Source organism: Leucopleurus acutus (assembly GCF_964270905.1).
Source record: "Leucopleurus acutus genome assembly, chromosome: 8".
In the NCBI taxonomy this organism is placed as follows: Eukaryota; Metazoa; Chordata; class Mammalia; order Artiodactyla; family Delphinidae; genus Leucopleurus; species Leucopleurus acutus.
In genome coordinates, this window is record NC_139151.1 from 81,005,739 (window position 1) to 81,294,096 (window position 288,358).

The window sequence follows — 288,358 nt, forward strand, 5'->3', positions numbered from 1 at the left end:
GTTACCATTTTATCTGAGTTAATGATAGCTCCCCCCCCGTTTTTTTTTTTTTTTTTGGTACGCGGGCCTCTCACTCTTGTGGCCTCTCCCGTTGCGGAGCACAGGCTCCGGACGCACAGGCTCAGCGGCCATGGTTCACGGGCCTAACCACTACGCGGCATGTGGGATCTTCCCGGACTGGGGCACGAACCCGTGTCCCCTGCAGGTGGACTCTCAACCACTGCGCCACCAGGGAAGCCCAGCTCTCTCTTTTGAAGAGACAGTGAGTGCTGAACAGCTTGGGCTTTTTAGTGAGGTAGATCTAGGTTTAAATCCCCATTTCACCATTTAATAGTGATTCTACTACAAGTAATTTATTTTAACTCTTCTGATATTTAATTTCCTAGTTTGTAAAATGAGAAATGTAAGTAAAATAATGCATACAAAGTGTTTATATAATACTTGCAATGTAGTAGTTACTCAGTAAATGTTAGCCATTATTATATTAGGTTAAACCACATGAAATTGTCATTTTGTATGACAAATGTTCAAACATTGGCAGCTTTATATGATTTCATATAATTCAATCTAGCATTATAAATTCCAAAAGTACTAAAAGGGAGGAGTAGAAGGTGAAGGCCCAACTGGATCAAAGGCAAGGAACTCTCCAAAAAGCAAGGAGGTGTCCAACAATACCTATAAATGTATAGCATCACCCATAAGCTCAGAAATAGTGTTGACCTACTGTACAGCACAGGGAACTCTGCTCAATATTATGTGGCAGGCTGGATGGGAGGGGAGTCTGGGGGAGAATGGATACATGTATATGTATGGCTGAGTCGCTTTGCTGTGCACCTGAAACTATCACAACGTAGTTACTTGGCTATACTCCAATATAAAATTAAAAGGTTAAAAAAAAGAAATGGTATTGAGTTTTTAGAAGAGGAAATGCCAAACTGCACATTCAAGAATGAACTGGAGAGTTCTTTGACAAAATCTAAATATTGAAGATAGTGGGGGAGTAATTATCCACAGGTATATATTTTTTATTGGATTTTTTTAAAAAGTCTTAATAGGTCAAAATGAATAAAAGGAAAATAGTAAATTCAGGATACTTTCTTCATTGAGTAAATTTTCTATGAATTTGATTCAGGATAAGCAGTTCAGTGACAACAAAGGAAGGAGAGGATTCCTTCTCCCTGTTTATATTCTTTTTCCAAAACTTTTTTCAAAGCTCTCTTGGAATATGTTTCTTTCAAATGTTTAACACCCAGAAGGAAAAGTAGTGAAAGTACTTCTAAATTTTTTATAAATTGTAGACAATACTCATCCTGGCTTTTCACGTGTTTTTAAGCCATTTTAGTGGTCAGATTTTATGGTGGTACTACTGGGAAAATACCAAGGATATCCAGAAAACGGAAGAAATGTGTATTTAAATTGACCTTAATAAGGACCAAGGGTCCCCTAAAACCTTAGAATAGCCCAGAATTCCCATCACCTCTGCCTATGATCCCCAATTCTATTCTTGTCACATTTATGTTCATTCTATCCTTCAAGTAGAAATGCATGTCAATTCACAAAAATGGATGTGTCCTTGAGATTGTTGATTATAATAAAACATTCTGCCAATTGAATGTGTTTTTCTACATTTGTTTCCAAAATATAAGGTTTTCCAAGAACCATACAATGCTAAATACACACACTGTACCAGTCTTACATTCACACAGATAAAGAATAAATATGCATCAGAGATAAAGGAAACTGAAGTATCAATAGAACAACAATAAAGAATTGTCCATGGAATAGGCTCCAGGACTCAGAACTGGTGTTCAAGTATTCATAAATTCATTCATTCCTTTCCTTCTTCATCTAAGGTGTACTGAACTTCTTGTAACTCGGCATTCAATTGTGAACAAAAACATTAAAAAATTGCGCTTTCATAAAGTTTCCTGTCTGGAGGTGGAGTAGGTGACAACACTCAGTTAAATAAATAAGTGCTTCAAACTGGGATCAAGTGTTACGCAGGAAACAAACAATGTGCTACAAAAGAGAACCTTTCTTGTGTGACTGTGAATTCCTTCCCTAAGGCGGTAGCATTTGAGGTGAAAGATGAAGTGTGAAAGACTTAAGTTGGAAAAGTTGAAGAGTGAATGGAGTTTCAGGAAGAAGGGAAAGAATATCCAAAGGCCCTGAGGCTGGAAAGAAAATGGTTTATACTAGAATCTGAAAGGCCAGTGTGGCTGGAACACTGACAATGAAGGGAATAGGGCTCTCAGATGCGGTTGGAGAGGGGAGCAGTGTACAGACCAAGGACCATGAAGGCCATACCAAGGCATTTTATTTATTTATTTTTATTTTATTATTTTTTATTTTTTTCTGATAGGCAAGATGGCTTAAATCAAGAGGTGAAAAAAATCAGATTATTCTTTGAAAACAAAGAGAATCTAGGTCAGAGACCAGTACCATCATTCCTTCAAGAGATGGTGGTGACAAAGAACCCAAAATCTACTGGGGCCAAGGACTCAGAGACAAGATTTTCTTTTCAGTCAGTTCTTTTGTCCCTACAGGTAGGAACACTGTGGAGAGTAGATGGGGAAGAAGGGGGTGCATTTTCCAGCCCCAAGCCTATGGACTGACTTTGCACGGATTTTGACTTCTGCTTACCAAGTTCATTGTACCAATTGAGCATCAAAGTGCCAGAAAAAAATTTTAAGATTTTTTTCTCAGCAAGTCTTAGTGTTTTGTTTTTTAAACATCTTTATTGGAGTATAAGTGCTTTACAATGGTGTGTTAGTTTCTGCTTTATAACAAAGTGAATCAGTTATATATATACATATGTTCCCATATCTCTTCCCTCTTGCGTCTCCCTCCCTCCCACCCTCCCTATCCCACCCCTCTAGGTGGTCACAAACCACCGAGCTGATCTCCCTGTGCTATGCGGCTGCTTCCCACTAGCTATCTATTTTATGTCTGATAGTGTATATATGTCCATGTCACTCTCTGACTTTGTCACAGCTTACTCTTCCCTCTCCCCATATCCTCAAGTCCATTCTCTAGTAGGTCTGTGTCTTTATTCCCGTCTTACCCCTAGGTTCTTCATGACCTTTTTTTTTCCCTTAGATTCCATATGTATGTGTTAGCATACGGTATTTGTTTTTCTCTTTCTGACTTACTTCACTCTGTATGACGGACTCTAGGAAAAGACCTACAATTACATTCTGTGCTTAGTGTTTTTTACAATTCAGAAATCCCCCCCCTACTTCATAAACTCAAATATCAGAATTTAGTATGTGGAGTTGCCTTATGAGAAAAGATGCCTTCTAGATTTTTGTTTGTAGGAACAAAGGACCTGTTCATGTACCTTTGTCCATTAACGTGAAGAAAAATTTAAAAGGCAGGGGAGGGAACAATTGAAAAGACTCAGAGAATCACATATAGAATTTGATGGAAGCAAATATAAACAGTGCTCATATAAACTGGGAATGTTTCAGATAGCTACACTGTATATCTTTCTGAGTCTACATTTTCTCTCCTATCTGATATTTTCTCCATACGTGTTCCATCCTGCTCTGCACACTGGTTTTCTCTGCGTATTCATAGCATCATTGTCCCCATGGCTTCAAATGACTTATGGTTTTGGCTTGCCTGTGAATCTCCTACTCTGACACAGACTTCTCAATCCTTGAGTTCTCTTCCTTCTGAACTCAGCTCTTTCTCTCTTGATTCAAATTATTTTTTAGGCATCTAGATAGGTAACTTCAGTCCGTGGGTGCTTTTCTCTTTGTTCCAATGTCCACCCCAGGAACAATCACACTAGGAGGGTTTAGCAAACATGACTGCGCATATTTGAGTTTCTCATCATGTTGGATCAATTTAAAAGAGAAAACTGAGCCTAGAAGAAACTGAGTTCATATCACAGATTAAAAAGAAAATGATAACAACTACAATGAGTTTAAAAACTCAGAAAAAAATAACTTGAATTTCCACTCTAATCAACAACACCTCTAGAAAGAATATAAAAGGGCAACTCAGGTAAAGATAATGCTTAACAATTTATCTTTAAGCCTCTCCTGATTAAGCAAGACTTTAAGGACTGGGAATCATTGACCTGTTTTTGTGTTATTACATTCCCTAATAACAACCACCGAAGTTACGAAGTGCTATAATATTTAAGGACAGAATGTTACTCTACACACTCAGGATACACATATCATCTGCCCGAAGCTGAGTTTTAAAATTTGGAATGTGGAGAAAACAAGAGCTTTCCTGGTCTGAAACATTTATTCCCCCTGCCGCACCCCCACCCCCCCCCCCCCCCCCGCCCTTAGAGACACCATCACTGGGCTACTCTTGGAAGATGGAGGAGAGAAAATGAGACATCGCTTTCGGTTGAGTAGGAGTCAATAGTGGAGGAAGATGGTTGGGGATGGCTCACAAAGTACACTAATTTTCACATCTCTGGCCTTTCAAGCACAGGATAGATACTCTGGAGCCATCTAGTGGTGTACCATCACTGAACGAAAACACTGAGAAGAGCTGGGTTTAGACTTGAGGAAAAGTCCGTATGCATCTCCAGTGGAATCCATCTCTCGGAACAATCTCACATAGAGGTATCATCATTCCAGGAAGGCAACTTCTGCTGCAGATGTCCTGGTGCTAGGAAGACAGTGGACATCCTCTCATTCTACCTCATTCCCTTTGACTACAGCTTCCTCCAGCACTGTTCCAAGGTGTGCATCATCTAGTAACCTAGATGGGGTGGAATTTATAAACAACAGTTATTTTTAAAAAATGAGTCCATAAAATACAGGACTGCCTCTACCCAGTAGACATTAGAATCTGTCGGTTACTTTATTACTGACTCCTACATAACTCTGCCTATTTTCAAGTAAACACTTTTGGGCTGAGGTTGGGTTGTCAAGGGGCTATTCAATGGCTCTAAGTTGTAAGGATAGTGCTTCATTTTCACTAATATTTTGGGGGCTTGAGGAATAGACGGACTGGAGGCATTTTCCTGTCCCTGAAACTGAAAAACAATCCTCTCTATAAAGATTTGGACTGGATGGGACTGATTTGAAATACTTAGAAGAGGTTTTCCTTAGAAACTGGACTAATAGCTCCTTCCTATTCATTTTACCTCATTTCTTTTGCTTCGCAAACTAAATTAGGCTCTGTGGAAATTGGTCTCAAACTTGAGGATGCATCCGAATCAGTTGAAGACCTATTAAAATGCTGATTTCTAGAATTTCTGTATCAGGTAGGTCTGGGTAGGGTTCAATAATTTGCATTTATAACAAGTTCCCAAGAGATACTGATACTGTTGACTGAGGGACTGCACTTTGTGAACTGCTGATGTGGGGAATCAAGGCACAGAGGTTTTACCCTTTACTGTTTCACTGACTTAAAGACAAGACCCAACCATTCTCTCAGAGCTCCTCAATGTGCAACAGGTTTTTATTGTCAGTAATTCTATTTTTCTTAAAGACCCGATTTCTTAAATGAGATGCTATTACTGAGTCCAAGCTTGTACTACTCACTGCACGACAGGCCAACGAGAGATGAGTTGTTGGGGCAAGGTATAGTGATTTTATTTGGAAAACCAGCAGTCCAAGAAGATGGTAGACTAATGTGCCAAAGAACCATCTTCCCTGAATTAGAATTCAGGTTTCTTTTACACTAAAAGGGGAGGAGATAACGTCCTGGTTCCTGCTAGACTCTGGAGGGGATGTGTTAATCCTTCTTGCAGCCATTCATAGGTGGGACTGGTTAGGATGTTTCCTATGAGCTAAACAAAGGTATTTTAGCTTAAAGTTCATTACCTGGGAGGCAGAGTTCCCAGAGATGGGCTATTATCTATAATTTAAGCTTATGTGTTACATCCCTTTAGTGATTAACTTAGAATATAAAGTTCTTCCCTATTAACAATCCTTCAAAGAATCCCAATATAAAAAGCAGATAAAAATAAAGCTACTCTGATTAAAATGAAGCTTGAGGAACCACAGCCCACGTGTTCTTCCTCACTCTCCACAAACTTCCACAGCAGTTACTGGAACCACTTCGCTGAACCCCTAAGCCACCATAGAGCAGTTTGAAAACCAAAGTTAATAGTATTGACTGCCGTCCCTTTAACTCCCCCTTGAGGGTTACCAGCTACATGGCTCTTAGAAAGTTTTGTTTGTCATCCTCTCTCCCTAGTTGTTCCAACCCAGACTCAAACACTATTTCCTAAAAAAATACCCCTTTTGCACCTCACCACTATTTCCCACTGGGTGGGAGCAAGGGAGAATTGTTAATAGAAGAGTGTGCATTTTTCTTGTAAGGATAACACTCGCTTACAAATTTAGTTTCACAGTACTAGTCCATGAGATATTGGGAATAGTATAAAATATCAATACTTCTTCTGCACAGCTCGGTTCTTTAGCACTTCCAGGAGTAGTGCACCAAGGTCACCATTGCCCTGGATTCTCCCACTGCCACCAGATCACCACCATGCTTCCCAGTAACCCCTTCCACAACTATGAAGCAGATCACTCCAATTGACACATAATATATAACTTATCCTAAACAATTACAAATATTTATTTAGGAACACTTTTAAAATTGTACCTTTTAACTCAAGATTTCTCTCCTTCAACAGCCCAATGTTGGTTTATTAAATAGCAGAGAGAGGAAACAGGTTAAGAATCATAATTGACTTGCAGACATTCTAAGTCTTGCACTTGCAGACGGAAGCTACCTGTGGGAATATGCAACCATGTGAATATTTATCTAAGGTAAATATTTCCTTTTTTTTCTTTCCAAATGAGTTCTTGAATCTAAACCATTACTAAAAAGCAGAAAGGTGGAATGTTTTGTATCTCTGAGTGCTGGAATTGCTTTGGGATATAAATTTAGAATTAATTAATTTCAGGCTATAGAAATTGTATTACTTCCTGTGAGATCGGAACCCAAGATGAAGAGTTCCATGAGGTTACTGTTGGAGATATGACACACTTTGACTACCAAGGGCAAAGAGACCAAACTTCCCCACTGAGAAGTAAGTACCTGTTCACTTACTGGCTTATCATTTTCTTGTTTTCACACACAATTGTGAATTTCATTGAGCATATTTCAGATAGTATTCTTGCTCCAGGAATTTACATTACAGTCCCTATACCTGTTGTCAAGGATCTGTTACTTAATCTGAACTATAGAAAGACCCTAATCTAAAATCATTAATATTCACAATATCCACTCCCTTTGTTGGGGAATCTAAGGCTCTCTTGGAGAGGCCAAAGGCAAAATTAGCTAATGCGTAGTGTAAATCCAGAAATGAAGAATAAGTGGAGTGATCCAGAGGGTAAAAACTAACACTTCTTACAAAAGTGAGTCCTGCAGATGTCACAAAGGATATACACTAGAGAATCTGAATTTCTGTGTGGATTTAAGGGTGAATATAGGGTTAGCAATGGGAGATAAAAGCTAAAAAGTCAAATTCTGAACAAATGCAGGGATGAGGAATTAGAGTAAGAGTAATATGAGTGGTCAAGTTCACATTATACAAAATATAATAATAAATGCTCAGTGACTTTCTTTCATGGGTTTTTGTTGCTAGGCCTTTGTATTAAAGTTCACATATATCATAGCACATATATCATAGCAATTCCCAAATGTTTTGTCCACTCTTTTCTACTCCTTAGATTAGACACACCTCAGGTACCTCAAGAGAGGTCTAACAACAGAAAAAAGTCATCCAGATTAAGTGTCCAAGGGGATAATAATGGAATATAAAAAATTATTCATCTTATTGTTTTCTCCTCCACCTCCTTAGAAGTTGGTGTCAACTAACATATTACCCATGTTGCCTATTTATTTAGTTTCAAATTAGTTCACTCCTTGGATATGGAGCTCACAAAACCTCAGAGCAAACCCTACAAGGAAATTCTTCAAAAGGCATTCATCGGGGGCTTTTTACATAGAGTGCTTAGAGACTCTATCCATGGCAGCATGTGGGAGCTGTGTTGCTAAGAAATGAAGATAAATTGCCCAACTTCATATCACAAGGTGAAAATGGAATCAAAAGCATCTCCCAAGATTCACTGCTTTAGCTCTAGCCACTCTTTCTTTCTTATAATCAGGACCCACCGTATATGTTACTTTCTCTGTATTTGCTACTTTTATACTTGGGGAACGAAAAAAAAAAGGTACTTCTGCCCCGGAAGCAGCTGCTCGATTTTCTATGAAAAAAAATTAAAGTATTTTATAATACACTGAGGAAATTTGGATAGTGGTCCAAATAAATTCTCCAAACTGACAGACCTCTGATTTTTCAAGGGTTGTTACAAAGACTATGCCCTTAAGCCAAACAAGCATTATCTTTGGGGAGATTTTATTTGTGTGATCAATTCATATCTGGACAGGTCTTCTGCTGGTTGGCATAGCAACTAACTGAAGTTCATTGAACTTTTAGATGTGTTTGCTAACAGTCTAAAGCTGATTTCCACCCATAGGGACTAGGAAAGGCTTTCTTTGTTAAACCTCTCCACTTGCATTCAAAAATACATCATTTTCCTCAAGCCTACAAACACACACGTTTGCGATTTGGAAAGTAATATTAGGAAAATTGCATCTATCATATAATATCAAAATAATTTTTCTCTATTTCCTGAAAGAAAGGCTAGAGTTTAAGTTAAACATGACCCTATTTTATCTTCATTTCTACATCTTTCCATGTTAATCTTAGAAGATTCCAATAATTTTTTTTTTTTAGGATTTTGCTGAAGAAGTTTGTGCAGTGATTTTGTAGAGTGTTGGCACTTACTTTGGCCTTGATAAAGTTTTGTACTCGAAAATGTTAGGTCTTCACTTCTTAGTGAGGTGAAGATCTCCAGGAATTTATTTTCACACTCTGTTCATTAAGCAAAGAATTAAACAGTGTGTATTTAGAGCAAAAAGCCTGTCCTAAACCCATGCTAAGCACCGTGGAAGATAAAGAAGGGAAAGATATGGCACTGGCTTTTCAATAATGCATAATACTATTTTTAAAAAAGGACTATAGGAAAGGGAATATAAGCAAAGAAGATGTTTCCACTGCAGGGAACAGTACAAAAAAGACTTTTAAAGGACAAATTTCTAGGTATATCTTACCTTTTCCTTGGTTAATTCTCAATTTTGAAAGCATTGTTACTATGAGAATTAAAGAAACTTAAGGTATAGGGCAGTTTTCTCCAAGCGAATATAATGCCTGGCCTTATGTGTACCTTAGAAGAACGTCTTACTGTTTAAAGAGATGAAAAGAAAAGACAGCTTTTTAAAAATCACCCCCTCATGTAGAATAGAATGAGTGCTATTTTAATTATTTGTTCCTTGTTTCGTATTCAAATTCTGGAAGCAGCACCCAATATTTCCCAAATCAAAAAGACTTCATTTGCCTCACTTCATTTTCCTGGACCACAGGAAAGATGTCTCAAACGTGGTTTTGTAGTCATTTCTCCATACTGGATCTGTTAGAGACCACGCTGCTCTGATTAAATAATTACCATCTGACTGCTCACGAGGACTATTTCCTCATAGGCTGGACCTTAGCCCATCTACTGCCAATGAGGCTATTACACATCAATGACTTTATTGATTAATAGTGATTAGCTCAGGTTGCTGACAATGTGTAACTGACCACTGCTATTTATAAACAACTACTCAGCAGCCCCAAACTAAGGCTTAGTTGCATGTGGTTTTGTGGGCAGCTGGACTCCTGCCTCCTGTGTCTGGGGGGCTTTTATAATGAAGCTGGGGTATTGTATGGCTCTTCATTCATAAATGTCCTTTGTGAACTGAAGGGGCTGCCGTTGTTTGATTCGGAAAAAAGGAAAGTGAGAAACGTCTAGAGCTGGGTTTACAAGAGGCTATGGGCATATGGAGAAAAGGAGAGTTGAGTGCCAATTCTGAACAAAACCCCACTGTGGGATTTTGAAGGGCTGTGTAGAGGGAGGTTTAACATTGACCTATACTGCCATCCTGTGGACACAAGGAGAAATTCTTATCCTAGTGACTGGGCGCCAGGAACTGCAGGGAACTTCGTGACAAACAGGAGGCCAAAGGCTGGTTTCAAACAGTGTACTTTTTTTTTTTTTGAAAAATGGGCAAGAGACTGTAATAGACATTTCCCCAGAGAAGCTACACCTCAGTACACTTTTAATTAAAAATATCTTGGAGTCCACATTACTGCTTCAAATGACAGCTGTCATCTGGGGCATTTCCTAGAGTATTAAACAAAGTAATCCCTTGAGACTATTAACGAATGCTCTCTAAAGGCCCGAGGCCTACACAGAGGAAAGGCTGAGGCTGTGAACCTGGGCTTCTTCACCGCATCTCACAAACCAAGTAAAAAGAGAAGTTCACGAACAAAACCCTCTAAAGGTCAGACTAGAGAAAAGAAAAGGCAAGAGACATAAATGAGTATGAGTGGAAGGGAAATGGTAGAAGAAAGCATTAGATTTGAAACCGAGTAACTCTGCATTTCAGCCCTGACCATCATTTCGTGAATGTTTGGAGGCTCTAGCAGGGCACCGCAGCTGTTCGTAAACCCCTGATGGAAGAAAAGTCCTCTACGGGGTAGGTCGTCCTCTTAGACTGAGCGTGCAGCTTCAGGGGGGATGCACGCACGTGGAGTGGTGAAGCGGGGAGTGGATGCTCGCTTAGCCAGCCAGATCAGCCAAATGAACGCTGATGATCAATGGGGTGACAGGTGTCGCAGTCAGATTGCCCGCTCATGCCATGTGAGCTATGATGGTATGTTCTTCTTATGGTGATGGCACAAGGGCAAGAAGAAAAGCCCTTGCTCATGACACATCTGCTGAAAACCAATTGGCTAAACAAGTCACATGGGCAAACCCAAAGGCCAGAGGTGGAAGAGTGTGCTGCCCCGAAGGGCAAGAGAGTGAATATATGATATTACTACAGAGAACTAGAGGATTGAGATCGATAATTCCTTCTAGCACAATACATCACCCATCATTTGCATACAGTGTAGCTTCTCCCCCCCATATCTTGATGTCCCAAATCTCCAGGTCTTCCTTGGTGATTAGTTATGGAAGCAGAGAAAGTATTTGAACATAAAGCAAAATCTCAGGGGAAAAACGGAAGTGCTTTTAATATATTCCCCAGTACAAATTCGGAGGAAAACAGGACTCAAACAAAATCTTGCATCTTTTTGCAAAAGCATTTCATTATGCATGTGTCTTAGATTTTTCAATTTTCCTTGAAGGTTTGCCCTTATTGAGAAATATTCCTATGACAAATTAAATGAATTGGAGACGCCAGGCTGGAGCGAGGAGTTTGAAAGTGTTTGCCGCGCACAGGGGAAATAAGCAACTCTCAAAAGGTGAGCAAGAGACGGATAGAATGGGTGCTTGTCCCACCGCCTTTTTTATCCCCTCACCTCCTACGCGCACCCCAACTAACAAAACCTGCGTCATTTGAGCCAAAAGAAGAATTCATCTCTGAATATAGATCTGAGTTAAAAATCATTCTGCGACGGTCCTACTGTGGCTTTTGAGAACAATGCCATCTCTTAAAATAACTGTGTTTTCAATCGTGACCTTCAGCGTGTCTGAAAGTTTGCGATGATGAATAGTGAAGGGTGAATAGCGTGCTACAAAATGCAGCCCTTTAATTGCTCACAGGGAAGTCACACAGGATTTTCAATCCTTCTGTTTATGCCGATGTTTGGAAAAGATCACTGAGTCTGGATCTATGTGGAACTACCAGGCTGAATCAGAGATGAAAATTTCCACTTGAGCAGTTACTCAGCCTTTCATGAAGCAGTTTGGAGAGGTGGGGGCAGGTCATACAGGGCGTTACAATGGTGTGCCCAGACTTGGGCGTCAGATGCGTGTGCACTTAAACTGTGTCATTACCATTGAATAGCTGTGTGGCCTTGAGCAAGTTCACAGTCCTTTTGCATTTCAGTAACTATATTTGCACGACAGGAATCATCATCGCCCATGAGGTTGCTGTGAGGATTGAGCACGCTAATATCTGTAAAATACGGCACATGGTAAGTACACAGGGGAAGACAGCTGTGATAACTGTTATCATGCCTTATGGAACTTGTTTTCAGCAAAGGGTAAGGCGGGAACCCAGTCTGCTCCTACAGGGGTAGAATCTGAAGACAGGGCGGCAAACCTGAGGTGACGATGGGGCAGGGGTGAGGGTGTGGGCCACAAGTAGGGACGGCATCTGGAGGAGATGGAGATCAGCAACAGTAAAACAGTAACAAAAGAACCCTTTCCCCTTAAGCTACTTCTCCAAGGCTGAACATTGAAAGTGTGCTCTTGCAGCATCCTATTCATGTTGATGACCCCAAATTTAGTGATTACGGCAGTGGAAAATATGCTTTTCAGCCACTGGAATGAAAGAGGGAAAGGTGTGATGATTAATTTTATGTGTCTACTTGACTGGGCCATGGGATGCTCAGACACCTGATTAAACATGATTCTGGGTGTGTCTGTGAGGGTATTTCTGGATGAGGTTCAACATTTGAACGGGTCGAGTTAAGCAGATTGCCCTCCCCAGTGTGGATGGGCCTCATCCAAGTCACTGAAGTCTTGGATAGAAGAAAAAAGGCTAAGGGAGAATTTGCTCTCTGGAGAACCTAACGTCATACAGAGGGGTTTGTACTTCTAGACATAAATCCTAATACAGTGCTCAAAGCCATCTGGGCTTAAGGTGTGAGGCGAATTATACTGGGGATTCCCCTCTATCATCTGTGTTCTGAGGAAAGCAAATAATAGTCAACATCACAGATACCTCTGATGGCAAAAAGGAGCTAGCTGTCAGGAAGTACAATTAGAAAAATCTCTGGAGGCCATTACTGATAACCAGAAACTTGTTTTCCCTGCAAGTGGATTGAGCCTGGCAATGGGGAATCACAGAGCAATGCTGGGAAGATTGTAGGAGGCAAAAGAGCCAATCGCAGGAGTCCCAACTGAGTGGGGAGTGGGAGTGAGGAGAAGAATCCCCACCTTGGAAAGGAGTGGGATTGGCAACACCAGGCTTTAGTGTCATCAGAACATCTTTAGAACTAAGGATTAAAATTAGGCTTCAATTTAAACTTGGGGTACAAAGTGATGTAATGTTCCCAGGAGTCAGACGAAAGGTCCCCTACAGCAGTCCACCCTAGCTGCACCCTCCAGCCACACCTTACTACTAGCCCTTCCCTTGTCACTAGGACTAGAACACAGGGCACAGGAGGGCTAGAAGGCAATATGACCAGATGTGAGACACCTGGGTTGCTAATTAGAGTCCTACCAAAGTATCCAGATGGAGGATATCTCTGACTCAGGCTCCACACCACCTTACAGACGAGAGATCGTCAAGAGGCTTTCATAATGACCAGACGCTCACCAGCTGGGCTCTTGAGTATCCTCCTGAGAAACCTCTTCTTCCACACTTGTGGAAGAGAAGACATCCCTATCTTTATATATCCTTGTCCAGGTCTTCCCATTCATGAAACATCCCCCGGTGAAACCCTGTAAGGCAGGAATCCAGTACCCCTCTACCACTGACAAACTAAATCCTGAAATACTGGTGCAATGCCCTCTACTCACAATATAATCTCAAACTGTCCTTTCATCTCTGAGTGGTGACCTTGTTACTCACTTTCTCAATTTTAATTTGACTACATCTCACACTTCAGACTTGATGCTCAATACTGTTTTCTTAGAACCATCCTTGGATACTTTCCTTGAATTTGTTGAAGTAAAATGATAACTACACAGGGGTCTAATGATTGAAATGGACTTGGAAATTAACTTTCCCCATCTCTGCCAGAACTCTTGACGGTCAGATAGATTTATTGATCAGACACATGCACAGAAGCTTTCCTTCACTCTACTCATGGTTTAAAATATGTCTGCTAAACAAACACTTTACCACATTCTGAACAGGAGCACATCAATCTATATCCAAGGAAGAAAAAGATGGTAAGTTTCCAAGATATGAAATGTATAATTTCAAAAAAAATTTTAAGAGTTAGCATGGGATGCCAAGTTGTCTGGCAGGGATTCTTCAGAAAATTAAAGCATGGGATTTGAGCTTTCAAGATAAAGGGCCGTGGGTACCTCAATAGCCTGTCTTCCCTTGTAATCTTTCCTCCAGCTCTGCTATCCTATGAACACGGGTGATCACTGTGCTTCTGGAAGTGAATTTGAATTTGGGAGAGGAGACATGAGAATTTATTGAGTCTGAAGAGGTTTAAACTCATTATAAATGCCTCTCTTTTGGAATTAGATTTGAATAGGAAACCTTTTCAGATTTTCATGTTATAAGGGCAATAAAATATTTTAAAAGTCAAAGCTAAATGGTTTCTCTCTCTTATTGAATTTGTTCTGAATTTCCAGTAGGAAACTAGCCAGCTATTCTTTACCATTTCTAAACTTTAGAAGGTTAGAGGTTACCAAAGCAATCTGTAGACTGTTTCTAGCCCTTTCCTTTCATCCTACTGTCACTCCATTCCCCAACTAATTGAGATGAATCAATTTGAATGAAGGCATCAAATACATGCAAATGGACTCTATGACTGAAAGCAAGAGATCGCAGTTAATCACAGCTGCCCTCTATCAGGCAATAGCTTGGCAGCCTGCTTGAACGTGGCAAGAAAGGTCAGGTCTGATTTCCTCAGGCTTTTGTCACTAGAGGAGTCTTTGAGTTGCTACCTCAAAAGACAAGGACACCATGGAAGCAGAAATGAATCTTAGAGACCTTGCAAGTGTAGCCTGACTTTACGGTGTCATAGGATCAGGCATCCTTTCCTCCTATCTGAGTCGGGCACCAGAAAGCCTATTAGGTACCTTCTTCCCTTGATACACCCATTTTGTTCTGAGGCCAAATGCACTATGTAGGAAATGATGAAAGATATTGAGAGCAAAACATTCTTAAATGACTTATTGCAAGACACTTGTTCTGTGTGTTTAAATGCTGAGCTCAAATTATGCGTGTGTGTTTATAAAAATCCTTTATTATTTGAGGAAATGCTCTAAAATGTAAACAGAAGCTGACATTGGGTTGTGGGATTATGGATGACATATCCCTGGAGTTTTTTCAATTTTGGTTTTATTACTTTTGTTATTAAGTGTATGCTTTTCTTATAACCTAACGATGGTATAAAATTAAAATCCTGTTCATTTTTATGAGCACTTTAATATCTTTCTATATGTGTGTGTGGGTGTGTGTGGGTGTGTGCGTGTGAATGTTAATGTTGTTGCACCTCTGCATGCCTATATTACAACTACCTCTTTTCCTGTATTAGACTTTCCTCTTCTTAACCCTCAAAATTATGTTTAAGCTATAATCAATGAAAAAGAAGACCCCAATCCATTGTGGTTTGCTTTTCTCATACCCAACAACCACTTTAATTTATTCTGACTAAATAAATTTGGTAGATCAACAATAAGGCATCATTACACAACATAGCATTCGAGAGACAATATACCTTTTAAATGATACATTGCATAGTATACCTGCTTCCCAAGAGACCCACAGTAAGGCAGGAAAATCCAGAAGATTCAGCTTTACTAAAAACCAAACACTTGTGATGAATCATCTATGACCCCAAGATTGTTCACCATTCCCCAAGAGGTCAAGAGCATGGGTCCTGAGAATGATGTCTAGATGTTGCTTGCGAGCAACAAGAGATAGATTAACGGAAGATTTAACAGCTTCTCATGAACTGGTATGTATGCTCCAGGTTTGATGTAATCTAGACGATACCATTCAGAGGTGGAAGACATTATCCTCATTTTGTGAGTGAAAACACTAAAGATCAAAGATTAAAGTGACTTATCTTACATATTCAAGAAGTGGCAGATTTAGGATTTAAGGCCAGGTCCTATGACTCCAAACTTCTGTTCCATGACTTTACAGAAAAAGGGTAAGGGGTATATAGATGTGTGAGCTGTTCTATATGAACAGGTGGGGTGGGCAGGGAGCAGGGGTGGAATGAAAAGATAAAAGAGGGTGGAGAAAGAGAACATTCGAACTTTCACCTGCCCCTAAAGCAGTATGAACCCCAAAGAGGCCCCTTCTTTGTTTTGGTTTTGCACGTTTTTGAATTTTATATAAGCTGAATCGTAGTGTTTATTCTCCTGTGACTTGCCTTTTCACTCAGTATTGTGTTTCTGAGATTTATCCAAATTCATTGTGTGTAGCTGTAGGGCACTCATTTTCCTTTCTGTATATTGATCCTTTGAACATACCACAGTTTATGTTTCTATTTTGTCCCACTGGTCATTTTATCTACCGCCGTGTAAAATATGATCTCCTAAGACCTATTCTTGGCCCTTGCTCTTCCATATAAATTTTAGAATCAGCTTGTCTATTTATACCAGTAAAAACCCCTTTGAGATTGTGAATGGAACCCAGTAGAGTCTATGGGTAAATTTGGGAAAAATTGACATCTGCATGAAACTGAATTTTCCAGTGTATGAATACAGTGTATCTCTCCATTTACTGTTTGCAATAAAGTTGTATACCTTTTTCCCATTAAAAAAAAAATGCTCACATTGTTTCCCTAAATCCAGTCTCTTCTCCGGGTTGGGCTGTAAAACATGGGCAGGCTAACGAAAACGTCTCAAACCAGAGTCACTAAATCTCAGAGATTGTAAGTAATTTCTGAACTTTTAGAATCACCTAATTTAAAATAAATTCTCTAGAATTTGTCCCAATTTTTGAGCAATGTGAGGAGGTTATTAGTGCTGGCGGGGCTAACTCTACGATAGACTGAATAGGCAACCATTCAATATCAATACGATTTAAAGGAATGCTTTGCTTCCAAACATCTGTAATCAGAGTGTACCAGGATTTAAAATCAGACAAAGGATTTGAAATCTAGCCCTGACCAGATAAGCAAAATTGAACAAGTCACTTCACATCTCTGGACACAGGAATAAATGACTAAGGTATATGCTTACGCAAGGGCTCAGCGGGAGGTAATAAAAGAACTGGGCTTGCAGCCCAGGTCCATTGATTCCTAGCCAACCTAGCCATGTTAACCAAGAAATAACCCACAGTAGACCCCAAGTAATTGATTGACACTTTCTAATTTGCCTGCCTGCAGCCTGCAGCCTGGACTCTTTTTCCAGGTTTCGTGATCACAGAACTTTTGGTTTCAAATGGAAAACCCTGAGAGACCGGGAAAGTCCCCTTACAGCGCCCACCCCCATCACCATTACCTCACAGCATAGAACACAGCCCAGTAAGAGGCTGCTGCTGCTTCTGTTTCTTCTTTTTGGATAACCCACCAAGTGTCAAACACCGTGGCATTTGCACCTTATCTGACATATTCTCATGTCATCTCACAAATTTATGTCATGATTGCTGTTATTCTCGATTTAAAATTGGAGCAACTAAGGCATAGGGAGGTGAAATAACTGAGCATCACACTGCAAAAGAGTGACTAAAACGTGACTGAAGGTCCATGTTGTTTCTCTGTTTCCCATGAAACATTGGGAAATGTGTTCATTAGATATGAAAGGTTTTTATTAACTTACACAATTTCTAATCCACCCTGCATGTGTCCTTAGATTCCCAAAGAAGGGGGCACGGGGGGGCCATTCTACACCGTGGTCTGCACTGTTCTTGTCTTTGTCTTCTACCCTGGGTAGAGGGAAAGCAGGTTCCTTTCCTATCACCTGGGAGGCCCAGGTGATAAAAGAGGCAAAACTAGGTGAGAAGCAGCTCTGCTGTCTGGGGTCCACATGCCCCATGGGGGCCCAAGGTGCCTGCTTGGCCGCCCCTTCTCTAAGTCCTGTTCATTTCCGACCCTGGGCTGACCAGAACTCTCTGGGTTAAGGGATGCTGCTGCGGTTTTCAATTTCTCATCCTGTACAGTGATATGCAATTGGTTCTGGTTCGGCTGCCTCACAAATGAAAACCTTCCACCAAACAGCATTAGGAAGAAAAAGCAAGTCAATCCTGCAGAGGGCAAGGACAGCAGAAATCCTGTGTCTGTGACAAATAGGTTTATGTGATTTCCTGAAGACTTGAGAAAAAAAAAGACACCAGGCTGCCTGGGTGAGCAAATAGTGGTCTGCTAGGTGGCAGCACACTCTACGCCTGGCTTCCTGCCTGCCGTTCGGAGGACTTGCCCCTCTCTAGAGGAAGGGGGGAAAGGAAAGGCCCGGCCGAAGGGTCATGGAGGGAAATGAGTATTTCTTGAGGGTGTCCAGTGTGCCAGACCCTGATATAGACGTTTTAAAATACATTAGGTCATTTAATTTCCACAACTGGTTGAGATAGATATCCCTGGTTTAAAGTCGCTCATATTAATATCGAATATTGAGGATTTACTCTGTGCCAACCACTGTACTAGGTATTCATTAGCTTATGTGACTCCCTTAATACCCCAGCAAAACAGGTACTATTATTAACCCTCTTTTACAGATGAGGGAACAGAGGTTTAAAGAGGGTAGGTGACTTTAACATCACAAAATTATGAAGCCAGGACGTGGATTTGAATCTGGGAGGGTAATATCAGAGTCTTTGAAGGAGGACTGAATTCACTCCATGTGTATAAGAAAGACTATAGAAAATCTTCAAATGTAAAAAGTGACAGAATTGGAACTAAAGCCTGTGTTTCTAATAATATTTTTTCTGAGTGTAAAATGAATATTTCTTTTTCATGAAGAAATTTAACATATAGGACCTTGACCAAAAGAATGCAATTATCATCTATAATCACACAATCCAGAGATAAGTACTATTAACTTTCTCTGCTGCTTCTGTCTGTGTGTTTGTGCATGCATATTTCTCATAGTTCCAATCATATGTCTATGTAGTTTTAAAATAGCATTAATTTCACTTAATACTCAAGAATTTTCCCAGGCCATTAAATTATGTCAAAAGCACAATATTCCATGAAATGTATGGCATAATTAATTATACACGTATTTTAGAATTTGGATTGGTTCCAGTTTTTCACTACTCTAAAATTTTGTTGTAATGCACAGCCTTGGCTACAAATCTGAGCACACATCTCTACTTCTTTCTATTTTTTTCGGTACGCGGGCCTCTCAATGTTGTGGCCTCTCCCGTTGCAGAGCACAGGCTCCGGACACGCAGGCTCAGCGGCCATGGCTCACGGGCCCAGCCGCTCCGCGGCATGTGGGATCTTCCCGGACCGGGGCACGAACCCGCGTCCGCTGCATCGGCAGGCGGACTCTCAACCACTGTGCCACCAGGGAAGCCCCTCTACTTCTTTCTGTAGACAAGTTTCCTATAAACAAAATTGCTGGATCAGAGGATCTGACCACATTGAAGTCAATACCTACTACCAAATTTATTTCCAGAAAGATTGTGTCAGTTTTCATTGGCTCTTGCACTATATGAAAATTTCAGATTCGTTTACTCCTTTGCTTTTGAGCCTGTTCTCCTGCCTCTTAGGGATTATTTCACCCACCATTAGATCCCTTCTTTCCAGAATTGTCAGCCTCTCCAACATCCGAGGCTCCTTTGCTCTGCTTTAAAATAGGCACCACATTTCTCCTTATCCTGACCCAAAAGCAAGAATCCCTTTTTTTTTTTTTTTACCGAAGTATGGTTGATCTGAAATATTGTGTTAGTTTCTGGTGTACAGCAAAGTAATTCAGTTATATACATATTTTTTCAGATTATTTTCCATTATAGGTTATTACAAGATATTGAATGCTGTTCCTTGTGTTATACAATAAATCCTTGTTGCTTATTTATTTTATATATAGTAGTGCATATCTGTTAATCCTATACCCCTAATTTATCCTCTCCCTCCTTTCCCCTTTGGTAGCCATAAGTTTGTTTTCTATGCCCTTTCCCCTTTGGTAGCCATAAGTTTGTTTTCTATGTCTATGAGTTTCTATGTCTATGAGTTCTATGTCTATGAGTTTTCTATGTCTATGAGTTTCTGTTTTGTATATAGATTCATTTGTATTATTTTTTAGTTTCCATATACAAGTGATATCATATATTATTTGTCTTTCTCTGTCTGACTTACTTCACTTAGTATGACATTCTCTAGGTCCATCCACGTTGCTGCAAATGGCAACATTTCAAGAAGAATCCCTTATTTGATTCTCTTCTCTTTAAGCTGCACCCTATTTCACTGCCAGTTTATGACCACTTTTCTGAAGCACATGTGGTAGGTATCCTTTGACATACTACCATCTAGCCCCACTCTGTCAGTTCCCTCCATTTAGGGTTCTATGCTCTTATTCTAATGGCATGGTCCTTATAAAGGTAGCAGATGACCTCTCACTTTTCATGGCCTCCATCATTACCCACTTCTCTGTCAAAGTTAGCATCATCAAACTGCGTCACCAGATTTCACTCAGTTTAGTCCCTATGACACTTGCACTTCCCTGTTTTTACCTTTGACTGACTCTCCTCTCTTTCACTAGAACCTATTCCTTCTCCATGGAAATCCTCAAATTGCTATCAGATTCCATCTTTTCTACACCTAGCTGAATACACAGGTTCACTGTTTTGATGTAAACACAAACTTAAAATATCACAATTTTTGAATCTTTCAAATACACATAAAATTTATCCAAGTAGATAGAATAGAGAAAGAGAGAATATTCAAGGCAGAGTACTAGAGCAAAGACATAGGGAGGATGTGAATACTACTCTCAAGAAAGTCTAAAGTCACACTTCTCCCAGCACGTCAGGGCCTTCAACAGGCATTTCTCAAAATGAAAGCGGGAGGGTGCAAGGAAGGATATTCAAACGTAAAACTAATATAGAGAACATGGCATTCTATGCCCCAAGTTTACTATGTAAATTTTCAGAATAGAGGCTCAGAGAAGTCCTACAATATAAAGACCTGTTGAATCTAGTCTTTCTCATATTTATTTGACTATTAGACCTTTTGAGTATGAGGAATTCTGGACTGAGAGGATGAGGTTCCCAGTGATGAGTTTAGGTAAAGCCAGATGGTGGCAGGTCTTAGCTGTGCAGGAGGGGTGGAGGGGCATTTTAGATGTTGAGTTCAGCTTTGGAGACTGACTAGAGGTGACGGGATTCTCAAGTTGACAGGATTTCTCCACTGAGAAAAGTCTCATCGTGGTGCTGGGAGTGGAGAGAAAACTACTCAAAAAAGAAGATGGAAAGAGCAAAACTCTGTATTGATTAATAGAGAGGGTGAAGCAGAGAAAGAAGTCAAACGGCATTTATTTATTGATTCACTTTTTTATACATACAGATCTCTAATTATCAATACAATAAGTCAGCTAAATCTTCTATAGCCCCTACTCTCAAATAACTCTTAGTCTGGTTAGTATAAGAGAATGCTGAGAAGAATACCATATCTATCTATCCACAGAGATGGAAGGACATCTTTAAAATAAGAAAAGTGAATACACAAAAAATACATTAAATGCATACACAAATAATAAATATTTATTATACAGAAATAGATAAATAATACATAAGATATATAGGATATATACTCAATACATAAATACATAAACAATTAGTCATAAAAATACAGACGTAATATATTTTATGTGCATAAAACACATATAAAATAATTCTAAATTAAATGTATACATAAATAAAATATTCAATAAAAACATAAATAATACATAAATACATACAATAAATTAACTATACATAAAACACATACATAAAATAATTTTATATTAGATGTGTATATGTAAATGTTCAATTTCTATAAGGGAAGCTCTATCACATGTGTATGTGTATTAGATGTGTGTATGTACAATGATATAATTAAATTCTATAAGGAAATAAGACAAATCCAGTGATGTAGAGGATAACTGATATTATCACACCTCCTAGAACTCATGACCTAATACTGATGCAGCATTCAAAATTCTGCTTTCAAATCACTCAGCCTATTATGCACTATTTCTTCGCACTGTTCCTTTTTTATTTCTATAATAATGATAACAACCAACTCATCAACACCTGGTGAGCAGAGCATTCTACCTCCAGAGAAAATCTATTGTGAAAGATAACCAGTTTCTCTGAGATAAAATGACACTAAAAAAGTAAAAAAAACACAGCAAAAAAAAGAAAAAAATAGACAATATGGTATTCAAAGGGAGAAAACATATTCTTTGCTGCAATTTTAGAAAATGGGATATAACAACCTCTTTTGGTTTGGTGTCTGTACATGTCTCAATGTTTTTATAGAAAAGGGTCATATAATTTCTACTTTCAGAAGTGAACTGACGTGACCAGCAATTTTTAGTGGCCTCTGAAGAGGAGGTAAGGCTGATATGAATTACAGCTTTGAAGATATCTGTATACTCACCAGCATTACTTATTGAAATAAAAGCCAGAATGTTATCTTGGAATCAGAATGAGCCAGAAATAGACAAAATACTTGATCTCACAATATTTTGCTGCTCCTGTATAAATAACAAATGAAATTGTCAAGCATGTACTTAGCTGCCTGGTTGAAGCCCCATGCTAAGGGTGGGAAGGCAGTGATACTAGAACACTTGTGCTGGGAATAAAGACGCAGACGTAGAGGATGGACTTGAGGACACGGGGAGGGGGTAGGGTAGGCTGGGATGAAGTGAGAGAGTGGCATGGACATATACACACTACCAAATATAAAATAGGTAGCTAGTGGGAAGCAGCCACATAGCACAGGGAGATCAGCTCTGTGCTTTGTGTCCACCTAAAGGGGTGGGATAGGGATGGTGGGAGGGAAATGAAAGAGAGAGGAGATATGGGAATATATGTATACATATAGCTGATTCATGTTATTATACAGCAGCAACTAACACAGCATTGTAAAGCAATTATACTCCAGTAAAGATGTTAAAAAAAAAAAAAAACACTTGTGCTAGAGTTAAATGGTTATGTGTTATGGAATGAAATGGTTTTCCCATCACTGACTAGCTGTGTGATCTTGGGCAAGTTATTTCACCTCTCTGAACCATAATTTCCATGTTAGAAAAATTGGGACAATAATCATAAAGCATCTTATATGATTGCTAAGAAGTTTTTAAAAAGGGAAAATCAGTGTCTGTCATAGAGAAGAGACTCAATAGCTTTTAGTTATCTCACCTCACCCAACACCCTTATCTTACTGTACAGTCAAATTGGACCCAAGTTCTTTGGAAACAGGGGTGTGGTCCCTGTTCACAAAGAGGTTGTGATCTAGCTGAAAAAAGAAATGAAAAGAAAAACAGGCTAAGAAATTTTTCATAAGACCCATTCAAGAAAAATTATGCACCCTTTCTCAGTGAGTTCCACTGAGTCATGTAAGCAGCAAGTGTTCCAGGACTGAAGTCACCCTTGATAAACATTGATTTAGATGTTAAAGAAAGGACTGGTAAGGTTCAGCTAGGGGTGGAGCATCAAGAGAGCCCACCAGGTGGGCAGAGAGTTTCAGCAGACATGAAGGCAGAGAAACATGCTTCAGAGTATTAAATGAATAAAATTGATGTTTGACTATATTTCATGTTCCACAACTGAAACAGAATCTTTTCCATCTCAGGCCTGATGAAAAGGGGAGTTCAGTAATAAAAAAGAAGAAGAGAAACATCTCAATTGAAAACTAGATGGAAGATATAGCAAAAAAAATAACAAAAGTGCAAATGACTAATATATATTTTTAAATGTTCAATCTTAATAGAAAACAAATACAAACTGAAAAGTGAAAAATCCTGTTTAACCTTTCAATTCTCGGATATGGCAGGAAAAAAGGAGGAAGAGGAAGAAGAGGAAGAGGAGAAAAAAAAGCTAGTTGGTGCAAGTATGGGATAATAGCTACTCACATACATTACTGGTTGGCGTGAATTGGCACAATCTTACTGGAAGTCAATTTGATATTATTTATTATAAATGTTTGAATTTTCCAAATAATTTAGTCCAACAATTCCTAAGAAATTCATCTTAAAAACAGTCATGGATACACACAAATATGTAGCTAAAAGTAAGTTTATGACAGTCCTCAGATACTAGTGACTCATTGTAAACAATTTACATACCTTACTATGAAGGACTGATTAAATAATTCATGCCATATCTGTTTATGGAAATTCTATGAAGTATTTAAACATTATGTTATACATGTATAAGTCATGCCACGCTATGGAAGATAAAACACTATTGCAATATAAGCTTTTTAAAGTACATATATAAGTATATACAAACAGAGAGCAATTGTTATTTTGACAGCGGTCATTGCTTGGTGATGTTATTTGTACTTTTAGTTTGTACATTTGTGTCTTCTGAATTTTCTGCAATGAACAAATATCCCTTGTTTAATGAGATATAAAAAAGAAATAAAAAATGAAAAACACAGAAGCGGACTTCCCTGGTGGCGCAGTGGTTGAGAGTCCACCTGCCAATGCAGGGGACATGGGTTTGTGCCCCGGTCTGGGAAGATCCCACATGCCACGGAGCGGCTGGGCCCGTGAGCCATGGCCTCTGAGCCTGCGCGTCCGGAGCTTGTGCTCCGCAACGGGAGAGGCCACAACAGTGAGAGGCCCGCGTACCGCAGAAAAAAAACCAAAAGAACAAAAAACACACAGAAGGAAATATTCAGTAGTAATGAGAAGTAGTTCTTGAGGATCTGTGTATGGGATAAAAATGCAGAGGAAAGCCAGTGGAAGAGAAACTCTAAAAAGGAAGTGGATCAGGTTTGGCTAAATTCAACCCTGGGTGATGTCTAATACATAGGTTTTTCAACACTAATTAATGTGCACCTTGAGAACCAGGCTGATTTGAACTATAGTATAATAAGTTGTATTATTAGTGGCCATTATACAAGGTCATCACAAGGGCAGAATTTGCCTAGAAGGAATTTGACTTTTCCAATGTAAATGATCCTGAGAAGAGGTATCACCAGTGGGCATGAAACAGTGATTGACAGTAACCCTGCGCATAAACAGATCATTTTCATGGCTATTCAAGACAGAGAGCTAATTTTGTGTTATGGAAAAGTCTTGGTCTGTAGGTCCTGAGTACCACATCTTACAGCAAGTGTAAGTTACTTTCCCTGTTGAATTTCCCTCTGTTATCACAGAACCTTCAATAACATCTTATTAAACTACAGCTTTGCTTTAGCTGTGCCATGGGGCATTAAAAGGATCTATGCACAGTATCAGGACAGAGGTGACCAGAGGCAGAGTGAACAGTGTCCACTGGACAAAAAGAAAGATAGATGATGGACTGCCAGATTCTCCATCAGGATGACAAGCAACACCCGGGACAAATTTGTGTGTTATGAAAGCATCACTGGGATTCTAGAATAGACTTTCTGCACAGTTAACAGTTGTTTTGCATTCAGTTAATTTAAGATACAAAAGGTGAGTTAAAGTCATAGTAGTCTAAATATTTAAGGCCTCCCTATGGTTGATGATACCTGGAAAACTCAGACTCAGCCCCATGTCACATGGTACAGCCTTGTTCCCAAACACGCATCAACTGACCATAATTCAAGGGGTAGCATTAGTCCCTGATGCACAATAATAATGAATGGGACTTAAAATAACATTGAAGCTTCACCAGGCCTCACCAAGATGTCAATACAGATAAAATCACACTAACTGTAATCACTGAAATCACGCCAGCACATTCCTCACCTACACAATGGAGGACCCCAACACCCCAACACCCAAGGCTCCCACAATCATTTCTAAAAGCCATCAGAAGAGTCACTCATAATTCATTAACCTTTGTACCCTGTTGTTACAGTGCCTTGATTCTAACACTTCTGCCAGTATCTGCTCCCCCGTGACATTGGGATCATGAATTCATTCATCAAATATTTGTTAGACACCTCCTCTAGGACATTTTCTGTTCAAGCCACGGTATGACAGTGAATAAAACAAGAAAAGTTCTTGCTTTCATGGAGCTCACATGGAAGGAGATAAGTAATAAATCGGTAGGCAAACTGATGTTTAATATGCTAAATAGTGATCAATGCAATGAAGAAAAATAAAGAAAGGAAATGCAGTGTGATGGAGGTTGAGGGCAGCGTTTGAAATAGGAGAGTCAGGAAAGAACTTTCCGTGCTGAGACTTGTTTGCAGTGAGGGAGTAGGTGGATTATCCATAATTGTGGTATGAGTGAGGACACTTGGAGCTTGTGGGCTCTTTCTGTGGTCTCTCTGGTGGTCATGTGCAGACTAGGGAGAGGTCATGTTAAGGAGACAATTATTAATATACCCAAAGCTATTTACTACTTTCAGCCCCCCATTGCAAATATCACTAAAGAGAGGCTACCCGTATTGTATTCCATGCTAAAGAGGGAAAAATGCTCCTCTCTCACCCTCTGTATTGAAATTCATCACTAGAGGCATAGAAGAGGCATTGCTTTAATTCAGAATCTCACAGTCCCCACCCCAGGGAAACACCTTTTCTCTTTAGGGCAAAAGTGTGAATCAAAAGGTCAGGTTAAGAATCAAGACACCATGCAATCTCCTCTATCCCTTCCCTCCCCTCAGACTCTATAACACCCTTGTACAACCCCAAAGCCCTTCTGCTATGCAAAATGACTTGTACAACTCATGTTTTGCTCAAAACTTTACTTCTAGAATGCAATTCAGTGTTAACGTACGTGGTAAGTGCTCCAAATCAAGTTTGAAGAAACAAAGAATCCAACCCGATCAAGGCAGTAGCCATGCCTGGATGTATCTGAATTCCAGTCATGGGTACATCCTAGGTTCAGATTCCGATTTCTCCATAAATTCTGGAAAAATATGCAGATGGGAGAAAGCTAATAAGAAACTGAAATGCTAACATTTTCATAAAGCATTTCTCAAGTTCTCTTTTAAAGAGCTTGGGCTTCAGAGACAAATAGATCTAGATTGAAATCCTGACTTTTCCTGTGTGTCTGCCCTGAGACAAGTTCATGCACTTATTCATTCATTCATTTCCTAGGCACTTGTTGAGTACCTAGTACCTTTGAGCCTTGTGCAGGCATAAAGTGTGCAATGTGAATCAGGCAGCAAAGAACTCTCTTGTCAGGAAACTCATTTTCTACTGGGGAAGCCAGAGGAAAACAGGTATACTACAAAAATTAAGCTTAATATTTGCTTTGCTAGAGTTATTATAATGATTAAACAGTTAAAATACATAAAAGACCTAGCAGAATATCTGACTCATAATCGGCACTCAGTAAGTGTTGTAAGCAACACCGGGTGGGGGAGAGAGCATTGTCTAATGGAGTGGGTCTCAAACTCTATTAGCACATCAGTATCCCCTGAAGGGCTTGTTAAACAGACAGTTGTGTCCCAGCCCTGGAAATTCAGATTCAGTAGGTCTGGGGTGGTGCTTAAGAATTTGCAAGTCCAACAGTTGCCAGGTGATGCCAATGCTGTTGGTCTGAGAACCACATTTGAGAAGCATTGGCCGATGGGCTCAGATATACTTGCAATCTCATTCCCAAGCCATTCTTCATGATGTCTGTGGTTGTGAGCAAATAACTATTTTTCTTAGTTTCCGATTGCACATCACTAAACGGGATAATAACATATTTCACAGGACTGCTTTGAAGAGGACTCACTAGTATATTTGGCATAACAGAGGAGCAATAAATGTAAGTTATCTCTGTTTCATTTTAGTCTGTCTTCATTTTCTGAGCTCTGAAATTATTATTTAAACCTTTCAGAACTATCTAATTTTTATGAAAGTAACTTTATAAGATTATCTTCTCTTCTTGACAGAAAGCACCTCAAGAGAAAGGATATTAGTTTCTACATCGCTCACCTAACAGTGCCTGAACGTGATAAATACCCCCACAGTAAATATGTATTATCTTTATTATAACTGGGTTCTCCTAAAATATTGTATGCCTTCATTATCTTACTTGTTTGCTTCTTTTTTGAAAAACATGGAAGTGCCAATAAGTAAAATGTTGGAATACTTTTTATAGTCATTATCTTCTGATAACTTATAATGGAGTATAATCTGCAAAAATACTGAATCACTATGCTGTACACCTGAAACTAATACCATATTGTAAGTCAACTATACTTCAATTTTAAAAAGTTGGCATAATTTTGCTCTGTTTCAAGCATAACTCACATGTCATTGGATACTGATTAACCAGAAATGCTCTGTTTCTAGCATTTGAATAGTTGTTCAAAAATTATGAAAACTTTCTAAAATGTGATATTGATCTTTCTTCTTGCCCCGTGGTCAGTGCTCATGGAAATACTGTTCACAATTATTTCTCCACACACTTTTTCGCCATGTCATCTTGCTTACAACTTCTTTGTGGCCTATTCTACGTCATCCAATACTCAGGACCAACTTCAAAGATGTGTGATCTGGGGGCTTCCCTGGTGGCGCAGTGGTTGAGAGTCCACCTGCCGATGCAGGGGACACGGGTTCGTGCCCTGGTCTGGGAGGATCCCACATGCCGCAGAGCGGCTGCGTCCGTGAACCATGGCCGCTGAGCCTGCGCGTTCGGAGATTGTGCTCCACAACGGGAGAGGTCACAAAAGTGAGAGGCCCGCGTACGGGGAAAAGAAAAAAGATGTGTGATCTGTGCAGCCACACAGAACCCCATGCTTGCTCTGTGCTTGATTTAATACTTACTGTCACCATCTTTCCCTTCTTCATAATCTTGGAACAAGGGACCCTGAATTTTATTTTGTACTGGGTTCCACAAATTATGTAGCTGATCCCGCTGGCACTAAAGCTGGGATTCCAGAGACATGAAGACGCTGTATTGACAATCAGAAAATAACTTCCTTTCATTTTCTGACAAACCAATGATAGATTTCTTAACAACTATATAACCTTGGGAAAATCACTTCAATTTACTGAGACCAAACAACCTCATCTATAAAACCTCATCTAGACTGGATGCTCTCTCATGTACTTCTAGTTCTAAAATACTATAAATCTGTTAATTTCTAAATACAGAGAGCTTCGCAACTTAAAAAAAGGAACCGCTGCTTTAGGTAAACACACTTTCTAAACCTGTTGAATCCATTTAAGAAGAAAAACAGATGGTGAATGTATCTTAAGATGGCGTTATTTCTCATATAACGACATACCTTGAATTTCCATGTAATTTCCTGGGGACAGTCAATCTGAAAAGCTTTCCATACCTTAGCCTGAAAAATGACACATCAACGACATGCTGAGCCTTCTAATTACCAGGAATGCAGGGCCCATTAAACTGTGAGCATGCATATGCACACCTAATTATGTTTATGCCTACTTATAAATCAGCAAAGTGAAAGCATATGCACGCTGAAAATTACCCATCATTAACTTTCCTAATTGCACCCAAATAAAGAGGGAAATAATTCACTTTAGAATACGTTTGCATCCTTTGGGCAAAGCCTACACTCATCTTGTTTAGGTTTTGAAAAATTGTCTTCTTGCTCATAAATGGAAATCAATTCTTTGGATGCCAAAACACAACACAGCTCTTCCCTGGGTGCTGAGCAAGAGAAAATGAAAAGATTCAGATACGAATGTCAGAAGACTAGAGCATGGATCTAGGAAGCAAACAGCATAGACAGGAGATACTAGGCGAGTGAAAACAATTCCATCATTCTGATGAAGAATGCAATGCAGATGGTGACAGGCCCACCACAGATACAATAGGAAGCAACAGTGAAGGACAGATCCTCAGGGAAAAAGGAGCATTAAATTTAGATGTCGACAGAAGACTCAATTTCGTGACAGTAATTGAGATCAATTGGAGCACTGTCTGCTCTCTGTACTCACAATTTCCCTTGTAGTTTCTCTGAACAATTACTGTTCTATTACTGGCAGGATTAAGATAAGACAGACAGGAGTTGTGCATGCTTAATTGGGCTTCCATATATGGTTTACTGCTGTCCTTAGAGACAGAAAGCAGAAAGGAAGGCAGGGGGAGAACAGGGCTTTTGATGTTCATAATAATAGGAAACCATCCTGGTACTAATTCAGAGGTGCAGAGTCCTGAATAAGCAATCTGAGGTTCTGCCTCTTGATAATTCTCTTCTCAGCACTTTGCATGCATTATTTCACTTAGTCCCCACAACAACAGTGAAGAGGCTTCTATTATTGCCCCCTTATACAGATGAAGAAGATGAGGATAAGGAAATCAACTAAGATGACCCAATAACAAATTGGTGGGGTGAAGATTGGAACTCCAATTCTTTCTGACTCCCAAGCCCTTGTTTCAAGCTGTATTGCCACCCAACTCAAAGGAGCCCACATTCCCAGATTTAATCGTCTTCATTTTGCTGAAGATTCAGATGGACTTTTATTTTTCTCTTTACTATATTGACAATTAAAGAAAAATAAACAACTGAATGACTCTAAAATGCTACGTACATCATATGACTCACTTCTGTTGACCTATGCTAGGGCAACGCTTTCCTTTTGAGCCACCATCTTTGAAAACCCTCCTCTATTTTAGTGTTTTCCAAATTATGAATCCACCCTTCCCTAAGGAAGAAGCTAAATCATTCTGTTCTAGATTCTACCAAAAAGATTCGGTTGTGCAAGAATTTGATAGAGAACTAAGTAACCCAAGGGAGCCTTGCGTCTGGGGCATTGAACTTCAGGAAGGCAGAATGTTTGATGAGTCCATTTCTCCATGGATGACAATGGCTGTGCTTCTGATGTCCAATCTTGGGCGTCCCAGGTGTTGTGCCATGGGACCTGAAGTAAGGTTGGGCATTGATTTTGGCTCTGGGGCTCAGTATGTGTCTCTCTTACCTCCTGGAAACTATCTAATACTCTTTAACAATTCCCTTTTCTGCTTTTATTAACCAGAGTGAATACTATTGTTTGCAATTAACAACTTTAATTTTGACACCTGCTTAAGTAACTATGAACTCTTTTGTCACCCATAGTCTTCCCACAAAAAGGTTCCAGTAACATCCCTTACTACTCTCTTGTCTATACCAGTATTTTAGTCATTGTGACTTGCAGTGTGTTTCCTCTACTTAGAAAGCAATCCTTTTCAATTAGACACTGTACTAGACTTACTATATCTGAATCCAGAGAATGCACAGTTTCAAGGACCATCCACCATCCCATGCTTCCAATTATTTTAGATATGAATACCTAGACTAAGCCCCTACCTGACGGTAAATGTATGGATCTGTTAATCATCTAGCCATCAATGAAGCTTGTGTAAAGAGAAAACATAGGACAAGCTCATATCAAAATCACTGTATCCCTGAGCAAATCTGTTCTGCATCCCTTCTTGCTTTCCTACATTTGTGCACTGGAAGGGACTTGAGTGTCTGAAAACCTAAGAGTCACATTGATCTTTGTATCTTCTTCCTCTCTGTCAATTTTTCCATTTTTAATACATTATATATGACCCACTCCATCACCCAAGCCAAAACTCTTCAGAGTCATCCCTGATTCTGTCTATATTTTTAGTCCTTGAATCCAATCCTATTAATTGCACTTCCTTCATATTTAAAAAATCCTTCCTGTGTTCATCTATTCACGCCCGATAGCAGCAGCCTCCTGCTGGTTTTATTGCTTCCAATTTCCCTGTTGCTTTTCTGTTCTCCATAAGTGTAAGTAGAGTGACTTTTCCAAGCACATATATGACCATGTCTCTCCATGACAGAAAACTCTTTTCATCACCCACAGAATAAAATCCAAACTTGCTGGCATCGAATACAGGACCTCCATGATCTGTAGCAGCCTGGCCCTCTCCCTTCAAATCCTGCACTGTCCCATGCATACCAGGAGATGCAACCCTTGATGAACCACAGAACCACGTGCAGGTCTCCAAATAATCTTGCTTTCTGCCCCCATGCTTTTGCCATGTTATCTTTCTTGGCTACACATCCTGTATGTTGTGGCTAAAAAAATCTCAACGGTAAGAACTCTTTGCTAACACCTCCGGACTAAGCTGAAATCTACCTCTGTGAGCTCACCCTCCTGAAGCATCTTATTCATTCCTTCCTCTCTGCACTTATGTGGCTATGATGATCTGTTTGTGGTTCTGTCTCCCCACACAGTCTCTGCCCCTTCTTCCCCTCACTGCCTAGAGGAAAAGACAGATTTGTTGCCTGTCTTGCTCTTTGGCTTTGGTCAGTGACCGATGTTTGTGTAAATTTCATTCTCCCATCTGACTTCCATAATATTCTTGGGTCTTATGCCTTCCTCAGACAACCTTGTCTCACTCTTCATTGAATCTGCCTGTGTCTAGCCGTGGATGAGGCACATAATATTTGAATGATGATGATTAATAATAATGATGATTAATTATTAGCTAACGTTTATGGGATGCTACTACATGACACCACGTCATTTAATACCTATCACAACACAATGATAATATTAACTTCTTTATCACTTTGTAGGTGAGGAAAATAATGTTTAGAAGAAGTAAAGAAAATTGTCCAGTGTCACAGAGCTTAGGCATAGCAGAGTCTGCAATTGAACCTCATTCTGTTGATTCTCTGACTTTTCTCTACTGGTGCCCCTTCCCTCAGAGTAAGTCCTCAGGTCCACATTCCAGGTCACTGGGACCCAAGAATTTCCTGCCCAAATGGCCCAGGACCTGTGCATCTTCTCGGGGTCTGTTCTCCCGAGAGTGGACCCCACCACTGGTGGGGGGGCTGTTTGTGCTGAAGTACGAATAAGGCTTTGACATGAGGACGGAGGAGCCACACACTTGCAGACAAGGTTCCTAACATGGTGCAGGGGAGCTGGGGTGGGAAGGAAAGCTAGAGTGTGGTTGAATAACACAGAGGCATCTGATGATTCTAAGTCTGAACCTGATCCTGGATGATGCTGTAAAGCTACATTTGTCGAAGTGGGAGGCAAACCATATTTTATTTAGCAGTTTCTAGTCTATTTATGACTTTTAAATATTTAGATCTATGGTACATTGGCTTCTTTTTGTACTCATGCTCCCGACCTTGTAAAATATTAGGGGTGGGTCTTCCAAAGCAGATGTTAACAGAACAATGAAGCGTTCCACATTGGGTCATTCATGACAGCACTTTTACAGTAGCTTCCTCTCCAAGTGTCACGGGTGGTCAAAAAAGATTGACAGGTTAGTTCTTTCAGATCCTTTGGCATTGTATTTTTGTCCACCATGTACACCCCTAATCTGTATATTATGTTCCTACAGATATCTCACCTGGTATATTTAGGGAGAAAGCCAACCCCATGGGGTGGCATGCCTCTCTCAGTCTATACCCATATAAAATCCCTAAATCACATTGAGCCTCACTGTTTAACCCTGAGAAAGTTTACCCTTTGGGTAGCATTCTGCTGAGTGCCACTCCTGCTGGCCCTCAGCAATAGCTTAGCCAAGGGACAGTGCTACCAATGCAATCTCTGTAACAATTAGCATGCCCCGAAGAAACAAGTTATTTTCTTTCCTGTTTGATACGGTACCCAGCTAACAATAATTTTCTAAAACTGTTCAGTAAAAGAAAATGGAGATTGTTGTTTACTATGAGTGTCCTAATATTACTGGTGAACATTGTTGAAAGTCGGGAAACAAAGAATTATTTCTCAGCTGATGAAATGACAACCAGCATTTATTATTATGTCTCCTTAAAGTAGCATGCTACACGCTCCCAAAATACTGTGAGTCATTCATTGTTCTTAACTGCTAATGTGTGTTCTTAATATGAGGGATAAGAGGTTGACCTGAGATAAAATTCAGTTTCAGAAGGGGCTCGTGATCTATGCAGGGAAGCCTGTGCCCAGGAGAACTGTGGAAGCCCACACTGAGTTGATGAACCACAGCAGGTGTTCACGAAGAGCCCCTGGGTGCACAGCACTAGGCCTTGGGGACCAGTTTCTTTGGCAGGTGAGTATAGCTGTACCACCTCCATTAGCTGCTTAAAAGTCCTGTGTAAATAAAAACAAAAACAAAAAAACTATGTTCCTGTTGACTTTTATTCTCATTTCAGAGCTTCATCATCAGTACCATCACTTTTCTTGTGCTTTGTCGATATTTGCATGGGTGGTCCTGGACCCAGAGAGTTAAGGCAACTTACCCAAGGTCACAATAGCTTACATCTCCAAATGCTCAGCTCTGTGCTATGGAACCCACTGCTTTCTAGTAGATTTAAATGATATGAACACCTGGTACATTACTCTAAATATATGTCTCTGACTCTACCGCTCTACCTTCTTTTCAAACTCTTTAATTACTTATTGATCCATGATATAGACTGAATGTTTGTGTCCCGCCCATATTCACATGTTGAAACCTAATCCCCAGTGGGGGCCTTTGGGAGGGAATTAGGGTCGTATGGGCAGAGTCTTCATGAATGGAATGAGTGCCCTTATAAAAGAGAACCAAGAGTAATATTCCATTGTATACTCAGCCATAAAAAGAAACAAAATTGAGTTATTTGTAGTGAGGTGGATGGACCTAGAGTCTGTCATACAGAGTGAAGTAAGTCAGAAAGAGAAAAACAAATACCGTATGCTAACGCATATATATGGAATCTAAATTAAAAAAAAAAAAAGGTTCTGAAGAACCTAAGTGATCCTAGGGGCAGGACAGGAATAAAGACGCAGACGTAGAGAATGGACTTGAGGACACAGGGAGGGGGAAGGGTAAGCTGGGACGAAGTGAGAGAGTGGCATGGACATATATACACTACCAAATGTAAAATAGATAGCTAGTGGGAAGCAGCCGCATAGCACAGGGAGATCAGCTCGGTGCTTTGTGACCACCTAGAGGGGTGGGATAGGGAGGGTGGGAGGGAGGGAGATGCAAGAGGGAAGAGATACGGGAACATATGTATATGTATAACTGATTCACTTTGTTATAAAGCAGAAACTAACACACCATTGTAAAGCAATTATACTCCAATAAAGATGTAAAAAAAAAAAAAGAAAAAGAAACTAACACAACATTTTAAAGCAATTATACTCCAATAAAGATGTAAAAAAAAAAAAAAGAAAAAGAAACTAACACAGCATTGTAAAGCAATTATACTCCAATAAAGGTGTTAAAAAAATAATAAAAAAAGAGACCTAAGAGAGCAGCTTGTCCCTCTGCAGTGTGAAGACACAGCAAAAAGACGGCCACCTAAGAATCTGGAAGCAGGTCCTCACCAGACACCGAATCTGCCAGCACCTTGATCTTGTACTTCTCAGTCTTCAGAACCGTGAGAAATAAATTTCTGTTGTTTATAAGCTACCTACTCCATGGCAGTTTGTTAAAGTTGCCCAGACAGACTAAGACAATCCACACGTAAATATTTCTTGCACAAAGAAAATAATAATTTAAATAAATGTTAAAGTAAATCATTCAGTGAAGCAACATTTATTTCTAGTTTATTGAATTTGTGCTCCATTTAATCTTTTTTCATGAACACAAATTATTGTATATCAGCCTTACATTTATTAAGTGAGACTTACTCTCATGTACATTATAGGATTGTATACTTTGATTTCTTGCAGTTACGGGACATAGTTAAAGGGGGGAAAAAAGCTGTACAACCATAACACTTACATTCTTTGGACCAGAGACTCTTTTGAGAATCCTGTAAAAGCTATAGCTCTTTTCTCAGGAAGAAACAGATACACATACATGCAACTATTTGCATACAATTTTCTAGGGCTGATGTAAACAAAATCCGAAAGGGGAATCCTTAGATGTCCAAGACTCCTGACTTAAAACTCTGCCTTTACATGTACCTGGAAGCTTTTCTCCAATATTCTGATAAAGAATATTACAAGGAAGGGAGTGAAGAATAAAAAATCTAGTCCCAAGAGACAAGAATTTAGATGTAGGAGAAATCATAGGAAGGAGAAGAGAGAATAGGCATACAGGTGGATGAGAATTTAGAGATCAACTTGGTAGAAATGGCCAAAGTGATCCCTAAGATCTCCTGAATCTGATATTTAAATTATGTACTGTGTGCCCCAGTTATGCAAGCTCCTAGCTTGTACCCTCAAATCTCCAAAGTTTCCTGTACATGCCTGCCTTATACAAGATGAAGTTTTGGGAAAAGTGCTCCAGAAATTGATGCTGTTTTGAGTTAATGACAAAGCAGAAACAGAGGAACAGATGCAGGGTGCAGAAGCCAGAAATCAGAGCCAGAGCAGATAAGGAGAAATATAATTTTTCAGAATGTGAAGAAATCTTGGAATGTTAGATTTTCCCTAGGGTGTAGAACTGGCTTTGGAGCCAATTTTATCCTTACTTTAAGTGGGTAGGCAATCTCAGCGGATATCTTGGTTACCCTAACATTTTATTAGCTCTTGAGAATTTGTAAAAGACCAGCACAATAATTATTTTGTTTTATCTACTTGAAGAGGCTATGAGGTGGGCTATGGTTCCCTTTTACAGATCAGAAAGCTGAGATGCAGAGTATAAAATAACCAAGACCACAAAAGTGGAAAGATTTGGTTCACGGAGCTGTCTGGGGTTCTAACTTCTCTCCTTAACTAACCTCACACCCTTTCCTTTGGGTCTTGCCGCTTATTTGAAAGCAAATTCTAAATAATGAATAAGTATTGCTTGGTCTTGGTTACTTCTCCTCTGTGGTGTCTATACTCTGCTCAGTACAGAGTTAGAGCCTCAAGATGTTACCAAACACCTGCTTCCGTGGGCCAGAATCTCATCAGCTGAGTCATCACTGAAATGATTAGGGGTCAGACTTCTTCTCCAGAGTCACTGAGCTTCGGCAAAGGTGACTCTGAATGAAGGAGGTTTCATAGAAATGATTTGGCCATCAGCACTTTCAATTCTAGCTCTGGCTTTCACACCTGTCCCAGTCTCCAACTTTGAGCACAAGCTTCCCAGTAGATATTCCAAAGTGGATACACGTGTGACCTGGTAGTGATCACCCATTGATGTTATGTGAGTATATTTTATATTATAAAATAGTTTCGTGTATTCAAAGAAAAATCCAAATATTTTGCCTTGTAAGAATTGTTTTCTGATTCCCATGTTAGATTAGAAAACTGTTTCTTGTGGTTTAGCCCCAGGCTCTTGCACATTTGAGAGATTAGCCTGCTTCCCTTTGCCATCATGGTTAAAGTAGGTTATTGTCAGACAGGCCTTCCCTGCCTCCACTTCATTCACCTTATCGCCACCCCATTATTCTCCATCACAGCTTCCACGTCATTCATTTCTCTCCTTGTCTTTAACATGACTGGTAATTTATTCATTATTGTTTAGTCATAATCACCTCCACTCTGCTGTGCCCTCCACAAGTCAGATAGCACATCTGTTCTGGGCACTACAGTATCTTCTGATAGAGGCCCTGATATATATTAGGTCCTCAACTAAAATTTGAGGAAGAATCTGTGAAATGTATGAATGAATAAATGAATGGTGGGGTCATGTCTTCTGGAAACTAAGACTCAGTCCAATTAATCATATACTCCTCTACCTTCTGTTCTAACAAACAGACTCTCCCATTCTTCTTCACTTCTCTCCATGCTCACCATCATTTGTTCACCAGCAACAATGGCCCTTGTCCCTGAGTCCTTGCCTAGGACTACAGAACTGGACTGGCTTCTTCTGTCTTATATTTCCTAGTCTTCCTAGGAACCAACTTGATGTCCCTGAGCAGAGCCACTCTGCTTGGGCTTAGCTTTCCATTGCTTGTTTTCCTGACTCCACTGTGCTCTGCCTAAAAGGATGCTTGCTTTCCCATTTTAGAGATAGTGAAAGTAAGGCAGTGATTCACGAATGTTAATTGGCACAAATATCTGAGTTTTTGCCTATCATAGCTAGTCAGGGGTGGACTCTATGGAATCAGAGTCTCTAGGGCTAGGCATAAGGAATTGATATTTTGTAACAAGCTCCTAGGTGATTATGATGATCAAGGGTTAGTGGCTACTAGGGGAGAGAAGAGCCCATCAGGTTAGAATCATACATGAGTTTGAAGCTTTTCTCAGAGATGGATTAGCTCGGTGACTTCAGTCAGTTAATTAACCTGAGTTTGTTTCCTGATCTGCAAAATGTAGGGAGGGCGACCTACTGGCTCTTACCCCACCTCCAGTCCATTCAGAAGCAGATCATCTTTTAATACTGACCCAGAATTCTGTAAGGTCCCAGGCCCAACATTTTTCACTTAAGCCAATAGCTTTTCTAGACTCTAAATTGTAAGATAAATCCATTTTCTAGAAAATATATTCAGAATATCAGAATCAGAATATACCAAATCAGAAAATCAGAATATACCAAATAATAATTATACTTAAACATAAAGGTAGTATAGAATACATGATTATCCAAGTAATTTATAATCAGTAGATGAAAAATATTGCGTGGGCACCGTTCTATTCCTTCCAAAAAGCCTTTTACCTTGCTGCCACCAGGACCCCTGTCACTGGTACCTGCTACCTTATCCACAGACAGTTGTCCATGATCTCCTTTCATGCTCTACTGCCTGTAGGCCGAAGACATGCTGACTTAACCCCACTGAAATCCCAAGACTTTTAACTAGTGTCCCCATGATGGGAACCAGTAGAAATTCCACTCCTGCTGCTGCTATAATCTTTATCCCCCTGTCCTGGAATTCCAAATTAGTCTCTTCTTATGAGTGATATTACAAATAATGCATACGATTTGAAATGTCACTGCAGGTAGTGCCATAATTCACTTAGATTAAAAGTTAGATAGAAATTAATGGTGTTTTAGTCTTTAAATTTGAATTTTCTAGTCCTGAAGGTAGAACTAGAGCTGGTTCTTTGCTTAGTCCACGTTTCATGCTGCTTCCTGCTAAACTTGACCCACTGGGCAGGGTAAGGCTTATTTCCTTCACCACTACACAGGGTAAAGATGGCCTCCCCATCTCCCCTCCTTGCCTGGACGTGACAAGCTGTGCCCCCCCTGGGGGCAGGGGTTCTGAGCAAGTACCCGCCTCTATCACCTACTGAGCACACTTCCCTCCCCACACAAAACTAAACAAACAACAGTCCAGTTTTCTCAGTCTTCTCCAGTCTCTGGCAACTACTCTCTTCTCCTGGGTAAAACTATCCCTTTTCAGGTCCAATCACTGACACAGTCCTCTGCGTTCAGGGATAACTCTGTCTTTCGGTGCTAAATCGCTAAACACAGACATGGGTGGAGTTTTCTTCAGGACATTCAAGGAGGCTGGCGCGGGGTGTGTAAAAAAGAATTGAAAGTGATAGGGCACAAAGACGCACCTGACCTGGAGGGCAAAAGTGGGAGGGAATGAAAAACAAAATCACTTTTTCTTTTTTTTTTTTTGCCACTCTCTTCTAGAAAGGAGAACGAGATAGACGTTAATTGCACTGTGTATTTTCTTTCCACACTTAATCTTTATTTGTGGTTCTCTCTGGTGTTTCATCAAGAGGGAAGGAATACTGAAATGACTAAAGATCCAGCTAACACCAACCAATACTCTAGGATACATATGTCATTAAGGAGAAATATTTTCACTAGATGATCAGTTTTCAAAATATTGTTGGGGAAAATGCTAAGAGGTGTCTCATCTCCCCAGAGTTTGTTTTTAGTATTCAGAGGGGAGGGGGTGGGAAGGCAGATGGAATATATGAAGGAGATTAAGAGGTACAAGCTTCCAGCTATAAAATAAATAAGTCACAGGGATATAATGTACACATAGAGAATACAGTCAATAATATTGTAACAAGTTTGTATGGTGGCAGATGGTACTGGTCCTACTGCAGTGATCATTTCATAATGTATGAAAATATGGAAGCTCTAGGTTGTACATCTGAAACTAATATAATATTGTATGTTAATTATAACTCAATTAAAAATAATTCTAGGAAACAGTGTCTGCTGTACTCCCCTTGTAGAGAGCCACATTCATATTTTAAAGACTATTTTAAATCTTGATATAAAGAATCCTATTCAACATTGCTTAACTCATTGTTTGCCAATTTCATTTATGTCCCCACCCCCTTCAGGAAGAATCTATACATTATTGATCTTAGAGGTCGTGTTAATATTTTGAATATTTTGATTTGGAAAAGATACTAGACCTGCCTTTGCCTCCCCCACCCCAATTTGTAAATGCATAAATGCATGTTTGGGGCTTGATAACCCCTCTTCAAAGATGCTCTGGAGACATTGGCAGAACTAAATTTCTTGGCTCCAATCTCATGTTGATTCTGGGGAAAGACATTGCAATTTGGAAGTAAAAATAGCTTGGGAGATTGTAAACGGCAAAAGCAGAGGGAAAAGGAGGCAGAAAATGATAAGAAATATAGCTAAATATTTAATATACAAAAAATGAAAATATGAAAAACGTTCCTTCTGAAATACATAATTAAGCTCAAGACAGAGTAGGCAGATGGAGTCAGTAATTACAGGTTCCTAACGTATCTAAAATTCCCAGAGAATGAGAGCGTTGCTACTAATTTTGTAGCTTCACAGTTTATAGCTTGTTGCTGTTTATAACAGGCTCTACTCCATTAACACTTGCTGTTCCAGTTAGATAGCTTGCATTTTAAAAATATACCTAGGGCTTCCCTGGTGGTGCAGTGGTTGAGAGTCCGCCTGCCGATGCGGGGGACACGGGTTCGTGCCCCGGTCCGGGATGATCCCACATGCCGCGGAGCAGCTGGGCCCGTGAGCCATGGCCGCTGAGCCTGCGTGTCCGGAGCCTGTGCTCCGCAACGGCAGAGGCCACAACAGTGAGAGGCCCGCGTACCACAAAAAAATAAATAAATAAAATTTAAAAAATAAAAAAAATATATATATATATACCTAGCAGAGCAAAGCAGCCCAATTGCTGACCTACTTAGACTATTTATGTGAAAATTCGATGTAAACTAAGGTTATTATGTGTGTGTTATAATGCTTTGTATTACTCTCATCCTCATTAGGGTTACAGGCAGTTGTGTGTCATAGAAAAGACCCTGGACGTGGAATCTCAGTTCATTTCCACACATATTAATTGAATGCCCCCTCTGGCTGGGCACACTTCGGACCTCTTGGGGTACGTTAGTGAATAAAATAGATTTCTGCCCTTGTGGAGTTTTCATTCTGGTAGGAGTTGGGGAGATGGAAAATAAATAATAAACAAAATGAATAAGTAAATTATATACTATATGAGATAGCGATAATGGACATGATAAGAGAGGAGATTGTCTTGGGTAAATGGATTTATCAATAGAATAGTCAAAGCAATGCTGGTGGAGAGCATGCCATGGGGGCAAGACTGAAGGGGTTGGCCATGTGGGTATCTGCGGGAAGGAGAGAGGGAACAGTCAGTGCGAAAGCTGTGAGGCAGGAGAATGTTGGGTCTGTTAAGGAAAAGCAGGAGGTGAGCATGGCTGGAACTGGCCGAGAGGGTGGGAGAGCTGTAAGCCCTGCAGTCAGAGAGGGGACCCAGGGAGACACAGACAGCCTTGTTGGTCATCATCAAATTCTTGCTTTTTACCCTGCAGGAAATTGGGATTTGTTTCAGGAGTGCAAAGGAATGCAATAAATTGACTTCCATTTCAATTTGACCTGAGTGTTAAAGGATTAAAATTCTCTTCAGATTATATGGGTTCATATTTTCTTTTCTCTGTATGGTAATAGAAAAAAAAAATATCCATTTCAACTACCTAGCTTTTAAACAAGAGGGGGTGGGTAGGGTGTATTTATTTTAACCAACAGAATTCTTTTTTTGGAAAAGCACTAGAACATTTATCATGAAAGGGGTGCCATGCCAGGTCCACCATATTTTCCCCACGGCCACACAGAGATTTAGTTTGTCTTCCCAGGTGTTGAGTTAAGAAAGTAACCTCAGAGATAGCTTCTCTGATGCTGAGAAAGGTGCCACAGGAACCCCAGTCCCTGCCCTCACGTGGGCAACTCCTACCCCATTTCCACTGTCAAGGCTATAATTCTATTCTTTTGACCCTCATCTCCCCATCCCCTTCAAACTCAAGACCAACCAGAGAAAGCCAAATTTGCTTTGGCACAATCATATGAGAAGTCTCGATAGTCTGGTTCCGCCTTCCCCATGCCAACAACTTCCAATCAGGCACACCTGAAGCCTTCTCTCTCTCTCTCTCTCTCTCTCTCTCTCTCTTTATAAAGCTTTCACACTTCCCCATGCCAACAACTTCCAATCAGGCACACCTGAAGCCGTCTCTCTCTCTCTCTCTCTCTCTCTCTCTCTCTCTCTCTCTCTCTTTCTTTATAAAGTTTTCACACTTCCCTGCCTGCATTGGAGTCTCTGCCAGGGGCAAGCCATGGTGGCTGTCTCCCTTGCTGATGGTGGCTCTGAATAGATCGCCCATTTTCATCTGCACTCTGTTTGTTTACACAGAACCATCTCCCTTCTCCCACAAACATGGAGGTAAAGCTAGAGAAGGGCAGAGAGAAGAGAAGCATCCCAGGAGAAAACGCACCAGTTCTGCCTCTGTAGCTTCTCTCAGTTGTGGATAAAGTGGCAGATCTGGCAGCTGGGGTCGGCTGACCTCTCCTCTTGTCTCCCACGAGGCTCTTGGTAGCCTTTTAAAGCTTCCTCTCCTTGGTTTATTTGTAGTCAATATTTGAAAGGGCCGTCAATATTTGTGAGCTGCATTAACTGAACCTATTGAGAGACCCCTGGGGCAGTTTGCACGTTCCATCTTCTACTGCACAAAGTCCCGTTGCCCCAGCGAGCCCTGCATGCGCAGTGACGTGAACTTCTAGTGCAGCTTGCACACTGCTCTTTGCATCCCTTTCCTTCTCTTGCTTCTTAGTCTCGATGGAGCTGGTGGTCTTCACAGCCCATGTAAGTGTGGCAAGCGAGGCTTGGCCTCTCAGAATTCTTTTTCTTTATCACAGCCTCTGCTGCCCACCACAGGTTTGAGCATCTCTACTCAGGTTTGCCTTCAGGTTCATTCAGGATGCTTCAGACAAGCCCAAAACAGGGACGTCTGTGTATAGACCTGAAGGAGAATTTGTAGCACTTGGCAATGGCCCCCTGCCAGCCCTGGTTGTTGTCAGAGGGAGAGGCTTGGGTCCCACCGCAGGACAAATTCTGCTGGTCACAACTGTCAGAGCCACCCAACATGGAAAGTTTCCTTTGGACACACCCAAAGGATTTGGCTAAGTCTAGGGCACCACCACTGCTGCTGATGTGAGCAGCAGGGAGGTCATGGGGACATGCTGGAGGGTGTGCTGGGCTGTGGCACCTCACAGTTACTCTGCAGGGCATGGCCTCTGGGCCTGGTGGGGCTGCGCTGAGGATGTATTGGATTCTTGGTGCAGGTCGTGGGCTCAGAACACCATGGGGGCTGGGGATACAGAAGCTAAGGAGGCCCAACCGTGGCACCATTAGGAATGACTTTGTTATTCTAGATGGAGGCCTCCCAAGGCTGGCCCTCTCCAAAAGCAGGGATTTCTTGCTTTGTTTATGTTGGTGGGGAAGCTGCAGCTTGCTGAGGGGAGAGGGGGTTCTTTTCCCTCTCCAGACAAGGAAGGGGGCTGGCAGACATGGACTTACTTATTGGAAGAAATAAAAATCACTGGAAAGGTAAATACGTTGGTAAGTATGTGATCATCTGAAAATACAGAGTTGCCACAAACCTTCGATTTGTAAGAGACACATATTGCAAATCACAATAAAAATAAAGCACCATACAATGAGCTGTGCCTGTACAAAGGAAAACTGGTGCATTCGTTTCTACCAGAGCATAACAAATTATCACAAACTTAGTGGCTTAAAGCAGAACAAATTTATTGTATCACAGTACCTGTGGGTCAGGAGTCCAGATACAGATTAGCTGAATCCTGTGCTCAGGTACTTAATCAACTGAAATAAAAGTGCCTTCCAAGGCTTCCAAGACTTCCAAGGCAGTCTCATCTGAGTTTTGGGATTCTCTTCCAAGCCTACTAGCTGTTGATAGAATTGTTTCTTGTGGTAGTAGGACTGACACTCTGGGCTCCTAGAGGCCACTCACCATTTCCTGCCACATGGCATTCTCGACAACATGGCAGTTTACTCCCTTCAAAGCCAATGGCAGAGCATCTTCTGCTGCTTCTTTTCTCCCTTTTTAAGGGTTTACCTGATTAGCTTAGACCTATGCAGGATAATTATCCTCTTGATTAACTCAAAATCAACTAACGGAGAACTTTAGTTACATCTGCAAAATTCCTTCACCTTTGCCATACAACATAAAACCTAATCCCATCATATTTGCTGGTCAACTCTGGGGGAGGACATTACTCAAGGGTGTGAGTCATTAGGGGTCATCTTCAAATTCTTCTTACCACAGATGAAATGAGCATGGTAATCTCAAAGTAGATTTCTGAAGAAAATTACTTGGAATAAACAGGAATATTGATAAAGGAGTAATTCAGCAAGAGTACATGGTAATCCTACATTTGTGTGCATCGAAGAACAAAAACAAAATAAACACATGTGCACCTAAGAAGCGAAAATTGATAGAACTATAAAGAAAAATAGAGAAATCCAGTTTTCTTTGGAGACTTCACCACTCCTCACACAGTAATCAATAGAACAAGTAAACAGAAAATCAAGACATAAAAGAACTGAACACCATGAACCAAATGGATATAACTGACATTTAGAGAACATTTCGCCACCAAGAGCACAATATACATTTTTTCAAGTGTGCATAGAACATTCACAAGATATTCCATATTCTTGCCCATAAAACACATTTAAAAGAATAGAAATCATACATGGTATGTTCTCTAACCACAATAAACTTATTAGAAATTAATAATAGAAAGATATCTAGAATAACTCCAAATAATTTGAAATTAAACAATAGTCTTCCAAATAATCTATAGATCAAAGGGGAAGTTCCAAGGGAAACTAGGAAATATTTTTAGTTAAAATGAAAATGCAACATATTAGGGGATAGCAAAAGCTACTTTTGTATTTTATGTTCTCTCTAATTGAAGTCCTGATTCACATTCTCCAAATATTGCTTTACATTGATATCAGAACTAGACTGGCTTCCCTTGTTTTTGTTATCAAAATTTTGATACCTAAATTGGGTTAACCAGGTGTGCATTCTACCTTTCAAAACAAGGCTGGGGCAACCTTTATTTATTTTGGAATCTGTTACGTACTAGGCTTTCATAAATACTTTGAACTTTGTACCATAGGCAGATATTTCAATATGATTATTTTATTCTTAGAGTACAAAGTTTCTTTTCATAAATATAATAGAATCTTATCAGTTAGGAAACTGAAATCTAAGGACATGTGCCAATTAGGAATATAGCTGAGACTAGAGAGAAACAATTGTTCAGATTCCCTATGTGTCATCTTTCCATTGGATTATCTTAATCTGCTTTTAAACCAAAGAATAATTTCACATGGCTCAAAACATCATCTGAAATTGTTCTTTGTTTATGTAGTAAATTCAATGGCCAATTGGTAACTCTTTCCATAACTGATTCTTCTATTCTCTCCTACAACCCTTATTCTCCCTAACTCACTATTCCTTATATGAGATTTAGAGAAAGACAATTCATTTAAAATTCCCCACAAAGAAAATAACTCTAAAATGACTAACATATTTTCATATTTAAAAGCTTCACCTCCTTGATTTCCCTTTCCAATCTTTATATTAATTCTTCATGACTCTTCTAATTTTTTTAAGAAGACCACCTCCACCACCATCATCATCCTCATTTATTATCACCATTTTTACTAATCCTTATTGAGGATTTATTAAATATATGCAAAGTTCTAATGCTTGACCTGCATTATCTAATTTGTCACAAAAACCTCAAGTGACAGAGAACACTGAAATTTCACTCATTCTTTTAGGCTGGATCAGAGTTAGTGAGACTATCTGGAGAGATGAACTCAATTTCCAGTTTGTTTGGTTTTTTTCAAAAAAATAAAAAAGCTTCTAAGTCAGAGTAAACATAGCTCCATATCTACAAATTGCCCTGAAGGAAACCCCCATCTTCCTGACAAATCTTTTATTTTTGAATGTTTGTTCTCATTACAGACATCTATTTGTTTCATTTTCAAGAGAAGAAAGATGAAATTAGTGTATTTATCCTTTTCTTTTATTATTTCTTTTTCATTTGGAAATCTCCTAGAGCCAGCAGACACACAAAGGAAGGTCTATAATTCCATAGAGGCAGCACCAACATGGCACCATGGAGATGTGGCTGCAGAATCGGACATCTGGGCATGGGATAAATACCAGAAGAACCATACTAGAGTCAAGAAGTACTAAACGTGGCATACCTCAATTCCCAGTTGCTGGTGAGGCTTTGGAAATTGGTCTTTGGAGGAGTTCCATTTTACTGCCTCTAGAGGCTGCTTGGCTAATGGTTTTCACAATGTTTGTGGACCTATTGGTTGTCAAGGCTATCTTAAGTCTGGCAGGAGGGGGATGGAAATAGTACAAGCTAAAACATAAGAAAGCTTGCTTTTCTTATTAATATTTATCCATTTTTCTTGAAAAAATACTACCTGTTGCATGTTTTTGTTTAATTTCCAGAGTTCTGAAAAATTTTGATATTGACAATTATTTTTTAAGTGCTCTCATTGCTTTTACAGTGAAAATTTTCATGGATCTTTCAATTTTCAGAGTAATCTCTTCCATTCCTACTGACATCTTTTCTTTTTTGTTATTATGAACACAGCTCCTGTGAAATTCCTTTGTATGTCTTTTTTTAATATATTTTTACTTATCTTCAATAAATATTGAGGGTAGTGTTGGGTAGGTGTTTATTCAGCTTTACTGATTTTCCAAAGTGATAGTGTACATGTCTTTCACCTTTTTGGTTACCTATATTCATAGGTCTTTTATTCATTTGGATTGTAAATAGAATTGTTTTCTTAACTTCCTTTACATGTTTTTTATTGCTGGTGTAAAAGAAACACAACTGATTTTTGCATGTTGATATGAATTTGATGAATAAATATTTGATGGATAAATAATTAGCTCTTGTAGTTTTGGGGTGGATTCTTTAGTATTTTAGGATTCTTTAGTATGTAGGATCATTTTATCTAAATAGAGATAGTTTTACTTCTTCCTTTCTAATTTAGATACACTTTATTTTTGTCCTTGCCTGATTACTTTGGCTAGGACTTATTGTACAATATTGAACAGCAGTGGTAAATGCATCCTTGTCTTGTATTTGATTTTAGGGGAAACACTTTTAGTCTTTCAACACTGAGTATGAGTTGAGTTGTGGGTTTTTGGTCAATGCCCTTTATCATGTCTTTTGGGTTCCTGTACTCAAGTCCAATGTGTGTGTTGGGTAGAGGGTGGGCAGTGGTTTCCCCCATCTCAGAAACTAGCAAGGTGCTGAGAATTCAACTCAATTCTGACACTATCTATCTCGAGACAGCATCAGATTCCACAGGTTAAGGACTCAGTCTTATAAGACTGCCTCCACCCACACACTCCAGACATGTCACAAGCCCAGGTGCTTCTGGTGGACTGGCTACAGACTGGAAGTTCCAAAGACCCTCTCCTTGGATTTCAGATGCCAGTGGCAAGTCCAGGTTGTTACTTGTTCTTCTGATCAACTATCAATCAGAGGTTCCCATGACCCCTTTTCGGGGTTCAATTAATTTGTTACAGTGGATCACAGAACTCAGAGAAACATTTTAGAATGTTTAGAAACTATATCAGTACTTCCCTAGTGGTGCAGTGGTTAAGAATCCACCTGCCAATGCAGGGAACACGGGTTCGATCCCTCGTCTGGGAAGATCCCACATGCCGTGGAGCAACTAAGCCCGTGCACCACAACTACTGAGCCTGCACTCTAGAGCCCACGAGCCACAACTTCTGAGCCCACGAGCTACAACTACTGAAGCCCATGTGCCTAGAGCCTGTGCTCCACAACAAGACAAGCCACTGCAATGAGAAGCCCACGCACCACAATGAAGAGTAGCCCTCACTTGCCACAACTAGAGAAAGCCCGCGTGCAGCAATGAAGACCCAATGCAGCCAAAAATAAATAAATAATAAATAAATAAATAAATGTATTTATTTATTAAAAAAAAAAGAACGTGGTTTCAAGTCCCAATCTGGATTTTGGAAAAAGAAGAAAGAAAGAAAAAAAGAAGCTAGATCACCAGTTTATTATAAAAGGATATAATACAGGAACAGCCAGATGGAAGAGCTGCATAGGGCAAGGCATGTGGAATGGGGCACAGAGATCCTATACCATCTTGGAACATGCCATTCTCCCCAGATCTCTATAGATTCACCAACCTGGAAGCTCTCTGTACCCCGTCCTTTTGGGTTTTTATGGAGACTTCACAGAGTACCTCATTGGTCCTTGGTGACTGAGTCAACCTCCAGCCCCTCTTCCCTCCCCAGAGGTTAGGGGGTGGGACAGCAAGTTCTAACCCTCCAGTCATTTGGTCTGGTAGGCTCCACTGCCAACCTCCCTCATCCTTAGGTGCTTTCTAAAAGTCACCTCATTAGCATAAGAAAAGATACCTTTGTGACTCTCACCACTGAGTAAATTCCAAGGGTTTTAGGAACTCTGTGCCAGAAACAGAGACTAAGAACAGATGTATATATTTCTTAGAATATATTACAATATCATATCATGTTAAGGAATTTCCTTTCTAGTCCTAGTTTTCTGAGTGTTTTTATCATGAAATGGTGTTGAATTTAAATGCTTTTTCTACATTATTGAGATAATCATGTTTTTATATTCCTTCATTCTATTAATATGGTGCATTACATTGATTAAATTTCTTGTGTTGAATCTCCCTATATTGCTGGGATAAATCTTACTTGCCCATAACATATAATCTTTTTAATGTGCTGTTGATTTGTTTTGTTAATATTTATTGAGGATTTTTGTGTCCATATTGATAAGGGATACTGGTCTATAGCTTTTATGTGTAGTAATTTGTCTTTGGTTTCAGGCAAATATTAGCCTCATAGAATGTGTTAAGAATTGGTCTCTCCTTTCATATTTTTTGGAAGTATTTGAGTAGGACTTAATTACTTCTTTTTGTTACTTCTACTTCTACTTGTTACTTCTTTTTAAAATATTTGGTAGAATTCACCAGAGAAGCCATCTGGTCCTGAACTTTTCTATGTTGGGAGATTTTGCTTATGAATTCAATCTCTTTATTTGTTATAAGTCTGTTCATATGTTCTGTATATTCTTGAGTAAGTTTTTATAATTTTTGTGTTTCTAGGAATTTGTTCATTTTATCCATATTATCTGCTTTGTTGACAATTGTTTTTAGTAGTCTCTTATAAATCTTTTAATTCTTATCCAGTCAGCTGTAATGTAATATCCTTACTTTCATTCATTTCTGAATTTAGTTATTTGTGTCTTTTCTCTTTTTCTTAGTCGATCTAGCTAAAGTTTTGTCAATTTTGTTGATTTTTTCAAAGAAACAGCTCTTGGTTTCATTAATTCTATTGTTTTTCTATTCTTTATTTAATTTACTTCCTCTCTTGTCTTTATCTTCTTCCTCCTACAGGGAACAGAACTACCAGATACTTATCAGATGTTGAATTTAACAGAAAGGAGATTTCAAAGTAGCCATTCTAAATATGTTCACAGAACTAAAGGAAAGCATTATTAAAGAGTAAATGAAGGTATGATGACAGTGTCATAACAACTGGAGAATATCAATAAAGAGATGGAAATTCTAAAAAAGAACTGAATGTAAATTTTGGACTTGGAAAGTACAATAACTCAAACAAAACTTGACTAGAGGGACTCAGCATTAGAATTGAACTGATAAAAGAATTAATAAACTTTAGAGATTATCCAGCCCATAGAACAGAGGGAAAAAAGAGTGAAAACAAATGAATGGACCCTCAGAGAATTGTAGGGCACCATTAGTTATACCAGTATACATTTAACGGAAGTAACAGAAGGAGAGGAGAGAGAGAAAGGAAAAGAAAAAAAATATTCAAGAAATATGACAGACAAGTTCTTAAATTATTTAAAATAAATAACCAATACATCCTGGAAACTCAATAGACTCCAAGTAGTATAAAGAAAAGAGACTCATAAAATGACACATCAAGTAAACATGCTGAAAGTCAAAGACAAGGGAAAAACTTGAAAGCAGCAAGAGAAAAAGAATATGTCACTTACAAGCAAGTCCCAGTAAAATTGACGTCTCAGAAGAAACAATGACAGTTGACGTCTCAGAAGAAACAATGGTGTTCAAAAGTAGTTGAAAATTGGCACCAATCTTTACTTACTTACACTTCTTTCAGAACATTACAAGAAAATAAAGTTTACATTTAAAATTTTCTTGACTGTATTTTCACGCTTCGTAGCTCCTCTAGAACTTCCTACTCTCCATCCACATGTTCCACTTTACCAAAATCTTTCTATGAAAGCCCAGTCTACCTGCCTCTTGTCTTTTGTTCCTTCCCCCTTTTGATTTTCATCTCTTTTTTTTTTTTTTTTTTTTTTTTGCGGTACGCGGGCCTCTCACTGTCGTGGCCTCATCCCATTGCAGAGCACAGGCTCCGGACGCGCAGGCTCAGCGGCCGTGGCTCACGGGCCTTGCTGCTCCGCGCCATGTGGGATCTTCCCGGACCGGGGCACGAACCCGTATCCCCTGCATTGGCAGGCGGACTCTCAACCACTGCGCCACCAAGGAAGCCCCGATTTTCATCTCTTTAATGTTGTGTAGCTGTACCTATTCCAAAACTCAACTGACAAAAAAAATGAGAACTCTCTTTAGGATATAGGATAACATTGAACTAAGCAGGTAAATATTAAATTATTTTTGCTGAGATGGGTTGGACTGTGGGAGTACAAGGACCACTGAAGAGAAATAAAGGTTAATCTGTGGGGCCTAATTCAGGGGTTATGTGGGTCTTCACTTTGGAAGAGATGTTTGAACCAACATCTGAAGGATGACTAACATTAGCTGAGTGAAGAATGGAAAAATACATTTCAAGAGGATTATTGGCACAAATACCCTGAGGTAGGAATGAGAATGATGCAGTGGAAAAGCAGAAACAGAAAGCTTTGTTGATTGAAAAGCAATGAGTAAAGTTTAAAATAACTGAGGTAGCATTTGTGGTATAGACAGGGACCAGAGGTGTTAGACTTTGTAATACATATTAAGCAATGTTTTTCTCTATATTCCTTTCTATAGCTGACATTCAATGACTCTAACTCCTTCATCATGAATGATTAACCTACTCTCATTGACCTACATGGACAGGATCCATTGAAGTGAAATATCTTAATTCAGAAGGTTCCAAAGGAATGTGGTTTTATTATTTTTAAGCATAAACAAAAATTGGAAATGTTCACATAGTGCTTCTTGCAAGTCCTAGAGAGATGTTTAATGGGGTGGATGAGGTCATCAGTAATTAGTAGCAACGTTTGCATATAATTAGTCCTTGGATGCCTTATAAACCAATTCTATTTAGAAAACTTCAAAGTTATGTTTATACTTTTCAATATATCATTATTTTTCATAAAGAAAACCACATTTCTGTTAAATTTCAAATACGGGAAGGAGTTAAAGAGGTTTTACTAACATCATTTGTCTCATCTGGAAGGCTCTAAGTGCATATGCAGGATCTCCTAGAGGAGAATCAGTTTGGACTCCAGATTAGTGACCGAGGAAGCCCCTCTTCCTGAAGTCAAACAAATAAACAAACATAGAATTTCCTTCACCTGATTTAAACAAGCTTTGTATATCTGCTCCACCCATCATCCAGCATTTGTATTCTCTCTACTTTGGAAATCTTCTCTGTCCTGATTTTATCTCATGCTACACACTGGGAATGAGGAAAGGGAATGGGGGAGGAGGAGGTATAAGAAAAATTATTGTGCTTGTTGCTCAAACTTGCTCCCCAAGCTAAAGGCCATATATATTATGTGATTGTGTAAGGGGAGAGGGTCTGTTTTATTGAGCATAAGTGTGTGAGGTTTTGTGGACATAAGTATGTTGAGTCTGAGTATTTTTATATTTTTGGTGATTTTTGCATTTGATTCAGTGTAAGAGTTGTGAATATATGTGATATCTAGCTATAGATATATAGATATTTAAAAATGTATTCATAATACAATAAACTAAGATTGTTCTGGTCTATATATTGCCAGTCCTTTTTCTTTGGCTGTCTGCCTGTGAGAGGCTTATGAAATGGTGACTAAATCATTTGTGTTTGAAATGTCTGCCTACCGCTACTTATTTCCTGTTTTTTAATTGTTACTGATCAACCTGTTAGTCAGTCAACAACATTCATTGATTTTACTGTGCTGAGAAGGAAGAGGTGCTAAATATGGAAACCTTGACTTCAGAGAAACAGCAGGAATCAAATTGTTAAATATAGTCTGCCCTCTTGAGTAAACAAATAAAGGCAATCTTTTTAAGAACACTCAACAATGAAAGGGTGAAGACTAGTGTTCTTGCAGAGAGGAATTATAATTCCTTTTTTCTAAATCCCATTTTGTGGGCTATATATGTCAAGAACGTTGTTTGTTAGTTGGTTGACTTTCATTTTGAGCTAGTGGACAGCCCATAAACTCCCATTCTCTATTCTTTTTTCTCACCACTGAAGAATACTGTAGGATATGACATTAGTGAACTGCTCCTTTCCTATTTGGCAGTCTCCGTTATACAGAGAGAAAAAAAAAAAGCATAAGAAGGGGAGAAGGAAGGAAGGAAAATGTGAACTTCAGGAAGAAAGGCACTGGAGTGTGTACAGTCTGAAAAGGTAAGAGCACGGAAGTAGGAAACCAGAGGTCTAGATTCTAGTAATTACTTGGCAAATTCAATATATGCAATTATATCCTCGAACCCTTCTGTTAGTAGAATGAAGTGTTTATCCTCAGTTTTCAAAATGAATTCTGTGGAAGAACCTCACAGGTCACCTCAGAAGATAAGGGGATTTTTATCTATTTCATGGTAGGAATTTGATTGGGAAAAGACTCTGTCCCTAATATTTGAAAATCCTTGATAAAGTGCTCTCTCAGACTCTGTCTGGTTTCAAAACAATCATGATTGAGCGTTCTAGGAAGGCTTGACCTGTCACGGCATGGCTTCTGGAAACCAGAAGGGATACTCTTATTTCATCACAGTCTGGTTTCTTGAAAGTGACAGATTCCGCTTATAGTCTCCAAGAATTCAGAAAGAAAATGATATTTTTTAAAATACCACAGGAAAAATATTTTAAAGATTTTGGTGATCTCAAATGAGGCATAATACTCACAAAATCTCATTGGTAAGATCACTTAAACTGCCCCCCTTTCTGACTCTCCTAGTACCTAGATTCTTTGTTTTACATCAGATTCCATTCCATAGTCAATAATATGATCACTGCTTTGCATATATTTCAACTTCCTCGTCCCTCTCTCTAGAGTTATTCTATTCTTGTATTAAAATCACTGTCCTGCTGAAATATAACTCTTCCCCTACTCAGGGGCAGTAGCTAAATGTGGCTGGAGAAAAAACATTTTAACATATTTTAATATGTTTAACCACTCAGGTTAAAATATAACCATAAATGTCAAGCACACCCTTTATTGCTCAGCAGTCAAACTACATTTCCCTAGTCCATTCACTTTTTTAACTTATTTTTTTATTGAAGTATAGTTGCTGTACTATATTATGTAAGTTACAGGTGTACATACTGATTCACAATTTTTAGTGGTTATACTCCATTTATAGTTACTTAAAAATATTGGCTATATTCCACGTGTTGTACAATACATCCTTGTATCTTAATTTATACCTAATAGTTTGTACCTCTTAATTCCCTACTCCTGTATTGCTCCTCCCTCTTCCCTTTCCCCACTGGTAACCACTTGTTTGTTCTCTATATCTGTGAGTCTGCTTCTTTTTTGTTTTATTCACTAATTTGTTGTGTCTTTTAGATTCTACATATAAGTGATATCAGAATGTATTCATTCATTTTATTACTTGCCCAGAGGGTTATTTCACACATTCCTTTCTCTCTTCAAACTCCGTTCCCACTCTGCTTTCTACTTCACTAGGAAGCCACCAGAGGAGAACTTCCCCAAATTTCCTCTTCCACAACTACTCACATGCTAACATTTGTGTCCATGCACTTGGCCATCTATTATGACAGAGGGATTATTCATGCTCCTATTTTAATGCCAACGCCTCCATATCTGAACTATGTATTACCCTTTCATCAATTCAAGAACTTCACTCAAAAAACCCCCGTCTTCTATGTCATCATTATTTCCAGCTCTCCTGATTTACTACACCAGCATTCAAACATACTGGTATCTCTTCTATCTTAGAAATAAAGTCTCCTGATCTCACTTCTCCTTCAACTACCATGCCATTTCTCTATTCCCCTTTATAGCAAAACATCTAATAATATTATATCTGCCCATAAGTCTCTTCCCTTTCATTATTTCAAACACACTCCATTCAAACTCTTCACACCACCTTCCTCAAACTGCTCTTACTCAGGTCTCCAATAACCTCCATGCGCTAAATCCAACAATGTATCCTGAGTCCTCATTTTACTTGACCCATCTTCAGCGTTTACCCAGGTTATCACTCCCTCCTCCTGTAAACTGTCTATTTAGTTTCTGGGATACCATGTGTTCATGGTTTTCTTCCCTCCTACTTATCCGTTTCTTCTCAATCTGTCTTGCAGGTTCCTCTTCTACTTTTTCAGACACTTTACCTTTTATGTGACTCAGGACTCAATTCTTAGACCTTTTCTCCTCTCCATCTACATTCACTAAAAGGATGAAACCATGTCTAGCATCATGGCTTTAAGTACTATTTATATGCTAATGACTCCTAGGTGGGTTGTCTCCTTGGAAGTCTTCAGATATCCAATCAGTATGTTGTTCTTGAAATTTTATGTCCATTTCCTACTTGACATCTCCACTTGGATATCTAATGAACATCCCACAATTATTCTGTCCAAAGCAGAACTATTAACTTTCCAGCCCACCCCCAAACATACTGCACTAACACTTTTTTCATGTCACTGAATGACACACAACTCTATTCTTTCATTAGACCAGAAATCATTTCCTTCTTAATTTCTCTCACATCCTGCATTCGTCCAATAGAAAGACCTCCACTTAAACTTTATATCCATAATCACTTCATTTTACACTTTCTCCAATCCAAGCTACTATCATTGCTTTCATGGATTATTGCAATTGATTTCCAACTGACTTACCTACTTTTACCTTTGCCCTCTACAGTCTATTCTCAGAACAATGGCCAGGATTATCATATTAAAAGGTACCTATGTCCTGCCACTCCTCTGCTCAGAACATTGTGATCTTCTCCACACACTCAAAAATAAAAGCCAAAGCCCTTATAATAGCTTGTGAGACCCTATAAAACCTAACTCTCTATTCTCTCTCTGACCTCATCTTCTACTCTTTTCTCCTCACTCCATACAGACACCCTGACCTCCTCATTGTTTAAGTATATGCCAAACATGTTACTGCTTCAGAATTTTGTACAGTCATTTTTTTCTGCCTGTAATTCTCCCCAGAGAGCTACACATCTCAGTACTTCACCTCTTCAAGACTGTCATAATGTTAATTTTCCAATGATCCCACCCTGACCATTCCTATTTAAAACTGCACACCCAACAACCAGCACTCTTAAACCCAAAGCCTTTGTATAAATCAACTATTAAAAAAAAAAAGAATCACTCTAGATCTTTAAAATAGAGGACATTTAATACAGGGAATTGGTGACAAAGTTGATGGAAGAGCTGAAAAGCCAAAAAGAGGATGGAAATGCAGCCCAGACATTAGCCATTCCATAAGACCAGGAAGAAAAGCAAAGGGTTACCAGAGCTCAGGATCTGAAGCTGTCTGGTGTGAGTTAAAACCATGACAGAGGCTGCCCAGCTATAGCTGGGACTGTAGGAGAAGGGACTATTAGGCTAGGTGCACCAGAAAGCAGAGAGATGTAGAAGGAGAAACATTGAAATTCTTTCTGCCTCCAAAATTCCATTGTTTCACAATGGGCACATCCACACAAAACCCAGAAGGCCAGGAGGCTTGAGAAATGTTGTTCCCTGTAATTCATAGTAAAACTGATATGAGCAGAGAGTAAGTATGCAGGTGACTTGCACCTACTGTCTTCTAAGTGTTCCAGATAATGCAATTGGTTTACAATCTCTCTACCCCCACAAGCTCAAAGGTCCACAAGGGCAAGGATTTCTTTCCATTTTACTCACTAGGATATCGCTAGCACTTAGAAATGTGCCTGCCACATAGTAGATGCTAAACATGTTTGCTGAATTAGTGACTAAGGCAGAATATGAGGATGGAGAAATGTATTTGCTTCTCAATCTCACTGTCAACTACAAATGGGCACTTGCCATCTACCTCTACAAGGATTAAATCATGAGGCACTGCAGCTGCTGACCATCAACACCCCCTGAAAGGAGTTCAGGGTAGAGATCAGAAATGAGGCACTCTGTGCTCTGGAAAAAACTGGTGGAACAGGTCTTCAGATAGATATTTTCAGAAGACAACTTTATGAGCCCAATTCTTGCATCTCCTCATATCTAGAAAGGCACTAAAATCCTTCATGCTTCAAGCGGACGAACTCCTTCATCTGCTGCCCATGACTAGCAGTAACCTTCACGAGACTAGCGAAAGCTTCTGCAAAAAAAATTGTGCTTGATGGCATGTACTCCCTCTTCACCAAAATCACGTATATACTGACCTTCTCTCCTGCCTCTTTGGAGCAATTTCTCAGAGCTCTCTGAAATGATGTCCCCTGGGTTACAGTCTTCACTTTGCCCCAAATAAAACAACTCACAATTCTCATGTGCTTTTTAGTTGGCATCACCATAAAACTGGTTAATCATTTTTATGAGTTAAACTTATCTACCCAAAGTAAAAAAAATTATTCACTAGAAATCACCCATAAGGATTTATTGTAGAATAGGTTAACAGAGTTAAAAAAAAAAACTAAAGTTCCAAGTAGGAGGAATGCAGAAGATGGAAGCTTAACACAGCTGCCCTCCACAGACCACTTGTGAAGATATATAGAAGTGGTATTTTGTGGATTGGAGAAAGAAAGAAAGGAAAATACCTGTTCAGGTGTCAGAGAGACTTTCAGATGGGGAGGTATATGGAGTGAAGGTAGAGAGAAAAAGAGATTTTCAAGCAGCTGTGCATTAAGGGATACAGTGATGAATAATAAGGGACTGAAGAATTTGGGGACATGTGACAGTGGACTAAGAATTAAGCCCTTTAACAGATGATCAATGATGACAGTAAAAACAGAATAACCTTAACTACCTGTTTCTCTGAACTACTTCTTTGAATTTGACAGTAACAAGACTGGGGCATGAGTGGCTCCTGGATTAATACGGTTATAACTCACATAAATATATGTCATTTTTATTCACAAGATATGCATGTTGCATGGCACCAGGACTTAGTTTAGAAGCTAGATCTTCCTGAGTATACCATAGATTAATCAACATGGACTGTTCATATGAATCTTATTTGTTCTCATTAATTTATTCAGCACAAATGCTAGCATTACAACAGTGACACAATTCTTGCTCTCAAGAAGAAAACAGGTGAGGATCTATGGGACCCCCCCAAAAAAATAGAGGAAAAGTTTAATATTAGAAAGCACAGTATAAATTATAAAAAGCTATGTAATTATTCTTTTCTCATGTAATAAGTTTCTAGTAGTAACCCTCATCTCCATCATAGTTAGTACCTAATTACTACTATCTTCTTTATCAAACAAATCAAAATTTTAGGGCTAACATGGAAAGTGTTCTTTCAAGAGAAAAGGTGACTTCTTGGCTCTGGTGGAGAAACAGCCTTTAAAACTCCCTATATACACCTAATAGCAGACTTTTTTCTTTCGTCTTTGATTCCTCTCAACTTAAGTCCTGAAATGTTTAATGTACACCCCTGAGCCTTCATTTATAAGTTTTGTGAGAATATAGTGATCAATTCCATGTTATTTCCTAAAATCCAGAGACTCAAGAATTTAAGTGCAATAAGAGACCTATTAATGCTCTTCTAAGAAACTTCTAAAATAGAAAAAATAGCTTCAACTCGTTCCTCTTTCTGCTTTGCCTCTCTGCAGTAATTGGTGAAGGCATTTTCCCCCTCACTTAGCCATTGTCCTCCATTGCAATATTTTCTTGGAGTTCTTACTTTCCTCTCCGACGGCTCCCAGACTGAGGACTCTGTAACTCCATTTGCCTTTGAAATGTTAATTTCCCAATATGTCCTACACCATTTTCCAGGATAATGCCTTTGTCCACCCTCTTCCCTCTCTTCCATTCCCTCATCCCCTCTGTTCTCTTTCCCTTTCTCTTCTTTAATCTCCTCTACTCGTTTAACTTTCTTATCTTCTCTTTTCTCCACCTCTCCCCTCCACACTTCCTCCCATGAAATCTTACATACTCCTGCAATTTAAATATTGCTGTTATGTTGACAATGTTACAATGGACATCACAAAACTCTCTCATGGCTCCAGACTCCTATTTCCCACTGCCAAAGAACAGCTCCACTCTGCTCCAGGCTGGTGTGCACTTTCCCAAATACCTCCCTGACAGCCTCACTCCTGATTGTGTCATGCAGTTCTGTGAGGGACAATAATTAAGTGTCAGGACATAGATGCATATAATTTGAGCTTTCAATCTTGACGCAGCCACTTGATTGCTGTGTGACTTTAAGGAAAACACCAAATCTATTCAAGTTTACTTCTTCTTATGTAAAATGGAGCTAATAATACCTACTTCATAATTTCATTATGAGGATTAAATATCACGACAAACTTGTGAAAAAAAGGAGGTATTCTATCCATTGAGAGTCCATTCAAATGGATTATACATAATCCCATTTACGGTGGTAGCTCCAGATACTTCTTCCTGTCATCAGGGATTCTAGAAAAGTTGGCTGCCTGATTTTTCTGTTATATTTGGTTTTGTGATTTGCTTTCGGGGAATAAACGAAGATGATATATTCATATTTGTAGTTAAAAAAAGAAAGACCACAAGTTCTTTGCATTAACTCCCATTAAAAGATAGATTTTAACATCTTTGGAACCTGGGCTGTGACTCTCCTTTGACCAGTAGAATGTGATGAAAGTGACATCGTGGGATTTCTGAGCCTAAGCCTCATGGGGTCTTGTAACTCCCACCACTGCTCCTCAGGATGCTGAGTGGAGACCACATGCCGTCAAGAAGCCCTGAAGTCAGTGAAAATGTTCTAAATCTGAATTATGGTGATGGTTGCGCTACAAAGTGACATTAGATACCATTGAATTTTACTCACAAACTTTATGATTTTTTAAATATTTCTCAACAAACCTGTTAAAAAGAAAAATCCCTGAATGAAGATCACATGGAAAGAAAGGCCCAGGCCTCCCCAGTATCCCAGGTAAGCCCATTACCCAACTGACCACTAATGAATGCCACCAAATGAGTGACTTCAAGCCAAGCCGGTCAACCCAAGAATTCTGAGACACTTTAAAATCAAAGTTATTTTAAGCATTAATAAATAATTCGTTATCCTTATTCTACTATTTTTTTAACCCATGTATGAACTCAGGTTATTTCCTTGAATTGCACACCCCCTTATAGATCTACTAACATTGAAACTGGGTGCATGCATGTATGTTACAGTCTTCACTGAAGGTTTGGAGAAATAAGGCAGTAAGTTCATATCAACAGAAACAACAGTAAAATATTAGATATTATTTTTCTTAAAATTCTTTCGCTTTGTCACTCTTTCTCTCTTCTCTCTTCTCCCCTCTCTTGCCTCTTCTGTTCTCTCTCCTTCCAAATTTGTGTATTAGACACCCTTCTCTTATACTGTATGGTTTACTTTTTGGTTTCCTTATGTTCCATCATCTGAGATCTTAGTTTTATTACCAATAACCTGTCAAAATATTTTCCTAAGCAAAAGCAATTTTACCCTAAAGAGGCATTCCAAATCAAGCTATTGAAACTGTTCATTATCATACCACTGTATATATACATCATCTTGTCCAGTGACTGACACATATCAATTCGAATAAAGTTTATCCTTCTTCATGCATTCCACATCTTGTTTCACAATATGTCAATCTAGTAACTCAAATTAAGACATTTGGAATCATGCTTGACCCTTTCCTACCTTTGCCCTTCTAACTCCAACCTCTTATCTCACTGTTTCCTTCTCAGAAATACTTTAAGAATGCATCTCCTTACCCACATCCCAGCACCAAAACTCTAGTTCAAACCCTCTTCATTTGTCACCAAGGCTAGCATAATATTACCCTAAATTTCCTTTCTTCCTCTACTTCATATTTCTTCTAAGCAATGCTCCAGGAAGGGGCTGTTAAATTATGCCACACAGGCCAAATTTGGCCAACCATCTGTTTTTGTAAAAAACAAAAAGAAACAAATAAGTTTTAGTGGAGCATAGCCATGTTCATGCATTTGTGTATTTTCTAAGGCTGCTTTTGAATTTTAATGGTGGAATTGAGCCCTCGGGACAAAGATAATATGGCCCACAAAGCCTCAAATATTTACTATCTGGCTCTCAGAAAAAGTTTGCAGACACCTGTTCTAGAATCTACCATGAAAATTTTTCCAAAACATAGAACATGTTGCATGATTCCATTATTGTTTTAAAAAGTCATATAGCTTAAATACATATGAAAAACTGGAAGAATATACATCGATATTTTTAATATGCTTACATATTAAATTGTACTCATAAATTTCTATATGCAGAATTGTACTCATAAATTTCTATATCTTTGTATTTTGCATAACAGCATGAAATAATATTATATATAATGGCATGGGTAACATACCTCATAATAACAACAAAAAAAGATTTGAAAAGTATTTAAACCTACTTCCTTAAAATTTCCAACGACTATTTTTTTATAAGAAAACGTCTTAATTCTTTGAAAAATGTATACGACCTTCATAATTTCTTCAATCTTCTCTTTCCAACTGCTCATGATCACCTTGCCTGACACTCTTTCACAGACTCTAGCTTGGTGGATCTCAAATTTTAGTGCTTAACAACTGCTGAAAATTCAGACACCCGAGTTCCCTTATTCAGTACATTTGGGGTAAGACTACAAATTTACATATTTTATAAGCATCCATGCTAGTGGTTCATGGATCACATTTTAACATGGTTTTACACTATGTAATCAAATTCACCTAAGTTCAAATCCGGACTTCAATATTCACTAGTTATCTGACTTTGGAAAAATAACTTAAACTCACTAAGCACAACTTCATTTTCTGTGAAATTAGATACCAAAGAACTTGCCTCACTAAGGTTTTTGTAAGGTTTAAAGGAGATGATTCAGGTCAAATATTGAACACAGTGTCTGGCTCAGAGTAAATATTTGGTAAATGTTATCTGTCTTCCTTTATACCTTCCTCATTATTATTAATGATATCATTATTTTAATTGCAAAATTCTTCTTCAGTATTATAAATTCCAGGCCATTCCCCATGTCACATACAGTCACACGCACTCACCATTGCACATTATTCCCTTTTTTCATAATGTCCTTCTTAGCTCCATTTGTGTTCATGGGCTTAACTTCTACTCATCCTCTGGGGACCAATTCACATACTACCTTTGTGCATCCTTCCCTCAATCTCCCCTCACCAAAGGTAAAGCCATGTCTCCCTCTCTCACAGCTGTACCCCCACAAGACCTTGTGTGCATGACCACTCTAGGACTTATCATATTAAATTTGTGTTCATTTTTCTGTGCCCAGAAGAGACTGTGACATCATTGAGAGCAGGCATCATGCCCATTTTATCACTGTATTATCATTTTTTTTGTGACTGCTCCCTCCATTTATTCTGGGTCTCTATGAGATAAACCTTGTATTAACCACATGTTTCTGATGCTTTCACATCTAGGGCTTTGCAGACTCTGGAGAGACTGCCCCTCCCAGGGCGAGTCAGTTCCTATAGATGGTAACTGAATCACCGGAGATCATGTCCTCCATAAGCAAACCAACCAATCTAGAGCTCAAACCCCCAACTTTATCAAGCTCTCATTATACTCCAGGCCACTTTTCCCCTGTCCCAGTCACCCCAGGGCCAGGTACCAGACACCTAGAGACAACCTCTGTGCCCCAGAGTCTGCTGAAATTATTCAAACTGGCCAATCCAAAAACTGCTTACCCTGCCTTGTTGATTCCTTCCCAGGGAAACCACAATAAAGCCTCTTGCCTACATTTTCTGCTCACTCCTTCTGCCTCTGACTGACCCTGGTGCTTCCTCATGTGGACCCATGGCATGGCATTCCCCTTCCTCGTGGAATCTGTGAATATAACAAGCTATTTTTTCAATGGTAGTTGTTTCCTGATCTGTTGGACTTGCTATACCTGAATAATAATAAAACCTATATTTTAAAACAAACCCTTTAATGGATTTTTAGAGTTACTTAAAGTCTTACTGTAGCCATATGTGTTTTTGTTTTTTTCAAGAGATGAGAAAACTTCACATAGGATAAATACCTTGTTCAAGGTCACATGACTGTTAGGCAGTGGCCATAGTTCAAATCCAAGTCTATTTTGTCTCCAAACCCTGAGTTCTGTACTCTGTACAGTATCAAAGGCTTCCTCAATCACAACTTCCCCCCTTCACAGGATTCACTAGGACAATGGTCGGTAAGGTATGTTGCCTGAGTGCTAATACACTGATTCAAAGTATCTACGTCTTAATTTCATATATGAATTTTCTTAATGTGGTCCACCATAATATCAACAAAATCTACTTCTTTGGGGGGGGGTTCAGAGTTGGGGAAACATGAGAGTTTTTAAAAGGCCCATTGCAAAATGGCTTGCATATTTATAAATGAGTGCTGAAAAGGAGCAAATTCTGAAATGAAGTTTGAAATGAATGTAAATTCATTTGGATAAAGCTCGAGATCAGTGTAGAAATCATTAAAGTAAAAGGCAATTTGATTCATTAGCTCTTAAGAAACCAGTTCTGTAAGTGATAAAATTTCATTGATTGAAATCTGTTTGGTGATGAGCTCTAGGACTCTCTACCCACCAGCAGCTAAGACTATCAACATGAAGCCAGAGATTAGAAATAAGACCCTTTTCAGAGCAAGAGAAGAGAAAAAAGAATCAAAAAAAAAAACAAACTGGAAAAAGAGGACCCATGATGAGCACCGCAGGTGAGAAGCCCTGTAATGCAAAACCTCCTGAACTGAAGTTTCATTGACAGAGTACAAGCTTGTAGCTATGAGACCTCAGACAAGTCACTTCCTTTCTCTGAGTCTTACTTCCTCATCTGTAAAATGAGGTAGGATCCGTAAGTAGCTGCGCTCTCTAGTTCTACTTAAACTTGTCTTAACTTCTCTTTTTAAAAAATGCCACTAGGTGGCAGCAGGAATTAAATAATATCCTCTGCCTTAGTTTTCTGGTTTTCAGAAGGATTTTTTGCAAGAGTAGGAATCATTTTGGAGGATAATAATACCACCACCACAAACACACAACGTAAAACAGAACAATGTTTAAAGTGCACAATAATTAAACAAGTAAAACAAATAAATTCTTATTCATTAAAATCAGCATATTGCTACCTAAGGAAAATGTCCAATGATGATAAAAATTTATTTAACTGCCTTCTCCATGAAATATTGTCACAGTGTCTAAATTTTTATTTATCAATTAAATGTCTAAATTATAATTAATGTCTAAGTTATAATTATATGCATATAAATACAACGACCTACTCAAGAATTCCATTTGGATGTCCAGTAAGAACCTCACAGAATTCAATTTCTCTCCCCAACACTTGAGTCTTCTCAAGCTTTACAATGTCAGAAAATGAAAGCAAAATTTCCCTCTTTGCTCCCCACGCTACATCCAATCCATCAGAAATGCTTTGACTCTACCTCCAAAACACATTGTAAAAGTTTTCATTTATTTCCAGCTTCACTGCTACCATCTTTGACCAAGCCACCATTATCCCTCACATGGATGACTTCAAGAGCCACTCTACCTGGACTCTCTACTTTTCTTTTTGTCCCCCTACAGTCTGTGCTCCATATATTAACCAAAGTGATGGTTTAAAATATAAGATCTATCATGCCACTCTCTTATTTAAAACCCTCTAAAAAATGATCAGTGCCCTTAAAATAAAATCCAAACTCTGTAACACGATTTATGTACCTTCTCATAATTCAGCGGTTGCCTGCTCCTTTTCCAATTTACACATTCACGCACTGTGCTCCAGAAATACCACACTCCTCCCTGCTTCACACACAAATGCCAGTCACTCCTACCTGAGAATTTTGGATTAGTTCTTCCTTCTGCCTAGAATGCTCTATCCCCTTTTGTACCCAGGGCTGGTACTACTCATCATTCAGATCTCAGGTCATCCAAGTCTTACCCGTCCAGACCATCTAAAGTAACAGTGGCCCCTCTTTATCACGGTAACCTAATTTGTTCCCGTCTCTGCACTTACCACTCTCTGAATGACCTTGTTTATCCACTTGTTTACTTACTGCTTTCTCTCACTAAAATAGGCCAGGGATATGTCAGTTATTAACCACGGTGCGTATACTTCGTGTCTGCAAGAACATCACAAGTATTCGATAGAGATTTTAAACTGAGTAAATCAATGAATTATGGACAGGATTGGATCTTTAAGATTGAAAAGGAATACCAACACAGCAATGAGAAACAGGATCACTGTATTGATCTTTCATCTTTGAATGCAGCCATTGACAATAACTTGTTTTTCTGGAAAAATCCTATTATCACAAGCAAGTAGCATTTTCAGTATTGAGTACATTCTTCTCTCTCATTAACCATTTAACAGCAAAATCATGTCGTGTAGAATCTCTTAACAATGACAACAACAAGTAATATTTAAGTAGGTACCCTGGGCTAAGCTCTGGGCTGAACACTGCATTTATAGTGGATTAACTCTTAGAACACCCCTATGATTAGGTTACATCTTGTCATTTCCTTATATATTATAGTCAATGGGTCAAATGAAAGTGAGAGCTGTTGCCAAACCTGCTCAGATTTTGTGCAGGAGCCAGGATCTCAGCTTTTGTGCTACAACCCCAGAGGCTGTCCGCTTAATTGCTTTGTTATCTTACTCCCTGTATTAGTTTCCTGTGGCTGCTATAACAAATGACCACAAACTTAGTGGCTTAAAATAATACAAATTTATTCTCTTACAGTTCTGGAAGTCAGAAATCAATTTCACTGGGTTAAAGCCAAGGTGTAGACAGAGCAGGTTCCTTCTGGAGGTTCTGAGGGAAGAATTTGTTTTCTTGCCATTTTCAGCTTCCGGTGGTCACTTGTATCCTTTGGCTGTGACTCCAAAGTGCATCACTCCAATCTCTGCTTCCATCATCACATCATTTTTTCCTCTGACTCTGAGTCCTGCTCTGTCCCCGCTTAAATAGACCCTAGTGACTATATTGGACCCACCCAGATACTCCGGGATAATATCCCCATTACAGGACCCTAACTTAATTACATCTGCAAAGTCTCTTTTGTCACATAAAGTAACTTTCATAGGTTCCAGGGATCAGGCTGTGGATATATTATGGGGGCTGCTGTTCAGCCTCCCACACTCCCGATGCTAGTAAGTGAAAGGAAGGAGATATCGGGCCTCCTCATTCACTATCCAAGTGACTTGTCTCCAGACACCAGCCTCTCACCATATGCAATTCAAGCTAAGGCTTCAGCAAAATTACCAAATAGAGACATCATGAATCTTTGGTGTCAACGACAAGACGCTGATGCTAAAATGCTTATGGTCTACCATAAAGATGCCTGCAAGGTATTTAGGACTATTTAAGCCTGCAGGGTATTAAATACAGATATTTAAGCCCTATTGCACGCCCTTTCTACCTCTTATCTGCATCAGTCTGGGCTTCCTATTTAATAATCCCCTTGACATGCTTCAGATGATTTTTATTTAAAAGAGGAGCATACTTTTTACAAGGTTCAAAAACCCTTGCCTAGTTCAGATATGACCTAAATGAATTACCTTGAAAGAGAATCAATGCTAGGTTTTATTAAACCCAGCTCCTAGAGGCTAAAGGAAATGAACAATGATATTGGCAAGCAGAAAATACCTTGTAAAGTGCTCAATAGCTTCTATAAATAAATTTGCAATTCACTTAAGATGTAAACAGTACAGAGCAAGCCTTGAATACATCGGCAGGGCTGTAAAATGATGCCTTTCCCTTTCTTCCCTTCTGACCTCTCAATTACAAGGGCTTCTCCAAAGAGGGTGTGCTATGGAGCACCATCTCCAAACTGCTGCTCTCAGCATGTCTGGCAACAGAGAGGTTTCACTGCAACTTTCACTTCCTCATATTCCTGGAGGCAGAACACCCTTCTAAGTCCAAAGTGTTTCTCTAAGAGGAATGGTTTAAGCGTAGGACCATCTGCAAGCAAGGTCAACCTGTCTCTTATGGCACATGTTTAAAAGCCACTATAACTGAGAGTTTCAATTCATTTTTCTTTTGCAAAGAGATGAAAATATAGTGTACCATGAGGAGAAATGGTCATTTTGCTATAAAGCGTCATTTCCAAATTGTTTTTGGTAGAATGTGAGATCATGTAGTAAGAAAAAACAGTTTTCTTTCAAAGCATTGTTGAGAAATGCTTTATTCTACGTTCCCTTTCCAGAGATTGAAAAAGCAGAGTAGGATAGTAAAGTCTCTGAGAAATCCTGCAATAAGGAAATAGCCTTCATTTTGTTTAACCCAGAAGTTTTGACCACCGACTCCATTATCTGCATATTGCCTATTCCCATCCTGTAGAACGATGCTCTGTGGCACACGCTTTGTGAAACACTGTTCTGAAGTATTTTTGTAGGTGATGTGGTTCAAGTACCCCAGGAATGGTGACGAGAACAAAGTGATTCTTTCTAAAATAGATGGGAAATCCTAAAAATTCAGAAACTAGAAGAGTTTTAAGCATAGAGCAAAACTAGCTCAGATAAGGTTCTTAATGAGTGGCTTAGATGCTCTTTGAGGGCAAAGTAGTATTTCTTGGCCAATTTTTAAAATTCCTATAATCTATACCCTAATTCTGTTAAAACAAAGATCGGTGTTTACACCAGAACTCCTCAAATGTGCCATTTTACAATGATTTCAAGTTGTACCCAGCATGGGATCTCTGGTTGTCTATTGAATATATTTGGATATTTGGTAGAAAGCTGGATATCCTCTGTTAAAATTATGGTTTATAAAGAATAAAAGCATAGTCTCTGGAATCAGACTCCTTGGGTTCCAGTTCTCCCAGTTATTGCTAATGTGGCCTTAGACGAATCACCTAACTTGTTCATGCCTAAAACTTCCTTATTTATAGAGCTGGAACAGTAATAGAATATATGATTTTAAAACACAGGAAAAAATGTGTGCCTGACATAGTGGGAGCACTCAGGCAAAGGTTAAACATACCCTTTGCCCATGAAAGCTGGGTCCCTGCCCTAAACCCTGTGTAAAGACTTCACTGTCCTACCTTTAACTATTTTCCCTTCTCACAGGTCAGGGGTCCACAGAGTCAAGGGAACATGCCCACCAAAAGCTTGCTCCCCTCACCTCTTAGACCACATTTTAGGTATCTGGAAACACAAAATTCCTTGTCCAAATGAAGTGATTGCTCAAGTGTATTTCATGGAACACTAGTCTCATGAAATACTCTTTAAAGGAGCTCCATGGCCATACAAATTTAGGGAACACTGTGCACTATGTCTACTTTCTTAGAACATAAACCAAATTCTATAAATAAGCTAGATTAACTTTATTGAATCCAATTTCCCTAAGTTTACTGGAATATAAAAAAATTCCCTTCCCCTCCCCCTCCCCCAGTAGTAATGATAAACACCAGTGGAACTAAATGTGGAAAGTACTTTGAAAAAGGATAGTATGGTATAATGAATACAGACTTTGGAGTCTGACCAACTTAGATTGAATTTCTGGCTCTTGACTTTGTATGAAATACTTAACTTTTCTGCTTGACTTTGTATGAAAGATTCAACCTTTCTGAGCCTTTAGTTTTTGTTGGAGTCTTTGAGACAGCTCATGGAAAATAGCATTCTTCTTTCCTGCCCAGGTTTTGAAGAAGCTGAAAAAGAATTAAATACAAATATGGAAGCCATAATATGACCTTTATTACTAACAGAAGTTAGGTTTTAGGACACGGCTGAAAGTTGGTTAAACCTGGTGGACTCGGTAAAGAGAGAGAAAGGAGGACCTGTGTCCATCATGTCCACATTTGTACCAATCAGACAGATCTCTCTATTTCTTGGGAGGCTAAGGGATGGAAGTGGTGGAGAAAAGTCAGGAGTGCTGCACTGGTGAAATTCTCTCTAACTAAAAGAAACATTCCCCTCCCAACAATGAAATCCTATCTCTGACAAATGTCCGATGGCATTTGTCATTTGGCACACGATGGCACCATGAACATGAACATGATGTTTATATCAGCTTATTCATGATAGTCCCCAGCTAGAGGTGTACCAAGACGTCTTTCTACAGATGAATGGATAAACAAATTGGCGGGGTGGGGGGGCAGAGTCAAGATGGCAGACTAGGAAGGCGTGGAATTCATGTCTCCGCACAACTAGGGCACCCACCAGGCAGCAGTGGGGGACCACGGACACCTAAGGGGATGGGAGGAACCCCCAGCGACCGGGTAGGATGTGGGGCACAGTGAGAGTAAAGCGGGAGGAGAAGTGTAAGCGGGATGGGACTGGAGCCCCTGAGGGGCGGCTGGGGGAGGGGAAGGGATCCCATGCCCGAAGGGGGAAATTGGGGACCATTGGGAGGACAGAGGATCAAAAGGGAGCATGGCCAGTGTTTCCCCTGCCCGCTTGGACCCCCAGGAACCTGCTGAGATCCCAGGCCTGATCCTCTGCCCACCGAGGCCCCCTCCAGCCACGCCGGTCTTGAGGGAGTGAGAGGGCGGGAAGGGGGAGCAAAAGTAAAGGCCTGACCCCCAAGACTGGCACCTGTGAGGGGTGGCTGGGGGAGGGGAGGAGTTCTTACACCCAGAGGGACCCACCCATGGTTAGGGGTCCAGCAATGACGGGGGAGACCCTGGGTGGGGGAGGGGTGGAGGAACAGAGGGAACTTGGCCAGTGCTTTCCCTGTCCACTTAAGCACCGGGGAGCCGGTTGGGCTCTCAAGCCTAATCCTCTGTCCTCAATGCCTCCCTCCTGCCATGGAGAGCCCAAGCCTCACCCCTACACCCTCACCCAGGGCCCTACCTCCAAACTCCGGATCTCCACGCTCCAGAGGCTCCCCTCAGGCCTTGCTGCCTCTCTCCCTCCTTGCAGATCCTAAGCAGAGGCCCCACCCCACGCTTGAATGTAGCCCCTGCCTAAGTTCTATCCCCTGCCTAGACTCCTCCCCCCATAACCAAGGCACATTTTTTTTCTATTTTCTTCATTTAGGTTAGGGTACTGTTTTACCTTGTTGTTGTTGATTCATTTATATTTTTATTTTTTCTAATAAATCTTTTATTTTTCTAATTTTATTCTTTATACTTTGTTATTGTTCTGCTCCTTTTGGCTTGTTCCCCCTCCCCTCCCCCTTTTTTTTTCTTTTTTCTGTTGTGGTTTTGTTTTACCTTGTTGCAGTTGTTTCAATTATATTTTTATTTTTCCTAATATATTTTTTATCTTTGGAATTTTATTTTTATTCCTTGTTATTGTACTACTCCCTTTTTTCTTTTTCTTTTTTTTTTTTTTTTTTGCCACTCCATGCAGGTTGCAGCATCTTGTTGCCCAGGCCCTAGGTCAGGCCTGAGCTCCTGTGGTGGGAGCACTGAGTCCAAACTGCTGGACTAACAGAACATCAGACCCAGGGAATATTAATTGGAATGAGACCTCCCAGAGGTCCAAGTCTTGGCACCAAGACCTGGCTCTACCCACTGCCTGCAAACGCCAGTGCTGGACACCTCAGGCCAAACAACCAGTAAGACAGGAATACAGACCCACCCATCAAAAAAAGAAAAAAAAAGAGATGAAAAAAAATATGTTACAGATGAAGGAACAAGGTAAAAGCCTACAAGACCAAATAAATGAAGAGGAAATAGGCAACCTACCTGAAAAAGAATTCAGAGTAATGATAGTAATGATGATCCAAAATCTCGGAAGTAGAATGGAGAAAATACATGAAACGTTTAACAAGGACTTAGAAGAACTAAAGAGCAAACAAACAGTGATGAACAACACAATAACTGAAATTAAAAATACTCTAGAAGGGATCATTAGCAGAATAACTGAGGCAGAAGAACGGATAAGTGACCTGGAAGATAAAATGGTGGAAATAACTACCTCACAGCAGAATAAAGAAAAATGAATGAAAATAATTGAGGACAGTCTCAGATACCTCTGGGACAACATGAAATGCACCATTATTCGAATTATAGAGATCCCAGAAGAAGAAGAGAAAAAGAAAGAGTCTGAGAAAATATTTGAAGAGATTATAGTTGAAAACTTCCCTAACATGGGAAAGGAAACAGTCAATCAAGTCCAGGAAGCACAGAGAGTTCCATACAGGATAAACCCAAAGAAAAACATGCCAAGACATATTAATCAAACTATCAGAAATCAAAAACAAAGAAAAAATATTAAAAGCAGCAAGGGAAAAGCAACAAATAATATACAAGGGAATCCCCATAAGGTTAACAGCTGATCTTTCAGCAGAAACTCTGCAAGCCAGAAGGCAGTGGCAGGACATATTTAAACTGATGAAAGGGAAAAAACCTACAACCAAGATTACTCTACCCAGCAAGGATCTCATTCAGATTTGACAGAGTAATCAAAAGCTTTACAGACAAGAAAAAGCTAAGAGAATTCAGCACCACCAAACCAGCTTTACAACAAATGCTAAAGGAACTTCTCTAAGCAGGAAACAGAAGAGAAGAAAGAGACCCACAAAAACAAACCCAAATCAATTAAGAAAATGTTAATAGGACCATACATATTGATAATCACCTTGAATGTAAATGGATTAAATGCTCCAACCAAAAGACACAGATGGGCTGAATGGATACAAAAACAAGACCCTTATATATGCTGTCTACAAGAGACCAGCTTCAGACCTAGGGACATATACAGACTGAAAGTGAGGGGATGGAAAAGATATTCCATGTAAATGGAAATCATAAGAAAGCTGGAGTAGCAATACTCATATCAAGTGAAATAGACTTTACAATAAAGACTGTTACAAGAGATAAGGAAGAATATCACATAATGATCAATCCAAGAAGAAAACATAACAATTATAAATATATATGCACCCAACATAGGAGCACCTCAATACAAAAAGCAAATGTTAACAGCCATAAAAGGAGAAATCAACATTAACACAATAATAGTGGGGGATTTTAACACCCCACTTACACCAATAGACAGATCATCCAGACAGAAAATAAATAAGGAAACACAAAATGACACAATAGACCAGATAGACTTAATTGATATTTTTAGGACAGTCCATCTGAAAACAGTAGATTACACTGTCTTCTCAAGTGCACACAGAACATTCTCCAGAATAAATCACACCTTCAGTCACAAATTGAGCCTTGGTAAAGTTAAGAAAATTGAAATCGTATCAAGCATCTTTTCCAACCAAAACACTATGAGACTAGAAATCAATTACAGGAAAAAAAAACTGTAAAAAACACAAATACATGGAAGCTAAACAGTCTGCTGCTACAAAACCAAGAGATCACTGAAGAAATGAAAGAAGAATATATAAAAATTACCTAGAAACAGATGACAATGAAAACACAATGATCCAAAACCTATGGGACACAGCAAAAGCAGTTCTCAGAGGGAAGTTTATAGTAATTCAAGCTCACCTCAAGAAACAACAAAAATCGCAAATAAACAATCTAACCTTACACCTAAATCAACTACAAAAAGAAGAACAAAGAAAACCCAAAGTTAGTAGAAGGAAAGAAATCATAAAGATCGGAGCAGAAATAAATGAAATAGAAATGAAGAAAACAATAGCAAAGATCAATAAAACTAAATGCTGGTTCTCTGAGAAGATAAACAAAATTGATAAACCTTTAGCCAGACTCATCAAGAAAAAAAGGGAGAGGACTCAAATCAATAAAATTAGAAATGAAAAAGGAGAGATTACAAATGACACTGCAGAAGTACAAAAGATGATAAGAGACTACTACAAGCAACTATATGCCAATAAAACAGACAACCTGTAAGAAATGGACAAATTATTGGAAATGTACAACTTTCCAAGATTGAACCAGGAAGAATTAGAAAATATAAACAGACCAATCACAGGTAATGGAATTGAAACTGTAATTAAAAATCTTCCAACAAACAAAAGTCCAGGACCAGATGGCTTCACAGGTGAATTCTATCAAACATTTAGAGAAGAATTAACACCATCCTTCTCAAACTCTTCCAAAAATTGAGGAGGGAGGAACACTCCCAAACTCGTTCTATGAGGCCACCATCACCTTGATACCAAAACCAGACAAAGATATCACAAAAAAAGAAAATTATGGACCAATATCACTGATGAACATAGACACAAAAATCCTCAACAAAATGCTAGCAAACAGAATCCAACAACACATTAAAAGGATCATACACCATGAGCAAGAGGGATTTATCCCAGAGATCCAAGGATTCTTCAATATATGCAAAACAATCAATGTGATACACCATATATAAAAATTAAAGGATGAAAACCACATGCTAATCTCAATAGATGCAGAAAAAGCTTTTGAGAAAATTCAACACCCATTTATGATAAAAACTCTCCAGAAAGTGGGCATAGAAGAAGCCTACCTCAACATAATAAAAGCCATATACAACAAATCCACAGCAAACCTCATTCTCAATGGTGAAAAACTGAAAGCATTTCCTCTAAGATCAGGAACACTCTCACCACTATTATTCAACATAGTATTGGAAGTCCTAGCCACAGCAGTCAGAGAAGAAAAAGAAGTAAAAGGAATCCGAATTGGAAGGGAAGAAGTAAAACTGTCCCTCTTTGTAGATGGCATGAAAATCCTAAAGAGGCCACCAGAAAACTACATGAGCAATCCCACTACTGGGCATATACCCTGAGAAAACCATAATTCAAAAAGAGACATGTAGGGCTTCCCTGGTGGCGCAGTGGTTGAGAGTCTGCCTGCCGACGCAGGGGACACTGGTTCGTGCCCCGGTCCGGGAAGATCCCACATGCCACAGAGCGGCTGGGCCCATGAGCCATGGCCGTTGAGCCTGCACGTCCAGAGCCTGTGCTCCGCAACAGGAGAGGCCACAACAGTGAGAGGCCCGCATACCGCAAAAAAAAAAAAAAAAAAAAAGAGACATGTACCACAATGTTCATTGCAGCACTATTTACAATAACCAGGACATGGAAGCAACCTAAATGTCCATCAAGAGATGAATGGATAAAGAAGATGTGGCACATATATACAATGGAATATTCCTCAGCCATAACAAGTAGCAAAATTGAGTTATTTGTAACGAGGTGGATGGACCTAGAATCTGTCATACAGAGTGAAGTAAGTCAGAAAAACAAATACCTATGCTAACGCAAATATATGGAATTTTAAAAAGCGATACTGATGAACCTAGTGGCAGGGCAGGAATAAAGACGCAGACATAGATAATGGACTTTAGGGCACAGGGTGGGAAGGGGAAGCTGGGATGAAGTGAGAGAATAGCACTGACTTATATACACTACCAAATGTAAAATGGGTAGCTAGTGGGATGTTGCTGCATAGCACAAGTAGATCAATTCGATGCTTTGTGACAACCTAGAGGGATGGGATTGGGAGGGAGGCTCAAGAGGGAGGGGATATGGGGATATGTGTATACATATAGCTGATTCACTTTGTTGTACAGCAGAAACTAACGCAACACTGTAAAGCATTTATACTTCAATAAAGATGTGAAAAACAAAACCAAATTGTGGTACATCCATACAATAGAACAGTATTCAGTGATAATAAGAAATCAACTAATAAGCTACAAAAATATGGAGGAAACTTAAGTGCATATTGCTAAGTGAAAAAAGCCAGTCCGTGAATCATACATCTTGTATGATTCCAAACATATGGCATATCTGGGGGAAAAAAAACCCAAACTATAGAGACAATAAAAAGATCCAGGGTTATCAGGTTTTCAACTGGAGGAAGAAGATGGATGATTAGGTGACGTGCAGGAGATCATTAGGATGAAACTGTTCTGTATGATACTGTAATGGTAGATATATGACATCATGCATGTGTTAAAACCCATAGAACTGTACAATGCAAGAGGAAACCTTAATGTAAATGACAGGTTTTAGTTAATGACAATGTACTGATACTGTTTCATTAATTGGAACTAATGCAATACAGTAATTTAATAATAGGGGAACCTGTGTGTGAGTGTGGGAAGGAGGCTGGAAATGGGCGTAGGGTGAATATATGGAACTCTGTACTATCTGATCAACATCTCTATCAGTCTAAAACTATACTGAAATGTAGGCTATTAATTATTACAATGAAAATAAATAATACTTTAAAAACAAAAATGAAGCTATCAATGCCTAATTTATATAGCTACTCAAATGATTGAGCAAAAGTGTATACTATATATATCTTCTACTATAATAATTAATATTCATAGCCATACCGTTGAAAGAATCCATCTTATGAAGAACTTACTTTCTACTTTCTGGATTCATCTTATAATCAGTATTGTCAATCTCTGCCTAGTTGGGCTTCTCCCCAAGGACATAATCTCAAGCATAGAGCCCAAATCTATCAAGCCCAAATCTGTAGACCTTCTTCTACCATTTCATCTCTCCTCTCATCTGCTTGAGATCTGCTATGAGAAAAAAAGGTAAGATTTCTAGTCAAGATTGAGAATGAGGTGTTAGAATCAATACAGAAAGGGGTTGGCATATGCTGATAACAGAGGAGGGGTGTGATGGAATCAAATAGACAGTGTGTTAATGACCTAAGAAACTGGATTCGTCTTCATCTACTTGGGGCAAAAAATGTACTTTGATCAGCACATCTCAGAAGGTGAAGGAAAATTCAGATACCACGTTTGTATCCAGTTGCTTTAGTCTCTCTCCCAGAGATCAAATCACCAAGCTTGCTTTTTATAAAACAGGCTATGTGTTGTACTGATTCTTATCAAGAAAGGCTAAGCATTGAGGGACTGGGATACCCATACAAAAATACCCATCCACCAATTCTCCTAAGAGAAGTCATTAAAAGCCAATTGTGTGAGTTTTCTATGAATGAGTAACAAATCACCACAAATTTAGCAGTTTAAAACTGCACCCATTTAACAACACTAGTTTTTTTTTTCTTTTTAAAATTTTTTTATTCTGGTAAAATACACATAACACAAAATTTACCACTTTAACCATCTTTAAGTATACAATTCAGTGATATTAAGTACATTTCCATGGAACACTATAGTTTTATATGTCAGAATCTGGTGAGCTCAGCTCATTTTTCTGCTTCAAGTCTTACAAAGCCAAGATCAAGATGTCTGCAGGGCTCTGTTTCTTTCTGGAGGCTCTAGGGGCCAATCTACCTCCATAATCAATTAAGTTGTTGGCGGAATTCAGCTCTATGCAGTTGTATGTCTGAGGTCCCTGTTTCCTTGCTGGCTGTCATTTGGGGGTGGTTCTTATCTTCTGCAAGCTGTCTGCCTTCCTTGGCTTCTTGTCCCTTTGTCTTTAAAGCCAGCAGTGGTGGGTCAAGTCCCTGTCATGTTTCAAATCTGTAGAACTTCTTCTACCATTTTGTCTCTCTCTCACTGATTCTTCCTCCTCCCTCCGCCACTTTTAAAAATCCCAATTCATTACATTGGGCCAACTGGATAATGGAGTATAACCTCCCTATTTTAAGGTTAGCTGATTGGCAACCTGAAAATTCTTTTTGACATGTAATAAAATATATTAATAGGCTTAACATCGGGACAAACTATCATGGGGGCCAAAATCCTGCCAACTACACCAATCTCACTTGATATTTAAAACATAAGACTGGAACTTATGTACACACTGCTTATACTCTAATACATACAAATGAATAGAAACCTATAGAGAGACAGCACAAGAGTATAAACTCAGTAGCCTATAAACAAAGAATACAAAAATTGTCCACTAGAATCAATGAAGCTAAGAAAGTTAATAAGGAGAAATATCCTGGATGATTTGTTATGAGATCTGAGACATAGCATACTAATTTTTTAAAATTAATTAATTTATTTATTTTTGGCTGCATTTGGTCTTTGTTGCCGTGTGTGGGTTTTCTCTAGTTGCAGCGAGCGGGGGCTACTCTTCGTTGTGGTGCTCAGGCTTCTCATTGCGGTGGCTTCTCTTGTTACAGAGCTTGGGCTCTATGCACACGGGCTTCAGTAGTTGTGGCATGCGGGCTCAGTAGTTGTGGCTCGCAAGCCTTAGAGCGCAGGCTCAGTGGTTGTGGAGCACGGGCCTAGATGCTCCACGGCATGTGGGATCTTCCTGGACCAGGGCTTGAACCCATGTCCCCTGCGTTGGCAGGCGGATTCTTAACCACTGCGCCTAAGTCCTAGCATACTAATTTTTGATACTTGTTTTTCTCATTTCTGATGAGAGCTTAAGATTCTAACGTTCTTTTCCTACGTTATCATCCTGTCATTATGTTGTCTCAACAACAGCCCTTTTATTGTACGTCTCCTTTTAGAGCACGGAGTTAACATGTTTCAGGACTATTAACCAGGTACTTTCCTGTGCAGTGATTATGCTGGGGCTATGAGGAAAATGAAGTCAGCCCTACACAATCTCAGGCTGGAAAAAAAAAAAAGTAATGAGACACATAATTCAGTGACCAGAATACAATAAAATACATTGGACTGAAGTGTCAGAAGGGGGCGATTCTGAGACGGTTATGCAAATAGCTATCTAAATCCACCGAAATTCAACCAAGTCATGGGGGAGAAGCATCACTGCAAGGACAGTCATGAATAGAGAGAATAAAACCTTATTTCATCAGAGGAAGTTTCTGAACCTCTCTGGAAAGATCTGACTTTCTATACCTTCTTTGGAAATTTACCACATTCTTGCAGATTGATGGGCCCATTTTGTTGATTGAACCATTCCTTACTGGTTTGCTTACCCAACTTATGTGGCTTAAACACTATAGCAGTAGCTGTAAATCAATTCTGTAATTAGGTGGGCCCTGTAGCTACGGGACATTTGAGACAATGACATGTGCATAATGAATATCCTCTTTATAGTTAGTTAAAAACATTAAGATCGACGTGGCTAGTAATGTTACAAATTATGAACTAAACACCCCCAAATTAAGACCAAAAACGATTCTGTGATATTCATACAGGAAATCAACCTTTAAAAATTTTCTCCCTTATGAAAGAAAAACATTCTCATGCTATGTTCCAAAACACCAGAAGAAGGCAGAAGATGCACATGGTTGAGAATTCTGAATTCTGTTATATAAAGTAGCCTTTAGATGGTATCTTACTTACACTTTGCAGAACCTAAATTCAGTATTTTAGTCTTCATTCAGATTTTTTTCCTAACAAAATAATGAAAATATGTAGGTGGGTTTCAGTTTTACTGTGTAGTGATGATTCTGAATTCTGATGATTCTATACATTGAGGAATGCTATATATTGATATTTTAGTTATAAAACAATATCCAACATTTTTAAAGTGCTTGTATTAATGGTGAACATTCTACATGCTTTACAAGCATGATATCGTAAGCAGAATTCTAAGATAGTATCCAAGATTTTTCACCCCTTGGACTGCATGCATAATCACATGGATTGTAAATCTGATGGATTTTACTCTTGTGATTAGGTTATGTTACATGGCACAGTTGATCTTAAGATAGGGAAATTTTCGGGGTAAACTGACCAATCCCATGAGCCCTTTAAAGGCCACAGGTTTTCAAAAAGTACTTAGTAATTAAATAATTATATTGCTGCATTTGTTTATACATATGAAAACTAGGGTGAAATAAGATCATACAACTAAACTGACCATTCTTAAAATCTGCAAAAAACCTTTTTACTGATAAGGTATTATGCATTTCTTTAAAATTGTTTTACTTCTAGAAAGCTAAGACAATGTTAGACAACTTATAGAGCTTAATTTTGATAGACATAAATGGAGAAAATGCAAGCTGCACAGAATAAAAACTTATACAAAAACTTTATATAGAAAAAGGAGAGAAGGGCAACAGGGAACGTGCTTTTAAATGAAATAATTTCTTTTTGAATGTTTTTACTTATCAATGAGAATCATTTCTTTTTAACCATTAACCTTTATCAAAAACATTGTACGTGGGCTTCCTGGTGGCGCAGTGGTTGAGAGTCCGCCTGCCAATGCAGGGGACAGGGGTTCCTGCCCCGGTCCGGGAAGATCCCACATGCCTCGGAGTGGCTGGGCCCGTGAGCCATGGCCGCTGAGCCTGAGCGTCCGGAGCCTGTGCTCCACAGCGGGAGAGGCCACAACAGTGAGAGGCCCAAGTACCGGAAAAAAAAAAAAATAATTGTACAATGTCTTTAAAAGGACTTTTAGCTTAAAAAATGACTGAATTGGTTTCTAAGTTTCATAATAGTCCTCATCAAAGACTTATTAAAATATTGTAGACTACACAATACATATCATTGTTGTTTAGCATTCGTTCCATATAAGAAGTCTAGTAAATAACATATCACAGTCAGAATTTCTGGCAATTAGACTGAGAAATCCTTGCAATGCTCAGGCAGTGAAAAGATAGCACATGGAAGAAAAAAGAAAATATACCTAGCCTTTCAGAATATGAAGTTCTCTTTGCCTGACAAATCCATTAAATGACCCTCCTGACTGTTCTACCACTGTGAATAAGTAGAACAAGACTCTCTCTCTCTCCCTGTGTATGTATGTGTGTGTATATATATATATATATATATATATATATATATATATATACAGATATATATAGATATATACAGATATATATTTAATAAATATATATACATGTATATAAAAAAGGCAGTAAGTTTTCTCTGGCTGGTAACTAAAGAAAGTCAAAGATTTGGAGCATGAAAACTATTGGATGTGCCATTTCCAGTTTAAAGATGGAGGAGGTCATGCATCAAGACATAAGGTGGGCTCTAGGAGCTGAGGGCAGCCCACAGCTGATAGCCAGCAAGGAAAGATGGACTGCAGTACTACAGGAACCACAAGGAACTGAATTCTGCCAACAGCAAGAATGAGATTGGAAGGAGAATTTTCCCCAGAGCCTCTAGACAATAACTTAGTTTGGCCTACACTTTGATTTTAGCCTTATGTACACAGAGCAGAGAACCATGAGGTATGCCATACCTCTGACCTACAAAGACTGTGAGGTAATAACTAAGTGTTGTTTGCAGATGTTAAATTTTTAGTAATTTGTTATGCAGCCACAGAAAACTGATATCAATTAATCCATTTAATTCTCACAACAACCATATGGAATAACAACTATTATCCTTATTTCTATTTTTCCAGCTTTCTTGAGGTATAACTGACAAAAAGTGAATATACTAAGAGTATACGATATGATGATTTGATATATGTGTATGTTGTGAAATGATTACTACAATCGAGCTAATTAACATGTCCATCACCTCACACAGTTACCATTTTTTTGTGTGTGATGAGAACACTTAATATCTACTCTCTTAGAAAACGTCAAGCATATAATACAATATTATTAACTATAGCTACTATGCTATACATTAGGTCCCCAGAACTTATCTTGTAAGTGACAATTTGTACCCTTTGACCAACATCTCCCCAGCACGTGATCCCGCCTTCATCGCTTACTGAATCAGTTTACGGAAGTCATTTAAACTCAGTAGTTAGTAATATTCCAGCCATAAATTATACTGATAAATCTACCTTCCAGACTTGTTTTGTTAGTTATAAGCCATCTTATATAATGGTACATTTAACAAACATCAATAATATTTTTGAAGAATGCTTAATAAAATGATGAGACCCATGATAAAAAGTTAAATGAAAATGGTATTTACAAATATATATACCTGTAATTAAAAATGTATTACAAGTACATATATACATATATATATATACACACACACATATATATATATACACACACACACACACACACACACACATATATATATATATATACATATGATTAGCCCACTTATGTATATATATTTTAAAAGAATATAAGCATGCCCATGGAAGTATTTGGGAAAAATTTAAAGAAATACATTAAAATGTTAACCTCCTAGGGTTTTAGGATGACACATGATTTTTAAAACCTCTGTGATATTTAACTGAAATTTATAAACATAGTATAATTTGTTAACTCAACAAAAATTTATTGAATTTATACTATATTTTTTGTTTACATGACCATTATTAGCAAAAGATATTTGTATTCTCCAGAAAGTTCATTCTACTCCATTGATATTCCCAGGACTCCCACCCTGTTTTTTACCCCATGTGATACTGAGTAGCAAAGGTTTTCTTGTTTATCTCCTTTACTACACTGTGATATCCTTTCTGTCAGGGACTATATCTTGTCCTATTGTATTTTTAGCAGCTGGCACATTGTCTGGCACATAATAGGATCGCAGTAAACTCTGAGTTAAGTCTCTTTTTGTCATTTAAATAACGACAAATGAATCCTGAGAAATAAAGTCAAATAGTGTCTCAGGACCTGTTGAAATTTTGGTCATGTTATAAGAATAAGAGTCTTTCCACCGGATTAGTTTCTTGCTATTTCCTAGACCTTAATGCCACATTAAGAAGGCTGGCCAGACTCTGATAAGACTCTTTTCCAGCCTTTTAGTAAATGCCCACCCCTAAATCAAGCATAATCAAGCATGCAGACTGTATCTCTAAACACTTTGGTTCATCTAAAATTAAGCGTGATTATCTAATTAAAATGAAAAAGAGAAAATTAGAATGCGCTCACTTCTAATGAGTAAGAGGGGAAAAAACACATAATATTATGGAACAGGTGTTGAGAGAGAAGGAGGAGAGATAGGGAGGGGGGGAGATGTGTTTACTTAATGAGAACCTCAGGCCTAGAAAGTACCACACAGAAAGCAGAGTTGAAAGCATCTCATAGCCATACTGATATTGCCTCCAGAAGTCTTGGATTCTTGGTGAAGAAAGACTGTAGGGGCTGCTGATGAGGAATTCTGCTGTGAAGAGTATATTGATATACATTTTGTAAAACTCTTCCTGGGAAAATTTCAGATGCCACAAGTAGTCACAGAAATATCATAATTTTTCTTTAAGTTATTTTTTCTTCTTCCATAAAATTTTGATCAGTGGTCCCATTATACCATACAAAGACAAGCAGAGGGATAATTTCTAAACACAACAGATTTGAGTAGCCTCAGGGTTTTGCTTGTTGGTTACTGTTATGGGCTGAATTATATTGCCCCAAATTCTTACGCTGAAGTTTTAACCCCCCAATATGACTCTATTTGGAAGTAGGGTCTTTAAGGAAGTAATTAAGGTTAAATGAGGTCATAAGTGTGGGGCCCTATCCAATAGGATTTGTGACTTGAAGAAGAAGAGATACCAGAGATCACTCTCTCCCCACAAGCATGCAGAGGAAAGACCATGTGAAGACAGAGAAAGAAGGCAGCTGTTTGCAAGCCAAGAGGAGAGGTCTCATCAGAAATCAACTCTTGGATTTCATACCTCCAAAACTGCAAAAAGTAATTTTTGTTGCTTTAAACCCATCGGTCTGTAGTATTCTTTAATGGCAGTTTGAACTAATATATAGATCTTTATGGTAGCAAAAACTCAGTTCTGTGAAAAAACTGCTTGACCAGCTGTATCTTCTCAAACAAAATGATTCAATGTGACTGGCCTCCTCTTCTTGCTTCATTTCCTGAACTGGCATCAGATAGACACTGCCAACACCCCCTTATTTGCTCAGCTCAACACTAGGGCCACAAAGTAACTGGAGAGTTGAGTAAAGCCTGAGGGACAGAAAGAAAGAGCCATTCTCTACCTTCAAGATTGGTATTTGAATCCTAATCTGTCCATGGAAAGGAAAGAGCTATCTCTTCAGGCAGTTGGATCTACAAGAAAGACATGGCTGCCATCTGAAACTTCTGAATCATGACTATAGTCTCAAATGCTGAACATCTAAAAGAGAGACCAAAACAATATGTCAGGCCTGTGAACACTCTATGTTTGTAGCTGAAATTAGGCAACCAGCCCTAGCAGAGTCTCCTAGTCGACTGGAAGAGAAAATATGGAAGCCACAAGAATATTTTTTTAATAAAAAAATGCAAGTCAAATAGGCTGCCCAGACTTCTTACCCCGGACCCCTCTTTAGTTGCCAGGACAGAATTCCAAGATAGGTTAGGAGAATGCAACACTCCAAGTGGCAGATTCTAGGCCCCTTTTACTGCCAGCAGCATGAGAGAAGACAGACCAAGAGTTTGATCCTCCAAAAAGAAGAATGACATAGAACGTTCTTCATGGTCACACAAGATTTTTTTACCTTTTCCCACCTCACATTGTATATGAAAAGCTTAATGTTTTAGCATTGTGACATAATTTTAGCACATCTTCTTGTCTTTGATGTGAATGATTAGGGCTTTAATATAGATTATACTTAAGCATCATGCACTTGTAAAAGAGCAATATTATGAAATGGCTCAGTTGCCCCCATGTGCCACACACATTGTGCTGAATAGTTTTATATTTATTATCTTATACAAGCTTTAGCAGAAGTCTAAGGTACTGTAGCTATCTGCTATTTTTGCATTCTAATATCCATTGATTCTAACCCTGTTTAGGAAACCATAATTTCTTTCTGAGGAGCCACATTTTTCCACTTTGTTAATTAAATTCCGTTGGATTGACACTAGAGGTGAAGCATATGACAAATTTGAGCCTATCAGCATTTCATAAACAATATGAATGACAATGTAATTTAAGCTGGAACTTCTCAGAAAGAAACATTCTTATTTTCTCCTGTGTCTGAGCTTGGATGTATCCTTGGGAGTTGTTGGTTTGGGTATCTCAAGAAAATAAATTGCTTAGGATGGAGGGAAAAAACAGTAAAGTGAAACTATAAAAAATAGAGATGGAAATTGGATCCAAGTGATATTGTTTGAATCCTGGATCAAGCCTCATCTGAAATCAATGCTCATCTTTGATCTGTTCAGTTATAAAAAAAAAAATATTTTCAGCTTAACCCAGGTTAGGCCAGATTTTCTGGCATTTGTAACAGAAACCTTACTATTGCATTTCATTTTACACATAAGTCCCTGAGCCTTAGGGAAGTTAAGTAATTTAACCCAAAGCAATACTGTTACTGAATAACAGAGATGCTAAGCCCTATACTTAAACATTTGGAGAACTTGAGTACACAATTATCCATGTCTAAAATGAAGATAATTTATCATCAACTTTTTCAGGGAATTCATCAAAAGAAACACAGCCTGAAAGATGTTGTTGTGACATCTCTTCTTGCTGTATTTCAATCAACAAGTATTTGCCAAAGCAGGACTCCATCCCAGGTCTGCCAAACTTTATAGCCTACACCAGCTGTATTGTTTCATACAGCAGAAGCAATAAAGGGTAACATTCTATCTGTCACAAAGAGCCTGATTATTTCTCAGTGGAGCCAGGATAAGAACAAATGACTCATGGGGGGAAAGGTTAGAAGTTTTCTATGGTTGGTGTCTGTGTTCCTGAAATACATGCTAAGGTAGAGTGTATGGGCTGCCTTCAGGAGTACGTGACATAGATCCTCCTTTCTTTTTTTTTTTCCCCTTCTTTTATTTATTTATTTTTAAAATTCTATATAGATGATGTGCAATATTATATGTTACAGGTAAACAATATTGTGATTCACAGTTTTAAGGGTTATATTCCAATCATAGATATTAAAAAATATTGGCTATATTCCCCATGTTCTATAATATATCCTTGTAGCTTATTTTGTACCTAATAGTTTGTACCTCTTAATCCCCTACCCATATATTGCCCCTCTCCCCCCAGCTGGTAGCCGCTAGTTTGTTCTCTATATCTCTATCTGCTTCTTTTTTATTATATTCACTAGTCTCCTGTATTTTTTAAATTCCACATATAAGTGATATAACACAGTATTTGTTTTTCTCTGACTTATTTCAATTAACATAAGGCCCTCCAAGTCTATCCATATTGCTGCAAATGGCAAAATTTCATTCTTTCTTATGGCTGTGTAGTATTCCATTGTGCGTGTGTGTGTGTGTGTGTGTGTGTGTGTGTGTGTGTGTATATATATATATATATATATATCACATTTTCTTTACCCATTCATCTGCTGATGGACACTTAGGTTGTTCCCATACTTGGCAATTGTAAATAATGCTGCTTTGAACATTGGTGTGCATATATCTTTTCAAATTAGTGTTTTTGTTTTTTTCCCATATGTACCCCAAAATGGATTGCTGTATCATGTGGTAGTTCTTTTTTTTTTTAAACATCTTTATTGGAGTATAATTGCTCTACAATGTTGTTAGTTTCTGCTGTATAACAAAGTGAATCAGCTATGTATATACATATATCCCCATATCCCCTCTCTCTTGTGTCTCCCTCCCACCCTCCCTATCCCACCCCTCTAGGCGGTCACAAAGCACCAAGCTGATCTCCCTGTGTTATGCAGCTGCTTCCCACTAGTTATTTATTTTACATTTGGAAGTGTATATATGTCAATGTTACTCCCTCACTTTGCCCCAGCTTACACTTCCTCCTCCCCATGTCCTCAAGTCCATTTTCTACGTCTGTGTCTGTCTTTATTCCTGTCCTCTCCCCAGGTTCATCAGAACAACTTTTTTTTTTTTTTTAGATTCTATATATATATTTCAGCATACAGTATTTATTTTTCTCTTTCTGACTTACTTCACTCTGTATGACAGACTCTAGGCCCATCCACCTCAATACAAATGACTCAATTTTGTTTCTTTTTATGGCTGAGTAATATTCCATTGCATATATGTGCCACATCTTCTTAATCCATTCATCTCTCAATGGACACTTAGGTTGCTTCCATGTCCTGGCTATTGTTAATAGTGCTGCAATGAACACTGTGGTACATGTCTCTTTTTGAATTATGGTTCTCTCAGGGTATATGCCCAGTAATGGGATTGCCAGATCATATGGTAGTTCTATTTTTAGTTTTTTAAGGAACCTCCATACTGTTCTCCACAGTGGCTGTATCAATTTACCTTCCCACCACCAGCGCAAGAGGGTTCCCTTTTCTCCACACCCTCTCCAGCACTTATTGTTTGTAGATATTTTGATGATGGCCATTCTGACTACTGTGAGGTGATACCTCATTGTAATTTTGATTTGAATTTCTCTAATGATTAGTGATGTTGAGCATCCTTTCATGTGTTTGTTGGCAATCTGTATATCTTCTTTGGGTAAATGTCTATTTAGGTATTCTGCCCATTTTTGGATTGGGTTGTTTGTTTTTTCGATATTGCGCTGCATGAGTTGCTTGTAAATTTTGGAGATGGATCCTTTGTCAGTTGCTTCATTTACAAATATTTTCTCCCATTCTGAGGGTTGTCTTTTCAACTTGTTTAAGGTTTCCTTTGCTGTACAAAAGCTGTTAAGTTTCATCAGGTCCCATTTGTTTATTTTTATTTCCATTTCTCTAGGAGGTGGGTCAAAAAGAATGTGGCTGTGTCATAGAGTGTTCCACCTATATATTCCTCTAAGAGTTTTACAGTGTCTGGACTTACATTTAGGTCTTTAATCCATTTTGAGTTTATTTTTGTATACGGTGTTAAGGAGCATTCTAATATCATTCTTTTACATGTAGCTGTCCAGTTTTCCCATCAACATTTATTGAAGAGGCTGTCTTTTCTCCATTGTATATTCTTGCCTACTTTATCAAAGAAAAGGTGACCATATGTGTGTGGGTTTTTCTATGGGCTTTCTATCCTTTTCCATTGATCTATATTACTGTTTTTGTGCCAGTACCATACTGTCTTGATTACTGTAGCTTTGTAGTATAGCCTTAGGTCTGGGAGCCTTATTCCTCCAGCTCTGTTTTTCTTTCTCAAGATTGCTTTGGCTATTCGGGGTCTTTTGTGTTTCAATACAAATTGTGAAGTTTTTTGATCTAGTTCTGTGAAAAATGTCATTGGTACTTTGATACAGATTGCATTGAATCTGTAGTTTGTTTTGGGTGTTATAATCATTTTCACAATGTTGATTCTTCCAATCCAAGAATGTGGTATATCTCTCCACCTGTTTGTATCGTCTTTAATTTCTTTCATCAGTGTCTTATAATTTTCTGCATACAGGTCTTTTGTCTCCTTATGTAGATATATTCCTAGGTATTTTATTCTTTTTGTTGCAATGATAAATGGGCGTGTTTCCTTAATTTCTCTTTCAGATTTTTCATCATTAGCATATGGGAATGCAAGAGATTTCTGTGCATTAATTTTGTATCCTGCTACTTTACCAAATTCATTGATTAGCTCTAGTAGTTTTCTGGTAGCATCTTTAGGATTCTCTATGTATAGTATCATGTCATCTGAAAACAGTGACAGCTTTGCTTCTTTTCCAATTTGGATTCTTTTTATTTCTTTTTGTTCTCTGATTGCTGTAGCTAAAACTTCCAAAGCTATGGTTTATAAAAGTGGTGAGAGTGGGCAACCTTGTCTTTTTCCGATCTTAGAGGAAACGGTTTCAGTTTTTCACCATTGAGAACGATGTTGGCTGTGGGTTTGTCATATATGGCCTTTATTATGTTGAGGAAGGTTCCCTCTATGCTTACTTTCTGGAGAGTTTTTACCATAAATGGGTGTTGAATTTTGTCAAAAGCTTTTCTGTGACTATTGAGATGATCATATGGTTTTTATCCTTCAATTTGTGAATATGGTGTATCACATTGATTGCTTTGCATATATTTAAGAATCCTTGCATTCCTGGGATAAACCCCACTTGTTCATGGTGTATGATCCTTTTAATGTGCTGTTGGATTCTGTTTGCTAGGATTTTTTTTTTTTTTTTTTTTTTGCTGTACGCGGGCCTCTCACTGTCGTGGCCTCTCCCATGGCAGAGCACAGGCTCCAGACGCGCAGGCTCAGCAGCCATGGCGCACGGGCCCAGCCACTCCACGGCATGTGGGATCTTCCCAGAATGGGGCACGAACCCGTGTCCCCTGCATCAGCAAACGGACTCTCAACCACTGTGCCACCAGAGAAGCCCTGTTTGCTAGTATTTTGTTGAGGATTTTTGCATCTGTGTTCATCAGTGATATTGGTCTGTAGTTTTCTACTTTTGTGGCATCTTTGGTTTTGGTATCAGGGTGATGGTGGCCTCATAGAATGAGTTTGGGACTGTTCCTCCCTCTACTGTATTTTGGAAGAGTTTGAGAAGGATAGGTGTTAGCTCTTCTCTAAATGTTTGATAGAATTTGCCTATGAATCCATCTGGTCCTTGTTTTTTGTTTGTTGGAAGATATTTAATCATAGTCTCATTTTCAGTGCTTGTGATTGGTCTGTTTATATTTTCTATTTCTTCCTGGTTCAGTCTCAGAAGGTTGTGCTTTTCTAAGAATTTGTCCATTTCTTCCAGGTTGTCCAGGTTATTGGCATATAGTTGCTTGCAGTAACCTCTCATGATCCTTTGTATTTCTGCAGTGTCAGTTGTTACTTCTCTTTTTCTATTGATTTAATTCTTCTCCCTTTTTTTCTTGATGAGTCTGCCTAACGGTTTATCCCAGCTTTTAGTTTTATTGATCTTTGCTATTGTGTCCTTCATTTCTTTTTCATTTATTTCTTCTCTGATCCCTATGATTTCTTTCCCTCTGCTAACTTTGGAGGTTTTTTGTTTTTCTTTCTCTGATTGCTTTAGGTGTAATGTTAGGTTTTTTATTTGAGATTGTCCTTGTTTCTTGAGGTAGGATTTTATTGCTATAAATCTCCCTCCTAGAACTGCCTTTGCTGCATCCCTTGGTTTTGGGTCGTCTTGTTTTCATTGTCATTTGTTTCTAGGTATTTTTTGATTTCCTCAGTGATCTCTTGGTTATTTAGTAGTGTATTGTTTAGCCTTGATGTGTTCGTATTTTTTACAGATTTTTTCCTGTAATTGAAATCTAGTCTCATAGCATTGTGGTTGGAAAAGATATTTGATACTTTTTCAATTTTCTTAAATTTACCAAGCCTTGATTTGTGACCCAAGATATGGTCTATCCTGGAGAATGTGCCATGAGCACTTGAGAAGAAAGTGTATTCTGTTGCTTTTGGATGGAAGGTCTTATAAATATCAATTAAGTCCATGTTGTCTAATGTGTCATTTAAAGTTTGTGTTTCCTTATTTATTTTCATTTCGGTTGATCTGTCCATTGCTGAAAGTGGGGTTTTAAAGTCCCCTACTATAATTGTATTACTGTCGATTTCCCTGTTATGGCTGTTAGCATTTGCCTTATCTATTGAAGTGCTCCTATGTTGGGTTCATAAATATTTACAATTGTTATGTCTTCTTTTTGGATTGATCCTTTGATCACTATGTAGTGTCTTTCTTTGTCTCTTGTAATAGTCTTTATTTTAAAGTCTATTTTATCTGATATGAGAATTGCTACCCAGCTTTCTCTTGATTTCCATTTGCATGGACTATCTTTTTCCATCCCCTCACTTTCAGTCTGTATGTGTCCCTAAGTCTGAATTGGGTCTCTTGTAGACAGCATATATACAGGTCTTGTTTTTGTATCCATTCAGCCAGTCAATGTCTTTTGGTTGGAGCATTTAATCCATTTACATTTAAGGTAATTATCAATATGTCTGTTCCTATTACTATTTTCTTAATGTTTTGTGTGTGTTATTGCAGATCTTTTCCTTCTCTTGTGTTTCCTGCCTAAAGAAGTTCCTTTAGTATTTGTTGTAAAGCTGGTTTGGTGGTCTTGAATTCTCTTAGCTTTTGCTCTCTGTAAAGATTTTAATTTGTCTGTCAAAACTGAGTGAGATCCTTGCTGGGTAGAGTAATCTTGGTTGTATATTTTTCCCTTGCATTGCTTTAAATATGTCCTGCCACTCCCTTCTGGCTTGCAGAGTTTCTGCTGAAAGATCAGCTATTAATCTTATGGGCATTCCCTTGTATGTTATTTGTGGCTTTTAATATTTTTTCTTTGTTTTTAATTTTTGATAGTTTGATTAATATATCTTGGCATGTTTCTCCTTGGATTTATCCTGTATGGGACTCTCTGTGTTTCCTGGACTTGATTGACTATATCCTTTCCCATGTTAGGAAGTTTTCAACTATAATTTCTTCAAATATTTTCTCAGTCCCTTTTTCTCCTCTTCTTCTGCGACCCCTATAATTCAAACGTTGGTGCATTTAATGTTGCCTCAGATGTCTTTAAGACTGTCCTGAATTCTTTTCATTCTTTTTTCTTTATTCTGCTCTGTGGCATTTATTTTCACTCCTTTATATTCTAGGTCACTTATCTGTTCTTCTGCCTCAGGTATTCTCCTATTGATTCCTTCTAGAGAATTTTTTATTTCATTTATTGTGTTGTTCATCATTGCTTGTTTTCTCTTTAGTTCCTCTAGGTCCTTGTTAAACATTGCTTGTATTTCCTCCATTCTATTTCCAAGATTTTGGATCATCTTTACTATCATTACTCTGAATTCTTTTTCAGGTAGACTGCCTATTTCCTCTTCATTTGTTTGGTCTGGTGGATTTTTACCTTGCTCCTTCATCTGCTGCATATTTCTCTGTCTTGTCACTTTGTTTAACTTACTGTGTTTGGGGTCTCCATTTCACAGGCTGAAGGTTCGTAGTTCCCGTTGTTTTTGGTGTCTGCCCCCAGTGGGTGAGTTTGGTTCAGTGGCTTGTGTAGGCTTCCTGGTGGAGGAGACTGGTGCCTGTTTTCTGGTGGGTGGGGCTGGATCTTGTCTTTCTGGTGGGCAGGGCCATGTCCGGTAATGTGTTTTGGGGTTTCTGTGAACTTAGTATAATTTTAGGCAGCCTCTCTGCTAATTGGTGGGGTTATGTTCCTGTCTTTCTAGTTGATTGGCATGGGGCGTCCAGTATTGGAGCTTGCTGGTCATTGGGTGGAGCTGGGTCTTAGCATTGAGATGGAGATCTCTGGGAGAACTTGCCAATTGATATTACATGGGCCTGGGAGGTCTCTGGTGGTTCAATGTCCTGAACTTGTCTCTCCCACCTCAGAGGCTCAGGCCTCACACCAGACCGTAGCACCAAGACCCTGTCAGCCACACGGCTACCCCAAGGCTATTTTTAGTTTTTTAAGGAACCTCCATACTGTTTTCCACAGTGGCTGCACCAATTTACATTCTCATCAACAGTGTACAAGGATTCCCTTTTTTCCACCTCCTCACCTACAATAGATTTTCCTTTCTTAAGCCTCTAGGAGGCATTAGAAGAGATTGTGCTATTGGAGGAAGCTGGGCCTTGGTTACAGATGGCTAAAAGGACATGACATATGATATTATTTGGCGTACATGGATGTATTCCTAAACTATTTTTCCCCAAAATATTTTCCTTGCAGCACTACAATCAGAGGTGCCCTGTGACCATATCCTTGGTTGTAACCAACAGAAACTTCATTCTGGTAAAGGAAAAAGGACTGTATTGGAAGGATAGTGGTTAAGCTCCTAAGTTGACAGCATCTACCTTGGTTAATGGCAGAATCCAATGCAACTGGGAGCACCATAACAGTCAGGGTAAAGAGAAACTGCTACCTGTCACTAACTACCACTAGCACCAATGCAATGGTTATCAGGTGCTGCCACCACTCTAGGGTGAATTCCAGATGTCCTCTGCTTTCTTTTATCATTGGTTCCAGATTTAAAGTATCTTGCTAGAAAATCCTTTTGGCCAAGCTTAGGTCACTTCCTCAAATTCTAGTTGCCTTGTTTCAAGGAAAACAAGTGTCTCAAATATCTAATAATTTTGGCGTCTATGGTATGAGTCAGAGCCCTGATTTACATAAAGACTCACCCTAAATCAGAATCTTCAAACATAAAAATAAGCAAATGAATAAGCAACAAATATCTTCTGCATTCTGCAAAATGTTTAAAGCAAAACAAGACAAAACAAAAAACAATGCAGACAACTGATACTATAATTTAGTCTGGAGATTCACAATTCTCTTTATATATTAGAGTCTCTGAGATTCTTATAGCAAAGCAAATGAACAAAAAAGTCTGTTAAGTTTACAATTCAGCATTCTTCATACTTATTTGACCACGGAGCCTTTTAATGATAGAATATGTTAATGCATTGAATATTTTTCTTCAGGTGTTAATTTGAGAACTGTTGCCTTAAGCCTTCTCCAGACCTTTTGTCTATGTCCTCCCCTAGCCTTCTATAAACATTTCCTGATGTGGCAACCTAGAGGCAGAAACTAAACAGCCTCATTTTCCCTTTCAACCAGGGTATGTCTAATACTAGTGTCCTTTGGAATTCATTTCCAGAACTTAAATTCCTGGATCAGAGCTTACAAAATAAAAGAGACTAATGAAAACCAAGGAAATTCTGGTCTTAAGTTGAGATGCTAAAGGAATTCCAAGGAAAGGTGAAGGGACAAAAATACAGTGGCCAAATATCACAGTGAGTAAATGACATCCTTTAACAGGACCATGTATGAGAGACTCCAGCCTACAACCACATTTCTGTGCATCTCAACTACACTAAGGATGTCTCAAGTCTAGGCCCAATTACACATTTTCCTTTTCCCCAGAACACCCTTCCTTCTGAGTTGTCTGGCTGATTTATTTCTTTCAAATATCATCTTAAATAGCCTTCCTCATGGAAGCCTTTCTTTGATGTCTCTTGAAACCTCTATCTCTATTGGCTAAGTTAGGAGTCTTTGTTATGTGCTCTCGTGACAACTTGTAAGTTCTTTCCCACTCAACAAATATCTCACATTATGTGATTGCTTATTTAATTATGTCCCTACATGATGGATTATAAAAGAAAGAATGCAATGGACATATTTTCTTCCTTTTTTAGGATAAATCTCTATGGATTTCATCCACCGCTAATAAGGTAGATGATATCCATTTCCTATCATGTAAAGGTAGGTGTATAGTTTCCTAAAACTGCTGTAACAAAGTACTACAAATGTGGTGACTTAAAACAATAGAAATTTATTATTTCACCATTCTGGGGGCTAGAGTTTGAAATTAAAGTGTTGGCAGAGGGCTATGTTCCCTCCAAAGCCTCCAGGAGAAAAAAAAACTTCTTTGCCTCTTCCAGCTTCTGGTAGCCCCAGATGTTCCTTGACTTGCAGCTTCAATACTTCAATCTCTGCCTCTGTAATCACATGACATTCTCCTTGTATGTATCTGTCTATGTCTGTCTTCCCTTCTTATATGGACACAAGTAATATTCGATTAAGGCTTACCCTAATGAACTCATCTTGACTTGATTACATGTACAAAGACTCTATTTCCAAAATGATGCCAAAAGCTCAGTCTCTCTGTGCACTGGTGCTGCATCGAATCTCAGAGACAGAGGTCTGGGTGAAGTAGAAAAGGATAGCTTTATTTCTTTGCCAGGCAAAGGGATACACGGAGGGCTCCTGCCTCGAAAAACTTTGCGTCCCAATCCAGGGGAGTTTCGAGTGGAATTTAATGGCAAAGATTCAAGAGTGGGCTTGCTGACAAGATTAAGGTATGTGTGGGATTTCAGGTGGTCATTCTCCGAATCTTGATGAGCTTCTCTTGTCCCTTTAATCTTGCCTCAGGTGGATTTGTGCCTGCTCCTCCTTTGATTAGCAACTGTTTGAATCTGCCCTTTGGAACTAAGGGAAAGTCATGGAGGTTGGAGTCTTGCCTACAAGAAATGGTGAACAAAAAGTCTTCCATGCCCAGGAGCCCCAAAGGGCCCCGCTTGGTTTCAAAATGAGGTCACAGGTACTAGGGATTAGGACTTCAACATATTCCATTTGTGGGGACATAATTCAACCAATAACAGTAGAGTTCACCTTCACTTGATGGATCCACAGCCTCCTCCTAAGAATGTGAAGTTATAGCACAGAATAGGTGGGTGTTTTCTCACTCTCTTTCTATAGATAGATAGACAGACAGATGTGTGTACGTGTGTGTGTGGGCATGTAACAAGTCAACATTTGAGAAAGGAGCTTATGTGTTTTCCAATTGCTATGCTGTTCTCCAGGAGGGTTCAGATAAAGGGGGAATGGCTCACTGGAAAGAATATAAAGACAAATCAGCTGCAAATCCCCATTCTTAAGGAAAGATTAAGGTTTAATCCAATACAGGAATCTGCTTGGTAAAATGAATCCACAAAAAGAGAAGAGGATCAGAAACAATCTTGCCATTGTTTCAGGAACAAGAACATGAATTCATATCTTTCTCCTTCTTTGTCTTTCCTCACCCTTTTCCACTTTTCAGTCTCCTTTTGTCTTTTTATCCCAATTTCCCTAGAACCCCAATCAAAATTGAATATTTTTCTCTACCTACTTGTCTCTTCTTTGCAGGAAATCCCTGTCTCCTGTGTGGCTTAATCAATGGTTTTCAGTCTTGGCTGAGCATTAGAATCATCTGGAAGATTTTTTAAAAATAGAAATTCCATGGCCATACCCATGGAGCTTCTGTGATTCTATTGCAGGACTAGGGAGAGATCCACTCTTCCTAATGCTTCAAGATGGCAGTTCTCGCATTAACTCCTTCAAGTATGAACTTCTAAAGTTGAATAATTTATTTAATATACATGTCCTAAGCATTTAATGTTTTCCTTTCCTTTCGAGTTTGGGAAGGGAAACTTCCTTCTTATAAGAGTATAAGCCTTGTATTAAATGACCCAAGTAAGTTAAACCACCTCCAGCCTGTTATCTCCCAAGTCTCCAAATTTCTACATGTAACTCACCTAACAGATAGACAGAGGCCCTTGGGGATGGGGACTCTTTGTTTTATCTCTGGATCCCAATTATTGACCACAGGCCTCGACACAGAGTATGCCCTTAGTTCATTTAGGTAAAAGATGAGTCATTACTAAGTTTGCATTTTCAGGAAATGGCAATTTTCCCCTCTTCTCAACATCTCAGATTGACCTCAGCCCTAAACCAATCTAAGGTAAAACTTCGGCCAAATTTCTGGCTACATTTCCCATGCCAACTTAAAAAAAGATTCTTTTCCTTTGATCTCAGTTGCTGATGGAGAGACTATGAGGTAACATAAAGTTCCTTTCTTCTGTAGGAAAAAAAATGTAATACTAATGCCAGGAGGGATCCAAGATTCTATTTTTACACCTTCTCTGAATATCAGTTTACTGCTCAACTTTGTTCTGAATTTCAGGGCTATAACAGAGAAGGTTCTGTCTTTCAGAACTTACTATTCTGTATGATCATTTAAAAAGTAGCTTTATTAAAATAAAAAACATTCAGAATCAAAACAGCTTTAGGGCTTCTAGAGATATTTCTTAGAAAGGAGTGTGAAAAGCAAGTCAACTGCTTAAGAACCATTTTATTACTTCTAATTAGGAGTAATTTTCTTTCCATGTTATGGTGAACATTTTTAGCAGGGAGGTGGGGCTTATTTAAATAATTCTTTGTGTTTGCCAACTACCATGGAGTCATACCTTTGCTTCCTGACCTGAGCTTGCAGTGCCCTTCACAATAGGTTTCCCGGTAACCTTCAGTTGCTCCAGACCCTGTATGCAGAGTTGTTTACTTGACTTTAAATTTTCCATAAATTTGAATTTAAATAAAATAAACCTTCAGAACATTTTCATTGAATTTATAGCATGGAAAGAAAGTCCAAAGATCTGGAGAGGCAGTGTGATACAAAAGGAAAAGGCATAGATTTCAGGATCAAAGGACTTGAGTTCCTGCACCACATGAATTATGTGACTTTTGTAAGGTTATTTCACTTCTTTGATTATCATCTCTCTTATCTGCAAAATGGAAATACTGAGCACATAGCTTATACACACTTTTGAGGGTAAAAGAGGATCAGACATAAAGCACTTGACACATAACAGTAAGTGTTCAATAAAATAGGCTTTCTTCCACTTCCTGTGAATGCCCTTTTCTTCACAAAATTAAAATAGCCACCACCATCTCTTCTTTGTCAAACTATTAGCCTTATTAACTAATCCTTGTCCTCCATTGAATCTATATTCTGGTTATAACTGTTGTGAAAAAAGTAACCAACAATGTAAGTAAAGGGATACAGATGAATGAAAAAATGTCACATCTCAACTCACAAATATATTCTGGAAAATGTCATTTATGCATTAATATTGTGCTTCTCTTATATGTCAGGGACCATGCTTGTTATCAACTTTTATTTCCTCTCCTGAAAATACTGGCGGTCTAGTAGGAAAGCTAGACAGCATCACAAAATGTTCTAATATGAAGTTGATATTGATATATACCATGAGAAGGTATCTCATACCATGAGAAAGGTATCAAAAAAGACTGTGGCTGTATGAAAAGAAAGACAATCCTTTCATCTTGAGAGAACAGGAAAGGTTTCTGGAAGCAAAGAGCGTATTAGTTATTACCTGAAAGACTGATAGGATTTTAAAATGGAGAAACTAAAGGGAAAGCATCATCAGTGGAAGAAGTAACATGAGCAAAAGCATTGAGAGATCCATTATTCTAATTTCCCTGGCCAAAAATCTTGGAGTAATCCTTGGCTCCTGACTCTTTCTCTCATACCATCCATCCATTCAGTTGACCATGAAATTCTATTATCTCCATCTTAAAAAATCCAAAAATACTTCTAAATCTCTTCACCCCCCCAATCTAAGCCACCCTCATTTTCACACTTATGCTATTGCAAATAGCCTTCTAAATGGCCCTCTTGCTTCCATACTTGACCCTGTCCCCAAACCCTACCTAATCTCAGCACAGCAACTAGAATAATCCTTTTAGTATGAAAGCCAAAGCTTATCACTCCTCTGCTCAAATCCTCTGATCACAATTTCACTCAGAGTAATAGCTATATAATGGTCTATGGGGTCTGTGTGATTAACCACGCTCCATCCATACCTCTTTACCTTTCTGACCCCAGGTCCTACTAACCTTTCTCTTAAATCATGTTAGCTACCACACCAATCATCCAACAGAACTCTCTCTCAACACAGGGCCTATCTACTGGTTCTTTCCTCTGCTTGGTATAGTGTTCTCAGATATCCTCATAGTTTACTCCTTTCTCTACTTCAGGTCTTTCTCAAATGTGCCTTCTCAAGAAGACTTATCATGATCTCCCTATTTGAAATTGTAACTATACCTCCAACATTCCCAAACCCTTTTACTCCATGGATGTCACCTTCTCAATTATTCCTAGTGTTTATTATTTATTTTTTATCGTCCTATGATGGGACATAAGTTCTTTGGAGGGCTTATTTGTTGTTAGGAAATTTTATGTTTTTGTTTTTTTTAAGTGTCTAGAACCTTGTCTGGCACACAATAGATGCTCAAACAATAGTCAATAAATAAAATTGATTAAAAGATCTTTCTCCCTTCCCTTTCTACCCACTCCTTCATTTTACTTAGTCCTTGAAACCTGTAGCTTCTAGTAGAATTCTTAACATATAGAGGTGCTCAGTAAATGTGCCATAAATTCAGTTCCACATTTTAATGGATTCTTTTAGAGCCATAGAGTTTGCACATTAGTAAATAAAAAAAAAAATTAAAAGCACTATTTGTTTATATCTATTGTTACCAGTGAAAAAGATCATCTTCTCTTTAAAAAAAGGCTCTTTTGTTAGCAGCAGAATCTGGAATCTGAATTCTCTGGATTAGTGGCTTTCAAACTGTTTTCCACATCTTTCTTATGGTTCTGAGGATGTGCTACAAGCATTGCTGAAAGTGTTAAAGTCATGAGGCACTTTCATCCCAACCCACCAAGGGTCTTATCTCAACTTTCCTGAGTTTCTTCTCACCCAGGCCAACTCTGCTATTTTCATTTTCCATATTGAGCTTTTGACTAAGGTTTTGTTGAAATAAAGGATTCCAGAGCAAAAAGAAATTTTGAAAACAACTAAATTAGGTCATTTTCTTGACTCTCTTTATTTTGATCTGTACAGACACCATTTCTCCCTTTCAGTCTTTGCCAACTCTGGAGCTAAATGGAATCACATTGAATATCAAAAATAGGAGATTTTTTTTTTATTCTTTCCCAAACTGACTTTCTACTTTTTTTTTTTAAAGTGGGACAAGTAATTTCTTTTTTTACCTTATATTGAACTACGGTTTTATTTTATTTAATTATTTTGCCATCCTGTCTCTCTCTTGATAGACTGAATGGCTGAATGATAATTGCTACAGTAGTGTCCAGGAAAATTCATGTTTGCTATTAAATAAAACAGATAGAGAAGGAAGAAAGAAAAATAAAAATGACAGAACTTATCATGTCATAACCTGTCATGCTGTCAGATTAATTTGATGTCTGAAAAAAAAAAAAACCCACCTACAGTTGTGCTACAACTAGCAATTTTGAGTCATCCAGGAATATTTAACATCTACTCGTATTCCATTACCTTGCTCAGTGCTTTTCTTTTTCATTTATTTTTAAACGTTCCCTTTTTAGTTTGTGACTGTAGTCGACAAAAGTGTATCAATATGTATTGTGTCCATTCTTATTTGTCTGATTCCTATTTTCTAGGACAAAAGAAAATAGGAAGTTTTCCAAATTTCCTTTCTGTCCCTCCTCTCTCCCCTGTTTGGGTCATTCTTAAGTAGGCACTTAGTATCTGTATACAGTTTGATCTTTTCAGCAATCTGAAATTAATAGATATACACTGTTTAATTTTCAACTAGCAGTTACAATGCAGATTTTATTAACCAAACATGATAAATATTTTAGAATCTTTCAACTCCCTAGGTCAGTGATTCTTAACCCTGGATTCACATTAGAACTACCTCAAGAGCTTTTAAATACTGATTCTTAGGCCCCAATAGGACCAGTTAAATCAGAAACTCTTGGAGTGAGGCCCTGGCACTGGTATTTTTTAACAGTGCCCTGGATCATTTTGATGTGTGGCCAGTGTTGAAACAACTCCTCTAGAAGGACTAAGTTACTAAAAAGTAGACTAGGCAGTTATTTTAAATTTGGTTGCCAATGCACAATGCTTAATGGAACTTCTCTGGCAGTCCAGTGGTTAAGACTTCACCTTCCAATGCAGGGGGTGCGGTTTCGATCCCTGGTCAGGGAACTAAGATCCCACATGCCTCATGGCCAAAAAACCAAAAACATAAAACAGAAACAAGATTGTAACAAATTCAATAAAGACTTTAAAAATTGTCCACATCTGAAAAAAATGCATAACGCTTAAAGAAAAACATTCAAATGCAATAAGAACTGAATTTGCTATTGCTTTGCTAGTTCATTATGACTTAGAATGACTTAGAGTGGAACCAGAGGTAGATTTGCTGTGAACCTGATGAATCTTCAGCTTCAGTGTCCCCACTGCCTCCTGCCCCTGTGAGGGCTGGGAGTTGCTGAGTTGGACAGTGTTTCAGGTATGAAAAGCCAGGTAGCAACCAGAAAACATCTCTAAGAATTACTTGTAAGTTGCCTAAAGAGATCTCAGAAAAAGGGGCCTGAGTCATTTATTACAGTAATTTATTGTGATTTCTTTTCTTATTTTACTTGAATATTCATTTTCAAACATAATTTTATATTTGTAATTTTTGCATTCCTTTCATGAAAGAAAGATGCACAAATTGTATATGCTTGAGGTCTCACAAAATCTGGATCTATCCCTTAGTGGGACATGTTTGATGAAAGTAGAAGGGATTGCTGGTCATATTCCTAACTAGAAATTTAAATGTTAGAAATTCAAGGTGAAGACAGACACATTAATCCTTTTCTGCATAATAATTGCACATTTCAAAGATCTAGTACCTCTACCCTTAAAACAGCCTTTTAAAAATACTTAATCCAAAGAATGTGGTATTTCTGTTTTGCAGTTTTGAGTTGCTTCTCTACCTTTTGGTTCTTTTGAGTAAATTTCATATATATTCTTAAATGCCATTCAAATTAGATATGGCCCAAGAATTTCCATTTGATGATAGTGTGATCTGATATTCGCAACTGCTTTTTCCTCCTTGAGTTCAATTAAAAAGATCTGACTCATTATTATCATCATCACAGATACTTCACAGATAATATTTTCACATAAATTATTACTTACAATATATCTATGAGTTAGGTATTTGTACCCCATTTTTAAAGAGGGTGCAAACTGAGAGATGAATTCCCCTGACCAGCATCCAAAATTCAGAATTCAAAACCAGAACTATCAGATATAAAAGGCTTTCATCATTAAACTCTTCTTTTATCCCAACCATGCCTATGTTTCTATATTAATCTGAAATGTAAGGATTACCCTAAGGTTTTCATTTTCAAGTCAGATCTCTGATAATATTTCAAGATCATGACTGCAAGTAATTTTTTTTCTCACATACCAATTCTAACTGATAGTGACTAGCTGAAGTCCTGTGTTGAGAAGGATTTTGAAGGTGAGTCTGGGATCAGCAGATGACTCTAGTGAGAAAGTAAAATCTGTCTTTGATGGATAAAGAAGTGCTGGCACACATACCAACAAATATTATATGTTTTAGGCTACTGATTACAGTCCCTAGCTGATTTTCTCTCATTTACACTTTAGCCAATAGCAGTCCATTGTTCTCACCAACAATTTCTAGTCCTGAATGTTTTTCTCCAAAGCACTCATCCAATATCAACGATGGAATGTCCACTGAATATTGCTCTACTCAGATCTCAATGCCATTAGGGAAGGTTTAAAAGCATTAAGTTCTGTTTATTTCCCTTAATTTTCAGCTGGAAGGTATATACTGAACTTTCTGGGACATGGAGGAACTGTGAAAAGCATCTTTGCTTTAATGTAATAAAATACCTGCTTTAATGTAATAAAATACCTGTGTTGTTTTGTATTTACATACCTGGGTAAAAAATTGTCTATCTTTATCCATCTTGACATTAAACAAGCAATTCATCTGTGTCTTTCTTAGGGAAGCTGTTCTTGATTTTATTTTCTCTTTTCTTTACTATAGCTATTTCTATAGAGGAAGTAGTTAGGGATGCATTTAACTGCAAGTAATGGGAAACTCAAAGCACAAGGGCTTAAATAAATATGAGTTTGTTTTTTCATACTAATTAAAAAATCTAGAATGTGAAGTCTGTTGGCATTTAGTGGATCAGCAACATCAAGGCCAGCACCTTTGAAATTCTCTTGGCTTTTCCCTCATACTTGAAAGAAGGTCACTAAAGCATCAGACTTCACATCCACATTCAAAGCCAGAAAGGGTGTAGAGCTGTGCATTCTCCCATCATCAGAAAAAAATCGATGCCTTTCCAAAGCACCAATTAGAATTCCAGTTAGATCCAACTTGCAATAATTTTGTCACATGATTACTCCTAGCTACAAAAGAGGCTGTCAAACTGATATTAGTTTTTTCATCTTCTCTGGTAGAGATAATGAGTCAGAGGGAAATGGGTTGAGTATAGTGTTGAGTTACCCAACCATCAGTGTTAGCGTTACTCTTCCCACCCTGATTACAATATTTTTTTCCCATATTTTGTCCCCTTAATAATGGTTTATTTGGTGAGGATAGAGAGTGTCTTTCATCTCTGAACATAAGATTAGTACCTGATGCAGAGTAAGTACTCAGTACCTGTTGATTGAATTGTACTGTGTGGTGCTATCATTCAGTGTCAAATTGGCTAAGCTGACACTGCATTTCTAAGAATCCTCTTCCCTGTATGGTCCAGGTGTACTATTTGGTGCAAAAGTGAAATTTATGTGAGATTTGGGAAGCAGAGCGTGTTGGTAGCCATTACTCTCTGAGGCTGTCGTGGTTAGATGGAGTGACAGACAGGCATGGAGGTGCATGCAATTTGAGTTTATCCTTGCTCTTCCCTGCAGTAGAAGACAGATATAGAGGTGCTAGTGAATCCCAGTTTGTTCTCTTCGTCTCCTGTCCTGTGTCCTCTCTTTTTCCCAACTGTTAGCTCTGCTGACCAACAGCAACAAGATTGGGAGGAACTACCTTTCCACAGACTTTTCTACCACTTCCCTTTATAGTCTAACCCCATGGGCTGGACATGCCTGAATTCCAGATCTCCCTGCAAGCTCCACCCTGTCCTCCAGTGCCCCTGTTTCAAGAGAGCTCATTAGTGACTTTTCGCTATTCCTCCAACTTCCCTCTGAAGCCTATTTTCCCTCGAATTGTATAAACTTTAATTTCTGTAAGAGATTCTTCATTGCAAACTGCTTTCCTGATTTACCCTAATTGATACAGAGAAACTCAGTGACTCTTGTTCATGGTTCTTATTTTACCATAACCTATATCTCATTTTTCTTGTATTAAAAGAGGTGTTAACAGAGGAATTATAACAGTTATAACATTTTATTTTAGATATTTGATATACATCTGGGTGTCTGCTTTTGCAACTTCAGAAAGAGTTATGGGAATTATGAAGCACTCCATGAATAATTGCAAAATAATTTTCTTTTAGAGAAGACTCTTTTTTTTTTAAGGGAAGTGTCACAACAATTTATTTCATCTCTTAACTCAATATTTCATATAGAATGAGAGGGAATTTGAAATGAAGTAAGAAATCATATTGAGTGAATTCTTTTTCTTCAGATAGTGGTCGCAGCATCCTTCACGTCTTAGTGCTTACCTCCCATTAACCATACTCAGAGTAGTCCTTCACTTTTTATTTGTGACCATGTGTGATTAAACAGTAAAAAGTAGCTGATAGTCAACATTAGCAACATGTTCATTCTCTCTTAATATTTAAAGATACAGACTCTCAGAAAGGAGATGGTACCCCAACACAGCCCAAAATGAATAAATAAATAAATTAATTTAAAAAAAAAAAAGAAAGGAGACGGTAGTCAGGGAGCCCAGTGCTATACGTCAATCAATTAAAAACAAAATGAAACAAAACTCAATGGCTGTAGTCTGCATCCGACGTCTTTGGAAAGCACCAAAGGAAGCCTAACCAGTTTTACTTGGAGGAGCCTTTTCAAGATTCAGTGGAGAAGGAAATATATTGGAAAATGAGTGCTGGATGCTTGCTGTTGTTTTCTGCTTGCAAACACAGGTAAACCCAGAGAATTCTATCACTCAGATGCAAACTCAACAGGGGAATATAAAAGGCAAAAGTAGGCTTTTTGTTTCCTGGGGTCTGAATAGCCAGAGAACATCATTAATTAATTTCACTTTCAAAGGTGAAATGTGTGTGAAGGGACCAGTGAGTGTACGGTCAAGTTTGCATTTTCCAGGGGACAATACAGAAGCCTAAATATTTGACCCCAGATATTGGTGGAAAGAAGTATTGTCGAGACCCAAAATGAAAAAAAAAATTAATAAGAAATATTCATATGAGGGCTTCCCTGGTGGCGCAGTGGTTGAGAGTCCGCCTGCCGATGCAGGGGACACGGGTTCGTGCCCCAGTCCGGGAAGATCCCACATGCCGCGGAGCGGCTGGGCCCGTGAGCCATGGCTGCTGAGCCTGTGCGTCCGGAGCCTGTGCTCCGCAACGGGAGAGGCCACAACAGTGAGGGGCCCGCGTACCGCAAAAAAAAAAAACAAAAAAAAACCCCACATGGTTTAAAGAAGTTTAAAAAAAAAGCTCATCCGTGAAATATCTCAATCTTACTTCTATCCTCAGATCCACACCACATCTCCAGCTGCAAACAACTTTTAATTGTTATGTATCCCTCCAGTGTTTCTATGCAAGTATAAGAACATATGAACACATATTCTAAGTTTCCTCTTGTACATCAAAAAATATCCTATGCTTTGATCTGAATCTTGCTTTTTTCACTTATATCTCATAAAACTGTTCATATATGTAAATAGAGAATTCATCTTTTTTTCCTACAACCACATAGTATTTCATCCTGTGGATGTACTGTAGATCATTTAACCATTCTCCTGTTGATGGAATCTTGGTTTGTTTCTAATGTTTTGCTATTACAATACTGGATGAGTAATCTTGCGCACATACCTATTACACACACGTCTTATACATGTGCAGATACATCTGTTGAATAAATTCCAAGGAGTGGGATTGCTGAATCAAAAGGTAAAGCATTTCTCATTTAGAGAGAAATTGCCAAATTACCTTTGTTAGCCATTGCACTATTCTGCAGTGTCGCCTGAGAAAAATGAAATGAGTCTATTTTCCCATAACCTCACCAAAATGGCTGTTGCCAAATTTTGGGATTTTTGTTGATCTGAAAAATGAAATCTGGTACTGAAATTTAGTTTTAATTTGCAGTTCTTTTATCATAAGTGAGATTTAGCAGCTTTTTACATGTTTAAGGGACATTTGTACTTTTTCTATGAGCTCTGTGTTCACATCCCTAGCTCATTTTTCTTTTGGAGGTTATTAATATTCTTTTTCTCAACTTCCTGTAGAGCATCTTTTTCTCCTGTGTTATGAGTTGCAAATTTTTTTCCAATTTGTTGATCGTCTTTTAACTTTGCCATGTATATATATTATGTATATATATATATATATTTTTTTTTTTTTTTTTTTACCTTGCAAAACTTTGTACTGTTTAAGTAATCAAATTTACCATTTTTTCCTTTTGAGTAAGTTAGAACAGGAACCCTCACTCCAAAATTATAGAGAAATCCTCCCATGTAGTCTTCTAAACTTGTATGGCTTATTTTTCATATTTAAATATTTGTTTAATTTAAAGTTTATACTAATGTGTAATGGATCCAACGTTATCTTTTATAGCTGTCTGCTTCACAACCCAGTTATTCCATAGACTATTGTCCTATTGATCTATCCAAACACCAGTACTATATTTTAGTAATTTGTTTTAAGACTAATTCTTCCTCGGTATTCTTCCTCCTTCTCCCCTGAGGTTGCTTTCCTAATATTTCTTATTTGTTTTTACATGTGAACTTTAGAATCCCTAGGATACCAAGTGTTATTTTATCAGCATAGCATTAAAGTGATAAAATAACGGTTTCCAAGTTTCTCCCATGAAGGTTTTGCAGATTTCTTTCATTATTCCTAAGTATTGTATCTTCATCAATAATATTTATTTTATTTACTTCTATCATTTAACTGTTTTTGTTGTTATTGTTGTTCCTACTTAACAAAGCTGCTGACATCTGCATATTTTTTTTAACCCCACAAACTTACTGAATTATGTTATCACATAAAGATCTTTTTTCAGTTGATTCTCTTGGGTTTTTCTGAGTATACAATCATGTCATATGCAAATAGTGATCACTTTGCCTTCTTTTAAATTCTTATACTTCTAACTTCTTTCTTTCATAAAATTTTATTGTTTAATATCTTGGTACAATGTTAAGCTATATGTATGGTGGTGGGCATTTTTACCTTATTCCTAACTTTAGTGTGTCCTTGTTGAGCATGACACTGGTCCTTTTTTTGAGATATAAATAGTTTATCATACTGAGAAGGATCAACTCATTCCAATCTTATTGACACTTAAAATCAAGAATTGGTGTGGAATTTGAAAAAAATTTTTCTAGCATGTAAGCATATGATCATATAATTTATTTAAATACATAGATCTATATAATACATTATATTAGTACATTTCCTAATGTTGACTGAATATTGTATTCCTGTTATAAAACCCGATCGGTCATGATGTATTAGTTTTTTTAATGGGCTACTGAATCCTACTTGCTAATATTTTGTTTCTGATTTTTAAATCAATATTTATAGTAATATAAATCCATAATTTTTGCATGTGTGTGCAGTCTTTGTCACATTTTGGTAGCAAGTAATGCCAACTTTAAAAATAATTTTTAAATTGCCTCCTTTTTTTATGGCCAATCTGGCTGCTATGGAAGAGATAATAGCATTGGAATGATCTGATTCTTAAAGATGTGATAGAACGTTCCTGTGAAGACATATCAGTGTTTCTTTTGGTGGCCGGGGGAGTGGATATTTCTTATAATAGTTTTGCTAATTTTTTCCCAATAAAATCAGTCTGTAAACATTATTTCCTAATGCTATTTTTTTTTCTTTTGAAGAAAAAGGAGGTCATGAGGCAAGTGACAATGAAGTACTCGAGAACTGATTATTAATTACCAAATTGAGGAAGGAGGGAGATTTTTTTTTTTGCGGTACGCGGGCCTCTCACTGTTGTGGCCTCTCCCGTTGCGGAGCACACGCTCTGGACGCGCAGGCTCAGTGGCCATGGCTCACGGACCCAGCCGCTCCGCGGCATGTGGGATCTTCCCAGACCGGGGCATGAACCCGTGTCCCCTGCATCGGCAGGCGGACTCTCAACCACTGCGCCACCAGGGAAGCCCAGGGAGATTATTTTTTAAGTGATTATAAAGTGCTAGTCCTTTCACTTACTTATCACTAAAAAGATAAATATTACCGTCTCAATTTTACAGGTGAACAAAATGAATTTCTAAGAAGTTATGTAACTTTCTCAAGATCATAAGCAGCAGAGCATGATTCCAACTCCTGTCTCCGTGACAACAAAGCCCAGATATTAAGATTGTACTATTTTTCTCCCTTCTGCTTTCCAGAGATGTAATGTATAATGAATGTATAAATTAGGAGATATAATTATTCTATACTGTAGTTATTAAGATGCTTAAAATCAAATGAATACTCAACAGCTTACATCACCACTCAGGTTGTTGTCTGTATCTGCATTCAATCAGCTCATCAAACAAGAGGAAAAGGATGCTGAGATCTCCAAAGCATGGAGGGGTCTGACTTGGTAGTGAGAAAAATGGAGCTACCCTTTGCTGGTGATATTGGGACATATTGGTCAGATTGGCCCCATACTGAGTGGCTCTCTAGTAAAATCATCCTGTCATCTCTTTTCTAGCATCATGTTGGGCCAATTCGCAAAGAATTAGTTTAATTAAAAAAGAAAAAAAATTTAGTAACAAATGCAGCCAGTAAGCTGTGCTTACTTCCTTAAATAAATTCCAGACTGTTTTGGTGAAAAGAACTATAGAATTATTTTATTGCTATCTTGGTACTGAAGCTCATATGAGAATGGTGAAATAGTAATCAAAGGAGTAAGAGCTTCCCCCAAATCTCATATTGGCTTATCCCTTTTCCCCCCCAATAACATTTGTACTCCAATCACTGTCCATTTAAAACCCTACTGATCCTAATTCTATAATTATCAGCCAGAAAACTGTTTCTTGTAAGCCTATAATGTCTTGAAGTTTTTCACCATAAAGTCTATGAATTTCAGGTTAATCTATAAGCCCTCAACAGTGTGTTACCAAATTATATAAATCCTAAATAGCAACTGAAATGAAAGGGATCTGAAAATAACTGAACTTATCTCAGCACAAAGCACATAGCACACTGAGTTTTCTCCTTATTCTGTGGCTGTCAAGTATCTCAGATTCAGCAGCAGCTTTGCACAATAACCTCAATAATTTCATACAGCATGTACTTTCCTAAGGCTTTGGAGGAAAATAAATCAATATCAGCGGTTTAGTGAATTAATCTCTATTGTCTCCTCTTCTAATTGGTGGATGTCATAGAGAAATAAAGCAAAATCAAATTAACTTGCTTATTTTTAATTAAATCCATAAATCTACTATTTGAATTGACTAAATATGATAAATAACAGCTTTATATCAACACACACAAACAGATACGTACCCATATTCTTTTCATATAATTGCATATTCTGTTTCCCATAACATTCATAAAAGTTGGGTTTATATACCAAAGAGAGACTAGAAGTAAAATTGTCAGTACTTTTCAGAAAGTTAAAATTATGGCTCTCACATAAACACAAAACAAACATTAAAAATGTATGGACTAAGTGTCCATCAACAGATGAATGGATAAAGAAGATGTGGCACATATATACAATGGAATATTAGCCATAAAAATAAATGAAATTCACTTTGTTATAAAGCAGAAACTAACACACCATTGTAAAGCAATTATACTCCAATAAAGATGTTAAAAAAAAACTCAAAAAAAAAAGAAACGAAATTGAGTTATTTGTAGTGAGGCAAATGGACCTAGAGTCTATTCCTACAGAGTGAAATAAATCAGAAAGAGAAAAACAAATACCTTATACTAACACATATATATGGAATCTAAAAAAAATGGATCTGATGAACCTAGGGGCAGGACAGGAATAAAGATGCAGATGTAGAGAATGGACTTGAGAACACGGGGCGGGAGAAGGGTAATCTGGGACGAAGTGAGAGAGTAGCATTGAAATATATATATTACCAAATGTAAAATAGGTAGCTAGTGGGAAGCAGCCACATAGCACAGGGAGATCAGCTCAGTGCTTTGTGACCACCTAGAGGGGTGGGATAGGGAGGGTGGGAGGGAGACGCAAGAGGAAGGGGATATGGGCATATATGTATACATATGGCCGATTCACTTGTTATACAGCAGAAACTAACACAACATTGTAAAGCAATTATACTCCAATAAAGATGTTTAAAAAATTTATGGAGATATTACTACACAACTACCAGAAAGAATAAAATAGAGAAAACCTGACAATATTATTTGCTGGTAAGGATTGCTGGTAAGCAGCAGGAATGCATTGCAGTTAGGAGTGTAGATGGTATAGCCACTTTGGAAGATAGCTGGGCAGTTTCTTACAAAGCTAAGCGTACTTTTTTTTTTTTTTAATGGGTAATTTTTTTTTTTTATTGGTTCTTATAAACGAACCAGCCAACTGGTAGTATTATGATGTGGACAAATCAAAACATCTTTCTACACATACTAGAGTGGTGAAAAAATTAGGGGTTGTAGTAAAATAGCAAAAATGGGTAGAGGAAATCAGTGAAGCACATTGTAGCTTAACCCTTCACCTTAACAACTGAGGTTCTTAACAAGTAAAGCCTCCCCATCCCAGAAAATATGAATAATCCTTCATCACACATCTTTGTACTTTTGCTCCCTATTCTTGAGGTTAGGTTCTAGATCCTAAAGATATCCAAAAAATAGTATTATAACCTAGTTATCTATAGCCGCCAGTCATCTTTTATCGTGTTGTCTGTAGAAGCCAATGCTTCTGAAGCCTCTTTGATTAGTCACCAATCATACACCCCCAAACTGACACAAAAGGCACAATGAAAAGCAGCTTTTCAAGGCAGAGAGATACGTAATCGTAAAAGAAAAAATCTAGGGAAGTAATACAGTCAAGGCTCAAACTGAGATTGAATAATACAGCCATCGTTACAAATCTTCAGGCTGTATGTTCAGAGAGTAATTTGGGAATAAATCCATGTTTTGCTGTTGGGAACTGAAATACTTAGCAGTTTGCTGCATTGTGTTCTAGCTTTCCCCATCAGTTTCCAAGGTGGCCTCCAAATCACTGACAGGAGAATTTTGCTGGAACTGGATCTGGGGCTGCAGGAATTCCTCAACATAGTTGTTGAATTGACTGTTCCAAGTCTAGTTATTCCAAGCTTGGGGGCACCAGGTCTGACTGTTCCGAGGGTGATTGCTCCAGGATTGACTGTTCCAGCTCTGGTTGCTCCAAGTTGGGTTATTCCAGGTCTGGTTACCCGACATGGGCAGGTTTCTGCAAGAGTTCACCAGGCATCCTTGGTGGTAGGAATAGAAGCCTGGGTATTCTGTAGTTGCTGGACCCTGAGTCACACAATGTTGCTATTCCTTGGCCAGTTGTTTTTCTGCCACCTCTTACGTTTCATTCTCTGGTTCTGGAACCAGATCTTAACCTGTTTGTAGCTAAGGTTCAGGATGTTGGAAAGTTCTTGCATTTGCTGGAGGCTGAGGTATTTCTGCCTTTGAAATCTATCATTGAGTACACACAGCTGGGTCTGAGAGAACACGGTTCTGGTCTTCTGTTTCTTGACCAGGACCTTCTCTTCCTTCTTCTCTGTGCTCTTGTCTGCAGCCGTGGCCAGTAGTTTTACTCTGGGGCTTGTGGAAGAATCAGGACTGTCCAGTCTCCACGTTGTGGGTCTCAGCAGATGACATTTGCAAGGACACATAATTTTCTTCAGGCCCATAAATCTCAGGCACTGGTGAAGATTCCCTATAATTGGATGCTTCGGGGCCACGCAGGCTTTGGGGACAAGCTGGGTCCACACTCGTGTTGTTGAATTGAAGGAGAGGGAGAAAACCAAAGGGCTAGATAGATGGTAGAAAAAGTCCAGGCTTAAGAATCTAGGTAGAAGAGCTTAGAGAAAGGTGAAGATCTCCAGGTATAAAAGTATTAAAAATATGCGATGAAGGGAAGTCACCTGTGTGATAACAGAAGCCTACCAGCCCAATGTAGGAAAATGACCAAAACTAAGCATACCCTTACCATACCATTCCAGTAATTGTGCTTGTTGATATCTACCCAACTAATTTTAAAATGTGCGTCTACGTGAAAGCCTGCATGGAAATATTTATAGCTGCTTTATTAATAATTGCCAAAAAACGGAGGCACCCAGGATCTTCTTGAATAGGTAAATGAATAAACAAACTGGAGCCCAGTCACCCAATGGAATATTATTCATCAATAAAAAGATATGAGCTATCAAGCCATGTAAGACATCGGTGAATCACAAATGCCTATTGCTAATGGGAGTCAGCCAGTCTGAAAAGGCTATATACTGATGCATTTATATGACATTCTGGAAAAAGCAAAAATACAGAGATAATAGATTAGTAGTTGCCAGGAGTTTGAGGTTCGTGTATGTGTGTGTTTGGTGGGTGTGTATGTGTGTGTGGTGGGGAGGTGTTACAGAGTGGAGGCACAAGAGATTTTTTAGTGTTGTGAAACTATTCCATATGATACCGTGACAGTGGGTACATGCTACACATTTGTCAGAATCCATGAAACTTTACAGCACAAAGAGTTAACTTTAATGTATACAACTTAAAAAGTATTATTTAGAAGGCTGAGGGATCCCAGAATAGAATGCAGAATCGAATGGGGTTACAAATGTATGAAACAACCTCACTGACAGGAGTGCAGGTAAAAGGTGCTGACCTAACCCTGAAAACAAGTGGAGTCTGAAATTCTAAATGCCAAAGCAACAGTACATACACTCCACACTTCAGTCGAGAAAGCTGTTTCCCCTGGGGATATAGGTTAACAATTCTGAAATCACTACACCTGTATGCTAGAAATGAACGATAAAGGCAATAGATGGTATGGTAGGAACAAGTTTTCCTGGTGTTGGAGTGTAATCTAAGAAAGTTTTCATAGAAGTAATATTTGATTTCATCCTGAAAGAACATACAGAATTGCAGCAACAAGAGAAAGAAGAAAGGACGTTTCAGTGAGAGTGAATAGCTTTAGTCTGTTGTCCTCCAACTTTTAGGTCTCAGAAACCCTTTACATTTAGCACCCAAAGGGCGTTTAAAAACAATGCATTATATTGATTGATATTTTACTATTATGAATTAAAACTGCTGTGATTTTGACATATAATTTACAAATTCCTTTTAAAATAAAATAATAAACCTATTCATTGTATGTAGACTTGAACTTCCATGCCCCATTAAGGGTGAGTGTGGCAGCAAGACTTGCTTTCGCCAAGGAAATGTAAGCAAAAGAGACAGGTGCCATTAGAATCGGAATACTTTAAAAACTAGTGACAATTTCCTGTACTGTCTCTTTTCCATTACCACTGCCATGAGCAACATTTAAAATGGTGGCTGCTTCCACAGCCTGCAAGGAGATTACAACACTTGCCCTAGTCGAGTCATGAGAGACACAAAGCATGTACAATACATAAACCTCTGTTGTTAAAAGCCACTGAAATTTGAGGGGAAGCGGGTTGTTCGTTACCATCACATAATATAGCCTATCCATTCAAAATAAAATGAATCCTCTGGCTGTTAGAGATACAAACCACTTCTCTGGCAGCTTAAATGGGGATATATGTATATATATAGCTGATTCACTTTGTTATAAAGCAGAAAGTAACATACCATTTTAAAGCAATTATACTCCAATAAAGATGTTAAAAAAAAAACACTTAATTTAGTCTCTAACACAAAGTCTTTTCTGTAACCATCATTTTCATAGGAGGGAAGGGTTTATCGTTTTCTGATTATCATGGGACAGCACACTTATCCAGCATCTAACATTTCAGGAAGATGCCTTCGCATGTATCTTGTTATATATCTTTTAAGTAGAAATTATTATTTGTATCTTACAGATGTTGGAACTAAAGATTAAGAGTTTTGTAAAATACACAGATTGCACGACCAGTAAATAATGGACTCTCAACTTGAGTCAAGTTCTGACTTTGATGTATATACTCTTCCCATATGCTGTGATTCCTTTGGTTAATCTAAAGACAAAAAATTGACTATTATCCTCTAAGGGAAGTTTCTTATTATCTTTATTGTCTATAAAAGGTTAAGAATCTCATTTAAGCAATTTCCTGGATCTTCTGAAACCAGGTTTTTTTTTTGTTTGTTTTTTGGTTTTTTTTTTTGCGGTATGTGGGCCTCTCACTGTTGTGGCCTCTCCCATTGCGGAGCACAGGCTCCGGATGCGCAGGCTCAGCAGCCATGGCTCACGGGCCTAGCCGCTCCGCAGCATGTGGGATCTTCCCGGACCGGGGCACGAATCCGTGTCCCCTGCATCGGCAGGCGGACTCTCAGACACTGCGCCACCAGGGAAGCCCTGAAACCAGTTTTTAAATAAAGGTGATCTTTTGTTCTATGTTCTGAAAAGGAGTTCCTCTTTAAATTCTTCTGACCTAGGTAACTGAGTTTATACAAAACAGTAAGTAGTCCCAGATAAATTACAAGAGAAACTGGTCTTCTTGCCTTATGGAAAATGCAATGCAGAGGGGGGGATAAAAAAAGGAGATGCAGGGCTATTTTCTTTTGTCACTCAACAAGATAGACTTTTCACCCATTTGGGGAAAAATAAGGAGACAATTATAACCATGTCAATCACTTTCCTAGTCCTTCAACCAGTGTAAAAAGATTGTGGAAGTTTAAATTTAAAAACTAAAAAACAATTAGTTGTAAATTTTACTTTTTGTCACTTCCTGGATGGACACTTGTATTACTCAGATAAACTCTGGTTACATTTTCCTACTTATACAATCAAGAAAATGGTACCCCTCTAAAAAGATTATAGCAAAGTTTGTTTTTTATAATTTCATAAAATAATTAGCACAGAGTTTGCTATAATGGTGATTACATTTTATTTCCTCCAGATTCCCCATTAAAAAGAACCACAATACTTATCCTGAAAAGCTCCAGTTAAACAAAACCTTTAAACATAAATGTCTCAAAATATATGCTCTGTTTCATTTGGAATGAACAGACAGCAGAAAGTGGCTTCATCCATTTCACTGACCACATGTATCAGAGCAGAGGATTCTGTGAGTAATTTGGCTGTGAGGGTCTTTAGCCACCTACAAAGGGACCAAAACAGCCAGATTCGTTGTTCAATTTACTTCCTAAATCTAGAGAAAGCCTTAGCTAAAGGAATGTGAGCAATTTATTTATCTTTACCTTCAGTTGCTAGCGCTCTGGGCAATAATCATAGAAAATGTAGACACAGCTGAAAGCTCACAGAAGCTTCCAATGCTGAAGCCACATAGTCCAAGGTAAATTGCTTACTCATTTAGTGAAAATAAGAGGTAAGATGTGGAATGGCTTTACTTTTTAATAAATGGTATTTATATTTTCTAATTACCAAAGGGAATAATTTAACATATGCATTGTGGTAATTTTAGAAGACACAGAAGACTAAGAAAGGATAATGAGAAACCACATAATCCCATAAGAAAAATGAAACCCTAATCTCAGGTAACAAATTGTTGTCAAGTGAAAAGATCTTAATTGATTTTCTCTCGCTATGAAATTAAGATATTGATATTAATATTTAGTTATACTTACAGAATTTATAATGAAATACTAAATCAACAAATATCACATATATTATTGATTTGTAACAATAAAGTTTTGATTGAATATATCATAGATTAAATTTCCAAGATTTTTAATGGATCATTGTATTTTAGTGTATAGATATATCATGTTATATCTGCTTCTGAAGGATATGTAATTAAAAAAATTTTTCTGTATTCTAGCCATTACCACAAGGAACCTTTTTATTCATATGTACAATTTATTTAGCAAAACTCTAAAACTGGAGAATCCTAGCCAAAAGTTCTAAACTATTTAAGGCTTTCAAACTGTCCTCAGGAAAAAACATAAATATTAAAGTTAAATAATACAAACCATGTGAGAAAGTGTTCATTTTTCCATACTTGTGCCAATACTAAATAACAATCTTATGATCCAGCAATCCTACTACTGGGCATATACCCTGATAAAAACATAATTCAAAAAGAGACATGTACCACAGCATTCATTGCAGCACTATTTACAATAGCCAGGAGATGGAAGCAACCTAAGTGTCCATCAAGAGATGAATGGATAAAGAAGATGTGGCACATATACACAATGGAATATTACTCAGCCATAAAAAGTAACGAAATTGAGTTATTTGTAGTGAGGTGGATGGACCTAGAGTCTGTCGTACAGAGTGAAGTAAGTCAGAAAGAGAAAAAAAAATACCATATGCTAACACATGTATATAAAATCTAAAAGAAAAAAAAATGGTTCTGATGAACCTAGGGGGTAGGACAGGAATAAAGCTGCAGACATAGAGAATGGACTTGAGGACATGGGGAGGGGTAACTTGGGATGAAGTGAGAGAGTAGCATTGATATATATACACTACCAAATGTAAAATAGCTAGTGGGAAGCAGCTGCATAGCACAGGGAGATCAGCTCAGTGTTTTGTGACCACCTAGAGGGATGGGAGGGAGGTGCAAGAGGGTGGGAATATGGAGATATATGTATATGTATAGCTTATTCACTTTGTTATACAGCAGAAACTAACACAACATTGAAAAGCAATTATACTCCAATAAAGATGTTACATAAAAAATCTTTTAATATCCCATATTTTGTCAGTCTACACAATAACAACACTAACAAAAGCCAATTCTTATTTTCTTTGAAGGTTAATGACCTTAAAAATAACATCTTCATGTTCTCTATTCTTATATATTGCTTCTTTGAGTTGCCTGTTCAAATTCTTTCTCTATTTGTATTTTTGATCTTTTTTCCCCTCTTACTGACTTTTAAGATACATATGTATACACACCCACATATATATCTTTTTATCTTTTACAAATATTGTATCTTTCTAGTTTGCCATATGTATTAATTATGTTTATTTTTCTTCCATTACCATTAGGTAGTTTTAAATTTTTATATAGTTAATCTTTTTATATCTTCTATCATGCTTTAAAAGTTTTCCCAGTACTCACATTTCAAAACTCACTTTCTTATATTTCCTGGTTATTAAAATGATCACATATCTAAGTAATTAGTGTGATATAAAATATGAGATCTAAATTTATATGTTTAATGGTGTATAGCTCTTCTAGCACCATTTATTGACTATTTCTTACTTCCCCTATAATTTTGAAATGTTAACTTTAGCATGAAAATTTTTTCTACCTATACACTAGTCTTGTAACACCCTTAATTTTGGTGTATAGCGTGAAGTAATAAGCCAATATAATTTTTCTCAAGAATAACTAGTTTTGGGCTTCCCTGGTGGCGCAGTGGTTGAGAGTCTGCCTGCCGATGCAGGGGACACGGGTTCGTGCCCCAGTTCTGGAAGATCCCACATGCCGCGGAGCGGCTGGGCCCGTGAGCCATGGCCGCTGAGCTTGCGCGTCCAGAGCCTGTGCTCCGCAGCAGGAGAGACCACAACAGTGAGAGGCCCGCGTACAGCAAAAAAAAAAAAGAATAACTAGTTTTCACAGCACCAATGACTGAAAAATCTTTCCTCTTCTGTGTTCTACAATGCTCATTCTCTCTAATATTGAATGGCTATATATGCAGTGGTTTGTTTCTGGACTATTTTATTCTATGATTATATTTATTTGTCCCTGTACCAATGTTACAATATGTTAATTACTATAGCTTTATAATTAGTCTCAATGTTTTGGAGGCTATATCCCTATCTGCTTCACCTTTTGCTTCCTCGGGTATGGCTTGAATCATCTTGACTCTGCTTTTCTACATAATTTTAGAACAGCTTGGAAGATTTTCATTGGGATTGAAATTTCATAAATCATTACAATAGTGAATACAGTTTTATTATCCAGAGAATGAACTATCTATATCATTATTCCAGCATTCTTTTATGTTTTTAAATTATATGTGTAAGAACTTGCACCTATTTTATTAGATTAATTCTCACTTTCTTCATATTTTTTGCTAATGTAAATTGTATCTTTTTACATATGCTCATTTTGTTGCTATTGTACAGATTTTTACTGCAGTTTGTACGCTTATCTAGTGTTTAGCATACTGACGAATGTTTCTTCGAATTATTTATCTGTAGCTTCTCTTGTATTTTCCATGAAATAACCATATCTATCAATCTGAAAATTCTAACAGTTTTTTCTCTTCTAATTCAATCCTTATATTTTTAGTTTAATTTGTTTGTCTTCTGTATAGGTTAGGGCACCTCTCTTGCCATCTTTGGCATCAACAGATGCAATATTATTATTTATAATAATATTAGTAATATTAGTAAGATATATATATGCACATATGTATATATGTGTGTATATATATATATTTATATTTATATATTTGGTTTCCATCCCCTCTCCTGGCACAGAGCTCTTAAAGCCCTTGGACTTTCTAATGTAGCTAGAGTTCTAAAGGTGAAAATACTGTTTTATTATTTACAGCAAGCCCCTTTCAACCACTCCTGAGTTTATGTTAATAAAGTAACTTTTGAAAAAACCCCTAAGGATGGGGGTTAGATGCCAGAGCAACCAACCTTTTGATTAGTGGGTTGAAACTTTCACCCTCTGCCCTGTCCTATGGGGAGCGGATAGGGACTGGAGGTTGGATTAATCACCAATGGCCAATGATTTAATCAATCATACCACATAATGAAGCCTCCATAAAACCTCCAAAGGATGGGGTTCAGAGAGCTTTCAGGTTGTTGAATATGTGGAGGTGCTGGGAGAGTAGCAGCCCAGAGAGAAAATGTGAGAAGAGCTCTGTGCTCCTTCCCACATACCTTGCTCTAAGCCTGTCTTCCATTTGGCTATTCCTGAGTTATATCTTTTCATAATAAACTGGTAATCTAGTAAGTGAACCCTTTCCCTGAGTTTTGGGAGCAGCTCTAGCAAATTAATTGACCCAAGGAGGAGGTCGTTGAACCTCCAATTTAGAGCTGGCCAGCCAGAAGCACAGGTAACCTTGGACTTCCATTTAGCATCTGCAGTGAGGAACAGTGTTAATTGCGTGGAGGTGAGCCCTTAACCTGTGGGATCTGATGTTATCTACAGATAGATAGTGTAAGAATTGAGTTAAACTGTAAGAGAGTAGGTGGTGTTTGAGTACTTATTGGTGAGAGGAGACCCCCAGGCATTTGATGATCAGAAATGTCAGAAGTGTTCGGCAAAGTGTTGGAAATGAAGTATTGTATTGTGAGTAATGAAAGAAAACATTTTTTTTTCCTTTGCAGAATATTCTTAGTATTCCACTTTTTTCTCTATTGACTTTTTATCTATACTTCTTTTGATTATTTTAGTGATAATTTTAGGGTTAGCAATATACATCCTTAATTTATCCATATATTCGTGTCAATATTTCATCACTTCACTGCTCACAGTTCCCACTTCTCAATTCTCTCTTCCCATTTCTCTACACTTTCCTTATTACGTTTTACACTTCAAAATCTCTATTTCTGAAATATAACAACTTACAATATTCTTGTCAACTTCTTATACTTTATTAACCCCATGTTACAATTTTCTTTTTACTTTTACAGTTATTTTATTTTAAGAGAATTATGAAAAGGAACAAACATGTACTTCTGTGTTTATCCACTTAGTTACTATTTCTAGGGCTCTTCATTCCTTTCTGAGCTTTTTAACTGGCATGTTTCCCCTTCAGCTTGAAAACATGCTATAGCATTTCTTGTAGTTCAGTATAACTAAAGGCAAATTTTTTTGGATTTAATTTGTCTGTAAATGTTTTTATTGAACTCTTGTTCCTACAGGATATTTTTGCTGAATAATATATTCTGGGTAGATGGACTTCTTTTTCCTTTTAGCATTTTAAAGATATTTTCTTCTGCATTGTTTTTTCTAATGAGAAGATAGATGTCATTCATATTGTTATTTCCTTATATACAATATGTCTTTTCTCTTCCAACTGATTTTAAGATTTAAGATTTATTTAGCTTACAGAAATTTGACTATGGGACTTCCCTGGTGGCACAGTGGTTAAGAATCTGCCTGCCAATGCAGGGGACACAGGTTCCAGCCCTGGTCTGGGAAGATCCCACATACCACAGAGCAACTAAGTCCGTGTGCCACAACTAATGAGCCTGCACTCTAGAGCCCGCAAGCCACAACAACTGAGCCCGTGTGCCACAACTATTGAAGCCCGTGTGCCTAGAGCCCGTGCTCTGCAACAAGAGAAGCCACCACAATGAGAAGCCTGCACACCGCAATGAAGAGTAGCCCCCACTAGCCGCAACTGGAGAAAGCCCGTGTGCAGCAATGAAGACCCAATGTGGCCAAAAATAAAATAAATTAAAAAAATAAATTTATTTTAAAAATAAATAAATAAAGTTCTTTAAAGAAATTTGATTATGGTTTACTTTGCTGTGCTTTTTTTAGTACTTACCTTGCTTGGGATTTGCTAAATTTCTTAATCTCTAGATCAATGCTTTAAATCACATTTGATAACTTTTGGACCTAAATTCTTCTTAAATATTTTTTTTGCCCAATTGTCACTTTTGTCTCCTTCCAAATTCAAATTACATGTATCATGGGACCATTTGATATTATTTCCTGGGTCCTTTGTACTCTTTTCATTTATCTTTAGAGAATGATTTTGCTTATAGTGTTTTTAAGTTCTAGAATGTCCATGCCATTATTTTTTATCATTTCCATTTTCTGCTGGTATACCTATGTGGTTATGTATTAAGATTATATTTTCCTTCAATTTTTAAAAGAGTTTTCTTCAGTTTTTGACATACTTTAAATTGCTGTTTTAAAAGTCTTTGTCTACTATACCCAATTCTATGTCATCAATGAAGTAAGTTTCTATTGATTGTTTTTAAAAAAACTATCAGTCATATTTTCCTGTTTCTTTACATATCTGGCATTATTGATTACATATGGGGCATTGTGAATTTTATGTAGGTACCAGAAATTCTACTGTCTTTCCCTGAAGAGTATTAATTTGTGTTCTGGTGGGCAGTTTAGTCACTGAATGTTCACCTTGAACTTGCATAGGCAGGTTTTGTTTTACAGTTTGGTAGAGCTGATCTGTAGAAAGCCCATGATGTTTACCAAGCTTCTCCAACTTGTTAGGATTTACCCTCCAAACTCTGTGTTCAAATGTGAATCATGTCAGAGCTTAATTTTAGTCTTTGTCTTTACTCTAGGGCATGATCCTTATTCCTAAGGCATCCTTTTCTTATCTCTCAAATGTAATGGGATGTTAAAGATATTAATGAGGATTTAAGGTCTCTCTGCTTTGGCTGGACCCCAGTGTACCCAGCACTGCTCAGCCTTCAGTATCTTTATTCCTATTTCAGTCCTATAGCAGCCATTCCCACTACAGTTGTAGTCTCTTCCTCCCTGTGTGTATTCCAGCCCTCAGCCAAGTACTTGAAAGGGACTTTCCTTTTTAGTACTATACCTCGCTGAACCCATTTTAGCTCTGCCCTGAACTCTAAACTCTGTCTTTTCCTGAGGCTCTGCTTGAATTGCTGTACCAGAGTCATGATGCTGCACTGTAGTTATAAAATTTTCCTCAGTCCAGGGCAACCCTGAGGTTTGCCTTGAGAATTTCCTTTCTCTTAGTGATTACAGTCTTCTGTTGCCAGCTGTCCACTACCTGAGAACAGTTGCCTTATATAATTTGCACAGTTTTATGGTTGATTATGGCAGGAAGGCTAGTCCAGTACCACTGACGGCATCATAACCAGAAGCAGACATCTCTGCACCTAAAAGAATGTAATGTATTTCCTCCAGCCACTTATGTAAATCTTAATAAAGATGTAATCATGGTATATATAAAATTTTGAATCCTTCTATTCTTACCAAACACTAGAAGCATTATCCAACATTGCTTAAGATAATGATTAACCATCTGAAACACTTAATAAAAACAAATAGTTGGATTTGCAATAATTTTCTATAATTATAATAATTCAGAACTGTAAAAATCTTCTACTTTATAACTAATCTTATGTCTTAATTATTGTTCTTTCAGAGACTTGTGTGATTTAATCCTTGCTGTCAGTCACCCTGAAGCATAATACATACAGTTCTCATGAAAAGTAACTCAGTTACAAATCAATGCTTATAATCTGGAGTGGCAAATGTGACATCACTAGTAATGGCAAATATGACACTCGTCAGTAATAGTAGGTAATTGAAAGTAGAGAAATACGTGGCAGATAAGTGTTCATTTCCCTCTACTCTTGTCCTTCATTTTAATGTATTTGTAGCCTCCTCCACCCTTTTTTAAATGTACTATCTCCATTAAGAATTTTGGGGGCTTTGTTGAATTAATAACAGACTTCAGTATGACCTTTTCATTGATAGAGCTTACGATTTTAGGCTCATCTTTTCATTTCAGGTATTGACATTAGTAGCAGAATTCAGACATGGAATCAGGGTTATACTCCTTAGCTCACTTGACTTGACTTTTATATTTGAAACGACTGCTTGTCTTCTCTGTCCACAAGGTTTTAACATACATGGCAAGTCTTTTCATAGCTTAAGGCATATGTACCTTATGCTACAATTTGGATTCAATTCCAGTAAAAGCTCCTGCAGCTCCCAATGGGCAGCAATAGGCAGTAGTGCACTAGTAAGCATTTAACAGTTATATCACACACACACACAAAATACCTGAAGCTCTGATTGGTAGAATTTACTGTTGAGAAAAGATGTACATGATTTGCTCCAGGACACCACTGGCCGTGGGGCCTTTCCATCAGTTCTTGGAGGATGACTGACATCTCACTGGGTGCTCAAACATGCCTCCCGTCAGGCATCAACTTCAGTTATGCTTGATGAGCAGAGTTCTTCAGAAAGGTCACTAAACATTTGTTCCATTGTATATCACTTCCATGTGTCTTTAAAAGCCTTCTTTTTCTCACAAATATTTAAGTAGTCATCTTCTTGAGTGAAATTCAGGAAGTTTCAGATTTCTTTTTAGCTCTTTTTTTTCAGCTTTATTGAGGTATAATTGACAAATAAAATTGTAAGATATTTAAAGTGTGCAACATGATGATATGCTATATATATTCATCATAAAAGGATTCCCCTCGTTGAGTTAATTAGCACATCCATCACGTCACGTTTACCTTTTCTTTTCTTTCCTTTGCTTTCCTTTGCTTTCCTTTCCTTTCCCTTTCTTCCTTTCTTTCTTTCATTAGGAACATTTAAGGTCTACTCTCTTAGCAAATTTCAATTATACAGTACAGAGTTATCAACAATAGTTAACCATGCTATACATTAGATCCTTAGACCTTATTCCTCTTGTAACTGGAAGCTTGTACCCTTTTAGCAAACTCTCCTACCCCTAATTCCCTGAAATCAACTTTTATACTTTCTGTTTATATGATTTTGACTTTTCTTTTTTTAGATTCCACATATATGATACTCTGCAGTGTTTGTGTTTCTCTGTCTGATTTATTTCACTTAGCATAATACCCTTAAGATTGAGCCACATTGTCACAAATGACAAGATTTCCTTCTTTTTAAAGGCTGAAAAAATTACATTGTGTTATATATATATATAACATTTTTCTTATCCATTCATCCATTGACAGACAAGTAGGTTGTTTCCATATTTTAGCTATTGTGAATAGATGCTCTGAACATAGGAGTGCTGATATCTTTTTGAAATAATGGTTTTGTTTCCTTTGGATATATACCCAGAAGTGAGATTGCCAAATCATGTGGTAGTTCTATTTTTAATTTCTTGAGGAACCTCCATAATGTTTTCCATAATGGCTGCACCAATGTACATTCACAACAACAGTGCACAAGTGTTGCCTTTTCTCCACATCTTTGCCAATACTTGTTATCTCTTGTCTTTTTGATAATAGCCATCCTACAGGTATGAGGTGGTATCTCTTTGTGGTTTTAATTAGCATTTCCCCAATGATTAGTGATGTTGAGCATCTTTTCATGTACCTATTGGCAATTTGTATGTCTTCTTTGGAAAAGTGTCTACTTAGATCCTTTGCCCATTTTTAATTGGATTATTTACTTTTTTGCATTGAATTATATGAATTCCTTATATATTTTGGATATTAAGTGCTTATTGGATATATGGTTTGCAAATACTTTCTCCCATTCCATAGGCTGCCTTTTCATTTTGTTGATGAATTCTTTTGCTGTACAGAAACTTTTTAGTTTGATGTAGTCCCACTTGTTCATTTTTGCTTTTATTGACTTTGCTTTTGGTGTCATATCCAAAAAATCATTGCTAAGACCAATGTCAACATGCCTCCTATGTTTACTTCTAGAATTTTTATGGCTTTAGGTCTTACATGAAAGTTTTTAATCCATTTTGAGTTGATTTTTGTGTATGGTGTAAGATAGGGATCCAGCTTCATTCTCCTGCATGTGGCTGTCTAGTTTTCACATCCCCATTTATTGAAGAGACTCTCCTTTCTTCACTCAGTGTTCTTGGCTCCTTTGTTATAAATTAACTGACCATATATGTATGGGTTTATCTCTGGAATCTCATTCTGTTCCATTGATTGATGGTCTGTTTTTAAGCCAATACTATACTCTTTTAATTACTATAGCTTCCTATTATTTTGAAATCAGGAAGTATGATTAAATAAACAAATGAATAACCTTAGAAAAATGAATTAACATTTGGCATCCTCAGCTCCCATCAAAATTTCCATTAAAATTGATTAAAATAATTAAATTAACAAGCTCCTAGACTTTACTCCTGGAGAGATTTAAAATGTCAGTGTCATAATACTGTACAAAATAAGTAATTGAAGTACTACATATATCCATTCAGAGTTAATTTCATGTGCTCCATATAGCCTATATTTTAGGTCACAACCTCTAGATATGGTTAAAATCCATTTAGCATTTTAGCCAGCTGCAATAATAAACAGAAACACAGACATACCTAGATATACTTACATTTATTTATATAATTGCAAAAAGCTTTTTTATTTATATTGAGAATTCTTTCTGAAAATTACATTTAATGGTTACATATTTTATCCTTAAAATATGTAATTATTTACATATTAGCTACCAAGTTCCTCAAGACCTGTGGGTATAAATGGGGTCATACTTCATTATTTATTCAACTTTCACTGGCTCTTGCCACTGTCTTCCTATGTAAGTCTTCAGAGCCTGATAAGGTCCTGGAGTGTATTTTGGATAGTTCCCAAGTGGTCACATAATAGTATCTCACATTTCCTCATGAATATGGATCTAATCTACAACCATATGATTTCCAAAGGCCACTGACATTCTCTGACCACCATGGCGTCTACCAGGTAGCTCTGTGCCCTGTGGCTACCATCATTCTTCCTGGATTCCAGAATATTTTGGAGGAATGGTGGACAATTTCTCCATATTTACAGAAAATCACTGGCAAATACTACAGGCTCTACTAAGTGGTGTGACTGCTACTTTTGTCTACTTCCAGGTGTGCAAATAGCCTACCAGGGTCTACCACAGATTCCCAGGAGCCACCACAGATACTAGACTGATCTGCCACAGAGTGGGAAATAATGGTACTTCTTGTGTTACACCAAAGTAGTAGTTGTGTCCTGACACCAGAGAGGTGAATCACCTTTATTTTTTACTAATCATTCTCTTACTGGGAACACAGACAGAAGTCTAGGGGAATAGCCGAGACTATTTCAACAAATGACCGATTTAGAATCACCCCTTTCTCTGTCCCTAAAACTTTACTACCTGGTGAAGTTTGGGATATTTGGTTTATTTTCTCCATGGGATTAGTTCTTTCCCAGCTTCATCTTCAGTCACTCACTCAAATTGATTTCTGATAACTCTCCCTTCTTCAATCCTCTTTTCCACTACTTTATGAAACATAATAACAACTGTATAGCCATTACCATGTTATTCGACTGGGAGGTTTAAACTTTACTCCCTGTTGTAATAGAAATATTGGATTTTAAAGCTCTTTTTCGTGTTAGAGGTTATTTCTTTCAAATAAAAGATGGATTATTTGGGCAAAGGTTTTGAAAAGTTTTAGAATTCTGAATATGTATTTAAAAGTAGATATTCCTGGGGCTTCCCTGGTGGTGCAGTGTTTGAGAGTCCGCCTGCCGATGCAGGGGACACGGGTTCGTGCCCCGGTCCGGGAAGATCCCACATGCCGCGGAGCAGCTGGGCCCGTGAGCCATGGCTGCTGGGCCTGCGCGTCCAGAGCCTGTGCTCCGCAACGGGAGAGGTCAGAACAGTGAGAAGCCCGTGTACCGCAAAAAAAAAAAAAAAAAAAAAAGTAGATATTCCTAACTGATTTTTGCTTATAGGTAATTAATTTACTAATTTCAAGAAAGTAATTTCTTCATTAAGCAATTTCTGTGGTAAAATAAGTGTCATTCTTCAAAACACCTCCATTACGTGCTGTAAATATGTCTAGCTATACTGAAAGTGTGTCACACAAAATCATCAAAACCTTGTAGTTCTTAAAAAAAAAAGAACGAAATTCACTTTAGTTCCCTTGCTAGTAGAGTATTAATCTCTCAAAATTGTGCAATTATTTAAGCTTTCACATTTAAATGCCAAGGTTTAGGGCTAGGCTTTGAAATCTTACACCCATAAATTTTGAGTATGTTATATACACAAAACAATTCCTCCAGTCTAACATGAGATATTGGTGGCCTTGATAGTATGTCATCTCCCTGTCCTATTACTCACAGGGAATTAAATGGATGCCATCCTTGAAGAGTTTCCATGAACTCAATGAAAACCATGTTAATTATATTTATAATTAGCTTTTCTTGGCTCTGAACTAACCAATTCCTACTCTCTGATCCAGTGAGTTGTACATGCCGATATTATGCTTTGTCCTTGCCTATATCAATGTACCAGCTATTGACATTCAAAATGAGTTTTTAAATGTATTTATAATTGCTGAATAATTTTTAATCCTTTCCTCCATCTTTCTTTTCTCTTTCCCTTACTTTTTATTAAAAGGCAAAATAAAATGTCTATAATAGATAAAGTAGTGTGTATGTATAGATAAAAACATCCCAGACCAACTTGCCAATAGAATTAAAGGCACATTAAAGTAAATGTTTTAAAAATGTATCATATAAGCCTGTCAGAACAATCTAAAAATAAGGCTCACATAGGACTATGCATGTTGAACGAATACTTTGTATCTGTTGATTTATAAAAGAAAATTATCATGATCTTCATCATTCCAGGTATGATTACTGAATGCCTACCCGGTATCAGGTAATGTCTTGAGCACTTTGCTAATTGTATTAGTTTTCTAGGGCTGCCATAACAAATTACATAATCTTGGTGACTTAAAACAATAGAAATTAATTTTCTCACAGTTCTGGAGCCCAAAAGTCTGAAGTCAAGGTATCAGCAGGTTTGCACTCCCACCGAAAGATGTAGGGGAGATTTCGTTCCTATCTTCTTCCATCTTTCGGTAGTTACCAACTTCTTTGAGGTTGTGGCTACATAACGCCAATCTCTGCCTCCATGGTCATACGGCTTTATCCTCTCCTCTGTCTCTTCTCTGTGTCTCTTACAAGGAAACTTGTCATTAGATTTAGGACCCACCCGAATAATCTAGAATGAGCTCATCTCAAGATCTTTAGCTTATTTACATCTGCAAAGACCCATTTTTCTAAGTAAGGTAACATTCACAGGTTCTGGAGATTAAGGCATGGACATATATTTTTAGGGAACACTATTGAATCCACTATACTTACATATTTCAAATTGTAATAAATATAGGGAAAAACAGAATGAAAGAGGTTAGCAATTTTCTTAAGGTTGCACAGATCATAAATGGTAGGACTGCAGAAATAGAACTCGTTCCACTGCATTTTAAAATTTTTTAAAACTTTTTAATGGTTGTGTTGGGTCTTTGTTGCTGCGTGTGGGCTTTCTCTAGTTGCGGCAAGTGAGAGCTACTCTTTGTTGCGGTGCATGGACTTCTCATTGTGGTGGCTTCTCTTGTTGTGAAGCACGGGCTCTAGGCGCGCAGGCTCAGTAGTTGTGGCATGTGGGTCCTAGAGCACGCAGGGGTCAGTAGTTGGCGCGGCAGGCTTAGTAGTTATGGCTTGCGGGCTCTAGAGCTCAGGCTTAGTTGTGGTAAATGAGCTTAGTTGCTCCGTGGCATGTGGGATCTTCCCGGACCAATGATCAAACCCGTGTCCCCTGCATTGGCAGGCAGATTCTTAACCACTGCGCCACCAGGGAAGTCCCTCGTCCCACTGCGTTTTGTTGTGTTTCTATTCAGGTATTATTGGCATACAAACAAGCTGTACATATTTAATGTATACATCTTTTTTTTTTTTTTTTTTTTTGCGGTACGCGGGCCTCTCACCGCTGCGGCCTCTCCCCTTGCGGAGCACAGGCTCCGGACGCGCAGGCTCAGCGGCCATGGCCCACGGGCCCAGCCGCTCCGCGGCACGTGGGACCCTCCTGGACCGGGGCACAAACCCGCGTCCCCTGCATCGGCAGGCAGACCCTCAACCACTGCGCCACCAAGCCCTAATGTATACATCTTGATGGGTTTGAAGATAAATAAACACCCATGAAAGTGTCATCATTACATTTTACTTGTTCATGTACTAATTTGTTTCGCTCTTTGGGTCTAGTTATCTTGACTGAGACATTCTCTTATTCTACAATACGTTCCCAATGCCTCACTTTTGGCCTTTGATTCAGATTAGGCATTAAGTAACCAATCATTGAATAAATAAATGTGTTGTTTTCTCACCAGCAAGTCCAGCTATGGCCAATATCCATGATATAAAGAAAATGTATCTGTTACTTTACAGCTGCTTTACCTAAAGGTTATCAAAATTCAGTAGCAACAGCTAATCTCTTTCCAGAGATATTTAGTATGAAAATCTAATTCTTTAGACTGACTTAAAGAACAAGCTCTAAGATATAACTTTAAAAATAAGAATTGACCATTTCTCACTTTCCTCTCTGTTATTTAAAAATTATTTTTATTATTATTTTTAAGTCAAGGATAACTGAAAGAACAAGAAGATCTTCATAAGTTACCTCTTTATTTGGTCTTTAAGCACAGCCACTGACACATATTGACTGGTATACGATTTGTATTGAGCAGCAAGATCCAATTTGTTGCCTAGTTATTGCTGATGACTGAAGATAGTTTTTGTTTTTGCTTTTATTTCCCCAGACAAATTAAGTGATAATTGGGGGTGGCCAAACACCACATCAGAACTACTCAGTCTCTGTGGCAATTGTTTTGTAAATGAACCATTCAGACCCCCACCCCTCCTTGAGGGAATTTGAGTTATTCATTTTGATAGGCAACTAAAATTTTGGTAATATAAAGGGACAGGATTGAAAAATATATGATCTGATCTATTTGAGGAATAATTTTCTCATAGTTACTAATTTTTGTTGTTGTTGTTCTGAGCTCTTTCACTCTGTGTTTTCTTTGTCATTCATTCATTAACCATTCTCATGCCAAGGCAAATCCCATCTAGTTAAATCTTTAGTGTTTTATCATAGACCTCTTGCTTGGTTTAGATGTACTTTTTTCTTGGGTTGTTCCAACATTGGGATTCCTTATTTGTTTTCTAAACATTCCTGAGTTTGGCAAGGAGGCTTTGTGCATTGCAAGGAGATTGACAAATTTCTATTGTAGGTCACTAAAAAAGGGAGTTGGTGTCAGATTCATGGATTTGAGAATGCAGTGGTTTGAAGGAATAGAATTCAGAGACACTAAATTGTTAGAACTGAAATATAATTGACTTGAAGTATACCATTAGGCACAGATGTACATTAAGCCAGAAGAAAATAAACCTTCTCAGTATTTCTGATGTTCAATTTCTTCATTTATAAAATGCATATTATAACACATTTCCACCAGGTTTCATATGAAACCTGGATGAGTAACACATGTAGAGCATCTGGCACAATGCCTGAAACATATTAGGTGCTCAAATATTATTGCTTTAAAAAGCTCAGGTAGGACAGATAATTTCAGGAAGTTTTCTCCATAATTTTAGTGGAAATAGATCATGTAGTTATTAATTTCTTACATTTGTGAGTTTTGCACTGCCCAACATTTACCCCTCAAGCATACTAGCTCAATAAACTAAATTGAGAGAGCAGATATGTTTCTCAGGGAAAATTTGCATTAACCAAATTAATGACACTAGCAGATAAAATCAGAATGTTAATTTCTTAATTTTCTGCTTAAAACTAGTTGTCATGTAGTTTTAAGTATGTGAGTCCTTATTATTTTATCTCTGTTGGCAGACTACATGGGAAAGCAAATTATAATTAGAATGCTACGTGGAATCTCAACAAGGAAAAGTAGATGAACAAAACTGTAATTACCATCAGATTTACGTAGTTTATTAAATTCATCTCCACAACATGGATGCCCTTGTTAACAACAGTGGAATGTTTAAATCTCATTGCCTAATTTTTCTTTCCCTTAGAATATGGGTTGGATGGCTATTATATTCGTTTGCTTTTACTAAAATTTTATGACCAACCTCCTGGCAGATTAATCTCTTTTTCTTCAGGAATGTTGACATCTTCAATCAAGAGTAGTCAGTTCTTGTTTGCTAAGAGCAACTCTCTGTCCTTAAAAGAAATTCTCAGCTCTCAGCTCTCATTAATTGTGTGTTGATTTTTACAATATAAATGTCAGAAAGCAATCTCATTTTTCTTCCGTAATTTTTGGATCACCTCTAACTGAAGACAGTACTTAATTTTTTTTTCCAGTTTACTGAGAAATAATTGACATATCTCACTGTATAAGTTTAAGTCATACAGCATGATGGTTTGATTTACATGTATTGTGAAACGATTATCACAATAAGTTCAACTAGCATCCATCATTGGGTATAAATACAATAAGAAAAGAAAGAAAAAAATAAGAAAGAAAAAAATTTCTCCTTGTGATGAGGACTCTTAGGATTTACCCTCTTAACACCATTTCTGTATATCATACAACAGTGTTAACTATAACCATCATGCTCTACATTGCATCCCTAGTTCTTCTTTATCTTATAGCAAAGTTTGTACATTTGGACCACCTTCCTCCAACTCCCTCTCTTCCTACCCTCCTACTCTGGTAACCACAAATCTGATCTTTCATTTCTTTAAGTTTAGGATTTATTTGTTTGTTGTTTTTGCTTTTGTTTAGGTTCCACATATATGTGATCACTACAGTATTTGTCTTTCTCTGTTTGACTTATTTTACTTAATGTAATGCCTTTAAGGTCCATCCATATTGTTGCAAATGGCAGGAACTCCCCAGTTTTTAGTAGCTGAATAATATTCTTTATTCATTCATCCATCAGTGAACACTTAGGTTGTTTCCATGTCTTAGCTATTGCAAACAATGCTGCTATAAATGTAGGGATGCAGATATCTTTTCAAGTTAGTGTTTTTATTTATTTTGGATATATTCCCAGAAGTGATAATGTTGGATCATAGGGTAGTTCTGTTTTTAATTTTGTTTACGATCTTATATACTGTTTTCCATAGTGGTTATACCAATTTACACTCCCATCAGCACTGCACAAGTGTTCCCTTTTCTCCACATCCACACCAATATTTGGTATCTCTTGTGTTTTTTGATGATGGCCATTATAACAGGCATGAGGTGATATCGTGTTTTGATTTGCATTTCCTTAATGACTAGTGATGTTGAACATCTTTTCATGCACCTGTTGGCCTTTCATATATCTTCTTTGGAAAAATATCTATTCAAATCCTTTGTCCATTTTTTAAATTGGGTTATTTGTTTTCTTGCTATTGAGTTGTCCAAGTTCTTTTTATATTTTGGTGCTTGTGTTTGGTGCTTATCAGATACACTGTTTGCAAATATTTTATTCCCATTCTGTAAGTTGTCTTCTCACTTTGGCATTGGATACTTTTGCTATACAGAAGCTTTTTAGTTTGATGTAGTCCCACTTGTTTATTTTTTATTTTGGTGCTTGTGTTTTAAGTGTCATAACCAAAAAATCATTACCAAGGCCCTTGCCAAGGAGCTTTATTCCTATGTTTTCTTCTAAGAGTTTCATAATTTCAGGTCTTACATTCAAGTTTTTAGTCCATTTTGAGTTAATTTGTGTGAGTGGTGTAATGTCAAGGTCCAGTTTTATTCTTTTACATGTGAATATTCAATTATCCCAACACCATTTATTGAAGAGACTCTCCTTTCTCCATCAAGTATTCTTGGCTCCTTTGTTGTAAATTAATTGAACAAATATGCACAGGTTTATTTCTGGAAACTCTATTCTGTTCCATTGTCTGCTTTTATGCCAATATTATACCGTTTTAATTACTATAGCCTTCTAATATAACTTGAAATCAGGAAGTATAATGCCTCCTGCTTTGTTCTTTCTCAGGATTTCTTTGGCTATCTGGGGTCTTTTGTGGTTCCATGTAAATTTCAGGAGGGTTTTTCCTACTTTAAAAAATGTTATTGGAATTTTGATAGGGATTGCATTGGATCTATAGATGGTTTGTGTTAGTATTGACATTTTAATAATATTAATTCTTCCAATTCATGAACATAGGTTACCTTTCAATTTATTTGCATTTTCTTTGATTTCTTTCATCAGTGTCTTGTTTTCAGAGTGGAGATCTTTTACTTTCTTGGTTAAATTTATTCTTAAGTATTTTATTGTTTTTGATGTTACTGTAAATGGGATAAATTTTTAAATATCTTTTTCAGAAAATTCATTGTTTTTGTACAGAAATGCTACTGAAGTTTTTGTACAGAAATGCTACTGATTTTTGTATGTTAATTTTACAATCCTGCAACTTTACTGACTTTATTTGATTAGATCTAACATTTTTGGGGCTCAGTGCTACTTAATTTTTTTTGACTCTCAGTTTCCTGATTTAAAAATGGAGATGACAATAGTATCTTCCTCCTGTGGTTTTTGAAAGGCTTAATAAAATAATGCTTTCAGGACTTACAGTGACTGACATAAATATGGACTCAGTAAATACTTTTAAAAACTCTAATTCCCCTAATATTTTATAGTGGTTTGCTATGAACTGACTTGTCAAAAAAAGGGATCCCCAGTGGGAGGACTCAAGATGGTAGAGTAGGACACTGAGCTCACCTCTCCCCATGAACACATCAAAAATATGTCTACATGTGGAGCAACACTCACTGAAAACAAACTGGAGAATGGAAGAAAGACTCTTCTACTACCAAGGCTGTAAAGAAAGACCCACATGAGTCAAGTAGGAAGGGAGGAGAAGCAATCATGTGGGACCCATGCCCCTAGAAGGGAACACAGAAGAGGAGGGGGATATCACGAGCTCAGAGATGCTTCCTGGGGAATGAGGGGCTCGAGCTGTGTTGGACACCCCAGTCCTCAAGTCCGACAGTGGGAAGACAAGTACACTTAGCAGATTTCAAAACCAGTGGAACTTACGGAACTGTTGTAAGAAAAGGAGACTCCTGCACACAAGCAAGGTGCAGGAAGGTGACTGAAAACTGACCTGGGCTCTGGTTGGTTTCCCATGACTTCCCCAGTGCACACCCAGGCTCCCACCGGCTGCCTACTCTGACCCCTCTTGTTGCAGCACAGCTCTCCACTAAGGCAACAGCTGCTGTTGCCAAGAACAGTGCTCACTTTGGAGCCAACTCAGACCCAGCCCAACATCTGAACAGTGCAAAGGCAGCCACTGGCTAGAGCAAAGGCAGCTGATTGGAAGCTGCCTGGAGCTCTGACTGTCATGCCAGAACCCTCCCAGTGCACGCCCTGGCCAGCACTGGGTGCCAGTGGAGGGAGACAGGGAGCACACAATTAGAAGGAACAGGATCATCTCAGACCCAACCCTCAGAGTTTCTGCTCCAGCACACTGAGACCCAACCCTAACCTGGATTAGGTGGTGACAGCTACTGAGCACAGGAGAAGCCCTGGTTCACACCTGGCTCTGGCTCTAGTCCCTCCATCTCCAGCCCTACCTCCCACCAAGGTGATAGCTGCCAGCACACCAAAGGGGAAGGAGGTGACCCATGCTCACTTCACATCCAGCTTTCCCTCCAAACCCGCTGGACATCCTCAGACTGCCTAGGGATGCTCCCACACAAGGATACTCCTTCAAGACTGGGATAGGTAACTGTTTCACCTAATTTCATAGAGACAGAGAAAGTTAAACAAAATGAGAAGACAGAGGAATTTGTTTCAAACGAAAGAACAAGAGAAAAAAAAACAACTGATGAAACAGAGAAAAATAATTTATCTGATAAAGAGTTAAAGCATTAGTAATAAGAATGCTAACTGAACTTGGGAAAAGAACAGATGAACACAGTGAGAATTTTAACAAGGAACTAGAAAATATAAAAAAGAACCAGTCAGAGATGAAGGATACAATAACTGAAATAAAAATAAACTAAAAGAAATTAACAGTAGACTAGGCGATACAGACAAATGCAAAAGCGATCTGGAAGATAGAATAATGGAAATCACCTAATCAGAACAGTAAATAGAAAAACAAATTTTAAAAAAACTGAGGATAGTTTAAGGGACCTTTTGGACAACATCTAGCATACTAACCATTGCATTATAAGAGTACCAGAAGGAAAAGAGAAAAATAAATGGGTTGAAAATGTATTTGGTGAAATTATAGCTGAAAACTTCCTGAAGCTGAAGAAAGAAACAGATTTCCAGGTACAGGAAGCACAGAGAATTCCAAACAAGATGAAACCAAAGACAGCCACATCAAGACATATCATAATTAGAACGGCAAAATTTAAAGATAAAGAGAGTATTTTAAAGGCAAGAGAAAAACAAAGAGTGACATAAAAGAGAACCTCCACAAGGCTGTTAGATGATTTCTTTGCAGAAACTTTGCAGGCCAGAAGAGAGTGGCATGATATATTTAAAATGCTGAAAGGGAAAAAGTTACAACCAAGGATACTCTACTCAGCAGGGTTATCATTCAGGATTGAAGGACAGATAACTTCTCAGACCAGCAAACACTAAAAGAGTTTATCAATACTAAACCAACCCTACAAGAAGTGTGAAAGTATCTTCTCTAAGTGGAAAAGAAAAGGCCACAACAAGAAGTAAGAATTTACAGAAAAGGAGAACCCAGTCGTAAAGGCAAATGTACAGTAAAGGCTGTAGATTGTCTTCAGTAAGCTAGTGTGAAGATTACAAGACAAAAATTGTGAAATCAAGTATACTGAGATAGACATGAAAATGTAAAAATACGACATCAAAAACATAAAATGTGGGGGAAGGGAGTAAGAAATGTGGATCTTTTAGAATGTGTTTGAATTTCAGTGACTATCAGTTTAAAACAAGTAGATATAGTTATAGGTCAACATAAATGAACCCCAGGTAACCAAAATCAAAAACCTACAATAGATACACAAAAACTAGGGAGAAAAGAATACAAGCATACCATTAATATTGTAACTCAACTATACTTCAATAAAAAATAGGGATTCTATCATAGCAAGACTTTTCATAATACATATAGCTCCCTCTCTATATCTATTAACAGTTTCCCTCATAATCATGTGAAGAATGAAGTCCACCTTAATTTGTAATAGCTGGATAAAGGTGTTGGAAATGCCTGAACTCTACTTTGTTCAGTATCTAGAAGTTGGAGCCTTAGATTCCTGTTTTGAAGAGGAGTCAGACTAACTAAATGGCATAATGCACAGGAATGTCCTTTAAAAATGACAAAATATATTGTATGTGAAGAGGGTACCCAGGAGAGGGAGGGTAACTGTGTAGAGAACTTGGGAGCAGTGAATGCAAAAATAAGGCTTTCTGGAGTTGGTGAAGAGACAATTTCCACAAAATTTCATGCAATTCCTATGATAAAAAGTCTTGAGTGATTACTTGCTTCTTTCACCATGAAATACACAAGGCAATCTAGCAACATAACAAGACAAAGTGCTCTGGTCGTTAACACCTTCAGGTGACATATCCTGAAAGAGAATCTCCCCTACGGAGATTATCAAATGGCATTATCCTTGCTTCAATATTTTCATATGCAGCAAGAAGAAACTACAGGCTAATAAATCAACAAGTCACTTATCCAGCTGCCTCCTTTCAGTACCATTGCTTTAAATAATCTCTTATTTGAATTATTCAATAATTTCACCAGGAGCACAGCAAGGATTATTAGTCAATCTTTTCTATACCAGGCATGGTTGGAAGGCTTAATAGTTTGAAACTTAAAATGATTTCTTAGTTATGTAAATGCTTGTGATCTATCATTTGTTTATGAACTGTTTCATGAAATGGTGAGAGGCTGAAATAAGACTTTCAGTTTGAAACAAGAAACCGTTTATATAAGAAGAAAGTAGTCATGTGATTATCAATTAGAGAGCAGCCATGGGGCTGTTAGCCAGATACATATACATTAGAATACACAAATGCTAGAATTCTTACGAAGGAGTGGATCTCAACACAAGCTTCCTCTACACAAATTAGTCAATCTCTCAGTTAAAGGCAAGCTATTGGAAAGTTGATTTTTTGAAAAAATCCATTCTCCCAATTTGAAACTCCACAAATTTCTTTCTAACAATTTCCCAGCGTACAATAGTCCCATGCCAGACATGACTTGGTTACTGCCATCTTGGGCAGAATCAATTTGATCTAGTTTGATCTGGGCTTCTGTTTTAAGTCACTCTAATTGCCAAGTGCTTCTGTCATTCACATTATCAGATTGGATCAGAGCATGTGTTAGCAGTTTATCTCTTCTACCACCAGGCCCTTTATTATCTGCTTTGCCCTTGGTTGACTTGAACAATCTGAAGAAATGATCTTTATTCTAATGGAATTCCATTCAATTAGTTCATTCAGTTCTAATATCTAATGTCTTGACATTGTAGGGAAGCAGATGAAACCTGCAACCTGCATCTGCTTTGGGATCAAAACAGGAGGGAGAAACAGGCAGAACATAAGCAGTTCTTAGTAGCCAAAGAGGTTTATGCTAAAAACTTAATTGAAAATCATGCATTTAAGTGAGTATATTATGTTTTCTTGTGGGAGTTTTTCCTAACAAAATATTTACTTAGCATCCCAAAGAGATACAGCACCAGACATCTGTGAGATAACCTCAATTTATTTGGCTTCTCTTATGTAGCTTACAGTCTAGGGATACTCAACCTTGCTCATAATTAAATAGAAATGAATTGGAAAATATATACCCTTTGTTAACATGTTTCAAAAGTATGAAAGAATGTTGGTGATAGTGGCAAAGTTTCCTAGCAGGAATATTAATTGGTACAATGGTACAATATTTGGAATAAATTTTTAGTATGTATATATAAGTAATTAAGTTATGTATATAATTAAGATACTTATGTAATTGCTATATATATGCACTTAAGACATAGATACATGGATATACATATACATATATGTATAATGCATATGCTATATATATAAAATGCATATGCTATTTGATCCAGCTATCCCAATGCTAGAAATTAATTCAATAGATATATCATAATGCTCATTGCTACATTACTTGTATTGGAACAAAGCAAGCATTCTTTCTCTCTCTCTTTTACTCTCTCTCTCCCCACTCCATCCCTCTCTTTCTTTTTCACAAACACACACATACACACACACACATGCACACACACATATCCCAACTTAGTGGTCCGTTAGTATGATTTAATAGAGGACTATTATGAGAGGCAGTATAGAAACCAGGCTCTCTGGCTTGTCATGTCAGTTACCTGTGCTATGCAATCTTGAATACCTTACTCAAACTTTCTCTGCCACTTTTCTCTCATTTGTAAATTGGAATAATAATAATACCTAACATAGGTGGCTATTTCAAGGAGTAAGTTAATATATGTAAAATTTTTAAAAGGGCCTGATATGTAGGTATGATTTCCTAAGTTAGCAACTATTTTATGTGTCTATTAAAAATAATGTATTTAACCTCCTTATGCTGATTTAGAATGCTTGCTAAGATACATTATTAAGCAAAATGAAAAGTAAACTAATGAATAATATCATGCATATTTTATCTCATCTAGTTAAAAATTATACAATTTTGGTAAATGCTGAAGATTTTTGGAAAGATATACTGGAAATAGCTAAATGGTAGCTGGAAGCAGTACCCTCTGAGAAATGGTAGTGGAGGTTTAAGGCAGGGGAAGAATTTAACTTTTCATTTTAGTTCTTTCCCTCTTATTTGAAACTTTTACCAAATACACTTTTATAAATTAAGCAAAGGGCTTCCCTGGTGGCGCAGCGGTTGAGAGTCTGCCTGCCGATGCAGGGGACACGGGCTCGTGCCCCGGTCTGGGAGGATCCCACATGCCGTGGAGCGGCTGGGCCTGTGAGCCGCGGCCGCTGAACCTGCGCGTCCGGAGCCTGTGCTCCGCAACGGGAGAGGCCACAATAGTGAGAGGCCTGCGTACTACAAAAAAAAAAAAAAAAAAAAAAAAAAATTAAGCAAAATTTACAAACATAACTGGCTGTTTTTTGATGACAAGTTTAGTGGCTCTTTGCTTTCTTACCACGTTTATCTCCAATGTGACTTATATCCTAGTAAGCCAACCATGGCGGGAGTTACTTTAGAAGGACCTTCTGTTCCTACCACCAATGTGAGTTAATGTGACATAATACAGTGATTTCTTCAGGTGATGTCCTATATATGATGACATGGTTTATCTTGCTAATAGTTCCATTGAAGAGTTTTAATAATTCTCTCTGCCCTAGCCTATGACTGGCTCTTGCATTAGAATATAAAGTTCATAACAGAGAAGGAAGAAGCCACACTCCAAACACACAGAAATACTAATGGTCACACTTTTCTCCTCAAGTGACATTTATCTTTCAGAGATCAGGCTTATTTTGACAAAAACTGGGAAAATGATGGCCTTTGATCCATGTATCATTAAGGTGACTTGTACACTAGTTCAGCTTTCACGTCACTTCAACCCTCTTTAGAATAGTTTATCCATTAGAAATGATCATTCTGCAGGAATTTCAGGTCTCACTGAATGTCTTCATGTCTTCCTTGAGGTAATGAAAAATACTAAGCAAACTGGTCAGAACAGAAATATTGCTATAATATTGAGAAATCCCTTTAAGTTAGTGATAGAATCTCCAGGAAGTGAAGAGGGTGTGCTATTTTTTCTCATAGTGGATCTGGGCAAATATTTTTTTCTTTAAATCAGAGATCTATTAGTCCAGGAAGAAAATGAAATTTGCAATAGTATAATATTTGTGGAAACTATGCAATTGGGGATTATATGCCCTACCTAAGGGTATTCAAACCAAAATTAAACAGTGTACGTGCAGGAAAACAAACAAACAAACAAACTAGACTGCAGACAAATTTGACCTCAGGGAGCAGTCGTCCAGATATCTAAAATTGCTAGAAAATGTCTAAAAGTACGAGGATGTGACTGGAGCTGTCCCTATTGGCAAGTACAACAGAGAGGTGACTGCCATAAACAGGAACTGCACTGCCACCAAGGGCTGCGTGTGTGTGTTTCTTTGGAGGGGTAAACAAATGAGGTCTCTGCGGAAGGGAATGGCTGGGGTTGTCTTCAAATGAACTTTTCTCAAGACAATGTTCTGAAGAGACAAAGGGACCTCAACAAGGATGTGTATTTATGGAAGCCCATTGGCTGATGAAGGAGTCAAAACCCGGCAGCCCGAGGAGGCATAATCTATGAGGAGGCAAGTGTAGCTGGAGGGACCTAAATCTTAGAGAATTTCTGAAAAACCTCTACAAGCAACTCAAGAAAAAAGTCTTGACAGTGTTGCTTTCACCTTCTGAGGATACCAGTATCAGATTTCAGCAGCTTGGCCAGGTGAGACCATGACCTTTCACCTTAATCATCTCCCTCCCTAAGCAATACTCAAGGAGTCAGAAGTATTTGTTAGAAAGGTGGGGAGTGAGAAATGAGGCATAGAAAAAGAAATGAAACGGACTACTCTTCACCACTCCATTGCAGGCTTTCAAGCCTGCACCAGGCTTCCAAACCTGCACCAGGCTAAAACTTGAAGTGGAAGGAAAAGCTTTAAATTTGGGTTAAGATTGGACAGTCAATGATCTAAGAGTCACTGGAAAGGCTTTTGGATCTGCCCAAATCTCTTCTGGATGCAGAGAAGAGGAAGTCCATAGAGTACGTTTAACGGTGAGAGAAGAGAAAAAGAGTTTAATGCCAACCCATCTGTCAGATCCAGCCTATGCAATAAAGCTGTTACACACAGAACAGCTCTTGACTGTAACAATGAATGAATGAATAAATGAATGAATACCTCAAGATAATATGAAATGAGTTCTTTTTTTTTTTTTTTTTGTGGTACGCGGGCCTCTCACTGTTGTGGCCTCTCCCGTTGAGGAGCACAGGCTCCGGACGCGCAGGCTCAGCGGCCATGGCTCATGGGCCCAGCCACTCTGCGGCATGTGGGATCTTTCCAGACCAGGGCACAAACCCGTGTCCCCTGCATCGGCAGGCAGACTCTCAACCACTGCGCCACCAGGGAAGCCCAAGTTCTTTTCTTGAAAACTAGATCTGGATTAATATAATCATAGGGAGAACCAATGATTCTCCCAAAGGTGAAGAGCAAATTTAGGGGCTGTCAGAATTAGAACTAGATCCACCATGCTTTTTCTCTTCCTCTGGTCTTTTTTTCTCCCTGGGGAGTGGTTTTATTCAGGCAGAGGCCATATCAGTTACAATTCCACCTCCAGAGAGGAAAAGGAACTTAGAAAAACAATCCCCAAAGAAGGTTCCCATTGGCTTGGTTTGGGTCACATGCCCATAATCAGATGAATCACTATAGTGCAGGGTGTGGGGGGGGTGATATATGGTGATTGGTAAACCCAGCTGGAAACACTTGGGTGTAATGGGGAAGGAGTTGTTCCTCAAAGAAAATGGGGCATGGTGGAACGATTCTGGAAAGACAAAAATACTGACTCTATTTCCTATGTCCTCCAAATTTATTCCCCAAAAATGAATTGTTAAAGTGCTCCATTCACTGGTGAGAGGACTGACAAATAGATTTATGAGCATTGAAAGCTGACAATTTTTGTCAGTGATTGTGATGACTTACTGACAGCCACAGTTAACAAAGGTCTGTGGAAAAAGACTAATAAATACTCTGAAACAGGCAGGCAAGTAACACTGCATAACAGTATTTTAGGTAAGGAAAGGCTGCTCCTTTGTCAGAAACTCCACTTACTGATATGAGTAGCAAGATCTTCAGGCAATTCTCAGGAGAGGTTTTGTTTATAAAATTATCTCTATTAATTTAAAATTTTTCCTAACCAGGTATGTTCTATATAGAACAAGACAAGTATATTAAGAGCATTTCAGAACACAGAAGTTATCAACTGTTTTATGAAGCATTTGTTTTCAGTTGATTTCTTTGGGTTTGTAGGGCTGGACTTTCATAGTCAGTTTCCACAAGAATGTAGTTTGCCAACAATTTAAGTAAATTGCCACCATGTAAAGAGTGGTATCTTGGCTATGTCTTCATGGTCCAAAAATTCATCTTACCATAAGTTTGCAAATAGTATTATTAGAATTATTTTCCTTTTCATTATTGTAAAATGAACATATTTTTGTAATAGAATTGACAAAATTCATTTAAAAATGTTTTAAATAATTCAAAAAATACAGAATGTTACCTATAGTTTTTAATGAGAATAATTTTTTCTTAAATATTATTTTCTGTATGTATTGATTGTGTAACCAATTACTTTGCAGTTCACTAACTTTTTCAAATCATGTTTAGGTAATACCATTGGTTTTTTTCAAGTATTTTATTGGATTCTTTTTCTAATTTTTAATGGATGCTGTATTTATTAATTTTTTGTGTTTTTAATGATGTGTTTAAAGATGAATATTTTTATCAGATAATTTATATATTCTTCTACAACAGGTACTTTTGTTCTCTGGACACACATAGGATTATTTTTATTTTGAGGTTTCTTTTTATTTGCAATTTGAAAACCTCAGGGTTATTTTACCCATTTTCTATATTTGTTTGATTTTTTTCTGGAAATCAATGAGTCTTTTTATTTTCTAGGTTTTTTTCTTTCTTTTAATTTGGAAAAACTTTATTCCATTTAAATTTGGACCTTTTCTGTATTTCATTTGTTTGGTTCTCTATATTTTAGATTTCAGTTTCCAGCCTGTCCAGTTCTTTGCTTTTTTTAAAAAAATTATTTTTATCTAGCCTGCTTAAAGTCAAATTCTGTTTCCTTTACTACTGTTTTTATATCGTGCTGCTTCTAATTTAGCTTGAAATTCTATCGTGTCATTAATTTTCCTTAAATTTCTTATCTTGGCTGGAATAATCCCCTACTAATTTTGTTCAGCTTCATCCTTATCTCCTGATTATCTTATTCATGCTTTAGAAGTGTTCTTTTTTCTTAATGGGTTTAATTCAACCGTTTTGCTTTACCGACAAATAACTTAAGAATGCAGAAGTTGAATGATTTTCCAGAAGTTGAATGATTTTCCAAAAGTCACAGGGAGATGATTACTCTACACATCTTCCTCTGTTGTCCCTTCTTTTCCAAAAGCGCCATTCCACTAACAATGTCTTGGTTAGGGTATGTGCTATACATTTTGCAAATTCAAAAAGAAAAACAACAATTTTAACAGGGAATTGTTTATCTGCTGGTCCCATTAGTAAATATGGTCATGTTAAGAGTTAGTATAGTGTAAGCGAAATAAACCAGATACAGAAAGACAAGTGTTGTATGATCTCACTTATATATGGAATCTAAAACAAACTCAGAACCAGAAAGTAGAATTGGGCAAGTGGGGAGGTGGGGGCGGATGGGAGAAGTTGGGCAAAAGGTACAAACATTCGGTTGGTTTTTTTTTTGCGGTACGCGGGCCTCCCACTGCTGTGGCCTCTCCCGTTGCGGAGCACAGGCTCCGGACGCGCAGGCTCAGCGGCCATGGCTCACGGGCCCAACCGCTCCACGGCATGTGGGATCTTCCCGGACACGGGCACGAACCCGTGTCCCCTGCATCGGCAGGCGGACTCTCAACCACTGTGCCACCAGCAAAGCCCGAACATTCAGTTTTAAGTGATCTATTGTATAGCATTGTGACTATAGTTAATAATACTGTATTGTGACTATAGTTAATAATACTGTATTGTATACTTGAAATTTGCTAAGAGAGTAGATCTTAAGTGTCCTTACCACATGCAGAAAAGTTAATTATGTGAAGTGATGAAGGTATTAATTAACTTGATTGTAGTAATCATTTTACAATGTATACATATATTAAATCATCATGTTGTACATCTTAAACAAAAAGAGTTAGTAGGGCATAGTGATAAGAACAGATGCTAGAGCCATAGTCCCTGGGTTGGAATACCACCTTCTCCATTTCTAGTGGTATGACTCTGTAAAAACTACTTAACTGCCATGGGCCCAAGTGTCTTCTTCTGTAAAAAGGGATGATAATACCAGGATCTACCTCAAAGTGTTGGTCTAAGGATTAATTGGGTTAGTACATGTAAAACGCTTAGAAGTGTCTGACAAATAATTCAATAGATGCTATTACGGCATTGCTTTTAGTATTGAAGCATGATCTGTGGGCCATGGTGGATGAATCATAATGGTACAGTGAGTGATGAGGGTGGAGAGTGGCATCCAAAGGGCTGCATGGAGACATTTGGGAGGACAAGGGAAGAAAGAAATATGCTACCTCACTCAGGTATCTTGACTGTCCTCAGCTTGTTACAAAGATCAATTACACCCTTTATTTCTCTCAGTTACTTACCTATGGTATATAAACATTTAATTAGAAGACACATATAATGCTATGGGAAAGAATTAGGCACATTATAATGTCTAGAGCATTGGATGGAGTGAGATGGCTCAATCAATACAGATTACTGAAGAGAAAGGACTATTTACAGAGGTATGGGCACGGTAAGGGATATCAAATTAGGGATGACAGATGGTGATGCATCCTCAGGTTAAAAACATCTGGAAGTCACTACCATCCCAAGATGCAAGGAGAGGAAGTGGTTACCAGAATAAGGTGAGACCTGCTGCTTTAAGGAAGTGTTGTTCCACTGATGCTTTGTCCCTCATGAAGGAAGGCAGCCAATGCCAGCCTGTGCCTGGGAAGGAAAGGAGCCAAGAGATTAAATACCTCGACTTTTCTATTTTTCCACTCTCTGATTTCCTGCTTGTACCTCTCATTAGCTAAATTCAATGATAAACCAAAGACAAGCTGTGTCCTGGTGGCATTATCAGCTGTTTAGATGTGCATTAATGACTATATTAGTTAAAAACTAATATACAAATATATATATTACAATATATAAATATACATACTAATATTTATATATTAGTTTTAAACTAATATAGTTTATATATATATTTATATATATATATATATATAGTCTGGCATTCAAGCCCTAACCCAAATAACTGCAAATTACCTTATAGCCCTAGGATGGATGCTAAGAATTGGCTCATTCAACCTCTATTTCTTCTGCCTCTTGGGATGCTTTCCTATAATGAAGAGGCTGAAAGGCTATAAACCAAATTCCCTAGATTCATTGCAACTACTCTTGATGCAAAACAATTTCTACTGATGATGTACACGTGTGTGAAATTCTCTTGTTGTCCTTGTTGTTGTTCCTCTTGTTCTTGTTTTTTCTCTCTTTCTTTTAATTGACCTGGCTTACTATACACCTCTAAATGTCTTCCTCCTTATTGACTAGATAAGGAAGTCAGGAAAACCTGACAGAAGGAAAACCTCTGTTTCATATATTTATGTCCAATTCCCCTGTATATATAAGGGCATGCCTCATGTTTATTTGTTCGCTTGATTATGGTGTGTGTGTGTGTGTGTGTGTGTGTGTGTGTGTGACAAATTCACTAGGGCCTATTCCAATATCTTAGGTATAGCTATAGGTTAACAAATATTTTCAGGTTAATCACTGATGAACTTAAAAATTGTGCTTTCCACATGAAAAGATGCTCAATATCACAACTTATTAAAGAAATGCAAATCAAAACTACAATGAGGTATCACCTCACACCAGTCAGAATGGCCATCATCAAAAAGACTAATAATAAAAAATGCTGGAAAGGGTGTGGAGAAAAGGGAACCCAACTACACTGCTGGTGAGAATGTAAATTGGTGCAGCTACTATGGAAAACACTATGGAGGTTCCTCAGAAAACTAAAATTAGAATTACCATATGATCCAGTAATCCCACTCATGTGCATATATCCAGAAAAGAGATAAACTCTAATTTGAAAAGATACATGCACCCCAATGTTCATAGCAGCACTATTTACAATAGCCAAGACATGGAAGCAACCTAATTGTCCATTGACAGGTGAATGGATAAAGAAGATGTGATACACACACACACACACACACACACACACAGTGGGATATTACTCAGCCATAAAAAAGAATGAAATAATGTCATTTGCAGCAACATGGATGAACCTAAATATTATCATACCAAGTGAAATAAGTCAGAGAAAGACAAATATCATATGATATCACTTATTTTTTGAATCTTAAAAAATGATACAAATGAACTTATTTATAAAACACAAACAGACTCACAGACCTAGAAAACAAACTTACGGATAATAAACAGGAAGGGGGGGAAGGATAAATTAGGAGTTTAGGATTAGCAGATACAAACTACTATGCACAAAATAGATAAACAAGGTCCTACTGTATAGCACAGGGAACTATATTCAACATCTTATAATAACTTATAAGGGAAAAGAATCTGAAAAAGTATATATTCAGTGATATATATATATCACTGAATCACTTTGCTGGAACCAGAAACTAACAGCATTGTAAATCAGCTATACTTCAATAAAATAAATATGTAAATAAATAAATAATTGTGCTTTCCAAATGCAAGCCTAGCCTTTATAAATAATAGCAAACAGAAGCCCATGATATGCAAAATTAACACCTCAAAGTTGTCATATGCCATTTTGATATTCTTTAACATTGAAGCCAAAATAAAATGTTGCAAGGATTGCCAATGACCTCTATTTGAAGATGAATGTGTGCTTTTTAATCAACAGAAAAAAAAATTAAAAATCATTTAATCAATGTGTGCATTGTTTTGAATCTGAATCTGAAGCTAGAAATTCACATCTGCCGTTAATGGATTTCCAGAGAAGCATGTGTTAACTCCTAGGAATTAATAAGTTTTTTATGCTTTTATGTCATCTAAATACAAACACAAACCATTTCTATTTGAATATATATATTCCAACCTAAAAGATTTGGGCCTTTTTCAAAAGCACACTACAGAAATAAATAAGTTCAATATTAACATGGATTCAATATTAACATTTATACAATATTAACATAGGGAGAGTGAATTATGCCAAGAAAGAGAAATGGGCGAGAAAACATATTACAAATTAAAAATCACCATATAAATATAGAATACTGATAGTTTATTTTAAATGAAGATGTCTTTTGGAGTAAGGAAATGGTAGACTTGAGACCGAGCCCTGGTGCCACACTATTATGTGAACTTGGGCAGGTTTCTTGCTGTCACTTAGCTTCATTTTAGCCATGCGTCAAAAGGAAAAACAGGTTCTCTTGAATTAAGGCACAAAGATAACCCCCAGAGGATGCCCCCAGAGTACAGACTGTGTATTGAGAGCAGATGTTGATCACATCTTGAAAACGCTTTTACCACAGCTGAGGCACATAGCACGACAGCCAAATAGGACATTTTTGGCTCACATCAATCATCTCTCGGGGTAAAATTAGAAGAAGAAAAAAAAGGAGCTGCAATGCAGTACTTCCAGAAGACACTATTCCTGTCATAAGATGCCACAACAGCCGCATGCTTGGGAAGTGTTCAGTTTCCTTACTCATACAGATGTTTGGCACAGAACAGGTCCAGGGTCCAGCTGTTCAACCAGAGTTAGTACTTTGTATCCAGATGTCTCAGCACCATACAAAACAGGCTTTAACACATTTCTTTTTTCCCTCGGTGATAACTTTCATTTTGCTTTCTCTTTTATGATTCTCAGGACTGAATGTTTTAATTTATTCAATCTGCGACGGGCCATTAATCTGCGACGGGCCATTAGTTAGCTCATATTTTCTATCCAACCATAACGAATATTACAATATAGGTTTGTAACTGTAACATTTATTTCAACAAAAGTTGTGGTTTAATGAACAGAAACAAAGTTTGGATATTTTGGCTTTAAAAAATTAATTTAAATGATCACAATTTTATTATAACATTTTGGAGGAAACTAAATTTGAATAAAGTTGAAGCAAATTGCATTGACATTTTGGGAGCTGAGATTATCTATTAATTCTCAGTAGTTTTGATGTCTCTTAATTGATGAACTGTATTTAACCTGGTTACATGGCTTAACCCAGAACCCACTAGGTACTATCCTAAAAGTGATTTTAGGGCAGTTCTCACTAGGTAACATGCCACAGAGTCTCCTCCTAGTGAACATGTTTTCTAAAAATGCTGCTTTATTACCATTCCATTATTCACACTGGTGATTTTCACCTAGTAATAAGATCATGGCAATTTTTTTGCCATCAAATCTTTAGCTACTGAGCTGTTTCACGAAAAATGCATTGACAATGTACAGATGATTTCTTCTTCATCAATATACTATATCACCTTAACATACTCTCATCCCCCCTCCATCTTCTGTCTTCTTTGGTGGAATTTCAAATCAATCAGACAATGGTTTGCCGTTATTAAAGGCTGCAGCTGATTTATAGCCCAAATTTTCTGATGGTGCGAATAGAATAGAATACAGATCTGTGATAATTAGAGCTGCCACTGCACTATAGTGGAAATATTATTAAATTGGGAATTAGGAAACTGAGATTGCGGTTCTGTTTTATTTTTAACAATATATATAATAAGAGATGTTTAGTTTATCTTGTTGAGCTTTAATTTTCTTACGTATCAAATGAGAGCTTTCAAGAAGTGGTCTTTATTGTGCCTCTACTAATTAGCTTCTTGTTACAAGTTATGTGTCAGCCCTGGCATAAATACGAAGTGCCTGTATTTGCTTTGTTAATTAATATTTCAAATATACCTTTTCCTTCCCACACACGCCATTTATTTATTTTTCTCCATTAGATATGGAACGACTGCATATACTGTTGAAAAGTTTTATAGAGCACAGGTGCCTTATCGACAAGCAGCTAAAGAACAAGGACTCTGAGTATTAAGACTATAGTCAGAGCACAGAGACTAACACATGAAAACTATACAAATATGGAAAATCTAAATCAGCTGAATACTGATTATGAATTTAACATCTTGGTTATGCTTTGAAGAAGGGCGATAAATATCATTCTAGATAGGGCCCCTTATATAAACAACTTCTTACAAATTATACAATTTATTTTTTAATAAATTAGAAAGTAGTTTAAATTTAAAAGTACGTTTCTGCTTTTTACTTTTAGAAAAAAGTCCATTCAACTAATCCAATAAAGCACAAGTTTCTAAATGCCTCTTCGTTTCTCATTTGTCAAAGAAAAGGAAAATGAATGTAAGCAGAAAGAGTCTACAATTGAGATAAAGAGAGGAAAGAGGCAAGTGAAGGAAATCTGTGGCTTCTAATATGACTTAGCACTCACACAAACATTAATTCACTAAGATAGTGAGTTTTAGCGCATCACTGAATGTCATTGCCCTTTGAAATGTCGATTTACCAATATTCACAGTTCATTAGCTGAATTAATCCTTAACCTTTGGAGGCCTTCTCTTTAGAAGACAAAACTCAACAAGGAAAAATTCTATTTTGAAGAGAGAGCAACCATGAAACTTCAACTACTATGAACCGAAGTACATATGAGAATATGAGATTACACACACATGCACACACGCACACACACACACATCACACACACAAAGTGGAACATCTGGAGAGAGAAATGAAAATATTTATAGAAGTTACCCTTAAACAGGAGATTATGGGTAATTTTCATGAGATGCTTATCTTTGTTTCTTACCTTTCTAAAAGGAATGTTAATTATTTTTGAAAATAATAATTTATTAATGAATCAACTGATTAACATATGATATATGTAAGAGTCATTTGAGTATTTCAGCTGTTTCTTCAGCTCTACCATCCGAAGTGATAAATATCAAATTTTGCTGCACATTAGACTCATCCAGGGAGCTTAAAAGAAAACAAAAATCCCATTACACAGGCTTCACTCTATACCAATTAAATTAGAAGCTCTGAGAATGAGACCTAGACATCTGTATTTTTTTAAACATCTTTATTGCAGTATAATTGCTTTACAATGTTGTGTTACTTTCTGTTGTATAACAAAGTGAATCAGCTATTTTTATACATATATCCCTATATCCCCTCGCTCTTGCATCTCCCTCCCACCCTCCATATCCCATCCCTCTAGGTGGACACAAAGCACTGTGCTGATCTCCCTGTGCTATGCAGCTGCTTCCCACTAGCTATCTACTTTACATTTGGTAATGTATATATGTCAATGCTACTCTCTCACTTCTTCCCAGCTTACCCTCCCCACCACCGTGTCCTCAAGTCCATTCTCTACGTCTGCATCTTCATTCCTGTCCTGCCCCTAGGTTCATCAGAACCATTTTTTTTAAGATTCCATATATATGTGTTAGCATACGGTATTTGTTTTTCTCTTTATGACTTACTTTACTCTGTATGACAGACTCTAGGTCTATCCACCTCACTACAAATAACTCAATTTCATTTCTTTTTTATGGCTGAGTAATATTCCAATGCATATATGTGTATATCTTCTTTATCCAATCATCTGTTGATGGACATTTAGGTTGCTTCCATGTCCTGGCTATTGCAAATAGAGCTGCAACAAACATTGTGGTGCATGTCTCTTTTTGAATTATGGTTTTCTCAGGGTATATGCTCAGTGGTGGGATTCCTTGATCATATAGTAGATCTATTTTTAGTTTCTTAAGGAACCTCCATACTGTTCTCCATAGTGGCTGTATCAATTTACATTCCACCAACAGTGCAAGAGGGTACCCTTTTCTCCACACCCTCTCCAGCATTTATTGTTTGTAGAGTTTTTGATGATGGCCATTCAGAATGCTGTGAGGTGATTTACCTCACTGTGGTTTTGATTTGCATTTCTCTAATGATTAGTAATGTTGAACATCCTTTCATGTGTTTATTGGCAATTTCTATATCTTCTTTGGAGAAATGTCTATTTTGGTCTTCCACCCATTTTTGGATTGGGTTTTTTATTTTTTTGATATTGAGCTGCATGAGCTGCTTCTATATTTTGGAGATTAATCCTTTGTCAGTTGCTTCATTTGCAATATTTTCTTCCATTCTGAGTGTTGTCTTTTCATCTTGTTTATGGTTTCCTTTGCTGTGCAAAAGCTGTTAAGTTTCATCAGGTCCCATTTTTTTATCTTTGTTTTTATTTCCATTTCTCTAGGAGTTGGGTCAAAAAGTATCTTGCTGTGATTTATGTCATATAGTGTTCTGCCTATGTTTTCCTCTAAGGGTTTTATAGTGTCTGGCCTTACGTTTAGGTTTTTAATCTATTTTGAGCCTATTTTTGTGTATGGTATTAGGAAGTGTTCTAATTTCATTCTTTTACATATAGCTGTCCAGTTTTCCCAGCACCACTTATTGAAGAGGTTGTCTTTTCTCCATTGTATATTCTTGCCTCTTTTGTCAAAGATAAGGTGACCATATGTGTGTGAGTTTATCTCTGGACTTTCTATCCTGCTCCATTGATCTATATTTCTGTTTTTGTGCCAGTACCATACTGTCTTGATTACTGTAGCTTGATTACTGTAGTATAGTCTGAAGCCAGGGAGCCTGATTCCTCCAGCTCCGTTTTTCTTTCTCAAGATTGCTTTGGCTATTCAGGATCTTTTTGTTTCCATACAAATTGTAAAAAATAATTTTTAGTTCTGTGAAAAATGCCATTGGTATTTTGATAGGGATTGCATTGAATCTGTAGATTGCTTTGGGTAGTATAGTCATTTTCACAATGTTGATTCTTTCAATCCAAGAATATGGTATATCTCTCCATCTGTTTGTATCATCTTTAATTTTTTTTCATCAGTGTCTTACAGTTTTCTGCATACAGGTCTTTTATCTCCTTAGGCAGGTTTATTCCTAGGTATTTTATTCTTTTTGTTGCAATGGTAAATAGGAGTGTTTCCTTAATTTCTCTTTCAGATTTTTCATCATTAGTGTATGGGAATGCAAGAGATTTCCGTGCATTAATTTTGTATCCTGTTAGTTTACCAAATTCAATGATTAGCCCTAATAGTTTTCTGGTAGCATCTTTAGGATTCTCTATGTATAGTATCATGTCATCTGCAAACAGTGACAGCTTTACTTCTTCTTTTCTGGATTCTTTTTATTTCTTTTTCTTCTCTGATTGCCATGCCTAAAAATTCCAAAACTATGTTGAATAATAGTGGTGAGGGCTTCCCTGGTGGCGCAGTGGTTGAGAGTTTGCCTGCCGATGCAGGGGACACGGGTTCGTGCCCCGGTCCGGGAAGATCCCACATGCCGCGGAGTGGCTAGGCCCGTGAGCCATGGCTGCTGAGCCTGCGCGTCTGGAGCCTGTGTTCCACAACGGGAAAGGCCACAACAGTGAGAGGCCCGCGTACCACAAAAAATAAAAAAATAGTGGTGAGAGTGGGCAACCTTGTCTTGTTCCTGATCTTAGAGGAAATGGTTTCAGTTTTTCACCATTGAGAATGATGTTGGCTGTGGGTTTGTCATGAATGGCCTTTATTATGTTGAGGTAGTTTCCCTCTGTGCCCACTTTCTGGAGAGTTTTTATCATAAATGGTGTTGAATTTTGTTGAAATCTTTTTCTGCATCTATTGAGATTATCATATGGTTTTCACCCTTCAATTTGTTAATATGCTGTATCACATTGATTAATTTGCATATATTAAAGAATCCTTGCAATCCTGGGATAAACCCCACTTGATCACAGTGTATGATCCTTTTAATGTGCTGTTGGATTCTATTTGCTAGTAGTTTGTTGAAGATTTTTGCATCTATGGTCATCAGTGATATTGGCCTGTAGTTTTCTTTTTTGACATATGTATTTTTAACACAACCCTCCCCTCCCTCCAGTGATTCCAATGATCAGCCAAATTTGAGAACACAGATGTATGGTATATATAAATTTGAGGACTTTGAATTATGGAGAAATGACATAAAGATGCAGTTGCATAGTAATGGGTGTCCAGTGATAGCATTCTTTTTTTTTTTTATTCTTTAGGAATTTTGTTTTTTAATTTATTTTTGGCTGCATTGGGTCTTTGTTGCTGTGCACAGGCTTCCTCTAGTTGTGGCAAGCAGGGGTTACTCTTCGTTGCAGTTGTGGGCTTCTCATTTCAGTGGCTTCTCTTGTTTCAGATCACGGGCTGTAGGTGCATGGGCTTCAGTAGTTGTGGCTTGTGGGCTCTAGAGTGCAGGCTCAGTAGTTGTGGCATAGGGGCCCAGCCACTCCACAATGTGTGGGATCCTCCCAGACCAGAGCTCAAACCCGTGTCCCCTACACTGGCAGGTAGATTCTTAACCACTGAGCCACCAGGGAAGCCCCTCCAGTAATAGCACTCTTAATCTAACTCTTTTTGTGACCTTGTCATGGCAGACTTTTCCATAGCCTGTCCTTTCTTAATTCATGCCCATTTCCACACCTGGTTCACCAACATTTCTGTCAATTCTGTGAGCTACCTGATATTCTTCCTATTAATTCCATTGTGATGTAAGTTACTCAGTTGTTTGAAACCTGTAGCCCTAATTGGCATATTCTTAATGTGCTGTTAACCTAGTAAATAATTTGAACAAAAAAAGAGAAAATAAGCCTCAATATAGGTAAAATTAAATTGTATTTTTTTTTTTTTTGCAGTACGTGGGCCTCTCTCACTGTTGTGGCCTCTCCCATTGCGGAGCACAGGCTCCAGACGCGCAGGCTCAGCAGCCATGGCTCACAGGCCCAGCTGCTCCATGGCATGTGGGATCCTCCCGGACCGGGGCACGAACCCATGTCCCCTGCATCGGCAGGGGGACTCTCAACCACTGCGCCACCAGGGAAGTCTCAAATTGTAACTTTTTAAAGAAAAAATTTGGACTATTCATAATAATTAATAAGATATGGCTGCCATGTATATGACAGTATGTTTTATATAAATTTTCTCACTTATGTTCTCACCAACATCACTAGGTAACTACTATAACTATACTCACATCACATATAAACAAACTAATATTTAATCTGGCTAAGAGTTTGAAACCAAAATCATGTGAACCCATATCCACTGACAAACATTATAGCATTATGGTTAAGAGAATAGATTCTGAATCATCTGGGTTGCTATGGTGGTGAGAAGAATATAGGTTTAAGATGGAGATAATTTGAAAATGACTACAAAGCTGAAAGAGTCTTGGGATACATGAGCTTTTGTAAATGCATATTGCTTTGACATGATTTTGGCATATTACTTCATTTACTTCAATAATTTTGTTGTGTTTGTTAATAAAACACACTAAGTTTCATCAGGTTGAATCTCTGATCCATGACTAAAAGAATACAGAGAAACATAAACCCCTGAATATGTGGTAAAAAAAATTCTCTGTTTCTGCCTAATTAACAATTTAATCATCTCTTCATGCAGCCATGGAATGAAATTCATGCCATATAAACTGTGGGATGATATAGACATCTTAAAATCAGGATCTGCTTTTGAATCATTTTTGTATCTCTCATGACTCCTGAATATTAGAGGATTGTTTATCAGTTTTGGGGAGTTTGGGCATGTACACACTACTGTATTTAAAATAAATAACCAACAAGGACCTATTGTATAGCACAGGGAACTCTCCTCAAAATTCTCTATTCCCTAAATGGGAAATTAATTTGAAAAAGAATAGATAAATGTATATGTAAAAGACACAAACAAAAAAAAACTGCTGACATTAAAAAGTCAGTAGACTCAAAATTCTTTTATGTATTTATTACTTCAAGATATATTTAACAGAAATTTCAATATTTAGGAGGTGGAGACACAAAACTAAATGGAATAATCTTTTCTCTTAGAGAGTATTCGCCTAAAGGAGTTTTCCTCCAAATATTGAAAAAGTAAAAATAGTGTTATCCTATTTCTGGTAATTTTTAAGTGAGATAAATAATATTCATTTCACCTCTTTTGTCTAGCCAGGAAAACTATCAAATTTCTATATCTATTCCTGACCTTCCTCCTGAACCTCAGAATCTTATATCCAACTGTGTAGCTGGCATGTACATGTACATGTTAAGACCTAACAACAAAACCAACTAGTTTCTGAACTTAAACATGCTCTATTCCATGCTTCCCTAGCTCATTAAATGGCAGCTCCATTCTTCCACTGGCACAGCCAAAATAATTGAAGTATTTCTTGCCTCCTTTTCTTTTCTCTCTTGTACACCTCATACCAAAGTCTATCAGCAAATCTTGTCAGTTTGATCTCCTAAATTTATGTAAAATATGATCCCTCTTGTCACCACACCTCCTGAAGAGTCATACATCTGGCACGCACTTCCAAAGACACTTCACGTGCTTACTTCAGCTATTGATGTTATGTGCCTTGAGTAGCATTTGTTCTGCTGTATCCCTTTTGGCTAGTGTAGGGTCTATTCTCCTGTTTCTTTCAGAAAGGTCCTACTTATAGCAGTTTCATAAGCTTGTTCCTTTGGTTCCATTCCTCCTCAAACATACCTAGAACTCACACTGCTTGCTGGAACTCAGAGCCCTTTTGTTTTTTACTTTCCAATGGTTTTCTGGATCAGATGTTTGTTTTTCAAATGCTCCTCTAGATTTCGAAATGTGTAGTCTCCCATAGAAAAAGGTACGTGAAATTGATGAATTCTGTTCAGACAAATCATTTCATTCTTCACCTCCCTGACCTGGTTTACCCTATCTTGAAGGGTTCCAACATCAACTCTAGAACTGGACTGATTAGCTGTCTGCTGATATATTTCCAATTTGTTGTGACTTTCCTTAATATCCTAATTCTGTAACTTTCTTGAATATATTCCCTGAGGACAGAGACAATTGTTAAATCTCCACCTCTAATAGCCATGTTACATAGAATCCCATTTAATATTGCTTCAATAGTTCATGCTAATCTGGTCTTCCCTATTGAGGTCTGAACAAATTTTCTCTTCCTTCCTCTCAAAGTCTATTGTGAAACAAATTTCAGGAACAGAAACCTGATTGGAATAAAGAGGCATTTATTTGGGGCTTGTTAGGACTGCAGCCTGGGAGACACAGATTCAAGAAGCACTTGAATTGTGTTCCACCATATTACAAAATGGAGGAAGATTATAAAGGCAAGATCTGCAAGGCCATGGTTAATTACATGAGTTGTTTATCAAGAATTATAATTGGAGCTGGCAAGAACCAAGAGTGCTTGTTAAGCAAGTGTTGGTTGGGGTCTGAAATGGTTGTATAGTTACAAGGGGGAACAACCTTGAGATACAAAGTTGTAGCTAGCAGATGCTCTTTTAAAAGCAGCAGGAGTTCTTGTGTTAGGTATAGCTCAAGTTCTCAGTGGAGCAGACAAGTCTGAGACCAGGTCCTCAATGGCCACCCACCAGCATTTTTGTATGCCTGGACTATGATTACTCAATTATAATTTTGATTTATCATCACTAACTATCTTGTACTATAAGATCCATTGTTTTCCATTTCATATATCATCAGCTTGGTTCTAATATCTTATTTTTTAAGGAATTACCCTCTTCTCTACCTTAATCAAATGACTTCTATTCATTTCACTTCCCATCATTCACTGCTTTTATACTGAAATAAAATTAAAACATGTTTTCCAAAACCCTATAGATCCTCTGTTGTGTCTTGAGAAAATAATTCCCAAAGACAGCACTGTAGGCATGGGCCATTTTTGACTATCTACTTAGTCTTTGGGTATTTAATATTTTCATTGAGTTGGTTCTCTTCCCCAGCTCTAGGCATTAACTTTATAATAGAGAGGCTTTTGTTCCTTTTCGTTAATTAAGTAAATCAATTAAATCACTGTCTTAGCGCTATACATGCTTGTTAAACCTGAGTGTTTTAGGCACATCTGCTAAAGTCTAAGGACACACACACACACATCACATGAATTTATCATGCATAAGCCCTTTACATTTCCCACATCTAGTCCTGAAGACTTTTTAAACATCAGGTAGGAAGAACAGAATTTGGATCAACTACTCTAGAAAGGCCTGCTTATTTTTGGTGTTAAACAGTTTGAGCTAGAAGTTCATACAGATCTTCCTTGACTTACGATGAGGTTTTGTCTCAATAAACCCATCATGAGTTGAAAATATTCTAAGTCAAAAAAGCAGTTAATACACCTAGGTTACATCATAGCTTAGCCTAGCCTACATTAAATGTGTCAGAACAGCTTACATTAACTTACAGTTGGGCAAAATCATCTAACACAAAGCCCATTTTATAATAAAGTGTTGAATATCTCATGTAACTTATTGAATGCAGTACTGAAAGTGAAAAACAGAATGGTTGTTTGGGTACAGAATCGTTGTCAGTGTATCAGTGTATCAGACTGGGAGCTGCCGCTATCCGGCATCACAAGAGAGTACTGGACCTCATATGGTTAGCCCAGGAAAAGATCAAAATTCAGAATTCTAAGTAAGGTTTCTACTGAATGTGAATTGCTTTTGCAGCATTGTAAAGTTGAAAAATCGTTAAGTCAAACCATGATAAGTCGGGGACCATCTGCACTAATTCTGTTACCATACATGTAACATAGCGGTCTCTTCTAGACAGCAGTTCTGTCTGATAAACATTATAAGCACAGGAAAAAGTATCCAGCACGTGGATACCATATCCCCACCTTTCCAGAATTCCTCAGTAGCTCCCATCTTAACTGCCTATACTCTGATGTGTGTTTTATACATGTTATTTCAATTATTCCTCACAGAAACCTGGTGAAGCAATTATCTATCAGTCAATCAATCAATCTATCTATATTTTATAGATGACAAACAAAAGTTTAAAGAAGTTCAGCAATTTTCCCAAAGTTGCACAGATAGTAAATGCTGGACCCAGACCTAGAAGCTTCAGTTTCTTCATTCTCTTTCTACTATATGCCATGAATTTGTGTTGTGTAGTTGTGTTAAAATCTGACATAGATACTGTCTTGAACTGGACCTGGAGCCTAAGGAAGGGCTTAATTTAGCACTAATATCCATCCTTGCTAATACGTTCTTTTCCTGGCAATCAACTCATTGAGGGATTAGAGCCTAAACCTCAGTTTTAATGGTAAGAAGACAGATGCTATCTCTTCCTCCTCTTGCTACCTGTAAGGCCTACTTACCATAGGCATGGGGAAGGTACTATTGAGATCCTGATTAAACATTTAACAAACCTCCCCCCGCACCACCAAAATAAAAGATAAGAAAATCTGAATTTCCAGGCCTTAGAGTAGATCTTTCTACATTGTAGAAAACCTGAAAATGGATACTTAGAAAAAGAATGGGAAAGTTTTACCAGGAAGAATCCAAAAGATTCACAAAATTATTCCCCTGTTTTCTGCTGTGAAGCACTTGCAGTTCACTTTAGTTTTAGTCTCAGGAATACCTGAAGCATACAGCAGCCTTTGATATTTTATTAAAGAAGCAAATGCTTTGATTATCTACTCATGGCCCAGGGACTGTACCTCTGCCAATCAATACCCCCCCCCATCCCTTGTCAAACATTCCCACTAGAAGCTGGTAAAGCTGTGGTCTTGCTTTGGTTCTTTTTATCAGTTCATTATATATCCAGAATTTGAAAACTAGTCCATGATGGAAAGCATAGAAATATTTCATTAGATCGTAATTAAGAAAAGTTTAGTCATGACCTTGAAAAAAATTTAGTGGATATTATGAGTCTGTATAAAAGCAAAATAGTTTCTTAAAATATTATTAATGCTTAACTCCTAGAATAATTTGTGTATGCTAGATATTTTCCATTTGCCCCTCTGGATCAGTCTCCACTCTTCATCCTGCTCTGTCCTCCAGGATCCTGACTTCTGTTGACTGCATAGAAGGACACCTCATCTCATTGGTTTCCAACTGAGTTGAGTGAACAGGGGTCACTGAATGAAGAGCACAAGAAATAAGAGGCTGAAAGAGATTGAGGTTGGAGTATTTACTCTCTCTGCTCCCTTCAACATTCTTCTCTTCCTTCCATCTTCAAACTTAGAGATCATAATGAAGCCCTACTACAGCCAGTACTGGGGAATTTACTAGCTTTACTACCAACAATTTTCCTAATTCCTGCCAACGAATCTTTCTGAAAAGTTCCTTTATTGAGCTCTCTTTCACAGCCCATGATGAGTGTGCCATGTGCTTCCTGTTGGAACCCTGACTGATACATAGTGTAAAAAGTATTCAATTGTGCATAGTCTAATGTTAATAAAGGAAAATTCAAGGGTTAATTTATTTCCTGAAGTCAAAATACTTCGTCTAGTTTGAATATGATTTCTGTCATTTTAAAGAGTTTTAGAGAAGTTCACTGTTTTAACATAAAAGGTAGATGAGCTAGAAATTGATACAGTGCCTTGAAAACCAGATATTGAACATTTGGGCTGTGGTGGTTTTTGAATTGCATCTATGTTGCTAAGCTAGACTATGTTTCCTAGAATCTCCTTGCCTCTATGGTTTTTTAAAAATTAGAATTGGCTTCAAGAGAAACTTGCATGATATCTGGAAGGCAGAAGTAAAGCACCAGCCATTCTGCTCTGAGCAGAGATGTAGGGCCAGGAGCTGTGACAGATGACACACATCTTTATTAATCTGCTGGCTCACCTTGTTGCTGAGGGGCAGTATCTGGAAACCCACAGCTCCTTCAGCTTCCATCAAGTCTCTCCTTCAGTTTTTCTGAATCCTGGGTCAAGTTCAAGAGTACCAGTGTCTTTTGCACATTATCTACATCATCAAGGTTCAAGGTTTTGAGATACAGGTGTTAATTCCAATTTGTTTTCATAGATTCCAGTTTGTCCTCACTCTCCCTAATTTTATGTCCAGTTTTTTCTTCCCAATTACTGGTTCTGTGTATTTGTGGCATCTTTAGGCTCTTACCGGACATAGAAGCAATATCCATAGACTTTTTCACCTGCTTCCACAATTGTGTATGGTGTAATTCCCATTATATTAAATTCCTTTCTTCTATGTCACTCAAAGTGGCTAGGTTCACCTGATTGAATCCAACTTATACAGTGGTCTTCTTCTCTTCTTCCCCTATTAGTAGCATGAGATAAATATGACTGAAGAGATAGCATAGAATCTTAGAATCTGACCAGAATAATGTAATAAGCATTTTACCTTTTGGGACCATGAAATTAAAGAAAGACAGAGAGAAACAATATTAAGGTTTAGAAATCTTTATTTCAAAAATAAAACCACCCCTCTCCCCTAGTCTCAGATTTTCAAGAGTAACTTGGAGCTTAAGTCTTTGTGACTGTTTTTCTCCATTCCAAGGGCATGATACGAAAGCTTTGTTCAGTGTTTGGGAGAGGTGACAGGGAGACAATTACTGATGATTAATTTTCACTGGGGTTATTGAGCAAACCTTGTGCTTCTTTTGCCCCCTCAGATTCCTGTCATTGTCAAGTTTAACTTCCAATGCTTTGCTCCCAGATAGAATTTCAGGCTCATTTAGCACATGATACCTTTGGAGTTGACAGAAGTGATTCACCTGGAACAGCCCAGCCACCCTATGCTTGGTCCCAGAAAGCTACAGAAATAGTCTTCATTGTCTCCTCAATTCTCTCTGGGTCATTTAATAGCAACAGTTCCTCTTCATTCTTTTCCTTTTTGAATAGTGCTTTTGTGAGCTGGAGTCTTGATGTAGCTGTCACAAACCTTCCACTTCAGAGGTTAAACTACAAGATCTAATGAGGGAAAATTATTTTTAGCTTAGCCTCTGGCACTATAAATTCCAGGAAATTTTTGAATTAAACTTTATGACTTTGTAGGAAAAAAATAGCAGGCTGCCAACCTGTCTTTTTAAACTCTTTCTCTTTCTCTCTATCCTTCCTTTTTAGTAAAATTTGGTGATATTTAAAATATTATTTTAAATTTCTTTTGGTAGCAACTGCATGGCAGTTTAACTCAAGAAAAATTCTCAGACCCTTTTTGTGTACTTGTCTTCTAATTGAACCTCTATCTCTGACTACTGACATCAGACCAGCAAAGTGTACTACCCACAATCAATGATACATGAGCATGAACTCTGTTGTCTTTGCTTCAAGGTAGAAAATAGAATTTACCCCTTAGGTCTAATATTGGGGCTGAAGGAAAAAAATATACTACCACTTTATCCTTAAAAGTTGAGGTATTTCTCCTGAGGTAGAACTCCATCCTAACCCAGAATCAATAAATAAAATAGAAGCCGAGTCATAATAGAAACAAGCCCAATTGTGAATCACTCAGGGATTTCTCCTCTGCCATATGGCTTATCTAAGCCCTAGGCTGAGTCCCAGCTATGGACATTTCACTGCTTATTAACAACTTCACCCAAGAGGGTAGACAAATGGAAGAGACAGAAAGTAAAAGTGAAGAAAGGCCTTGTTTGCAGGCTGATGATCATGAAAGTAAAATATTTATTGTACAACTACTATGTGCAAGGCAATGGGGGATTATGGGGATATCACAGTTATTACAGATTGTCTGGGAAGAAAGCAACAAATTACAGCTATAAAGTTAATTAGCACTACTTGCTAATAGTGTTTCAAGGTGGGCTTTTATCTTCAAGAAATTTAAAATATCATTAGTGGGAAATGGTGGGCTTCATGCCTGACTGAGGGTGACTACCACTATTCTCTAATACCAGGGAAGGGCATATTCCAGGCAGATCTTGCAGTGAGCTTGGAAAGTCTCCTGAGTTAACGTGGCTATTGTGAATTGTAAAAACTATAAAACTAAGGACAGTGGTGGACTAAGAAACAAAGAAAGACAAGCTCATGAAAATTAGATAGAGATCTTGGAGTCTTAGTTTGAATATTAAAAAGATTGCCCATATTTTATTCCAACTATGGTAAAGTCAGACTATCAGTCATAATGATAAGGCAACATTTATTATTTTCTATGGCCCAGGCATTATGATGAATCTGAATCCTTTACACCCGTCATCACACTTATCCTCAGATAAGTATTACCACCATCATTTTACAGAAGAGAAAATAGATGTTTGAAGGGTGTAAAAGCCCAAGTTCACCTATCAGCGAGTGGAAGAACTTTCAAATCTTAGATCAGTCTGATTCCAGAGCTTGTGAGTCTAGTACTAAAAGTAAAGAGAATGGCTCAGACAAAAAAAAACATTGTACCACTGTGAGTCTAGGCAGTCAAATGGAATTTCATGAAGTCTGAAGACATGGAATTTGAACTGAGTCTTGAAGGATGGGAGAAGCTGAGTAGGGATACAAGGTATTTTATGAAAATGGATTGCATGAATAAAATTATATAGGCAAATAAAGAAGTAGTGCATCACTAGCCAGGATTTTCTCAAAAGATTTGTGGATTGATGACATCAATTATTTATGGACGCCATTTATCTACAAAAATTTGCTATTGTAACATTTCGCTAAAATAATTTTTAGATATTTTTTTTTAGATATTTGTTATAGAAAAATGTCTTCCTGAATCTATTAAGTTGAAGGTGCGTGAAAGATAGAAAAAAATTTGCCAATTTATTAGAAATTTCTCACTGGGGAACTTGATTGTGTCAATGAACAAATATAAATTTCAGATAAATGTAAAGTCTGTAGGTAGGTATTATTACTATTATTGGAATTTTTTTTTAAATAAATAAAATCCCCACAACTTACCCAAAATAAAACCAAGTCTTTATTTGCAAATATTTACAAGGCCATTTTGGGATGTCAAAATTCAGAATGGACTTAGAACCAAATTATATTCTACTTTTTGGATTATCCAATTAAAAAAATAAATTTTGTCTCAGAAACTCAGGGGAGACCTAGAAACAAGAAACCTTGCTTTGAGAAAAAAGAAGCTCTTAGGACATTTTGACAGCAGGTCCACTGTGGTGAGGAGCTCACACTGGAAAACGAGAAGCAAAAAATAATAATTTTATTAATTACCCTTACAACATATATAGAGCTGCTGTAGGCAAAGCAGATCTGAAGTAGGCTGAAGTCTGTTGGTCACAGCTGGGAGGGCTCAGGGTGTCGTAACCTTGACGCTCCTGATTCAAAATGGCTGCCAGCGTTACTCATTAATGTCAAATAGACCTCGGGATGAGAATGATGTCATGGTAATATTTCTACTGGAACTTTGGATCTTTGCACTAACCTTACATTCTATGAGTCAAATTGCAGAAAACCTCTTGTTTCTTTATATAACTCTAGCTTTGTCACATATTAATAAGAATTTGTAGTACTCACTTGACCCAAATGAACATTAGCAGGATCTTTACCAGTGATTTAGGAGTTGCTGATGAATAAATTTTCCCAACAAAAATGCCTGTGAATATAAATGAAGTTGCATTTTCTTTGCTTGGAAAGAGTAATTTTCAGCTACATGATTTAGCGGTAAAGACAGTTTCACAGCATTAAAGACAAAGCCTGGTGTGCTAGGTTGATTTCCTTATGTGGTGTGTTAATACACGTCTTTTCTTAGAAGAATGTCTAATAAAAGACTCATATCTGTTAAGTCGGCACTACAGCAAGCACTGAAGTCCTCAATTAAAAAAAAATTCTGGTTTAAAATGGATATAACTTGCTCACAAGAGAGCACAGGCCAGTGAATCAATCAGTACCTTTAAGGAAAAAAAGTCAGTGCCGATATCAGAATCCATCGAGTTCTTTTAATTGATCCAGGAATGTTAACTATGGTGTTCAACATCAACAACGTGGAAATTTAGGGGAAATAGTCATTGTTATTTTACTTAAATAGTACTTACTCAGAAAGACAAACAATGAACTATAGCCTAGTAAATGTCAAGTCATTTTCTAATTCTCAAAAACAAGATTTCCACAGAGATTCAAAAGTCAGGCTAGGCATGGAAGGGGTGGGAAGCCAGCCTTAGGGTTTCTGGAGAGCAGAGGCCAAGTGCAAGCCTGGCAGAGACAGCAGGTTACAGGAGAAGGTTGGCAGTGGGTTGGAGAGAACTTAAATCTGAGGAGGTTTTTATCATTAAAGCCTAGATATACTCCTTTGTTTCCAAATATCTCAGCTCTTAAAGAAGCCTCATCCTCTTTTATTCTAGTTATGGATTTTTGGAACTCAGATATCACTTTCATTTTACTGTACTTTCTGGCCAGACTAGAGGTCCCACAAAGGAATCATGGCTATAAGAACACACAGCTACACTCTCCTTGGCATTAAAAGAGGATCTTTAGGATAACAGACCTTAACCTTTTCCCCATTTGATCCCTCAGCATTCACAGAGCTGAGAAATTACATATAAACTCATTGGTAATGGTGCCTCAAAAGTTGCAGTCCTTCTTAACAGAGAATGGAGGTTGGAGGGTTTACTCATTCTGACATGTATGCATCAGGGTCTCAGCTAGGCATGGGTACATTGAAACAGCACTTTAGATGATTCTGATACATCTTAGGGAAATAAGCATCCTTCTGTCCTTCCTCAGTTCCCCTGTTGAGAATCTCTTGCCTGGGAGCTGTGTATTCCCAGGCTGGTATGGTGCTATCTTATGAACAGGCAGATGAACGGTAAGTTAAGTTTAGGTCAATGACAAGCACGGACACAAGTGGAAAGAAAAGAAATGAACTATTCCATGTTTGATAACTAAAAAAAAGTATTGTCTTAGTAATCATAGTAAAAATTAGAACTCTGTTTGACTTCTTTATGTTTATTTTACAGTGTAGTTGTGTCTTCATTTTGAAATACATTGCATGTGGCCAAGATGGCAGGAGTACACTTAGGGCTTTAATGTTCAAAGTGGTAGTTCTTAATCTTGTCCTGGTTTAGGGTCAGAAACTCAGCCCGGGCAAGGCCCCAATAGACTCTATTTAGAAGGTCTTGGTGTACTAGAACTGTGATAAGGCTGGGACTTCCTCAAAGGCAGACAGGCCCCCAGATACACAGTCCTCTAAACACGTTGGCATACTGAGACCTCAAATAGAAAGCCATGACTCAACCTTTCCCAGTTTGCACTGTGTAATTATAAAAGGGTGGCTCCCAAAAGACAGCATGTAAATGAAATGCACGGTAAAACGTCATTTGAGGTAACTAAACAAAATCGTATTCTCCTTCAGGTGATATACCTTCCAACTCTGTCATGACCCATGGGCTGCCATGTGTAGGCTGATGAGCAATCAATTAGATCCACTAATTAGATCTAACTCTGCTTTTAATAGGCCTTTATCTGAGAGGATATTCTCTCTCTTGCTGTCCTATATAAATAACATCTGAAGAAAGGCAGTTATTAATGGGGTTGGGCAATGATCTCACCCTTCTCATCACACCAGACATTGGTATTATTTTTTCTTTCACTTCTGGGGTGCCACATTTCAGCATTTGCAGATACTCAGTGAGGCTAAAACCCAAGTTTCAGAAACCTGAAGTAAAAGAAGGATGTTCTTTCCTGGAAGACTTCAATATCATCTTGATCTGTTCTTTCCATTGTCACTGTAACTTTCTGCTTTCAAATAATTTCAGTCTTACAGAAAAGCTGTAAGAGTAGTACAAAAAAACATATGGTACCCTCACCCAGAGTCTGCAGTTGTTAACATTTTGTAATTCTTGCTTCACCATCGTATGTGTGTATATGTTGGTGTAATAATTTTTTCTGAATAATTTGGCAAAATGTTGCAGTCATAATGCTGCTTTACTGTTTAATATTTAGCATGCATTTTCTAAGAACAATAATATTCTCTTATGTAATCATAGCACAATTATCAAAATAATGTAGCCAATAGTAGCACAATATATTATCTAATCTATAGATTTTATTCACATTCCATGAATCTTCAGAAATAATATCCTTTGTTGCTCTTCCAGGGTCCAATCCAGGATCAAGTACTGGTTGTCAGATTTTCTTTGTCTTCCATACTAACATTTGAGAAAAGTACAGGATAGTTATTTTCTAGAATGTCTCTCATTTGGGGCTTGGTTCATGTTTCCTTGTGATAAGACTTAGGTGACTCAGTTTTGGGAGGAATATTAAAAAAGTGAAGTGACTTTTTTAGTGCATAATATATGGAGGTACATGATATTGGTTTGTCCCATTAATGGTGATAATTTTGATTGCTTCCTTAAGGTGATGTCTGCCAGATCTCCATGGCAAAGTTACTGGATTTCCCTTGTAATTAATAAAAACCTTTTGAAAAGATACTTTGAGAGTATGTAAATGTCCTGTTTCTCAACAAATTTTACCCAGTAGCTTGATGATTTTCACCTAATTCAGTTGTTACTGTGATGGTTGCCAATTCAATTTGGTTGCCAAATTTGAGTAATCCTCAAACTCAGTTACTTATTCTATATTTGTTTTATTTTTTATTTTGCTCTTTTTCTCCCATTTATGTTTATTATTAAGAAACTTAGACCTGGGTGCAAGGTATGCTCATTGCTACTAAGGTGTCATATTTCTAGGATTTTGAGGTGAGACATAGTTGGAAAATAAATGTAACGTACACACACACACAAATATACACATATCTACTATATCTATATCTATCTAACCTATCTTTAAAACCAGGAATTTATACTGACATCCCCAATTCAAATCCAACACCATATACTTAAATTTCATCTTCTCTCTTTCCATATGCTTAACATTCTTCTTTACTTATTTCATCAATCCTAGAATATAGAAAAAGTAAGCTCAGAAATATAAACCCATACTGTATCTATGAACAAATTTAGCAACTGGAGTTTAATATTTATTTACAGTTCTTTAAATCTTGAGGCTGATAGTACAGAGTGAAAAAAAAGTTCAAAGTTTACCTTTTGTATTAGTTGCCACACTCTCATTAAGTATAGTTATGTTATTCATTTGAAATTCAATTAAATTTATGAGTTTCTGTTTGTATTCCATTTGTTTCTTTCCCACATCTTTGTTGATTGATTGATTTTTTGAGTATATAAAGTATAAACATGGTGTTGAAATACAAAAAGATAGAAATGTATTAGACCTCTACCTTAAAGTCTTCCACCTTGCTTTCAAAAACTTCGTAAAGATGATTACAAAGTGGTTTCTGGTTTATCTTTCACACATGTGTCTATGGTGCTGTTTTTTGTTTTTGAAAGAAATAAGCAAATATATATATTTTTTTCTCATTTTCCCTTCTTTCTTACAAAAGAGCTAGCATTAAATATATGTTTCATTTTGCTTTTTACTTTGCTTTTCTCAATTTAACAATATATTAAAAATAACATCATTTTATTTCTCATTATTGTATCATCAAAGTAATCCATTGTGTGGGTGGACCATAGTTTATTCAACCAAATTCCTCTATATGAGCATTTAGGTTTCTTCTGATGTTTTGTAATTCCAAACAACAATGAAATTCATAACCTTGTATACATCTATTTTCACATTGTTTGCAGTGTCTACAGGGTAAATGATTAGAAGCTGAATTGCTGGGTCAAACACATATATAGTTTTGATAGACTTAGCAAATTTTTCTCCATAAAGGTGTACCACCTGCAATGTATGGGAATGCCTGTTTCCCCACCACCTTGCCAAGAGAAGGTGTTGTCAAGCTTTAATTTTTGCTGTGTGAGAAGTGAAAAATGATATCTCAGTGTGGTTTAAATTTGCATTTCTCTTATTATGAGTGAAGTTTCACATGTTTTGGAGCCATCTTGGATAGCTTTTTGTGGATTACGTTTTCATTTATTTGGCTAATTACTGTATCAGGTTTGGGTCATTTCCCTCTCAATTTTAAAGAAATAATTTATGTATATATATGTATATATACATATACATAATATGCAAAATATATCATGGATAAAAGGCTAATATTCCATATATACTGATTCATTATTAGCCCATTTGTATATTATAAATGTTTCTTCCTAGTTTTTAACTTATTTTTTGACTTTATATAGTTTTTGCTAGGCCAAGAACATATCCATTGATCCCAATTCCCACATTCTTGTGTGTTCCTTATTTTAAAATCAGCAATGAATACAGAATGCCAAAGATTTTTTTCCTCTAGCCTCTATGGAGATAATTAGGAGTGATGCTGGTCTGTAATTTTCTTTTTTGTTCTGCCTTTATCTGACCATTAAAGATTTGCTAGAATTTCCTTATATATTCACCTAGGGCTCATTAACTTTCTCATTCTTTTAGAGAAATTAATGTTTGGGACAATAGACATTTCTAGTATATTATCCATTTAATTTATAAAATTAAAAAGTTAGGTCAGCCCCTGTGATCTATAGAGCCCAGGGTAAGAAGACAAACGGAGATCCACATAGTAAGTCTACATAGTTCAGAGCTTTAAACACAGCAAACAAACTGTGAAAATAATTGCATTTTATCCTTCTGCTTTGACAAAAATGTCTCCATAAGGACCTGTAAAACCAAATTTGAGTTTAGAATTATCATATTCCTCACCATTCTGTTCTGGGTCATAATGGCACAGAGAGAGATGATAGCAGAGTTTTTCCTCTCTTCTTTCTAACCACACTCAGCATATGCATGCATGTACATCCGAGACCCCATGATCAAGCTTTGTCTAGATTCTTCTGTACCTCACTGTCTCCACAAAGAGCTGTCTCTTGCCCACTCCTTGAGCAGTTTGTCCTTAGGAATACTGGCCTGGAAAGGAGGTCCCAAAAGCCTTTGGAAATGAGTTTAGGTTCAACTGAACATGAAATTTCAGAGTGTAGTGCACCCACAGCATAGTCGAAAAGGGGTAACTTGAGTTTGGTTTTCAAAGTCTATTTGGCCCTGTGAAATCTTTGTCTCTTGGAGAGTGGCATGGCTAGAGGAAGGCCAGGGTGGTCCTATAGAGTTCAAGGGCTGTCCTTGCTAAGTCTAAAGGCAGTAATACAGTAATATTAAACAGTAAAGCAATTTTTTTTGACCATTAAATTTGTGTGTTTCGCATGTGTGTGTGTATGTGTGTTCTGTGATACCACTAAGAATGTAGACATTGAGGTTTTCATTTCATTACTAGTAGTAAAACTCTTTGAAGAGCAATTTGACTATAGGTATGTATTAACCTAGTGATTACACATTTCAGAATCTAATTTAGGAAATAATGTTAAGAATCTAAAAGCTTTGGTTTTCAATATGATCATTGTAGAATTATGTATGATGACCTAATTGGAAAACAGTAGAAATATCCAAATACTAAGAGATTAGCTAAGTAAACTATGATGTTTTCACCAAGTAGAATATTATTAAGGCATTAAAATTGTTATTTGAAAAACTGTATAATTCCATAGAATAATGTTTATGGCATAGTATTAAGAAAAAAATAATGTACATATTGTATGTAATTATAATTTGATTTAAACTGAGTTAAAAATCACCTTTTCATAGAAATAAAGGAAAGGATAAAAATTCTGCCAGCATACCAGCGTTTGTGTTTGGGTGTTAAGACTAAGGGTAAATTCTTTCTCCTGGTTTGCTTTTCTGAGTCTTCAGATTTTCTTTCCTAAGAATTTATTACTGTTATAATGAATAGAAATACGATAAGAGGGTCAGACCCACCTCTCTCTAAGGTCCTTTCCAACTCTAGCATGTAAATTTTTTTTATAGCTGAATAATGATGAGCTTGCTGTGTTCGTCACTCTTGTTTCTGTCTCTGCCCCATGTATATTAATCCAGAATTTATAGCTGATGCCTGTCTTAAATACATAAACATTAGCTAAGCTCTCAAATAGATCCTGAAATTCTGAGGCAGAATTCTCTGCTGGAAAGCCAATTTCCTCAGAGTAAGCATTCATTAAATATGGCTAAGATAAATTTGGAGTATGAATAGACTGGGTTGAGGCCCTTATTATTAATGTAAATTTGTATTCTCTACATTGCTAGAGATTTTGTGCCGCCTCAAAAACATACTGGATGCAGTAGGGTTACTCAGAAAGGGTGAGAAATTGCCTCGGCTGCCAATTTTTTGTTTGTACCAGTTCCTCTAGGACTACTTCTTGCTCCTGATAAAAAATGGAATCGATCTACCGAAAATATTTTAATATTAAAAACTAGATAAATGATATATCTTTCTGGATTTTAAAACCTCCTCAGAGCTAACATTCTGTCTGTAGCTTAGGTCTATAACAGAACTTGAAATTTCTAAAACAAAGAAGGTGGTGACACATCCTTGCATGAAAACACTGCTCGATTTTGAGAACTGAAGGCATCACTGGACCTGGCAGCATGGACTTTAAAATCAGACAGAACTCTATTCAAACGGAAGCTTCATTATTTATTATCTGCCCAACTCTGTACTGGCTAACTCTTCTGAATTTCAGATTACACTTCTGAAAAATGTGAATAATCTTCCTTAATTGTAGGTTTGTTGCAAATATTAAATGATGTAATTTTAGAAAATATTTAGTAGACGTTCAATAAATTTAAACTTTAGTAATCATCATCATTGTCTAGTGATGTGAATTCCAATATTATAACATAAAAAGTCAACATTAAGATGTTAACATTTTGCAGAACCCAGTATTGGAAGTATTGTACTAATAGAGTCCACTGATGGCAAGAACACTTGTCCAACTATGGATTCTTGCATTGAAGCATTGGCTGAAAGCTCAAACATTAAAAAATGATAAACTAGAGAAAAGATGGTGACATGATTGGTGGCAATGAATTTGGGGCCTCAAAATTATACCACTAGCTATGAGGCTGAAATAAGAAGGAAAAAAGATGTTTCATAGGGAAAAATGACAGGAAATTAGATATATACATAAAGTTAGATTTAAGAACAATTGGATTAATAAACCATTATTGGTTAACAGGGGACAAGCCCTTGCATTTAGGTTATGTTAGAATTTTGTCCTTGCTAACCCTAAACTTGATTTACTTATACAAAGTAGTTAGTCACTTCCTTGGTACAATTTTCATATGATAAACTGTATGCAAAACATAACTTCCTCATAGTTTTATTACGGACATTAAATAAAATAATGATTTTAAAGCACCTAGCCAAGTGTTTGGCACCAGTGGGTGTTCAATTATAGCCCCTCTAAAATGTTCATAGCAACTCTAGAATAAAATTCTCTCCCTGAAGATATATATTGAATGTTAAAACAACTGCCTCAGTATGCTAGGCAGTGAGAAAAATCTAAAACAGGAAAGACAATTTCTGACACAAGTCTTTTTTGCTGTGCTGGCCTGAACACCTCTTCCTAGAGCTCTGATATACATCAGGCAGGACTGTGACAATGAATCATCCCCCAGGCTGCAATTTCATCCTGGGGATGCTTCCTGATGCAGATGTTACCTGGGTGTTGCACAGTTAAGAAGATGCAGAGCAAAAGTAATGCTACCATTACTTGCTTTACATATGCTTGCATTACATATGCTTGCCAAAGCATATCAGGCTCTTCCAGACACTTAGATACAGAAACCTAGACCAATCTATGAGACCGTGGCTCCCTAGATGCATATCTGAATATCAACACCACTTTAAGGAGCTTCATGGGAACCCCCTTGAGTGTCCTTAGAACATACAGTGTGTGAACTGAAACAAGGAACAGCTGTGGCCCTTATTAGCTCTGTGGCCTTACATAAGTCACTTAGCTTCTCCAAGTCTCATTTGGAAAATTGAAACAAAATTTCCTATCCTGCCTACTGCAAAGGGTCAACAGATGGGAAAACGAAATTTAACGTTCTTCATAGCATATACTAAGATTATTATTTTCAGAGGCAAAGAGATTATACTTTTAAGGGCTTTTAAATGTTAAGAAATATGGCCTTGCAAATATAGCCAATAACAAACTAGTAGGGGCAATGAATGAAGTTGCTAAGACTGATGGGACATAATTGAAAACCTTTGGAAATCACGAGCTCTGTTGTGGTCTTCCTCTGCTGGCATCTTTCCTTGGTCTTTGTGTTGTCTCCATTTAGTTACTGGAGACTTGAATTTATTTTCCTAACTGATGTTTTTATCTTGAGAGTGCCTCCAACTATATCTAGCCAGAAGAAAAGCAATAGATATTGAAGATGAAAAAGAAAAAACGAGAGGAAGAAAAAGAAGTGACAGAGGGAGTTCTGAAGAGCACTCCGAAGTCCCAGTCTAGGAGAGCAATCTCACCTTACCCATTCCTATATTTTAGATCTTAGGACCCAATGATCACTTAATCAAACATCATGGCTCCCATAGTGAATGAACTGATACTGTCTCTTTGCTCAGTAGGATATCTGCATGTTTATTGGTTATTCTAGGAAGGTATTTATCATTCACTAAAAGTTTGAAGGGCAAACAAGTACACTAGAAATCTGGGAAAAACTCAAGAAGCTATAAAATATTACCTCTTGACAGCAAGATATTTTATAATGCTATTGTGTCTGGTGGGCAGCACTGTTGGTGGAACATGAAGATTAAATCCTCACCTGGCAGTGGATTTTTTTTTTTTTTTTTTTTTTTTTTGCGGTACGTGGGCCTCTCACTGTTGTGGCCTCTCCCGTTGTGGAGCACAGGCTCCGGACGCGCAGGCTCAGTGGCCATGGCTCACAGGCCCAGCCGCTCTGTGGCATGTGGGATCCTCCCAGACCGGGGCACGAACCCGTGTCCCCTGCATCGGCAGGCAGACTCTCAACCACTGCACCACCAGGGAAGCCCTGGCAGTGGATTTTTATACATTGCCAAGGACAGAAGCATAAAAGGTCATGTTAAGAAAAGTAGTATCTGCAGAAAGTGGTGCAGCAAAATGCCTGTGGATGGCCAGTTGAAGTGGGAAATGTGAGCAGCCAAGTACAAAGGGACTTCTGCAAGGTAAAAGGTCACAGATGCTATTACAAGAATGATCCACAGAAGACAGCAGGCTACATTCACAAGAAACTATCCATATGGAAAGAAAGTGAATTCTTAGAAATTGCTATGAGAGTCCTTGTCCTTGATTCACATATTTTCCCCAATTCTCATATCACTACTACTGACTTATTACCACTACTGGGAAGAAGGATGACCCTATAGCAATTTAACTTTCTTTTACAAATACATGATGTCAATATGCTAAGACCCAACACAACAGGCCATGATTAAAGCACTATTTCTCCAACACACAGATGAAGAAACTAAGGTTCAGCAAAGTCATAGAACAAACAAGTACTGATGCCAGCTAGAGTGCAAATCCAAATCACTTAACCTCTAAAGACAATTCCGTTAATCAGCTTATTATATGTGTATAGGTTCCTGTTCATAATAAAATGAGAGCCAGTAAGTAGGAACAGAAGGTTGTGAAACATCAGAAAGTTTCCCAACTTTTCTTAATTTTAGTTTTTTGTTTTTAACTTTTCAAATGGATTAATGATAATATCTAAGGCATAATAACATTAAATCATTAAGGCAAAAAGAAATTTTCCACTTTTTTAAACATTATTTTAATATTAATAGATAATTATTTCCAGTGCTTAGAATACTGCAGAAATTCAATACATTTCACTAACTTACTTAATCAAGTATCTCCAAATACTTGTTTTAAGGCATGAATGGATTAATCCTAAATAGGACAGACATGATCCTAAAAACTGTTGAAAAAACAAAACAAACAAACAAAACTGAACATGGTACATTGGAAGATAAATACAATGGGAATGGTCGTGGAGACGGGACATATATCCCCACATTTGCATCATCGCTCTTACTAATAAGTTCTGAATCTGAGAGTGAGAACATTAAAACGGTCAGAAATGTTTTAGTGTCTAAAGACTGTCAAAGATAAGTGAATCACCTGTGTAAAACATAAATATTATATTGTCCAACGTGTTAAAAACAATCACACTGCTTTGTATATATATTTCTTCAGCTAATTTTGTGTTTATTTATTAGAAATTACGCTTGGAAATAAGGGTAAACAAGACAAATGTGATTCCTGTCCTAATTGAGCTCAGATTCTAATGGAAAATATAGATAAGAAAATTAATACAATTTTTACACTTTATGATCTTGTAAAGTGCTACGAAGTAAATCTAGTATTAAGAGGAGCATAATTAATTGCTGGATACATTTAGACTCCTGCTATGAAAGGGCAACTCAACATCCTTAACTTCTTTTGAGAAAGTTCAACTTTTGTGCTTAAGATAATAGAAAGGATTTGTTTTCTCAAGAGTCAGTTATTTTTAGCACTTAAGAGTTCAAATACAGTTCAAAATGCCAACCTGATATATTCTGACTGGGAAAATATGGCAAAGCTTAATTTCCAAGAATTACTTATATCATCTGAGATATGTGACAGCAGTTTCTGCTGGTCTAAGAATTGAAACTGATAGAATCCATACCACACGTGTAAAATGAAGACACCAGATTATGTTTAATAAGTATATTTATTACAAAGAGAAGACAACTGTGATGTAATGGAAAGGTGTACAAAAGTTGGAAATAACCCAAAAAACTTAATAAATCACCTTATCACATGGAGCCTCATTTTTCTTATCTGAAAAAAAAAAGTGGGTAATAAATGTTGGGAGCAAATATTTCTTTGCTACTTTTGATGTTTCCTTCCAGGTGAAGGGAACATAGTTAAGGTAACAATTCTGGCTTCTTTCTATCCCTTTATTTGTTCTGTTCCAGAAAAAACTGGAATGACTTCATTGGAATGGTAAATTTATGGAGAATAACCTGGATGTGCCATTTTTGCTCCTCTCTTTTCTTTTTGGGAAAGAGCTGTGAGAGGGGCAGGCCCTCCCATGGGGAGGACCCACCGAAGAGCTGATTGACAGGTGGGTGAGTCAGTGAGTGTTAAGAAGTTTAATGATATTCTTCAAGGTCAATAAATAAGATGATAAGGCAATAATGTGCAGATCTGCTTAGAATTTTCATTTTTCAATATCTCATATTCTGGTGTAGAAGACAAGTTCTATTTAAACTCAACAATAATAATTTGTGATTCACAGTTCTGTTGTGAGAATAAAATGTGATGATGAATGTGAAACTATTGCACAAATTCTAATCTGCATATAAATATGTCTTTTTTATTCTAGCAAAATACTTTATTCTTAAAACTCAAACTTCAAAAGTAGAAATAATAGTGGAAGATAGGATTGGGGCTCAGAAATGTTTAACTAATACTGGGGCACTTCCAGAAGGCCTCAGCTTTAGGTAAAGCGTGCTGTGTTTCTGTTCATCTGTGAAGAGCTCATTCCCATCTCTTAGGTAATGGTCTCTGTTATGAGTTGGATTATGTCCCCCTAGAAAAGCTGTGCTGAAGTCCTAATCCCTGGTACCTGTGAATGTCATGTTTTTTGGAAACATGGTCTTTGCAGATGAAATCAAGTTATAATGAAGTCATACTGGAGTAGCATGGACCCTTAATCCAATATGAATGATGTCCTTATAAGAAAGGAACACAGACACAGAGACAGGTACACACAGGAAGAAAAAAGCCATGTAACAATGGAGGCAGAAATTGGAGTGATGCATGTACCAGCCAGGGAACATCAAGGATTGCCAGCAAATACCTGAGGTTAGAAGAGGCAAGGGAGGATTCTCCCCTATAGATCTCAGAAAGAGCATGGCCATGTCACTACCTCGATTTCAAGTGTGTATCCTCCAGAACTGTGAGAAAATAAATTGCTACTGTTTTATGCTGCCCAATTGTTATACTTTGTTATGGAAACCCTAGGAAACTAATGTTATGTCTTTAAAAATGTACATATCTTAATTTAAAAATACCTTATTCCTGAAAAATGTTAACCATCATCTGAGCCTTGAGCGAGTCATAATCTTTATCAATAGTAATATCCAAGATCACTGATCACAGATCACCACAAAAAATATAATAGTAAGGGGAAAGTTTGAAATGTGAGAATTACCAAATTGTGACACAGAGACACAAAGTGAGGAAATGCTATTGGAAAAATGGATAGACTTGCTTGACAAAGGGTTGCCACAAAACTTCAATTTGTAAAAAACGCAGTTATCTGCAAAAAGCAATAAAATGAAGTGCAATATGTGGCATATATATGCAATGGAATATTACTCAGCCATAAAAAGAAATGAAATTGAGTTATTTGTAGTGAGGTGGATGGACCTAGAGTCTGTCATACAGGGTGAAGTAAGTCAGAAAGAGAAAAAACAAATACTGTATGCTAACACATATATATGGAATCTAAAAAATAAATAAAATGGTTCTGAAGAACCTAGGGGCAGGACAGGAATAAAGACGCAGATGTAGAGAATGAACTTAAGGACATGGGGAAGGGGAAAGGTAAGCTGGGACGAAGTGAGAGAGTGGCATGGACATATATACACTACCAAATGTAAAATAGATAGCTAGTGGGAAGCAGCCACATAGCAAGGGAGATCAGCTCAGTGCTTTGTGACCACCTAGAGGGGTGGGAGGGAGACGCAACAGAGAGGGGATATGGGGATATATGTGTAAGTATAGATGATTCACTTTGTTATATAGCAGAAACTAACACAACATTGTAAAGCAATTATACTCCAATAAAGATGTTAAAAAAAATGAAGTGCAATAAAACAAGGTATGCCTTATGAATGTTGACTCTCAAATTCAGGAGAGACTAAAAACAAAAAAATCCTAAGAATAAGGTCATCATTTAGTGTAAAATAGTCTTAATTTTGTGGTTTATCAAATTAGTCCTGTGTGAGTCCACTGTACTATGTTTCAGATACTGCATCAAGCAATTTACATATGTAATCTTTTCTAATACTCAGAGCAATTCTCTAAGTTGAGTCATTATTCCCAATTTAAAAATCAGGAAATTGAGTGTTAGAGAGCTTCTTGAAGAAATAGTACTGTTGTCCCCCAATTATAGGTGGGTGATATGTTCTAAGACCCCCAGTGGATGCCTGAAACCACAGGTAGTATGAACCCTATGTAAACTATGTTTTTTTCTAAAATACATATCTATGATAAAGTTTAGTTTATAAATTAAGTACAGTAAGAGATTAATAACAACTACAAATAAAACAGTTATAACAATATACTGTAATAAAAGTTTTGTGAATGTGCTCTCTCTCTCTCAAAATATCTTACTGTACAAATTTAATGCCTTTTCCACCTCAACTAAGCACTGACCATGCACCAGGGCCCTAACTTTTGCTTTTTGAGGTGTGACAGCAAAGCTTGCATAAATTTTTTCATTCTTCACAATTTCACCAATAGAAGATTTGTTCTTACAGTAGACCGTAGCAACCTCAGCATACAATTTTTTTCTTTCCTTATTAAGTGGAGAACCTTCATCTGTCTAGTTAAAGGAAATACTTTAAAGCTTCTCTTTGGCATATCCAAATTGCCAGCATCCCTATTTTGCACTTTGGGGCCACTATTAAGTAAAATAAGGGTTACTTGAACACAAGCACTGAGATACTGTGACAGTAGATCTGATAACCAAGATGGCTACTAAGTGTCTAATGTGCGGGACACACTGGACAAAGAGGATGATTCATGTCCCGGGGGTATGGAGTGGGGCAGTGTGAGATGTCACCATGCTACTCAGAATGGCACGCAATTTAAAACTTATGAATTATTTCTGGAATTTTTCATTTCATACTTTCAGACTGCAGTTGAACATCGGTAACTGAAACCATAGAAAGTGAAGCTGTGGATAAGCGGGGCCATTGTATGGAGTAAAATGTCCTTGCATGAAATTATGCTCCCTCAGCTCTTTCATTGTCATGTTTTAAAATATTTTGAGGAACAGAGTAAGAAAACGACTTTGGATTCTGTACAGAAACTCAAGGGTCACATTTAAAATAAATTACTGGCTGGCAGCCACTACATGTCTGTGGCAGGGCAGTCTTGGTTTTGGTGACATATTGGGCAGTGTCCTCCCAAGAGACAAAAGCCAAGCAGCAGGTTTGCTTCATGGAACGAATTAGAAAAGAGCTTCTTTGAAGGAAAAACATCTGCTAGTCATCCCAGAGACATTTAAAAATGTGCTTTATTCTCTAAGACTGTGGTGAAAAAAGCATTTAACTATCAGCCTACAAGGTCTTTGCGATCTTGGAAAAGACAGGGTAATTATTTTAAAATGTTATATTTCCTCCCACTTTTCAGAAAAGAAGAATGAGGCAGCCATATGGACTGACCAAGATAGCAGAATTGTCAACGTTCCTCTTCAGGGTTGATGATGACCTAGGGTCAGGGGCAGCTCCAGGCTAAGCACAGTAGGCAGGTGACAGAATGGATTCAAAATGTGTTCCTTTTCAGTATAGTACAGCATAGTGATTACGATGCACATATAAATATATGTAAAAGGATATATAAATATTTTATTTTTAAGTGAGCCAAATATACTGGTTAAGAACAGAATATTGGAGCCAATCTGGTGCTTTCAAATCCTGGCTCCACATCTTAAAAGCTGTGTGATTTAGGTCAATTTACTACACTTCTCTGGGCCTCAGTTTCCTCATCCATAATATGAAGATAATTATAGTGCCTACTTTACAGAGCCATTAAGAGGAGTAAATAAATTCGTATTTGTAAAGTGGTTAGCACAGTGACAGGTGCTATAGTTGTGCTTTTACATAAAATAAACCTGACAATATTATTTATGGAATCATAAAAATATGAATTGTTTTCTTAGGAATCCTTGAATCCAAGTGCACGTTTTTTTCTTTGAAGAAAACTGTCTTGTTCAGGTCACACAGCAAAATATGGGCAGAGTGAATGCTAGAACTTCCAACTCTTAATGGTTATTCCAGAACTTTTCCCAATCTGCATTGCACCTTCAATATTTGTCAGCCGTGGAAAAGATGCCACTAGCTCTTCTCTTGCCTTCCTCTCAGGCTGGGAGTTTCCCAATCTTGGAACTCAATTTGGGAATTCACAAGCAGGCTTCTTGGATTTCAAAGTCTTCCTAGTCCCAGAAGCTAAGAGCAAGGAAGACAGTATCCTTCAGAGCTTTTGAGTTAAGGAATTATTTCCTCAAGGCCATGGTCAAAATGCAAACTATTTATTATACTGGGGCACTAGATAATTTATCTGAAGACGATTAATGGAGAAACGGACCAGGACAAGTATATTATCATGAGATGATGAGTTTTTGGAAGATGTCATGGGTAGCAAATGGCAGAAGAACCGGAGGAGGGGAGCGTGAACAGAGCTCACTGAGAAAGAAAGAACTAGGAGACAAACCATAGAGCAAGAGAAAGAGTAACAATGCACGCACGTGGTGACTTCCTATCATTTGAATGTAGTTTTTCTTTCTTCAGAAATATAATTAATTAGAGAGAGAAGGATAATGATGGAGGAGCAAGAAAGATGAAGATGGAAGCCAGTGTTTATCAGTAGGTACTATGTGCAGGTATTGTTCTGGCATTTCCTTCACAGTAACCCTGTAAAGTAGATGTTTTTAACCCCACTTTCCAATGGGGAAACTGAGGCTAAAAATGGGTTTAAAAACTTGCTCATTCAGCTAACCAGAGGCAGAGCTGGCCTTTCTATGGTGTCCAAAGTCCTTCTGCCACAATGCCTGGCTCCCTCTCTCCTATCATAATTCTTTTCTCCCATTTGCTGAGCCCAACTGAGCTCACTACTGAGCACTTTTCTCTTACCATGTTCCTGCCCAAAACCCATCACCTTGTATTAGAAGGTACTTGACTGCACGTCAAAGAGAAAAGAGAAATTGCTCTTCTTTAGTTAACTATTTTTAGCACAAATTAACTGACTAGCAGGTTTATCTTAAATGATACTGGCACTATTCACAGAGCCTGGACTAATACTGAAAATACAAATACTAATTGTGCTGACAGCACTCAGCACAGCTTTTGACTTTCAGCTCATTCTAATTGAAAGGTGGACTATAGGGCCTTGTCTCATGTACATTTGCATGAACTGGATGATTGTCTTAAATCCTCTGGCTTTCCATTATACTCTTTGCTCTATTTATCATGTTTGCTTCCCTGAATAACTCAGTTGCCTGAAAAGTCATTTCATCCATGTTTATTGAAAAGAGAAAAAGAGGTCACTAAGTATAATATTAGAAGGGATTTTGGAGGTTCACTGATACTGAAAAACATCCTGTGGAGCTCAGTTCAGAATTATACAAAAAAAAATGAATGAAAAGAAATGTGATTCCTTCTACTTTGCACTTTCCAAATGACCCAAATAACCCCAACTGAAGAGCAAAGATAACGGTGGATTTATGGTTGAAGGTGAGGACATTCACATTTATAATTAAAATGTTTATGACCAAAATGAACATTGCCTTTACCCAGGTAGGTTCATAGATTTTGATATATATAAAACCATGAAATCTTTCCTTGAACCTTCACTGGGTACCAGGTGCTCTTGTTCATGATAGTAATTAGGGTTCTTTAAAGTGCATGACCCTTGTAAATAATGCTTTGTTTTGCTTTTGTATGTTTGTAAATAATGCTGTATTTTGCATTTGTGTATTTTTAAAACTATCTTCTTCTATCCTTCTGTAACTGCTGTCTCCTCTCTGAGGTACCAAAAGATGACACTGACAGTAATTAGGACTGAATATGTATACAGTACAGGGGAAGGATTCAAGAAAAACAGGACAAAACAAAACAAGAAAGTTATCCCACATTAGCTGGCACATCAGTTCTGGCTTTACTTGTTAGTGCATGAATGGGTTTCAGCGAGTAATTTATATCTGTAAGCAGCAGCTTCCTCAACTCATAAGCAAATAAATTACAAAAGAGGAGACTGATATCAGTCTTGGTTGAAAGGAGATCTGTGAGGAGTAAATGAAAAAATAACATTGGTAGTTGTTCCATAGGGTGTCAGCCACATGAAAAATACTCAAGAAATTATATGTTTTAAAAATAAGTATCATGAGCCATAGTAAAAAGAGCATATTCTAATTTCCTGTCATTTTATCGTTTTCTGTGAAACAGTTGACTACATACGTAATTAAGCATTTTTCTTTTATTTAGGGTAGCTTTCGATATATTCCCTTAATATTTCTGTATATTGTTTTTATTTACATAGCTGTACTTATTTTGTTCATGACATTTTGCTTGCTGCCTTTTGAATGTAGTATTCTGTCATAAACATGTTTACACGTCATTCATGCTCTGTGGCTACACTGTATACCGTACACTGTAGAGAGTATATTGCATTTTGGTCACAGGATGTGGTAAACAAGTCATTAAATTTAGAAATCGTAATGCTTCACTTATTCCCTGCCCAACACTCAGTTCTACTATCCACTTATCTATCCTCACTGTTGCATCCCTTGTTGAGATGATCTTCATTTCCTGTTTATTTCACCTGAAGATAACCACAGCTACTTAACCTGGGCTTCCTGAATCAGATCTTGCTTCCTTTTTTCAATCACCCATCACCCTGTAAACGAAGTAGTGCCTCTAAATTTCAAATATGACTATATATTCTCTGTTTCTCAGAGTCTTTTTATTTTGTTTTTGTTTTTGTTTTTTTGCGGTACGCGGGCCTCTCACTGTTGTGGCCTCTCCCATTGCGGAGCACAGGCTCCGGACGCGCAGGCTCAGCGGCCATGGCTCACGGGCCTAGCCACGCCACGGCATGTGGGATCTTCCCAGACCGGGGCACGAACCTGCGTCCCCTGCATCGGCAGGCAGACTCTCAACCACTGCGCCACCAGGGAAGCCCAGAGCCTTTTTATTTTGGATCTCAGGAGATGCACTTAAACTCACTGACCTCAAGAAAAAAAAATGCAAATTCCTTGATGTTTTTATGAAGACTTTTAAGATCTGCCTGTCCTCTAAATGTATTATTTCTAAATATAAATGAATGCAATTCTGCACAAAATTCAATTTAAAAAAATGGGTTAAAATAAAGTTAACATGGAGAGGTAAACATCCTCAAATATCCAAGGATACTAAAAACAGAAAGAATACTAGAGAAGGATGTGCTTTTTGATACTACATGAACTAGATGATTGCCTTACATACAAAACCCTGTGATGCTGGCTCAGAAATTGTTTAATAGTGTTGTAACAGAATCAGAATCAATAAATAGAATAAAGTAGATATGAAAACCTAACATGTGACAAAGATGGCAATTTAACTCACAGGAAGAAGATTTATTTATTTAAGTTCTTTTGCTGGAATAAATGATTTCTCATTAGAAAAAAAATTAAAGCTTGATTTTCTTCTTTACATCATATACAAAATGTAAAAAACTACATACATCGATTATTAAAAGTGAAACTAGGGACTTCCCTGGCAGTCCAGTGGTGAAGAATCCACGCTTCCACTGCAGGGAGCATGGGTTTGATCCCGGGTTGGGGACCTAAGATCCTGCATGCTGCGTGGTGTGGCCAAAAAAGAAAATAAACACTTAAAATATTTTAAGCCCAAATAGAACTTTGTAGTTTATAGAAAATAGACTTTTTATAAAACTTATAGGGAGAGACTGTTTTGAGTGTGACAGTACATCTAGAACCTGGCTATATGTAGATATTTATAAAAATACCTTTAGTATGCAAAAGACACCGTATAAATCAAATGAAAATGAATGTTTGTCCGTGTTTCATGCATTTACTTGTGCTTTTACTTTTTGCTTATTAAATATTAGTTTACTATTATCCTGTTTCAGTTCTAAAAGTGTGAAGTATGGTTTGATGTATACAGGCTTCATTCTAGATGCTTGAATCTAACATTCATTCACTGATTCATTCATTCACCAAAAAGTTATTGCGCATCCACTATCCTGAGCTAACTTTACACAAATAACATTAAAAACTAAGGTGAAATGGATAGATATCCAGAATAACCTTAATCAACAAAACTGAATCAGGGAAAAATAAGAAACCTGAATCATTACAGAAATATATCAGTAGTGAAAAATCATCTAACAACAACAACAAAACACCACAAACAGATGGTTACAGGTGAGCTCCCCAAATATTAAGGAATAAAACCTTCTAACAAATACTTCATAAAAATAAAACATTCACCAACTCATTTTATGAGTATTAATATAATAGATACCAACTTGATACAAATATCTCACTTGAGAGATGAGGAATCCCAAGCCCAGAGAGAAGTCATGTTACTTTCCAAAATTATTCATGAATTTTTAATGCAACAAACCACTATGCCATATACTTCTTTCCCCATAAGAGGTAAAACTTGTTATAAGTAATAGGAATTTAACTTAAAGATATGTGAAATTTTGTTATTAATCATGAATAATGTTTTTTCTACTATCTAGTTGAGGTTTATCCAAGTCAGGGTTTGTAACTTAATAGAAATTGAATAGAAATTGTTTAGATAATTAATCAACCAACAAAATGTTGCAACTCCATACAGGCAAGGTCCAATAAAGGAGAGGTAAAAAAGCAAGATTCTTGGTACTCTATTCCTCAAGAATCAAAAAAGTATATATATATATATATATATATATATATATATATATATATAGACAAATAAGCTACTGAAAATGTAGTAAACAATACCACACAATGAATGTTGTAGATAACAAGGGCCAGGGGGAATTCAGGTGAGGAAAAATTTCCATGGGCTGTCTGGGACAATTTAGTCTTCAAGGAAGAGGTTGGTAGTTAAACAAAGTCCACACAGATAATGTGGAAAATGAATTAGAAGGCCAACCTAATTACTCAAGTTGCTATTCATTTTTTTTCTTTCTTTTTTAAAAAAATTGTGATAAGAAAACTTAACATAGTATTTATCCCCTCAACAAAATTTGAAGTGCACAACACAGTTTTGTCATTTATAGGCACAATGTTGTAGAGAAGATCTCTAGAAGTTATTCATCCTGCACAACTGAAACTTTATACCTGTTAAATAACAACTCCCTATTTCTTCTGCTCTCCAGTCCCTGGGAACCTCCATTCTACTCCCTGTTTCTATGAGTCTGACTAATTTTTGATACCTTATGTGAGTGGAATCATGTAATATTTGTCCTTCTGTGACTGGATTATTTCATTTAGCATTATGTCCTCAAGGTTCATACATGTCAAATATAACAGAATTTCCTTCATTTTTAAAGCTGAATAATATTTTATTGTTTGTATGTACGGTACTTTATTCATCTGTCGATGGGCAATTAGGTTGTTTACATATCTTGACTATTGTGAATCATGCTGCAATGAACATGAGAATGCAAATAGCTCTTTGAAATCCTGATTTCAATGCTTTTAAAGAAGTACCCAAAAGTGAGCTTGCTGGATCATAGTGGTTCCATTTTTAATTTTCTGTGGAACCTCCATATTGATTTCTACAGTAGCTATTATTTTACATTTCTAATATTCTAATGTCTCCACATTCTGTCCAACACTTGTTATCTTTTCTTTTCCTTTTTTTTTTTTTTTTTGATAACAGTCATCCTGTTAGGTGTGAGGTGATATCTTATTGTGGGTTTGATCTGCATTTCCTTGATGATTAATGATGTTGAACATCTTTTCATATACCTATTGGCTTTGTATGTTTTATTTGGAGAAATGATTATTTAAGTCTTTTCCTCATTTTTTTAACTGGGTCTTCTGTTATTAAATTGTAGGAGTTTCTTATATATTTTAGATAGTAACCCCTTATAAGATATATGATTTGCAAATATTTTCTCTCATTCCATAGGTGTCCTTTTGACTTCATTGACTGTTTCCTTTGCTATGCAGAAGCATTTTAATTTGCTGTAGTACCACTTGTCTATTTTTGCTTTTGTTGTCTGTGCTTTCAGTGTCATACCCAAGAAATCATTGCTAAAACCAATGATGTGAAGCTTTTCCCCTATGTTTTCTTTTAGGTGTTTTACAGTTTTGGGTTATGGTATCCATTGCTAAATAAACACATTCAAAGATTTTAGCATAGAAGGCACTGTGAATATACAATTACCCTTGGTGGTTTATTATTCAATTTTAAGACCTCAGAAGTTTTTAAGAAAGATGAGGATTTAACAGTGCTTACAGCAATATTACAGAAATAAAAGTAAGTATGATTGAAGGAGGTTAAGTCAGAGATAAATATTAAGCTCAAAGAAAAGCCCCAATTTTTCCAAGAAATTGAGAGCTGGGAAATTAACATGTCATTGAGATAAAAATTATAGCTATAAAATTTGGTTTTGGAAAAAAAATATTTTTCATTAGACATTCATAACATTTACTTGATACTTTATTTTCTGTTTGTCTTAGGTATGAATGTGCACAAATATTTATGTTGCTTTATTTTTCTAAATCTAAATCTATTTTTCCAAAATCTAGCTCTGTGCCCTTGATTGCCAAAGTTGACAAGTCATCCATACCAGTCACTCTTAGTGAATACCTCTCCCTTTCCAGGATTGTCCAAGCATCCTGGGGTTTATGTTGTCAGAAAATTTATAGTTAGACTTCTGGTCTTCAATCATGCTTACTGCTGACGTGCCCGGGCTTGCATGGATCATTCTAATACCTAACACCCAACTCCCTACCTGACCACCCTGGGAATTGAGAACTTGTTCTCTAGCCCCCAACTCCAAACACCAATCTTCATCCCTCATCTTTCTGACCAATTGAACTTAAATTCTTTCTTTGAGCCTGAAATGCAAAATATTTTGCTCCCCTCTCCACTGTACACACACTTGCTCAGGCTCTAGAAATATACCACTGTCTTTCCTCTCCCAGAATATGTGGGTTAAAACAAAGACCTACTGTACAGCACAGGGAACTCTGCTCAATGTTATGTGGCAGCCTGGAAGGGAGGGGAGTCTGGGGGAGAATGGATGCATGTATATGTATGGCTGAGTCCGTTTGCTGTGCACCTTAAACTATCACAGCATTGTTAATCGGCTATACTCCAATATAAAATAAAAAGTTTAAAAATAAATAAACATACATGCACAAATGAGTAAAAGTTGCACTGGGAAAATGTGAATAAAATCAGCAGTTTTTATCAAAAAAAAAAAAGAATATGGGGCTTAAAAAAAAGTTTATTTTTCCCTGATGACTTAACAGCACAAGAAATTGGAAAAAAAAAAAACCCAGAATTTTTTCCTTAAAAGTTCAGATTCTGACATATTTTAACGATCTATGTTTCCAATTAATTATTTGAACATCATCTTATGAAAATGAAAATATAAGATGACTCAAGATTTTACAAATTGTTCTGAGCTCCTTTGGTCTCCCTCTTGTTTGTTGGTTTGTTAAATTACAATTGTCAAATAAATATCAAAATATCTGTAAGGCTCCCTAGGGAGACCAATTTTATTTTTCTTCTAGGCAAACTTGGACATGGGCAGAAGGGATTCTGGATGTAGGCTGAAATAGGAGAGTGGAAAGTTGTGTCAAGTTTAATGGCAGTATAATTAGTGGCTCCTTTTTACTAAAATTACTTGGGAAAGGCACCCCAGGAAACCATCAGCCCTTTGAGGGTTTCATACTGGGCACCTTTTGTTTATATCTAAGGTGATATAAGGATTTAGAAGAGGGAGGCTCAGTTATACTCCATCTGCAGCTTTCAGCGATAAAGTGCTGCTTTTGTACTGAGTAAAATTTTCCCAATACCACAAATATGATCACAAATTTATTATCTCCTTACACCACCTCAGAAAAGATGGTGAGAGAAGGGCTAATCTGAAGGAAACCTCTGCTTTCTTGGGGAAGGAGATGCAAAAAAATTGCTCCCCGCAAAAACAAAAAGGGATCTCACCAGGAGGACATAACTGGAATGTCTGCCATTGCTACCACTCTGGAAATCTCAGCTAGCCAGAGGATCAGAGACATCCTCATAAAAGCTTAAGCCAGAGCAACAACCATCAATAAATGATGCCAAACTCCAGCCAGGACAAAGATGACTTTCAATGGCATAGCTGGACCCATGGCACTCCTATCTGTTTAGCTTGAAAGGCTTCTCTGTTCATTTCATTAACCTCCTACTAACATAACATCATATTTTACTTGGCCGAATTATTTGTATTGGAATCTGGTATGAATCTTAGTAGGCAAGGCAGATAACATTTTTCTGTAATACAACATAATTTCTATTTTAAACTCACAATGTTTCAGAGCAGCAGAAAATAATGTCAGTCAAATGGAAGCATTCCTTTCATGTTGGATTGTGTCTAAGGTGCTTACCTAGTTCCAAGGCAAGGCATGGGGGGATGGGGATGAGACCGTTCGTCAGTATCCTTTGAGATGTCTACCATCCCACATAATCATCTATCACTAATCTCAAGGTAACTTTTGTCTTTCTGTCCTCCGTGGGTCTGGAAGATCTCTGCTATGTCCACAACACAGATGAAGGCTTGGATATATCTATATCTTATCTAAGAACTCATCTCTGTGGCCCTTGATGAGCTGCACAGCTATTTATTCCCTGGACTCTGCCTGGGGAAAAGGCACAAAACCTTACTCTCTGGATAAAGACTCCTTCCATCTCTCTTACCTCAATCTGGGGGAATCAGTTTTTTGGTTGCCATAGAAATCCCACCTTCTTTCAGAGACACAACCTTGTTCCCAAGGGAACTCTAGCCCAGGATCAATTTTTATAATGGTTCAAGGTTCCAGTTCTCTCATAAACATGGGTCCATCTGAAAATCAGTCACTAAATGTAGGGTAACTTCCTTTCAGATCCTGTTAGAAGACTTTGAATTCTTCAACATTGCAGGTGTGCACATTTACACAAGCCATAGTGTCAGGCAGTAGCCGCAACTTTCTCTTGACCATATTTCATAGGCTAGTGAGCCCTGCCCCTACCCCAGGTTTCATGCAATTAGCTTGACTCGGCTCTCCTGCCATGCACATGGAGTTTTGGTTCCCATTATTGTGCAGGAGGCAAAGCCTAGCTGCATCCAGACCCAGAGTACACAGCAAGCCCTGGCTCCAGTCCCCGATTACTAACTTACTACTCTGATCTTCTATTCCCTTTCTGGTCCATGGAGATATTTTTCTTGTTTTCAGTTTAGCATATCTTAATCATTTTCATGTTCTTTAAAAATTGTCTTCCTTTGATGTGTTTAGAGTTGATGGAGACGTTCAAGCTTAAACTAATAATGTCATCCTGATCCTTTCTCCTGAATTTTAAGTTTCTGATTATCCAGTTCTCAGAGTGAATTCAGATATTGTGCACACGAAGAACAAGGTAGACAGGCAAGTCAGGACTCCATCCCGTCCACAGCTCACCTGATCCAAGAAGAAAGATTAAATTGTGTTCCACAACATACGTCATGTGAGATTCAAAGACAGAATTAAACACTGAAGAGTATTTTTTAATAACAAAGCCCTTGCTCAAAACCAAAATCCCAAGAAGGGCTGGGATTGAATTATCCTAAAGAGTATTTCCAGGCATGGCCTTGCCTCAGAGACTTTGCTGTTGTGCCTAATTGTACTCCCAGTACACACTCATATTCAGAGCACTGGTCAGACAGCAGTGAGTCAGTGGTTATAGAGTCGTTTTTCCAGTTGAACACTCACAAATGTGTGAGTGATGTGAAGTACCAAATCCTTCATAGCATGTCTACCCGGTGTAAGATGGGAGTATTAATCCTTGCCATTACCATGGTATGGCTATGAAAAAGAAGGGAAGCATGGCCAAATGATACTACAAATCTATGTTTTGTTTTGTTTTGTTTTTTTTTTTACAAATCTATGTTTTAAGATTATCCTTAGCACAATTGGCCACAAGTAAAATTTTCACCTTAACTGCATTCATTTTAAAAGAGAGTAAAAGAAAATAACTAAGCATTAAATTCAAGAATTAGGAAAAAAGCTGTTAAGAATCTAGGAAAATAACTGCCAATAGAATAAATGATACAGTAAACAAATATTAAAATTATTTAACCAAAAAAGCTGTTTTATTGAAAATGTCAATGGAATTAAATCAAGATTTTAAATATCTCATTTTACTGAAGTGAATGCTGAAAAATGATAATATTTTTGTGCTTTCTTTTTGTCTTTACGAGATGATATTAGGAACAACTTTATGATTTCAAGACCTTCAAAGTGTAGATAAAATGAGCTTTTTTTCTAGAGAAAATATAACTATCAAAAATGATAACAGAAAAAAACCCAGCCAGTTTAAATAAATCAAATGCTATAAAGAATCTGTAATCAAAATCATCAATTCTCAATGTCCCAATATTCACCTGATGGTGTTAATTGTGATTCTGGCCAAACTACCAAGGAATGGATAATCCTTATATATTATCACCTTTCCAGATTATAAAAAGAGGAAAAACTAACAAACTTTACTTTGGCTTTCATTTTTAAAAAAATTTTTGGCTTTCTTTTTTGATTATAAGATTGTCCATTTGCTGATCAATTATTGAAATCATTATGAGAATCCATTATTTTGCTGGAAAACTAGATCAATATACAAAGGTCAATGAAATAGCAGAGTCAGCAGAAATAATAACGAAAAGGGTAGAGTTAGAAAACAAATATTCATTATATCAGAAACATCTTTAAGAAACTAACTAGGAATCTAACAAGATGAAAGCAAATCATTATAAAAAGTAATTATAAAATACTACTGAATGATATGCATGAAAATCAAAGCAAGTAGTGAAAATCTCATTATGAATAGGAAAATTCATGACAGTAAGGCTGTCAGTTTTTCCAAAATTAAAGTACAACCTACCTCATTAATTTTTTATGAGATTTGACAAGCTAATTTTGTACTTAACCTGAATGTGTAACATCCAGAAATACCCAAAATGTCTGGTAGATGGTCTGCCCTAACAGTTATAATTTTTTTATAAAGTTATAATAATTAAGGCAGGATAATACTGGTACAGAAAGAAATAAATATTATAAGAATGTAGAGCAGAGGTAGAGACTCAGAAAATTTTTTTGTTAAACAGCTTTATGTTTTCACATATGTATATTTTACATAGAAAATTGCATGTGTTTAAAGCAATAACTTGATGTTTTGACATTTATATAAACCCATGTAATCACCACAATCATAAACTTTTGTGATAACACACAAAAGTTTCTTCTTCCTTTTTAATCCACTCTCAAGGCCTTCTCCTTCTAGATCAAATGATCTCCTTTCTATCATTACAAGGTTAGTTTGCGTTTTCAAGCATTTTATATAAAGGGAGCAATACAACATGTATTCTTTTTTGGTCTCTCTCAGGATAAGAGATTCATCAACAGTGTTACCTATATCAGTAGTCAATTATCTTTATTGTTGAGCAGTATTTTGTTGTATGGATGTACTACAACTTTTCTGTTTATGCATTGATGGACATTTGTGTCACTGCCAGTTTTCTTCTATTCAATAAAAGTCTTTGTATGGATGTATGCTTTCATTTCTACAGGGTGAAAACTTAAGAGTTGAGTGATTGGATCATATGGTAGGTGAATGTTTAACTTTTTAAGAAACAACCAAATCATTTTCCAAATTAGAATAAATTAGAGTGGATTTTTCTCCACACTCTCTTGAAATAGATTAGCATGGTCAACCTATTTTATTATACTCATTACAGTGGGTGTTCAGTGTACCTCATTTTAGTTTTAATTTACATCTCCCTAATGACTAAGAATGTTGAGCATCTCTTTCTGGGATTATTTACCATTGATACATATTTTTTTTTTTTTTGTGGGAAGTGTCAGTTTAAAGAGTCTGTCCACTTTTAATTTTGTTTTATGTTTTCTTATTATTGAGTTTTAATAGGTCATTACATATTTTGGATAGAAGTCCTTTATCAGATATATGACTTGTAAATATTTTCTTACTGTTATGGTTTGTTTTCTAATTTTCATACCTGTTTTTCAAAAAGCAGATGAAAACTTCTAATATGAAAAATAAGAACCAAAACATATGGATGTAAAGTGACTTGAAAGAACAGAAGTCAATGCAGGAAGAATAATTTTTTAAAAATCTTGTCAATTATTAGTATTCTCATAGAGATAAGAGAAGATATTGCATTTTTGGGAAAAAGGGAATAGGATACTAGAAAAAAATGAATATTCAGAAAACAAAAAGGAACTCTTGGAGTTTACAAACATGATACTTGAAAAGAAAATACTTTTAAATAATAAAAGGATTGGAAAATAAATTTGAGAAAACATTCCAAAATCAACAGAGAAATGGAAAATAGGAGTGAAAAAGAAAGAAAATTAGAGCATCAGTAGAGGATGTCCATGGTCTGTATAACAGGAATTTCAGAAAGAGAGAACAGAAAAAAAAAAAACAAAAACCCAGAGGATATAAAATAAACAAGAAAAAGGACTTCCCTGGTGGTACAGTGGTTAAGAATCTACCTGTCAATGCAAGGGACACGGTTCAAGCCCTGGTCTGGGGAGATCCCACATGCCGTGGAGCAACTAAGCCCGTGCGCCACAACTACTGAGCCTGTGCTCTAGAGCCCACGTGCCACAACTACTGAAGCCCGCGCGCCTAGAGCCTGTGCTCCGCAACAAGAAAAGCCACGGCAATGAGAAGCCTGCGCACCGCAACAGAGTAGCCCCCGCTCACCACAACTAGAGAAAGTCTGCGTGCAGCAACGAAGACCCAATGCAGCCAAAAATAAATAAATAATTTTTTTAAATAAACAAGAAAATAATAATTTAAGGAAAATTCTCAGAACTGAACTATTAAAAGGACACATCAAGTGCCCATCTCAACGGATGAATATAGATCCATACCAAGGCCTATCACTGTGAAATCTGAAAACACTGGATACAAAGAGGAAATTCTATATGCTTTCAGAAAAGAGACAGAGGATGAGAGAGAGAAACTTCAAAATTCTGAAGTAATATTATTTCCAACTTAGAATTCTATAACCAGGTGAAAAACAATAAAGGATAGGAAAAAAAGGCATTTTCAGAAATACAAAAGCTCAAAAAATGTACCATTTATACACCTATCTCAATAAGTTACTGAAGCTTTTGCTCTAGCAGAAAGATAAACAAAGCCAATAAAGAAGAGTTCACATGAGAAAAGATAACTGAGGGCTTCCCTGGTGGCACAGTGGTTGAGAGTCCGCCTGCCGATGCAGGGGACACGGGTTCGTGCCCCGGTCCGGAAAGATCCCACGTGCCGCAGAGCGGCTGGGCCCGTGAGCCATGGCCGCTGAGCCTGCGCGTCCAGAGCCTGTGCTCTGCAACAGCAGAGGCCACAACAGCGAGAGGCCCGCATACCGCAAAAAAAAAAAAAAAAAAAAAAGATAACTGGAGATCCAGCTCATACAGTGTCATCCAGAGCATTTTCACTGCCATAAAAATCCTCTGTGCTCCACCTATTCCTCACACCTCCCTCTCTCCATCCTTTGGAAAACCCTGATCTTTTTACTGTCTCCACAGTTTTGCCTTTTCCAGAATGCAATATACTTGGGATCATACAGCGTGGAGCCTTCTCAGATTGGCTTCTTTCCCTGATTAATATGCACTTAAGTTTCCTCCATGTCTTTTCATGGTTTGATAGCTCATTTCTTTTTAGCACTGAATAATATTCCATTGGCTGTATGTACCACAGTTTACTTATCCATTCACCTACTGAAGGACATCCTGGTTACTTCAAAGTTTGGACAATTATGAATAAAGCTGCTACAAATACTCATGTGTAGGTTTTTGTGTGGCCTTTTATAATGTTTTTCAAACTTGGTGATAAAATATCAAAGTGATTCTCATGCAGATCCTTATCTATACTCAGCTTGCCTTCACCATGTACAGATGGGGTCCCCGCTCTCTGCTCTAGGCCCTTCTGCCTGAATTAGTCATGGGCAGTCCTTTTACCCAACAGAACTGTTTCATATTTATTTTCCTATTGATTTTTGAAGGTAAACAAAGGAAAGATTAGAAGTTAAAAATACTGATTAGTCTACTCATTCTTCTCATATTCCTTCCCAGTGTCTAGTACCTGGCCCACACTATTGACCTGACTCTAAATATTTCTTTAGATCTGGACAATTGCAGTAATAGATGGTCACCTATTTTGATGTGACATTTGAGAATACAAATGTTGTTTCAAGACAAAAATACTTCCCCTAATCAATAAGCCACTGAAATTTTAGTTCTGCCTTTCAATTTACCCTCTTTTGATTAAGGTATTTCTCCCCCTTTAATAGACAGTCACTGTTAAAATTGAGAATATTTATCAGGAAAAGCAATACTTGGTTTAAAGTCAAGGCAGTTAACAAATGTGTAACATTGTGAGTAGAACTATCAGAGAATCGTGGGAAATGTTGTGACATTGAGAGTGTATTCTTTGCCTATCAAATCCATTTTTTTTTTTTTTTCAGTACGCGGGCCTCTCACTGCTGTGGCCTCACCCGTTGTGGAGCACAGGCTCCGGACACGCAGGCTCAGCGGCCATGGCTCACGGGCCCAGTTGCTCCATGGCATGTGGGATCTTTCCGGACCGGGGCATGAACCCGTGTCCCCTGCATCGGCAGGCGGACTCTCAACCACTGTGCCACCAGGAAAACCCTCCATTTATTTTTAACACTCATAGAGTCAAACCAAACAGGTCTTACAGGGTCTGCCTCAAGAGTCACCATTCTGGAATCTGTTTTAGCTGAACCGACAAACTATCTTTGAATAGCATCCTGTGAGGGAACAAGATTAGTAAAGTAAGTTTTGATGAAGAAGAGACTAGAAAGGAAAGTAGATTACTCTCCAGAGCTTGGAATTCAGTATTCCCTGATTTCCACCAAGGCCATTATAGCATCTTTACTTTCAGAGACAGCCAAAATTCTCTGAGACTCTCTGATAGACAGGGCTGCGATCATTATCTTGAGAAAGGAGCCTCTACCTACCTTATAGCTATTTCTGTACCACTGTTTATATATAGATCCTTTTCAAAGTAGTGCCTGTTGTACTTTTTCACTAACTTGTTTACCGTCTCATATAGAGTTATGCATATGGCAATACTGAAGAATTGTTTGTTGAAATAAATAGAATTCCCCATTTTATCTCAGATAAAACCTAATTTTAATCTCTGGCCTTCAACACTGGCATTGTGCACAGCAAGCTGGGAAGACAGAGAAGCTCAGAAACCTAAATGTTAGCAGTATTCTTTCTGAAATTCCGTTAAGGGCCATGTGAAGCTATTGTGAACTTGAAGTTTTGGTAACTATTATTATTATGCTATGCATTTTAATATTTAAGACAGCAAAAGTTCATAATTTTTCTCCTATATTTTAGTCAACAACATTTGGGGGATATTAAGAAACCTTTGCAAACTGTGTGCAGGTCACTGGCTGTATGGACAATATTGTATTATATCATACACTTTTTTTTTCCATTGTAAAGAGCCCTAGTCTACATTTTAGGATATCTGAATAGTTTTTAAAAACAGGGAAGCCTCTGTGTGGGAAAGTGTCTTCATGTTACAGCTGAAGCTAACCCTCAGAGTGTCTTTTTCCCAGCACACAGCTAAAAATTAACAGAGCCAGCACTTGAACCCAAAAGTTCCAACCCCAGATCGAACGCCTTTTTTTTTTTTTTTTTGCTATACTTTGCTTCCATTTATTGTAGCAGTTCATTGGTCAAAGAGGAAGGTTCCTGCCTGCCACTGAACCAGTGAATGTCATTTAATTAATTATTTACATGTTCATTCAAAAAAAAAAATTTTGTTGAGTTCTTCTTGTAGTTCAGGTGTTAAATAAGACCATGCAAAGGCAAAATACCTGAAATCGAAAGTTGTATGAAGAATCATTCAGTTACAATTTTAATAAATTATTTCAAACAGAAATGTAGGTTACATGAATATATGCAAAGGGGAAGTTAACTTTGTTTAAGATGATAAGAAACCTCAAGGGACATTTAAGACTTCAGTGCCAAGTATATACTTTTAGGAAATTAAGATTGCTATGGACAGAATGTTTGGACCCACAATTCATATGTTGAAATCCTAACCTCCAATGTGATAGTATTAGTACATGGTTCCTCTGGAAGATTATTAGATCATGAGGGTGGAGGCTTCATGATTGGGATTTTGCCTTTATGAAAGAGACCCCAGAGAACTCTCTCACCTCTTCTGCCATGTGAGGACACAGCAAGAAGATGGCTGTCTGTGAACTAGGAAGCTGGCCTTCACAAGACACCAAATCTGCCAGCACCTTGATCTTGGACTTCCCAGCCTCCAGAACAGTGAGAAATAAATTTCCATTATTTATTAGCCACCCAGTCTATGGTATTCTGTTATAGCAGCCCAAAGGGACCCAGATAAGGATGGACAGAATCTTTTCATGAAGAACAAATAACTTCATACAAAATCCTCATACCTTAGAGGAGATCTTTGTACATTAGTGAAGTCAAATATTGGTGGTCTATAATGAGTGAGGCGCTAGGCCATGCTTATACGTGGAGAAAAGCTCGGCTCCACGTTCACTTCCAAAGAGCCACTCTCTTATCTACTGCTCCGTTATACTGATCTGCTTCTCTGTACCCAGGAGCAGTGATTACCTGGAATAGCTATTTCCCCTCCGAGCAGAGAGGCATTTTAAATTTCATATGTAATTCACACTGCCATCGCAAACATTCCTATATGGATGTCTGTTGTGGTGCCTAGAGACGGAGAAATGGGAAGAGATAAATAACCTAGCGGCAGAATTTTGGAATACTGTGTAAAGACTTAATTTCCTCTGGATTTCCATAGAGAGAAAATTCAAAAAGGAGTGAAAATGAAGCTACAGTCCAAAAGAAGTATAAAAAATACACACACTTTAAATTAGAATCTTTTTAACCTATTCACTTTATAACCTGGTCAAGGACTAAAGACCCAGAAATTCTAATAATCAGGGACTTGCAAAGGTGCCAACTGATGAAATGGAAAAAATGTCTTCCCTTTGTTCTCTTACAGTAAAACCATGGACCATAGCTTTTCTGCCTCTTTCACCTTGTTAGTTTCTTCTGTATTGGGGTGGGGGGCAGGATTTTTCTACCCTAATCAAGTTACTTTTTATCACTACTACCTGTTCTCTGAAGTCTAAAGTCTATGATTTTCTATGTCTGTATTCATTCTCTTCACTATTAAGAATTCTAGGAAGACGTGATAATTTTCTCCCAAGCATCACATTTCTGTCTACATTTCTAACCAGTTATCTTTTTTCTTTTTTCTTTAGGACTAATTTCAATGAAATAATTATATGTATATATTCATATACCTTTAAGCTTTACTCATTGCCCTAATTCCACATAAGACAAATTGTAACTGTTCTCTGTTCTACCTGTTCTCTGAAGTCTAAAGTCTATGATTTTCTATGTCTGTATTCATTCTCTTCACTATTAAGAATTCTTGGAAGACGTGATAATTTTCTCCCAAGCATCACATTCCTGTCTACATTTCTAACCAGTTATCTTTTTGCTTTAGGACTAATTTCAATGAAATAATTATATGTATATATTCATATACCTTTAAGCTTTACTCATTGCCCTAATTCCACATAAGACAAATTGCAACCTAATTATGCAAAATTATTGGTGATGCAAATGTCAGTTTGGCGAAGGATACTGCTTGACAAATGATTACATGGTCACCTATTAACTGGCTGAAAGTGTGGTGTATGCTGGCACCTATTAACAGAAACATCCTCATCCTTATCAGTATCAAATACATTGAAGACTTATTCCAAAATAGAAAACACTTTGAAATAATTTATGAGTGAGTATTGCATATAAATATATCTGTCTGGCACATTGGAAATTGACACAAAGCTAGAGAGAACTGAAAATGCCAGACTTCAGCACACACCATTTATCCTCACTAAACTATATCAAAAGCCAAGCTAAGGGCTAAGAGAGAAACTTCTATTCTTAACAGTGAATGCATGAAAACACAATTATATCCACAAAATTCACCTGCATAGTCTGTTCCTTCCATCATCATGCTAACATCTGCACTTCTGAATGTTTTAGCTTAGTATTTATGACATTAATTCTGACATGGATTTTCCAATGTCAGGAATAGTTCCGAACATAACCATGTATAACTACTACCTAGTCTCTGTCAAAATAACCTAACATTTATTGAACCTTTACTATGTGCTAGACAAGCCTTTCCCAAAGTGCGGTACTCTTTCCCAAAGTGTGGTACTCTTATTTCATTAGTATACTATTTGGTTTTCGGTAGCACATATCTACACTTACAAAAAAATCTATGAATTATTTACTTTAATGTATTTTAGAAAAATACAGCTGGCATTCTAAATTCAGGATTTAATGTAAGATAAAAAGAAAACACTAAATAATAGTATAAGTGATGGGTATTTGACAATGGTTGTTGTGGTGTGTTCATCAGGAGGAATATAATGAATGTTTATCTCACCTTTAATTAGGTGAGAAACTGTAAATCCTGAAAGCTTATACCCATTAATTCAAGAAAGTTTTCTTAAATTATCGTTTTTGGTATTTGTTGTGATCCCTTGCTTTGATTTTCTTCTTCAGAGTCCTGTAAGCCATATGTTGACTCTTCATCGCCTATCTTCAATACTTGTCATTTTCTCTTTTTATCTCGTTGTTCATTTCTCTTTTATTTTAAATTTTTGCCTCTCATTTGTTGTAAGGCATTATGATATCAGTGACTCCCAATGATCCCTACCTCTGTATATTCACATGCTTCTCTGGAGTGTGGGCTGGATCTAGGAAATCACTGATAATAAATGGAATACACCAAAACCAATGGGATGCCACTCTGGGGTTAGGTCATAAAAAGACTGTGACTTCCATCTTCCTTTCCTCCTCTCATTCCCTCATTTGTTTACTTATAGAGGCCCACCTAGCAAGGTATCTATTTCTAGACAACAGCCAGAAAAGAGGATCTGAGGCCTGAAATAGACATATGAATAAGCTTGAAAGTCTATTCTCCCCTACAGGGCCTTGAGATGACTTCACTCAGGCTGACACATTAATTTCACCTTGAGACCCTGACCTAGAGGCATCCAGTTAAACTATACACAATTTCCAACTTACAGGCACTGTGAAACAAGTGTTTTGTTTGAAATTGCTATAATTGGGGATGATTTACTAGGCATCAGTAGATAATTAATACAGGAATTACTTTTGTCTTTATTCAGTCTTGTGTTTCTACTACATTAGTATTCATTTCTGAAATTATTTTTTCTTTTATTTCTAGCTCATTCCTCATGTTTGAGTATCTCATATCAGAGTTTTTGTAACTATGATTTATAGTGTGACTTCTTGTCTATCATTTTTTTAATGTGTTTTAGTAATTTTGGAACAGGTTTCAGTTTTAATCTGTTTTGTCATCATGACTGTATCTCACACAGTCTGTAAAGATATTTTGCTCCTTATTCTCTTTTTTAATAAACTTATATAGAATTTGACCTTGATACTCACTGAATGCTCATTTTTATGTGAAATTAGTTCTCCTGAACTTTTTGAAGACATATTCAAGATAGTTTTTATATCTTCACATACCTCCACCTACTTTTATTTTCATGCAGAGTAAAAGAATATAGCAGCTTGCTTTCTGAACTTTCCTGTCTCTGTTCTCTCCCCATCTGCAACTTCTCTTTTCTCCATTTCTATTCTCCCCTATCCTGCTCAGTTTTTTTTTTTTTCCCACTTCCAGCAGTTTCTTCTTGGTATGGGGTCCTGTCCTACAAGGGAGCCCTGCTTGGTCAGTTTTGAGAATTCACAGACCTTAGACTGATTCAGCTCCTTCAAGCCTTCCTGAGGATCCTATCGTCTCACTCATTATCAGACAGGGCAAAATTTCTTCCATTTCAGCTGTCATTCTCCAATTAGCCCACCATTCTTCCCAGTAAACTCCTCTTGGCTATTTTAGGGGTTCTCTTGTGTTCAGGTTTATTATACTCCTTATTGCACTCCTCTGCTTTCTGATACCAAATAAAATTTATAACTATTGGTCATTTTCTCTTACCATCAATTTTGAGGTTTATGAGGATAACTTGTACCTAGATTTGTTGTTAAGTGTTCATGGCTTTTTGATTTTGCTATCTAGCTCCTTTTTATGTTTCTATGTGGGATTCCAAAAAGTTCAAAAATTCTGCCCCACCACTGCTACCATCAATCTGTAGAGACCGTGCATTCAAGCCCTATCTGCTACCTCTTCTCATGACCAAGGGCATACATTGCAAGAGGGAGGTGAAGTATAGGATAAAGTGGAAGGAAGGTAAGTTTGTTACAGTGGGAAAACATATCTTATTTTTTTATTTCTATAAAATATGATATTTAACAATTGATAACAATTAGCTATAAAATGCCTCTTCTCTCATCCCTGCAGTTTCTATTTCCCATGGCCTTCTTGTTGCTCAGTGAACATGCTCTATCTTCCAAATGAGTCTGTTGAGAATAGGACATTAATTTGTTTAGGCACACAGGTTTCAATAATGTCATGAAAGAGAAAAATGTATACCAGCACTTTTTTTTAATTGCAGAGAATGAACCACTTATGTCCTTGACAGAAAAACCCAAGTTCCCACTTGTCACTTCCATTAATAATAAATGGAACAGGGTTAAAATACAGAAATTACCATTTCAGAAATAAAAATATAATGAAGAACAAAACTAGGGTCTATTTAAAAAGTTAGCAATTTCATCCAACAAATGTTTGGCTCTTATACTACATTTCCTTAGGTACTCTTTTTTTATGATAATGTGGCAGTGAAATGGATACAGCATTCAATTACCAAAGTCAGAATGACTGACTGAGTGCCCCTGTGGGCAGTAGGTCTTGCCCCTGGAAGAGACCTGCTATCTACTGACTTCCTTTTCTCTCTATATTTATGAGCCACTGCTCAGAATATGAAACATACTTTGTGAATCCCGTAAGAGCTGGCAGGAATGAGAAGGAGAGAATTTGTTGCAACAGAAATAGAATGGACTTGCTCCAAGGCCAGGTCTGCTATTTTGGTTGTATACAAAAAATAAGACTATGAGCCATAAAACTCCCAGAAGACAACACAGGAAAAAAGCTCCTTCACATGACTTGGCAATGAATTTTTGGATATGATACCTAAAGCACAAGCAACTAAATTAAAAATAAACAAGTGGAACTACATCAAATTAAAAGCTTAGTCACAGCAAAAGAAATGACAAATAAAATGAAAAAAAAAACCTACAGAGTGCAGAATGGGAAAAAATATTTGCAAAACATATATCTGACTAGGGGTTAATATCCAAGATATATAAAAACACATACAACTCAATAACAAAAAATAAACTAATCCAATTTAAAAATGGGCAAAGGACCTAAAAAGATATTTTTTCAACAAAGGTATATGAATAGTCAACAGGTATGTGAAAAGGTGCTCAACATCACTAGGGAAATGCAAATCAAAACCACAATGAGATATCACCTCAGGTCTGTTAGAATGGCTATCATAAAAAAGACAAGATATAACAAATGCTGCTGAGAGTGGAGAAAGGGAAACACCTGCACCCTTACAGTGGTGTTGTAAATTGGTATAGCCATTATATCCACACATTATTGGTGTGGATATTCCTCAAAAAAAATTAAAAATAAAACTACCATATGATCCAGCAATTCCATTTTTGGGTATTTACCCAAAGAAAACAAAGTCACTATGTCTAAGAGTTATCTGCACCCCAGTGTTCATAATAGGGTTATTTGCATTAGCCAAGACATGGAAGCAACCTAAGTGTCTATCAACAGATGCCATTTGTGACAACATGGATGGACCTTGAGGGCATTATGCTAAGTGAAATAAGACAGAGAAAGACAAATACTGTATTAACTCATATTTGAAATCTAAAAAAAAGAGATCAGATTTGTGATTATCAGAGGTGGGGGGTGAGGGGAAGGGGAATTGGATGAAGGTGGTCAAAGGTATACACTTCCAGTTATAAGATAAATTAGTACTAAGGATGTAATGTACAAACAGTGATTGTAGTTAACACTGCTGTATGGTATATTTATAGAAAGTTGTTAAGACTGTAAATCTTAAAAGAGTTCTCATCATAAGGAAAAAAAACCTTTTTTTCTCTTTTCCTTTGTACCTATATGAGATGATAGATGTTAACTAAACTTATTGTGGTAATCAGTTCACAATATATGTGAGTCAAATTATGCTGTATACCTTAACCTTATATAGTGCAATATGTTAATTATATCTCAATAAAAGTGGGGGAGATTAAAGACACTTATCTAGTGATATTTACTCTCATCTGTTAAAGTTAAAATCACTTTTTTTTTCAAACTTACTAAAATATGTTGGCTTCTGTTTTGGAATGGATGGAATCATTGTAGGAAGCCTTTTCTTACCAACTGTCCTCAGATATTTCCACAGTGCCCTTTTGGAGGCCACTGAACTATCTTAGGTTTCCATTTCATTATTGTATAAAAGAAGGGATTATACCAAACAATATCTAATTTCCCCTCTGAGTCTAGATTTTTAATTAAATAATCCTGTCAATTATTTTATTATGATTACCCTCACATGTGTTCTGTCAACATTCCCACAGCTGCACCTCCAGTTCGTGCTTGGACTGTTATTCTACTCCATACTTTATATTTCATAAGCAACGCAAAAGTATCTACTGAGCCAATATAGGTGACAATGTCAAGAAATAAGTATATACTAATATAATTGCAAGTAATCCTTCCTACTTTAATTAATGATCATTAAAATTTTCTTGATCACTGTTGTACAAAAACATAAGAATTGCTTTAAACTATAGAAAAGTTCAAGGAAGCAGTTCATCATAATGGTTGAGACTCAGGCTTTGAAATTGGAGAGTCCTCAGATCAAAGTCCAGTTAGATGCCAATTAAATGCATGTTTTGGGGCAAGTTAAGCCTCTCTAAGCTCTATATTCTTGAACTGAAAACGCAGAATATAATAGTACTCAATATTTGTTGAGAAGCATTAAATAAGATACTGCTCATGAAGGATACAGAGTGACTGCCTAGTATATAGCTATCTCTCTGTAAATGTTAGCTATTGGGAGTTTCATGATAAAGCTATAATTATGGCTTACTTTTTTTTTCTTTTTCAATTCCCATGTAATGTATTTTGTAAATGGATTGTTTCTTGCAGATGGGTGCTGAACCAAGTTGAGTGTTTTTGAAAGCTATAGCTTCCTGAGGCTTGATTAAAGCTTTTCTCTGTCAATTTTCAGGTGGAAAAACAAAACAAAACAGTTTACCAAGTTATCAATTTACCCACATGAATAATAATATGTTATCAGTGAAACCAGGGTGATATTCAAAATACTTCTCAATACAAATTCCTGGCCAATTAGAATGAAAACCAGTTATAAGCAACTATATGGTTTTATCAATGCCTAGCAACAGCATATCGTCCTTAAATGTTACAAATATATACTTTCTTACCTCTATTTATCACTCACCACTCATGTTAGTCACTACTGGTATTGCAAGTCCATTTTTCTTAAAGGTTGGAAGTTCTGTGTGGTTAATAGGCTCCCCTATCTTAAGCTTAGAGATAAGATAAACAGATATCTCATCCACTGAAACCTGTATTATGTTAACTCTGGTGAATCATGCAAGGTCTCTGCAGCAAATAGCAGCCCCGTGTGTATAAGAAAATTACAAGGGATAGTACAGAACCATGAAACTAGTAACTGCAGAGCTGCTATCACCTCTAGGGTAGAAGAAGGAGGGGAAAAGGGGTCCCCAGCACTGAATGGAGAGAGTCCTGTAGGGAGAGCCATCTTGAAAGGAACAGGGACCTTCCTTGGGAAAACACAGCCTGCTCAGAGCCCACATCCCTTCCTCTGATCTCTTGCCATAACTTCTTATTGGTCAAATGCTATCAGAAGCCAGAAAGCATAGGGCCTCCTTCATGGTGTTCATAAAGTTCAGACCCTTAAAACAAAATATGGACTCGAGATGGCTGGAGTGTAGATCTGAAAGGACAGAAAGTATATACCTGATACAACTAGCTTGTCTCTTTCTATCTCATTCTCCTATCAAATATTTAATTCTAGACAAATCTATGATTGTTCTAAACTAGGTTGTATTGTGATTTAAACCCTTACAAAAGGGCAAATACTCCAAGAATGAAATAAATATGTGACACCATCTGTTAGCAGACCCTGCTATCTAAATGTTTCCCTTAGAAAAGTTAAATGGCTACTATTTTTTTTTTTTTTTTTGTGGTACACGGGCCTCTCACTGTTGTGGCCTCTCCCGTTGCGGAGGACAGGCTCCGGACGCGCAGGCTCAGCGGCCATGGCTTACAGGCCCAGCCGCTCCGCGGCATGTGGGATCTTTCCGGACCGGGGCACGAACCCGTGTCCCCTGCATCGGCAGGCGGACTCTCAACCACTGCGCCACCAGGGAAGCCCAGCTACTACATTTAATGTTTAAACCGTTATTACATTTCACATCACTCCAGGCTTCAGACTGGCACAGGAAGAGTTAAAACTTAGATCCTCCAACTTACTACACAGATGTATTTTCCTTAACTCAAAAAGAGTTATTGCACACTTTGAATTGGGAAGGCACATTCGACATACACATGAGTAATTGGCTCTGACGCTACCAGCTGAGTGTTCTTACAAATTTTAATAAAATATTATTAATTCCAAATGAGAGCAATTGCTTTGCTACCATTTATTTTTTTAATATCAGTCGCTGACTCCATACTTTCCCCTGTAGGGAAACAGCGACCAATTTCAGAGATAGAACACTAGGAAATAAAGTTCCAAGATACAAATAGGGGAGTTAATGGAGCAGCAGAAATTTCCAATACCTTGTGAACAAAGTAACCATCTCCCCAGAACAGTGGCAGCCACATGTTTTGTGGGAGGCCAGGCACAGCTAGACTCAGACAAAGCTGTTTATCAGGGAGGGAGATGAAGGAAATACACCTGGAATCTCCCAAACAAAAAGATTCTGTTCTCTGTGTGGTCCATGGGGCTCAGGAGCGGTGTTATTAAAGACATCGTAAGAATGAACAGGAAAATCTAGAAATTAGAAAAGGCAATAGGGTGTTTCAGGACAATTCTTCTCGGGGTGAATAAAAGTGTATTTTATAATGACAATCAGATAATTCTACACAGGGTCTAAAAATCTCACAGTAAAATTGAACGAAAAAAGTATCTCTGGACCTCATGAATCCCCTGAAACAAACAGTATAAGAAAGACTAGGTGGTCAGAGTAAAACATTAAGGAACGTCAAGACTGATGGTCTGCTGTAAAAAAGACCGTTTTGCACCCTCTGCCCAAGTAAACTGACATTGTAGTCATCTTCTGAGCATTATGCATTTTATTTCCTTATTGAATAAACTGCCTAGTTATAGAAAATACAAGTCAGAAAGTTTGGGAATCAAGACTTGGATTGCATAATATCCTTTCAAGGATATTATATATGTGATTGAATTTCCACTACTGAAATTAAAGGAGCTGTGTTATCTGTTTTACCTCAAAGTCTGAACCCTTCTTAGAGAAACTCAGAGGCTCATCACTGACCCAGTGACATCACTCAGAATTAGGATACTCCCAGAAGAGATGGCTTTATTGGGAACCCTCTTAGGCCACAGGATCAAGGGTTACCCCCCAGAAAGGCCCAGATCCCCCCTGGATCCTCCCAAGGGTTCAAAGCCTTCATTTTCCTCCTGTCTCTTCAACTTTGAAAAATGATCAACAGAATGGAATCTACTAGGGAAAGCTGTTGACTAAAATTCTGTCCTCTTGATCTTGTGACAACTAGAGAAAAGCAAAAGATTCTGTAAGAGAGAACAACCATCTGCTTCCAACAACCTGAACTTTTCCAAAATTTACATCAAGGAGACTTAGTACTGAAATTTTAACTCTGAGAAGAGACTATTTCTAAACCGTTTACATGATCAGTTTCTGACATAGAAATCTTAGGTAATCTAGATAAGCATACTTTGTGTCCAAATCCTCCTTGAAATCACAGCAGCCACAAGGAGAACAGCAGTCATGCCAGAAAGCAATCAGAAGGGTTTAGACACCCACTCCAATGAAAGCCCAAATAAAAGCCTACATATTCAGTGCCAAGTTCAAAGGAAAAATAGAAAACTCAGAAATACTGGTGTTGCATAGAGTGTGGCCACAGGGAGCAAACGGAAATCTTCACTTGTTTGAGTGAAAGTGACCTTTTTCAAAAGCATCAACTGAAATCTACCTAAATTTTCAAGGCCTGTGCAATAAGACAAAAAGTAAAAGCTTGCTAAACCACAATTTCACATTTTTAACAAAGTCAGTGATAGATGTATCCATACTTACTAATTTAGATTCCATGGCCATTGAGATTTTCCTGAAGAAGATAGGAACACAACTTATCTTGAAAAGTGCTTTCCTGAATATCTAATGGTTTTGGTTCTCATTCATCACTATGTATCAGACTCAGCTTAGAGGATGAAAAGAAATGGTAACCTGGCCCAGCTCGGGAAGGCTCCGGTTCAACTGCACTGGGAGGGGACGCTCACTGGTATGATTTCTTGTGTTTCCAAGGTAATTTAGTTGCACAGTGAGGGCTGATAACCACTGATCCAGTTGAACTGGGATCACCCGTTTCATAAGTAAGAGAAGGACTAGAGAAGTTACATGATCTATGCAAAATCACTGCTAGTAGAAAGAACGCTGGACTTGTGGTCAGGAAATATGGGTTTGAGTCATGGCTTTCTTGCCAAATAATAATGTGAAACTGTGCAAATCACATCAACTTTTAGTTTCAGGATATTCATGAGGAAAATGAAAATAAAATGCCTGCTTGACTGACTTCACAGGGCTGTTCAGAGGATCAATATAAAACCATGTGACATATACTATGTAAACTTGCTTTGTAAAATGCAAAGTACTACACACATATTAGGAATGGTTGTTTGTAGCAGAGGCAAGACTAGAACAGTAGTCTCTGCTGTCTCCTAGTTCTTTTACTTTTGAAATATTCTCTCTCTATATAAATGGTTATATTATACCAATAGTTATCAGGCATTATATAACTCAGCACATAGTATTAACTAGCTTATCCTCATACAGTGGTAACTGATTTTCAGAATCATGAACGAGTCGTCCTGAAACTTCACTACTCAAAGTATGGTTGGTCCAAGAAACAGCATCATCTGCATCACCAGGCAAGTTTCTAGAAATGAGAATCTCATGCCTCACCTCAGACCTACTGAATACGAATCTTCAGTTTAACAAGATCCCCAGGTGATTAGATAGACATTAAAATTTGAAATACTGTTCTGCAAGATCTCAAAATGTCTTTGGCATGATAAAACTAGGTTCAGGGCCATTTGAGTAATTCTCTTGCCATTTTAATGCTTCATAAACTAAAAATGCACATGATCTATATGTGTATATAGAAATGTGATTCTATTTGAAACTACTGGATTAAGTAAATGTCCCCTGTTTGGGCTGAATAACACCATTCATTGCCTTAATTTAATCAAACTCTCCTTAGATTTCTCCTCATAATAATCAATACTTAGCAGCAATTTAGATTCATGTGAGCTAATCACTATTAGGTCTTGTGGAAGCTTAGGGATTCAACATTCTCATTTTAAATGAGATTTTTTGAACAGAAGTGATTAGATGCTATATAATCAAAGTCCCCCATTGACTATTACATGCCTTTTCTCCCATTCTCCAAAGCCACAAGCTCATTTTACCCAGCCCAGGTTGAAATTAATTTTTGATTCTTAGGGGTGACCAAAGCATGCAGCTTAATATTTGGATTTCATTTTCTTAGGGAAGACATATCCTTGGTGATTTTAATTTAATCAGAATATTGCAATTTAGGGGAAGTTAAAAGATGAGAATATGGTCTCATTTTTTCAGACATTTTTAAGGAAAGAAGTAAATAATTTTGTCTTTTTTTCTCAAAAATGTTATGCTCCAATTAATTACCATGTCTTAAGTTATCCCCTAGACTCTGCACAAGTTAGGAGTGTCTGAATAGAAAGCAAATAAGGGGGAATCTTAACAAATGGCAGCAACATCAGTTGGCCAGCCATCACACAGACCCTGCGTACTGAGTGAGTGGAAACTTTCCTGCAACCCCAGATTTCCCTCCACATCTAATTGAGTGTAAATCGCTGCCTATTTATAGTCAATCTATGAATAAATGTCAGCCCCAAAGTGTCATGGACTGGAGGTATATTGCAAGAGGTTTATGATGAATTTGTTTCCACAGGAGGTGATGATTTTTGAAAAGTGTAGCCACAAAACGAGAGCAGGGCAACAAGATGTGGCAGGAAGGTTGTTTCCCTAGAACATCTTTTAAACCTTTTGTGAAATGAGGCAGCAGTAAGGAAATTCAAAGGGATCCACAGGGCTTGGGCAGAGGAAGGGGGCTAGGGCTTTGTGTCGCTTTTATGTCAGTTTCACTTTGGAAAGTATAAGAACAGAGAGAGAAACTAAGGTTCAGACATAAGGTAAAAGCTTGCTGAGGAGGACGAATTTGCTCAAATAGATCCCATCCCCTACCTCCATGCCAAAGAAAACTACTGATTGCCAGCTATTAAATATTGGTGACTAGTCAATATTTCTGTCATAGCTCTCCAGAATGTAACATATAGTGAATGAATTAAATCGTGCAAAATGTACTACCTCAGTGCTCCAGGTAACATAATCAGCTATATAGAGAGCCAGGCCTGTTTTACATTAATTCATATAAGTCTGTATCATGTCATATGTCCTTTGCAATTTAACACTACCTAAGCTTGATCATTTTTTTCATTATTCAGCAGGAATATTTCATGGTAAGGCAACAAGGAATGCTCACTGGTACACCCACCAATACTGATTGTCACCTTGGTTATGTTTTCAATGTCTCTCTCACTAGAAGCATTTCTCCCTGTCCCTCCTTAGAAGCACTCCAGTCATAAGGACTCACCTCTGTGAGGAATTTATAGGCACCTGTACAAATACATTCTTTACAGCTATCTTCCTCCTCAGTTTATAGACTAACAGATGATCTATTAAGCGTAGTACCTGGGGATGATAGAATGGACATTTACAATGAGCAATGAAGAGTAACACTAAAATGCTCAGAAGCTTCCCTGAAGATGGAGAATTTTCTAGAAGTTTCCTCTTTACAGTAAATGCTCTAGATTTTGGAGCACCTGAACAGTTCTAGGTCCAGTTCACTTTAACTAGCTAGGTTTCATGGGTCACAAAACACTGAAATATTCTAGCTTCTGGCAGAGAATAACAGAAAAAGAATCAGACAAGCAGGTTGCCAACCCCATTCTTCCCTTTATTTACAAAACATCTTCAAATCCTTCAATATTCTCACCTGTAAAATGTCCACCTCAGTGCATTATTCCAATGATAAAATGGGACAGAGTAAGAAAGTTTCAGTAAGGTTCCTTTATTTTCTTATTTTTAAAATAGTTCACAGTGTTTTCAAGAAGATCAAGGGAGACAAACTGTGTGGAAATAAACAGCACAATATAAATATAGGCTAGAAATTGTAGTAAAGGACAAATGTAAATACCCATATGCTACTTGTGATTGACAACTGAGACTCCACGGAAGTTGATTTGAGTTTCTAAGTTCATTTTGAATATATTAAGTGTCATTGAAAAATGGAGTGTTGCACAAACTCAAGTGATGTGTCTAAATTTGTTTTAGAACTTCTTTTCTGTCAATTCTTGTTATCTGGTATTTCACACATTTTAGAACTGTATGAACTGTCGCTCTTGGAGAATAAAATTAAATTTTAATCTGGAAATTTTTAAATCAAATGGCTCATCTATCCCACCTCTAGCCAACATCTTCTGAAACACACAGATGTAACAATACCTCAGCCTCCTTGCAGCCTTATATACTCATATACACAGCAAACACCAGCACAAAACAGCATGCATATCTTCTGATACTCTGATAGTCTGTCTGTATGTATCAATAGAGCTACATCAATGACCAAAATAATTACTGAAATACTGCTGTACATTTGGTAAAGAGCTAGCTACTGCCCTGAGCCTTTAAGTGTCCTACCCCTACAACCCTGCCCCTGACATCCCCTACAGATCCCCACAATCCAGCAGCCAAGCACATTTGTGCTTCCAAGGTCCAACTGGCCCTAGTGCTGGAGTCTGTTCTCTTTGATCAGTACCTGTGTTGTACCTCTTACTAAATAGTCGCATCCCTTACATATCTGTGTCTAAGTTCTTGTCCTTATTTCTCCCCAATATATCATAGAAAACCACCACCAGCTTATTTCCACAACTGCTTTGACTTCTGCTGGTCTCACACCCTCTGCCATTCCACTGACCCTTGGCAATCATGGTACTGAGACCCTGAGGATAAATCTCCTCTTTTCAGTCCTCAGTTTTATCTCTTCTGAGTCCTTCTGGGTCCTCCTCTCCTCACACAGAAGTTTTGGACCTTTAGCCCACTTTAGTGCCATGTTATTGACCTATACTTGGAAGTCTTCTAGACTTTCTTCAAGTCTGACTACTCCGACTGCAGTCCACTGTAAGTATCACCACATTCATTTCTATGAAGAAGGTTGGGGATGAGAGGTTATTCTTTCTTAGTGGCAGGAGTCTTATCTGGCATTATACACTCTAAGAAATGCTAGCTGCTTCTTAAAGGGAGGACAAGAGAGAATTTGCCCTATGACTCTATCTAATTTCTGTAACTCTTGAAAACTACCCTCTTTTGCTTTCCATTTATTCTACTGGTTTCTATATAATTGTAACCCCAAATTGCTTGTAATTATTATAGAATTATTCACCATTGAAAGATTGAATATAAAATTATTCAATTCATGCAAACTAAGTTTTCCTATTATAAATAAACCATTTACACATTCTTCCAGGGTATGAGAAAAGGCTACAGAACCTTGATGTCTAGTCTAGGTGTGTCTCTAAATTGGTTCATTAAGCATCACGTAGGAAGGATCATCTCTCTCCACCTCCCAGCGATTAGACAGCCACTGCAGATCGATTCCTGTATTGGGCCTCTAGCTAGAGCAATGTCCAGAAGCTTCAGCCAGACTTCAAGCATTAGATAAGCAGAGAGACTTTATGTATCCTGCAGCAGGAGTAAGTGACATTGAACTATGGATGTACTGGACTCATAAGCCCTTTTGTGAGGAACTGGCTTCCTGTGATTGGTTCTGTCTTCACCTTTGTTATGATTTTACAAGCAAAGTAACTTATCTTAATTTGTTGATTCTAAATATGGTTGGTGAACATGTTAGCACCATGACCGCTACCCATCTGGCATTGGTTTTCTGGATGTACAGATTAGGCACTCTTCATGTGTTGATGCTGATAAAAATACTTTGGCCAGAACTGAGACAGAAATTCAATTAAGCACTTAATCCTCCTGGCTCTGCCCACTTGGCTAACTCTCCTGCCTGGCCTACCTCTACCTCTCCTATTAGTACGTCATTAAGGGATGTCAAAGGAAATCATACCTATTGATTTGGGTGGTAGTCAAAACGTGTTGCATTTTGAGCTATAAGAGTTCCTTCCTGGTTTTGCAGCTTATATGGTGAAACAAAATGCTTTTCTGTGCATTTAGGTAGACAAAGGATAAAATAGATACCCATTAGAAAAATGTTTGAATTTGCCTTCTTTCCATCTCCAAACTTTACCTGAAAATGATTGGTAAACTTATTTTTAAATGTGGCCCCCTGGGCCCTGCCCCTAAGGGTTCTGACTTTCTTAGGAATCAGAGCCCGGGAATCCAAAGTTTTAACAAATATCCAGTATAATATTGACGTAAAATGTGCATTGAGGTTCAGTCCTCAAGGGAATCCCAGGCCAGTTCGGAACAGATGCTGCTGACTTCTTCACTGTTCAGCAGATGCGGTCAAATACCTTAACTCTGCATCAGTTATTTGATCAAAAAGAGATACCAATGAAATACAACAGAAAATCGGAAATAAACCAAAGTGCATGTGGCAATTTGATATTATAAAGGTGGCATCTCAAATTAAGGGGGGAAAGAGAAATTTTTAAGAAATTGTATTAAGACAATTAGTCATTTGAGAAAGATAAATCTAGATTTGTCCCTGATATTTTATACCACAAACAAGGTAAAGAAAGAAATCTAACTATAAAAATAAAACTATACTGTAATAGAAGAGATAACTCTGTATTCCTTTACAATCTATAAGTAAGGAGATCTTAACTGAGATTTGATCTAGAAATAATTATAAAAAAGAGTAATATACTCAATGACATATTTTTTAACTTATAGAATATTACAGAAAATTTATATAAAAAGGGGAGGAGCTGACATCCTTACACATAAAGAGCTCCTAAAAACAAAAAAGAAGAAAAAAAACCAGTTTAAATAAATACAATATATAGACACCTCACAGAAAAAAGAAATACAATAGCCTTTACACATTATAAAATGCTTAGGGAGTGAGCCATGTTGCTATCTTGGGGTGTGTTCCAGACAGAGGGAATAGCAAGTATTGATACAAAGGGCCTGAAGCAGGAGCATGTTTAGTGTTACCAAGGAAATATGTGTTGGTTTCACACACTGAAGCACAGGAAGCAAGGGGGAGGGTAGTTAGAGACAAGAGCATGGAATGTTCAATGCCTTGTAGGCTCAGGTTAGAATTTGGGTCTCATTCTGAACAAGGTGGAAAGCCACCTTGTTTTTAATTAGGGGAGAAACCTACTGTGCCTTGCATTGTAAAAGGATCATTCTGGCTGTAAAGCAGGGACTAGACCGACATTGGATTGGCCCATACTTCCCTTCTCATACTATGATCACTATGCTTAAGGCAGAACACAGGACTGTTACCTGCCTTTTGCCCCACACTTCGCAGGACACACACGCACACACCTGCTCAAAAAACAGACATATCTTAAGTGCCAGAAAGAATTGAGCTAATATCTGGCTCTGGCATGTATTAGCTGTGTAGCCATAAGCAAAATACTTACCCTCCCAAACCTCAACATCCTCATCTGTTGCCTGGGTTAGTAATGAATACTTCTTAAGATTGCTGACAGAACTAAATGAGACAGTATGCATAGGCACCTAACTTTAGATGCCCACCAATTGTTTCTTCCCTTTCCTTCTCTTTCTTTTCAGGCCAGTCTCTAAGGCGTAACTGTCTTTACATGGAGTTGTTTTAGGTAAGGTGACAGAGTCAGGGATGGGGAACCTGGTGAGAAATTGTTCTCTGCCAAGAGGTGGGAGGCCTCATTCTCAGAATCTTTATTGTTCTAGACTATGTTCACAGTCCAGCTTTGAGCTAAACAGGATCTTCCATACTTGGTTAGGAAGATTGACTTTTTTTGAGTTCCTCAAAATTAGAATTGTTTTCCTCTCTAGTCCCATCAGGAATTTGAAAATAGAGTTCCCTATGCCTTACAGTGAACAAGATGGCCTCAAGTTTCTCCTCGGCTTGACTAAACTTTAGATGCTTTTCTTCCTGACATAGGTCCCTGACCTCCACTTGCTTAGAGCATTTATTTCAGAAAACTTGCAATTGTAAATCTTTCTCTGCCCCTTTGAGATATAAATCTTCTCCCAGCCTCTTTCCAGTTTTACAACCCAGAAATGTCTTGAGTCTCAAGGACCTGGGAGCCACCCCTTTGAAACGTAATCATCAAGAAAGATAGTGCTCTGGTTTTCCAGTCTCTGGGGGAGGGTAGGAGCCTAACTTTCATAAGTACCGAGTAGCAAACTCAGAGGTCTCATTACGTTGACTAATCTCCCCACTAAAAAGTTTCTTTACCTTCTAAGAGCTCACCCCAGTGCCTACAACCTCTCTTGCCTTTTGTTTCCGTAGAGTTGATTTCAATCTTTTTCTTCTATTGCAATAATCGTGAATGTCTTTTTTTTTTTTTTTTTTGCCTGAACTGAACACTTACTGAGGCCCAGGACTGAGACTTAAAATCCACGATTCCAAGGAAAAAAGTGTCCTGTTTCACTGCTACTTTCAATGCTACTATAGCCAGACTGGACAGTTGTTCGTATGATGAAGACCTATTTAAACAATTCCCCCTAGGAGTAGAAATGAGTTCAGGAAGACATCACCACTTGCTAATAGATCTTCCTTTCCAAGGACATTCTTGATTAGCATTTTCAGTTATTCAACTGTGTCATGTGGAGAGAATGAATCGCCAGCCTTCCGTATATGACCACGTTTCCCCCCATCTCCATGGAGGTCCAGTAAAATCAACTTCTCACATTTTCCATCTTTCTCTGAGCATCTGTCTGGTCACTTCAACAGGTAACCAGGTGCCCCTGAGGGACCTGGTTGTGGGGCTTTTGTTCGATGTATTTCTTTGATACTAAAGCTGAGGAAAAAGATCCCAGATGCCAGAAACATTTATAGACAGAAGGCTGTCCCTAGTTTTCATTTGCATCTCTTTGTTCTCATCATCAAAGACACTTGTGTAACCATCACCAAAAGGAGATCCTTCTACTTGCTCATTATATGCTTCTTCCTGGGGTAGCTGCAGAGCTGACATTTCCCTTGCTAAATAGCAAAATTTCTGATTAAGGCAATGCCCTGGGTGAGTTGCTCATCCATCCTCAGGTGAAACGTGAGTCTCCACTTCTTAGAGCTTTCTTTATGTGCCATGCATAAAGGAGCTTCGAAAAGGAAACAAGCTTTGTGCAGACTCTAGCAAGGAAGGGCATATGGAATAACGATCTGTGCTTAATCAAGACTGATGAGAGCTGTGATTGCACCCACCTTCCCAAAAGAAAAATTCACTTTAGCTATGTTTGTTTGGAGTGAAGACTGAAAAAAGAAAAAGAAAAAACGTCTATTTATTAAATCAGGTGATTGATAACCTGAAATCTATCAGTATACCATTTTGAATTGGTAGAATTAGAAATCTGTGACAACTTCAGAGGACAGAATAAAGGCCAGAAATCTGGAGATCAACTTGAAGAGAATTTTAACAGTTAAAATGCACAGAACAAGCCCTTTGGGGAGGTGGTAAAGTTGTTACAAAGAGATTTCATGTGTGAATCATATTTCTACCATTTCTGAAATAACTGGATTCTTTACATTAAATTTCCAACAAAAATAAAGACATAAAAGAGTTGCAACAGGATCCTGCATAGATTCAACTGGACTTTTTTTTCTTTTTTAAAAAATTTATTTATTTTTTATTTATTTACTTTCGGCTGCGTTGGGTCTTTGTTGCTGCGTGCTGACTTTCTCTAGTTGCGGCGAGCAGGGGCTTCTCATTGAGGTGGCTTCTTGTTGCGGAGCACGGGCTATAGGCGTGCGGGCTTCAGTACTTGTGGCGCGTGGGCTCAGTAGCTATGGCACATGGGCTTAGTTGCTCCACAGCACGTGGGACTTTCCCGGACCAGGGCTTGAACCTGTGTCCCCTGCATTGTCAGGCAGATTCTTAACCACTGCGCCGCCAGGGAAGCCCCTTCGACTGGACATTTGCAAGCCTTCTTTTTAGTAAATTTAAAAGTATGTATGAAGCAATGAAATTATTAGAGATTGCCAATTTTTTTTTCTTCATGTAAGTTAGACCTAGTTACACTTCTGCTAGTGAATTATGAGGTTTGTTTTCCTAAACTCTGGCAAACCCACAGTGTGTAATCAAACTCTTTGACCTTTTCCAATCTGAGAGGTAAATATGAAGACTAGGAGAGTTTTAGTTTACATTCTTTTTTTGATGTGTGAGGTTGAACAGGTTTTTATATGTTTAAGAGACATTCGTATTTCTTTTTCTGTGAACTGTTTGTTCATTTCCTTTGCTCATTTATTTATTGAACCTTTAGACTATTTCTTACAGATTTATAGATCTCACAGCCATTTCTCTGTGATATGATTAGCAAATGCTTCCCAGAGATTCACGTTTGCCTTTATTGTGCTTTTCTAATAAATATTTCAAAAACATTTTAGTGGAATTTATCTATCTTTTTTCCAATTCACTTCTGGACTTTGTGTAATACTAAGAAAAATATTTTTTTAATTATTCTCCATTTATTTGATTAATATTTTTAGCAGTTTATATTTCATGTTTAAATCTGGAGTTCATTTAGGAGTAAACTATGAATCCAATTCTATTATTTTACAGGTGACTAGTCCAACATTTATTGAATAAGCCATCAGTTCCTCACCAAGATGCAATGTCACATTTACCACATACTTAAAAGCTCATATCTATTTGGTACTATTTCTGGAATTTCTGGTCTATATGTGTAACAGGACTACACTGTTTTAATTATTCTAGCTTTCCAATATGTTTTAATGTCTGTTAGGACCATCCCTTCCCTCAATCAATCAAACAATGTCATGGACATTGTTGTTTATTTTTTCATATGAAATTTATCCGGCAAGAAAATAATGGATGAAATTTGTATTAATATCATATTTAATTTATGGAATGAATAAATTAATGAGTTGTTAGCATTATTATGTGAGTCCTTCCAAGAATACAGTATTTCATTTCATTCGCTTTGTATTTTGTGTCCCCTGGTAGTATTTTCATTGTTCTCATGTAAATCTTCCAAGTTATTTGTTAAGTTTATTCTTTCATGTTCTTTCTTGTTTCATTCTTGTTTTTCCTTTCTTGAAAATAGGGTATTTTCAAGGCAAGAAGGAGAGTTGGTGTGTCTGTAACTAGCAGTTCATATAAGGAGTGGTGGAGTCAGTCCTGGAGAACATCGGAGTCAGGTTTAAAAGGGCCTTGGATGCTATGAATTTTGAATCTTATTTTTTAAATGACAATTAATGCCTAGTGATTTTTAAAAGGTCATCTATTATTTTTGGAAGATGATAGGTCTGGAAGAGTATGAAGAATGGACTAGAATCAGATCAGCTAGGTACAAGGTCTCTAATTCAGGAAAATGCTATGCTCTCCTTCATATTCTGGAAGAATGAAGACAGAAAACCAGCATTTACTAAAGACCTAATCTGTGCCCAGACATTGTGCTAATACTTGTAGATTTTCCCCCAAAGTAGACTCATATTGTACCCCTACCTCTGGCTCTTTAAGACAGGGTAGGCTATTCATTTACCTTCCACAGCCGGTCTGTTAAAACAGACTTAAGTAAAAACTGATTCATTTCTTGTAATTTATCAACAGTCTTCCCATGACTGACCCCTCCTTCCATGACAATTGGTCTCTGCCTGCTTGCTATTCATCTAGTTTCCCTAGATCAATGCCCTATCTCAAAGTTCATGACCCCCATCATGAACCCACGGCTTTGGAAGCTTCAGGTTAGACCTCATCCTCACCTACCATAACATCTGGGCCTCTATTTTTCCTTACTAATCCAGGCTGGGCCTGGCATTTGGACCAGCATTTATCATAGTCTTAGGTAAAAATTGTGTTCATATGTTTTGACTACACGCTCAGCCCAGTCAGTGGACCAACTCTTTAGATTTGAGAAGAGGGAAGTTGAAGATGGATTGAATTATCCCAGATTTCATAAGTCAGTATAGAAATGAGGTCACACTTCATGTGTCCCTGGCCTTCATTGGCTTGATATCTTCCATCTGCAAAATACTGGCTCTCAGCAACAGCCCTGTCCCTCAATTATTTGAGGTCATAGTCCTCCTTTAAATCTTAGAAGGTTCCCATTGGTATTGCACTATATTTACAAATCCTTCTGGTTTATGTGACCACTTTGTCCCAGTTTGCCGAGGACTTTCACATTTTAGCATGGAAAGTCCCCCTTTCTAAAACATTTCTCAGTCCCTGGGCAAACTTTTATAGTTGGTCACCCTATCTCCAGTACTCAGTCCAGGCTCCTTCTTGTGTCTTTTCCTGTAGCATTGCTGTGTGTCTTCTTCTGGAATGAAATCTCACATTATGATGGACCTTACTCATGCAATTACCTATTTCCAGGACACTAACATTCCCTTCGGCTGGTATTGGCACCACTGTCATCTCTAATTCTGACACCTCTGGTGCTCACTTCTCTATCTACTTCAGCACACTCTCTTCCTTTTTCTCTGGATCTCACTGTTCTGCTCATTTATAGGGTTCCACAGCCAGCTGGCTGGATCATCTAGGTGTTAAAAGTATTTTAATATTTATAGATATACTACTTCATTTTCCTAAGAAGCATAGACTCTACTCAGATGGTTGATTCTGGCTGGTTTCATGTACAAAAGCAATGCACTTTTCCTAGAGACACTTTTCCCATACGACCCTCTGGCTCTACTGTGGAGTCTGGCTCACTGAGCTAAATCCTTCCTTTCTCGAGTTGGATGAATCCTCTGCTGAGACTTCTGTATTTGTGTCCTCCTTTCACCGTCCCCATAGGCCTCCAGACGTTTTCATATGTCCCTTACCCCCAAGTATGAATGGACTGAAGTTCATATATTCATTGCCAGGAGGCTCCAGACTCCCATGCAAATCACTGAATAGTTATAGGTACAGGACTGGAGGTAAGGATGGATAATATATCTTCAGTGCAGGTGTGATCTGGAACAGGTTGATGGATTCAGTCCAGACTCAGCAAATTTCCATTCAACTGTCATGTCAAATGTGGCTCCTTTTTTTCTGAATTTTCTCAGGTGGAATTAACTGTTTCCCATGTATGTTTTCACATCACTTCATTCACACTCTTTCTCTACTACAGCCCATACTACTTTCTATTACAGTTTTTGTTATTGCTGATGATCTTTTTTTTTTCTTTGCTATGTAAAACCTTTGTGTCCCAGATTTCTAACACATTGTTGATGCTCAAGTATCTGTAGTTTGCTTAACTGGCTGAAGGCAGTACCTCTGGCCTCTTTGGCAACCTTCACTTGTTCTCCTGGTTCACCAGCATGGATAAAAGATCCTAGGAGACTCCCTTATTCCATGTATCCATGGTTTAACTCAAGCTAAGAGGACAACATAAGGGACATAGAGCCCTGCACTGTTGGTTTGATTCCTGGTTCACTCTAGAATTCAACAGAGAAAAATCTTCTATCTAGACTCTAATGTTCATGCTATAGAAGATCATTGGCTGCTCAAATGTTAGAAGAACTCATAGTTACTTCCACTTCATTCTCCTTTGAATGGGCTCAGTACTTCCTCTAAGGCACCATTAACAACCTGTAGTGTTAAATTCTGAGACCAAGAAATCACCATATAGCATCTTTTAGTAACTTACTTTCCACAAAACACACAATAGAATGGAGAGGACTCTTGAAAACTGAAAAACTAGAACTGATTTCTTTCTTGTCTCTACATTCAAAAAAAATATTTTCTGATTACCATGCTAGCAGGTACCTGAACATACATGCAGACTACATGGATTCTAGGCCATGTCTATACTTTTAAATGTCCACTTTTATATTTCTTCTTCAAATAAATCTAACACACAGTCTCATCATCAGGTCTAACAAATTTTTTTTAAAGAACCTCACATATTCCAGATGCTCTAAGAGATATTTGCACTTACATTCAGTCATTTAATATTCATACAATTCTGTGAAGAAAAAACTATTATTGGCATTTAAAGATGAGCAAACAGACTCAGAGAAGCTAAAATAATTTTCCTTCCTATGCCCAGCATCCACTACAGTTTGGAATCATGATTGAAACCTGGGGCTAATACTATTTCTCAAAAAACAAAAAAAAAACCTTCTGTTTATTTTTCTAGAAGGTGAAAGGATGAACTGCTTCTAACAAGTATTTGGATTTATCATACTCTGGTAAGTAGACTCTGAAAATGGTCTTCAATGATCCCTGTCTCCTAGTATTCACATCTTTGAGTAATCCCCTATTCTTGCATGAGGACTGGATCTTGTGACATGCTTCCCATGAATAGAATGCAGTAAATGGGATGAGATGTCACTTCTATGATTAGATTCCAAAAGATTGTGACTTCTGTAGTGTTCTTTTTCTGGTGCTCTCTTTTGCTTTCTTGCTTGCTTTGAGTTGAGAGGCTATATGGAGAGGTCCGTGTGGTAAAGCACTGAGAGTCCTATAGCTAAAAGCCTGTGAGCCATGGATGCCTTAGTCCAACACTCTGTGAGGAAGTGAATTCTGCCATCAACTTCATGAGTGATCTAGGAAGCAGATTCTTCCCAATTGACCCCTGAGATGACTAAGGTCTCAGCCAATACCTTCATTGAAGCTTAGTGACAGACCTTGAAGTAGAGGATCCAGACAAGCCATGAGTAGACTCCTGACACACAGAAGCAGAGATAATAAAAGTACGTGTGTTTTACCTTCTAACTTTGGGGGTAATGTGTTACACAGCAATAGATAAGTAACATGCATGGCTTCCCTGTCCTCGTTATTTGTTATTGCTGTGTCAACAAATCGCTCCAAAAACTTAGTGCCTTAATAAACAACAATCATTTATTTTGCTCCAGAATTTTCAATGTGGTTAGGAATTATTGGGCTGGACTGGTCGCTGGTCCATAATATCTAGAGCTTCAACTGAGATGAGTAGACCTTTTAGGGACAGGAATAGATGGGAAGTCACTGGGCATGCCTCTCTCTTCAACTATTCTCATGGTCTCTCCATGTGGCCTCTCCATGTGGCCTCTCCATGTGTTCCCAGCATAGTGGTCTCAGAGTAGTCAGGCTCTCAGAGTAGACTGCTCACTTGGCAGTCCAGGGCTCCAAGGAAAAGTTGTGTAAGCGACCATAGCAGAGAATATGAGAATATCTGGGGACTGCCTTGGAGTCTGTCTACCATACTGTTCTACATTTATTTTTCTTTCTTATCACATCAACCGTCAAATGCTACCTTCAAAGGAGCAGACAGACCTGCTCCTTACTGTCTTTGTTTTATTTCTAGGTGGAACACTTAGCCTGTATGTGCCCTAGTGTCCTAATGCATAAAATCAGGGTAAATTTCTATATTTGTATGGGTTGTGGTGGAAATCAATGAGGTAAACTCCAAAGTAGAGCACTAGCATATAATGTGCTCCATGTACAGGGATGATAGTCCTGCTTTTCTATGTTCTTATGTTCTCTCTTGGCCCCATTTTCTCTAATCCTCTCTGCTAGGGCCTACCGTATCCTGCCTTCTAGCATAGTTGTTTATGTACATTTATTATCTTACCTAATAAGTTATAAAAACATTTTAGAAGTAGGAATTATATTCATCTTTACAATCCCATCAATTTAGCACATGGTAGGTGCTTAATAAATAGTCATCAATTAAATATTCACTGCTTACTCTTTGTACTATTCGTCTGGTACTATTTATTCATTGCCTTGTCTCCCAGCTCCTTAGTAGAAGCCCCTGTGCCTTGTAACTCTGTCTCCATCGCCAGCCTCAGGCCTTGTGCAGTATTCCCTAAATGAAGTCTATGAAACAAATTGAAATAGCTACTGTTTTCTTAACATATTCCTTTATGCCTTCCATTGGACCCTTCCTATCTCCTGGTAGGAGACAGCAGGGCAAAGTGGAAGAAGGCAGTAGAACGGAGAGTTTAGGTATTCATCCTCAGGGAACCTGGCTTTGAACCATATTCAGGCGGTTACTACTTATAAACCTTAGAAATTATTTAATCTCTCTAAGCCTCTTTGTCACTTGTAAAATGGGGCAATGTAGTTTCTCCTCATAAGGTACTTGTGAGAATAAAACGAGATAATGTATGTATAGCACTTAACACATTGCTTACACAAAACCAGTGCATAGTAAATTCTGACTTTTGTTAAATGTCACCTCTTCCAGGAAACCTTAAATTGCCCAAGCTGAAACTCTGCCCAGACTGCCTATGCAATTTTGCTTGATTCTTCCTTATGGAAAATGTCTTACTCAACCCATTATAACACTGAACTATGTGGTTCATTTCATTATCATCCATATTAGACTGCAAATTCTTAGACTATAGCATCTGGACAAAATTTTGCAAGAAGTTCTGAATATAGCATAGGTAAAGGAATATTTTTGCAGCCTTTCCCCACACTTCTACCTCTGTCTATCCTCTTTGTAAAATTATGTAGATTAAAATAACTTGATAATATTATTGGTTAAAATCTGTATTGGATCATTTTTTTACTCTACAGCACTTTTTTTTTTTTTTTTTTTTTTTTTTTTTTTGTGGTAACCGGACCTCTCACTGTTGTGGCCTCTCCCATTGCGGAGCACAGGCTCCGGACGCGCAGGCTCAGCAGCCATGGCTCACGGACCCAGCCACTCCGCGGCATGTGGGATCTTCCCGGACTGGGGCACGAACCCGTGTCCCCTTCATCGGCAGGCGGACTCTCAACCACTGCGCCACCAGGGAAGCCCTATGCAGCACTTTTGATTAAGTCTGTCACTCTACCATTTTTTTTGATAAGCAGACCCAGGGTTTCTCTTGTAACCAGCATGTCTCTGTCTCTCACTCTTGTTCTCTCTAGAAGCCATATTAAAATATGTGTTCCTCTCAATTATTATCCTCCTTTTTCCCCTTCTTGGAGATGAAGAGATGAAGAGTTCATTTTTTTTTTTAATTGGAGAAGAGTTGCTTTACAATGTTGTGTTAGTTTCTTTTGTACAATGAAGTAAATCAGCTATATGTATACATATATCCCCTCCCTCTTGGACCTCTCTCCCACCCCGCATCCCACCCATCTAGTCATCACAGAGCACTGAGCTGAACTCTCTGTGCTATGCAGCAGCTTCCCACTAGCTATCAATTTTACACATGGTAGTGTATCTACATCAATCCTAATCTCCCAATTCGTCCTACCCCCTCCTTCCCCCCTGTGTCCACACATCCATTTTCTACATCTGTGTCTCTATTCCTGCCCTGCAAATAGGTTCATCCAGAGAGCCTTGCTTTGGGCACTATTGAGCACTAACTCAATATTCTTTAACCTTCTTTGGTTCTATGCATATACTTGTCTTAGTTGAAATTTTGCTGAGAGACAAGGTAAATGGAGTGCAGGATCTGACTGTACCTTTATTCTTGGAAGTAATACCATTAAAACCCCATCCCCTGGGCTTCCCTGGTGGTGCAGTGGTTGAGAGTCCACCTGCCGATGCAGGGGACACGGGTTCGTGCCCCGGTCCGGGAGGGTCCCACATGCCGCGGAGTGGCTGGGCCCGTGAGCCATGGCCGCTAAGCCTGCGCGTCCAGAGCCTGTGCTCCACAATGCGAGAGGCCACAACAGTGAGGGGCAGCATACCGCAAAAAAAAAAAAAAAAAAAAATCCCCTAAATATCTAGTGACACAGTAACAGCAGTACTATTAATAACAATAGTGACTAATACACACTAAGCTCCTCGTGAGCCCTTCTAAATGTTTTCTATGTACTGACTCATGAAATCCTCAGAACAACCCAATGAACTAAGTATTGAGGCACAAACACATTAACCACCTGTCCAGTGTCAACTAGATGACAAGTGGCAAAGATGAGATGCAAACCCAGAAAATTTATCATTAGCAACAGACAGCTCTTATCCTTTGTAATATACTTCCTCTCACTGGGTACTTATAAATAAGAGTTGATGTAAAAAACTGAACTGCTCCAATCTACCCCACTATTATTCCTGAATTAGAAGGTTAAGACAAACCCCCTACTAGTTAGATATGAATTAAATAAAAATAAATCAATTATAAATCCATGTACAGGCAGAAATAGAGCAAATTTTAAAACCCTTGAGGATATAACACAAGACTAGTAGGACAAGTATCTGACATCAATAGTAGGGAAGCAAGATTATCAAAGCCTAGGTGTAGTCAGTAAGAGCAGCTTCTTTTCTCAAGCAGGTTTGAGGTTCTTACCTTTTATCTTGGGAAGTAAAGGATCAGATTCCATCCACATTTCTACTACCAAGCTTTCATATTAACTGAGGCCAAACCATCCACTGATAAGGAGTTACATTTGTCCATACCTGGAACCTGTCACTCTCTCATTTCTTTGTTTCCTTTGGTAGTGGATGGGTCTAAAGCCAATGAGCCTTCATATTGACAATAAGCAGTATGATGTTAGTGGGTTTATTCAACTAAGTTCCTCTCTGGTAACTTACCTGCAAAGTTATAGAGCCAAGAAAGCCAGATTCCACTGCCTTTTAAGATTTGCAACCTTGAAAAATAGACTAACCAACAACAGATACATAGATGGGGCTACAATGATCCTGACCACTGATCAATGTTCATCCACTTATAACCTATAAACAGGAAGAAATACATCAGCAAATCAACACATAGCGTTTAAGCAACTATTGGAGTCAAGGTCTGTCTAGCAGCAAAATAATGAACCAGGTATGGACCCTGCCTTCAAGTGATTATTTGCTTGTCAGTCTAGAAAAATTAGACTGTTTTTTTTGCTGCTTATCTGCAGGGGCTTTTACAGCACCTGAGGCAGAGTAGGTGCTCAGTAAATAATTGTTGAAAAAATTAATGAATGAACATTGGATGAAAAAGTAATGGAACAATTTAGTACATGAATCAATCCCATTCAAGTCACATGAAGTTAGAACTGTAGACTGACAACAAGCAAGTTACACACAAAGAGAGCTCTTTTTGTTTTATGATGGGAGAATTCTGTGTGTGCACTGTATACACAAGTTCCGAAACACACACATGGACTCAACTGTGATTTACTTAACACGTTAGAGAATGACATTTTCCTGGACTTCAGAAATACTCTGATGGAACTGATTAAATGGTGTGTTGTACAAATGCCAAACACCCCAAATAGTCAGTCTTCCCCAGCCATTTCATAAACAAACTTCAAAAGTCAATTGGTTTAATAAAACTGTCAAAGTAGGTCAGACTGAAAGGGCAGAGAGTATATATAAATAGTCCAACGTCTCTGTCTCCAGTAACTAGTCATTAGATTTCAATCTTATCATAATTAATATATTGTTAAAATCCTCACAAAATAAATTGGCTTCCTTTCAGTCAGAGAGTTGAAGTCATGCAAAGAAGTGAGGAGGGAGAATATACAGGGTAACTTCCTGGAATTCCAATTTGGGCAAATCTACTTGGGCTACATTATTTTTCTGCTTGGTTGAAATAAGAGATGCTTTCATTTAGTAGTAGTGTACTCATATTTTAAAGCTTTGGAAACTTAGAACAAACATCCCTAAATTTGTCCATTTTAGGTCAGAGTCATAATTTTCTCAATCCAATATTTTGTCTCCAACAAAACAAATAAGTAGAGAGTTTTGCCCACCTGCATATCAGCTTTAAGGTTGAGATATGTCCACAAAATATGTATATACCTAGCAGAGTAACCAAAGCAAAGCAGAAAAATAGACGTGTAACAGATATTTTTTGGAATGACTGAAATTCTAATTTCCAAGCATAACTTATACCTGCATTTTTCCCAACTTTTTTTTCTAATTTTTAATCCATATTTTCTTACTGAATGTATTATGGAATTATCCTATATCGTAAAGGAAGTACAATATTTGGAAGAAATTTTCAGAAACATTGTATTGAATGTTTGCTGTATGCCAGGCAGAGTATCTCATTTTAACCTTACTACAGCCTTATGGAGGAGGTGCTATTAGTCTGGTCATTTTATAGATGAGGAAATGCACACTTTGAGAGATTAAATAAATTGTCTAAGTTTATACATCTCAACCATGAGAGAGCCAGTACTTAAACCAAATCCTTATGTCTTCAAAGCATCAACTTTCCTTAAGTCCTGATTTCAAGTTAAATGCAGTGAGAGAACCAGCATAAATCCTCTCCCCTCAGCGAAGTCTTTCTCCATCGGTGCCTTGGGATGTCCTACTTCAGAATGTTTGAGGATAGGGCAGGACTATCCTTTTCCACAGAAAGGTCTTGTGGAAAATGCAAATTCATCAGCTTCACCCAGACTTACTGAAGGAACATTTCCAGACCTATGAAGAAAGATGGAACCTGAAAAAAAATAAACACCCGCCACATGGGAAGGAAGAGAGAAATGAAATGAAATTTTGATTGAATATTACTGATATTTTCAGAACTGGCTAATGTGAAAGACAAATATATTGTGTGTCTATGGCAGCTAAAACCAAGTTCAAAGCAGAATTTCTCATAGAGACAAGGAGTAACAGGTTAACAGAGGAAGTTCAGTACTGTTGAAAGGATGGGAAGAATTCTTAAGATAGAAGGAGGTGACCAAATTCCACACTATGCTGGGCGACCCTAAACACATCATTTAAACCTCTCTAAGCCTCAGTTTATCATGTATAAAACGGGGGAAATAACATCTATAAAAGAACATCGACAAAAATACTCTAAGTAAAACTGTGTAGCTGGGTGTCTGGCATATAATAGGCATTTAGCTAGAAGTATCTCTTTTTTTCTTAAAACAGCTAGCTTCTCCTGTGTTGATAGTCCTACATTCTCTGTAGATTTTTACATCCCTCTGTTTAATTTTGGCTACATTCTAAGCTAGAAGTCTGTTTCTATAGTCCAATAGCTATACTGTAAAACCAGGGTCAAAAATGAAAAAAGAAGAAACATGATATTGTGTTGTAACTGCCCGGAATAGCAATGCATTCATTTTCTCACAAACCAAATGCCCTTTACAAACACTGACCAATGCCAAGGTCGTTCTGCTCCAGAAATTCTAAAAATGGCAGGAAGATTTTTTTTAAGTTAACTATCTTTATTGGGTCAGATTCATGACCTTGGAGCTAAGACAGCAGGAGTGATCTAAGAGAAATTCAGCAACCAGTTTAGAGTCAGGTCTGCTGGGTAGACTTGCTAATAAGGAGCGGGTCACAGGTTCAATCCCTGTGTGGGCCTGTTATACTCACCTTCTTCTGGGACCTCTTGGCAGCACGACGTGGGCCACTAGCACAGCAATATCCACAGGAAAGATGGAGCAGAGGGCAAGGCTTCGGCAGAAACCATCCAGGCATTAACTGGATGTAGGGTGTTTCTGTCATATTCCCTTAGGAGGGACATTGACTCTTGCTTTGACTCTCAAAGCATGTGCTGAACCTGTTTTCATTACAAGAGACACTTGAAGAGTCACTGGTTGGGGAGGTGGGTAGAGGAGGGATGTGTGCACAATTTGAAGCACAAGACATGTGGGTATTACAGTATTTGTATTTTCAAAGAGATGTGCTTCTGGTGTTAGAACAAAGGAAAGGGGGAAGGTAGAAAAAGGAGGGAAGAAAAGTATTCACATTTATTTAGCACTGTGAGAGCTTTATATAAACCCTTTATTTATCCACCATTAACTATTTCCAGGTGGCAAGCACTGTGCTGGGGATAAGCCCTGGGAAACTGAGGAACAAGACAGACAGTGTTCCTTGATTTTTATAGAATTTACTATCTGGTAAGGGAAATAAATGTTGAACAATCAATTACAACTATGATGTGTTATAAAGACAGGAGCAAAGGGCATTACAGGGGCATATGATAAGGGATAGTTTTGGTCAAGATTTCTGAATGTAAAACACAGAAACCATTTCTGACTTAGTTTAAACTGAAGTGGGTTTATGAAACGAATATTATGATAGTTCACAGGATCCAAGAAAGAATATAGTATCCAGGTGTCTTAAAGGACAAGCTACACTGCAATCTTAGAATCTCATAAACAGGACATCATGAGTCCACCTGGGGATCCTACCATGGCATGACTCTGCTACAACCACTGCCAATTTCTATGTTTCTCCATGTAAGAGTAGTGGAAGAAAAACTATCTGATTGGTTTATTTTAGGCCATCTGCCAACCTTTGGTCAAGACTGAAGAACCTGTTACGAAAAAGAAGATGAGTGGGAGTGAAGCAGCTATGTACTGCAGACAAAAATATCCCAAAGATCTCACTGAGATGGTAGAATCAGGGAGCGGAATTTCAGATGCAACCTGAATGGTAAGACAGACATTATGTCCATTTTATGGATGAAGAAAGGAAGGTCCAGGAAGGTTTAGTGACTTATCTAGGGTTACACAACCATTAAATTAAGGGAATGAGAATGATAATTCAAGACTTTCTGATTATAAAACTCATGGCTTTTCCATTATGTCACATTTTCCCAATTTGTAAATCATTTATATAATTAAAATTTGGGCTTTTTAAGATATTATGGACAAGGTTTTGAATAATGAATTTTGATGCCATTGGCAATCCTCAAGAAGAGAAAGGGAAAATTTTCACTTGTCATCCTGATGTATTTTTCACAAAGTTTGTGAAAGCTGTAGCGAAATCAACGTTATAAGACAAAGGTTACATTATATACGTATGTAATAAAACTGCAAGAAAATCAAACTTAGAGGAAATATTCAAGACAGAACTTGACTTCTGCTAATTACTGCATGGCCAGTATGGCCAGAGTCAAGGGTGGCAGTTGGAGACACAGTTAATGATGCGGGGGAGAGGATCTTTTTTTAGCTCAATGTCTTAAAATGTTGGTGAATTAATTCTTTTCCCAACATAGTACAGCTAAAGTAAAAAAGAGTACCAATCATTTTTATTTTTTCATCACCTTAACCATGGCAGACATAGTAGTTGATGGAATACTCTATGGTAAAATATAATAAATAAGGCACAATGTTAGTTTTGAACTATTACAGGCACTGGCTGTAACTTTATCACCTTTCCTCCCACTCGAGAAAGCATTCCAGAATACCCATGAGAATAAGAGTGACTTGAAAGTGCCTCTAATGTATGTAAAATTTAAACAACCCCATTTTGCAACTTTATCTTGCAACACACCCATAAGTAATCATGATACAAAATATATTCTGATGATTGTTGAGAAAATGAATAGCTACTTTAACACCCAAATCCGAATTCATCTGTTTCACGGGTTATCTCTGATTACCCTGAACTAAACTTCCACATTAAAAAGATTTATTTGGACGCTGAATCACAGAATTTTCACCATGGTTATACACCATCTTTCAGAATAGGCACCACTTCACAGTTTTCTAATTATGCTATGTGTTTTCTTCCCCGCTGGATAAGAAATACATTGAAGATACTAATCAGCTCACAGTATAGAGGTGGGCATAACTGTTATAAGTACAGCATTTCTCATCTGTGGTTTTGGTTCTTGAAGCCATGGACATAACTTTATAAAGAATAGATAGAACCTTGAAAAACTGTATTATCCTACTGAAGTTAACAAGTACCACAGGAGCAAACTACAACTTGCCTTAAGCCTATTCCCAAGGAATATATCAATATTTTTGACTAAAACGTAAAGCTAGGACTTGAGATAAATCTCACTGGGTCATGATATATTTACATACTGCTAAATTTAATTTGCTAAAATTTTTTAATGGTGTCTATGTTTATGTTCATCAGGGCCATTGATTTACAATATTTTTTCTTGTAATGCCTTTGTCCAGTATTGAAATCAGGATAACTCTTGCCTCATAAAATAAGATGGGAAGTGTTCCCCCATCTCTGTTTGTGAAGGATTGGTATCATTGATCCCTCAAATGTTTGACAGAATTAACCCGTGAAACCATCTGGCCTGGAGTTTTCTTTGTAATAAATTGTTTTGATTATGGCTTTCCATTTCTTCTTAAGTCAGTTTTAGTAATTTGTGTTGTTCAAATGCTTTGTTCATTTCATCTAGCTTGTTGATGATATTAGCATTAAGGTGCTCATAATATTCCCTATTCTCTTTTTAATGTCAGTAGGATCTGCAATGATGTTCTCTCTATCATTCCTAATACTGATAGTTTGTCTCTTTTGGTCTTAATCAATCCAACTAGAGAGTTATCAACTTCATCCCAAAGGTTAGGAACAAGTCATGGATGCTCACTCTAACCACTTCTATACAACACTGAACTCGAGTTCTGGGACAATACGATAGGTCACTGGTAGAGAATATAAATTGTACACATAGATCCCCACGTGTTTCATCAAATGTTTCCATAAAGGTGACAAGAAGACTGAATGAGAAAGTCGTGTCAACAAATGGTGCTGGAACAAGTAGATACAAATACAGAAAAAAAAAACCCCAAATCTCAACCCTTACCTCACACAATAGATGACATAATTAATTTCAAGGATCATCATTATAAATGTAAAAACTAAAACTCTAAAACTTTTAAAAGAAAACATCAGAGAAAATCTTCATGACCTTACTATAGACAAAGATTCCTTAGGATGTAAAAAGGAGAAACTATAAAAAGAAAAAAAAAACCTTCCAAACTGGACTTCATAAAAATTCAAAACTTCTGCTCATTGAAAAATACTATTGAAGCTATAAAAGGGAAGCTTTGGACTAAGAGAAAATATATCACAATGCGTATATTTGACAAAGCACTTTTATCCAAAGTACATAAAGAAATATTCCAACTCAGTAAGGTGGCAAACAATCCAACAATAAATGGACAAAAATTTTGAAAGGCAATCTTACATAAGATGATAAGTCTATGAAAATAATAGTCAAAATCATTATTTCTCAGAGAAATGCAAACTAAAACTATAATGAGATACCACTGCATACACATTAGAATGGATAATTAAAAAGATTGGCAATGCCAAGCGTTGACGAGAATGTGGAGAAACTGGATCTTTTATATACTGCTGGTAGGAATGTAAAGTATTGCAATCACTTTTTTTTTTTTTTGCGGTACACGGGCCTCTCACTGTTGTGACCTCTCCTGTTGCGGAGCGCAGGCTCAGCGGCCATGGCTCACGGGCCCAGCCGCTCCACGGCATGTGGGATCTTCCCAGACCGGGGCACGAACCCGTGTGCCCTGCATCGGCAGGCAGACTCTCAACCACTGCGCCACCAGGGAAGCCCTTGCAATCGCTTTTGAAAACAGTTTTCAGTTTCTTACAAAGTTAAATATACAATTACTATACACTCCAGGAATTTCACTCCCAAGAATCTCCAAAAGTGAAGTTAAAATATATATTCATACAAAAACTTGAATGTGAATGCTCATTCACGTCAGCTTTTAATTCAAAACTGGAAGCAACCCAAACGGTCATCAACTGATGAATAGATAAACATATTGTGGTATGTCATATAATGAAATACTATTCAGACATAAAAAAGAATAAACTATTGATACCCACAACAACATGGACAAATCTCAAAAAAATATATTAAGCAAAATAAGCCAGATAAAAAAATATATATATATATATACTATATGATTTCATTTATATGCAAAATTACAAAGACAAATCTCATCTAAAATGACAGAAAGCAGGCCAATGATTACCTAGAGCCAAGATGGACGATGAACTGTAGTGGGACACAAATTCACATTTTGGGGTAATGTTCTATATCTGGATAGTGGTAATGGTTACATGTCCATTTGAATTTGTCAAGCTCATAGAAATATACAATTACAGTAGGTGCATTTCATTATATTTAAACTATATTTCAATGAAATTGATTTAAAATTAATATGACTCCCATTACAACATTTTTCATCCTCTCCCAATTTTCATTCCTTTCCAAATGCCATCACACATGGTGGAACATAACAGGACTGGAGGAAACACATTGTCAAGAGACATCAGTGTTGTCAGTCTGTCACTGGGATCTTTACCAGCCTTTCAACGGTCTCTCCTTTTCTGCTTGTTCTCTGTTAGAACTTTGTGACCTTCAGAACCTGCCCATAAACACTTAAGCATCTCAGCTTTAGTGAGCCTTTAGCACTAAAACCTTTACTTGAATTAACTTGAGTCCATGCTAGAGAAACATCTAAATTTTATAGATATGTCTTATCAACTAGAGAACAGATGAAAAGCATTGTAAGAAAACAAGGAAATACTGCCTATTTCCTGTGTTTCTATTTAATTGACATGGGTACAGGATGACAGAGGATTGCAACATTACCTAATCCAGTAGGGCAGTGATGAAGAAATCTAAAGCGGAGAAGATTTAGCTCCTCTGGTTAAGAAAAAGAGTCTAGAAAATTCCACAGTTTCAATAAATTATGCGTCCTTGTATGTTTCCCAGACCCAATTAACACTAATATATTTAAGACAATTTTACCTTCTCATTTCATAGACAGGAGAAAGCTTTATTTTTAAAGTGAAGAAAGAGGAAAAACTGAATAGAGGGAAGAAAGATGGGTAGGTGACAGGAATAGCATGAAATAAGATATATAATTGGTCTTGCTTGCTTGGTTAACGCTTGAACCTGAACATCCTTTGTTTTACAGAATCTGATAATAATGAACAAGGAAAGAAAGAAAATAAAAAAGTCAGAAAATCTTGATTAATTTACAGAAAAAGAAAGATGAACTGGAGAAAAGATTAAGGAGAGAAACCAGGACATCAGAATCCATAATTAGGATCAATTTGGGGAGAGAGGATGGAGAATGGAGGTTGACAGCATAAAAAAAAGTACAGAACACTTGAGAACCACTGCAGTGTATGTGAGAGACATCATGACATAATTGGGAGGGAAGATGTTAAAAGTTTTGCTTAAATATTAATTAATATACCATTCGATATGCTTTGAAACTCCAATAATATATGAATTGAAGTTTTAATTATTGTAGGTTATAGACCGGTATAATTGGAATATGATTTCTTGTGGATAGTATTTTCGAGGAACTTTGTGTTTTATATAGATTATGGAAGAAATAAAAGACCGCTTCAAAAGGCCAGGAGAGAAAAGGAGGGAGAGAAATAGCATCTCTTGGGTGTCATGTTGGATACTGAAATGCTTTCAGTGAAAAGCACAAGATTTCCTTTAAACCAATTTTGGATTTCTGTCATCTTAGCTTCCTTCCTGGATGAGACTCTCAAGGCTATAGGAGGCTTGAAACCCTTCTCAGGAACTCAGTCATGGTTAAAATCAAGTTGTATCCCCTTCAGTTCTCTTTATTTTGCTATCTTCTCAGAGTTTTTATTTGGGGGGCGGGGGGTGGTAGGGTGGCACAACTACTTTTTCACTATTTCACATTTTTTGAGATCCTGAGGATAGTACACAAAGAAACATATCCTGATCACCAGAACAGTGAGAGAGAGTAAAGGATTATGTATTATAATATGTATATAAATATGTTTTATTTGAGTGCAGGTAAGCCATCAAGCTCACACATATAATACCTTAAGTATACATGGTTTTAGGATATGATACAGGGATATAATGAACCCACAAGAAGAGATGACTCAGCAACCAGAGGAGTTTTTACAGAGGCTTCATCCCATCTCCTGTGGGCAAACTAGGGAGTCCATATTTTAAGGTATTTTATATTTGTAAACATATGTGAGAAACAGCTTGGGATCTCTAAGTGGAGAAGACATTACAGAAGGTTGGCTCTTTGGCACTAGAATTAATAAGAACTAACTAAACTTGAATGATTAGTGCTAATATGATTCCACTTTTTAACCTGGATTTGGGGTTGGGTAGTCTGAGAAAGAATATGTATGATTCTAAGTTACCTCTAACACTTTGGCAAGTAGAGACAATATGTAAAAAAGAGTAATGCATCCTAGGTAAAATTTAAATGTTTCCTCTGTTACACCCCCTTAATCCAGATGGTCTCTTTTGAAAATTATATAAATGCTTATGTATATCCAGAAATTCTGGATAACTCAAAAGTTAATTTCACTGTTTCTAAAGAGGATTTCCAAACTTATTTTTTATCCTCTCCATAAAAATTTAAACTGAAATTTTCTTGAAAAAAGGCAGAAAGAATTTCCTTTTTATTAGGTTATAAGTGATAACTTTTTCTCACTCATGTAAATGGGAATATTTAAGATTTGAAAAAAATGAGAGCTGACTAAATCAGCAAAAGTCATTCACAGAGCAATTGGGCCTGTGCTAACTCCCTTAGAGATGGATCATAAATCACATCAGGGCTTCTTTTCTCCCAGTTTGCATACAATATTAAATAATGGAAGGGAGTTTGAGTGTTCACTGTCAAAGAAGACATCAAGGTCATCTATAGAATTCTATCCTATATCTTTCTAGTCATTTACCTTCTGAAAACATTATCCAAAATTTAGAGCTAGAATTTAGGGTAAATTTTTAATCATAGCATAAAGGCTTTGAATCAACTATAACCAAATCATATTTCCTGGAAATATTCAGTATTTATGATTTAGAGGTAGAAATGTCCCAAATACCTACACTCGCTTTCGCTCATATCATCTATCTAGAACTGGTATATTATCCAATAAATTTTATAATTATATGTAAGTTTCATTTATTGTGTATGGTTCATTTATTCTTTTGATAAATATTTGTTGAGACTCTATTATGTACTACGTGCTGATTTTGGCAGGGGGGATTTATTAGTGAATAAAACAGAGGAAATCCTTACCCTCACATGCTTATATCTTAGTCGTTGAGGATTCTCCTTCAAAAATATTTATTGAATATTCAAAAATGTTTGTGTAAGCCCATTGGTGCTGGGGATACAGAGATGAAGCTGAGTGTACCCAGCACAGTAAATGGACAAATCAGGATGTTCTCTTTAGTAAGACCCTAGAGAGATCATGGTGGAGACACCTGGCATGTTAAAGCAAAGGCATTCCCTCTTCAAGTTCAAAAACATTTTTTTAATTAAGTTATACTTGACATACAATGTTATATTAATTTCAGGTATACAACATAATGGTTTGATATTTTTATACTTTATGAAATAATCACCACAGTAAGTCCAGTTACCATCTGTCACCATACAAAGTTGTTTTAATATCATAGACTATTTGCTCCATATATATTACATCCCCATGACATTTACTTTAGAGCTAGAAGTTTGTACCTCTTAATCCCTTTCTCCTATTTCATCCATTTCTCCACCCTCTTTCCTTCTGGCAACCACTAGTTTGTTTTCTATATCTTTGACTATGTTTTTTTTCTATATCTTTGACTACGTTTGTTTTGTTTTGTTTGTTCATTTGTTTTGTTTCTTTAGATTCCACATATGAGTGAAATTATATGGTATTTGTCTTTGTCTGACTTATTTCCCATAACATAATATCCTCAGTGGTTAAGATTACAATTACTCCATAAGTTAGAGAATATTAAAGGGCTTATCATGGAACTAGAGGCAGAATGGGTATGGTAACATATCAGCAAATACTTACATGTTAGGGTTTATTTTATGCCAAGCCATTTTCCAAGCACTTTTATTTATTAATTATTATTATTATTGTTATTAATTTATTTAGTCTTTCACAGAAGATAGGATATAGGTAGTTACAAGTGAAAAAAAAAAAAGGAGGCACAGAGAGGTTAGTAGGTTGTTTAGAGTCAGAAGGCAAGAATACGATGGAGCTGGAGTTTTTCCCCGGCAGCTCTGGCTCTAGGGTCCTCACTCTTAACCACAGTTCTATAGGGACCCTGATCAAATGTTGGGTTGGACTCCATATGGCAACTTGATTTTCTAAAGATATTTTGAATATCATTGGATCCATCAGGTCAAAGGAGTCATAGGAGAGGTGCTTGCACTACAGACTGGATTAGCTATAACATGGAATTGAACTACCCCCTACTGAGACATCTGCTATAAATATTACACTCTCCTACTTTTTAAGGGAGAAGAAATAAGCACTTTATTTTGTTTACAGAATAATTGCATCATAGGCAGAAAATGTGTTGTACTTCTTGTTTGAAATTTAAATACCATCTAAGTGTGTAATTTGACATTGGGCAAAAAAGAGGTGGATTGTAGTAGATATTTTTTCTTTAATTTGGGTACACTAAGTCTTTGTACACTCTTCCTACGTTTGCGGAATTCAGTACCTTATGAGACCCTGAGTCCCTTTATAGAAGCCAGATACAGAAGCTTCCATCCAACATATACATCCATATTAAATTATTTTGAATCAAAAGCTAGTGATACACAGTACTGTGAATGGACTTAATGTCACAGAATGGTACATTTCAAATGGCAAATTTTATGTTACGTATAATTTACCACAATACAAAAAATCTAAATTTATCTTTAAAAGCTAGTGATGTGAATAAGATAATTTACACTAATTTTTTCAGATTCCACATATATGCATTAATATACAATATTTGTTTTTCTCTTTATGACTTTCTTCACTCTGTATGACAGTCTCTAGGTCCATCCATGTCAATGATCTTATTTACAAAGCAGAAATAGAGACACAGATGTAGAAAATAAACATATAGATACCAGGGGGGAAAGGGAGGGTGGGATGAATCAGGAGATTGGGATTGACATATATACACTATTGATACTATGTATAAAATAGATAACTAATGAGAACCTACGGTTTAGTACAGGGAACTTTACTCAATGCTCTGTGGTGACCTAAATGGGAAGGAAATCCAAAGAAGAGGGGATATATGTATACGTATAGCTGATCCACTTTGTTGTACAGTAGAAACTAACACAACATTGTAAAGCAACTATACTCCAATTAAAAAAAAAAAAAAAAAGCTAGTGATGTGAAAAAGCAGGCCCTATGCAGAAAGAGCTTTGTTGAGGGTGGCGCACGTACATCTATATCGTAGAGGAAAGAGTGCAGAGGTACTAGAAGTAGCCTCCAGAGTCCAGCATCCATGGAATTAGCTATGCAAATTTCAGGGTCAATTTAAAACAGTAACGTCACCACTGCATCAGTTCTGGAACATGATTTTGGACATTATTCCTACTGCATAGCCTCAAAAATCTAGTCTTTATCCTTCTAGGAATCCAGTGAGCTACAAAATATCCTTCAGTAAATTTATTTTTTTGCTTAAACAAGTTTGGATAGTTTTCTGATATTTGTAACAATGATCACTGGTTGAAAACCATTAATCTTGGGTACTATTTATTAGTATTTAGTTTGTTCTAGGCACTGTATTATTTATCTTCATTATGTCATTTAACAGTCACAAAAATAAAAAGAGATGCTAACTATGATTATCCTCATTACAGATGAAGAAAATTAAGCTGAGTGGGATTAAGTTGTCCAAGGTCACATAGCTAGCAAATGCTAGATCAAAGACTGGAACCCAGGTTTGCTTGATACCCACTGCCCATGCTTTTAACCATTGTCCTATAAAAGTTACTGACTGATAGAGTTACATTAATATATTCCAGTGGTACTGTACTTTAAAGACTTACCAGAAGTAGTATATTTTAATAAGTAATATGATTTTAAATTGATACCTACAAACCTAAAGTCTGAAGAGCTAATTTGCAGATCTGGCTTCTCTCTATCGCATGAACTTAAGCCAGTGACCCATCTTTCTGAGCACAAGATTTCTCCTCTGTAAAATGAGGGGTTGGATCAACTAAGAGTCAAGGTCCTCTACAGCTATGCCATTCCACAGTTCCAGCTAATTAGAAGCCTCTCCTCCTATCCATCCTGTTAAGAAGGAAATGTGTAAAAAAGCTATTAACTATCCACGGAGCTTTGAAGTTGTTCTCACATTCACCTCATCCCTCTCCTCTCTGTCCCTGGATAGAGTCACATTCTGATTAAAAGTCCAAGGAACTTTTTATGTGCAATCCAGAAAACTTAAGGTCAGTCTTCAGAAGCTGTTGTGTAACTGCTTGTTGAAAATCAATAGTACATGTCCTGTATTCAGGGACATACACACACAAATAAGCACAAATCATTTAGGATGACATCTGGTCCTTTGATTTCAAAATGGAAATGCCAAAGTGTTATATTTTCTCAATGTCATCTCGTAACAGCAGGGCATTCCATGGGGCAGGCTTTGGACCCAAGTATGAGAAAGGTCACTATTGTTGAATTCCAGGATTTTCCCTGGGACTCCAGGTGTCACTATAGAAGCCATGTTGTCTTTGGTCTTGAGCAACCAATCAATTCCCATACAGCAGTTCCTTATTCATTATAACTGCTGTGTCAGCTCTAACATTACTGGTATTTTTATCACCCAAATTAGTTTTCAGGACCTACTGCCAAACTCGGAACTACGAGTTAGAGACTGTGTCATCTCACTGTAGTATTTGGAGATAGCTGACTACTGATAACAGTAAAAATAGTAATACCTATACTATTTATTTCATCTGTGCCAGGTATCGAGATAAGAGGTCTATACACTGGACCACACTTATAAGCATGGCAATCTTATGTGATAGGTACTATTATTATCAGCTTTATTTTATATTTGGAGATAGTGAGGCTTGGAGAGAAGGAGTAATTTCCCCAGAGTCATATAGATAATATTATAGGCCTGCCTGCCTTCAAGGCCTATGCTCTCGATCTTCTCGTTATGGAGATAATAATACCCACTGAGAATCAGCTTGCCTAAAATGTGAATGAAATAAAATCTTGTTTAGAAATTCTAACAAAGTTGCCATGCTCATCCTTTATCCGTTACTGGAGAGAGTTCCTTTTTATCTGAGAAGGCCATTTTCTTAGACTGAATTTTAATAGTGGGAGATACATGTGGATGTACCAAAATAGAATGGATAATAGCCATGATGCAAGACCAAAGAGAATATGAGGACAGATGCAGTGATTTAATTTCAAGTCCAGTCCCAGAGTCAAAGGCTGGATTGAGGACCAAAGGCAAGATCACTTACTAGGTATCCAAAGGAAACATGCCAAGTGAAGAAAGAACTCATGAAATCATCAATTAGCAACAACAGTTTTTTTTTTTTTTTTAAAGTAGCTAGAAACGGGTACTTATTGAGGAATTACAGAGTTGTTTAACATAAAATCAAAAGATAGCCTTGTGGGTTCAGGACTGTTTTTGAAGAGCTCGGGTCCCACCTACTCACTGAGGTATGACTCGGTATCTGAAAAGGTGAGCTGGATCACAGCTGGTAAAGAAGGAATAGACAGACTTCACAGTCTGATGAAAAAACATATATAAAGACCCTTGCAATGTATAACTAAGAAAAATGGGATTCTTAACACAACATTTTAAATTAACTATACTTCAACAAAAGAAATTAAAGAAAAGAAAACTGGGATTCTAAATTGGTCAAGCCCAGATTTTGGCTCAAATACCTAGAGTACAGAAGGGCAAATAATCAGGTTTATAAAACTTCATAGATACCACCATTAAATCCCATTCTGCAAGCAAGCAACTGTCTGCTGGGAACTGCCTGTTGAGTAAGCCCACCCAGGTTGGGAGTGAGGGAGTTGGAAAGGGTGTAAACAAGGTACCACTTGCAGACACCAGGGTCTGATTGATGCAGATTTCTCCCACTGTACGAGCTTATTCATTCCTACTTATTCAGTGGTAAATAATTTTCATGTATATTTTGGGTTCTGAAAATATAATGGTGAACATGATAGACAGGGTCCTACCCTCACTAAACCTACAGTCAACTGGAAAAAACAAGAAAATGAACAGTCAGTGCCAGACAAATGGGATGGGTGCAGGGTACAAGGGGACCTAAACCAGAACTAGGGGGTTGGCGATGGCTTCCCAGAGAAAATTACACTTCATATGGGTCCATGGTGTAAGCAGGAGTGATTCTGGAGAACAGAAGCAGGGAGTACAGGGCTCTGAGATGAAGGAATATCATCTGGAAAGACCCAGAGTCTACTGAAAGTCTGAAAATTTTATAAAATGTCAAAGTTTAATATGCTTGGAGGATCATTTACAAAGGGAAAGTGGAAAGAGATGAGGGAGGCAAGATTCACGGAAGGTAGCACAAGAGAGCCTTCTAGGCTTGTATTAAGTTTGAGCCTTTTCCTGAAACCCATGGGGAGCCACTGATGGGTGCCAAGGAAGGAAATGACACGATCACATCTGCATTTTAGAAGAGAGCTTTGGTTTACCTCTGTGCCATGTTAGTTTGAATGGCACACATTATTGTCCTCAGATAAACTGATGAATACCTTTAGTCACCCAGTGTGAGCTAATAAAATTAACTTTCTGAACCTTTGAAGCTGAGGCAATTCCCTCAAGATGATACCATCATAGAAGCAGCTGGGTGCTCTTACTCTTTATTACCAAAATATAATACACAATAACAGTGACTTGGGCTGTCATCAGAGCACAGATGATCAAGTGCTCTATTTAAAAATCCAAACTCTTCATTTAGTTAATTCTGATTCTAAACGAACCAATGGCTCACATAGTTGTTGTTTATAGACAAGAACAGTGCTCAAAATAGCAAAGGAAAGGAGACAACATTAGCCCTTCTGGACCAAAATATTTGATGGCCTTACTCTTTTAAAACAGAACTCCATACAATAATGTATATTACTCATTTTTAAGGGTTTCAGGCACTATTATAAATACTTCCTGGACATCATCTCATTTAACTTCATGACAATTTTCTGAGGTTGATACTAGTATTATTGCTTTTTTTTTTTTTTTTTTTTTGCGGCACGAGGGCCTCCCACTGTTGTGTCCTCTCCCGTTGTGGAGCACAGGCTCCGGACGCACAGGCTCAGCGGCCATGGCTCACGGGCCCAGCCGCTCCGCGGCATGTGGGATCTTCCCGGACCGGGCCACGAACCCGTGTCCCCTGCATTGGCAGGCGGACTCTCAACCACTGTGCCACCAGGGAAGCCCTATTCCTATTTTTTTAGATTAGTGAACACAGATTTAATGAAGTTAAATAGCTTCCCGAGGACATGAAGTTAGCAAGCGGCAAAGCTTGTCTTCAAACCCCAGATCTGTTCTGTTGCAAAGCATGTGCTTTAAATCACAATTCAATCCTGCCTCCTTTTTCATAGACTGATGTGAGAAATGTCACAGTGCTAACTCTCCTACCTTGGGATGGAGGAAACCAGTGCAGAAATCTGTCAATTTTAATGCCAGTCCTTTTTGAGCTCAAATGTGAACGTGCTCTAAAGTTTAGTAGGTCAACTCTATTGAAAATTAAAAATATATGCAATTGTTAATCTCTGCATTTTCCACCTGAGCAGGCAAGGACCTGGAAACTCAGACTTTTAGATAGGGATTTTAGGAATCAGAATTAAGAGTGTATATGTGTGCTATAGGGATGGAATATTATTTATCTTGTATCTTCAGAATGAGAAGACGTTAGGAAAAAAAACCTCAAAATGAAAAAGTACCTAATCAAAAGAGAGACTAGACAATAAGATAAAATTTTAGTTCAAATTAAAAATGAAGCAGTTGGTATCAGCAAGATACCCTGAGCAAGTTCTTATAGTTGGGAAGGCAGAGAGATATTCTGTAGACAACCACCCACACATAGATCCAGGCCCCCTTTATAGAAAACATGAGTTGGTTTGGACTCATCCTTCAGTCATAGGCAGGAGATTTACATGTGATGGATTGATAGAAAGGTTTATGATTCACTTCTATATCATGGAAGCCCCTTCCTAGAAGATTAGAATCTTGGGTATGCCAGGACATTTTCTAGAGTCTAGAAAGTCCCATATAATGTAAGAGGCAGTAGAGAAGAATGGTTGAAAACAAAGTCTCTAGAAGCTGATGTCTTCAGTTTGACACACAACTTCGACACTAACTGTGTTCCTACAGCACTTAGTTCATCTTCTTTTTGCTTCAGTTTCCTCATCTATAAATTAAGGATAATAATATTTTAATATCTACATTATAACACTGATATAAGGAATAAATGAGGAAATCCAATGAAATACCTAATATAATTCCTCATCATCATCGTTGTCATCACCATTGCCATACTTATACCTGTACTCTGTGCTTATCAAGGTAGATCTTCAGAGTACATAATTTTGATAAATAGGATAGAAATTCAAGAGAAAAAAAATAATACATCTAAAAAGTTCAAGGATCTTGAATAAGGCCAGTGCAACTTAATGTACCGCACAAACGAGAAAGTGCTGAGATGGGGTTGTAGGCAGAGCAGGGATCTGATCAGGCAGGCCTTGTGACTCTACAACATTCAATTTTATTCCAAGGGCAGCACAAATATCAATAAATGATGTTCGTTTCCCAGTGGGGCAGGCAGGAAAGTAAATAGATATGTCAGTGCAGTGTAATGCTGTGGCAGAAATTAGAACATGGCTTTTGGAGCAAAGAGAAGGAAAATGTCACTCAGCCTTCAAGGAGCCTTCCACGCTTTGAAAAAAGAGAAGGCACATATACGAAGACTAAATTTTCATAAAAAGAAAGAAAAGAGGCCTTGCTTTTATCCACATCTTATTAGGAGATTTTTCCATTCTTATTGCATACAAAACACTGATAATCTGGTTCACTATTGTAGTGAACAGCAAATTTGGATTATATCCATGACACTAAAGAGTATGTCAGTGTACCTGTTGGTTCCTCCAGCTTTCTCACCAACACATCTCTTGCCACGAAGTCCCTGCTGTTGAAAGGCTCAGAGCTTTATAACCTCTCATATCATGACAGTTTAGAAGGAAACTCAAATCCATGAATGGTCCACTGGGCAGAAATAAGCATGCAAGCAGATGTAGATTGCAACAATCTCAAAGGAGAAATTCGAGTTGGTTACTTGTTTCCACTGATGAGCAAATGGAGAGAATTGTTTGTGATAGGTCGAGAATTTCTGAGAGCCCCTGAGATGCTGAAGGACAGAAGGCACCATCTCTAGACTTTTTCTCCAGACTTCTGTCATTCTGAAAGCACAGTTGGCCAAGTATGTTGGCAATATTGGCTGGAAAGTTTATCCCAGGCTCAGACAACAGTGAGTATGGTCCCAGAGCTCAGAGGACTGGCAGGGCCATCATACTGGATGACATCTGGCTCTTGCATTAATGAAGAGCATTTGAGTTTTTGCCTCTTAGCCAAAGCTGTGCACCAAAGGTATTTAAAAGCTTAATAGGTTTTAATGTCAGGAGGCAGATAGCTAAACTCCATAGCAGGAACAAGATTCCAAATCAAGTAAAGATATCTCACATAACAATTAAGCAAACACTTTAGTCTTTTCTCTCACCACTTCCGATGAGTCTTCCATTCCAGTCATTTTAGCCTGAGCAGACCTCCACATACGACGTGCATAGTCTTACCTTCCATCCTTGACTCTTGCTGGTCACCCCTCCCCTCTAGTTGTCAAAAATCTTATCAATCCTTTCAGATCTAGTTCCAGAGACACCTCATCTATGGAAGAGGCCTGGATTACTCTACCCTGGAGTGGAGTAATTGCCTACCTCAGGACTCCCTTAATCCGGTTGATAGGCCTAGCAGGAAACCTTCTGAACCAGACCCTGGAAGATATAGCTAATACATAGAAAAAGGCAACCATCATAATATATATTCACAAATAATCTTTCAAAGAAAATTAGCCATTTGTAGCTTTTTCCATTAAACATATGGTCACTGGTTTGTTTTGTCTTTAGTGAGCACTTGTTAGCAGAGAGGAGGTATAGGTATTCATGTTTTTTTAAAAAAAAATGCATGGAAGAAAAGCTTAAGCTAATGAAAAGATCTTTGTGACTTTTGATATTTATTTTGGAAATGGGAGAAATGTCAACAGTAAGATTTCAAGTATGGGATATCCCAGTATAGCCTATAGAATGTCAGTGTTTGTTCTACACATATGGGGACCCAGTGACACAGATTCTTTAATAGCCTCTGTTCAGCTCTGTCCAACCATATTTAGTATGCTTCATCCAGATAGGGACCGAGCCTCCCGCATCAGGCAGGGAACGCTGAACTACCTTCATCTTTTGCCTGATTGATCAGCTGGCAGACAGACAGAATATTGGACTTAATGTTTGGCAGACCTGACAAGTTCCACTGGAGAAATATAAGCCCGGTAGAAATATATACATATATGCTGTGCTTAATAAGTCCTAGAAAGAACAGTCCTCCGTAGGAGAGACTAAAGCAGAATCTTACTGTCTTTCTTAGAACCCACAATTGACACTCATTTGCTTCTGTGACACATGAGGGCTAGAGCACTGTTATCATAGCAATCAATGGCGAGTGAACTCATGCATTTCAGGACTTTATCTCACCAAAAGTATCTTCCCCATTGGCTACAGGTGTGTACCCATGACAAAGAGCTGATTGTCCTGCTATTGGATAGGACAATGTCATCCCTGCAAATGACAGCTCAAATCAGATGCTTTTCTCACCCTTCTCCCCCAACTCTAGCCAAAACCCAGAAAAAGAGGATCTGATAGGAGGATATCATCAAAGACAAGGGATTTAAATACATATACATAACACACACACACACACACACACACACACACACACACACGCACACACAACCTGAGCCCTTATCTCAAAAGAAAGCTGTTTCTTAAAGGCATCTTCTTTAGAATGAACAAAACAAATAGGATTAGATATTTGTATCTTTATCTTTAAACAAATTTTCCTAAAATATACATTCTTTGAATGTGAGAGAGTAAACTAGGAGCATTTGTGCCCACAACAGGAAACTGGCAACATAAAATGTATTCCATAGACCAACAGGAGGACTTTTATTGCAATCCATAGCGCTCCCTGCCTTAGGGCTAGAAGCTAGGACCCGTTTGAAGCTTGCTACCGGTTTATCTTTTCAGAAGGCCAGTTAAACATGGAATGTAGAATCTGTGTATCTCCAGCAGCCCTCTTAGCCAGAGTCTTGGCTTGGAACTGATTAAATTAAATCATAAATAAGAAAGCTTCTTTAATGCTAAGTACCAATTCAATAATATATTACCAAGAAAACCATAAGATGGTAAAAATTATTGAGAATTATGGTTAAGATCTTCAGCTCTGTGGGCTCTGTAATCAATAGAGATTCGGTCCCAGGTCTGCTACTTTTTAGCTGTGCAAACTCTGTCAAACTTAAGCACTGGCTGCCTCAGGTGTAAAAGGTGACTGATAATAATAAAATCTACCTCACAGAGTTCTCTTCTCAGGTTTAAATTTGTGATGAATTTGAAGTTGTTAACACAGTGTCTGAAAAGGAATAAGTGCTTAATAAATTATCAGCCAGGGTCCCATTTGGAAAAATATGGCTCACAGAGGTTATAATAATTTGAGGAAAGTTCAATAAAGGGGCAATTTTCAAAGGTGTGCAGAAGGAAATCACCAGGACATAATGCAGGGCTGTTCCCATTGTTAATTGGGTTGGCCAAATAATTTACGGAAAACCCCGAACAAACTTTTTGGCCAACCCAATATATGGGGAGGAAAGAAGGTACGGAGTTATTTGACACAGAAAAGAGTAAGGAAGAGAGAGCAGCCTTGAGAAGAATTAAAAGCTTTGACAGAGGGACTCTCTAGCCCCAGGAAGTCTCGTGTAGAACTTACTCTTTTCCCTCTCTCCAATCCCTAACTCCGTGCTCTATTCACCAACCCAACTGGAACTTAGAAGGCAAAGAAGCCCATTGATATAGTCTAGAATTCAGCGACTTTTTGTTTTTTCTAAGAGTCAGAGAGTAATTATTTTAAGCATACAAGTCACAGGCTCTCTTGAAAACATAGACACTATGTAAACAATGAGTGTAACCCTGTTTCAATAAAACTTTAGGTAATCAGGCTACAGCTTTTTGGACACCTGATGTAGGTCATACAAATCAGATTCCTGATGCAGAGAGAAGACTGAAAAATAGATGAGGAGGGCAGACAGAGGATCTCCAGCTCAAACAATGTTAGCTGTTTAGCTTTTGTTATGCTCGCTCCTATTATGAATACCATTTGAACTACATATGGATTGAACATACTGGAGTATTTTCTTCAGCTGTATAGTGGCTTTTGCTTAACCATGACAGTCTTACACAGGTCTACCACAGAAAGCTACAACGAATCAAGGCTATGTAAGCTCCACGAAGGTGGAGACTACATTTTATTCACAACTGTAAATCCTGAGCCTAGTTCAGTGTTCTGGTGTACTGCAGGTGCCCAGTAATGCTTGACAAAATGAATCGTAAAGTGTATCAAATGTCCTGAGAAGGATGAGGCCATCATTTCACATTGAAGTATAACATACATATAAAAAATGCACAAATTTTAAATATACAGGCTCAAATTTTAACAAAGTTAATATATCCATTTAATCACTCAGATGAGAAAAGTCCTTTTCAGATATATGAACTGCAAATATCTTTTCCTACCATGGCCTGTCTTCTAACTTTCTCCATAGCATTTTCTGAAGATCAAAAGTTTTTATTCCAATGTTGTCTCATTTATCAATTTTTTTTCTTTATAGTTTACTTGTATGGCCTCTTTAAGAAATATTTTCTTTCTCCAGTAACATTAAAATATCCTCCTATGTTAACTTCTAGAAACTTGATTGTTTCTCTATTATAAAGAAATATATTCTAAAGAAATTTTCTTTGTGTATGATATGAAGTAAAGGTCAAGATTTAGGCTTTTCTTATGGATATTAAATTGGTCCAGAACCATTTATTGAAAAGACCATCTTTTTACTTATTGCACAGAAATGTCACCTTTGTAATAGTTCAAGTGACTGTATACATTTCAGCCTCTTCTAAAGCTTTCTATTCTGATCCACTGGTCCATTTGCCTAAGTTACCTGTTGTAATTACTGCACCTTTATAAGAAGTATTGACTCAAACTCTTCAAGATTGTTTTGACAAATCTTGGCCTTTTGCATTTCCAAATATATTTTATAACCATCTTTTAAGTTTCCACCAAAATACGGCTAGTATTTTTTATTATAATTATATTGAATCTTTAGACATATTTGAGGAGAATTTTTATTTTTATGATATTGAGACACCCAGTACCTGGATATGGTATATTCCCCATAAATTTGGGACTTCTTTAACATTTTTTGGGGGGAGATTCTTTTATTTATTTGGTTGCACTGGGTCTTAGTTGCAGCTCGTGGGCTCCTTAGTTGCAGCTCTCTTGCTCCTTAGTTGTGGCATGCAAACTCTTAGTTGCAGCATGTGAACTCTTTGTTGCAGCATGCATGTGGGATCTAGTTCCCTGACCAGGGATTGAACCCGGGTTCCCTGCGTTGGGAGTACAGCATCTTATCCACTATGCCACCAAGGAAGTCCCGGGACTTCTTTAACATTTCATAGTTTTTTTGGGCTTACACAACTTACAAATCCTTAATCAGAGATGTATCCCTAGGTATTTCGTGTTTTAGATTCTATTATAAATGTTATCACTTTTAAATGTTCTTTAGTGTCAGATGCTGGTGTATCAAAGCACAAACTTTTTGTATATTGACCCATTGTCATGCAATTTTACTGAATTTAAAATTAGACACTTTTAGATTTTCAATGTTATTAGTCTGCTCAGGCTACCATAACAGAATATCATGGACTGTGTAGTTTACACAACAGAGGTTTATTTTGTCATAGTTCTAGAGGCTAGAAGTCCAAGATCAAGATGCCAGCAGGGTTGGTTTCTGGTGAGATCTTGTCTCCTGGTTTGCAGATAGCCATCTTCTCACTGTGTCCTCACATAGCCTTTCCTCTGTGTTCATGGAGAGGACAGTCTCTAGTGTCTCTTCCTCATTTTATGAAGACACTAATCCTATCAAATTAGGGTCCTTCTCTTATGACTTTATTTAACCTTAATTACCTCCTTAAAGGTCCTATCTCCAAATATAGTCACATGGAGGCTAAGGCTTCAACATATGAATTTTGAGGGGATACAATTCAGCCCACTTGGCATAGCAAGATGTATAGTAATAGGTCAAGATCTTGATTCATCAGAGTGAATCACGGTGGCAGCCCTGACCTTCAATTTTTTATCTCTGTAGGCCCATGAGACTGTCAAAAAGTTCTGCTGAATGTATTAGCTTCTTAGCAGCAGCTTACATCTCAGCATCTCACTCTCTTCATTCATGATTCTTAGGAATCAGTGAATGTATCCAGAAAAAAAAAACAGCATAGTGTATCAAGTTCACTCAACACAATGTTTCCTTTTTCTGAGATCTTAACCCCTCAGTTTACATGCCTTGGTAGCTCTCTGATACGTTGAAATCAATTACATTAATCACTCTATCTAGCTTTTTCAGTTGTTTTTGATGGGTTGGGTTGTAGCCTATAAGATAGCCCATTATAGCTAGAAGCAGAAATCCATACAAATTTTAATTGAGGAGATGTTAAGAGGAGGTTAAATTGAATAGGAGCTTAATAAGAATTATATAGCATAGAGGAAGGAATAAATATTGCAGAGAGGTAGAACAATATTAGGAAAGTTTCAGGGGCAAAAATGAGTCTATGGTAGTAGAGGGTATGTGTTAGAGACAAGATCTGGCAGGCAATCAATTACTGATAGAGGACCAAATACTGGGCTACATGCTGGTTGAATATAAGGACACAGTGCCTGGCTTCTGGGAGTTTGTATCATTGAAGCAAAGATAATAGATGCTACAAATTAACTATAAAGCAAAGTTTAATAGATACATGCCTTATAATGGTTCTAAAATTTTTAATTCTAAGGTAATTCAGAGAAGGGAAAAACCAAGAAAGGCATTTTAGATGGGACAAGAAAAACAGTTTTTTTGTTTTATGTTTGTGTTTTTTACAAGGCAAAAAGGAGGAAATATGGAGCATATAGGATAAAATAAAGAGAGAAGCGAAAAGTATGATATAAGGTAGTGGTTCTCAAACTTCAGCATAAACTAGACTCACTCAAAGGGCTTAAAATGCAGATTTCTGGGCTCCACCTCCAGGAGGACCAGATAATTTGCATTTCTAACAAGTTCCTAGGTATGCCCATGCAGCTGATGCTGCTGGTCTGGGAATCACAATTTGAGAACCACTAGTAGAGAATAACTACTAAAAGAATTGTAAAAGAATGTGTTAATAACAGCTAATAGAGAGGTAGCGTTGAATAATAATTTAAAAAATACTTGCTTCAAAGAATTGAAATGTGTTTCATCTGGCTGAAGCAATGGGCATAAATACAGAGTTCTGGCATGTGAGATCATAAGTAATTTGGACCCAGGATTATGAAAAAATTTTCTAACTGACTAAGAAATGTGATGGCCATGCAGCTAGTAAGGAGTATAATTACTTTGTAAATCATTTTTCCTGAGCCAGCATCCTGCTATCTCCATAACTTTGTAAATAGTGTAATTTCCCTATCTAATATGCCTACTAAAATTCAGCCTGATCAGTTTAAGAGCTGTTAGTAGCACTCCATGATAATTGAATATACTAATAACTGTAAGGAACAAAATTACTATACAGCATTTTGTTATAATCACATACCATATGACTATCATTTTCCATCAACTGCATTCCTAGGTTAGAGTTTAGTTGAACCATCACTTATGATGGAATGCATCTAGGTGAAACAAATTTCCTTAATATCAGAGGAAATTGTTTAATAAAAGTGTCAACTTATTGAAAGGCAAAATGGAATAGCTCTGGTTCAGACATCCAAGGTAAAACTCAGTGTCCATTGTGGATGTGATTTCAGATACGTTCCTGTACTGCCAAGAACTTGAATCTTCCGTGCTGTGTCACACTTGGATACTACCAGCCATTCTCAAAGCAGTGTCTGCTGGTGAAACTGAGCAGGACCCTGTGAGTTCCTCTATCAAGTTTATGATTAACCTCTTTATCTTTTTCTTGTCCAACACCTGTTCTCCTCAAGACTGAGCAGTATCAAAGAAAAGGAAGGAATTTTAATCCAGCAGGACCTTATGGGGTCTGCCAGGGACAGACCTCTGCCCCATGTCCTCTGCTTTAGCTCCTCTCCAACGTACCCAGATAATAGTATCTCATGCATATTTCTTGAGTTTTTCAGATGCTAAAAACCAAATAGAAGAAATTAACTACTTGATGATCATGAGCACTAACCCCCAGACCTACTGGCACCTAAGGATTGATAAAGTTAACCACCCTGTTACCTCAGCATCAACCAATCAGAGAATTGTGTATGAGCTGATCACATACCCTGTGACCTCCCCTCCCTTTCCTGACCTTTAAAAATGCTTTGCTGAAACCCTTTGGGGAGTTCAGGTTTTTGGGAGGAGCATGAGCCACCCAACTCCTTGCATGACCCTGCAATAAATCTTTCTCTGTTCAAAAGAAAAAAAAATGTCAACTTAGAAAAAGTCAAGTTGATATTTAAAACATTACATTTATATGTTTCTGGAAAGTTTAAAAGGAAATATTGCTTTGCGATAAAATTAAAATTGAGGTAAACTTACAAATAATCAACATACTGCTTCTGTGAAGAAAAGGTTATGTTCATTTTAAGTATTGAATAGAAGTTCAATTATGGGAAAAAAATTTCAGCTTCATATTCTTCAGTCTTTGCCTGGAAAAATTAGGTGTCTTCAATAATTATGCGCCCATTTTCTTTAAGTGAAATGCATGTGATTGTTTTAGGAAAGCTAGACATGTCTAAAAAAGGTGCAAATACTGACAAGTCTCATTGACTGTCCTTCCAGGCTAGTTTAAGAGCTGGTAATGGGTTAATGTACAGCATGTCTGAAAAGTCTTATATAGACAAAAATCACGGTGGAAATTGCCAGAACTCAGTACTTTAGTACATTAACAATTTGAAAAAAGGTAATGAATCTGAAGATAGAAGAAATGAAAACCTGGGGAAATGTCAATTGTGATAACATCAATAATGAAATTCATTCTATTCAGGTATAGATGAGACTTGGTGAGCCAAGTCTCTCAGCTCTTTAAAATGATTCTAAAAGTCCAATAGTTTTCATCACCTTCAACCTAGGTCAGATCTGCTAGCAATAAAGGAAAGGCAAATTGGATTTCTAAGCTTTAAGCACCAGGTCACCAAATCCCCTATTGGTTCTTGGTTTTTTAAAATAATTGAATGCGTGATTTTATTAAGCAAACATTAAAGACAGAGGAAGTAAAAGACTCCACAAGATGCTGTGTAAAACATTTTGATTTAATCGAAATAGAATGCTCTGCTTTTAATAGTAAGGCAGCAAATTGTTTGTGGTTACCCAGAAAGAATTTGAAGATCCTGGAATTTATTACCTCCTTCAATACTGAGTAAGGCACAATGTGTACTCTAAGAATGTTTCAGTCTTTGACGATCAAGCAAACAGTCTTTTGGGCCTCCGGGGGTTGATGGGGTACCCCTCCCTAGGGATCACAGTTGAACTGCTACAGCTTAACAAGCTGTCAATTGACACTTCTATTACCATTTTCCCATAGGGAAAAACAATCAATCCATAAGATACAGTTCCTTCTCTCTCTAGCCTACCCAGAAATGATAGAGAGTTGAACTACATGTCTATTAATTGCAACATTTGTAGAATAGCTTTATGCTTTTCACTCTTAATATCAAAGGCAAATTAAAAATAATAGATTTTCTCTCCACCTCAAACCAAATTTAACCTCTCTACCACAAAGTAAACTTATTTTACTAGTATGGAATCCTTGATGAATGCTTTCTGTGTTTCAGAGTTCTTCAATATGCAAAGATGCCATATTCTTACTTTCAAATCAAGATATGGCAAACTATTTCTTTAAAGGGCTGTATAGTAAATATTTTAGGCTTTGTTTTTTTTTTTTTAACATCTTTATTAGGGTATAATTGCTTTACAATGGTGTGTTAGTTTCTGCTTTATAACAAAGTGAATCAGTCATACATAAACATATGTTCCCATATGTCTTCCCTGTTGCGTCTCCCTCCCTCCCACCCTCCCTATCCCACCCCTCCAGGCTGTCACAAAGCACCGAGCCAATATCCCTGTGCCATGCGGCTGCTTCCCACTAGCTATCTACCTTACTACGTTTGTTAGTGTGTATATGCCCATGACTCTCTCTCGCCCTGTCACAGCTCACCCTTCCCCCTCCCCATAACCTCACTGTACATGGTCTATTTATTCAACTCTGCCATTCTAATGATATTTAAATTGGAAACAGTCTGACCAAAATTTGATGTCTACCTCTGCATTAGGTGACCTAGGGTAAGATATTTAATATCTCTAGGTCATAAATTCATCTGTAAACTAGAATTTCTCAAAGGCTGTCTGGGAAGACTACTGAGTGTCTAGTATGTTCCAGAGACAGTACAACACAATTCTACACAGTGTGTCATCCACCCAACAGTGTCCTGGGAGGTATTATTAGCTGCTAGGAGACTCATGGGAAGAGACTCAGTGAAATTAGTTCTGGGTCACACAGCTAGCAATTCAGAGCTGGGATTCTGAACCAAAGTTTCTAAGATGCCAAAGTCCTTTGTTTCTTCTAATCTATGATACAGTTACTGAACCAAACTTGGGTCTGCTCACCCAATGCCTAGCAAAGCCAAGCTACTGACATCTGGTTGTGCTGAAGGAAAGTACAGCATTTATTGCAAGGCACCAAGCAAGGAGTATGGACAGCTAATGCTCAAGAGATCTGAACTCCCTGATGGCTTTCAGGGAAGTGTTTTTAAAGACAGTAAGGCAATGTGAGGGAGAGGGTCACAGGGTGTGTCATCAGTTCATGCACAATTCTGTTTGGTTGATGGTGAGGTAACAGGTAACAGGGTGATGTTTCTGGAATCTCAATCATCAACCTTCTGGTTCCAAGCAGTCTGGGGTCTACATGCTGGTGGTCACCATGCAGTTAACTTCTTCTACCTGGTGGGGGTTTTAGCATCTGGAAAATAACTCAAGGATATGGCTCAGGATATTATCTGTAGCCCTTGAGGAGGAACTAAAAGTCCTTGACTTTGTTTTATGGCTAAACTATTATGATTTTGTCTTGTTTGACTATTTTCCTTCGTTTCTGCATTTTTCACTTCTCTGAATAAATTTGTTCTTTGGAACCTGGGGAGAGCCCAGGAGGCTAAAACTTTTCTACAAACTAGAGATGGGGGACACAGAAAGGGAGGCTGTCCCTGGGAAGGGCCTGCAGGGTCCTGCTCATTTTCAATATCTGGCTCTTGCTATACTTCCTGTTAGGAATGAGAGAACATGCAAAAACTGACTAGCACATTTTGTGGCTTGTATTAGGCACTAAATAAGTGTTGGTTTTCTTTCCTTCCCTAGAGAGGCAATCTAAGGCTTGTTAATAGCAGCTCCAGAAACATTGCCTGATAAATCTTCCTGAGGAGAGGAGAGAAGGGGGAAGAAAGCTATCAGATAATATCAATAGCCCTGAGTAGAAAATTCAGTAGTTTCTAGCTCTCATGTAAGAGTAGTTTCTGATAGGCAACAAAATAGGGCTTGAGACCCAAAGCCTGGCTGCATCCATGAAGGTTCCACAGAGAATACATGTCCGTTAAATTTTCAATTCCAGATCCCATCTCAGGTTGTAGCATTCTCATTACTTTCAGCGGCATCTGTTCAGTATGCCGAGGCATTAACTATATGAAGTTTCTCTCCTAAGCTTGCATTTGGTCCCAGCAGCCCAGAAATGGACCAGAGTATATGACAAGGCCACTGCCAGAAAAGGAGACATCTGCAATCAGGACCCTGATTCCTAGACAGTTCTATCTAAGCCCCCAAATACAGCTGCCCATATAGTATCCCTTTGCCCTTTCCTTTTTCAGAGAAAACTTTTCAGGGTTCAACATTCCTAGCTAACCAGGGTCCAGTGGGCCCCAAAGAACTCAACTACAATGACACAAGCCAAGTGGTCATTTTTATTAAACACTGAGACAAAGATGTTGTACCAGTCATGATGAGCTGGGCTGTGCTGAGCCTATAAATTAGGCCTGAAATTTCAGTGATGTAATAGAACAAAGATGTTGTTTTCTGCTCCTATAAACTCCCATGCAAGTTGGGTGACTGGAAAGGTGCACTCCAGCAGTGACTCAGAAACCAGGGAGTTTCCACACAAGCTCTTGGATGCTTTGGTCCAGAAGTGATATACATCATTTACACTTATGGCCCATCGCCCAGACCTCTTTTTATTGCAAAGGTAAAGAGTGGGGGGTAGAACAGGTGGAAATTCAGTCAGTAGTAAATGTGTGTGCCCAAGACGTGCCCACTGACACACAGGTGGAAATATACCTCCATCCAATGCAAAACCATTTAACACTCTTTCATATTGTCTTTAATTCCATTGGAGGACTACAGTGTATGATGAAACGCTATTGAACATCTCATTATGGCAACCATGAATCACCTTAGGCTTGGCTGAATTTGCCCTGGCTCTTGTCCTTTGCCAAATTAATACTTGAGGAATGAGGAATGGCATGTCTGTGCTGTTCCATGAGGCAGACCTAAGACCAATGGATATTACTAGGTGATGGGTTTGTCTTTATCTTAGTGGAAAAAGTCTGTATTGGGCCTAATCTATCTTTTTATTCATAGTAGAGAAATAAGGAAGGGAACTCTGGGTTGCAGATTAGATTTCTTCTTTCCTAGGCAAATGGCAAGAGGGTTTAATCTGGATATCAGGATCCTCAAAATAGGACCAGGGGAAGAGAGCTTGCCTTCCATTCTACTCTGGTATAAAGTTAGGTGAATCTCAGGCTCTTACCTGAGGACAGTGTTAGAGAAAAACAACAAATGATCTTCTAAGCAAGAGAATCAGAGGAGAGCTGAAGAGTCAGGAAGATATCAAGGTCAGAATAGGGGAATCTGGACAAATCGCTCTGATGGGCTAGCAGTTACAGCTAGGATTTTTATTTCTTCAAACTCCATGTGTAGAGTAAGACCATCTGAAGGAGTCAGGAATAGCTGGGCTTACTGAGTAATTTTAATTAAAAGATCTGAGAAAACTAAGAAGCCTCGAGAAGGCAAATGTAGGTCACTCAGGGTATGGAGATTAAGGACCATGTCCTTGTCTAGATACACAATTTTATTATAAGTAAAAGAAACTGATCATCCAGCCTATGATGTTACCTTCACCAGAAGGCTTCTAGTCCTCTCCTTGGGAACATGGGATAATAAATTCCTACAGAGAGTTCCAAAGGAGAAAACAAAAAGGTATCTCTTGTGGGGTAAAAAATTATTATGGGGAAAGCAAAACACCTGTAATTGGCACAGAAAGAACTGTGGCCCTCAGGGGAACAATAGGAATAAGGAAGGCAGCAGCAATACTTAAGATGCAGCTATTCATCTAGAACTAGTCCCACCAGTCTGTTGGGAGTCAATGGTGGTGATGTTGGCAGCATTGCAGAACAATAAGAGAGTAGAGGGAAGGATTGCTGCTGGATTTGGGTACCCAGGATCCAAACTGAGCTGAAGTTAGTTGTATGTCAAGGATAAAGAGTTGACTTCTCCCATCACTGTTATTCCTAGGGCTTACTGAAAAGCAGGAGTCCAGAGGTGTAATTGAATGCTCCTTGAGCTACCAGCAATAGAATGAGTTGCCATGAGAAGTATTGAGATTACTGTTAATGCAAATACTTCACAAAGGGAAGAATGACCACCCACCCAGGTTACTGTAGAAAACTTCCTGCTTTGACTGAGAAATTGTGGAGGACAGCGAAAGTCCCTTCTAACATCTGTTGAATTGCAGAGAGTCTGTTTCTTATGGGGTTTAGTTATGTCAGATAGTGTGTGTGTGTGTGTGTGTGTGTGTGTGTGTGTGTGTGTGTGTATTATTCCAAGACCCATGGTTGTTTTGAAAATCAAAGTGATAACATATAGGAAGGTTAAACAGGGAGAGATAAACATGCTGAGCACACTGCCTGATGTACTCAGTCAGAGCTTTTATCCTATTTCTGTCCTTGTCATCAGGCACAGCCATCCTATCAAATAGCTGCTCCCAATCCACAATGGCAGTGCTTCTTTCAATGACAGTCTGACCCCGGGTATCGATTAAGAGCAAGGCTTAAGATTAGTTGGCTAAGCTACATCTTGTGTTTTTCACTGTAAAAAGCAACAGGCAGAGACAAAGCTTGTAAACCCCAGTGCACCTCTTGACAGCTGAGCCTCTGAGCTCTCTCTGGAAGCCTGTCCCATCTCTTCTCCAGAAGCACCATGATTCCCTTCCCCACCTCAGCCTAGCACCCCATCTACCACCACCACAGAATAGAAGGAGACCACATGTCATGACTGCCTTTGGGGCTGGGGCCCAACTGCACAGCAGTTCTCTCCCTGCTCAGTCCCAACCCCTGGGCCTGCTCTGTAGCTTCCACGGGTACAGCTGGCATTTCCCTTCCAGGCCCCCCACCATAAGGCCCAGACTCATTTGGATGCAGCACAGCCTGCCACCTGCCACATGATTTTTTCTTCCATTTTTGATCAATAAGTCACAGGCCTATCTGGCCTTTCCCCAGCCTGGAGAGAAGCACGGCTTGAAGTCAAAAGGAAAGAAGGCCGAAATAGACCCCTACATTTGCCTAGCTTTTCTCTCCCATGTATTCCCAGCCCCTCCACTGTGCCCAGGCTCCTTCCCATTCCCAGGCTAGAATTTTGTCAAAGGGAGCAAAGAAAGGAGGAAAGAAAAAAGAAGAAACATGGGAAGGAGGAAAGAGAGATGGGGGAGGGGCAAAGGGCAAAGAGGAAGTAATTATTTGTTGAATAAACACAGAAAGAAAGACAAAAAGAAGTGTATATCTATTCTGAAAATACGCTCACATATGCTTATTCCTCTCACTGGCTTGAACCAGAAGCCCTTTCCTGACCCCTCCACACGCCCTCCTGTGTCCTTCTAACCTGACCTGCCTTCCCAGCCACACCCTCACTATACTCCCTAAGGTTCACAGGCTCCCGAACTTGGAGACAATATTTGACCAATGGCTTTTACTTGACAAAATCACAGCTATTAGCTATTGATTGCTCCCTATGACCCAGGCTCTGTTCCAAGTGCTCTATAAGGATTCTTGCCTCTAGTTGTCATTACCTCCACGTAAATTATTGTCAGCTCAATTCTGTGAGGAAGAAACTGAGGTGAAATAACTTGTCTCAGGGCACACCAGCAAGTAAGAAATCATGATTCAACCCCAGGCATTCTGAAGCTGGGACTCCTGCTCCTACCTCACTTCCCTCAAAACTGCCTCCCATGAGGGAAAAGAGGGTCATGACACATGCTTGGTTCAAACTCTGAAAGCAGAGTCTTCTCCTCAAGCTACAATATCCTCCAGTGAGACAACTAGGACCTCCTCAGAATCAGTGGAGATTTCAGAGATGCAGCTACTCTTTTCTCCCCCAAGGAGGTTAGCCCTGGAGCTAAGTGGAGCAGAAGTTTCATTAAAAGCCAGAATATCAGAGATGGAAGAAAATGCACCCAAACTCTTCATGTCATAAATGAAACCCCCAACACCTTCAAACCTAAGTGGACTCAGAAGATTCTTTTGCTGAGTGTAACTAAGACCAAAGCTGCAAGACCAAAGAACCTGAGAACTAGAAAACACCTGATAATCCATCTAGTCTAATCCACTCATTACTACCTACCTCTCTTCTACAAATATGGGCACTAAGAAGCTTAAGTAACTGGTCTATGAATTATAGTATCTACTTTTCCACAAAATGTGGAGGTAGCTGTTGTGGCCGATTTCAGAAGGATGTTAGGGATATTCTGATATCTACTACAAATTGATGGTGTCCAGAATGAGCAGACCAAGTGATGAGCACAATGTATCGTGCCTGGATATAGAAGGTCCTCAATAAAGAGGTGCTGGATGAATGAATGGATGTGTGAATGAATGAATAAAATTTTAAAAGTAGAAGCAGAAATACTTGAAGACTTTTCATGCAATTCCAAATATGCCATCTTAAAACCTTCCCTGATGACAAAAGAACTCTGTAAGAAAAATCCTAGCATCTTCCCAATTAATATACTCTTTTCACTGGGATAAAGTGAATGGGACACTTCTGGCACTAGGATAAAAGTATGAGTGGGATCCAAAGTTTCTATCTGATATGCAACTTCATCAACCTTTGCTGGTATGGCAAGTTAAAACAGGAGACAGGCTTCAATTTTCCTAGTGATCTGAGGACAAGCTTCCAGTGCCTGGTGCCTTAGGCTGCCGTCCGGAATACAACCTCCTCAGAGATGCCCTCAGTGTTTGTGGATTGCTCTGCCTGTTTCACATTCATACCAAATCTCTGGTATTCTTAGCTATCATTTTACATATGTTTCTACCAATTTAAGGAATGCTAGCTCACAATATAGTGTAGTGGTTAGCTAGGAGCTTAGACTCTAGCTTTGTCTAAGTCAGATGGTTCTTGTTCAAATTGTGTCTCTATCACTTAATAAGACCCCCAACACATGACTTAATCACTTTGAACTCCATTCAGAACTCATCTGTAAAATGGACAGGGGTAATGATAGTCACTAACTTAACAAGTTCTTGGTGCAGAGAATTAAATATGATAGTATTTTGCAGATCTCATTTTGACCCACCTAAAATTGCCCATGAACTCCTGCTCTGAACTCAGTCGCTCCTCTGCTGACCACTAGTGGACAATGATATAATGACCTCATCTCCCCTCGTAGTCTCATTTTTACAAAACAAACTTCTCCTCTGCTGAATCATTAAGATGTTTAATCCCCAAGCACTAACTATTGAGTCTGAATTAAGGCTGTTCTCCAGTTTTAAAAGATGATTTCAGGCTAGAGTGAAGACAAATTGCTTGAGAAAAGAGGTTTGATTCCATTTATGCATATATTTACTGTCTCCATGGTTAGTGAACAATGTCTCATTCCAAATTCAATTTGGGGAATTATGGTGCTTCTGAATGAGAGAAAGAGAAGCAGAGATGAAATCACCACTAAACGACATTTGTCTATTTCTTACACGTTGGACAAGTCACTGCAAATACTAGAAAAGAAGAGCCTGCTCAGAGATCTCTCTTGTAGGAAGCCTAGTAGGAGAACAAAAATTGGAAAAGAAGGGAAGTAAGCACTCTGTGGATTCTGACTGGCACTAGTGAGCCCCCGCCTCTGGCAGCTTCCAGAAAGGAGAGGAAGAAAGTATGGCTGCGGGGAGAAGCCAGAGGAGCTCTTTGTTCCCTTAATTAAAACGAGTAAAACAGGAACCAAAACGACACAGTTGCTCTCAGAGATGATGCATTAGCTCACTAGCCAAAAGATGTGCTGGGTCACAGAGAGTTCTCCTTTCTCTGCATTCATAAGAATTGAATATCTAACTTCAGCCCCTTGTATTTGAAGGTGCTCCTAAAACTCACTCCTGGCATTTGATCCCTCTCAGGAGGATCAATTAAAGATTACTAATGTTATTTTCCTTTTCCTAGTTTTCAGGGTACAAAGAGGCAACCAACCTGCACTGTGAAGTAATAATTGATGAGCCAACTCACTTCTGCCAGAAGCTGGGAAGAATGGAAACAAGCTCAGAAGATAGGATTCAGACAGGAGACGAGAAAGGAACGTTGAAGCATCTACTCGGCAGCTGGTTTTCCATACATCATCTCATTTAGAGCTCACCACGACCCCCTGACATGGGCGTAGCAGTGATTCATTTATACATATACATATATATATTATTTTCCAGATTTTTTCCCTTATAGGTTATTACAAAATATTGAGTAAAGTTCTTTGTGCTCTACAGTAGGTCCTTGTTGGTTATCTATTTTGTACATAGTAGTGTGTATCTGTTAATCCGAAGTTCCTAATTTAGCCCTCCCCCCCTTCCCCTTTGGTAACTATAAACTTGTTTTCTATGTCTGTGGGTCTATTTCTCTTTTGTATATAAGTTCATTTATCACTTTTTTTAGATTCCACATTTAAGCGATACATGATATTTGTCTTTCTCTGTCTGGTTTACTTCATTTAGTATGATAATCTCTAGGTCCATTCATGTTCTAGCCAGTCTTAATTCAGGACTCCAACTCCATAGTTAGTACCTGGGGATAAAATACCTTAACAGTCAGCTATACCCCAAGAGGAAGAGTTTGTTTCGAAAAAATAAAACTTGGAAAAGAAGATGAGGTCATTAGACCACAGTTCATGTGTGTTCCTTGCTCTTGCCAAATTGTTCTCTGTCCAGAGCAGAAGTGACTGTCAGTCAAATAGACCAAGAGAGATTTCTTCTTCACATGGTCTTTAGCTTGTTGCTAAATGACTGTAGTTGGAGAGAAAGTTCTTCCTTCTTTCTATATACAAACAAATGCATGCACACATATATATACATATTAAAGAGTTTGAGAAGGGTAATCAAAATGAATATTATATACTTTCATCACCATCACCACAGTCATTGTTGTCCCAGGACAAAGCTTAACTAAATGGATAAGAACTTTCCTTAACTACCAATTTTGGCAGATGTTTTAATTTTCTCCGAAACAGGACTCTCAGTCAGTTCTAAGAACCAGAAGGGAACTAGACTCTTCCAAACATTTTTCAAGTATCACCAGGCAGGGAAGACTTTTGAGGCCCCTGATAAATGTTTATCTCCCTTCCTTCCTTCCTTCCTTCCTTCCTTCCTTCCTTCCTTCCTTCCTTCCTCCCTCCCTCCTTCCTTATTTTCTTCCTCCCTCCCTCCCTCCTTCCTTATTTTCTTCCTCCATCCCTCCCTCCCTCCCTCCCTCCCTCCCTCCCTCCTTCTGTCTCTCATCTTGCTTCCTCCAGAAAATGTTTACTGAGTGCCTACAAAGTGGTAAGTACTAGACAAGACCCTGGGGACAAAACTCTCATCAAAGTCAGATGTACCTGTTGAGTGAAACTTTGACAACTAGCAGGGGAAATATGCATTAATCAAGTGATCCCACAAACCACTGTGAGGTTATAACTGTGGCAGGCGTAGTGAAGAAGAGGTGCACAGGGCTTTGAGAAGAGGCATTGGTCAGAGAGACCAAGGTCAGCTTCCAGAGGAAGGGACACTTAAGTTGCAATCTAATGGATAAGCAAGAATCAACTTTTCAAAGAAGGTAAGGAACATGCTTCAGGCAGATGGGACAGCATGTGCAATGGTCCTGTGGCAAGGGGGATCATGGCAAGTTGGAGGGAATGAACTGATGCCCAGAGTGGATGAAGGACAAATACAATAGATATGGAGGAAAGGTTTGTTGCAAGATGAGCCTAAAGAGATGAGTAGGATCATAAAGGGACATGTAAATTAGTGTAAGGAGTGTTCCCTGAAAGCTTCAGAAGCATTCTAAGTAGGAAATGACATAGTCAGGTTTGTGTTTCTAAAACATTACTTTTACTTAGATGTGAAGAAGTGATTCTCTCTGCGGGGTGTCTGTGGTAGGCAGTGCAGGTAGGCTCTCCTGCCCACCTTGTGCCATGAATTTCTGTTCTCATTGAATTTCTATCACCTCTTTCATCAGCATGCATCCTGTGGTTACAGTTCTCTCTCTCATCCTTTGATCCCCACATTGGACACTGCCCTGCCTTTCTTGGTCCTCCAAACACTGCTAACACCACAAGGCGGTGTGTAGTATGTTTTCAACTAATGTTTAGTGATTACAGAAGGGATTTTGGCAGAATACAGAAGAGGCAAAAACAATATTGAACATGAGACTTTACGCTTTTAAAGTTCCCTGGAGAATTTCTACCAGGATTGTCTCACTGGCTTTCTTTTACCTTCAGCTTTCTCACTGCTGTCTGGATAAGGCACTTTTTTCCCACTGCAATCTTTCTCTTCTATCTTCTCCCAAGTCACAGGAAGCCCGCCTCCAAGATCCTGTCTTCCCCTCACCAGCCATCAGAGGAGGCTCAAAATTCCTGCTTCCATTTAGTGGGGAACAGAGCAAAAGATGGAAGACTTAGTTTTTCATAACAAGCCCAGAGAGAGGTTTTCCTAAGCGAAGAGGCAAATCTCTTCCTAGAAGGAATTCTTCCTCACATAGCCCAACAGTTCAAAGCACAGTTGCCTTTTAAAGTAACAATTATTTTCTGTCCTTTGCATGTGCAGGAGTCATTTGCTTCTATCTTACTCACTGAATTCTATCCGATTATGCCATATCAATACCAGAATGCAAGAAGGATAAGGGATGTTTAATAAAAAGTGACTGTAGCAGATGAAATCCAGAAGATAAGAAATCAAATGGTCATCATCAAAATGTAGAAGAGAGGAGACAGCAAACATATCCTTATAAGCAAGTAGACAAAACAGGTCTGTGCGTGAACTTAGAGATGGAAAAAAACACAAATTTGCTGCAGGAAACTTCAGCTCCCAAAAGACACTGAGAAGTGACAGCATAAACAGCAAATAGAGGCAGAAAGGAAGGTAAAAAAGAGAGATGAGAAGTATGAAGGCTGCCAAGATGAAGAGAACAATTTACCAACATGTGTGTCATTCCCCTCATAAACTAACTTCATTGATGGGCTTAATTGTTTGAACAAATGGGATGGAGCTATTTTCAGAGCAATTATTTATCTAATCACCAATGCCCTTACAGTGAAGGGAACAGAGAGAAATCATGCTTTCCTGAGCTTCACCATTTCAGTTAAATGTTTACACATTCAAAACTGACACTAAAAGTAGTTGCTGCCTTTTGGACCTCTAAAAGATAAGGGTTCAGGGCAATAGAGTTTAGGTGGCTGCAGGTGGGTCCCTCAAAGAAGAAACTCACCTCCCTGCCTGCAAAGAGCTGCTTTCTTCTATTCAGACCCCTCCTGCATATATATCTATCCACATGAGCCTGAATCAATTTAATTTCTTGAAGATGAATAACTAGGCTCTAGCATTAGAAAGCCTAGGTTCAACTACTGGCTCCATCATTGCCAAGCTGAGTGACCTTGGCCAACTTATTAATCCTTTCCAAATGTCAGTTTCCTATCCTGTAAAATGGGGACAATAATAATTATTACCTCATAGGCCTGTGATGGTAAATAAGGAAAAACATGATAACACTTCGAATCATGGCTATCAGTGTTAAAGTATCAGTTTTAGTTATATTACTAATTATTCTTTTTATGAGTGAATAGGTGAACTGATGTAGTTAAAGCACAGTAATTCTTCCAGATATGTTAGCCTTATGAGCGCCTCCCAAGGAGATTGAGGAAACGATTTGAGGGCAGGAGGTTTATGTGGAAGGTACAGGGACGACCTATAGGGAAACAAAACAGTGTCCGAGGAGGGAAGACTGTCAATACGAGTTGAGTTAAGCCAGTCATCACGTTGGATGATTAAAGCTTAATCCTGCAGGGAATCCCAGGGATATGTTTGTATATCACTTGAAGGTCAAGAGAGTTGGTGTATTTATACGTTCACTTGCATCAGTAATTGGTTGAGGGTTCTAATTCCCCAGCACGTCTAGCCAGCTGTTAATTAGCAGAACAGCTTCCTGCAAAGAGCCCTCAGGAAAAGAGATGCTTACACTGGAAGTTGGATGATGTCCAGAGCACTGACTGGACATCTGAAGTTAATAATAACTCAGGGACTCGAAGACAACAGCTTTCAAAATACAGCTCTGAACTATGGCAGGTGATTTCCTTGTAACCCTAAAATGTAAGTGGCCTTTGAAGTGATCACACTAGGTGTGTTCCAGCCAAGCTGTCACTTAGCAAATGTATTGACCCAAAAGAGAATTATATCATTTTTTTTTCAAAAGCAATATAGGACAAAGTATTGAATATAAGTGTCATTACAATATAATGAAATGGAAATAATTTGGGGTACAGAAGATATGTACTTGAGTCTTGGCTATGTTGTTTACTTGTTTATGACTTTTTGACCAACTTATGTTTGGGGGGGGTCTATCCTCCCACTCATTAAACTAGAAACAATATTTATCATTCATGTGATCTTATATTAAAGTCATTTAAAGATGTCAAAATGTTTTACAGCTGTAAGGCATTCTTACAATCAGCATGTCCAGATTACTGAAGCTGACACTTTCAAATAACAAACTTCACTTTGGGGGCTATTCTTGGTGGAAATGTTTGCAAAATACAAATCCCCTGTAAACTATATTTGATAAAATTATTGGATTATTTCTCAGAGCACTTACCCTGCAAGAGCGATGATCTCTAGGCTATTATGATATATCACACTAGTTGCTTTCATGCTTCCTTCTCCCTCATGATTATCCCTCCTTATTGCTATTAGTTTCTATGGCAACTAAATAACTAATCTCATTAAATCAGTAACTCAACGTAACACCTAACATCTGAATAAGCTCCAACTAGCTTGAGGGTATGCACCACATAAATAAACTTTGCCATATCTATTTTCCTTGCCGCTCAGAGGAATTTCTCACCTAGTTTCAGATTCTTTGCTGTATTTGGATAGTTAAGGATTTCAGTAATCTGATCATTTCATAAAAAGTAGCATTATACTATACACTGACTGTAGCATTAAAGAAGATGAGGCACCTAGACATTCCTCTGCAAATACCTCATTCATTCATTCATTCACTCATTCAACAAATATTGCCCTTCACCCCGCCCCGAAGGTGTATACTGCAAATATAGTAAGGAATCAGACTCTTACCTCACTGTAAAGGAAAATGTAGTTTAGAAATGAAAATAAAGCTTGTACAACTGATTATAATTTTACTACATTCTATATTATTCACTACGGCATAAGACAGTTGCAGATAAAGTGCTTTGGAGTCTAGAGTTCAAGGACAGAAAAAATACTTCTAGTTTGAGAGATCAACAATTTAATGAAGGAGTTGATATATTAACTGATTCTTCAAGAATAAGTAGAATATGAATTTGGGAAGGTAGAGGGAAAGGCTACCCTAGGCTTAAAAAAAATGTATGAACGAGGGCACTGAGGCAGCTCCTTGGGAGATGTAGAATGTGGAATGGTAAGTGGTCAGTTCGACTTGAGATAGATACATAAAGAAATTTATGGGAAATAATTTTCCTAAAGTAAGTGTGGCCTGAAAGTAGAAGGCATTGAATGCCCAACTAATAGGTGTGGACAGGAACAGCCACTGAATCATCATGAACAGATGTGGGCAGGACTCATGGCTATACTCAGGGTATTACTGTATTTGGTAGAGTGGGCACAGGCAGGAGTAGGAGAGACCAGTAAGCAAGGGTTAGGAAGAGGGGGGAAAAGCCATGAGAAGAGAGTTATTGCCCACTGGGAAGAAGAAGCATAAATGATGTTCCCTAAGGAAAAGACAGAGGAGGGATGACGAAGAGTCTTGGGACCTTGATAAAAGTCCCAGAGGGACCTTTAGTTTCAGAAATCCAGAGGGACAATCTGGATCACTCAGCTCCACAAATCATGTCCTTCTCTTGGAAATGAAGTTATCTATTATGAACTCATTCTGCTTTCCCCTTGTCTTTCATCGAAACATTTACCTCAAAATAATTGCTCCTTAGTCATCTCTCAACCCAAAGAACAACTGCATGAATCATAATTTCTATTTTACAGCAAGAAATAAGAAGGTATGAGAAGTTCTGATATTAACTTATCATTAGAAGTTCAGGGAGAAGCTAAAATAATAACCAAGGATATTAATGAAGAAAAACAACTCTAAGCAGAACAAAAACAAAAACATGATCTTATTTGAGTTCTAATAAGGTATATGGTAAATAATAGGCACCCCGTGGATGCAATATAGGTGAATTAATAAATGATTAAATGAAGGGGTAAATAAATTAATGAAAGAAGGACATGCACTCTTGAAGCAATGAACAAATGAGCTGTTGGAACAAAGTTCTAGATGTGACAGCAATGTTTCCTCAATCTTTTATATTCATATTTTTTTTCCAAAATATTATATACATAACAAGCCTCAATCCATTCAAGTCCAACTTTATTCAACCAAGTCACGATTAGCCATGTGTTATGATGAGCTATTCACTTAACATACATTTGAGCAGCAACTATGTGCCAATCAACGTATTAGGTGTCATGGATACAAAGACATATAGAAGGATCTTAGTCTTGAGAAGTTTACAGTCTGGGGAGACAGTTATTGAATAATAATTATAAACTGTGATAGGAGTTAAAAGTGGACATTTTTTCAGGCTGCAATAAGACTTCTGTAAAGTTTTAAAATGAGTTAATTTATACTAACTCTTTAATATGTAACTTTCTTTTTTCAGTCAGAGGATGGCAATAATAGTGCTTGACTATTCCATAGATTGTAGGATTGTTGTGAAAGCCTTCTGAGTTTAAAACTTGAGATGCTCCAGTATGAGATGCTTTTACTATTATTACTATTCATTGGAGATTTATGGCATCATTGTATCAACATTTCAGATAGGCTACTAGCAAGTCCTTTCAGTTCTAGGAATTAACGAAAGCAGTACTCATTGACCAAAATCCCAGAAAGTTTTCTCCAATATTAGAAGTTGAATGACTACTTTAAAAGGAGAAAATTATTTCACTAGAATTTAAATCTGCCCCCAAACTTTTCAGACGGATGATTTTCTCGGAGAAATGATAGATAACCAGCTCTTCAAAATGTGTCAGGCAGTGTAGAGAATAAAAAAAATCGACCACTTAAAACCTAATTATTTAAAATGGTAGATAATAGAACGATCTTGCTCCAGATGAGGACACTTCAATTCTGATTATATTCAAGGGAAGGAGACTTGCAAATCTGAGTTGCATTCCTGTTGTAGCTGGTATGGAAAACTTCTTAGAGTTATGCACAAAAGCTCATCACCACGAAAAGAAATGCTCTTTTCTTGGTTGAGTTGGGTCTTAGTTGCTATGTGCGGGCTTTCTCTAGTTGCGGCGAGTGTTGTGGTGCGCAGGCTCCTCATTGCAGTGGCTTGTCTTGCTGTGGAGCACGTGCTCTAGGCACGCAGACTTCAGTAGTTGCAGCACGCAGGCTCAATAGTTATGGCTCATGGGCTCTAGAGTGCAGCCTCAGTAGTTGTGGCACATGGGCTTAGTTGCTCGGCAGCATGTGGGATCTTCCCGGACCGGGGATCGAACCCGTGTCCCCTGCATTGGCAGGCAGATTCTTAACCACTGTGCCACCAGGGAAGTCCCTGAAATGCTTTTTAAACAACATACTTTATCAACTGAGAATGAAATTCACCTCTTAACACTGATAAAGGGCATAGCATGAGTACACTTGTAAGCAGCAGGAAGAGGTGGATTAGGTCTCCAGATTTCTCACAAATAGAACTAGTAAACTCGATTGCATATTGATTGGATTTATCATTCATGCTATTAAATTATCACAGTGAAGTGAAAATGAAACAGAAAGAGCAACTTCTTCCTCTCTTATTGTCAAACACCATCCATCACAAACACATTATATGTTGGATCTGTACCTGGTAATTATCCTGAAACTGATGAATCTTTGAAGTTGGAACCAGAAGGAATCTTGGAACTTGTCCTCTCCATCATGCCACTCTCTCCGTCCTGTCCTCCACTTCATGAATGAAGAAAATGCCAACAAGGAAAGTGGAGTTACTGTCCCAAAGAATCAAGGAGAAGAAACTACAGGGCACCAGGCTTCTACCAAGTGCAAGACACTATCTATAGGTGCTTTGTGTCCCAAATCAGCTTTATCAGGCTGACCCCCTGAGGTCAGGAACTGTCTGAATTTTTGCTTTTCTTTTATTCTCACTGTGTGGCATAGCACCTGACACTTAGTAGCTGCTCAATAAAGATGTATGGCATGGATGAATAACTGTTAATTAAAGACAAAGCTACAGAGCAAGCCAATGGCAGCATGTGGTCTTAGAGTCCAGTTTTCCTGCCACACAGACCTAGATGCATTTCATAGTACCACAGAGCTGTTCCCAAGTGTTGGTTTGCAAACTCAGGAGCTTCCCGGGTGAAAATGTCCCCCATACACGAAGGGCATGGAGAGACTGAAGAAAGAGGCAGACCACTCCAGACTGGTAGGTGGAACATTTAATAGCCGCTGATTGACAGGATCCAGCTCTTGGGTCAACCGGTGGCCACGTTCTCTCAATGACATCCTCCAATACCAAGCTTTATAACTGGGTGTTTTCTACCAAGGATGAGCCTTTTGAGAGGTGTGAGTCCTATTAAATTTACTGCAAGGTAAATATGCACCAAAAGGATGCCTGTCATATTTCAAGTTAAAACTTATTTTCTAGATTTTTGGTGATATCTTGTAATTGTCTCTCAACATTTCTTTTGAAGCTACACTTTCCAAATAGTTGGACCAATGTAAAGTCAAGAATCACAAACAATCCAGTCTAAGCACCATGTCCACAGTGGTTTAGCAAATTAAGAGACAGTCCCAAAAAGAATATCAATAAGATTAAATAACCCCTAATATCTCATTCAGCTTTAACATTCTATAACATTGTTTATATTAAAAGTTTTGAAAAAATGAGGAAAATAGAATCAGGATAATAATGCATGAGGATTTATTCATTATTCATGATAGTAGTAATAATAGAAAGCTGTAATTACATAGCATATAAAATTTACACAGCAAACTTACATAAATAAGATTATTGTGATGATTAAAAAATACACAGAGCTACTTAAAACAAGACCTGGCACATAAGGAGAATCAAAATGTTTGCTATCCCCATTATTATTATTTATCAAGGTAATAATCACATTTGGAATTTCAAGTTAGTAAACCACAGGTAAAAGAATCAGATGGACTGGATTTGAAATTTGGTTCCTCCACTTTCTAGCTGTGTGATCATGAGAAACCTACATAACAATTCTGACTTGCAGTCTGCTCAGCTACAAAATGAGCAGAATAATCCATCCTCATGGTTGACACAAAGGCTAAAAAAGATGATAAAAGAAATACCTAAACTTGTGCTTGGCAGTAGTAAGGACAAATAAGTGTTGCTCTTTCAATAGTTTTATGATTGTTATTATTAATCACAACATTTATATAGTAGTTTTTACTAGCTCCACCCTATTGAAGAGGAAACTGGAGCTTATAGAGGGAAAATAACTTGAACAAGTTCCTCTTAATGGATAGGACTGGAATGATGATACAGATCTACTGAGCAGTCCAATTTCAACTTAGACAAAACTGCATGGCAGAAAATAGCCTTCTCTTGCCACCACTTGTGGGTGAAAGCTCATGGATCTGTGTAAACTGCCTCAGCTAATACCACTGACATTTTTGTTGGAGATTTCCAGAGGCACGGTGCCTTAAACAAGCACTTTTCAGAAGTATGTGTTATGGAACAAAACTCTCTGTTATACTCAGGAAAAAAAAAAAGGAAGGGGGATGGCGTCGTATCTCAAATTGAGAATTGCTCCATATCTTATTCACGTGTTGTAAATTCACAATACACATTAGCACATCAAAGGAGTCCTGCACGAGATACTTAAAAATAAATGACACTGGGGCTTCCCTGGTGGCGCAGTGGTTGCGAGTCCGCCTGCCGATGCAGGGGACACGGGTTCGTGCCCCGGTCCGGGAAGATCCCACATGCCGCGGAGCAGCTGGGCCCGTGAGCCATGGCCGCTGAGCCTGCGCGTCCAGAGCCTGTGCTCCGCAACGGGAGAGGCCACAACAGTGAGAGACCCACGTACCGCAATCATTCAATCAATCAATCAATCAATCAATCAATAAATTACACTGTATTTAATCCAACATTTAATCTCAAATCCCTGAACTATTTGAACCCAGAACACCTATGAGCTGCCACAGAACCCACTTTGGGAAACGTCACCTTCCATGACGCTAGGAGTTATAGATACATGGGCAAAATATTGAGATAGATAATAAAGAGTACGGCAGATCTTTACTTTCCTCTCAAATTCCACAATGTATATAGACACCCGATCTATCTGCACGTGATTATCTTTGAGATTATTAAAAGCTTTGTTAAAAGTTTTGGGCTGCAAAAGTGAGAATGAGAGTTAAAATGAAATACCGGACTAATGTCAGAGAGTCTAGGTTCTCATCATAACTTTATAACTAACTGCACCTTTGTAGCTAACTCAGGGTAAAATCCAGTCCTTGCCACTTAAAAGTCATGTAGACTGTGGGCAAGTCTCAGAGCTCTACAAGTCTCCACTTACTCATCTACAAAATGGGGATAATAATGAATGTGTTTGATGGTTGCTACCAAGATGAGTGTGAAATGGGACTAATATCACCTACACAGAATGACTATTGTAAGGATGATGATAATACATGAAAAGTGCCCATCAGAACCGGAGCATGGTACATATCCAATAAATTTTAGCTGTAACTTTAGCATCTTTCATCTTCACTTTTGTTTATCAGTAAACTGGAGTTGATACAAACCTGCCCATCATTCAGGGTTGCCCCCCACTCCTTCATTCACTTATTCATTGTTTCTTTTTTTCTTTCATTTATTAAAAGTTTGCTAATTATCTGCATACATTGGGGTAAGCACATGGCAGAGATGAATATGATGTATTCCTGGCATTCAAAGAGCATACAACCCCACAAAGAAGACAAATGGGCATAGGATACTCACTACAGAAAACATTTAAGGTTATAAGAGAGGTGTGTAAGAGGTACTAGGGATGCACAACAAAAGGGGGGAAATTATTCCTGCCATAAAGGGAGAAAGGGAAGTTGAGAATGTTTCAAAGAGAAAACCATCTTTCAGTTGGACTATACAGATTGAAGAGAAGTTCATAAGGCAGAGAAGTAATCATTAAAATTGCTATTATTTATCAAGCCCTTAAAATATGCAAGGCATGTGGAGATTTATAAATCGAAGTGGCAACCAGGGCCTAGAGTGGAGTCCCCATCTCAACCACCTTAATAGGCATATTCTGGGAGGTGAACGGTTGCTTCATCCCTAAGTGCTCCCCATAAGAGCATTGACATCACCATGGCTTTGGTCTTGACAATTCATTGTTCTCACTTTGGGCTTGTTTTAATTCTATCCCAATCTATACTTTGACAAAGATTTTCAAAAAAACTGTATGGCATCTGAGGAAGAGGATAATTATGAAAACAGGATAATTTCTTTACTTCTCTGTGCATTTCCTAATGCCTTGTCTTCAGTAACATACCTTTTTGAATTATAGTTGTCTCTACTATATGCTACTTTAGATCATTATTCTAAATTTTAGCATTTTTCAATTTTAAACTAAAAAAAAAAAAACAAACCTACATTCTCTCTTTGAACTATGCTGAATACACAGTTCATATGTTGTTGTTTTTTGTGTTGCTGTCTTTGGTTTCTGAGAAAGGAGAATGCCTTCTTTGTGCTAGGTACGTGTAACACTAATTTTAGCTCATGTCTTCCACTTCATTAAGACTGAAATTACATTGGCTTCCTTGGAGTATTCCTTGAAGGGAATTAAAATTTCCAGGGAATTCACATTTTAAAGTTCCCTTTTGGTTGTGATTCTTGAGTCTGCTGTATGTTGGTTCCCTGGTCTGAGTCTTACCTCTGAACCCACCTAACTCTCCACACTTCCTTTCCTTGCCAGGAAGATTTGAGGGTCATGGTGAAGAACTCACATAGGAAATAGCAAATAATTTAGCCAGGTATCAAGGCACTCACCTGAACAAAGGTCTTTTAAATAATATAGCTTATTGCCCTTAAAAGACAACTGCAGGGCTTCCCTGGTGGCGCAGTGGTTGAGAGTCCGTCTGCCGATGCAGGGGACGCAGGTTCGTGCCCCGGTCCGGGAAGATCCCACATGCCGCGGAGCAGCTGGGCCTGTGAGCCATGGCCGCTGAGCCTGTGCGTCCGGAGCCTGTGCTCCGCAACGGGAGAGGCCACAACAGTGAGAGGCCCGCGTACCGCAAAAAAAAAAAAAAAAGACAACTGCATTTATAACACTTTCTCCTTTCTATTAATCTCTTCTTTTTGTAATATGAGGAACTGAAGACAACTTTTTATTTTCCAACTTATTCATGAATTCTTTTGACAACTGTTGACTGAGGACCTACTATGTGCCAGGTGTATTTCTTGGCACTGGTGATACTTTAGGAACAAAGCAAACTACCTACTCTGAGCTTTAGGGTTTTTTTTTTTTGTTTTTTGGGTTTTTTTCATTTGTAAAGAAGGTATTCTGCCCATTTTTAAATCATGTTGTTTGTCTTTTTGGTATTTAGTTGTATGACTTGTTTATGCATTTTGGATATTAAGGGCAGAATACCTGAAGAGACATATTTCCAAAGAAGATATACAGATGGACAACAGACACATGAAAAAACATGTTCAACTTTGCTAATCATCAGAGAAATGCAAATCAAAACCACAGCAAGTATCACCTCATACCTGTCAGATAGCTATCATCAGAAAGACCACAAATAACAAATGATGGTGAGAATATAGAAAAAGGGAACCCCAGTACATTGTTGGAGGGAATATAAATTGGTGCAGCCACTATAGGAAACAGTATGGAGGTTCCTCAAAAAACTAAAAATAGAATTTCCATATAATCCAGCAATTCCATTCCTGGGTATATACCTGAAGAAAATGAAAATACTGATTTAAAAAGATATATGCACCAGAATGTTCATATCAGCATTATTTATAATAGCCAAGATACAGAAGGAAGCTAAGTGTCCATCAACAGATAAGTGGATGAGGAAGATATGATATATATAAATGAAATGGAATATTACTCAGCCACTAAAAATGAAATTTTGTCATTTGCAAAAACATGGATGGACTTGGGGTTATTATGCTTAGTGAAATAAGTCAGAGAAATAAAAATACTATATATTATCACTTATAGTGGAATCTAAAAATAAACAAACAAATGAATATAAAAAAACAGAAACAGACTCACAGATATGGAGAACAAACTAGTGGTTACCAGTGGGGTGGGGCAAGGTAGGTACAGGGGATTCAGAGGTATGTACTACTATGTATAAAATAAGCTACAGGGATATATTTACAGCACACAGAACATAGCCAAAATTGTATAATATGTTTAAATGGAGTATAATCTATAAAAATATTGAATCACTATGTTGTACACCTGAAACTAATATAATATTGTAAATCAACTATACTTCAATAAAGAAAAAATAAACACATTTCCCTGTTGACTTCTATTGTAACTTCAGTGCTTTGGTAATAAAAATTTATATCCAGCACATAATAAAAATCAATCTTAATTTTAAAAAAAAGAAGTGAAGGTAGAAATAGCTACTTTTAATATTTGTTGTAAGGGTTAAATAAGATCTGTGAGTAAAGCACACAATAAAGTGTCTGACATATTAATAATAATAATGATAATCACCACCAAACTCAACAATAACATTAAGGGGAACTTTAGACTAGGGGAGAAACATTGGGGGTAAACATTCCTTACATTCTACCAGTGGTGGCAAGGTGATTATGATTAAGAGACAGATAATAAATAACCAAAACGATATTACAGAGCATGTAAATACTAAGAAGACAAAGCATGGGGAAGTTGATAGGGCATGGGAGAGCTGCATGACAACAAATTGTACAATGAAACATGACATGCCCAGGAAGTACTTATAACTACATATAACTACCATTGTAAAAAATCAAGAGGACAGAATGCTTATAGGGACAATCTTTCATGCTTGGTAGAGAGTTATAGCAAAGAGTAGTTATAGGGGGATTTAATCTTTCATATTTTTCTTTTGGGATAATTTTGCTTTCTATGAAAAAAGATAATTCACTCTAAAATTGAATGATGCAATTATCACGATGAGTACACATACACTGACAGACTCCAAAACATACACCAAATTTGAGGCGAGGAACCTGCTAGCAATTGCAATCTTGCAACCTCAGATACAAGGTTTTAGAAATCTACGTGATGATGAATCTAAAATGGCAACCTACCAAAGAAAGGCACGGCCCATCTCCTTCAACAGCTTTTGGTGCCAATAGGAACAACAATAATAACAACAACCAACCCTCCGTTTCTTCCTAGAAGCAATTTCCTTCTGGTCCATTTGCACCTACTATAGAATTTGTACAGCTAGAGAGAATTGACAGACTGGTTCCCTGGACCCAGGTGTGCTTTGAGAATGAAATCTCTGCCCACAGGTGGGAGTTAAGAACAGAGCAGAGAGGTGGGTAGATTGTTTACCTGGATGAGACTCCTGCTGGTATTTGCTAGCCAGAATATCTTCTCCTCAGCTTAAGGAATGGAGGTGAGGAAGGGGGTTAGAAGGATCTGGTGTTTCACTAGATAAATGAGCTGGCTGCAAAATTGCACTAGCATGCCTGTGAAAAGAGTTCAAGCATACAAACCAGACAGACCAACAGGAGGCTTTCTCCTGAGTGAGACATTTTGGCTGGGCCCCTAACAGTGCCCCCGAACTTTCTTCCTCTTGATTTCTCCCTCTCATTCCTCACCTCCATAGGTTCCCTTGAAAACTTGCTCTGAGGTCTACTATGTCCTTAGGCAAGGGAATATAGGAGTCAAATTCAGTAACTTAGATGACTTATCAGTAAGTCCCTTTCACTTTCCTTCCACTGTGACCCAGAATCTCAGCCCTAGGAAATAAACTCTTACTTTTGGCTACAATTCCCTTCATAGACCATATTTTGAGGAATCTTTTCCCATCTTTCTCCCCAAGCCTGAGCTTCACCATTGTATCATTGCTGCTGTATGATTAGTAGAAAGAGTAGTAGTAATATTTATGTGTCAGACATTTATTATATGCTTTATACATATACTCTTCATTTAATCCTCACAAGAAATATTCAGGGTAGTTATTTTTACTCCCAATTATTTTTTACATATGATAACTAAGGAGCAGGAGATAAATAAACTGCCTAAGTTGAAGAGCTAACAAACGGAGGGGCTGAGATTTACATCCAGGTGTGTGCAACATAAAGCCAGTGTTTTAACCAGAATAATATTTTGATAAACACCGTATAGACTACTCTATTTTTCTATATTGTTATTTCCAGTTCTTCCTAACATATAGGGTCATGCTACATGATCTCTGATCTGACTCCTGCCAAGTTCCCTCTTGCTTGCATTACTACACATTGCTGCCCATTGAGAATCCTTATTGTGGTAACCTGTTCCCCTATAGACCTCGAACGTGCCTTCCTAACATCTACCTATGGTCAAAACCACAGGTGCTTACTGCTCTGGAGAGCATATATTCTGCCCTCTGGACTCTTTCTAACTGTGCAGCTGCAGCATCTTCACAATGATATCTATTTCCCATTCTGGTCCCTGCCTATCCTCCCTATTCTGCTGCCTGCCAAGTTTATTCATCATCCATCACACGGCACAGACAACATTGACAGCTACATTCAAGGACAGGGAAAAGTCATTTTTCTCTAAGCAAGGCCAGAGAGAAGCAATATCAAGTAATCTGGAGGTATATACTTCAAAAGGTAAGATTAACAAACTTCTTTATACCTAAGCATAATTTCAATTGTCTATTTTTTTACTTTTAAAAAAAAATTGATTGGAGGGTAGTTGATTTACAATGTTGTGTTGGTTTCAGGTGTACTGCAAAGTGATTCAGTTATACATATATTCATTCTTTTTCAGATTCTTTACCCAGATAGGTCATTAGAGAATACTGAGTAGAGTTCCCTATGCTATACAGTAGGTCCTTGCTGGTTATCTATTTTATGTATAGTAGTGTGTGTATGTTCAACCCAAGCTCCTGATTTATCCCTCCCCCTCCCACGTTTCCCCTTTTGTAACCATAAGTTTGTTTTAGAAATCTGTGAGTCTGTTTATGTTTTGTAAATAAGTTCATTTGTATCATTTTTTAAATTAGATTCCACATATAAGTAATATCATGATATTTGTCTTTGTCTGACTAACTTCACTTAGTATGATAATCTCTAGATCCATCCATGTTGCTATAAATGGCATTATTTTGTTCCTTTTCTATGGCTGAGTAATATTCCATTGTATATATGTACCACATCTTCTTTATCTATTCCTCTGCCGATGGACATTTAGGATGCTTCCATGTCTTGGCTATTGTAAATAGTGCTTCAGTGAACATTAGGGTGCATGTATCTTTTCTAATTATGTTTTTCTCTGGATATATGCCCAGGAGCAGAATTGCTGGATCATATGGTAGCTCTATTATTAGCTTCTTAAGGAACCTCCATATTGTTTTCCATAGTGGTTGTACCAATTTACATTCCCACCAACAGTGTAGAAGGGTTCCCTTTTCTCCACACTCTCTCCAGGATTTATTGTTTGCAGTCTTTTTGATGATGGCCATTCTGACCTGTGTGAGGTGATACCTCATTGTAGTTTTGATTTGCATTTCTCTGATAATTAGTAATGTTGAGCATCTTTTCATGTGCTTTTTGGCCATCTGTATGTCTTCTTTGGAGAAATGCCTATTTGGATCTTCTGCCCATTTTTTGATTGGGTTGCTTGTTTTTTTGACATAGAGCTGCATGAGCTATTTGTTTATTTTGGAGACTATCACTTGTTGGTTGCTTTGTTTTCAAATATTTTCTCCCATTCTGTGGGTTGTCTTTTTGTTTCGTGTATGTATTCCTTTGCTACACAAAAGCTTTGAAGTTTCATTAGGTCCCAATTTTTTATTTTTGTTTTTATTTCCATTTCTCTAGGAGGTGGGTCAAAAAGGATCTTGCTGTGATTTATTTCATAGAGTGTTCTGCCTATGTTTTCCTCTAAGAGTTTTATAGTGCCTGGCCTTACATTTAGGTCTTTAATCCATGTTGAGTTTATTTTTGTGTATGGTGTTAGGGAGTGTTCTAATTTCCTTCTTTTACATGTAGCTGTGCAGTTTTCCCAGCACCACTTATTGAAGAAGCTGTCTTTTCTCCATTGTATATTCTTGACTCCTATATCAAAGATAAGGTGACCACATATGCATGGGTTTATCTCTGGGCTTTCTATCCTGTTCCATTGATCTATACTTCTGTTTTTGGGCCAGTACCATACTATCTTGATTACTGTAGCTTTGGAGTATAGTCTGAAGTCTGCGAGCCTGATTTCTCTAGCCCCATTTTTCTCTCTCAAGATTGCTTTTGTTATGCGGGGTCTTTTGTGTTTCCATACAAATTGTGAAATTTTTTATTCTAGTTCTGGACTCATTGATTTTAAATCATATAACATGTAAAGCAAATTAGCATATTCCCTGCAAAATGCATACTTTTTGAAATATATTGAGGAAGCAAAAAGTGGTAAGAAATAATATTTAATAACATTTCTTACATTCTATACATATTTCTAGGCACTTTTTTTTTTTTTTTGCCGTACGCGGGCCTCTCACTGTTGTGGCCTCTCCCGTTGCAGAGCACAGGCTCCAGATGCACAGGCTCAGCGGCCACGGCTCACGGGCCCAGCCGCTCCGCGGCATGTGCGATCTTCCCGGACTGGGGCACGAACCCGTGTCCCCTGCATCGTCAGGCAGACTCTCAACCACTGCGCCACCAGGGAAGCCCCTAGGCACTTTTTATATGTTACTATTTATATTGGAAATCACTATATCTGGGTTCTGTTTGAAGCTATCAATGACCTGTGTGTAGTATAGGGCAAATATGGCCACAATTCCTCTCAGTCTGAATATGCCCCCTTCTACATTGTGGTGTTGCCACTCCTCCCATAGAGAGTGGGAATCAATTTTTTTTACTCCTTGAATTTTTACTGGTCCTGTAACTTGCTTTGACTACTACATGTAACAGAAGTGATGTGGTGTGAATTTCAAACTGAGACTTAAAGAGGCTTGATACTTCTACATTTGTTCTCTTGGAATCTTGAAACCATTATGTTGTGAAGAAACCTGGGTTGAAAAATACGATGGAGAGAGAAAGGTCCAGATGTTCTGGCCACTCCAGTTGATCCACCAGCATGTTGAAGTTGCATGAGTGAGGTCAAGAAAAAGCAGCAGAACTACCCAGTCATCACACAGAATCATGATAATTAATAAATTTTTGTTGTTTAAAGCTACTAAGTTTTAGTGGTTTGGTATTTTTTTTTGTATGGAGCAATAATAACTAAGAGAAATTGGTGTCAGAAGTGGGGGGTGCTCACATAACTAAAACTTAAAGCACGGGGCATTGGTTTTCAGATCAGACAACAGGCAGAGAGACAGGACTAGAAGAAGGGAGATATTTAGTGGAGGCTAAAATATACCTGATATACGCAAAGAAACTGCTCTCACAGACTCAGACAAGGGAAACCTATATTTTGTTGTAGGAGATTTGAAAAATCTGTCTCTTGTGATAGCTTGGAAGACACAAAATGCAACTAAAGAATTTATGGCTCTGGCTAAAGTTTCAGGGCAGTGTGTTAAATATGTCAACTGGCTTTTATTTTTAAGCTAACCATTTAAAATTATGATACTAGAATGATGAGCTAAGAAAGAAATTCTGCCTTATGCAAACAGAATTTAAAAGAAGTATAAAGAAGCCAAGACTTTCTGCGTTGGAAAATAAAACTATTTTATATTTCTGGTCTCTCCAGGTGATAAAATCTTCTGAAAGTAAGCAATGACCCCAAGGTAGAGATTAAAACAAGAATATTGTTCTGAGACCCTTGGTTGAGACCTCAGAAAGATTTGAGGTGGTGGCTACCAGACACTCTTGGAATCTTAAAAGATGTGTTTCCATAGCAGCCATATAGGCAGCTCAAGGTAGAGAAATGTCTGTCGCACAAGGAACTATACACATGACTTTTGGGGTACAGAGTTAAGCTCAATCATATTTATAAAAAATCCACAAAAATTTTGCGTGTCTTTTAACAGCTTGGACTAAAAGAGATAATTCAAAATGAAAAGAGGCCCATAGTTCCCCAAATTCTATAAGCAGGAAGCAGGATGATTAAGCCACCTAGCTGTAAATATAGAATATTAATTATATTTCAGTGGGCATAGACAGGAGCCCAGAGGTCAGAGTCAAGAGCAGAAGAGAATAGAGAATCAAGGAAGCAGAAGTTAATTCTAAACTAACCTAAGAATATGCTCTTTCCCATGAATAGAAGAACCCGATAACATGAGCCCCTCAAGTTTGATGCTGCAACTGGAATGAGACACTTGGCAGACACTGCTGTGGAACTGAATATATTTTGCATGTGGGAGAAATGTGAATGATTTGTGGCCTGCAAGCCAGAAATGTACCAAATTTACTAGTAAATTGTGACGAGTTGTAAAAGATGGCCACCCACTTCCATTCTTAATACACAAGCCTCTTTGCAATATGACTTTGCCATTTATCTCATCAATATGTAAAATCTAATAGAGAACAGATTTATGGTTGCCAAGGGGAAGGGGGGTGGAGGAAGGATGGATTGGGAGCATGGGATTAGCAGATGCAAACTATTATATATAGGATGGATAAACAAGGTCCTACTGTATAGCACCAGGAAATATATTCAATATCCTGTGATAAACCATAATGGAAAAGAACATAAAAAAGAATGTATATATGTGTATAACTGAATCACTTTGCTGTACAGCAGAAATTAATACAAACATTGTAAATCAACTATACTTCAATTTAAAAAAAAATATGTGGAGTCTACATTTGACCTCTTGCATCTGGGCTGAACTTGCAACTAGCTTTCACCAAAGAATGTGGAGGAAGCCATTCTAAGAAAAAGTCTCATCAGGCATTGTAGCTTCTTTCCTTTCATAACCTGAGACCACCATTCTGTGACAAAGAGCAGGATGAAAGACCGTGGGGGTACAAAGAGGTTGGTCCTCTGGGTTGTTCCAGCCCTCCCATCTGATCCATCACGTAACTGTAGCTGCATGATATCTGCAGAAAAACTACCCAGTCAACCTGTAGAACCATGAGAAACAACAAATTGGTCTCCTTTTTAAGCCACTAAGTTTTGGTGCTTAGTCTAGTGGTTTATTATACATCTAGAGGTAATTGAAACATTATGTGATACATTGTGAAAGTATGTAGCTTGCCTTTATCTCTAACACATTTGTGATAGAGAAACAATAATACCAATTTTACCCTCTTTCCAGGGATATTGAGATAGTTAAAGGTGATCCTGAGTATTTGAATAAAGCTGAGTAAAAATGCTTTCACTATGCTGCCTCATATCTTTTATATTCAAGGAATATTATTAGTTTATATGCAAGGAATTTTATTCAACTGTATTAAAAAATCTTGGCTACAAATTTCCCAGAAGAAATATCTAAATCAATAGTTAAGGAAGTGGAGAGACCCTCAAGATGGTAGAGGAGTAAGACATGGAGATCACCTTCCTCCCCACAAATTTATCAGAAATACATCTACATGTGGAACAACTCCTACAGAACACCTACTGAATGCTGGCAGAAGACCTCAGACTTCCCAAAAGGCAAGATACTCCCCACGTACCTGGGTAGGGCAAAAGAAAAAAGAAAAAACAGAGACAAAAGAATAGGGATGGGATCTGCACCAGTGGGAGGGAGCCGTTAAGGAGGAAAGGTTTCCACACACTAGGAAGCCCCTTCACTGGTGGAGACTCGGGGTGGCTGGGGGGAAGCTTCAGAGCCACAGAGGAGAGAGGAGCAATAGGGGTGCAGAGGGCAAAGCAGAGAGATTCCCGCACAGAGGATTGGTGCCGACCAGCACTCACCAGTCCGAGAGGCTTGTCTGCTCACCCGCCGGGGCGGTTGGGGCTGGGAGCTGAGGCTCGGGCTTCGGAGGTCAGATCCCAGGGAGAGGACGGGGTTGGCTGCGTGAACACAGCCTGAAGGGGGCTAGTGCGCCACAGCTAGCCGGGAGGGAGTCCGGGAAAAAGTCTGTAGCTGCCGAAGAGGCAAGAGACTTTTTCTTGCCTTTTTGTTTCCTGGTGCGTGAGGAGAGGGGATTCAGAGCACCACCTCAACGAGCTCTAGAGATGGGTGTGAGCTGTATCTATCAGCGCGGACACCAGAGACGGGCATGAAACGCTAAGGCTGCTGCTGCAGCCACCAAGAAGCCTGTATGCAAGCATAGGTCTCTATCCACACCTCCCCTCCAGGGAGCCCGTGCAGCCCGCCAATGCCAGGGTCCAGTGATCCAGAGACAACTTCCCCAGGAGAACACACAGCGCGCACCTCAGGCTGTTGCAATGTCATGCTGGCCTCTGCTGCTGCAGCCTCGCCCCACATTTCGGACCCCTCCCTCCCCTGGCCTAAGTGAGTCAGAGCCCCCTAATCAGCTGCTCCTTTAACCCCATCCTGTTTGAGCAAAGAACAGATGCCCTCAGGGGACCTCCATGAAGAGTCAGGGCCAAATCCAAAGCTGAACCCCGGGAGCTGTGCGAACAAAGAAAAGGGAAATCTCTCCCAGCAGCCTCAGAAGCAGCGGATTAAATCTCCACAACCAACTTGATGTACCCTGTACCTCTGGAACACCTGAATAGACAACGAATCATCCCAAAATTGAGGCAGTGGACTTTGGGAGCAACTGTAGACTTGGGGTTTGCTTTCTGGATCTAATTTGTTTCCGGTCTTATGTTTATCTGAGTTTAGTATTTAGAGTTTATTGTCATTGGTAGATTTCCTTGTTGATTTGGTTGCTACCATCCTTTTCTTTTTATACATATATAGATATATATTTTTTCCTTTTTCGCTTTTTTTGAATGTGTATGTGTATGCTTCTTTGTGTGATTGTGTCTGTATAGCTTTGCTTTTACCATTTGTCCTAGGGTTCTGTCTGTCTGGTTTTTTGTTTGTTTGTTTGTTTTAGTAGAGTTTTTAGCACTTGTTATCATTGGTGGATTTGTTTTATGGTTTGGTTGCTCTCTTCTTTCTCTTTTCTTGTTTTATTACTTTTCAATTTTTTAACTTTTAATAATTTTTTAAATAACTTTATTTGATTTGATTTTTTTCTTTCTTTCTTTTGTCTCTCTTTTCTTCTAAGTTGTGTGGCTGACAGGGTCTGCATGCTCTGGCCGGGTATCAGGCCCATGCCTCTGAGGTAGGAGAGCTGAGTTCAGGACATCTGTCCACCAGAGACCTCCCGGCTCAATGTAATATCAAACAGTGAAAGCTCTCCCAGAGATCTCCATCTCAATGCTAAGACCCAGCTTCACTCAACAACCAGCAAGCTACAGTGCTGGACACCCTATGCCAAATAACTAGCAAGACAGGAACACAACCCCACCCAATAGAAGAGAGGCTGCCTAAAATCATAATAAGGTCACAGACACCCCCAAACACACCACCAGACATGGTCCTGCCCACCAGAAAGACAAGATCCAGCATCATCCACCAGAACACAGGCAATAGTCGCCTCTACCAGGAAGCCTACACAACCCACTGAACCAACCTTACCACTGGAGGCAGACACCAAATATAATGAGAACTATGAACGTGCGGCCTGCGAAAAAGAGACACCAAACACAGTAAGTTAAGCAAAATGAGAAACACACAGCAGATGAAGGATCAAGGTATAAACTCACCAGACCAAACAAATGGAGAGGAAATAGGCAGTCTACCTGAAAAAGAATTCAGAGTGATGATAGTAAAGATGATCCAAAATCTTGGAAATAGAAGGGAGAAAATACAAGAAATGTTTAACAAGGACCTAGAAGAACTAAAGAGCAAACAAACAATCATAAACAACACAATAAATGAAATTAAAAATTCTCTACAAGGAGGGCTTCCCTGGTGGTGCAGTGGTTGAGAGTCCGCCTGCCGATGCAGGGGACACGGGTTCGTGCCCCGGTCCGGGAAGATCCCACATGCCACGGAGTGGCTGGGCCCGTGAGCCATGGCCGCTGAGCCCGCGCATCCGGAGCCTGTGCTCCACAAAGGGAGAGGCCGCGGCAGTGAGAGGCCCACGTACTGCAAAAAAAAAAAAAGAAAAAAAAATTCTCTACAAGGAATCAATAGCAAAATACCTGAGGAAGAAGAATGGATAAGTGACCTGGAAGATAAAATAGTGGAACTAACTACTGCAGAGCAGAATAAAGAAAAAACAATGAAAAGAATTGAGGACAGTCTCAGAGACCTCTGAGACAACATTAAATGCACCAACATTCGAATTCTAGCAGTCTCAGAAGAAGAGAAAAAGAAAGGGACTGAGAAAATATTTGAAGAGATTATAGTTGAAAACTTCCCTAATATGGGAAAGGAAATAGTCAATCAAGTCCGGGAAGCACAGAGAGTCTCATACAGGATAAATCCAAGGAGAAACACGCCAAGACACATATTAATCAAACTATCAAAAATTAAATACAAAGAACAAATATTAAAAGCAGCAAGGGAAAAGCAACAAATAACATACAAGGGAATCCCCATAAGGTTAACAGCTGAACTTTCAGCAGAAACTCTGCAAGCCAGACGGGAGTAGCAGGACATATTTAAAGTGAGGAAAGGGAAAAACCTACACCAAGATTACTCTACCGGGCAAGGGTCTCATTCAGATTCTACAGAGAAAGTAAAAGCTTTACAGACAAGCAAAAGCTAAGAGAATTCAGCAGCACCAAACCAGCTTTATAACAAATGCTAAAGAAACTTCTCTAGGCAGGAAACAGAAGAGAAGGAAAAGACCTACAATAATAAGCCCAAAACAATTAAGAAAATGGTAATAGGAACATACATATCGATAACTACCTTAAATGTAAATGGATTAAATGCTCCAACCAAAAGACAGAGACTGGCTGAATGGATACAAAAACAAGTCCCGTATATGTGCTGTCTACAAGAGACCCAGTTCAGACCTAGGGACACATACAGACTGAAAGTGAGGGGATGGAAAAAGATATTCCATGCAAATAGAAATCAAAGAAAGCTGGAGTAGCAATTCTTATATCAGACAAAATAGACTTTAAAATAAAGACTATTACAAGAGACAAAGAAGGACACTACATAATGATCAAGGGATCAATCCAAGAAGAAGATATAACAATAGTAAATATTTATGCACTCAACATAGGAGCACCTCAATACATAAGGCAAATGCTAACAGCCATAAAAGGAAAATCAACAGTAAAACAATCACAGTAGAGGACTTTAACATCCCACTTTCACCAATGGACAGATTATCCAAAATGAAAATAAATAAGCAAACACAAGCTTTAAATAACTCACTAAACATAATGGACTTAAATGATATTTTTAGGACATTCTATCCAAAAACAACAGAATACAATTTCTTCTCAAGTGCTCATGGGACATTCTCCAGGATAGATCATATCTTGGGTCACAAATCAAGCCTTGGTAAATTTAAGAAAATTGCCATCATATCAAGTATCTTTTTAGACCACAAAGCTATGAGACTAGATATCAATTATAGGAAAAAATCTTTAAAATATACAAATGCATGGAGGCTAAACAATACACTACTAAATAACCAAGAGATCACTGAAGAAATCAAAGAGGAAATCAAAAAATACCTTGAAACAAATGACAATGAAAACATGATGACCCAAAACCTACGGGATGCAGCAGGTCTAAGAGGGAAGTTTATAGCAATATGATGTTACCTCAAGAAACAAGAAACATCTCAAATAAACAACCTAACCTTACACCTAAAGTAATTAGAGAAAGAAGAATTAAAAAAACCCAACGTTAGCAGAAGGAAAGAAATCATAAAGATCAGATCAGAAATCAGTGAGAAAGAAATGAAGGAAACAATAGCAAAGATCAATAAAAGTAAAAGCTGGTTCTTTGAGAAGATAAACAAAATTGATAAACCATTAGACAGACTCATCAAGCAAAAAGGAGAGAAGACTCAAATCAATACAAGTAGAAATGAAAAAGGAGAAGTAACAACTGACAATGCAGAAATACAAAGGATCATACGTGATTGCTACAAGCAAATATGTGCCAATAAAATGGACAACCTGGAAGAAATGGACAAATTCTTAGAAAAGCACAACGTTCCGAGACTGAACCAGGAAGAAGTAGAATATATAAACAGACCAATCACAAGCACTGAAAATGAGACTGTGATGAAAAATCTTCCAAGAAACAAAAGTGCAGAACCAGATGGCTTCACAGGCGAATTCTATCAGACATTTAGAGGAGAGGTAACACCTATCCTTCTCAAACTCTTCCAAAATATAGCAGAGGGAGGAACACTCCCAAACTCATTCTACGAGGCCCCATCACCCTGATACCAAATCCAGACAAAGATGTAACAAAGAAAGAAAACTACAGGCCAATAACACAGGCCTCACTGATGACCATAAATGCAAAAATCCACAAAAAGTACTAGCAAACAGAATCCAACAGTACATTAAAAGGATCATACACCATGATGAAGTGGGGTTTATCCCAGAATTGCAAGGATAATTCAATATACACAAATCAATCAATGTGATAAAACATATTAACAAATTGAAGCAGAAAAATTATATGATCATCTCAAGAGATGCAGAAAAAGCTTTTGACAAAATTCAACATCCATTTATGATAAAAACCCTCCAGAAAGTAGGCATAGAGGGAACTTACCTCAACATAATAAAGGCCATATATGACAAACCCACAGCCAACATCATTCTCAATGGTGAAAAACTGAAACCATTTCCTCTAAGATCAGGAAAAAGACAAAGTTGCCCACTCTCACCACTATTATTCAACATAGTTTTGGAAGTTTTAGCCACAGCAATCAGAAAAGAAAATAAATAAATTGAATCCAAATTGGAAAAGAAGAAGTAAAACTGTCACTGTTTGCAGATGACACAATACTATACATAGAGAATCCTAAAGATGCTACCAGAAAACTACTAGAGCTAATCAATGAATTTGGTAAAGTAGCAGGGTACAAAATTAATGCACAGAAATCTCTTGCATTCCTATACACTAATGATGAAAAATCAGAAAGGGAAATTAAGGAAGCACTCCCATTTACCACTGAAACAAAAAGAATAAACTACCTAGGAATAAACCTACCTAAGGAGACAAAGCACCTGTATGCAGAAAACTATAAGACACTGAGGAAAGAAATTAAAGATGATACAAAGAGATGGAGAGATAAACCATGTTCTTGCATTGGAAGTATCAACATTGTGAAAATGACTATACTACCCAAGGAAATCTACAGACTCAACACAATCCCTATCAAACTACCAACGGCATTTTTCACAGAACTAGAACAAAACATTTCACAATTTGTATGAAATACAAAAGACCCCAAATAACCAAAGCAATCTTGAGAATGAAAAACAGAGCTGGAGGAATCAGGCTCCCAGACTATACTACAAAGCTATAGTAATCAAGACAGTATGGTACTGGCACAAAAACAGACATATAGATCCATGGAGCAGGATAGAAAGCCCAGAGATAAACCCATACACATATGGTCACCTTATTTTTGATAAAGGAGGCAAGAATATACAATGGAGAAAAGACAGCCTCTTCAATAAGTGATGCAGGGGCAACCTAAGTGTCCATCAACAGATGAATGGATAAAGAAGATGTGGCACAATATACAATAGAATATTACTCAGCTATAAAAAGAAACGAAATTGAGTTATTTGTCATGAGGTGGATGGACCTAGAGTCTGTCATACAGAGTGAAGTAAGTCAGAAAGAGAAAAAAAAATACCCTATGCTAACACATATATATGGAATCTAAAAAAATAAAATAAACTGGTTCTGAAGAACCTAGGGGCAGGACAGGAATAAAGATGCAGATGTAGAGAATGGAGTTGAGGACATGGGGAGGGGGAAGGGTAAGTTGGGAAGAAGTGAGAGAGTGGCATGGACATCTATACACTACCAAATGTAAAATGGACAGCTAGTGGGAAGCAGCTGCATAGTGCAGGGAGATCAGCTTGGTGCTCTGTGACCACCTAGAGAGGTGGGATAGGGAGGATGGGAGGGAGACATAAGACGGACAGGATAGAGGGAGATATGTATAGCTGATTCACTTTGTTATAAAGCAGAAACTAACACACCATTGTAAAGCAATTATAACCCAATAAATGTGTTAAAAAAATAGTTAAGGAAGTGGTAAGTAACTCAGGAGCAGGGGAAGGAAGGAAGAAAGGGAGGGAGGGAAGAAAAAGAAAGAAAAAGAAAAGGACAACATTAAAATTAAACTATCAACAAAAACAGAGGCCTTAACTGAAATAAATAGAAAAATTGCTTTTTTTTTTAAACTAAATTACAAAGTTTGGGGTGGGTTAAATTTCAGTGTCACAGAAGCACAGATATAAGTGTTGGAAATGTTTTAAAAGACATGGAGTTTAACTTCCTATACAGAACTCAGGCAAGTAAGTATCTATGCTTGGTTGAACACATTCAGGAATGAATAATTGGCTTTCTCCATTAGTAATATATTTCATTTTCATGAAATTCAAAATGTTAGATTTTTCCTCTTTTGCATTGAAATCTGATGGTTCCCACATAAAAAAGTCTCATCAGAGACTTTCTTATTTTTCTAAATCAGAGGTCTCCATACACCGGCTTCAATTAGACTGGTCAGCATCTCCTGTGGTGCCTGATGAAAATGCATAATCCTAGTCCATTCACACTGATCTACCTAATCTGCATTTCAGAGTGGGCACCTACATCTGAATTTTTAACTTGTGCCCTGTTACCAATGCCTGAGAATCTCTGCCTTATGCTCTGAGCTCCTCAAACAAAAGGGAAAAAAATCCTATTTGTCCTTGCATCCCCAGCCCTTGGCATAGTGCCTGATATATTCAGAGACTCAATGATTTTTCAGAAAGATGAGTGTTTGAAAGAATAAATGATGAATAAATGACATATATAGTTCTAAGATTTGAATAATGCCATGTCCTATCAATCACTGCTTCAATTTATATATCCACTTTAAATGGAGCCAAACCCAGATACGGTTTAAAACTACCCGGCATGAACATATCTGAAGATTTATTCATTTGCCCTCATTCTCGCTAAGTTCACTGATCTTCCTTCCCAGATTCTGCCACCAGCTCTGCCTAACTCTAGTCAGGGACATTTTTAGATTGTATATGGCCTAACACTCTGGTCTCAGTTCCTGGCACACGATAGGTGGTTAACACACAACTGTTGAAAGATTTTGTCTTGAAATTTTTGCTGGTCTTACTTATTGCTTGTTTTAATATGAGTACTTAGGCCTCTGTTTCAACAACTGAGATTTTAGTTAATCTTTTGTCCTGAAAAACTTTCCACTGCGGACTTGTCAATCTTTTATCAAAATCTTCAGATAGGACCCCTGAGCCAGACATACCCAGTTCAGTGCTGACTTTCTTTGAACTGCTACATGATTCCCTTGTAGCCACCTTCCTAGCATCCAAATGGTGTGTACTTTTACATAGCCCACATCTGTGACCTACCCGTCAGCCTCTCCTGAAAGTAACCGCTGGTCTGATCCTACTGTCTACTCCTATTTCCTCAGAATACCATGTCCTAACTCCGTCCACCATTCATAATTCCAGTTTCAGATGCTGGCCTCTTGTTGGCCCAATTCTTCCAGTAACATGGAATATCATCACATTCTAACTGGATGTTTTTATTCATTTCCAGTCCATGAACCAGAGAGTAATATGCCTTGCAATTGCTAGGGTATCATTTCTCTAATTTGATTTGAGAGCTGAGAGTTTAAACTAATTACATCCCCTTTTTCCTTTTTAGTTGTGCTTGGAATTTTGATTCTGCCAAAAATGGACTTGAAAACAGCTCTGCTATTCACACCCAAAAAGGTACACCTCTGAGTAGCAATTTCACCTGTAAAATGAGAACAATACTAGTGCCTCCTCATTGGATGGTTGTTGGAATTCACGGGGATAATGTGTATTGCACAGTTTCAGGTACATAGTAAATGCTTGATAAATGGTGGTATTATTAGGACTGTCGGTGTAGCTCCTTTCCAGGAGACCATCATCTTATATATGGCAACAGGGTGTTCAGAAAGTGTGGGCATTTTTCAGTATCCTCTAAGATAAGAATGTGTCTGGATTGTCTCTGGAGCATAGTTCCTCTTGACTAAAAATAGAACACCTTCTGCTTTATGTCAGAAACTGTCATTATTCCATTAGCAGCTTTGCTGAAAGCCACAAACAGCTCAGCAGAACCACTGTGTCTGCAGCTTGCTCTTTGACCCCCGAAAGGACCACAGGGGCTGAATTTCATTCCACTTCCTAGAACATCAGACCACACATCCCTTACAGCTCTCTTTGTCCTTTATATCTCCTACCCCATTTATATATATATATATATATATATATATATATATATATATATATATATATATATATATACATATTCACTCCTTCTAGATAGGAGGAAATCACAGAAACCGACATGTCCATGCTTATGATAATTGATTAATGAATTCATTCATTTCAAGGAAGTGACTAGCTTATAAACAAATATACTGAAAAACAATTTATACTGGTTGGGAAATGTTTTGGTTCCTCCATGTAAGCAGAGAGATGGGTGACAGCCCAGGCAACCATGGATAACTTGCATAATATCAAGTAAATACTAATATTTGTCCCTGATACAAAGTCTAATTCAAAAGGGAGCTGCTTCCATTATTTCCCCCTAAAGTAAGGAAAAGAAATAATTTAAGAAAAGAAAAGATTAAGAAAGGAAGTAATTGCTTTGACTAAGAAAAGAAATAATTTAAGACAATAATGGTAAAGTACAAATAATGTTGATAAAAAATAATTGCAGCTTACATTTACTAAGTACTCACAATGAATCACCCATAATATTAAGGGATTAACATGTACTAATACACTTAATCTGGAGAAAACTTAAGAGGTAAAAATTATCATCCCACTTTATAAAAGGGGGAAATTGTGATGCTGAAAGGTTGAGCACCATGCCAAATGTCTCACAGCTAGTGGGTGACAGAGCCAGGACCTCAACACTAAGAATCTAGCTCCAGAGCCATAGAATAAGCTTCCATAATGCTCCAGAAGAAGAGTCAATAAGCTTTTTCTGTAAAAGGCCACAGAGTGAATATTTTAGGCAAAGATGTCTCTGTTGAAACTAGTCACCTCCACTGTTATAGGGCAAAAGAAATCACAGACGATACATAAATGAATGAGTTTGGCTGTAAATAAAACTTTATTTATTTAGCCAGCTCCTGGTCAATACAACCAGTACACTGAGCTTCATTCTTCAAAGTGACCAGCAATTTCTCATGAATTTGACACTACATGGGTTTCATTCATACATGAAGGTTCTGTCTCCCCCACTCTCTTGCCAGACTTCTCCTCTGGCCTGAGGCAATGAAGGTAATTCTTCCTAAAGGAAGAAGCTGTAAAGTTTACTCTTGCTCCATATGGAACCAATAGAACATAAACCAGTGATGAGCAGACTTTCAGCCTGGACAAAGCTGGGACAGAGTGAATGCATTTGCTCCATCACCTGTCTGTTTACTCTTTCACATTTTTTTTGTGAACAAAGGAAGGGAAAATAAGCGAATAAATGTTCTTTTAAACTGAAACCCTTACGATCATCCCAACAGGAGGGTAAAAACAATTCTGACAAACTCTTTCAACTCACTGTCAGTGGTTGTACCAGAACTACTGAATAATGAATCAATCACTATTTATTACAGGGTACCACCTCTTTGTAAGTAATTAGTCAGTACTAAGGGGAGAAACTCTCTCGTTCAGTGAATGGATACCAGAGCCAGACCACCTGGTTTCAAATCCTGGCTCTGGCACTTGCTAACTATATGACCTTGGGCAAATTAACTCACTTTCCTGTGTCTCAGTTTACACGAAAAAAAATTAAGGAACTATGGATTGATTTCATATCTTAGAAAAGGGTCCTTCTTTTTTATTAAATTTATTTTACTGAAGTATAGTTGATTTACAATGTTGTGTTAATTTCTACTGTACAGCAAATGATTCAGTTATACACACACACACACATTATTTTTCATATTCTTTTCCATTATGGTTTATCAGAGGATACTGAATATAGTTCCCTGTGCTATACACTAGGACCTTGTTGTTTATCCATTCTATATATAATAGTTTGCATCTACTAATCCCAACCTCCCAATCCATCCCTCCCCCACCCCCTCTATGCCTTGGCAACCACAAGTTTGTTCTCTATGTCTGAGTCTGTTTCTGTGTTGTAGATAAGTTCATTTGTGTCATATTTTAGATTACATATATAAGTGATATTATATGGTACTTGTCTTTCTCTGTCTGACTTATTTCACTTAGTATGATAATCTCTTAGGTACATCCATGTTTTGGCAAATGGCCTTATTTGATTCCCTTTTTATGACTGAGTAGTATTCCATTGTGTGTGTGTATGTGTATGTGTATGTATATATATATATATATATATACCACATTTTCTTTAACCATTCATCTGTCAATGGACATTTAGGCTGTCTCCATGTGTGACAAGGGTCTTTCTTGAGTGTTATTGTGAATGAGACACAGTCCCAGCTTTCAAGGAGCTTAAAGTCTAGTAGTCATTAAAACTTTGAGCTATTTCAAGGAAGTTTTAGGAAATGATGCTCTATTACATTAAAATATTGTAAGCATAGTTGCCTTAATTCTGTTTCTTTTCCTTCTTATATACCACAGGCATCTTTCAAAAGCCTCATGTATATACTTCCAAAATATGGTCAGGAAAACATAAGAAGGTATATCTCAAGTGGAGTAAGGACTAGAATATGATGATTCTAGATTGAAATATGAAAATAAAAGCTAGAAGACCAAATATTGGGGAACTGCAACACAAAATAATGATTTTCTTGGACTGTAATGAAGATTGTGACAGTGTGATAGCCTCATAACTCTCAATAGTTCAAATTCTGTTGAATTATATTCTAAGTGAGATCCTAAGTGAGATTGCACCCAGGTGGAAGTGGAATCTAGTAGTATTTAAAAGTTTTTATTTGTGATGGTGCTTAAGAATTATGTCATGTATGGCTATCTTCAAAAATTCTATAAATAATAAATACTGGAGAGGGTGTGGAGAAAAGGGAACCCTCCTACACTGTTGATGGGAATGTAAACTGGTACAGCCACTATGGAAAACAGTATGGAATTTCCTTAAAAAATGAAAAATAGAGCTACCATATGACCCAGCAATCCCACTCCTGGGCATATGTCTGGAAAAGATGAAAACTGTATTCAAAAAGATACATGCACCCCAATGTTCATAGCAGCACTGTTTATAATAGTTAAAACGTGGAAACAACCCAAGTGTCCATCAACAAATGATTGATTTCAGAAGATGTGGTTGGTGTGTGTGTGTGTGTGTGTGTGTGAGTGTATACTCACACACACAATGGAATATTACTCAGCCATAAAAAAAGAATGAAATATTGCCATTTGCAGCAACATAGATGGACCTAGAGAATATCACACTAAGTGAAGTAAGCCAGACAGAGAAAGACAAATATTATATGATATCGCTTACATGTGGAACCTAAAAAATAATACAAATGAATCTATATCCAAAACAGAAACAGACTCACAGACATAGAAAATAAACCTATGGTTACCAAAGAGATAGGGTGGAGGGAGGGATTAAAATAGGACTATGAGATTAACAAACTATTATACATGGAAGAGATAAGCAATACGGATTTACTATATAACACAGGGGATTATATTCAATAACTTATGATAACCTATAATTGAAAATAATATGAAAAAATATATATCTATAACTGAATTGCTCTGCTGTACACCTGAAACTAACACCGTATTGTTAAATCCACTATATGTCAATAAAAAAGAGGCTTCTAAATGCTAAAATAGAAAAGAATTATGTCACTTACAACATGTGCAAACTTGAGTAAACCTCAATCTCAGTAAGCTGGTTTTCTCATCTGTAAAATAAGTATTAAAATAATAATGGCTACCTCATTGCATTCTTATACAATGTTAATGAGACAGTGTGCTTAAACTGCCTAGCATGGGGCTAGTTCATAGAATAAACTCAAAACACAGTGTTTATCATTATCCTATCTTCCTCAAGTATTCATAAAAATCTGCTATCCAGAGTCTTTGTCACAAAGGGTTATTTTCTACATTATTCAAACCACTTGAAGTACTAAAGGAGGCATATGGGGGTCCATTGGATACTGTGGCAGCCTTGAAATATGCATCGCAGATCTCCTGCTGTGGGGAGTATAACTGATTGACTACCCCAGCAGCTGCCCTTATGGATTTATCCGCACAGTCATGCCAAGGCCCCACTTCCTGTGGGCTGTTCCCAGTCAACAGCTGAGCATGATGGGAATACTAATGCAGCTCCATCCTACAAGGCCCAGGGTTATTTTATTTAGCACGTGTCTCCGGCTCAAAGATTCCCCACCAATGTGGCCTAAATTATCTTACAACTTCCTCCAAACTGAGACTCCTCCTGCCTTGTCCTCCTTCCTCGCTCTCTCATTCTCAGGTGACAGAGCTGCATAGTAGTGTGAGGCCCCCTTTCTCCATTGGCTTCCCCTCCCTTTTTATCCTTCACAGAGTTTTCCCCCAAAACTCTGCAGTTTCATCCCATCTTGACAGCTGCTTCTTGGAAGACCCAAACTGACACAGGCACCCAGAATTTATGTATACAGATCCTGACCTGTTAGGATTTACCTACCTTACCTCACTCCTGGTTCTATTTTTCAACCTTGTTCTATTGATTCTTCAATATAAACTCAATCAATTAGACATATGATACAGATTTTTCAAGCCACTCAATTCTGCTCTACTTCCCAGCTACGATATGATCTCCTTTCCTCAAGTCTGTGCTTCTACAGCTTTTATCAGCAATACTATTTCCCTTCACCCAGGCCCAAAACAGTCCACTGTGAGCACTGGTGCTTCCCTGTTGGCTGACTGCCCAGTGACTGCCAAGGCTCTCTAGGAAGTCTCTCTTGACCTCACGGTGACTTTTGAAAATGGTTTGTGTAAGTGAGGTAACAGTCAGGATCTACCTGATTTCTCAATGGTATGTATTAAAAAGGAGACCTAGAGAGACAAATTCTGTATTTCTAGATTTAAGAAGAATCTTAGAAATTTCTTTTTTCCAGATGTGGAGTCTAAGGACAAAGATACCAAGTGACTTTCTCAAGGTCATACAAGGAACAGAGATGAGATAAAAAGGAGTACTGTGTCCCTAAAGAAATAAGGAGCATCCGTAGCACATGCAGCAACTCTATGAAGACCTCCAGCCCCCAGAAATGAAAGAAATGGAAAAATATTTGAAGATGACATGTGGGGACAAGAGTTCTAAAAGAGGAAAGAGTGCATGCTTTTAAGGAGTTTGGTGCAGAGAAAACAAAAAACTGCTAATAAAACTATGATTCAGAATAATGTCCTAGACAGTCAAGTACTTAACAAATCAATTTTAGTAATCAAGGGTTCTTGCTTGGACATTTAGCTACGGGTTCAAATATAATGATGTGTGTTCTGATAATCACCACAAGCAAATTTAGCCACATTGGTCTTCCAGGTAAGGAGAATATAATTTAAGTTAATGGATGCTACTTTTTCCCTAACAGTAAAATTGG

General features: G+C 37.8%; 1 pseudogene across 1 annotated transcript; it reads right to left on the reverse strand.

Annotated features, from left to right (window-relative positions):
* Positions 1-108,047: 108,047 nt before the first annotated feature.
* Positions 108,048-221,629, reverse strand: LOC309965483 (homeobox protein NANOG-like; annotated as a pseudogene). The gene is made up of 2 exons: positions 221,498-221,629; positions 108,048-108,869 (listed from the first exon to the last, which is right to left on the reverse strand). The product of its transcript is annotated as a homeobox protein NANOG-like (transcript).
* Between the last annotated feature and the right edge of the window lie 66,729 nt (positions 221,630-288,358).